We start from the raw sequence: 284,751 nt of genomic DNA, 5'->3' as shown, positions 1-284,751 counted from the left end.
GAGTGGTGTGGTGCCCTAGCTCATCAAACCAGCAGCTGGAACCTGTCAAAAGTCCCCTTAGAAAGTGCTCTCCCAGCACAGCAAGTGGTTCTCAGCTACGGCTGTGAGTGAGAATCACCTGAGAGCTTTTAAAAACCCCAGGTCCAGGCCGCACCCCAAGCCAATGAAATCAGCACCTCTGAGGGTGAGCACGTGCAGGAATGTGTTTCGAAGCTCCCCAGGTGATCCGAATGTGCAGCATTTCAACCTCACAAGGACCTTGACAGGCACTGTGCTTACTCCCGCTGTACAGGCAGGACCATCGAGGCTCAGAGAGGTAAGCCACTTGGTCAAGGTCAGAGGACGAGTGGAAGGGGTGGGACTGGAGTCCCAGATGGAACCAGCAGGTGGCCCCCTGCTTGCCGTGGTCCAGGCTTTACATGGCACCACGAGACCTCAGGCTGGCCCGGGAGCTGGTGTCCTTTGGCTGTGAAGACATTTCTGTCACCTCCTTCCCTGAAGCACTGGTCTGGGGCTCTTCCAAACCCAGAACGTGGTGGGTCACCCGCACTCACCCAGCTCCCGGTTCCTCTCACTGGAGAGGCTTGCCCTTTGGTGAGGGAAGGATGCATTTTTGAGGTGAAATGTTGTGTAACAGCCAGGGACGGAAAATATTAAAAGTCCATGGGCGCCAGCAAGGTTCGCACCGGGGCCAGAAAGTTCAAAAAAGAGGAGGAAGCTCCCTGTGGTGGCCTGCCCACCCCCCAGGCTGCAGGATCAGCCAGGCGCCCACGCCTTGTATCCTAGGCCACCTCCACCTTCAGGGTCAGAGCAAGTCTCCCCTGGGCCAGAGGAAGGTCCTGGGATAGTGGCTCCAAGGGGAAAGCCCCATGGAGCTTAATCTAATTAGGGTATTAGATTTAGTTTACCCTAATACTGGGTATAGGGGTGGTGGGCATGGGTGGGACCATTGGAGATGGAATATCTTACTGGGTGTACATGAGGCTGGGCCAGCCCAGGCCACACACAGGTTCTGAATGGTCCAAGTGCTGGGATGCTGGGAGAGTGAGACATGGTCCCTGTCCTCTAGGGGTTTCACTGTAGTGACAGGGCTGCAGGAAAACAGAAAATGTCAGTAGAATGTGATCAATGGTCTTCTGAAGGAGGATACAGCGCACAAGGCTTGTGGAAGACAGAAGGGGGACAGTTAGCTCAGCTCAGGGCTACAAGGAAGGGTTCCCGGAGGAGGTGGTCACTGGCTGAGTCTTGCTACAAATGGACATTGTGAGAATGTGCACAAAGCCGGTGTGTGGGTGCATGCCCTTAGGAGTGAATCTCTGTGTGTTTGGAAAAAGAAACACAGAGACACAAGCAAATGGTCTCATTTTCCTCATGGGGGCCCCTGCCATCTGCTCATCACAAACACACTAAGGTGCAGGCCACACTTGTAGTCACAGACAAATACACATGAGCACATGCACATGTACAATGTGATGCTGAAGGTACCAAAATTCTTCTTGGTGAGAGAGCTGTTCCTGAGAGGTCTTAATAAGAACTGGGGGTAGAAGATAAGGCCCCTGGGGGCTGGGCATCTACAGGGATGGGGTTTCAGAGGCTGGGAAAACTGCTCTGCTGAGAACGGAGAAGGGTCTGGAGGGAGGTGGAAGGAGCGGTGGTGGAAGAGCAAGAGGAAGAGGAAAGAGCCTTAGAGCCCGTCTAATCCTCTCATTTTTCTGTGGAAGAAACTGAGGTCCAGAGCTGGAAAGTGAAACGCCTGAAGTTAACATTGCAGCTGGGATCAGAGCTGAGTGTGGGCATCACACATCACAGCACACCCAGTCAGGCGCGCGCACTCCCACACAGCTGCTGGCACTACGCAGAGTGATGCCCACAGCCACTCCACAGTTGCAGGCGCTGTCCCCTGGCTTGCCGTCGCGTACACTTCAGGCCGTTCTGATCCCTCATTAAGCTGGAGCAGCTGGGTCGTGCCTGCCCGCCCACTGCCCCCTCCACTCCAGGCCTCGTGAGACATGTGGCCCAAAGTGGGAAGTACAGCATGTAGGAATCTGGGTCATGCTGTCTATGCGTCTGCTCTGAGCATTCCCTGGGGGCTCCCTCCAGCAGAGCAGGAGCTTCACCCCAGAACTGATTCAGAGCTGCCCGGGTGTCAGGGCTGGGCCTGCATCCTCAAGGGACGATGTCTCAGTGTCTCGGGGCAGAGCCAGAAGCCTTGCCAGACCCACAAGTGGGACTGCAATCCTCTAGCTTCATCTCAGTGAGATGCCAGGGAGCCTACTGGAGTGCAGAGAGGAGCTACGTGTGGAACAACAGACTTGGGCTCCACCCTGGCTCTGCCCCTCCCTCCATGGATGGCCTTAGATAGCCTCTTCCCCTCTTTGAGATCTATGAACTCGTGATGTTGAGCCAGGCATATGGTCCTCGCCCTTCAGGAGCTCAAGTGAGGGAAGACACAGCATTTCCAGGTAGAGAAAAGGGCTCTTCAACTCAGGATGGAGCCAAGTGGGAAATGGTGAGGCTGGGACTGGGCAGCTCAGAGGGAGGAGGTAAGTGCAGGAGTGCTCAGGGTGTTTGTGTGTGCATGTTTCAGGTATGGGAATAAACCCTCATATTATGTTGGCAACTCTCATGGTAATCCCACACCCCAGATCCCCTTCTAGCTCTAACTGCCCACTGGAAGCCCCCTAGTTGGGGAAACTGTACCCCCATGGTGTTTGGCCAGGAGTGGCCACTGACTGGCTCAAGCTGAGCATCTGACCTAAACACTGTCCCTCCACAGGCTGGCTGGTGACTGGTGAAGGGCTTCACGGGAAAGGCTCCACCCAGTAGGGGTCGAGGTCAGAACAAGCTGAGCCAATGATGATGATTCCTGCTAGTATTTGAACTAAGAAAATGCCATAGATCTGTCAGGAGCAAGAGGCAGGGGAGCTTCCAGGTACAGTGAAGCTGGCATAGCACAGGAGAAATACCAGGATGCCTGTGAGAGAGGGGCCTGTCCAAGAGTTGCCCAGCTCCAGCTCCTGACTTGGCTGTTTTTACAACAATTCTTGTTTTTTCTCAGAATTTCCTGAGTCATCATTTTTGTTCCTTGAAGTGCATAACCAGTTAAGGACCCCCCTCATCTCCCTGGCATCCCGGAAAGCCACCAACTCTCTCCCCGGTCCTGTGTGAGAGGCCACTGTGAGAAAATGAAAACATCCGAGGATGGAAATTAGGAGACCCCGCCTGGGTTTGAGCCTGAATCCGATTCCTAAGCTTCCCCAAGAGCCAGGTCTTGGTAAAAGTCTCACAAACCTTGCGCAGTATGCTTATCCTTCACTGGTTAGGGTCAGGCTAAAATGAACATCCACAGCAACTTTGACAGGTGAAAGCAGCCAGAAAGGTAAAGGCAGCTGCTGTCTTCCCAGGGCGTCTCCCTCTGTTTGATGGAAGCTGGTTAGCTGAGTATAGAGGAGCCTCCCAGGAGATATGCGAGTCATTGGGGGGCAGTTCTGACCCAGGATTGTCTTGACATTCATACAACCTTCTGCGGCAGTTCTCAGCAGACTCAAGTCTCAGTCCTGGGGAGAGCAGAGGGGCTGAAAGTAAAAGCTAAAAGAGGCCCTAGCTGGTCTGGCTCAGTGGTTAGAGCGTTGGCCCTAGGACTGAAGGGTCCTGGGTTTGATTCTGACCAAGGGCATGACCTCGGTTGCAGGCTTGATCCCCGGCCCTGGTTCAGGGCTCATGCGGGAGGCAGCCAATTGATGTGCATCTCTCACATCAATGTTTTTCTCTCTCTCTCTGAAAAAAGCAATGAAAAAAATACTCTTGGGTGAGGATTTAAAAAAAAGAAAAGCTAAAAGAGATATTTCACTGAAAAGTCTTTGTCTTATTTGGGCTAGGCAGTTTTGGAACAGGTAAGAGAGGCGTTCATTCCTGTAATGCTGCTGACCTTTCTGCATTGAGAAAGCTCTAGGGTTCTGGTGCCAATGCCTCAAACAGCCTTGGTGTTAAAAAAAGGAAGGGGGGGTTAGTCAATGGAAAAAGGACAGTCGTTTCAACAAATAGTGCTGGAATGATTGGACAGCCACGTGCAAAAAAAAAAAAAAAAAGAAGCTTGACCCACATTTTGCACTATAGGCAGAAGACTAGTTAAAAATGAATCATAGACCTAAAGGTAAAACTTAAAACTACAAATATCCTAGAGAAAACATAGGAGAAAATCTTTGTGATCATGGATTAGTCAAAAATTTCTGAGATCCAACTTCAAAAGCACAATCTATAAAATAAAGAATTGTAAAATTGAACTTCATCAAAATGAACTGCTCTTCAAAAGACACTGTTAAGAAAATGAAACAAGCTACAGACTGGGAAAAATTATTTTCAAAGCACATATCTGATAAAGAACTTGTATCCAGGCTACATAAAGTACACTTAAAGCTTAATAAGAAAACAACTTGCTTACAAAGTAGGAAAACTATTTGAACAGACATTTCGCCAAAGAAGATAGCTGCATGGCAAGTAAGAAAGATGCTCAGTATCATTGGTCACTACAGAAATGCAAATTTAAAGCACATCAAGATCACATTGCACATCCTTTAGAAGGGCTACAAACAAACAAACTTACACCTTTGACAGTGTCAAGTGTTGATGAGAATGCTGAGCAACTGGAACTCTCTTATGCTGCTGGTAGGAATATAAACGGTACAATCACTCAGAACAGTTTGGCAGTTTCTTATAAAGTTAACATACACTTAGCATATAACCCAGCAACCCTATTCCTAAGTATTTACCCAAAATAAATGAAAAACATGTTTACACAAATATTTATAGCTAAACTGTAATTGCTAAGAACTGGAGACAACCCACATGTCTTTCAGCTGGTACATGGATAGATAAACTGTGGTGCAGCCAGCCAATGGAGTACTACTTGGCAATAAAAAGGGAACAAGCTGTTCACATATTCAACAACATGGCTGAGTACATTAAGTGAAAGGAAGCAGAATTAAAAGGCTCATATTAAAGGATTTCATTTACAAGGCATTCTTGAAAAAGCAAAACTACAGGGAAAGAAGACAAATCAGTGGTTGTCAGCAACTAGGAATGGAGGGATGGGGTTGACTACAAAGGGAACTTCTGAGGTGGTGGAAATATTTTATATTTTGATTGTATGGTGGTTACAATCAATAGGGTGAATTTTACAGTATGAAAATTATACTTTAATTTTTTTAATGGAGTGGGGTGAGATTAATTTTTTCTTCCCTTTCTTTGCCTTCCTTGTCACTGCCCAACATCCTGTCCTCAAAGTTACGTTTTCCTGGGGGGAAAAACGCCCTGATCTAGACACTCTGAACATTGCTTTGCTTCTGGAAAAAAGGCCAACCCACTAAGTACAGCCTCTGCGGGTCCACACATCTGTTTCCCTTTGTCCCACCTTGCCTGGCTGAGCCTGCTCACTAAGGCCATTCTAACCTCCATTTCTTCTTCCCTGCCTGCTCACCCTGGCCATGTGGAGTCCCAAGTCCTTTATGGCCCAGGTGCTATGTGGGTGAAAGATTCTGCTTGGAAAGAGGGAGGTTCCTCACACTCAGCTTTCCACAGCCCTAGCTCATAAAACAGCTGCGTGACCAGAAACATACAGCCAGAGTGGACATCTACTCAGCATCTGCCTCATCTCGTCCCTGAGCAAGGCCGCCCCTGTCATGCTGCAAACTCTTCTGGACACCGTCAAGCCATACCATACCCAGAACCACCTGGGGCCTCTCTAGGGAGTCATGGAAAGAGGCCTGAAGTCATGGAAAGCAGGGGTGAGCCTGATGAGTGACTGGGGCAAACAGGTCACATGAGTGTGACTAGTCAGGGGAAGAAAGCATGAACATTCTTGAAATGACACCTTGGTAAGTGTGCACCCTAATCCTATACAAAATCATGAATGTCGACTTTTCTGAGAAATACTGGGGGGGGGCACCGTGGGGATGCTATGACATCCATATATACAAGATGAACTCATTGGTTCATGCGACAAACACTAAAATGTCACTGGATGTGAGCAAACTATAAAGTGTGGTGACTATGAGCACGCCATGGCAAGCTTGGTGAACATCATGGTGACACAGAGGGGATCCCCGTCTGGGGGTGTGTACACACTGTGGCAAGCAAGAGAACTAGAGACACTGCGTGAGAACATAAGGTTGTGACGGTGGTGAATACACCGTGGGGACAGTGAGGTGACCACAGTAAGCATAGCACATCAGGCAGAGCGCTCTACTGGCGTGTTTTGGGGTGTCTGCCAGACCACGGCCCATTCCCAGGGAATCTGCTCCCACCCGCGTGGAGTAAGCACATTCTTACAAGGCAGGGCGCTGACCGCAGGCTGCAATGCGCAGCAACCTGCGGGAGTGCATGGTCCTGAAGGTTCCTTTCTTTTTCTTTCACTTTTTAAGTTGGAGATGTTATTATGGCTCACTTTGCTCAGCTCTTCCGGGGAGTGTTGATGCAGTTACAAGGTGGGGGGAGCCGTACAGGGGTGGGTTTGCGGCAGAATAAAGGGCAGATAGACTCTGAGGCTGCCAGCTATTAAAGCGATCTCTTGATATCAAGATTCAGCTCCTGATAGCCAGGTCAGCAGTTAGACATTTCAGGTTGACTCCTATCTGTTAGGAAAGGGGTGCTTATGTTTGTGGATGTATTTTTAGCGGGTACATGTCACTTTTTACTTCCCAGCATCCATTACTCCTACTCCGGTGATAGCACCACAATTTTCCTTTGAGAATAATCAGTCCATGTGATCCCAGTAGGATGATCTACTGGCTTTAGAACTGGGCTAATCAGAGCTTTCCATACCCATGGCTACAGTGACTGGGTCAGGAATGAGCCATGAGAGACTTTCCTAGGAACAAATGAGGAAGAGACACTCTCTTTCCTCTGGATTTGAGATGTGCTAGGAGGGAACTTAGAACTTCTGGATATACTATGTGGGAACAGCCTCTGTTCCAGTTGCTGTTGCTCTGTAACAAACTACCCCAGATTTTAGTGGCTTAAGTGGCAGTCATTTTATTATACCCCAGGAATTCTGTAGGTCAGGACTTCACGTAGGGCATGATTGGGCAATTCTGCTTTTTGTGACATTAGTTGTACTAATCTGGTAGATGAGCCAGTCTGCTCTGGAGGATCCAAGACAACTACACTCACATGTTTAGTGCCTTGGTGGTGAGGGCTAAAAGGCTGGACCCAGCTGGGAAGACCAACCAGAACACCTACACCAGTCCTCCCCAGTATGGTGGTCTCAGGGTAGCTAGACTTCTTACATGCCAGCTGGCTTTCCCCAGGGCAAATGTCCCAAGAGAGCCAAGTGGAAGCTGCATGACCTTTTCTGACCTCACCTTAGAGGTCCCCCTCATTCTTGTACAAGCAAGTCATAGGCCAGCTCAGATTCAAGCGGAGAGAAATTAGATGCTACCCCTTTTTAAAATATTTTAACTGTTATAAGAGATTATATGAGCCAAACTGATAACATATGCCAGGGAGCAAGATCTAAAATGCTCCCTAGATTCTACCTCTTGATGGTGGAATAGTGCAGTCACATTACATTGTACAAGGACGGGGGCAATGGAAGCTATCGTTGCAGCCATCGTTGGAAAATACAGCCTCCTTGAGAAAAGAGCAATCTCAGAGGAAGCAGTTGAAAAGTGGAAAGAGAGCAGTCCTTACGATGTCTGAAGTTGGATTCAATTTTTTCTCAGGAGTTCAGTTATGAGAATCTTCAGATTCCTTTTCTGCTTAAACCAATCTGAGTTGTGCTTTTGTCACTTGCAACTGAAAGGGCTTTTCCTCTTAGTGTGTACATCAGTTATCTGTCACAGCATAACAGACCCAGAGAAAACTCAGCGGCTTATAATAATGACTTATTATGTCCCAGGATTCTGTGGGTTGGCTGGGCCATTCCGCTGCTGGTCTTACCTGGGCTCACTCATGCAGCTGCTGGAATGGAAAGTTCAGGATGGCTTCATTCACGTGTCTGGCTGTTGGCTGGGAGCCTCAGTTCTTGTACATGTGGTCTCTCGTTGTCCAGTAGGGTAGATGGACTCCCTCCTTCCTGGTATGGTGGGCTCAGGCCAGTGTTCTGAGAGTAAAGGTGGCAAGGTTCCTTGAGGCCTAAACTCCAGAAGTTGTAAGGCATCTCCTTTGTCATATTCCTTTGTTCAAGGCAAGTGACAAAGCCAACCCAGGTCAAAGAAGTGTGTAAATAGACTCCACCTCATAATGGGAGAGTTGCAAAGAATTTGTGACCGTATTTAATCCACCATAGCTTGATAGATAGCTGGATCATGTTATATGAGAACATCTGTAGAATTAGTGTACGTATAGGAAGCAGGGAGTGTGTGCCAGGTTGTTCTAGGCATGGTTTCACTGAGAAGCAGACAGCTAGAGTGTGATTTCCATGGTGGTCCCTCTGGGCTAAGGGCCTCATGACAAAGTCTGTACCAGACCCCTGGTGCCCAGGGGCAACTTTGAGTTGAAGACCTACTGTGTCTGAGTGACTTCACTTCTATGGGCCTCAGTTTTCCTCTGTAAAATGGGTGTGATCACTCCTGCCTCACAGTTCAGCTATGTGGCTCGAGATCAGATAATGACCATAAAGGCACTTTGTAATTTACAGAGGGCCTTGTACATGTGTCTGAACGTTATCATCTGAGACCTATGAAGGAATAATCAAGGTGGGCCTGGGTGGTCGGAGAGCGGGAGGAAGAAGAGTAAGATGGAACTGTAAAAGATGAGAATATTCATGCTGGTGGGGAAGAAGGGCTATATTTCAAATTAGGAAGCTGGGCAATACAACTATGAAGGCACAGAAGTGGAACAGTGACAGACTGTACCCAGGAAAGGAAGGAGAGCAAGGTCAGAGGGGGGGGTCTCTCCCACTGCCCTGGATTCCAGATCTCTGGGCTGCTGGGTACTGGGTCTTGCAGCCCTTGATGGTCACTCAGGGCTTCAGTCAAGTCTCCAGCCCTCAGGGATCATATGATCAGTGGCCTGTTCCTAGCCAGTCCTGCAAAGCCTCCCCAGGCCACAGGGGGGCGATGATGGGAGCATGTCACAGGAGGTCATACAGCATCTTAGAGACAGAGTGTCTTTTTCTGGAGCCACCAGCATCAGGTCAGACCCCTTCCAGGGTTCACAAGCTCCTTTCCCCTCAGGAACATGAGAAACCCTGGCCATAAGCTTGGATCACTGGTGGCCTGGCAACACTGGGCTCTAAGCTCCCCTACCCCCAAACCCCTGGACAGGAGTGGGGTGATTGAAGGGTTTACAGTGTGTTCCAGGCAGAGACTTGGAGCTCCTACAGACTAGCCTGGCCTGCAGAAGCCCCAGGGGACCACTCATGGCTTGGGCTGACCCATCCAGGTCAGGCCCTGGACAGTCCAGACCTGTGGCTGCCTCCCAAGCCCTGTCTGTCTGTCTGTCTGTCTATCCTAGGGTTCTGGCTGAGGAGAGCAACAGCCTCTCTCTCCAAGGAGTCCCTGGAGGAGAGGTTAGGGGTAGACTCAGATTCCCCAAATCTAACAGCTCGCAGCTCAGGCCCACTTGGGGACAGGAAAGGATCGTTGTGGCCTCCCAGTGCTCAGCCTAGAGCGTCCCCGAAACAGAAGCTCATGGAAGGTGTGTGGAAAGAGAGGCTGACGCTGGTGTGGGGGCAAGGCCACAGGGGCCAGGCCTCCATCTCCAGGACCAGCACGAGGCAGGAAGACCAGTCTAGGCCAAATGAGCCTGGGAAATGAAGCAGGCTCTGGCAGCTTTTGTACACCCTCTCCATCTTCTGCCTCCAACTGGGACTCTATCCTTGTGTGGCCCATAAACCAGCAGCACCAATAGCACCTGGGAGCTTTGAGAACTACAAAGTCTCAGGCCTCACCTCAGACCTACTGAATCAGAAACTCTGGGGGTGGGCCACAGCAATCTGTATTTTAAGAAGCCTTCCAGGGGTTTCTGACAAATGCGAAAATTGTAGAACCATCGTCTGAGACAACAGGCAAGATCCTGCCGAAGGGGAGGAGGTGGGTGAAGTCCTGAAGCGCAGGCAGCTGCTTGCGCCACCTGCGGGGAGGGCTGGCTGCTCATCTGCTGGCGGATACCCAGAGTCAGACACATACTCACACACCAGCAAGGGTCTCAGAGAGTCCACAGGCAGGGGCTCTGGGGTCCAGTGGTCATGGGCAGGCACCCAGATGGACGCAGGTGAGGCCAGGGAAGAGCTGTTCTCACCAGGTGACTTCCTGTGTCCCACAATTCCTTTGCCCCTTGTCCCCTCTGAGGTTCCCTGAGTGCACCCTCAGAGGCCAGAGAAGCTGAGTAGCTGTCCAATTCCAACCAGGCATCCCCAGCTGAAAGGTCAGGTGGCCTGTGTGCCTAAGAGATTTTGGAGTACACGATAAAACCAACAAAGTCCTTTCTCTGCGTGAGTGGGCCACGGCCAGGGAAATGTGGGGGATCAGCAAGCAAAGTTTCGGCAAGAGCACACCATCCCCTGAGCCATGAAAGCCTGCCCAGATGTAGAATTCCCCTTGGCCCCTTCCCAGGGCTGCTGTCAGTGCCCACCCCAGCTCCCCACCCATCTCCTTGCTCTGGCCTGTGGAGCCCCAGGCCGCTATCCACTTGGCCCATCACCAGTCCCTGCGGCATCTTCCCATAAGGATCTGGAAGTGAAATCCCAGCCTCTGGGAGCTGCCTAGGATGTGGGGAGGGGAGAGAGAGGCTGAGCTTCCTTATACTCAGATCTGGTTTCGCCGCTTCCCGTGGCGCACTGCCACAGGCTGAGCCACCAGCTGTGCTATATAAGGCCCGGAGGCTGGACCGCGGGAGAGACGAAGACTTGGACCCCCCAGCTGAGGAGTCCTGCTCAGGACACGGTGAGCCCCACTCCCATTCTCCTCACCCCACCCCTGCACCCCCTGCCCTGCTCAGCTATTCCTGCCCTCCCCTGATCACCCCTCAGCTCCCCCAAAGGAGACCCCCTTTCTGCTTCGGAGTTCTGTCTTTCCCCCCATTGGCGCAGAGTCCTCTCCTTCCCCCATCTGAGGTCAGGGGCCCTTAAATGACCCCAGTCAGGATCTTTGTGGCTCTGGGCGCCCTGCTTCTTTCCTGCGGTCAGCCAGTCTGCTTTGTCCGAGAGTTCTGAGGAGTGTGGGATGGGGAGCCTACCCAGCAGACATGTGCCGAGGAAACTTCCGTGGGCTGCCAGATGGGAAATGGTTTTTCCACAAGGTGCCTCAGGCCACCTTGGCCTCCCAGACAGTCCTGGAGCGGAGCAGTCTCAGACTGCGTACGGTGCAGGCCCACGGAGTGCTCTGTTCCCTGCTCAGAGCCGGAGCTTGGGGTAAGACACACAATAGCTGGAGACTTTGGAAGGCCCATGCTGCTGTTCCCTGGACTGAGAAACAGCTGCTGGGGGGGATAATAGGCTTAGAAGTAGATGGTCTGTGATGTGGGATTGGTCTGTTTTCTTCTGGTACAGCACAGTACTTTCAAATCTTTTTTCCAGAAAGGAGGAATCTCCCCCTTCCCACTATACCCTAGACTTTGGAGGATGAAGGGAACCAATTTTGAATCTCTAAGAACTGGTCAGATTCTGGGTTGACTAGAGCTCTGGGGAGAGAGAACAGGAGCCTGGGCCATGCCCCATGGGCCCTCGTTCTTATTGCCAGGCTACTTTCCTCTTCCCGCTCCTGCAGCCTCTAACCCACAGTCAGCAGTTATTGGGGAGCCCTGGACTCTCACAGTGCACCCTCCTGCTCTCCTGCAGTGGGCTCCTGGCTGTGTAACTCTCAGCCAGACCCCAAACAAACCAGCCAGAAATGTGTTTCAGCAGCAGCCTGTGCACATCTGGGAATGTGTTCATGGAGGTGGTATATCTGAAGCATCTGTACCCTCCAGCTTGTCTGCCCTGGGAGAGGCCACTGTAGTTGGGGCTGGGGCTTCATAGCCTTAATATGTAGCCCCTTTATGAAACAGTGTGAGCCCCACCAAAGGGTAGCAAAACATGCCCCCACGCCCAGGTCTTGGAAGTAATTAATGAGTCACCCAGAAGTTGCTGGGAGTGAGCCCAGGCCCCTCCTCATTGGCAAGGAACCTACTCTCCCTTGTGCCCCACTTCGAGAGATGTGGGGCCCTGGTGCCTGGACCCCGGGGGTGAATTCAGGTCTGCCTCGTTTGAACTCAGATGCTGAGCCTCTGCACCTCCCTGGCTGCCTGAATTTGCAACTTTGGCAGGTGTCACCTTCCACAAGACTTCATTCTGTTCACCCTTTCACCCTCGATAGGTCAAGAAATAATTCTGCTGAAGCCATAAGAGGTGACTCAGAAATGTGGGACCTGGCAAGCTTTGTTTCTTTGCAGGTTATTGGATCAGAGAAGCTTCCTAGGGGACCGAGTTCCAGGGACAACCTGACTCTGTGAAGCACCTTCACCCATCTTCCGTCATGTTCCCCACAGAACCTGGGGGAAAGATGATGGGGACCAAGGCCTGGGTGTTCTTCTTCCTGGTCCTGGAGGTCACCTCTGTGTTGGGTACAGGCTAAGTATCTACTGTCTCTCCAATCCCTGACTTGACATAGTGAAGTCATGTCTGATTTGGGACTCAACTATGCATCTGCCTTAAGACCTGAGGCTGGTTTATAGATGTATTCAAATTTTATACCCTGCTTATTTCCCCAAAGGACTTGAGATATTTCCCAATATTAGAACTCACAGGATAGAATCTTTAAGTGAGGAGAAGCATGTCATTCAGAGGGAGGGAAAGAGATAAGAGGGTTCCCTCCCCTGAGTGATAAATTTAGCTCTGAGCTTCCTGGCAGCCAAAGCAAAAGGAAATCGCAAGGGATCACTTTCTCAGAAGCAGGTTTGGGGTTCGATCTGTTTTTAGTTTCATGAAAGTTCTTTTGGCCTAAAGCTCAGTTTCATTTAGACCCTGCAGCCAAATTTCACAGACATGAGAACCCCTTCTGATCTCCTTGTCCTCTAACCCCATCTTCTGGTGACACTGAGTTCTTGAAGGAATAGGTAGAGAGAATTTTCTTAATAGACTCTCCAAGGCATCTAAGTGTCAGAGCTCCCGGCACTACCCTGTATACTCTCTCCCATCTCCCCTTTCTCTCCTGATTTCTAACCACACATTCAGGTAAAGAAAAAATGCTCAAACCCCTCTTTTAAAGCTGCATGCCCCGCAGGCTTTGTGACCACAGATGCAGGAACAAAGACTGGCTCAGTGTCTTGCCAGGCCCTCTGTGTGCCCACCTCCTGCCTTGCTCTTTTCACCCTGACAGCTGCTGCTTGTGTTGATGATTAAAATTCAACCATCTGAGGGGAAATCAGAGTCGTTTGATTAAAAGAGCTCCTACCACCCCAATTAAACGGCATAGAGAATTCTGATTTGGCTCCTCACATGAGAGTTAATTGCCTTTCAAAGCTTTTGCAACCCTCTGCTCTCCTTTCTCCTTCCTATTCTGGAGCCCCAACCCCGCCTCAGGTGGGCGGGGCTGGAAACTGCCTTATACCCATCCTCAGGCAGACCTTGCCCCCTGGGGTCAGAAAATTGAGGCCTACTGCCCCAATTAGGCCAAATAAGTTCTTTAGGGGGAGGGTAGGCTCTCAAAGCCAAACTTTGTCAAGGGAAGGGAAATGGATATCTATTGTCCAGGCACTGAGCTAATAGGAGTTGCCAACGCTTATTCAGCAAGCACTATACACTAGGCATTGTTCTAAGCGGATTTTATGAATGAGTTTATCTAATCCCCACAATCCTCTGAGGCAGGAACTATTATCCTCAATTTATGATGAGAGAATGGGGACCAGATGAGTTAAGTATTTGACCCAAGGTCACACAGTTAGGAAGTGGCAGAGTCTCTGGATATCATGCTCTCAATCTTCTCATACTTTATTTATTTATTTAATCCTCACCTGAGGATATTTATTCCGTTGCTTTTCAGAGAGAGTGGAAGGGAGAGAGAGAGAAATATCGATGTGAGAGAGACGCATTGATTGGTTGCCTCCTGCACATGCCCTCACTGGGGATCGAGCCTGCAACCAAGGTACCTGCCCTTGGCCACAATCAAACTGGGGACCCTTCAGTCCACAGGCCAATGCTCTAACCACTGAGCCAAACTGGATAGGGCATCCCATACTTTAGAGATGTTCACTTATCTTACCTCATGGACTCCTCATGCCAACTGGATCACCCTATGAGGTGAGAATTAAACCTCCATCTTGCAAATGAGGACAATAAGGCTCTATTCTGGCAAGGACAGGCCCAGACCCTAATGAAGGAGCTCCCACCCACTGGCTGCTCCACATCATCTAAAGATCCATTTCTAGAACAAGATAGAAAAGAGAATGGCCATTTATTGACCATGCACTACATGCCGGCTCCCTTTTCACTTATTATTGCCCTGAATATGCCCCAGGACCCTATGATGTAGCGATTCTTAATACAGCCCTATTTTATGGGGAAACGGATTTTGAAGATAAAGCTCTTATGAGGTTGCACAGCCAATGAGTGCAGAGTGGGGATTTGAACACAAGTCCTGTACTTATGCTCCATCCACCGCATCACACTGCTTCCCTGCATCTTGAGAGGCTAGTAGCTCGCTGGGCCCTGATAACTAATAATTCTGGTCTCTCACATCTCCTCCTGGCCCCCAGGGAGGCAGATGATGCTCACCCAGTCTGTGAGAAGAGTCCAGCCTGGGAAGAGGATCCTGATCAGCAACTTTGCCAAGCCTGTAGAGCCCCGGGAGAGTGAGTTGTGGCTGGAACTGGGCAGGGTCACGGGGGGTGTTTACTGAGTTTGGGTATAAAGTCAGGGATGCATGGAAACCCATTTTTACAAGACATTTGGCCTACGTCTCTGTTTAGGCCAAAGGATCTAGTATATAGAACAGTCCAGAATAGTGAAGCTGCCTGATTTGTTTCAGGAATGCTGGAGGGCTTGTTGGGACCAGAGCATAGGCTGGTGGGGAGAGAGAAGGGAGACAAGAATGGGGAGATAGCAGGGGCCAGCTCATAGCACCCTAAATACTTGGTCAAGGGAGTGTTGGGAGGGGTAGGGGTGGGGTCAGAGGGAATCTTGAGGTAGAGAGACCAGGCAGGAAGCTACTGACATGGTATAGCCAGGCTGCTGAGAGCTTTCATGGAGCCCTTTGCTGGGGGGGAGGGGTGCAGAAGGCAGGAGATTGGAGAGATGCTGGAGAGACAGATGTGACCGGCCCTGAGACGAATGGAGGGGGTAGGGTGGAAGCATGAGTGATATCAGGGATGACTCCAGGAGTTGAACAGGAAAATGGAAAGGGAACGGGAGCTCACCTGAGGCTCCGGGGCCTGGCTCCTCCCCCACCTGGCTCTCTCCCTCAGTTCCCGGCGAGTGGACAACCTGGTTCAACGTTGACCACCCAGGTGGGCAGGGTGACTTCGAGCGGCTGGATGCCATTCACTTCTACTATGGGGACCGTGTGTGTGCTCGGCCCCTGCGGCTGGAGGCTCGGACCACTGACTGGATGCCAGCAGGCAGGACAGGCCAGGTGGTCCATGGCAGCCTCCGTGACGGCTTCTGGTGCCTCAACAGGGAGCAGCGGCCTGGCCGGAACTGCTCCAATTACACCGTGCGCTTCCTCTGCCCGCCAGGTGAGCCTGAACAGCCCCCACCCCTCCCTGCCTCTGGCCATGGGCACCTGGGCAGCATGCATGCACATGCTTCCATCCCCTAGTAATAACACGCTAGTGTCATGAGGGCCCTCATCTTCCCGACAGTGTTCTGTTTCTGGGTCCCTTGCATTCACTCCACCTCACTGGGTGCATGTGGCATGGTGGTGAAGACCAGACTCTGGAGCTGGGCTGCTTGGTCCCAACCTGGGCCTGCTGGCTGAACTGTATTCCTTAGGCAAATTTTCTGAAGCTCTCAGAGCCTCACGTTCGTCACATGTAGAACAGGGGTAGTATTAGTAAATCTTCCTAGGGTTTTTTACGAGGATTAAGCAAGATAATGAATATAGAGGGCTTAACCCCGGTGAATGTTCACTGAGTGTTAGTTTCCACTTAGTTCCTTTGTGCCAGACACTGGGCTAGTTATTTACACCATCTGAACTTTACAACTGACCTGGGAGGAATCTCTATGTTGACAAGTTACTCGAGGGACAAGTTAGGTAACTTCTCACGATTATACATCTGTAAGTGGAGAGCTGGGGCTGAACCCATGACTGTGTCTGCAGAGTCTAAAAGTTTATGCTCTTTACATCCTCTCTCCCCACACTGGATAATACAGAGCCAGCTGCAGGCCTGCCCACTTTGTGGATGGACACCCCCCCTTTTGGGGTTCCGCCAGCGCACACAGCCTGACCCTGCAGGCCCAGGTGACAGTGGTGGTCATCTGGAGTGGGGGCTCAGGCTGGGCAAGGTCTCTTGGGCAAGGTCTGAGGCCTCCATTCTTGCTCACAGACCTTAGTCCAGAAGTGAGGAGGGTAGGCAGAGGGGTATTTGATGTCTAAATTACTGAAGTCCCGGGCCCTGGGGGCTGTTTCCACACTGGCGGACAGGGAAGATGGTGCTAACCCTGCACGGCCTGGGCAGCATGTCAAAGTCTCAGTGCTTGGCCAACAAAGCCCTCTCAGGGCCACCCCTTGCCCATATGGTGTCATTGTGCAAATTAGAGACCCCACTTCCTTAAGACTTTTGACTTCCTTCTGTTGGAAAAATCATTGCAGTAAATATGAATATCAGTGACATCTATAATGTAAACAGAGGCCTTGTTCTCTGAGAAAAACCAGCCTCAGGGTGAGATTTCCTGACAGAGTCCCCTTGGGAGGGAAGTCAGACTGTCTGCTGATGCTGCTTTGCAGGATCCCTGCGCCGAGACACAGATCGCACCTGGAGCTCATGGTCTCCCTGGAGCAAGTGTTCTGCTGCCTGTGGTGACACTGGGGTCCAGACCCGAACACGTACCTGCTTGGCGGAGACAGTGTCACTGTGCAGTGAGGCCACTGAGGAGGGCCGGCTGTGCATGGAACAGGCCTGTACAGGTACCACTCTTGCTCCTGGTACTGGGCAGGGAATGGGGTGGAGGCTAAAGCAGCCTAGAATAGGTTAGAGGGTCAGACTGAGATGGATTCATGCATTCATTCGTCAAGTATTAACTAAGCATCTATTATGTGCTCTGATGGGGAATATAGAGGATAATGTGGGAACACAGAGCAGGGTCCATTATCATAGCTTAGGAGAATCAAAGAGGATTTCCTAGAGACGGTGTCCTGAGCTAATTTTTAAAAAGTTGTCTTCTTTTTTTAATCCTCACCAGAGGATATTTTTCCCATTGCTTTTTCAGAGAGAGTAGAAGGCGGAGAGAGAGAGAAACATCAATGCGACAGACACATTGATTGGTTACCTCCTGAACGAACTGAGCCTGCAACTGAGGCATGTGCCCTTGGCTAGAATCGAACCTGGGACCCTTCAGTCCACAGGCCAATGCTCTAACCACTAAGCCAAACAGGCCAAGGCCTGAGCTAAGTCTTGAAAGATTGGTAGGAATTAGTCATGCAGGCTAATAAGGATGGGTAACAAAGGCCTAAGGGGGAGAGGAAGCATATGTGAGTCCACAAGCTGAGATGTGGCCAGAATTCATGTAAGCCCTCCTGACGTGGCCCCTTCTTCCATAGCCTGTGACCTGACCTGCCCCATGGGCAAGGTGAATGCTGACTGCGATGCCTGCATGTGCCAGGACTTCGTGCTGCACGGGGCTGTCTCTCTCCCTGGGGGTGCCCCAGCCTCAGGGGCCACTGTTTACCTGATGACCAAGACACTTAAGCCACTGACCCGGACGGACAGTAATGGGAGATTCCGAGTCCCTGGCTTATGCCCAGATGGCAAAAGCGTCCTGAAGATCACAAAGACCAAGTTTGCTCCCATTAAGGTCACAATGCCCAAGACTAGCCTGAAGTCAGCCACCGTCAATGCAGAGTTCATGAGGGCAGGTACTTGAGTTCTCTGGGGTGGGCTGGACTTTTAAATAAGGGGATTACAGTGCTAAGAGCTGGCTTCTCAGTTTGCTCAGAGTAAAACTCAAAATCTTTACCATGACTCACAAGGCCCAACATCATCTGCCCCTCACCCCCACCCCCATTACTTCTCTGTTCTCCTCTTCTATTATCCCATCTGCCCCCACTGGGTCACTCTACTCCAGCCACAGTGTCCTTCTATTTGTTCCTCAAACACACAGGCACAGTCCTGCCTCAGGGCCTTTGCACTTACTATATACTCTACTTGGAGCGTTCTTCTTCCAGATATTGGCATGGCTTGCTTCCTCAAATGAGTTCTTCCCTGGGCCATCTTATCTAAAATAGTGATTATAATACAGTGTGAGGTTTGGAAGTCAGAAAGAGAGAGAGAAGCCGGGGGAATTCAGAAATGGTACAGAATGGCCAGAAAAGTCTGCTGGAGGCAGCAGAACAGGAATGTTGCATTATTTAAAACAGCCAACTCTGCCCCAGTGGCAGTGCTTGGGAATCTTGGCTGGCACAACATCCCTTTGGTCCTCCATTGCCTCACCTAGATGCTGCTTGAGAGGCCGTGGGAGCAGGTCCTAGGCTGAGGAGGTAGAAGAGGTGGGCTCCATTCTAGATCAGTACCCTAATTAGGACCTTTAGAGAGGGGCAGGTGGGGTGTGTGTGAAGTCATACAATTTTAACACTTGTGAAAGAACCCAAGGGAGCAAGGCTCTAGAGAATCTGTCACAAAGGAAAACCCGAAATACCGTTTCTCGTCTTCTGTCCCAGAGATCCCGTACATCGTGAAGAACCCTGAGACAAAAGCACGGAGAGCTGGGCAGAGTGTGGGCCTGTGCTGTAAGGCCACGGGGAAGCCCAGTCCAGACCAGTATTTCTGGTGAGTATTCTGCTAGCTACCCTGCCCAATTCTCCTCTGGGCAACCAGAGCTTTCTTGCCTTTGGTCTGGTCTTATTAATCATAACAATAACCAACAGAATAAAGTTACAAGTTAGGCCCTGGTGCAGAGCCCAGAAGTTGGCACTTATAAGTGGGGGCTAGCAGGGTTGAGGCCACCCAGACAACCAGTAAGCCCTGTGGCGGACCTCTGGAAGCTGGGGTCCCCACAGAGTGGCTCTGGTCTCTGGGTCCTGACTTGCATGCCCTCAGGACACAGAGCAAGCTTCCGCAGCCTGCATCCCTGACAAAGGCAAACAAGCTCAGAACCTCCAGTGGCCGTGAGTCCTTTGTCCTTCACAAACATTTTACAGCTATTCTCTTGTTTGACCCTCCCAACGATTCTGTGATGTCAGCTAGGAATCGCTGCTCCCATTTTATTGCTCAGGAAGCTGAAGCTAAGAGTGGTGAGATGAGTTGTCCAAGGATCCATAGCCAGTGAGTGGTGGGGCTGAGACTCAATCAAGTCCCTTGACTCCCAGGCCAGTCAGTACTCTTGGACGAGCTATGTCAAAGGTGGCATTGGCATCTGCAGGGACCCATCCACCGTCTGTCTCTGGCTGCTTGCTTCTGGCACTACCCACTCAGGCTGCACCTCTCCATTCCTTGCAGGTATCACAACAACACGCTGCTGGACCCTTCCCTGTACAAGCATGAGAACAAGCTGATACTGAAGAACCTGCGACAGGACCAGGCTGGGGACTACTTCTGCAAGGCCCAGAGTGACGCTGGGGCTGTGAAGTCTCATATCGCCCAGCTGATTGTCATAGGTAAGCCTGTCAGGGTCCCTGAGTAACCCCTCCTGCAGGACTGGGGAGCACCCCAGTGGGCATCGCTGGGCAGTAAAACCTGCAGCTTTTCTGTGCTGTGTACAGTACTATGCCCTCTGGGACACAAAGATGTCAGAGACCCCAATCCTACCCTCATGGAGCTGCCACCCCAGGAGAGGTAAAGAATTGTAAATAAGAATTGTGAATACACAAATGCAGCTAAAATGGAGATAAGAGGCCTTGGACTCTATAGATGAGAGACAGCGACCTTCCAGGTAGGAATGGTCATGGGTGGCTGCTTGAGAGAGCAGCATTTCAACTGGGGCTTAAATAGTGGTTCTTAGCTTTGACTGCCCAGTGGGATCACCTGGTTTTGTTTTTTTTTTAAAATTTTTTTTTAAAAACCTGATGCCTGGGTCTTACCCCCAGAGAGATTTATTTCATTTGCTTGGGATGTGGCCTGGGTATGCACAGTTTAAGAGCTCTCCCACATGATTCTAATTTGAAGCCAAAGTTATAACGCTCTGGTCTTAAAGACTGGCCAGAGACTGTGTATGGAGGCGGGGGAGTTCCAGCTCAAGGCGCCAGTGTGAGCAAAGGTACAGAAGTGGGAAACTGAGGGGGCTTTACAAGAAAGGGTGACCTGATTAGAGCTGGCTTCCAGAAGTGAGCTGGAGGGGGAAAGACTTGAGGCCAAAATCAATCAGGAACCTGTACTTGGAAAGTGAGGGAGAAGGAGGATAGCTTAGTAATTGGCCTAAACAAAACCAAACAAAAGGCAGAGGAAGAGAAAATTTATTGGAAGGATTCTGGAATATTTTACAGACTCCAAGAAAATTGAGCAACAGACCTCAAGACACAGGACAGTTGGACTTTGGCAACAGTGGAGCCTGGTCAGCTGTGGCTCCCAACCCGTAATACCAGTGCTTCCCATTTGTCACAGTTATTTTTAATACTTTAAATTTTTAACACTTTAAAGGTACAAAATATTTTTCTATTCTGAAGTTAGATTTATAGATAATAAGTTAACTACATATAATTGCCAAGTATATATGCATACCGCCCAAACTATACCATAAAGGAGAAATAAAAAGAAAATAACTTTAATACAAAATAGTATGTATTTCAATATGTAAAGGCTTTGGCATAATTGCACAAGAATTCCAACCAAGAGGTCAGACACTTGCACTTGAATTTGGTCACTGTGAACGTGACAGCTGCAAATACTGATGGATGCAGGGATATCATTTTGAGGGTTCACATTCCTTGGATAAGGTACATGATTTTTTCTGAGACAAGGAACAATTCTTGGTATTTTTCCAAACTAAACAAAGTACAATCTTAGCTTGATTTTTATGGTAGCTGCATTTTTAAAAAAATTTGATGTATGGTAAAGCCATGTAAAAAGATACTAGGCTCTGATCATTTCAAGCAGGGTTTCCACCTACATGAATGTCCGGTGGGGTATGTGAAAGTTATGCAGGATACAGAAAAATTCTCTGTGCAGAAAAGTACCAGGCAATGCAGATCTCAGAGCAGCAATGCCTCCACCCACTGGATGCCAGCAGCACTCCCAATTTGGGTGGTAACTCAACACACCTTCACAGATTTTCAAAACGCCTCCAGTGAGAGCCATTACTCTAGTGGTCTCAGCAACCAACTTTGTTTCTCCATGTATTAAATGGGATTAGCAACAGCTGTTCCATCTCCGCAGAGGAGTTTGGTGAGAATTAGGATTATGAATATGCAAATACTTTGAAAACCATAAAGCACTGCAGAGAGGTGAGGTTAAGGTGCCCTTTGTTTAGGATGTGAACTTTCATTTAATAGCCACCATTTCCCTCCACAGCCCCTGATGAGGCTCCATGCAACCCAACCCCTGAGAGCTACCTTATCCGGTTGCCCCATGATTGCTTCCAGAATGCCACCAACTCCTTCTACTATGACGTGGGCCGTTGCCCTGTCAAGACCTGCGCAGGTCAGCAGGATAATGGGATCAGGTGCCAGGATGCTGTGGAGAGCTGCTGTGGCATCTCCAAAACGGAGGAGAGGGAGATCCAGTGTAGTGGGTACACACTGCCCACCAAGGTGGCCAAGGAGTGTAGCTGCCAGCGGTGTACAGAGACCCGGAGTATTGTGCGGGGCCGTGTCAGCGCCGCCGACAATGGGGAACCCATGCGCTTTGGCCACGTGTACATGGGGGGCAACCGTGTGAGCATGACTGGCTACAAGGGCACTTTCACCCTCCACATCCCCCAGGACACTGAGAGGCTGGTGCTCACATTTGTGGACAGGCTACAGAAATTCGTCAACACCACCAAAGTGCTGCCCTTCAACAAGAAGGGGAGTGCAGTGTTCCATGAGATCAAGGTGCTTCGGCGGAAAGAGCCCATCACTTTGGAGGCCACGGAGACCAACATTATCCCCCTGGGGGAGGTGGATGGTGAAGACCCTGTGGCTGAGCTGGAGATCCCATCCAAGAGTTTCTACAAGCAGAACGGGGAGGCCTACACAGGAAAAGTAAAGGCCAGCGTGACCTTCCTGGATCCCCGCGATATTTCAACAGCCACAGCTACCCAGAGCGACCTGAACTTCATCAATGATGATGGAGACACCTTCCCCCTTCGGACTTATGGCATGTTTTCTGTGGACTTCAGAGATGAGGCTACCTCCGAGTCACTTAATGTTGGCAAGGTGAAGGTTCACCTTGACTCAACCCAGGTCAAGATGTCAGAGCACGTGCCCACGATGAAACTCTGGTCACTCAACCCAGACACAGGGCTATGGGAAGAGGAAGGTGACTTCAAATTTGACAGGCAAAGGCGGAACAAAAGAGAAGAGAGAACCTTCCTGGTGGGCAACATGGAGATCCGAGAGAGAAGGCTTTTTAACCTGGATGTCCCTGAAAGCAGGAGGTGCTTTATCAAGGTGAGAACCTACAGGAGTGAGAGATTCTTGCCCAGTGAGCAGGTCCAGGGGGTCGTGGTCTCTGTGATCAATCTGGAGCCCAGGACTGGCTTCTCATCCAACCCCAGGGCCTGGGGCCGCTTTGACAGTGTCATCACAGGCCCCAATGGAGCCTGTCTACCTGCCTTCTGCGATGACCAGTCCCCTGATGCCTACTCTGCTTATGTCTTGGCAAGCCTGGCTGGGGAAGAACTGGAAGCAGTGGAATCTTCTCCTAAATTCAACCCAAATGCAATTGGTGTTCCTCAGCCCTACCTCAACAAACTCAAGTACCGTCGGACAGATCACGAGGACCCACGGGTTAAGAAGACAGCTTTCCAGATCAGCATGGCCAAGCCAAGGCCCAACTCAGCTGAGGAGAGCAATGGGCCCATCTATGCCTTTGAGAACCTCCGGGCGTGCGAGGAGGCGCCACCCAGTGCGGCCCATTTCCGGTTCTACCGGATTGAGGGGGATCGGTATGACTATAACACTGTCCCCTTCAATGAGGATGACCCCATGAGCTGGACTGAAGACTACCTGGCATGGTGGCCCAAGCCAATGGAGTTCAGGGCCTGCTACATTAAGGTGAAGATCGTGGGGTCAGTGGAGGTGAATGTGCGATCCCGCAACATGGGGGGCACCCACCGGCAAACTGTGGGGAAGTTGTATGGAATCCGGGATGTGAAAAGCACACGGGATAGGGACCAGCCCAATGTCTCCTCTGCTTGTTTGGAGTTCAAGTGCAGTGGGATGCTCTATGACCAGGATCGTGTGGACCGCACACTAGTGAAGATCATCCCCCAAGGCAGCTGCCATCGATCCAGTGTAAACTCCATGCTGCATGAGTACCTGGTCAACCACCTACCACTGGCAGTCAACAACGACACCAGTGAGTACACCATGCTGGCGCCCCTGGATCCTCTGGGCCACAACTATGGAATCTACACTGTCACTGACCAGGACCCTCGCGTGGCCAAGGAGATCGCTCTTGGCCGGTGCTTTGATGGCACATCTGATGGCTCCTCCAGAATCATGAAGAGCAACGTGGGAGTGGCCCTCACCTTTAACTGCGTAGAGAGGCAGGTGGGTCGCCAGAGTGCCTTCCAGTACCTCCAAAGTACCCCGGTCCGATCCCCTACCCCCAGCACTATCAGAGGAAGAGTGCCCTCCAGGAGGCAGCAGCGGGCAAGTAGGGGTGGCCAGCGCAGGCCTGGAAGGGTGGCCTCTCTGAGGTTTTCTGGGGTTGCTCAGCAGCCTCTGAACAACTAAATCTTGTGGTACTTCTCTTCTCCCCACACCTCACGTGACAGCCATTGTGAGACTGATGCACAAACTGTCACTTGGTTAATTTAAGCACATCTGTTCTGGTGCAATTTGCTTGTTTGTGTCTTCATGCCTTTACTTACTGTCTTTGTCCATGATACTGATCGGCATGTAGCCTCCAAGTGGCAAAATAAAGCCTCTTTGATCTGTTCTTTAAAAGAAACACCAGAAATTGGCCATTGGCAAACTCTTTGGCTTTGACTGTTCTTCATTTAGTTCCATCAATGAAAATGCTCTTCCTTGTCTTTTTGCATGGTTTTGTCCACCTTTACGATAATGATAATCTGAAGTGGAAGATCAAATAACCAATATAAAGCATATTTCCTGGTCTTACTGTACAGGACGTAAGCAAGGTCTTCATCACAGTTCATACATATAAGTGGTGGTGAAATAAAATAATAAACTCTAATATTTTTACTTGAAATGTAAATACGTTATTTCTTTACTGGATCTGGAACTCTAGTGCACGTTTCATGTTAAGCTATTGAATATAAGGTAATCATAGCTCTCCTCCAAGTCTGGAAAGAACATCTCATATCTACAACTGTACCAGGTTGCTAATTACATAAGCACATTTCCCTTTAAATTTGCTTTTGTTCTTGCTAGGAGCCCAGCGCAGCCCAAAGCAGATGTCAATAAATGCACATTTTGTACTTGATTTTGAGACCACTGTCCTGTCTTTTAACCATTAAAGTGAGCCAGCTGCTCAGAAAGACATAAGGGACTCTGGAAAGCGGTATCACAAAGTGGCATGAGCCACTGCCCCCTCTAAGTGACAGGGCTGGGTAATTAGACACACACTCCAGGGTCAAGTTTGTTCTCATGGATCATATTTTCCACTCCCAGAGAGGAGCAGAGATTCCTGGAGTTGTGAGCTTGTTCTGGGCTCCTCAGCAAAGCTAAACACATGTCCACATTTTTTTTCTTTCTTTCCAATACTGGGAAGCTTATACAATGGCTTGGCCCAGGGTCTGGTAAGCTGGCCAAGTGGTCTTTCGGCAACCCCCCACAGCCTGCTGCCTTCTCCATCTGGGCTGTCTGGCCTCAGAATTGATGGGCTTTTTCTTTTCCTCCACCCCCAGGCTCTTCTAAAGACACCCAGCTTTCCCAGACACCAGATCTCTATTGTGTGTGACAGCCCCTATTCCTTGAGTAAAACAACTGGTCCAAATAAATAGGGTTTTGTTTTTGGAAAAGGTGTTTGGTTTAAAATAGTAAATCAGAGGCTGGTGGATGGTTTCAGAGTGATCTTGGAGGCATCAACAGTCAGGGTAGTGGGGTGTGGGATTGGGTAAGATGCACTGACTGCCCCTTTCCCAACCCCTCCAGATCTGTCAGGAAAAGGCCATGGGGATTGGGAGAGGAGAGGGCATTATTTATAATCAGGACAAAAAGCTTTCCTTGATCCCCTGGCTGGCCTAATGCAGCTCCTTTTGGCCACCTCTGGCCTGGACTGGATTTGTACTCTTGGATCAGCATCTGCCCAACTCTCAGGGGTTTGGTTCATAATCAATTAGAAATTTCTCTGGCTGAGCACCCCTTCCCTATGACCTCTGAGAAAGTGAGCACATGCAGGGTTGGGACTAGTGGCCTTGTGATTGATTGCTCCTTGACTCACTTCCAGACTACACTTCCCAGGGAGCAGCTCTCACTGACTGCTTGGGGGTGGGGCTTGACTGACTCTGCTGAGGGGTCAGTGTGTAGCTAGCTATCTGCAGCATAGATGCCTGACTGCTTCAGGAGCCAATGCATGCTGCTTCAACCTGACCACCAGTTCCCTTCCAACCACCGAGAGGGGTGCTGGGAAAGGGGAGCTGGCTGGGCTCCCACCCCAAGACCTTCCCTTTTTGTTTTCTTTGAGGGTCTGAATAAATGGACTCCAGCTGGTTGCAGCTGGTACCTGACTTTTTTTCTTCACTCATCAAACATTTATTGAGTGCCTATTTCTATGCCAAGCCATGTGTGCACGTGGACTGGACTTTATGAGTATATAAAATATACCATACGTAGTGGCACTACCACTTGGGGTGGTAGTCAGAGGAGCCTTCTTGGAGGAGGTGACAATTTGAGGTCTAAATGATAAGTAGGAGCTGAAGGTGTGGCTGTCAGGAGCAAGGAGCACAAGCAGAAACAGCTTGGAGGCTGGGAGGGAATGGCAGATACCTTTCTTTCAGACAAACACTGTTGAGCTCATGACACCTAATTTCTAAGCATCTTGCTTCCAAAGACATATGTGCTGCCTGCTAGCTGCACAACTTTATTCAAGTCAGTTTCCCTGGACCTCATTTTCCTCACCTATAAATGAAGGAGTTGGTTGTATACCTAAAACTAATATGTTAAAGGTGGAGGGGGGCATAAAGGGGATAAATGGCAATGGGGGGGAAAAAATAAAATAAAGAAAAAAACTAACACAATGTTATATATAAATTATATCTCAATAGATAGATAAGTAGATTTTTAAAAAATCAAGCAATTAGTCTAGATTAGAATCTAAACCATCTCTAAAGTCCTTTCCATGATTTTCAGTGAGGCTAAGAGCATAGTTCCCAGGTTGCCTTTGCGTCACCAAACTGCTGATGATTCACCGGGTGTTCCCTTTCCCTGTGGAGACTCTGCAAACTGGATGGACAAAACGTTCATTTCAGAAAAGCCCTGGGGTTTCTGTCTCAGCCTGCTGTATACTGGCTGTTCACCCAGTTACTGAGTGAACTGTATGAGGGTGGATACCAGACAGCAGGAGGGGCACAGGCAGAAAGACAGCAGGGCCAATCAGGCTGCTTCTGCTTCCAGCCAAGGAAGTGTTCCAGGCTGAATGCTCTTTATAGTTTGGAGAGCTCTAGCAGCTAGGGTGATAGAGGAAAATGTCAGCGAGATGTCAGGACAAGAACAGAGTCTTGAAAGACTGAGAAAACTTAGACAAGCCAAGTTGGAGGGGCAGTGTGGGAATAGGTGGTTTCCAGCACAGGGATTGGCTAGAGCCAAGGAGTAGAGGTGGGACTGCACACTGGGAGGCTTTTGGTTACAAGAAACCCAGGTGCCAGCAGACATCAGGAAGGACTGGAACCAGGAACTGCAAAGCCATGGAATCCAGGCCATCGCTCTCTCTGGTTTTGATTCTCTCACTCTCAGTGGCTTTTGCTCTCTCTCACTCTCTCAGTCTTGCTCTATATGCTCTATTTCTCAGATTGGCTCTCTGACTTTGTTTCTCCTCTTTCTAGGTCTCTCTGGTAAGCCTATTTCTCAGTCTCTCTTCTTTGCAGGAACCCTTAGTTTCTCTTTGCAGATCAGCTTTCTCTGCTCCTCTGGGTTCATAGAAGAGGTGGCCATTTCTTCAGATCAAAGAAGAGACCTGTCCTAAGCCCAGATTTCTTGGAGAGAGAATCTGATTGGCTCAGTTTGAAATGGGGCTCCACCTCTGGTCTAGCCAACTGTAGCTATATTGAGGAGGTGGGGCCTAAAGGGCAGCCTGATTAGTCATGGTTGCTGGAGAGGTGGGGCAATTCTCTGAGAAAGGGAATCCTGATGAATTGGGGAGATACTCCAAAAGGTGAATACTTCAGGGGACAGTGAGCAGATTATTGTGGGCTTACTGGGAGTTTAGGGATTTTCATTTCCAAACACCAAGGGATTTTAAATGCATCAAATGAGATCTGTGTGATACTCGTTCTTTGAAATCTGATGTCTTGCTTCATGACTTAGTACTTGGTCAGTTTTTGTAGTTTCCATGTGTGATTGGGGAAAAAAAAGGTGTATTCCCTAATCATTGGGTGCAGGTTTCTACATAAGACCATTAACTCAAAGTTGTTAATTGTTCAGTTCAGTAAATGAGTGTGTTGAAATTGTCCACTAGGTGATGCGCTTGTCAATTTCTCTCTGTGATTCCCCAATTTGGCTTTATATATTTTGAGGTTATTTTTAAAAATTTATCTTTATTGTCGAAAGTATTACAGATGTCCTATTTTGAAGTTTTCTTAATGGATGCCTATTATGTATTGAATTTTCATGTGTTCTTGTGAGTTGAATCTTTGATTGTTATATGCATAATTATGTTATTTGTTCCATAATTTTTTTTGTCTTAAAGCCTATTTTGTATAATATATCTCCCAATTTTCTTTTGTTTAGTATTTGCTCGGTATATCTTTTTGCTTTTAACCTTATGTATCTCTTTTTCTTTTTGTTAGTTTATTTTGTTCATTAGATTCCACATATAAGTTCATATGGTACTTGTCTTTCTCCGACTGGCTTATTTCACTTAACATAATACTCTCCAGGTCCATCCATGCAGTCGCAAAGGGTAATATTTCCTTCTTTTTTTTAAATGGCTAAATAGTAGTCCATTGTGTAAATGTACCATAGCTGTTTTATCCACTGATGGGCACTTGGGCTGCTTCCAAATCTCGGCTATTGTAAATAACGCTGCAACGAACATAGGGGTGCATGTATTCTTTCGAATTAGAGTTGCAGATTTCTTCGGATATATTCCCAGAAGTGCAATCACTGGGCTTCTGTGTCTTTTTAAAATGTGTTTCTTGTAAACAGCATATAGCTGGATTTTAGTTTATATAATCTTAACAATCTGTCTTTTAACTAGTGAGTCTAGTAAATACATATGGTGATTAGCTGTATTTGGACTTGTTTCTATTATCTTACCTGTTGGGATTTTTTGTTTTGTTTTGTTTTTAATCCTTGCCAAAGGATATGTTTTCCATTGCTTTTCAGAGAGTGTGGAAGGGAGGGAGGGAGGTGGGGAGTAGTGGAGAGAGAAACATCAAAGTGGGAGAGACACGTGGACTGGTTGCCTTCTGCATGCGCCCTGACCCGGGGCAGGGAGCCAACCTGCAACCCAAGTACGCACCCTTAACTGAGAATTGGACCCTTGGGTGCACGGGCCGACGTTCTAACCACTGAGCAACACCAGGCGGGGTGGGTTTTTTTGTTTTTGTTTTTTTTAAAATCACTTTTTCTGTTTTACTGTCAGCTTTAGGATTGAGTAATATTTTTCCTATTCAATTTTTCCCCTTATATTGATCTGGGAGTTTTACACTTTTTCTATTATTTTAGTGTTTTCTCTTTATTTTATACAAACTGACTTCAACAAAATCAAAGTTAAAGTGTATCTTCAGCCCTGGCCGGTATGGCTCAGTTGTTTGGGTGTTATTAAGTGCACCAAAAGGTTGCTGGTTCGATTCCTGGTCAGGGCACATGCCTGGATTTCCGGCTCAGTCTCCAGTAGGGGGAGTGCAAGAGGCAGAGGACCATGTTACACTCTCACATGGATGTTTCTCTCTTCTCCCTTCCTCTCTGTAAAAATCAATAAACTATTAAAAAATTGTATCTTTACCCCTCAAACAATATTTTAGTTCTTTTTTTGCTCCTCAAAGCAAACATTAAAAAAAAAAAAAGTCTTTATTGATTTCAGGGAGAGGAAGGGAGAGGGAGAGAAAGAGATAGAAACATCAATGATGACTCATTGACCAGCTGCCTCCTGCACGCCCCCGACTGGGGATCGAGCCTGCAACCCGGGCAAGTGCCCTGACCGGGAATCGAACCTCGAACTCCTGGATCATAGGTGAATGCTCAAGTGCTGAGCCATGCTGGCTGGGCAGGCCAGGGCTCTTTTCAGTTTTTTATTAGAAATCAAGCAAGCTCCTTACAATGATAAGGTATAAATGAGTAGGGTGAGGTCAGCCAACAAGCTGGCCAAGAATCACAATTAAAAAGGAATTTTTATACGTATAAAAAGGAAAGCCATAACTTACACACTGCACAGAAAAAAGATCTTTATTATTTATGAAGCACCTACAATGTATTATGGATCAAAGAATCATTTATTCCTCACATTAACCCCAGGAGGTCAAGAATACCCAAATTTATAGTTGAAAAAAGGCTTATGAAGTAACTCGCCAGAAATCGAAGAGCTGGTAAGTGACTCAGCTGGGATCTACGCATCAGTCATGCTACCACTGACATCTGTACCCTTTAGAAAATACTAAACAAGCATTTCCTAGCACTGTTGAAGATGGGTACGCCAACATTTCCAATGATTAGCTTTGAGAACACTCCCCCCACCCCAGTCAAAGAGGGAAGCCATGGTGGGTTAGAGCCATCTGCTGGCCATCTCCCTGAACATCAGGATGAAGGACTGTCCTCTAATTGAAGATGAGACAGGGCTTGTGCTATCTGAAGTCACAAGGACAGGCCCAGGAGGATGGAGAGCACCCTGCAGTAGACCCCCTCAGTCTCTCTGCAATACCAAGGCTCGGCAGTGACTCCCTGAGGGAGAAAGTGGTGGCAATTCGAGGGAGTCTAAAAAAGAGACCTTTAGAAATAAAGGCATAGGCTTCTACCATCAAAGTGGAAATTCACCTTACTAATTTCTACAAATACACCTTAGCATCTTCTGATTCTAGTATTCTAGCACTAAAAAATAGATTCCTGAGCCCACTCCAGACTATTTTATCAACACTTTTAGTGGAGGGGCCTAGGTATATTTTAACAAACTCAGGTAATTCTTAAGGAAAAATGGGGGGAGGAGGGAAGGGGCTACTGCCTTAAAGGAATGGCAGCTTTTTAGCCCCTGATATGAGCTATTTATGGGTATGGAGTGGAGATTCTACAAACCCTTAAAATCTTACCAGCTTTTGGAGGATACAGGGCAGTAATGAAAATAGTAGTGATTAGGGTGTGAGTCCTGGTTCTGCTGTGTGACCTTGGGGAAGTCACTTAAACACTTTGTGTCTTGATTTTCTCAGCTGCAAAACTGGAATGCAGATAATGCCTCACTTGCTGTGAGAATCAGATGATAACAGAGTGAAAGCACTCAGTATAGTCCTACACAATGTTGTATTATTGAGTCTCATACTACCTATAGACATAAGCCTCCTTTTTCAGTCTTCATCTTTTAAAATATAAATGTTGAGTTCCTGTTACATGCCTGGCAGCACCAGTGTCTGCTTATCTGAAGGATCAGTGTTCAGGCATAAAAAAGAAATGTCTTTATTCAGAAGGTACAGTGCTTCCCAGCAGAATGATGGCTGAGAGGCTGCACCAGAATCTCTGGTGGAGAGGTAAGATTTTTAAGTTTATCAGAAGGAGTTTTAGGTTAACAAAGAAAATATTGAGAAACGCAGTTTTGCCCATTTCTCTATTTCTGACTAATTATGTGACCTTGGTCAAGCCCCTGCTTTTTTATATGCCTATTTCCTTATCTGAAAAATCCAGTGCTAAATTGAATGACTCCCTGACTCTAACGAATAAAATATTTTTCACTTAGCAACTCACAATGTCCACAATCTTGGGAGGTAAAATCAAGTATTAAAAGAAAAAAGAAAAAAAAAAGACTTATGTAAAATGGAGACATGGAGAGATGTGTCTTCAGCTATGTTGTTCACAAAAGGTAAATAACTCAAGATACGGAGTCAGCTCCTGGAAACTACTTGAGGTGGAAAATTGTAATTGACTTTCTTTTTAAAGCATCATTAACCTGTCAGAAAAGAGCTGAGAGTAGGTGTGATGTGGAAATATTTTACTCCAAAGAGCTGATAAGATGTGACCACAGGTATTTGCCATCATTCTTCTGATCGAGGAACACTTATATCACAGGGAGAATCTCAAATGGCTGTTTCCAAATCCAGAACTTGTGGGATGGCCTGATAGGAACCTGGCCAGAGGTTATCCATGAAGTGCCAAGTGAGAGAGAAGGGATCAAGTGTGCCTCTGGAACCTCTTTGCTCTTTACCCAGATGCCAAGCTCTGCTCCATCTCATGGCTACCTAGCTACCCCCTGGAGCAAGGACAGTGTCCCAACCTGTGAATTTCAGGTCAGGGAATATACACTTGTAAAAAGGAATGTGCTTCTCTGTCAAATAGCCACATGGCTCCTAAAGAATGATCTTTTACCTTCAACCCCTTTGCAATACAGATGTTATTTTATTTAAACTTAACAGTTCTCTGTGCTCAAATACCAAATGGCACAAGTTCCCCAATTTGAACACAACTATAAGACTTACATGAACAGAGAGCCCAGTACAAAGTTAGTGTCCCAATCCATGCTTGTTGGGTGCTGATCCAAAGAATCCAGGTATATTCTGACGCACAGAGCACACAGCTGGGGCGATGCATTGAAACTACCAAAATCACATTGCCTGTGTGATGAAACCATCACCAGTCTGATGCCAAAGCCACATGACCCTTGTTCACATTACTGAGAAAAAGTTAAACAGTTGTGTACAGCTCCCTTTGTTTTGTATTTTCTAGGGCAAAGTCTACACTCTTGCTAATCAAGAATCTACTGGGAATTCCTTCTGGGACAGTCAGTCAGTTGGATTAACCATTGTATAAATTTGTAGAATTTGTGTCTATTAACACTCACCTCTTTGTCATTTATAATTTATTCTGATCATATGTCAGATTTTCTGAAGACCCCATTCCAGGTTTCTGCTAAACAAAAGTATTGTTGCAAGATAAGTACTTAATCAAGTACTTCTGAATTTCTACTGTGTATTCAGCCCAAGTATGTAATAAAATATCTGCCTTCAAAAAGCTCATAATCCCGTTGGGATACAGGCAAAACACAGAAAACATCAGCCCATAAATAAAACGAAATGCTCATTTGCCCTGGGAGTAATATAAGGATATATTACACAACAATATAAGGATATTCATATGTCATCATACTAGTGGCATATATGTTTTTTACTTACTCTCTTATATTTCCCCACTAGAATGGAAGCTCCATGAGGGAAACATTTTTTTGTTGTTCAATGTTATTTTCTCAGTGTTCAGCATCTAATTGGTGTTCAATAAATTGTTATTGACTGACTGAATGAGAAGTCAAGTTCTTAGAAATAGACAAAGGGAAAGCTACATAGAATGCCCCCAGATGGGCCTTGACTTCACTAAGCTTTTACTCAGTTTGCCTTATAGCAATCTATAGATTTTAGCAAACACCCTCTTTATTTATATAAGAAGGAAATGTGCATATAATTGAAATAGAAGGTAGGGTGGGATTGTTACCAGGGAGATGACAAGATCTCCATTCTTGTCTTCTTGCGGGAAAGAGTTCAATCAAGAGGCAAAGTGTAAAAAAGAAATCAAGAATTTGTTGATCACAGCAAGAATATACTTAGGACAATGAAACAAGGAAGGGCATAGAAGCAGCAACAGGAGAGCCTTGGCTGGGCTGCATTGGCTTACTGGGAAGCCAGAGAAAAGGGGACCTTGGAGACAGGTTCAGGGGGTCAGACCCACTGAACTAGAAGCCACTCTTCTCTGATCCAGGACTTATGAGGGCTAACACACTTGTGGCCTAGTCTTGACTGTAGCTTGCCCGACTCCCTCCAGACTCAAGTAGAAGCATCCAAACTCACTTGGGAATTTCTCTGGGCTTCCATGTTAATCAGAATCTTAATTCACAAAGTAAATAGTCTGGCGCCAACTCAGATGGGGAAAGAGTCTGATTAATTTGTCACATTCTTCCACCTTGTCGGGTCACTCTGTTTCAGCTGTCCAGAGAGGAACCAGCCATGCAGACAGAGGACTGAGAGAGTTAATGAAGTAATGATTTACCATGGTGTGGTCAGGCGTAAGGGAACTGTCATAAGATTGTAAAGCAGCCGGGCACTAGCAACAGCTGCAAGTTATCAGCACTTGCTTGAAAAAACAAAGAGCTATCATCCAACGGTTGTTGCTAGGGGAACTAAGTAAAAATACCACTTCCATGTTACAAGAGAGGAAAACTAAGGAAAATAAGGAACAAAAGATGTGGAATTCCGATGAAAGGAATTTCTGAAGCACCTAGCAGCAGCTATAGGCCTTGAGAGACTCCACCTGGGGCCGGCTATGTCACCCGTCTCACTTTCATCTTCCCCGCCACCAATCGAAAATGACCAGTACTTTCCTGAGACGGGTTAGGACTGCTTCCCACGGCGTCTAGCTCAAACTTCCACACTAGGATAAAGGGCTTCCGGAAGATTGCTTGTCGGGACTTGTAGTTCCTGCAGTTAGGGCCAGCCACCCTAGTAGCGTGCTCATTGGCTCCCAGGTCTCCGCCCCCTTCCCCTCGCAGGACGTCCGTGTCTCACGTACACACACGCAGCACGTGCCAACGCACCTCCCTAGGCCTAGGACGCAGGCGCGCGCACGCTCCCCGGCTCCCGTAGGCGGGTTTGGGATGGGGGGTGGGGAGGAGGGGAGGGAGGGGGAGGGGTCAGGTGTCTACAGTATTGGCTAGACGGCCGTGGGCCACTAAGAACGCGCTGGCCTGGCTGCCAGGCGGGTGAACTCTGCACTGGGCCTAGGGGTCGGCGGGAGGGTCCGGAGCCTGGTCAGCGCACCCTGCGAGGAGGAGTCAGGCCACTGAGACTCGGAGGACAGTAGGAGGAGAAGCCCCGGTCTAGGCCCCGCCGAGATGTCTGGCTGCGGCGCTTGCAGTTGCGGAGCGGTCGCCGCGCGGCTCATCACTTCCTCGCTCGCCTCCGCGCAGAGAGGTAACGAAGTAGTACTTTACCTGAGCCTTTGGGCCGGGAGTAGACCGGCCGACTTATCGGGAGCCCGAGGAGAGCGAGAGGCCTACCCCAATACGAGGGTGTGAGGGATGCGCGGCGCTTCGTCTTGCGCCGCCTACTTTCCCTATGGAATTGGGCTCTGCCAACCTCTAGAGCAGTTGTTTCTCAAATTTGAAGTAAACTCCTGTGCTTCCCCGCCCGCGCACTCGCAGGCCTCCGGACTTTAGGGCCAGAATGTGGCCGCTTCGCAGAAACCCTGAAAGGCACAAATACTCCTCCTTTCGTTAAAAATGTCCCCAGACCCTACTCAGATCTCGGCCAAAGACGTCTGTCTGCCCTGCTGAGGTTCCTTTCCCGGAGCGTGACCGGGTTCCCCTCGGGCCTGTCGGGAGCTCAGAGAAGGGCGCCGGTGAGGGGCTGCCACTGTCGGGTCCTCGGGGGCCCCGGGGCGCCGAGCCGACGTCCCGGATGCCGGACGCGCGAGATCCGCGGTGTCACTGTCATTGTGCGGCGGCTGACGCCGGGACGTAAGCAGGTCTCCGAATACTTCCCGGCGCGGGGAAAACTTCCCGGCCCCCAGGAGAGCGGAAGGGAGTTGGGGGAAAATCCCACAGAAATTGTTTAAGACACTGAGAAGTGTCTTCGTTGTTTTTACAACTTGACACTCTAAGGGTAGCGCTTGTTTACCTTCACTTTCTGTTGATCAGGAGCTGTGAAAGTAGCACTCCAGCCGGGAGGTTCGGGAAAAGAAACCATTTTTTCTCTTCCCCGAATCTATGAATATCAGACTACGACGCTAGATCCTGTCATAATCACTAACTTCTAGACAAATTCGTTTTATCTTGGTTTGTCAGCTTATGACCCTTGGATAAATAAATAAAAGCCCCCTTTTCCTAAACTTTAAGTTAATTATAAAATTTTTATTGTTTACTAAATGTGCATTTTTCTGACAGTTTATTTCACAGAGGAATTAAAGGAAAATGTGGGCAGAAGCATTTTGTAAAATGATACATAAGTGTAAAGGAGTGGATTGAGTCCCAAGACCTTGTTAAACCTGAACAAGTAGATGTCTGTATTCCAGGAATTTGAGTTGCAAACACTTGACATTGACAGATATTTAAATTTATTTATTTGCCATATATTCGTTGAGGGCCTACTATGTGCTAGGCTCTGTTTTGGTGCAGGAGATAGAGTAGTGAACAAGTCCTCACCTTCAAGGTTAAATCTGGTAGAGTAAACAAAGAATATTGTTTCTAGGAGTGGATAAAGTATGTGTGTGTTCAAGATCATTATAGAGTTTAATAATTTTACATGACAAACAGCAAAATGGTTTTCATATCGATTTAAGACTTTCCCAAGATTTAATTACATAAAATGTTTTATTTTCCATAGTAGAAAAGTCTAAAAGTCTACAATAATATAGAGATGTTTTCTTTAAGAAACTTTAAAAAACTCCAGGAGGATTATTTTTATTTAGGATTCCTGGAAGGAGTAAGAAAGGCAAAAGATAAGAAAAATCAGAATTGAACTTTAACTAGTTTATTCTTATAAACGGTAAAGAATTTCAACAACATAATAAAAAACAAACAAAAGTACTTTATTAAATATTCTAACAAGAAATTGTAAAATGAATTAAGAACAAAAGGGGATATTTCAGAGCTCCTCTGAAGTACAGTGCTATTCTCTATTTCCATTGGTTTGTCATATTAGACTTTAAAAATTTTATATGGTAGGTTGAAAAATTACTTGGTAAATTGTCATCCTAGATACTGGATCTATTTTCTTTTCCTGATGGCTTATGTGTACCAAATTGAATGTGTTTTTCCTCGTTAGTTTCTTTGAATATGAAATCTATTGTAATGAGAAATTTTAAATATTTTTTCTATCCAAGTCGCTGGTGTTTTTCCATTTTAATGTATATTTTAAAAAATGTATTTTGCATATATAACAGTCAATTTGTTTTCTAAATATGTGTATTCAGAAATGCTTGATTCCGTTTAAAAGATTCTGAATGAATGACAGTATTTGGTCTGAATTTGGCTGTGAGAATTGTGGGATCAGGTGATTTTCTGCTTTCTGCCCTTGTCTGTTTAAAAGGTGTCACCTCATGAGGATGTGATGATATGAAGATTCTCAAACATGTTGTCCATAATTTTCATGAGTGTTACATAATATGCCTAGGTATTTATTTTAATTCTCTCTCCCTCTCTCTGTATTTAAATACAGTACGATTTAAATAAGGCAAGGTGAATAAATGATACAGCTTTTTTATTGCAAATTATTTCTTAATCAACATTTCTCTTTTCTTGGCATATTCCATCTTCAGACCAGCAGATTAGCCTTAGTGAAAACTCATCAGACATTTTTAAACTTGAGGAAAGCTATCATAGGAGTGATATTATTATTATTTTTTTTTATGAAGAAGTATTCCTGCCCTAGCTGGTTTGGCTCCGTGGTTAGAGCGCTGGTCCGAGGACTGAAGGGTCCTGGGTTCGATTCCAGCCAAAGGCATGTACCTCCGTTGCAGGCTCAATCCCTGGCCCTGGTCAGGACAAATGCGGAAGGCAACCAATTGATGTGTCTCTCACATCAATGTGTCTCCCTCTCCCTCCCCCTCTCCCTCTCTTTTCCACTCTCTCTGAAAAGCAATGGAAAAGATATTGTCTGGTGAGGATTGGAAAAAAAAAGTATTCTGGATTCATGAAACAATAACCTGGGCATAAAATGGAATTTTGAGGTTAATAAAAGCAATAAGCATATACTAAGTTGCTGGTTGGTTGTGAGATTTGAATTTTTTCCCCAATTTGTGTTAGAGATTAGAGGCCAAGTTAGGCATTGATTTGCCATTACATCAGTTGTTATGCACTTAAATATTGTCACTGCAAATAGATAATTAAAAAATTTCCATTAGTTCTTTCACTCTATTTCTAAAATATAAATTAAAGATTGGTTTATCTTTTAAACTGAATCATTTGCATGTTTTTGGAGAATGCTTAATTCAAGATTGAATATAGGCAGTCAAATATTTTAAAGTTGAATAAATAACTCCTAGTTTTTAATAGCCCGAAAATAAATTTACCTTATTCTGATATTTCTGTTTAAAAATACCCACTCTGAAACTCAGAAAGCTTTATCTGTATAAAAGAAGTTTTGTAAATGGTTTAACTTTTAACTGTCTTTTGTCATTGCTGCCAACTAATTTTTCGAGATACACTTTACAGAAATACTTCCCTTTTTGGCTTTTAGGGCTTTTTCATTCAGGGTGTACAGGCCTCCAAAGGGATCTAGGGATAGAATTCAGAGGTTCTGTGAAATTTATTTTCACTAATCTTGATGTGAATGAAATACAGCATTTCCTTTTATTCTGAATGTAGGTGACAAACCTACAGTAGTCTCAGTATCTGTGAATTTGTCACCAATCAAAATTACAAATATTTCCATATGACATTTACAGTTGCATATATCTCAAAGTATTATTTATACTTTTCACACATTTGAAATCATGGTAGTTATTATAAGAGCTGCTAGATCTTATTTAATTTATTAGTAAAGAATAATATTTTAAAAATATTTTTATAACTACTTCAGCATAATCGGTTTTCTTTGTTATGTATTTTATTCTATACACTTATAAACATTCTGAGAAGGGGCCTATCCATAGGCTTCACCCGACTGCCAAAAGGGTTTGTGGCGTAAAAAGGGTTAAAAACTCCTGATTAGTTTGCTGCAGTGATTTCTGTGAAGGTTTATATGATTGGTGAGTGACTGGGTATTTAAATTGTTTAGCACAGTGGTTTAAAAAGTGTGGTCCCCACACCAGCAGCATCATCTGGGAACTTGTTAGAAATGCATTCTTGGGTTCTACCTCATACCTTCTGAATCAGGACCAGGGAAGATCCCCTACCATGCTTTAACAAGTTCTCCAGGTGATTCTGATGCATGCCCAAGTTTGAAAACCACAGGTTTAGTATTTATGGCATTTTGTTGGTATAGCCCATAGATTATAGAAAGTTAAAACTACCATACCATCAGGGCCAGCAAAGAAATTCTTAAATTTAGAAGTTTAAATGACACAAACGTGTTTTTCAGATATTTTCTGTGATGACTGCATGGTTGCATTGGTTTCATATGTTGCTTGATAAGTTATTTAAGGGGAAAGACTAATTTTTCTTCCTATTCAAGTAGACTTTAAAAGGATTACGCTCATAATTTTTATTTCTCTTAAAGTCCCAAAGATAATTTCCTTTCAGTTATTTTCTAATAATATTAGCTATCGTAAGTTGTTAAACACTATTTTAAAAGACATATATATATATATTTTTTGTTAATCTTCACCTGAGGATATTTTTTCCATTGATTTTTATTTTTTTTAGAGAGAGTGGAAGGGAGGAGGGGGGAGAGAGAGAGAGAGGGAGAAAGAGAAATATCCATGTGAGAGAGACACATCAATTGGTTGCCGCATGCACCCCAACTAGGGCTGGGGATCGAAACCCCAACTCAGGTACCTGCCCTTGACCGGGAATCAAACCCAAGACCCTTCGGTGCTCCAGCCAACGCTCTAATCACTAAGCCACACTGGCCAGGGCAAAAAGATATAGATTATATTGTAAATAGGAAATAATATACGCACTGTATGTGATAATTCAGTGTTGTTTTGTCTAAACATCCAAGTACAAATAGCCTCACATAATGTGTTATAATTGTAGTTTTCTTTGTGAATCCATTGTAATGGCTCAATTAAAAAAGTTATACTTGTTACGTAGATTATAATTTTATTTTGCTACCTTTCATATGAATTTATTATGAACATTTTTAAACACACACAAAATAGAACAGTGAACTGCCAAATACCAATCACCCAGCCTCAACGTCCATTAACTTTCTGCATTCTTGATTCATCTATTTCTCTCCCCCATTACTTTTTCTAGACTTTTTTTATATTGTCCTAGTCTTTAAAATCATATTATGTTCTTGGAAAAACATTAATGTTCAGCTTAAAATTTATGAACTACCTTAAATCTCATTCTAATGAGATGGTAATGCGATTGTCATTTACTGTAAAAAATGGAAAAATAGTAGTTATCAAAATATTTTTAAAATATTCTTTACTTAAAAAAATCAATTGTATTTTTTAAAATTAATTTTCAAGTGTAATAGTGTTAAGCAAACTTTTACAGTCTATGGATTAGGGACTGGGGGTGACATAAACCTTATACCTTTTTCGCGATTTATATAGAGATGAGAAAATTTGGTTCCTCCTATTTGTATCTTTCCTGAGAAGTTCGATGGCTCAGTTTTGTACTTTGTGGAACAGGTGATGGCCTAGGGCAGCGATTTTCAGCCCTTCTTATCTCATGGCATACATAAACTAATTACTAAAATTCTGCAGCACACCAAAAAACATTTTTTGCTGATCTGACAAAAAATAGGTATAATTTTGATTAATTTACAAAAAAAATAGTACAGTAATTACCTTTTTGCTGCAAAGTGACTTAAAAATTTCTTTAAAAATTTATTGATTTTCAGAGAGGGAAGGAGGGAGAGAGGAGAGAGAGAGAGGGAGAGAGAAAGAAACATCAATGTGTTGTTCCACTTATGTATTCATTGGTTGATTCTTGTATGTACTCTGACTGGAGATCAAACCCCAAACCTTGGCAAATTGGGATGATCTAACCAACTGAACTACCCAGCTAGGGCTCAAAGTGACTTTTAAAAAAATCAGGTGTCTATACCTGTATATAAGTCTTTCTGGTACCAAGAATTAACAGTCAGACACAACCTTATAATGTGAAAGGACCAATAAGATGTAACTCTATTATATGACCTATATATTTATGGTTCAAGACAGGGCATTAGTACTGGACTGCTATTGGTGTTGGCTGTTGTCATTTTTTTATTTGACAGTCTAAGGAAAAAGAGGTTGGTGCCCCTGGCTAAATAGTCAGGTATTGCACATTTTAGAAATTCTTGTGGCATACTGGTTGAAAATCACTGGCCTAGGGTGATAAAACTAAAGAAACTAGTTATTCTAACATTGTATACTGTTGGAAAATTGGAATTAATAAAGCCAGTTATGTAACTAAGCAGTTGTTTTTGACTGGTTTGAAGGACATGATTTTAAAACAGTTTTTGGCTTTGGATACAATACATACATATGTGCATGATCTCTTAAAAATTCTAACGGGTGTAGAAATAAAAATTTAAAGCCTGAGTTGAGAATTTTACAGGGAATAAGATGACGGAGGCAAAAAGACAGTATCTTAAATTTAAGTATTAATATTAACACACATACCCTCTTCGTTGTTTACTTTATTACCTCCTAACAGCACTCTGGTAAACTGCTGGGAAACATCTTTCTTGGCGGTTCATTAATATAGGTTAGCTTATGCAAGGTTCTGAGTATCCCTACTGTACTGAAATCTGTGGCATGTTGTTTAACCTAGGACCATACAGTTTCTTGTGTAAGAACACTTTTAAATACCAGCTTAGGAAGTGCTGCCTCACAGTATGCAGTATGGCTCTTTACCATTGCCTATAATTTATTTTGGGGTTTATTTTGTATTTATATAAAAAAAAACAGATCAGCAAACAATGATCCCCTGAACCAAATCAGGCCACACCCCTTGGTTTACATATTGTTTACATTTACATTTACATTTACTTTCCTGTTATAGGCAGAGTAGTTAGGACTGAGACTTTGTGGCCCACAAAATATTTAGTATCTTGGTCCTTTACAGAAAAAGCTTGCTAAATAATAGCCTATATTCATTTAAAGAATTTTAACTTTATGTCACAAGGTTAAAATCTTTGAAAGCAGAATGGTGGTTACACAATATTTACTGAATTACGTATTTTTCTGTAAGATTGAAATATTTCATTAAAACATGTTTTAATAAACAGCACCTAACTTTTCAAAGAACATTCAAAGTTTGTTTCCATTGTTGCAGATTTTACCCCAATATAAACAAAGAGACAGACAAGAATTCATGTCAATTGCTTATTCTCATTGGTAGAAATAATATAAGAATAAGAATATAGGACATAAATCATCTTTTCCTCCTACAAGTGAGGCAGATATTGAACTACTTATCTCAAACTTTGAAAGTCACTCATTGTTACGACCTTGGTGGTCTTTCTTCACTTCCAAAGAACAGGCCTGAGAAGGAAAAAAACATTTTTATTTACCTGGAATCTGTCCAAGGCCCAGGTCTGGCCTATTTTTGAGAGGGCTTTGCCTCTGATGGTATCACTATTTTCTTTACCGGTTTGTACTACTGTGAAAACTGTAGCTTTTTCAACCGCCTTTATGCTTAAGGATTTTTTGTTTCCAGGGTATTTATTGAAAGAATGTTAATATTTGATGTGTAGACTAATACATTTTATTATACTTTCAGGTATTTCTTGTGGTCGCATTCATATACCCGTTTTAGGAAGGTTTGGGACCTTTGAAACTCAGATTCTACGAAGAGTTCCTTTTAGAACTTTTTCAGAAACACCAGCATACTTAGCCTCAAAAGATGGGATAAGTAAAGATGGCTCTGGAGATGGAAATAAGGTATTTTATCTGTACTGGCATCTATACACATATTTGAATTCACTTCTTTAAGCAATTAAATATAATAAAAGTACTCTATCTCAGTGGTTTATATGTTTTCTGTGGAAAACGTGATATATATAAAATGATCTGAAGAATTTTATGTAATTTTATTTTGTGTTTCAGTTTGAAGCATTGAACTTAGTAAGCCATAATTAAAAATTTTAACACCCCAAAGTAGTAAAGAAGCTTCATTAACCTATGGAGTCAGTCTGTAGAGTTGAATTAGGAATAGCCATCATTTCCTGCTTTATACAACTTTTACAATTCATAATAGTGTAAACCAGGGGTGGGGAATGTCTGGCCTGCGGGCTATATAATCATTTGGTCTGGCCCTGCCAAGGCAACCACAGGCGGGACTTGAAATTCAATAAGTCTAGGAGCTTTTTTCATAGCTAATTTTTAAGTTGATAATTTTGTATGTCCCGCGAATGATGTTACAAATATCCAAATGGCCCTTGGCAGAAAAAAGTTTCCCCACCCCTGGTGTAAACCCCAATTCACCCTCTACCTGAAAATCTTGGATATCTCTATGACAATACTGGGCTACTGTGTAGCTAGCAAGTAGATGATTGATGATTGTATTGGGTCAGCAAATTATTTATTATCAGTTTTTTTATTATGTGAATTTGACTGACATTTGAGCTAATATTATATGCCAGACAAAATGCTCGGTGCTTTCATATTCGTACTTAATCCTGACAGTGACTCTCTGAAGTAGGTAATATTATCTTTATTTTAATGATGAAAAAAGTTAGATTCAAGAAAGTTAAGAATCACTACGTGCTGTGATAATAATACCCAATTCAATTTCACTGAAAATGTAGTTTTATACTTATAGTAATTTTTTTCCTAGTTCTTATTGAGTCACCGAAAGAAAGCTATTTATTATACATGTCGGCACATACTTACATGTGCCAGCAATAGTAGAGATATAAATTATGTGAATAATTCCACTCTAGAAATTATAAAAATTAGAAGATTAATTATAAACTATATTGTTTATATTTAAGTTTACATATAAAATGGTTGCCTGAAAATAATAATTGACATTCTCTTTTTTCCTTCTCCAAAAACATTAGAAATCAGTGAGTGAGGGAAGCAGTAAAAAATCAGGCTCTGGGAATTCTGGGAAAGGTGGAAACCAGCTGCGCTGCCCTAAATGTGGTGACTTGTGCACACATGTAGAGACCTTTGTGTGTAAGTATTCTGTTTTTTCTGTGGGAAAAAAACTATTTATTATATATGCTGGCACATACTTACATGTGTGAGCAATAGTAGAATGTGCCTTCTGTGGAAGGGAGAGAGAAAGAGAGAGAAACATCGATGTGAGAGACACATTGATTGGTTTCCTCCTGCATGTGGTCTGACCTGGGCCGGGGATGGAGCCTGCAACCGAGGTACATGCCCTTGGCCAGAATCGAACCCAGGACCCTTCAGTCTGTGAGCCAGCACTCTAACTGCTGAGCCAAACTGGTTAGGAAGAATTCAGATTTATTGAATGAGGCCCTGGCCATGTAGCTCAGTTGGTTAGAGCGTCCTCCTGATATGCCAGGGTTGTCTCTTTGATCCCCGGTCAGGGCACATACAAGAATCAACCAATGAATGCATAAATAAGAGGAACAGCAAACCAATATCTCTCTTCCCCTCCCTTCCTCTCTCTCTAAAACCAATTAAAAAAAATTCTTGAATGAAAGGCTTTGCTTATAATTTACAAAGCAATTGAAAAATAAGTTGTTGAAGGGGTAGCATTTAGTGAATTAAATAATACAGTTCTGGAGGGGTGGTCTGTAATTGATGAACATTTGATTGAATAAAGTAACTATATTAGGTTGCCATGCAGATTTATACAACAATCAAATGTAGAAAACACAAGAAAGTAAAGTTCTTTGTGATTTCCAAGAGGGTACCATTTCCTTGATATAAGAGAACCAAATATTTTTCAAAGCTAAAGCTATTAAGTTCACAGATTTACAAAACACTAAACAAAAACTCTTTATTTTTAAGAAAAAAGTACTTTTTTTTTCCCCGTTTTCTGTTCTTGGCATAAATTTTCATCCTTTCCAGTGGAACCAAAGCCTCCTGAACCCTTTTCAGTGTCATCTAGAACTTGAACTTCCTCTATTTCTGGATTAAAAAATCCATTCACAAATGAGCTATGTAATTCGGTCACCTTTTTTTACTTTAAACTCTTCTTTGCTAAAATTAAACAGTACAACAACTATTTCCTATAATCTTCATTTATGACACCAGCTCCTACATCTATGAAGTGTTTTGCAGCCAAGCCAGAATGTGGAGCTACTCTTCCATAGCCAGAAGGAAGAGCTATCTGAATGTTGGTTTTCACAATGGTTTTCTCCATAGGCACTGTATAGGTAATAGCCCACTGCATGCAGACCCCTTGGTTGTGGCAGTGGCATGCTCCAAGAGCCTGGTGAAGCCACTTGCAGGTGTTTGTTTATTTTTTTTATTTTTATTTATTTATTTTTAAAAATATATCTTTATTGATTTCAGAGAGAGGAAAGGAGAGGGAGAGAGAGAGATAGAAACATCAATGATGAGAGAGTCATTGATCGGCTGCAGCCTGAAACCCGGGCATGTGCCCTGACCGGGAATCGAACCCTGATCACCTGGATCCTAGGTGGACGCTTAACCACTGAGCCACGCCCTGCCAGGCTGCAGGTGTTTCTTTAGAGCACAGCATGGCAGAGCAGAACAGAGGTGGGATGCGGGTGGGGGGAGAGGCAGAGGGAATGAGAGGGTGCAGGGCTGGATTTTGTGAGTTTTCATGCATGTAACCATTAAACTGTACAAGAACCAAGTCTTATTTATTCTGTACTTATTATTCCATTCTTCACATACCTATTGATCATCTCAAAACTAGAGAGGTCAGTCATTCAAATATTAAGGTATTTTCCTTTTCTGAGTACTTTTCAGAGGAGCTATTCTCTCAGTTCTAGAAAATGTCTGATAATCATTAATGATTCTGACACTAAGAGAAGGAAGAAATCAACAGTCCTACTTTTGCTTAGTGTCTGTAATTCTTTCTGAAATGCAAAGATGTTACTATAGATACTTTGCTTAATGAATCCAATAACTAATTTCCTGTGTGATTAGAGGTAATGGTAATGACTTGAGTAAATTACAGTATACTACCATGTCGGCCTTCCTATACAGTTCAATTATGAAAAGGTTGATGGTAAGGTTTGGCAGAAGTTTCAGTTTCTGATGATTAGCTGGAGAGGATTCTCTGTATTCTAACCCGTGTGTGTGTGTGTGTGTGTGTGTGTGTGTGTGTGTGTGTGTGTGTGTTTAAATCTTTATTGATTTCAGAGAGAGGAAGGAAGAAGGAGAGAGATAGAAACATCAATGATGAGAGTCATTGATAGGCTACCTCCTGCATGTCCCCTACCGGGGACTGAGCCCACAACCTGGGCATGTGCCCTGACTGGGAATTGAACAGCAATCTCCTGGATCCTAGGTCAATGCTCAGCTGCTGAGCCATGCTGGCTGTTCTTCTAACCCAAATATTGAGACTTCAGTTATAGTTTCACATTTATCACTAATATTAATTGTCCACTATATGAAAAAGTACTACATGTAGCATGTTTTTCCAGTTTTGGAGGATTTTTAAAGTAGTTGCATTCTATAGCTGCAGTGTTAGAGGTTCTGTTTGTAATTTTTACCTAGTAAGAGATCAAAGAGAAAAGTTAGTTTGAATGAACATTAATTTGAATTGCAACATAAAATGAAAGTGGTAGAACTGGGTGACATAACTTCTAAATAACATTTGCTATTAACAAAATTTGGTGTGATATAATAAAGTTCTCAAAAATCTGAGAAATGCTCAATTCATAATGGCAGCATCATATATTTTTTAATCAAGAGATTTTCCCTTTTTTTTCCAGAGAAAGATTTCAAAATGTTAATTTAAAATGTTATTTTATTGATTTTAGAGAGGAGGGGAGAGGGGGAGAGAGAGAAAACATTGAGAGAGAGAAACATCACTTCCATCGGCTGCCTCCTGCACGCCCTCTACTGGGAATTGAGCCTGAAACCTGGGCATGTGCCTGGATCAGGAATCGAACTGATGACATTGGTGCATGGGAAGACGTTCAACCAACTGAGCCACACTGGCGAGGGCCATAAACATCTTTTTATGTGCTTTTTGTCAGTTACAGTTCTTTTGTGAATGGCCTGTTTAGGTAATTGTCTACTTTGTCATTTTTAATTACCCAAGGAATAGATGTATATATCCCCCTTTTTGAAAAAGTAGAACATTATAGATAAAGCTAAAGATGTATTTCTGTAAATATCTTCAAACATAAAACTTTTTAAAAGCATAAATGCTAACATATTGTTCATGTTTTTGCAAATTTTTTTTTCTTTCAATTCAGCAATATTTTGAAAAGTATATATGTTACTACATATGTCTAGTCCTTTTTAAATTTTTTCTGAGGTTTTAGTCTTTTTATTTTTTTATTTTTATCCTACCCAAGAATATGTTTTTTATTGATTCTAGAAAGAGAGGGAGAGAGAGAAACGTCGATGTGAGAGAAACAACGATCATTTGCCTCCTATATGACCTGACCAGGGATGGAAATCACAACCTTTTAGTGTCCAGCATGATGCTCCAACTGACTAAACCCCCTGGCCAGGGCTGTGTCTGGATTCTTTTATTTAGCATGTTTTCAAGATTCATTTGTGTTGCATTATGTCAGTACTTTATTGCTTTTTATGGCTGAATGGTAGTATTTTATTGTCCATTCATTGATGTCCATCAATGATGTTTGTAACTGCTGGCTATTATGAATAATGCTTCTGTGCCCTGGCCAGTGGAGCCTAGTGGTTAGAGCATTGGCCCTTGCCCTGAAGGGTCATGGGTTCAATTTCTGGTTAAGGGCACATAGCTGGGTGGCAGGTTCAATCCCTGCCCCAGTTGAGGTGCATGCAGGAGGCAAACGATTGATGTGTTTCTCTCACATTAATGTTTCTCTCCCTTTTGCTCTCCCTCCTCCCTCTCCCTCTCTCTCTCTTCCTCCCTCCCTCTCCCCCCACCCTCGTTCCCTTTCACTCTCTCTAAAATATCAATGGAAAAAATACCCTCGAGTGAGGATTAACCTCCCCTCCCCCCCCCAAATAATGCTACTATGAATATTTGTGTACACATTTTTTTGTGTGTTTTGACTTTTCTTGAGTATATGCTTAGGAATGGAATTGCTGGGTGAAATGGTAACTCTATGTTTAGCTTTTTAAGGAACTGCGAAACTGTTTTTCACAGAGACTGTACCATCCTACAACCCAACTGGCAATGTATAAGGGTTCCAATCATTCTACATCCTCTTCAACACTTACTATGTATCTTTTTTATTGTAGGCATCATAGAAATTTGATTTACATTTCCCTAATGAATAAAGATGTTAAGCATCTTTTCATGTGTTTATTGTTCATTTGTTTGTTTTCTTTGGAGAAAAGTATTTAAATCCTATGTTCATTTTTAAATTGGATTATCTTTTTATTGTTGAATTATAATAGTGCTTTATATATTTTAAATACTAGGCTTTTATCCATATATGTGATTTGCAAATATTTTCTCTCATTCTATGGGTAGTTCTTTCCTTTTAAATGCTCTATAGCATGAATCAGCAAACTTTTGTTATAAAAGGCGGAATAGTAAATATTTTAGGCTTTATGGGTCATATGGTCTCCTTTACTGTTGTAGTGCAAAAGCAACCACAGACAATGTTAATGAATGAGGATGGCTGTGTTCTAATAAAACTTTGTATATGGACACTGAAATTTGAATTTCATATAATTTTCATTGACATTTTTTCCCAAAATATAAAAATAATTTTTAGCTCATGGATCTTGCTGTATATATTCAGTCTCACAAGTGTATTTGTAGTAATGTTTATATTTTCTTATAGTGGTATTACTCTTGCTTGACTTGTTGAAATAAAATACCATTTTTATAGATACCATTATGAATGTATAGAAAATCATCAGAAATTGAAATTAATAATATCTAAGAAAGTTTTAATTATAATGACTAAGATACACTATTCTTTAGCCCATTTAAAAAATAACTTTTCAGCCTAGCAGCCGTGGGCCCGTGATTGAGCGTCAATGTATGAACTGGGAGGTTACAGTTCGATTCCCAGTCAGTCCCAGTTTCAGGCTTGATCCCCAGTAGGGGGCCTGGGGCGGTCAGGAGGCAGCCAATCAGTGACTCTCTCATCATTGATGTTTCTGTCTCTCTTCCTCTCCCTTCATCTCTCTGAAATCAATGAAAGCATAATAAAAAAAAGAACTTTCTTTGGAGAAAAGTATTTAAATCCTATGTTCATTTTTAAATTGGATTACCTTTTTATTGTTGAGTTATAATAGTGCTTTATATATTTTAAATACTAGACTATTCATGTATGAATAGTCTTCTCACTTTTATTTAAGTTAGAGCCTTTAGTTTTTATGTTTATGCATATAATACTTTTTGAAGGCTACTGCACTTATGTGTCTCATAGGATGGGAATTAAATTTTTCTGTAGTTTTGGAAATTTTGTGTTGGACCCTGAAACTTGTCTAAAATCATGAAAATCTTTCATTTAAACAAATCTCCTAAAAATGTTTTTACAAGGTAGTCTCTCTGTTGTTGGCATACTATACAAGCATGTTTACTGGGATCAGTATTCTGTATATAAAGGAATGTAGGATATTTGTAGTTATCATTTAAAGAAAAGAGGTTTATTTATCCCCAGATAATTTAACAAAATTAGATTTTTTGCCCTTAGTTTTTAAGAGTAAAAATATGCATTGCAGTGCTTGTTTTTTTTAAATAGCATTTTGATAAATAAAATTGAGTCTTTGAAGTTGGGTATATGTTGAATATGTAAAATTATATTGCAAATATTCAAGTAGAATTTAAGGAACCCTTTAACAGTAAGCCAAGAAGAATGTTATTTGTTAGTGTTTAATCTTTCCCTTTGACCTAATTTCTTTAGAGAAGTATTTTGTTCGTGTGTTCTCAAGCCAGATTTTCTTGTCACACAGCCTGAATTAAATCAGAGGTTTCTCTGCCCTTTAATCCTTACCCTGTTTACCATCACTAACAGTTGCAAGCTGGTGCCTCATAGAATAAAGGCATTGATTCTTTCCCATTGATGGGACATGGTGATAATGTATTTGGGCTTGGGTTAATTGAAGGTACTTGGAATAGCTTGATATTTTCTTTAGGTAAGCATTTCCTCTCCTGGTTTAAAATTTGCTGCTAGAATTTATCCTGAATAAATTTTTAATTGGCCTTGTGTTCAAGAATGAACATACAAGAACTAAGTTGATTGGATTAAAAATTACATTTATGTTTTGATTGTGGAATTGTCTATTTTTTTAAATTTAGATTATTTTATGAAGATTTAGGTGTGTTTGCCAGTGTAGTTTTCCTTCTAATCTGTGTTATAATATTCCCAAAGGAGAGAGATTATCATAGTTTTAAAAATTCTTTTTCTTTGCAATTTTACCTGTCTATTTATATTACACCAAAAATATACTATCTAGACCTACCAACATGTAACTAATTTCTGTGTATCATTTGCTTTGTATCTGTTAATAGTCTGTCTGGGTTTCTCTACTATCATGCTGCTTTCTGAGTTCCCTGGTTACCATTAGTAGGGGTGGGCTTGGAGAAGATTAAGAGTATATGGCCATATGTCTACATCCTAAAGCTGTGTTTTAGAAAGAGAGAAAGGAAGAAATCACTTTTGGTTTAACACAGGATATTCTATAGTTGATGTGTTGCCATTAAGAAAGCATTTTTACCCTCACTTTTAACTGCCTTTGTGTTGTTTTCAAAAGCTGTATAATTATCTTTAAGTAAGTATGACTCAGTGGTTTTTAGGTCAAAGAAATAGGAATTAGTGGAAGTATTAAAGATAAAAATAACGTAGGTATGAAATACCTTTACCTTTTTACCAAGTTAAGGTTTTATAAAATGCTCATAGGTTGCCTGGCTGGGCGTGGCTCAGCGGTCGAGCATTGACCTAGGATCCAGGAGATCACGGTTTGATTCCCAGTTAGGGCACATGCCCAGGTTGCAGGCTTGATCCCCAGTCAGGGGGCGTGCAGGAGGCCGTTGATCAATGATGGCTCTCTCATCATTGATGTTTCTATCTCTCTCTCTCCCTTCCTCTCTCTGAAATCAATAAAAATATATTTTAAAAAATGCTTATAGGTTTGAAAAGAACCTAAGGAATGTACTTTTTTATATTTTTAGGGATTAGAATCGATTTCTTTCTTTCAACTTCTGTTTATGTTTAAAATTTTTAATAAAATGTTGGGGGAAAATTAATTTACTTGTATTTTACTTTTTTCACAGTTTGTTCACATATTTCAATGGAATAAACAATTAATATTCTTACCATGGTGGTTTTAAAAATTAACTTTAGTGTTTGGGAAGTTGAAAGACTCTCTCTGTCTTTTCTCTTAATGGGTTATATCATAAAATGAAAGAACCTAGTGGAAATGAAGTATATGTAGCAGACTGAACGCATCTATCTTTATTATCTATCTTAGATGTAAACTAGGCTGTTTGTTGTGGCTAGTGGAGTGAACTACAAGCCTACTTTTTGTCAAGTACATAGTTTTCATTTGCAGTGAATCTTTTAGGTGAAACACTAGTTGAATTATTTATTTTTCTCTGCTCACTTTCCTTTTCTTTTACAGCATCCACCCGTTTTGTGAAGTGTGAAAAATGTCACCATTTTTTTGTTGTGCTATCTGAAGCAGACTCAAAGAAAAGCGTAATTAAAGAACCAGAATCGGCGGCAGAAGCTGTAAAATTGGCATTCCAACAGAAACCTCCTCCTCCTCCCAAGAAGGTATAAAGTCTTACAAGCATTTGATCTTGAAAACATTTCATTGCTCCCCTCTCCTCAGTTTATATTGGATCTTAATATTAGTATTTAAACACACATATTGTAAGTTATTAATATGGACTATATTTGGCTAAATTGTTTTTGATATTTGATACTTGGAATTTAGGTATGGAGTCCGTTGCTTTTTTCCCATGTCATGATTACTGTATTCAGTAGCAATGAAATGTAGTTGGATGATTATTAAAATAGTGTTATACTAAATTAACTTAAAATGATAACCTTCAAATAGAGCAACTTTGGATTTATTTTTGTTAGTTTGAGCACCTAAATAATACCAGCTTGCAATTCCCCCCCCCCCTCATTAAATTAGTCTACTTCATGGTAAAACAGCCTCAGGCTAACAATGAGTGATTTTTTTCATGGCCAGTATGTTGGCACTCTCCTCTGCAGTACTGTGGCTTTTGCTACTGGGCTCTTTCCAGGAGTCTCAGACAGATTGTGATTTGGCTGTATGAAATACAACAGAGTGTGCCACCAGCTCCATTGGGTGGGTGCTTGGTGTGCACTTTCTGAGAACGGAGCCCTGCTCCTGGGCTGTGTGCCTGTGTTCTGGCATATCGCAGATGTTTGTCCTCTTTGGTCATTTCTCATCCTCTGCCTCGGTGTAGCTTTCTTCTACTCTGTTTTGATAGTAGTGCATTTGTGTCTTCATCCAAATGTGCTGTGGAAGATTTAGTAATTCATGAGTGTAGTTTGTGAGGAATGAAGATTTTTAAAAAACTATAATAAAATGCATATGCTCAACAATTAAAAGAATTTGTCATGTAAAAATAAATAATGTAATAGAAAAGATAGCCATTAAACTTTATGTTCTCTACTAATTTGTGTAGACTTTAGACATCTGAGTCAAAGTTCTAGAAAATTAGGCAATTTAACTCTTTTCCAGAGTTAGTTAATATTAACAGTTAATTTCTATTTACCGAAAGCTGAAGGAATTTACCCCAGGTTCCAAGCTGTTGGCAGTATCCAAGAATCAAATAGAGCTTTAGTTTCTTCTAAGATTAAAACTTGTATATTGCCATGTAGATAAATAAGTAGCTTTAAAGTTGATATCTGAGAAAAAGCTAAATGTTTTTGAGTATTAAAACACAGATACTGGTAGTATAATGGCTTTTGATTATGTGGTGCCTATTTTTGAAAAGGGTAGTTTTATAATACATTGTCTTTATTCATGTGAAGAATATTATTTATATGATTGAGAGAGTTGTAGAAAGGATTAATTAAATGATTTACATTAATGATAATACCTTTAGACTCCGGGTGGCATGTGTAGGTATTCTAAGTGTCTTTAATATTAACTTTTAAAAATTAGGATCAATGGCATTGTTTATAGAATAGAAACTAGCGTAGCCCTAGAAGAGGACAGAGATACTTTGTTAGGCTAGAGAACACATAAATTGTGCTTTTGTACATTTAGGGCTTAGGACCTTGAATCATTGCTACGTAATATATCATGCCCTTGGCATTTTGTTTTTGATGAGTCCTTGTTCAAATTTAAAACTGGAAGCAAATATGCTAAGTATATAACTTTTTTAATGTGTGTGTTTTTATGATGGTTTATATTAAATTATTCAAACCTAATTATTTTTCAGATTTATAACTACCTCGACAAGTATGTTGTTGGCCAGTCATTTGCTAAGAAGGTGCTTTCAGTTGCTGTGTACAATCATTATAAGAGAATATATAATAATATTCCAACTAATCTGAGGCAGCAAGCAGAGGTTGAAAAGCAGACATCATTAACACCTAGAGGTTAGTGTTTTGATATTTGGCCAAAATAGAGATTACTATGCCTAGAAGTAATCTTTATTGCAACTCCTTGCTTTTGTCTTAAAATGCTTTTAGTATAGTATAGCAGCTTTCAAAGTACAGGTCATGTCTCATTAGTGAATTATGAAATTATTTTGGTAGGTTGCCAACAGCATTAAAAAACAAAAGTTAATAGATTTGAATAGAAAATACCAGAGTACATTAACTATAGTTAAATATTGTTTCTTAAAACTTTTTCTTTTAGGTATATGTGCATGGGTTCTGAGTCACAGAGTAAAATGTATTTCTTATCAAGGGTCTCAGTGAAAAATGTTTGAAAGTCACTGAGGTAGAGGTTGAGATACCATCTTTGAATTATAGACCTCACCACAACTAGTTCCCCATGATCCTATCATTGCAATGCTCTGTATGACTCTGAGTTCTTCTCTTTTGGGTTCAGGGTACAGAATTTCATCTGCCTAAGTCATATGTATATGGAGATAATTCTTGCAGAACATATACAGCGCTCTTTCCTTTCCTTTTTAGGCCCCAGCTACAGTGCACAAGGTTAGGGGCAAATTTGTAAGTGATTCAAAGTATAAATCCTATTAATGATAGATTCTACTATACATATAAACTGTGTAATCTCAACTTACTGTGGAAAATAATGTATTATATATATATATATTTTATAGAATAGTTTATTGATTTTTAGAGAGAGAGGAAAGGAAAGAGAGAGCATGAGAGAAAGAGAGAGAAAGAAAGATCGATGCAAGAGCACATTGATTGGCTGTCTCCTGCATGAACCCTACAGGAGGTCGAGCCTGCAACCAGGTCATGTACCTTGATCAGGAGTCGAACTGGCAACCTCCTTGGTGCACACGACAGTGCTCAAACAGCTGAGGGGCACCAGCCAGGGCAATGTGTGTTATATTAATAGAATGATTTTATTAAAAAAATAATAAAGTGTAAATATTTTAAGTTTTGTTATTGGCCATGGAGTCCTGATTTCTTACTTAGGCCTACAGCTATCATTTTACATTCTTTTATTCATCATTTTACAATTTGAGGGAGTACTTCTAAATACTTACATTTATAAAACTACAATATCTTTTGATTACTTTCAGTAGCTACTAAATATATAACTGGCTCAATGAAGACACTTGCTCGCTTGTTGAACCTACTGCAAAATAGTTATGTGGTAGTATCAGTTACTCTATTTTTAGAAAGTGTAAGTCAGAATAACTAATGGAAGATTTGGAGCCTTCGTTTTAATAAGGTCCAAAAAGCACTGCCTAGTCATGGAGCAAAAGGATTTTTTCTGGTTTCTTCAGTCAACAAATCAATAATTAAGCTGTTCTAGTTCTAGAAAAACAAATGGTTATATAATATTTTATAGTATGAGGGGTTTAAACTCTTATTGAAGACTTAAATTATTACTACTTTTTTCTTAAAATAGATAACCAACTTTATATTTGACAAATGTGAATATTAGCAACTGGACAGCCATTTTTTTTTTTTTTTAATGTAGAAAGGATACAACATATAGATTCTTTATAATGTTTTGAAAAGTTAATGAAGACATTCTTTAAGTATATCTGGAAGAGACAAGAAGTGGGATACTCCTTGTTTGTTCCCCTAAACAAATATATAATATTTTCATGTTGCCATTTTCATCCTCTTTCTTAGAGTTAGAAATAAGAAGACGGGAGGATGAGTACAGATTTACAAGTAAGTGACCTCTCCTCAGGTCCTCTGCAATCATTCTTCCTTTTGAGATTTACCTCAGTGAAATATGTCAGCAGTAGTAATGGGGCACATGTATTTGCTTGTGTATTACCAAGAAAGATGTTATATATTATCTAAATGTGTTTACCATACATGGTATATATAAGTTTGGAACAGTTTTTCATAACATTTGTGTAGTTTGTATACGTTGGGTTATTTCAGATATTTGATTTTATCATTTGTTTTTTTTTTAATCCTCACTTGAGGATATTTTTTCCATTGCTTTTCAGAGAATGGAAGGAGAGAGAGAGAAACGTCGATGTGAGAGAGATGCATCGACTGGTTGCCTCCCGAATGGCCCCAACCAACCAGGGTCGGGGATGGAGCCTGCAACTGAGGTACGTGCCCTTGGCCGGAATCGAACCTGAGACCCTTCAGTCTGCGGGCTGATGCTCTAACCACTGAGCCAAACCGGCTAGGGGTGTTGTGGTATTTTGTAAAGCATAATGTAGAGAGATAAAAAGTATTATATATAGTTTTTCTCCATAAATGTAGACCTACATAATAACAGGAGTTGTATTTGTAAAAATCTATAGTTTGCCATTTTAAATCTTTTTTTTTTTTGCCTTACAGTTAGAGTTGGTCTGCATAATTATAAGTGACAGAATTATAAGAGGCAGATTATCTTATGGCTACTCTTTGCCAGAAGCCACACTTTATTTTTTGGCGTATGTGAAGCTTAGTGTAGCCTTGCAAATTATGAATAAGCCCCAACTCACTGTTTCCAGCCCTGGATTGCCCCTATAAGCATCAGAAGGTCTGATAGAGGGTATGGAAGGACCTGATACATCAAGGATAGTGGCCATTCTGATGTTTTGCACCCATTCCTTTGGAGGTGGTTATAATTGCTGCACAGAGGGTGATGGTTCCAGGAGTATCATAAAAAGATTTATGTGGCCTTTGATTCAGTAATTAAAATAACAAACACAAGTAAAAAGATAATAAATCAGTATGAACATTTTTCACTTACAAGTTTGATACTTTTACTTTGCCTTTGAACCAAGCAGTATTATATATCTACTATTTGAAGTGTACTATATATGTAGGATGCGCCATGAGAACATAACCAGTTTACCAACTCTGGCATGAGATTTATTATAAGTAATAAAATTATATTATCTAGTTATTTTTAAATTGTATGGAAATAATGATTATACCGTGCATGATAAAATTAAGAAACACAGTAAGTGAAATAGAATTAGATTACATATAAGAAGGTAAGATATAAATAATATACTTTATATGCATGTATAATATATGTTTTATAATCCAAAAATATAATCAAATATGCTGTCAATATTTATATATTTGGGCAGATGGCTCGTGAAACTAGTAAAGTCTACAGTGAATATTTAAAAAAATATGTGATATATGTAATGATTTAATGTAATTTAAATGTTCACAAGTAATGTTTACAAACTTAGGTAAAAGCAGTTTATAATTATATATATTGATTGACTTGGAAATTAATATTTTGAAAGCTTAAATAGAATTTGTCTTCAGTATAGTTTAGTCTTGTCCTGTGTGGGGGTTTTAAGTTCTAAAGTTAGGGCATTAGGCCAAAGACATATATAATCAAAATATTCTTGAAAGTTCCTTTGGATATCACATCTTTGAGACCAACATACTACATAATAAGACTGATGACTGATGGTAATAGTACCCCATGCCATAAAAATTTACAATCTGTATTTGGAACAAAGTGACTGGAAACTGGGACTGGGACATTATCCAGGTCTTGTCCATGAGCTTGTTCCTTTCCTTATACAAGAAGAAGAGAAAACCAACTAAAAAAAGACTGATGGTTTTTTTCTCCATCATTGGAACAGATGTTTTTCTTAAGTTGAGCATCAGATGAAGTAGTTGGCTTGCATTTAAGGACTATATTATAGAAATACTTAAACACAAGCAAAATAGCAATGCTAATAGCAAATTCTTCTATGACACTTACAAAACTATCTGTCAGGCACTGTTCTGTTTTACATATATTAACTGTTTTACATATATTAACTCATTTAATCTTTCCAACACCTCTAAGACAGAAACTTATTTTCACTCTCATTTTACATAGGAGAAAACTAAAGCACAAAAATTTTAAGTAATTTGTCCAGGGCCACACACAGCTGATGATTTGTATGCATCTAATCACTGTGCTAGCCTCCCTGCTTATAGTCCTGCTCATTATAGAGAGTTGCTTATGCAATGAGAGATACACAGAAACAGAGACTAACTAAAAGCAGGAGAGTTATATCAAGTTTACTGTGGCATATTTTCATAAAATGTAATGACTAACATCTGTTCTGTACTATTTAAATTATTCCTTTTTTATTAACTTAAATCATTGAATAAGTTAAATACATGTATCACGTGACTCCATTGTAGTTAATATGATACTTTCAATTTTATTCAAATTACTCACCTAAATCATTTTTTCCTCATTGGGCAGACCTACACTTGAGCCAAGCCTCTTCTTATATTGTCACAATTCCTAACTACACTTTGCTGAAATTTTTAAAAAACCCAACAGTTTTGCTCGGGACAACTAGCTAACTAACTATACTCAAGTAGGGGACTGCATTTTTTTTGCCTTATGTGGATTGTAATGAGGCATAGCATTATGAATTAGTCATTAATCATTAATTCTCAACTGTAGCACGATTAAATTAAAATGCTTATTAAATCCCTGTTATTTTTGATGAATAGAATAACCCTTTCTCTTAAATGTGACCTCTAAGATAGTTTGAAAGTGACAAGCCAGATGGAATAGGACCTTAAATATTTGTTTCTGTTGGACATCTGTCTATTGGTTTGATTAAAACAGTAAGCATTGGAAAGTACTGATATTCTTAACTCATTAATTAGAAGCAACCTAAAAATAAATTCAGAAAATATAAGCAAGTATAATATGAGCGCAGATACCTCAAATGCTGAGAACCAGGAGCAATATGGATATTTACAAGTCTGGACAATTGAAAATGCCATTGGGATTCTCTCCTTCAGCCAAGGAGGAGTGAGAATAAAATTTTACTTTGTTTTGTTTTTGTCTTAGGGATCTGCTGATAAACTGATAGTTCACCAACAATATCAGTCCCATCTAGTTAAGCTTTGTATCTTTAATGAAGGGACTAGAAAGATCCAGTTGAAATCCTAAAAAATCAGATTCAGATAGGGCCAGGGATAGTGAGTCTTACCATATTTGGTTTCTCTGGTAGACTCACAGAATTATTCTTAGATGTGGAAGAGACTGTGGAGGTCATATGGCTCGTATTTTCACTTTATAATAAGGAAGCAGGGCCAGTAAAGTTAAGTGACTTGCCGTGGTCCTATAACTGCACAGCAGCAGAACTGAGGCTAGAACAAAGTTCTTTATTTCTCAGTTCATTGTTTTTCTCTATAGCCATGCTTCTCATTTGTAAAAATATATATACCTTCTCATTTGAAAAAAATATATATACCTTTATCTTTCAAGTACCTCCAAATCAATTGCATTTTATTAATACACCTTCCAATCATGTGTTTGAAAGTGATAGGACAGGAGTTGTTGCCATTTTATAGATTAGGAAACAGCACTAAGTTTATAGACATGCCCAAATCATATAGCCATTTAGAGATGAAGGATAAAAAACTAAAGCTCCTGACTCCTGGCCACTGCTCTCTTTCCATTATACTGCCTTCCCTTGAGTGAAAGGGCTTTTTCATACAGGTTTACATAAATAAGGAGGGGGTGAAAAAAGAATCCATTTTCTTTGCTTGAGGTTCCCTGAATAATCATTGTGCCTTGTAAGTTTGTCACTAGATTATTGGAAATTTTCTTTCTTTTTAGGTAAGACAGATTGTCAAAATATTTAAATTTTGCTAAGTAAGTGATTGGTTTTAGACATAAGGTTTTATTGGGCATTTTTTCAAGTAAAATCAAATGAAGCTCTAGTAATTCCTTTTAACATTTTTTCAGAATTGCTTCAGATTGCTGGAATTAGTCCACATGGTAATGCTTTAGGAGCATCAATGCAGCAACAGGTAAATCAACAAATGCCTCAGGAAAAACGAGGAGGTGAAGTATTGGATTCCTCCCATGATGACATAAAACTTGAAAAGAGTAATATTTTGCTGCTTGGACCAACTGGGTCAGGTAAATAACTTCCTGAAAAAATTTACTACTGATTTTTAAAAATAGGATATAAATGATTTTGTAACCTGTGTTTTGTGATTGGGAGATCTTGGTGCTTGAGAAAGAAAATCTAAGGTCAATCTTATGCATATATTATCAGTATTTCCACATAGGATTCAAGCTGAATTTGAGGCATTGGTATTGCCCTTTAGGCCAAGTCTGACATCTTACCAGGGATAATAAAAGTAAAATGACATTAGATCTGAATAATAGTGGGGAAAAGATGTAACAGTGGTTTTTTAATTTTATACCATTCAAATTTATTTTACATTTTAGTAGAGGATTTGTAGGTCAACATATTTTCAGTAAACTTTTAGTTACTGTTTCTATTTATAGGTAAAACTCTGCTGGCACAAACTTTAGCTAAATGCCTTGATGTTCCTTTTGCTATCTGTGACTGTACGACTTTGACTCAGGCTGGATATGTAGGTGAAGATATTGAATCTGTGATTGCCAAACTGCTCCAAGATGCCAACTATAATGTAGAAAAAGCACAACAAGGTATGTTTTCAGCATAGCTTGCTTGTCTGTCCCCAGATGTAGTCTATTGAGGAAGTAGTCTAATATTAAGAGTGAATGTAATTCTTATTTTGAATCAAGGAATAAAATTCTGTAATTATATAAAAGTGGCTATATTAAACATTTTCTAGTATACTGCCCAAGGGCCACAAAGTTTGCTTTGCCTTATTGTCATTATATGATTACTAGGGTGAAAACTGGCTAAATTACTATTCCATTTTATCCTTAATACTATCATTGTGTTTGCTGTTCTGACTCTTCTCCAGACTCCTGTTGTTGGGGTGGGGAGGAGAAGGGGGCAAGGGCAGGAGAGTGTAGGATGAATCTAGAAACAGATCAGCCTGTTCACCTATAGGGTATCATAGATGCTGCATTTCTTTCCCCATCTATCATTTGTCCTTGTTTGCATGAAGAGCTTCACAGCTTTCTGTTCAAATTCCTTTAAGACAATAATATAGTTGGGAAAGAGTAAGCCAAAGTTTTACTAGTACCAGCACTACACGTCCCTCCTGCTTCTACACTGTACCTCTATCTCAGCTCCTACAATAAAGAACCTGAAAACATTAGTGGGGTAGATAACTATTGTCAGAGAAAATTGGTTATCATACCCAAGTAATATTCTATAAAATTATAAAACATTTGCACGAAATGATGAATAGGAGAGACAGCGGTGTATTTTTATAACATTAAGCCATTGAATATGTTAAGTGTGAAAGATTTAATTAACCTTGCTCTCTGGCTGCCTAGTCTTTTAAAGCTGGGGTTATCTTGTGTATATCTTTTTCATATTATAAATAGACTCCTCCTTAAATTATAGGAATTGTCTTTCTGGATGAAGTAGATAAGATTGGCAGTGTGCCAGGCATTCATCAGTTACGGGATGTAGGTGGAGAAGGCGTTCAGCAAGTAAGCAGTTGAATATTTTGTTCAAGCCCACTAAAAGGAAGGGAATCCATCAGCCTCCCAATATTGTACGTTTGGTTTCATATTCAATTAGATTCTGTTTTGTTTATTTTTCTCATCCCCAAACTCCACATACCACTTGAAAGTACTTAAGATCCTAAGAGAAAGCTATTGGCAATTTTAAATACGAAATTACTATGCTTAGGAATTTGAAAATATTTGAAAGAACAGAAAAAATGAAATTTAATTTTTGTTGGTTTTATTCCTCAAAGGCCCAGTTAAACATTTCTAGAGGACACTTAAAGTTCTGGCTCTAACTAGACACAGATGAACTATGTACATGTGTCTTATTCTTTTCACTTAGTTAGAAGGTAGGATAAAGTAGTGTATCATTACTTGTGGAGTGATAATTGAAGTCCTAATGACCTTTGGTCAAATGACCTTTTAGTAGTAATTAATTATGACATAAACTACAGGTTAAGGAAATTGCTTTCTTTTTTTGACCAAGACAGAGAGAGGTATAATCACAGTTAGAAAATGTGCTTCATAATTTTTTTATAAAGGCATCTCAAAATATAGATATTTTTTAGTCTAATACTAGGAGTAGAATAAAATATTTATATGAAAGACAAATCTTTAACTTTTTTCAAATTTTTAATGTTCCCACAATGGTTGGACACCATCTGATAGAGTCATAATTCTATCTTGATGTCAGAATTATGTCTTTATCATCAAAAACAATCTTCTTGGTTGATTGTTTCTTGAATGCATCAGTAGTCCTATAACTATTCCAAATAAATTTATGAATTATTAATGTGATAATGCATTAGATTTTCATGTTAGTTGTAGAAATATGGGAGTTTTCTTTAGTTATGCTCATTCACCATAACCACATATTATTTTCCCCATTGAATTCCATTATCTAAAGTATAGTAAATAATTCACTTATATGATGATGCTATAAATCATTCATTCTTTATTTAGGGCTTATTAAAACTACTAGAAGGCACAATAGTCAATGTTCCAGAAAAGAATTCCCGCAAACTACGTGGAGAAACAGTGCAAGTTGATACAACAAACATCCTGTTTGTTGCATCTGGTGCTTTCAATGGTTTAGACAGAATCATCAGCAGGAGGAAAAATGAAAAGGTAAGTTTTTCTGAGGGGTTACTGGGACAGAGAGTATTTGAAGGTACAGAGGATGGACACTCATTTTCTATTCTTGTATCTGCTGGATGCCAGTTGAGAATTTTTAAGAATTAGGTTTTCTTAGAGCATACCAGAAATATATTTCTAGTTTTAAATTTTTTATTTTAGACTAGTAAATTAGAAGATTTCTAAATATCATCTATATACAAGGTGCCCCCCAAAATGTATACACACTTTGAATGATTATAAAGTCGGTGTTTATTACCATACAGTTCATTTTCAGAATTTAAAAGAATCTACAGAAATGAGTAATTATTTTTTTGGTCAATGCCTATTTTCAAAAATGACTGTTTTGGTCCAGGCACTGCTAATAATGTGAAGCAATGGAATTGCAAACATCAAGAATCATTTAGTTCGATATTTGTGCACCCTCATTTCATTGACTGTTGCCAGTTTTGTACCATAAACTTTATCTTTTATATATCCCCTTAAAAAAGTCTAGTGGCACTTTAGGAAAAATTTTCTTTGTTCAAAGCTTGGTCTGGCTTTACCCATTATTACAGATTGGTTAAACCTGAAAGGAGTGAAAACTAAGTGAGTTATCAGTTGTTAAAGTGTGTATACATTTTTTGGGGGACACCATATGTGTGTGTGTGTGTGTGTGTGTGTGTGTGTGTGTGTGTGTATACACATATATGGGCTTTTTTTTTTTTTTAATTCTCACCTGAGGATAGTTTTTCCATTGCTTTTCAGAGAGAGTAGAAGTGGGGGGGAGAGAGAGAAAAAAAAACATCAATGTGTCTAGAGAGACACACCTATTATTTGCCTCCCGCATGCACCCTGACTGGGTCTGGGGATGGAGCCTGCAACCCAGGTACGTGCCCTTGGCTGGAATTGAACCTGAGACCCTTCAGTCCATGGGCCGACGCTCTTAACCACTGAACCAAATCGGCTAGGGCTATATGGGCATGTTGTTTTTTGTTGTTTTTTTTTAAATATGTCTTTATTGATTTCAGAGAGGGGAAAGGAGAGGGAGAGAGAGAGAGAGAAACATCAATGATGAGAGAGTCATTGATCGAGTCCACAACCCAGGCATGTGCCCTGACCAGGAATCGAACCCCGATCACCTGGATCCTAGGTTGACGCTCAACCCCTGAGCCACGCCCAGCTGGGCTATATGGGCATTTTTAAAGTATAACTTGATTATTTTAATTTGATATATCATTTAAAGTTATTTTATTATTTGAGGTAGGTGCTGTATCAGTAAAATTTCTGTTCATTCCTCTTGCTCATTTCATTGAAGCCCAATGAAGAGCTTGTCTCCATTGCCCCTACTGACAAATGGAAGGGAGCAGTTTGGGGGTTGGAGCCAGGGTTGTGAATCCCACATAGTTTTATAGATATTTCTTGAACATTCTTATTAACCTTGATTTTAACTGGAACTTATTTCTTTGTATCTACAAGATACATGCCCAGTACCTATTTGTTGATTGATTATAATAAAATATAATATCAACATAGAAGCGTAAAATACCTGTATTTTCCATGTTTTTGAGTTTTACATAACATAATATTCTACCTAAATGAATATGTCATAGATCAACTCTTTGCTGTATCACTTGCTTTAGTCTCTCTCCTTGGCTTTGCATGCACTAGTTTCAGTAGCAGTTTAGTAGTAGTAAAAATACAGTGCTGCTAATGGGACAGTTGCCTGTGGTAATTCCTTTGCATAGTGTAGATGAGAAAACTTTTGTACAAATACTAACAGAACCATGTAATGCTCTTATTCCTCAGTACCATGCCTTACTCAGCATGGATAGTGTTATATTTTTTATATTTTTAATTTTTTTTTCATTTGAATTTCTGCATAAACTAGCCTAACAAATTAGAAAAATTATTTCCGTATGTGTGTGTGAGAGAGAGAGAAAGAGAAAGAAAGCTTTATATTGAAATTCTGTAACCAAAGGCAGAGACCATATTCTGATATTTATTTATAATTAATAATTCCAAAAAAGAATTTGAAGCTAGAAACATGTAGAAAAGAACAGTTAAAAGTCATGTGAGAAAAGAGAATAGAAACATATAGAAGGAAGATTTAGGTCATATGAGGTCTTCAGGAGAGACAAAGAGTTTGTCACATAGATCTTTATGAAAAGGCGTTTTCATAAGAGTCTTCAGCAGTGATTTTATAGAGGATTAAACACATCCATGTGGCTTTTGTTTTATCAACCCTTGTTGAAAGCCAGGGGTACAATATTAAATAATATACCTGTATCCTAACCATATCAAAGTGCTTGTAGTCCTAAGTTTTATTTCTCTGGCTCATTCATGCCCTCCACTACTTCAGTCTACTTGGCAAATATGTGTTCATACTTTAAGACTCAGTCTGTTAAGTGATTAGGCAATTCTTCTGTGAAGGCTTTCTTGATCACCTCCTACCCTCACTCCTCTATATATGCCCCTTTTCCTCCTTTCCACTGCCATCGTTTCCTGTACAGTTGTCCTTTACTGCATCTATGATACTTTAATACCTTCATGTGTTCTCACTCTCAATAAGCCCTTTTAGAGTAAGGATTGTGTTCAGGTTTATATCCCCAGTGTTTTATAGTAATGCTTAATGTTTATATATTTACATAATAAATATGTATATATTTATTACTGTATATGCTTATATAATATATATGCTTAATCAGTGTTTAAATTATTGCATGAAAGGCATTTTGCTTTCCTATACAGTAACTGTCCATGTACACAGCTTAGAGAATCAGAGGAACTGATTTTTAACTTAGGCTATTTTCTCATACATCATGTGTTTATACTTTTGACAAAAGCTATATGACATATCAAAATTAAACTTTCTGATAATTATATAGAATATAGTTCTTTTATATTGACTAAAGCAAGATCTATATGCCTTAGATATCCAACCTTTTGCAGCAAAGTTAGCGTTCTTGTTTGATGTCATCCTTATATAAAATCTAATGTTAAATTATTCTAATTCATAAATTGAGGTATGCAACCCCAAATCATGATTTTGTTGTTGTTGTTAATCCTTACGCAAGGATATATATTTTTTCCATTGCTTTTCAGAGAGAGTGGAAGGGAGGTAGGGAGAGAGAGGTGGAGAAAGAGAAAGGGAGAGAGAAACATTGATGTGAGAGAGACACAGATTGGTTGCCTCCCACACGAGCCCTGACTGGGAATCAAGACCCTTCTTTGCTTGGGCCGATACTCTAACCACTGAGCCACGCCTGCCAGGGCCCAAATCATGATTTTAATAGAATGCTTAGCAGTGACTTACGACACTTGTGGATAATTTCTTTAACAGGCTGCTTGTTCCATAGGCACTACTCCTTTTTACAGTATTACAAAATTAACTTTGGTTACATAGTAATTGCTTTCTCTATTTTCAGTTCTTACCCATTTTGGAAACCACACTAGTTCAGTGGTCTCAGACAAACCCTGCAACATCTCTCTCTGAGTTCTAAGAGACTTCCTTTCAGAGTGTTTACTCATCTACTTGTACTATAAATCATACTTTATGAGTTGGTTATTCTGTAGTGGTTAGGTTCTCAGTTCTGGAGGCAGTTAGATCCGAGTTTGAATCCTGCCTTTACCACTTAGAGCAACAAGAGCTTGGTCAGCGTATTTAACCTTTCTAGGTAAATTTGCTTCATTTGTAAAATGTGAATGATAATAGAACTTTCTTCTGTTGCAAAGATCACATGACATGTGCATGTAAAGTACTTCATACAATGCAACTTCATTGTGCTATTTATAACATCCATTTGTTCCTTGGCAGTATCTTGGATTTGGAACACCATCTAATCTGGGAAAAGGCAGACGGGCTGCAGCTGCTGCAGACCTTGCCAATCGAAGTGGCGAATCAAATACTCACCAAGACATTGAAGAAAAGGATCGATTATTACGTCATGTAGAAGCCAGAGATCTCATTGAATTTGGCATGATTCCTGAGTTTGTGGGACGGTTGCCTGTGGTAGTTCCTTTGCATAGTCTAGATGAAAAAACACTTGTACAAATACTAACTGAGCCACGTAATGCTGTTATTCCTCAGTACCAGGCCTTATTCAGCATGGATAAGGTTAGATTTTTATTTTTCATACTTAATTTATGGGTTTTTGCTATTGAAACTGCATAAATTAGCATAAGAAATTTAAAAGCAATCCTGTTCATCGAATACCAACCTGTTCCTCACTAACTGTGGATCTAGGAATCAGGGAACGTACATTTTGTTATATTAGACATTTAGGAGTTGGCTTTATTTTTTCTTAATTAAAATCTTCATTGTAGCTTCAAGTCCAAAGATATATAAAGAGAGAAAAATTATTCCAGCATCCTACTCAACTCAAGCCAGACACACAGGATTGCCCTTGCAGCCTTGGTATTCTAAATGCTTTTATTGTGATATACTGTGTATACTTTTCTTTCTTTTTTTTTAAATCCTCACCTGAGGATATTTTTTCCATTGCTTTTCAGAGTGGAGGGTGGGGAGAGAGAGAGAGAGAGGGAAACATCGATGTGAGATAGACATATCGATTGGTTGCCTCCTGCATGCGCCTCGACTGAGGCCGGGGATTGAGCCTGCAACCAAAGTATGAGGTATGTGCCCTTGGCCAGAATCGAACCCAGGACCCTTTAGTCCATGGGCTGATGCTTTAACCACTGAGCAAACCGGCTAGGGCGTGTGTCAGCGTACTTTCTTAAAAAACTACATATTTTTATGTAGTTTTTTCTATAAAGTTTTATTAGCTCCTACGTACACTTCTGCATACCGGGAACCTGGAGGTCACTCAAGCCCACACAATCTGATAGCAAATGTTTTGGGTTTTATGAACTTAGTATCTCTAAATATTAGTCTCCTACTCTCCATTGCCATTGCCACTACCTTAACTCAAGCTCCTTTATCACTCTTCACCTTGACCCTTGCATTTGGTTCCTAATTAGTCGGTCTCCCCGTCTCAAATCTGTCTATGACCATCACCACCATCATTATCTTCCGCTTTACTTCCAGAGTGGATCGCTTTTAAATGATTAAGCATAGTGCCCAGCAAACAGATATTAAGTTCTTAATAAATTTTTATTGAATGAATAAACACAAGGTAATTATCTTACTCCCCTCCTTAAAATCTTTCAGTGGTCCCCTGGTCTTATTTAGATGCCCCCACTTTGGTGCTCCCTTAGCACAATGTGCATACACTATGCTGTAAATGGTAGTTTGCTAATTTGTCACCTCCTAGTAGACTAAGTTTCTTGAGGGCAAAGAGGGTGTCTGAGTCATCATTCAGTCTCTAAAATATAAGCACTTAGGGGTTCAATAATTGTTAAATGAAGTCCTAGAAAGTCCATGTTAATCTAGGAAAAAACCTTTTGAAGGATTAAGGACAAATTTGTATGCATAAAACTGATACCTTCTTATAGGTTAATTGACAGAAACAAGTGATGCTTTTTTTTTTTTTTAATCTTAGAGGGGAGAGGGGAGGAGGAGATAGGGGGACAGACATAGAGACAGACAGACATCGAGAGACATCAATGGGTTGTTTCTCCCACATGTGTCCAGACTGAGGATCAAAACCAAAACCTGGGCATGTGCCCTAACAGGGAATTGAACTCACCACCCTCTGGTATATGGGATGGTGCTCCAACCAACTGAGCCACACCAGCCAGGGCAAGTGGTGCTTCTTGAAGGCAAGGTTCTAAAAAACCACAAGAGACAAATACCTCACTTAAATTTTATATTTTCTGGAGGCTGAAATTAATAACCAAAGTTGTTTAAGATTTTGTGAAATCTGATGTTCCAAAGTACTTTGACTTTTCCCCCTGTATTCTCAATAATTTGAACTGTATTTTGAAATGTGTGGTAATTTAGAGAAACTTGTCTAACATTTAATAACACTCTTTAAAATGTATGTTTTTTAGTAAGAAATTGAGAGTCTAAAAATGCTTTATTCTGAAGGGGGACAGATAGGGTCAGTCAAAACATAAAGTTTCTGGCTCTATATTTCTAAGTGAGTCAGTGTACTTACCACTCTGGCACTTTTTTATCTGTAAAGTCAGAGCATTGTTTCCTTTTTGTTCTAAACAGACCAGTAATGGTGGTAGGTAGTAATAACTAATAGATCAAATGCTGTATGGTTGGTGATATTAGGAATATATCATCAATTATTATCTAAGTTCTCATTTCTTTTAAATTTATTTTTAGTGTGAACTGAATGTTACTGAGGATGCTTTGAAAGCTATAGCCAGATTGGCACTAGAACGAAAAACAGGTGCACGAGGTCTTCGGTCCATAATGGTAAGCTGGTGTTATTATTACAGAAACTAGATTATTTCTTGATCTGAGTTTTGAGAATAATAATCCTCCATGTTCTTCCTTTGGAAATATATCCAGAAAATTGGCCAAGTGTTTTTATGATTTTTTGGGGGGGGTCACATAGATTATGTTTTTCTTCTTCTAAAAAGAAACTTTAAGGTATTTGCAACAAAGGATACACATAATATGATAAATGAAATAGAAAAAAATGAGGATCAAGGGAGGAAGAATTTCAGAAAATTCTATAGAGGCCTTTTGGCTAAACTTCAGAGTGCCTTCTCAGACCTACTGAGATCCTCATTTTTGTTGTTTGTTTACTTGAAATTAATTTGCAAGTACCATGACACTGTACCCCTAAATATTTCAGTATGATATGAACTCACTATTTTTTATTTTGTAACGAATTCTAGAGACCCAGCCTATTTTCAGCCATAGCCCACTCTCTTCTTTAGAGCTCTTTCCCCTACCTGCAAAGTCTGGCTGTACAGTGGGTTTCTATTTCCCTACATGCTCCCAAAACAAGATCATGTCTCTTTTATCTTTTACGGATTTCACTGCTAAATATTACTTCTCTCATCTCAGTAGGACAGTTTGAGATTATACTTTCTAATGAAGGCCTAGACTTTAGGTGCTACCAATTAAGGACAGATTTATATAAACATGCAAACTAGAAGAGTAGGTGATAGCATTGACATTTTTTAAGAAATTTGATGTACTCAACCAGTATTTTCCTTGAGATGGAATATAATCTAGCCCCTACCTGTAGGTGAAAGTGGTTTTCTGTTGTAAACAACTTTGGATCTACTGAAACAATTGTGGGACATGCTTATTTGAAGTCATAGTCAAAATTGAAAAGCCTGGTAGAGATGATTTAGTATTAAATCATTTTTGAAATAAGGATTACCAGTTGACCTCCTTGGTCATAGAATATACCAGGAATGCTTTTGAGAAACATCTGAATCCAAAAGTATAGTCTTTTTGTATGTGCATGGTGACCTAAGTAGGCAGAAGTACAAATAGCCTTCCCTTATAAAATGACTTCTTTCTGAATTTATTTAGACGCTGTTTTAATATGAAGAATATAAAAGCTTTTACATTGACTTTTGCAACATTCAGTTCCTGGTACATAATAGGTCTCCATAATATTGGTTGAGTTAATTACTTCAATTTGTGGCCTGTAGAATTGTATATAACCTCAGTTTTCCATGCCATTCATTACTTTTTGTCTCTTTAGGAAAAGCTGTTACTAGAACCAATGTTTGAAGTTCCTAATTCTGATATTGTTTGTGTGGAGGTTGACAAAGAAGTAGTAGAAGGAAAAAAGGAGCCAGGATACGTCCGGTAAAGTGTACTATCAAGCTAGAACAGACCTGAAATTTAAGATCAGCTCTTCAGTGCTATAGTTTATTGGTTTGTCATAAAAATCCTTATATTTATAAGGGATGCAATAATCTCATAAAATTTTCTGTAGAAAAATGTTCTAATTTTGGTTTATAATATAATATTTTGTGAGTCTTGTGAATATTGATGTTTAAAATTGGCCTCTACTTTTTCCCCTAAGAAAGACGACTAAAAGAGACAGAAAAGTAATCCAAATGAAGAGATTTAAGTGAACTTTACTACTAATTCTCTAACTTGTGAATGACTTGTTTTATGTCTTTCACAAGACCAAAACTTTGGGGACATAATTTTTCTCTCATTTGTATCATATCAATTGACAAATTTGATACATCTTTCACAGCTTTATCTATCCCAGGGGTCAGCAAACTTTCTTGTAAAGGGCTAAATATTTCAGGGCCATACAGTCTGTATTACAGCTACTCACACTGCCCTCATAGTATGATAGCAGCCATAGACAATCTATAAATGAATGAGCATGTTTGTGTGCCAGTAAATCTTTATTTATAAAAACAGATGATGGGCCTTGTAGCCTGATCTAGTCAATAAATATTATACAGTGCTTGACATTAATGTTACCTACACAAAAATTAGGTTTCTGTTTTAACTGTCACAAGGTATGTTATATTTTATGTTTGCTTATCTTCTAAGATAACTTAGGAGGCAGTTGGTTTATTTGAACAACTTTAGTTATTCAGAAAACAAGCTTTTATTTAAAAAAAATTTTTTAAATATGTTTTTATTGATTTCAGAGAGAGGAAGCGAGAGGAGGAGAGAGAGAGAAACAATGATGAGAGAGTCATTGATCGGCTGCCTCCTTCATGCCCCTTCCGGAGACCGAGCCCGCAACCCGGGCATGTGCCCTGACCGGGAATTGAACTGCGATCTCCCGGATCCCAGGTCGATGCTCAACTGCTGAGCCACGCCTGGCTGGGCTTATTTTTGTTTTTTAATGACATTACTATATAAAGGAATTGTGGTGGTCTGATCATAACTTTGACTAGTTTGAGTCAAGTCAGATTTGGTTCTCAGAAGCTGTCATCTTCTTTACCATAGACATGTGCTAAAAAAAGGTCAGGCATTTGAGTTGAAATAATAGATTCTAACCTTTTGCTAGAGAAAGGGATTTTTTAATGTTTTTTTTTTTAATCCTACCCAAGGACACATTCATTGATTTTTTAAAGAGAGGGGAAGAGAAGAGAGAGCTCGACAAGAGAAACATTGTTTGGTTGCCTCCCGTATGCACCCTGACTGGGAATAGAACCTGAGACCTATCAGTGCACAGGACGATGCTCTAACTAATTGAACCACACTGGCCAGCGTGGAATAGAATTTTTTTAAGCCTTCACAATTCAAGACTTGTCAATTTATTTCAATAAAACATTTGTTAGGGAAATTACTTATAACTCTTGATTGTGTGGTCTAAATGTTTCCCATATTTTACCACTAAGCAATCTAAATATTAAAAATACTCTTAGTATTTTCTTTTTGTGTGGCTTTTCTAGCAAGGTAGATTAACTTATTGAGTCTAGAAATCATGTTTACCCCTCATTTTTATTAAAAACAAAAAACAACTGATGGTTTTTCATTCTAGGGCTCCAACAAAAGAATCCTCTGAAGAGGAGTATGATTCTGGAGTTGAAGAAGAAGGATGGCCTCGCCAAGCAGATGCTGCAAACAGCTAAATTGTCAGACTTTTTGTCCTGTATATAAAGCTGCTCCTCTGTTTAGGATCATAACTGTCTCTTCAGTCTGACATTAAAAGCATTGGATCTATCTTGGATATCATACATGGTCAGAAGTCTTTAGGATAAAAATCAGATCATGTATATTAGGTAACATCACATTGATTGGTACAGAGGACATTATGTGAACTGTAATGACACAATGTTCAGAGATAAAATGTACATTATTTTGGTTCAGTTTTTAAAAAAATATGCATAAAAATTCTTAGGAGCTCTTTTAAACAATGCAGGTATTGCAATAACTGTGGATTTTACAATAATGTTACTCTACAAATAGGAAAATAAATTCTTTAAAATTGAAGATTGAGATACGATTCTTTAGTTTAATCTTTTTTACCCATATTTGTTTCCTGAAAATATTAGAACTTTATTCATCTTAAACATTGGAACAGGTAGTTTCCAAAATTTAACAAGTAGTTAAATTTTCATGGAAAAAAATACCTTGCAGAACCATATTTTAATGATTTGTTTAGCTATATTCTTAGTCTTACCTGCTCATGCATGACACTAACTTCCCAGTTGGTACTATGAGAAAGGCCATTCTCCTCTGACTTGTTTATTTGCCATCTTTAATGCATTTTAGTACCATGGGTGAGCAGATGGAACTGAAGTCTGCCTTAAATCATCAGAAAAAGACTACATCTGATTCTAAAAGTAGCATGTAGTGTCAGTCATAACAACAGCCATATGCTGAACTAAATAAGATAGCCTAATATTGTGCATTTACCGAAAGTACTCAGCTATTTTTTTTGTGTGTGTGTGTGTTGGATATTTGTCTAATTTTTTGACTTCATAGAACATTAAAGAAAACTATGCTTTGTTATCAGCATAAGTTAATGTCTTCACACTAAAATATAAGTTATTAATCTTTGTTACAGGGTGGGTCAAAAGGTTTATAGTTCATATGGAAAGTAATACAGTAATTCATAAGTAATAATACAAGAATAAACTCTGTGGTTCATGTACTCACAACTGTAAACCTACTTTTGCCCCACCCTGCATATAATTAAACAGTGGAGGGAATTTGGGGGACTTAAAAATGAAAATTATTTGCATAAAAAAGTATTTGGGTACCTTTTAAGCTTTTTCTTCCCTTCTATAATGTTGGTGCAATTTTTTATACTATTCAGATCAAACTTATTTGAAATTGTTTAAATCAAAGTACATTGAAATGTTTTTATTTTTTGGTTTATAGACTCTTAAGTTTTCCTCTTACCACCTTTTTCTTAGGAAGAGAACCTTAAACTATTAGGAAATTCTAAATCCTGTTGATAAAGAGTTGGGCTTTCCATGATGTAATAAGAGATGTGAGATATCTATTTATGGCTGGGGTAGAACCAAAAATGCACTTTTACAGAGTGTTTAAGCCTCGTTGCTAGTGTGGGACAGAAACAAATATCCTCCTTAGTCTCCATAGTAATGGTTAAAGTTTTTCTCAGGAAGTCTTTCATATTATAACTGTTCATTATCTTTCTCTTATGATATCATTATTTTCCTTTTTGTAGAGTGAAAATTGAAGAAGCTATTAAAAATATTAAAGGTAATCCTCCAGAAATGGACTGGGAGACATTTTAGTCACAACAGCTTACATTTGGTTTGGAAGTTGTTAACAAAACATAATTGATGTTTTTAAATCAAACTCAATGGGTATAACTACGATTTGTAGCTTGAAACTTATGTTTTGGCATTTGAATAAAACAAAGGACTAAATGAATGCTGATGTGGTGGTGTGTCCATAATGCAGTGCCATTTTTAAAAGGACACAGATATCTTGAGCTGCTTTATTCTAATGTTTGGTTAATCCTTGGCACTTTCATATCCTGCTAATAAATTCTCCTAGTCACAAATTCCAGACAAAATGTCTATTATTAAAGTTTATGTTAAACATTTATTGAATATCCTTACTTAAATATCCTGCATGGGCCCCACACTAGGGACATGGACCAAGCTTTTCAAGAAGCTTGCTAGTCTATTGGGAGAAGCAAACACAAACAGTGCATTATTGTAATGGAAGTGATGTAGGGTTGGTGGCCCAGATGGATCTGGAAGAGCAAGTAGGACTTTTCCAGAAAGGAATAATGAAATGTTAGAAATTTGAAACAATAACTAGGGGGCTTTAGGAGTTAAGAAGTAGGCAACAAGTATGACTTCAAGTTACTGCTCTGAGCCCTGGCTGGTTTTGCTCAGTGGTGAGAGTGTTGGCCTGTAGACTGAAAGGCCCCTGGTTGGATTCCAGCCAAGGGCACGTACCTCGGTTGCAGGCTCGCTCGATCCCTGGCCCTGGTCTGGATGAGTGAGGGAGGCAACCAGTTAATGTGTCTGTCTCACATCAATGTTTCTCTCTCTCCCTCTCCCTCTCTCTGAAGAAGCAATGGAAAAAATATCCTCGGGTGAGGATAAAAAGGAAAAAAAAGTTACTGCTCTGAGATGACTATTTAACATATTCTCTCCTTTCTCCATTCAACTGAAGACTTTGCCTCATATTTCACTGAGAAACCATCAGAAGATGGAAGTCATCTTCCTGTCATCAAATCTATAAATCTACCTGCTTCAGCACCCAACCTGTTTTCTCCAGTTACAACTGAAGAATCCCTTACCAAAATTCAGTCACTCCACATCATTATGAGTGGAGTGATCCCCTCTTATTTCTCAAGACCTTTATTTCTTTTGTCAGTATCCATACTACATTATTTGTCTCCTCCAGAATCATTCCCAGCAGCATCTAGACACTGCCTAGTATTTCCTGTTCTATAGCAAACCTTCCAAGTTTTTCACTTGTTTATCTTTCCGACTACACATGCCTATTTGGTTAACTATAACACCACCTACCAAAGTGCTTCCTATATTTGGTGCTCCATATATTTAAAAACAAATAATAGAGTATCTTGTATGCGAGGTTAACTTGTAATTTTTAAAAAATATTCTGAATCATTTTTAAAAATGTCTTTATTGATTGCAGATAGAAGAAGGGAGAGGGAGAGAAACATCAATGATGAGAGTCATTGATCAGCTGCCTCCTGCATGCCCCCTGCTGGGGATTGAGCCCACAACACGGGCATGTGCCCTGACCAGGAATCTAAAGATGACCTCCTGGCTCATGTCAATGCTCAACCACTGAGCTGTGCTGGCTGGGCTTAACTTGTAATTTTATGCAGAAAGTAGTAGGGCATTAAAAGGGTTTTTAAGTAGCCCTTGCCAGTGTGGCTCAGTTGGTTGAGTGTCGTCCAGTGTACCGAAAGGTCGCTTGTTCTTTTCCCAGTCAAGGCACATGCCCAGGTGTGGGCTTGATCCCAGGTAGAGGTGTGTGTGGGAGGCAGCTGATCGATGTTTCTCCTTCTCCTCTCCCTAAAAAAAAAAAAAAAGCATTTTAAGTAGAAAAGCTGGACATCATTAGATGTGTTTGTTGGGAAGGGGAGGCTCAGGGGAAAATGGAGGGAAACCTGGCTAGAGGCTTACTCATGGACATTTCTCCAGCACTTGCCCCTTTATCTCCTACCTCATTAGTTTCCTCCTGTTTTTCAGATCAGTTCTCATCAGCAAACAGACAACACACAATTCCCTTGAACTTACATCCCCCCCACAGTAAACTAAAAGTTGGCCTTGCTGTTTCCAATTCCTTTCCAGGCTTTGTTTCTAAGTGAGAAGAGAAGTTATTGGAAGGTGTTGCCCAGAGAAATGACATAATCTCACTTAAGTTTTGAAAGACCATTCTGGTTTCAGTGTAAGTGACCAGGTGATAGAGGAGCAAGGATTGAGTCAGGGACACATGGGGCTATTATAATAAGCCTGCCAGCTGATGATGGATTGGACTAAGGTGATAGCAATGGGAGCGGAAGAGTAGATGGGTACCTTTTTTGAAAATCCATGAAAAGTGGTATCCCATGTTTTTCAATGGGGAAACTCAGAATTATAAAGATGTCTATTACCCCTACATTAATTTATATAGTTAAAGTTCCAATAAAACACATAAGGTTTTACATTAAAATTGACAAGTAGGTCCTAAAGTTCATATGGAAAAATAGGCAAGAATGGTAAACAAAATGATAATGTGCACTCAGTATTTACTCTGTCGCTGTTCATTTAGTGCAACAACTCTATGAGGTAGATGCTATTAGCTCTTCTTATAGATGAAACTGAAGCCCAGTGGTTAAGTAGCTTACCCGAGGTCACACAACTAGTAAACAACAGGATTTAACCCCAGGCATATTGGTTCCAGAGCCTCTCCACTTAACCAAGAGGTGCTGCCTCTTCTACTAAAAATTTTATATATATAGCTTTACAAACAAGTGTATGAATGAACAGGCCAAAGGAAAAGAATACACAGAAATAGATCCCAAATATATATATAGGAATTCAATATCAGAAATGGTGGTATTTCAAATTAGGTATTTCAAATATTTAATAAATATTTGGTCACTTACACTGAGTATCCATCTAGAAAATATAAAGCTATAACCATGCCTTACCTAATTTTAAGATAAGCCTTTAAATGTTATGCAGAGTATTACAAATTACTTAATATAAAAGATACAAGTAAATATTATGTAGAGTATTACAAAGAGTTTCTGAGAAATAGGAGAGGTCCCTTGGGAAGTGGGGTCAGGCCCTGCTTGGTTCTTTTCATGTTATAGAGCTGGGCTCTTACCCAAGAGGGCATCCATTACTTTTGCTTCAAAAAGTAAAAATCTAATCTTGTGATGCTAGAGCAATTGGGCATCCAAAGTGGGGTGGGGGAAGAACATTGACCTAAGTTTCACACCTTATACAAAAATTAACTCAAAATGGATCACAGACTTAAATGTAAACCTATAAAACTTTTAGAAAAAGCACAGGAGAAGAATTTAAGGATCCAGGGCTAAGTAAAGAGTTCTTAAATTTGACTCTGAAAGCATGATCCATAAGGGGAAAAACTGGTAAGTTGCACTTCATCAAAATTAAGAACTTTTGCTCCACATACACATACAAAAAAACCCTATTAAAAGGATGAAAAGACAAGCTATAATGTGAGAGAAAATATTTGCAAACCATGTATTAGATAAAGGGCTAGAATCTAGAATATATATAAAGAACTCTCAAATCTCAACAGTAAAAAAAATCTACATAACTGGAAAAATGGACAAAAGACATACTCAGACATTTCACCGAAGAGGATATACAGATGGCAAATAAGCATATGAAAAGATATTCAGTATAATTAGTCATCAAGAAAGTGCACATTAAAACCAAGGTGAGATATCACTACATACCTAATAGGGTGTCTAAAAAAACAGTAACATTGCAAAATGCGAGAATGCACAGAAACTGGATCGCTCGTATTGCTAGTGGTAATGTAAACCAGTACTGCCTCTTTGGAAAACAATTTGGCAGTTTCTTCAAAAACGAAACATACAACTTCCATATGGCCCAGCACTTGCACTTTCGGCATTTATTCCAGAGAAATGAAGGCTTATGTTCACAGAAAAACCTGTAAACGTTTATAGCAGCTTTATTCGTGCTAGCTCCAAAGTGGAAATATCCTTTAACAAATGAATGATTAAACAAAATGGTTTAACTTTACCTACACTTTTTCGGGGCACACTTTATTGCAATAAAAAGAAACGCTATTAATACAACCACCTGGATAACTCTCCAGAGGATTATACTGAGTGGAAACAGGGAGTCCCAAAAGGTTATGTACTATATGTTACATTTATAAAACATTCTTGAAAGGACGGAAGTTACAGAAGTGGAGTGCGGGTTAGAGGTTGCAGGCGGTTAAAGATGGGAAGTGGGTGTGGGCATAGAAGGGCAAATGAGGGATCCTGGAAGTGATGGAAAGAAATGTTCTGTATCGTCATTGTATCAATGTCAACATCCTGGCTGGGATATTGTGCTACAGTTTTGCTACAGAACCTCAGATGACGCCTAAAATCGTTAGGACAACCTTCCCCAGCCTCTCTAAGTCAAATTCTCCTATAAACTCTTCTTGCTCCGTGTTTTCCTCTTTGGTAGTACTTATACTCGCCGCGGCACTTTTACATTTGTTTGCATAATTACTTGATTAAGGTGTTTACTAGACAGGTAATTCCATAGGAGAGGAACTATCTGCTAGTCCCACAGTAAAGCAGCGGGCTCCACACCCAGAAGGCTCAATAACAGCGGTGTTAACTGAGGGATTGGACGAACTTCCACCCACGCGCCGGGCGCTCTGGGCCGGCGCGTCGCACTGGCGTCGCGCGTAGTATACGTCACTTCCTCCCGGAAGATACTTTCTCGAAAGACCTCTCATATTCCTGTCACTTCTCAGAATCCAGTGGTGGCCATGGCTCTGCCGCCCTTCTTCGCCCCTGGTCGCCCGGGCCCGCCGCCCCCGCAGCCGCTGCCTCCCGCTCCCTTTGGCTGTCCACCACCGCCGCTGCCCTCCCCGGCTTTCCCGCCGCATCTTCCCCAGAGGCCTGGCCCCTTTCCGGGGGCCTCCGCCCCCTTCCTCCAGCCCCCGCTGGCTGTGCAGCCCCAGGGCCCTGGGGAAGCCTCCCGCGGCGGCGGTGGTGGCGGCGGCGCCTTCTACCCGGTGCCGCCACCGCCGCTGCCTCCACCGCCTCCTCAGTGCCGGCCCTTCCCAGGGATCGACGCGGGCGAGCGCCCGCGGCCGCCGCCTCCAGGCCCGGGGCCGCCCTGGAGCCCGCGCTGGGCTGAGGCGCCGCCGCCCGACGAGCTTGGGGACGCGGCCCTGCAGCGCCTGCGTGACCGGCAGTGGCTAGAGGCGGTGTTCGGAACCCCGCGGCGGGCGGGCTGCCCGGTGCCCCCGCGCGCGCCTGTCGGGCCCACCCTGGGTGAAGTGCGCGCTCGGTTGCGCGGGGCTCTGCGCCTCGTGCGGCGACTGCGGGACCTGTGCAAGGCCCTGCGCGAGACCGAGGCGGACGGCGCGGCCTGGGCACTGCTGCATGCCCAGGCGGCGCCGCTGCGCGCCGAACTGGCTGAGCGACTACAGTTGCTGACCCAGGCTGCCTTTGTGGGCGAGGCACGGCGGAGGTTGGAGAGGGTCCGGCGCCGCCGGCTGCGGCTTCGCGAGAGGGCCCGGGAACGCGAGGCCGAGCGGGAGGCGGAGGCCGCGCGAGCTGCGGAGCGCGAGCAGGAGATTGACCGCTGGAGGGTCAAATGCGTGCAGGAGGTGGAGGAGAAGAAGCGGGTAAGAACTGCAGTTGCACGTGGGAGTAAGGGTCATGGTGTTTGGAACGTGAAGGGACACGGGGCTTTGCCCTGCCATTTCCCAGGGCTAAGCCTCTTTATAATTTGTAAAATAGAAGCTTGCCTTTGTGACCTCATACCTGCATTGATTGCGTTTTAATGATGTGTAGTAGCAACACAAATGCTCTAGGTGCACTGCAAAGCCCTGTAAACACTGTGTAGGATTACACAGTGGCGTTGCAGGTGTGGCAGGTCTCCTGCGCCACCATTCTGACATCCTGACACCAACATTCAAGACTAACAAGCATCTGGGTCCTAGGTGATTTTAAAAATACAAAATATACAGCATTTGGGGTCTTTCCTCAAGGAACATATACCCTAATTGGATGATGGGTCAGTAGTGATTTCCCCAGAATTTCTTTGTTTACAAAAAGTTTTAAACCACATAACTGGAGGTTCAACAATGGTGGTTTTGAGCACTTACTATATACTAGCCACTGTGCTAAGGTCGTTACATATACCAGATCTGGGATTCTTGTAATAACCCTGAGAGAGAGGTTAGGTGGTATTACCCCAATTTTACAGATTAGGAAATTAAGGCATAGGGAGGTTAACCTGCCAACAACCACACAACTGGCTTGTGGCAGTTTCACTCCTGACTTGAGCCCAGGCTGTTACTCGAAAACTTGTTAATTTCAAGCTCTTCAGTGGGGGCCAGGGCAAAACTGGAAATTGGTCAGATAGTTGTTTAAGACATTGTCTTTACTTTTGAGTGCTAGGCACTTCCCCCTTCCTCCACTCTCCACTACTAGCTGGTGTTTCCAACTCCTCCTCTCCCTTCTCCTGGTGTCTGCTACTGTCCTAGAGTCTGATGTAACTCCCCTCTGAAGTGTATTGGTGGCCTGCTTTGTCTTTGAGCCCCCAAGAACATCAGTGCTTTTAAGAATACTTGCAGGCAAGGCCTTAATCTAAGGGAGTTTGAGTCAGTTCAGACATTTAATGAGGGCCCATAAGTAGCAGGCCCCGTGCAGGACACTGGGGATAGAGATAAATAGGACATAGTGCTTGACCTTGAGGGGCTTAGGGCCCCATGGGGGATCATGTATAGCATTGTGTGTTAGGATTTCAAATGTAGGTGCTATATGAGCCTAGAAAAGGAATATCTAATCCTTTGGGTAAGGTGTCAGGGAAGGCTTGGAAGATAAATGACAACTAAACTGAGTCTTGAAGGAAATTTCAAAGCCAAGTGAGAGCAACAGGTGCATTTCAGGTAGAGGGAGTAATACAGAGAAGAGTGAAACAGCATGGTAGCTGAAATGGTGCCATTACAGGTGCTGATTTGACAGATGGGAAAAGAGCTTTAGGAAAAAGCATCCTCCCTACCACTCATGGTGATGGTGTTGGAGACAGTCCCTTGAGTGGTGGTTTGGAGGAACCAGACTTATTTAGTCTACATGTGAACCAACTTATGAAGAGTAGGAGAGTCTTCAGATGTTTGAAAGCCTGTCATGTGGAAGAGATCCCTGATAGTTGAGTTTTTTAGGTTGTCACTCAGCATTGTAGTGTGCTGGGCCTTTCTAACCATAGTCCTTATCTTCCTTCAATCTTTGGGTCCAGGTGTCTGCATTTTTCATGAGAAACCCAACTTAACAAGGTAAATTGGATGCAGATTTCCTTAGAACACACTTTAGAGACTCTGAGGAAGAAACAAAGACCAATGCCTGCTTGGAAGCTGCAGAGAGATAATCCTTTGGCTGGACCAGTGTAGAGAGTTTTGTGTATGGCCCAGGAAATTGGGATGTAGGTCCAGTAGAATCTTCTTTAACCCTGGGACTATCTGATTCTCTGAAATCTCACTGCTGGGCAGCTGTTTTCATGGGCTCTCTCTCTCTCCTCCAGGAGCAGGAACTTAAAGCTGCTGCCGATGGCGTCTTATCTGAAGTAAGGAAAAAACAAGCAGACACCAAAAGAATGGTAGACATTCTTCGGGCCTTGGAGAAACTGAGGAAACTCAGGAAAGAGGCTGCAGCAAGGAAAGGTAACTGTGGCTTTGCATTTCTACTTGCATTTCTTCCTTTGTTCCCCTGTTTCTTCCCTTTTTTTACCATAGCATTTTCCCTCCCCCCAAAATTTGAAGGAAAATGCTTGATACGTCTTTATTTTCACCCAGTAGGGTAACTAAGCTTGTCAGCAGTACCTCAGAACTTCTGAAGTAGAAAGCCTCAGAAGATGTTTAGCTCTTGGTAGCCCAGGTTGAAAAGAGAGGCAGTTGTGGGAACCCACTGCACTGGCTTCCCCCTGACTCATCATTCCCATCCCAGGCTTTCCTGGGCACGCTTTTCCGAGTGAAGTTGATGTGGCTGGTAAGCTTTACCCATGTGCCAAGGTGAAAGCTATCCTATTCTGTCCTTACTTGAGGCTTCAGGAGGTGTTGAAAACTGGGCATGTTCCTTCAGATACATTTCAGACTTGAAACATGGATATTTGAAGAGGTGTGACTGTGACTGGACAGGGAGTGAGTGAGTGCCCTGCATGTCACTTTTAGACTCTAAACCTCAGTGGTCTCCTCTTGCCTCTAGAATTCCCCAGTTGTGCTTTCCGTTTGCCTGTCGAGATCTTTGCTCTTGCAAGTCTATTCAGCCGGAGGGCCCTAAGTCCCATCTATTTTAAGCTCTCGCTATCCTTCAAAACAAAATTTAGATGCAGCATTCTCCATCCTTCTCTGCTGTGGGTTGAGGTGACCTCCTCCCTTGCACCTGGTTTGGGCCACATGCTGCCTTTTTAGTAGGTTATAGGCCATTGACATTCACCAAGGATATTTGAGAGTACACAAATTAGCAAATATGATGATAGCAAATTAATTCCTCTGTGTGGTTTAAAATATAATAAATGAAAACTGCAATTCAGACCCTTACTAAAAGTTTTGTTGGGATGTGACCATTGTGCATTCAGCCAGGCTTATTCACTAGCTGAATGATGAGCTTCTGCATGCCACCTTTAGAGTGGCTGATTCAGATTTAGGCCTCAGAATCAGTTGATTCCATAGGGCATTCATGAATCATCTACTGTGAATCATCTAGAGTTTGCTTCTACTGTGTCTATCCATGTCTCTTCCTTACAAGAATGCAAAACCTGAGGACTACTATTTAATGTTCACCTACTCCACATCCCCTGTGAGGTGAGGGTCAGTAATATTCTGCCAAGTGAATTTACCAGCATAATTTCTCACTGTCAGTCTCCCTCTATTTGGTCCAAAATAAAGAAAATTTTAGGAGGAATTATGATCTATAAAATAAGCAGGCTCTGTGGCGTTGACTTTAACTGAATCTCAGATGATTTGGTAACTAGCAACTGGTTGCATTATGTACTTTAAAAGAAAACAAGCAGCTTTCTAACTTCTCTCTTCAAGGCATATGTGTCTCCAAGTAAGTGCTGAGAGAATGAGGCTGGATATGTAAGTAGGGCCATATCACAAAATGTCTTATGGGCCGGGTTAGACTTCTCACCTATGCTTAAAGCTGAGGGGAACCATTGAAAGATTTCAAGCACAGAGTGAAATGATGACAAAGATCAGTGCTGGCAGAGCAGAGACAGGTTTGGAGCATCTAGGAAGAGAGACTGATAAGGCTGTCGTCATCTGGGCAGGGATAGTATGGGAGTGTGAACTTAGGGCCAGGTGGTGAGTTGGAGAAAAGTAAATGTATTTAAGAGATATGAATAAAGTAGAGTCTGTGTGTGTATTTGTGTGTTCATATAAATAAATAACTCAGGGAACTCAGCATGTAGGAGCTGAAGGGAAAAAAATGACTTCCAGGTCCTAGCTTGGTCTACTGAATGAATGATGATACTATTCCAATTGACCAGGAAGTGGAAGAGGCGGCTCTTTGGGTTGATGAGTTCACTTTAGGACCTGTTGAGTTTGAGGTGCCAGTGGAACATCCTGGATAAAGGTTCATCAGCATGTAAACAGGTCTTAAGGAGCTTGTGTAGTGTGAGATGAAAGCCAAAAAGACAAAACCAAGGTGAATACAGAGGATGCCACAAAAGAGATCAAGAGAAGTCAGAGAGAGAGAAGAAAAAGGTAGACCTGCTACCTCCTGCAGAATGGCAAATGCTCACAGAGATTGTGCAGTCTTGGCATGTTTACTTAAACTTCTTTGTGCCTTGGTTTCCTCATCTGTAAGAGAATAATGATTGTACCTCCCCATGGGGTGTTGTGGTGATTAAGTTAGCAAACATGAGTAAAGTGCTTAAAACAGTCCAGCACATAATAAATGCTGTACAAGTGTTTCATCTTATTTTTATTATCAAGTAGTAAAAAGCTTGAGAAACATCCATGGGAATTAGTACCCAGCAGATCATTAGTGACCTATGCTAGGGACATTTCAGTGGAGTGGTAGGAGTAGAAGCCAGACTAGAGTAGATTAAAGAGGGAGTAGGACATAAGAAAAGCAGACAGTGAGATCAACTCATTAAACGTTTGCCTGTGAAGAAAAGGAGAGTGCAAGATCAGCATCTGGCAGTGTGTGTATGTGTGTGGGGGGAATAGGGAGTATTTTAGGGTCATTGGAAAACTTGAGCATGTTTAAATGGTGAGCGAAGCGGTGAATAGAGGGAGAAGGGTCAAAGAGAAGCAGAGGAATAGTTGATGGCTCAAGGTCTTGCAGGAGGTAGTGAGATTCAGATCCCAGGTGGAGGGATTAATTTAAGTGGAGAAGGAGCCATCTTCCACTAGAATGAACATGAAGGAGACAAGGATGGGCAGTAATGCAGATGAGTGAAATTGGGGGCAGGAAGTTACGGGATTTTCCTGCCTGGTGACCTGTCTTCTCTGGGAAATAGGTTAGATGGTTTGCTCTGAGAGTCAGGAGAGAAGTAGGGCTTTCAGAGAGCAGTGAAATAACTGCTGTGAGGAGTGAGTGAGAGCCACACAGAGACCCTTGGGAGTGTGATTGCAGAGAGGTGCTAGGGCCCGGCTGATGTACCTATATCCTGGCACCAGGTTACATAATCAAATGGCTTCTTCCAGGATTGCTATACAGCTGGCATGTGAGCACAGAGCACTGGGCTGTTGGGGTTTTGCTTTATGGATGACCACAAGTTTTGGTGAGAACAAATAGAAGAAGGGTGGAATCTGTCTGATACATTAGATGAGAGATTTTAATGAAGCTCACAGAATCTTGTGGGTGAAGGTGAGAATACTAGAAGGGTAGAAAGTTGTCAGAGAAGAGAATAACCAGGTTTAATATTTTAGAGGCAGAAATTTTTTCTAATTATGCCAAGGTCCAAAGACCTGATGAGGCCCCAAGGTGCAGGTGGCTGAAGGGGAATAAAGGCAACTGGTATCAAGGAGCTGCAGGAACTATAGGAGTAAGTAAGTGGTAGAGGTGGAGGAAACCTACACCATGTCAACACATGGGGTCAAGAGGAAGATTGAGCCAGGAGTGCCCTTTCCAAGGGAATGTGTCCAGATCACCAGGACTGATCCATGAGAGATTAAGGGAGATATAGGTGGGTGGCATGGACCTAGCAGGCTGAGATGGAAGCAGGCCACAGCTCCTCCTGGGGTCTGGAGGCACTTATGTGCTGACGGAGTGTCTATATATTTTCTCTGTATGGGCAGATTTTAGTAGTTGCAACAGAGACTATGGCCCACAAACCTAAAATATTTACTATCTTGCCCTTTACAGAAAATGTTTGCTAATCCCTGGTCTAGGTAAAGAAACTAAAACCATGGAATTATTACAAAGCAACATAATGACAGCTTAAATTTCTCTGTGCATAAGAATTTTATATGTATGTATATTTTGAAAATAATAGCCCAGCAATTTAGTAGAAGATGGATTTGAGTTGTACAGTTTCTATTTCCATTTGGGAATAAGTGAATAGAAGCCCATTCAAGCAAAGCAGTCATGAGAAAATCATCTGGAGAAATCTTAGCCTTGGAGGAGAGTGAATTCCACAACCGCTTAGCTTACAGAACCGTTATTTTATGCCATTATCAGCCAGAGTTGAAAATTCAGTGCTCAAAGCTGTCATTGTTGTACTTCATTGGCAGTAGCATAAATTGCCAAAACCCTGTTGATAATCATTTGTTAAAGAAATAAATATTTATTACTTTCTTTGTATCAAGTGTAAGGTACTGAATAAATGTATAACTTTTTAAAGAAACAAGTTTAATGCTATACTTAGGTAGTCTTGAAAGTATTCATAAAATTTCCACTCTTGAGAATTTACATTACAGAAATCATACAAAGGAAAAAAGTAACATGTCATTGTAGTATTATATGATAATAGGACATTTGGAACAGCCTAAGTGTCCAGGAGTAGGGAGCTTATTAAGTAAATTATGGCAGGTACATTGATTTGCCGAAATAGGATAGAGCCATTAAATAATCATAAAGAGAGAAAAAGAATGTAGAGAATTGACATGGAGGTGTGGAAATTACACACATTTTATGTTCAACTATGTGAAGTTGCTCATATATGGACAAAAAACGGCTAGAGAATCAACATGGGGAAATAAAAATGGTTGATTATGTTAGCAGAATTAGGATTTTTTTCTTCCATGCTCCTGGTATTGTTAAAATGTTGCCGTAATAAATATATTTTCCTTTAAAATCTTCAAGGACTATCAGGATGGACCACACATCACTCTAGGATGAATCACCTAGCAGCTTCAGCAACTTGTATATTGCAGGGCCAGAATGGTAGTGAGTGCACTATTGCAATCTACTTGAATATTCATTAAATTTCAAAAAGTTTTCCTTTTTACATGTGCACAAAAATAGAACACCTAGATAAATTACCCATCATCAATTATGGTATTATCACATAAAATTAGTAATAATTCTTTTATATCACCTAATAACTAGTCTAAAATGTTCCCAGTTGTGGCTCTAGCTATGTTGGCTATGCTGTTAGCTGACCTCACAGTTAAATCAGGGTAACCAACCATCCTAGGTTTCCCAGGACACTGGGCTTTCAAATGCTAAAACTGGACAAACTGAAATACTTGGTCTCTCCACTCTCAGCAGCAGACTGTGAGGTCAGTGTGGTTGGTTAAGTATGTTTCTTCTCAGTATCCATATGTGCTCTTCCAGAACTTCAGACTCAGAGGGAGAATTGTTTATTAGCTGTGGGAATTTCATAATGAAGAAGTATAATACAGTTCCTTTAGTGAGCCCATTCTCCCAACTGCAGGATCAGAACCATTAGAATTAAACAAAATCAAAGATTAAGTGGTATATGCTCCAGAGAGAGGAATTAGAGAAAAGAGAAAGTAAGGTTAGGTTCAAATTAATTAGAGATTCAAATTGATCCTTGAAGATGGATTAGAACTTACAAATTCTAAGCAAATTTATACTATAAATTGGACTTTGAGTTGGCCCATTAGAACACAGATTTGGGGATAAGAAAAAGTTGTAACTGAAATGCCATTTGGATCTCTTTGCCCAGGGGTCTGTCCTCCAGCCTCAGCAGATGAGACTTTTGAGCATCATCTTCAGCGACTGAGAAAACTCATTAAAAAACGCTCTGAGCTATATGAAGCTGAAGAGAGAGCCCTCAGAGTTATGCTGGAAGGAGAACAAGAGGAAGAGAGGAAAAGAGAACGAGAAAAGAAACAGAGGAAAGAAAAAGAGAAACTTTTACTGCAGAAGCGGGAAATTGAGTCCAAGTTATTTGGGGATCCAGGTAAGTTACTCTGTAACCAGTGGAGAAAAGGACAATACTGACTAGGTTAACTTATTCTCATGGGTGACCTCAACCTAAGCTAAGAGGTGATAGGCAACAGTGACACCTTCAGGATTTGAAATTCTAGACTAGATCCTGGAAATCATGGATAAAGATGAAACGCATTTGATCATATTGTCGTCACAGGCTCAGTCATGTAGCCTTGAGCTATACCCTCTGGATATGGAGTGTGGTGATGAGCTGTGCCTTTTCTCTTTCAGATGAGTTCCCACTCGCTCACCTCTTGCAGCCTTTCCGACAGTATTACCTCCAAGCTGAGCACTCCCTGCCGGCGCTCATCCAAATAAGGTCAGAGGGGCACTCTCCATGTCACCTGTATCTATGTTTTTAAGTTTCTAGTGGATTTATATAAAGTTTCCAAGTTTCAGGGGGGGCACAAACATGTTGTTAAGTCCTCATTCGTCCTTGAGAAGTAGGTGTCCCTGTTTTCAAAGGTGGAGAAACAAACTCAGGCTGTGACTTGCCCTTTTGTATTCTCCCAGGCTGTGCTGTTACGTTGACTTAAAGCACTGACTTCCTTCTCTAGTTCTCTTCTGCTACTAAATAGGCCCTCTCCAGTCTGTGGAGACTGGTTAAGACCCATGCTGCTGACTTGTGAGTTCTTACCGGTCGATGTCAAGAGAGCTAGGAATAGGGAGTCCCATCTTTACGGGCAGTTACTAATGAGCTAAACTTTGCAGCTTTCTGGGTCTCACTTTCCTTACCTAGAATGAAAATGGTGAACTAGAATGTGGCCTTCAAACTTTGGCAGTAGTACTCTTCCCAAATGCAGTCTTTGGATAAATCAATTTATAAAACAGAATGAATGAGTAAATGAATGAGCGGGTTCCACAGGCAACTTAAATCTGTTATTGACTAGAAGCACTTTGTTGTTTCTAGACTCCTCAAAGCATCTCCTTGATGTCCAGGTGTCTTCAAAGTCTGGTTTGAAAATCACTGACCTAAGTGATCTCTGAGGTTCCTCCCAAAGCTTCCACAGTGCTCTTTTGCATACCAATTTTATGTTCTGGGAAAAGTGGATTTCTGACTAATATACAAGTTTTAGCTTTTAAACATAAGTACGATCAGGTCTTGTTATGCACACTAGCTGTGCCCTATAAAGCCACGAACACTGAGTTAGAGAATACGGAACTGCTGCTCCTAAAGGAAATACAGGGTTAGGTTTCTATGGGCCTCTGGCCCCAACATTCTCATCAACTGATCAATACATAACATTGTTTTATGTGTATTTCTTTTTAAAGATACCTCATTTAATATATCTTGTTGATTTATTAACATCGAACCTTATGGCTAACAGCATAATTTATGCTTATATAACATACTTATATTCTCCATAAGGCATATTACAGCCTTCTCACGCTAGCTACCACTTCAGTACTATATTGGGGAGACATTTAAAAAAGCAGAATTGCCAATAAAGAGCACTAGAATGCAAAAAAGGGGTGGGTGGGTACTAAATAGACTGCAAAAAGGACACTTGTTTACAATATGAGAGCTGAAAACAAGGCAGAGTGTCACCTTGTCTGACCTCAGTTGGGAACGTGGCTGTTGGTGACTCAGATTTTTCACCACTCTGTGCATGTTGGCAAGTGACCATGAAAGCACCACAAGTAATGATTTTGGGGTTACAAATAAATTTTAGTGACTAGGCAGATTTACAAATATGGAATCTGCAAATAATGAGGATTGACTGTGTATTCATTATTTGGTTATCTTTAAAATTATAAGTTCTTTGGAGTTTTTCCCCCCCTATATGTATACTTAAGAAACAGTCTTTTGCATAATTCATAGCAATCTAGTTCTTTAGTGGACTAGTATATCAGTCATTGAAAAGGTAAGTCCTGAAATAGAGTATTTAGTGCTGACCGTCTTGCTTGAACTAAAACAGAAATAAACAGTTGTTCTGCAATGTTCTTATTAAGGCATGATTGGGATCAGTACCTGGTACCATCTGATCATCCTAAAGGCAACTCCGTTCCCCAAGGATGGGTCCTTCCCCCGCTCCCCAGCAACGACATCTGGGCAACTGCCATTAAGCTGCATTAGTAAAGACGCTCCAGGATTGTGGACCAGGCAACACTCTTTCCAGCTCTAAATGTTAGTAATGCTGCCATCTCTTGTGCTGTGGACTAAACAACACCTTGTAAACTCCACATGGCATGGCCCTTCCCAGAAGTTCCATTTTCCTTCCATGCTGTGTCCTGGCCAGAGGTGCTTCTTGAATCAGGAGATTAATATGGTTCTTTAGGAAAGGACCTAGGTGAACTGGGACTATTACCACATGCCTTGGTTCACTGAATTTGCCTCTGTTTTGAGGGGCTTGGTCTAGAGTGACTAGTTAATTTACTCAACTTCCTTGTGGGATGATGGGTAAGTATATGCCATACACTCAACACAGGTATGCACCGGGTAGGTTAGCAGTCCTTCCCCTAGTACTGAGTGTGAAGGAAAGCTTGATGCAAAACCACCTTACCTTCCCACCCATATAGCCCTCTAAATGCCAGGAAGAAAGGCCAAAATTGCTTTATCTTTAGTTTTGTGAAGCCCATTTTTGGTGCAGCTTGAGAGGCTGTAGGCTGGGCTGGCAGTAACGCCGGTGGCTTAGTCAGGTAGTCATGTGGAGAACTTGGAACACCTGAAGAGTACCTGTACCCAAACTGGATCGTGTTTTAATGGATGATGGCTACATTTTCCCCATGTTAGAAGGATCCTAATGAAAGGAACTACTTTTTAAGTTCTAGAGGTCTAGTTGTTCAGAACCCCCAAGGATAGAAATTTATTTCCCTATGGGAGTAGGACCTTAACCTCATGCACCCAGTAGGGGCCGGTATAGCTGTGGAATTTTCTTAGGAACTTCAGCACCAAAAATATCCATGTAGTTAAAGCTGGGAATAAAGCAGATAAAAGTAATAAAATTTATTTTTTTATATTCATTAATAAATGCTCTTGTGCCTGGACATGATCAACGATATGACATGTCAGGTTTGTTTTGTTTTATTCTGTTTTGTTTTGCCTTTTGTGATTTCTTGTTATTTATATTTACAAAAAGCTAAATAAATATCATTTTTATTTTTCAGTTTGAGCCTTTGCTCCCAATTTGTTGCTTTCCAAATCACTACACACACTTTCACATTGATAAAACACATTTTCTCTCTAAAATTCAAATTTATTAAATAGGCATTTGCTAGAGGAGAATGAACCTCAGACACCAAACTCTGTCCATGGAATCCAACTCGGGGTAGGCAGGAAAGGACACTGTCAACTTTGGAAATGGTTTCATGTAGTTGAAAGCTGTTGGGTGCAAGATGCTAAAACCTTTGTTCCTTTCTGTTGTTAAATCTACACTGTTAAATTTGTGTAGTGTGCATTACAGAGTTAACGGGTATAAGAGCCAGCATTCCTCAAAAGTGTGCGTCTAAGCCCATAAACCTGAAAATTTTCACATAACCCTTAGGCCTGTGTGCCCTTTTGTTATCAGTCTCCACCATTTGCTCTCTGATGAGGTGCAGGAAAAGTAGAAATAAAAGACGACTTGCATAGTACGTTGTATGTTTGGTGACCAGACAGCCTTGCCATTAAGACATCTGCACTGATGGGTCAGGGAGTGTGAAGCGGGGACTTAGGAAAACTCAGGCAGCACAACCCAAGAAGGCATTCAACGCCTGGTGGAAGAAACCATTCCCACTTTCCTCTAGCAGCTTCTGCAAAGTTTTAATAAAGCGAGTGTTACCTTTGTCTGTTTTTTGTTTTGTAAGTTTTTCTTGGTTTGTTGCCTTGTGTATTTCTTTACCAAATTATTCTTCTGAGAATATGGACAGTGTCATTGTAATCTTATTATTTTTTTTTTGCGGGCACCAGGACCAATGATCACTAGTTGCCCAAATACCAAAAAATGATGCTTCCGAAATCTCTTGATGTCGATTCCACACACAGAGCAATCAAGCAGCTCTATGTGTGCCACTCACGACAGAAGCCCTTTTTTATTATACCACAGTTTTTAAAAAAAAAATTATTACGGAAAATTTCAAATAAATCAAAAGTAAAGAGAATAATATAATTTTTTCCCCATATACCCATCATCCAGCTTAAAATAATTGTCAGTTTCTGGACAATCTTGTTTTATCTTTACCTCCACCACTCACTCTGGATTATTTTGAAGCAAATCCCAGACATCATATTACTTTATAAATTCTTCAGTATATAGCTCTAAAAGATATTTTTAAAATGTAGCCACAGTGCCTTATCACAACTAACAAAACATCAAAAATCCAGTCAGTGTTCAAATTTCCTTATTTCATAAATGTGTGTTTTACACTTTGTTCAAATCAAGATCCAGATGCAGTCTCTGCATTGTTGGTTGAAAGGCCTGTTAAGTTCCTGATCATCTATAGGTCTGTCCCGCTCACTCCTGTGCGTTCTCCTACTCTTCCTCCCCCTTGTAATGTATTGCTTGAAAAAATCAGGTCATTTTTCTCCTGAAGAGCTCCCAGTCTGGATTTTGCTAATCCTCTGTTCCATATTTCTTATAATTTAGTGGTTAGAGCTGTACTGTCTGGTACGGTAGCCATGCATGATTATTGAAGCACTTGAAATTGAGATGTACAATTACATATGTGGCTCACATTTCTGTTGGACAGTGCTGATCTAGAGACTTGATTACATATAGATCGGAATTTTCTGGTAAGACTGTTTCATAACCCTGGTGTGTGCTCCAGGAGGACTAATAATTTGGTTGTCTCTTTTTGTGATCTTGGCAGCCATCTGTAATCAAGACCTAGATTCATTCATTTGGGGTTGCAAAATAGTGATAGTTTAATACTGCCTTTCTTTATTAGCTGGAATATTTCTAAAGAGAAATATTCCCATACCAACTATTTCGTTACCCTGGGGTACAATTCGCATAGGAAAGACAAGAGATAAATACTTAATTTCCTTGATTTACTCATTTTCAGAATAATGGTTTCCTAGCCTCGTTCAAAGTTGACTAGTGAATTTTGTGTTTAAGTACCATTATGAACTCAGATCTAAACATACTTGTCTTTCAACCCATTTTATTGGTTTCTTTATTGGTTGTGTCACCTTTAGCCAGTGGGAGCCTCTTTAAGCTCCTTAGTTCCCATTCGATCCCAGTATTCTGCTCCAAAATTATTTTTCTCATTTCCTAACCCAAGCCTGGAAGCAATCATTTCTCTAATGATCCCAGGTTCCTCTTCAGTTGAAAAGGTATTTATAGGCCACAGTCTGCATGACAGTGGGGGCTCAGTGTTATTACTGGTCATTACTAGTCCTTTTTTTTTCTTTTAGAACTAAGAACTACAGTTCTGTTGAGTGTCCAGCCCCTTTCTAAATCATGTCTTTTTTATACCTATACATAAATGCTTTATACATTGAACAAATTAATGAAAATAGAGACACTCATTCAAATACTAACCAGAAATATGTTGATTCATCATATCCTATGTGCAAGAATAATGTTTATCTTATTTCCCAGTAGAGGAGACCCTCGACTTGTGAGACGCTTTAACAAAACCATTTATTTTTAAGAGATTAAGTGAATATAGGGAAGAATAGAAAATAAAGAGATTAGTTAATATGTTAAATACTCCCAAGTGGCTGAGTTTATGACGTCAAAGACTTTGCTATAAGCCAACCAATTTGATCATTAAAGCCATTCATGTTTCTTGTCCACGTGACTTTTGTGCAAGGATGTATCAAGAAGCTTAGCTGGGATTATACCATCTGCTGTAGGAATTCACTCCTATGAGTTTTGTCCACAGGGAAGCTATCCTGGGAATCACAAGGTAAGTACAAAGCATGTCTTGTTCCATTCAAACAAGTATAATATATAGCAGGAATGTGAATGCTATGAAGTATTAGCAGTGATATATATTAAGGACTAGAGATTACATGAGGCATTTCCAACTTAATTTTTTTTTTTTTTATAATGCTTGTAACCAATAAGCTATTTCTGTATAATTAACTTTTTGCTTTTGGGTAGTTCCTGACCTGCCACATCAGGCTATCCATGAAGAATTTGTTCCCAATGCAGTTTCCATTTGCCTTTTGGAATAAACTGCGTTTCTTACAGTCTCTGAAGCAAAGATTGAAGTCTGAGGCAATTGGTGTTAAAGTGCATATCTATGCAGAGCAGGGGACACTTCTCAACTTTATTAACTCGTGCTTGACAGAATCTAAATATCTGGATTTGAACTGTGTACTTGGGAAATGCTTTTATTTACCATTTGCCAGGTATGATGTTAAGTGCTAGAGACGTAAAAAGGAGCAAATAGGATCCCTGCCATCCTGGAGTTAGAATCTAGAGTAGAGAAGCCTTATGATTGTACAGATAATTAGAGTTCATTATAATTGTGATAAGTGCTAAAAGAAAAAGTGCTTAGTTACCAACTCATATTTTTCATTATTCAAATATTTACTAAGTGACTGTTGAGGCTCAGATAATTTGCTAAATACAAGGGCTATCACAAAGAACACAATATCAAATACGCCCTAACACACATTTTGAGGGAGATAGATATAATCCAGTAATCATAAAAAATGTGCTGAGTGCTTTGAAGGACAGATATGGTTCTATAAGATTAATTAGCCCCCCCCAAACTGAATGTTCTGCAATGCATTTAGGTGAAATAACAGAAAATGTATCATATAGTGAGGATAAGAATTGTCATTATTCAGTTTACATATGTATATGCTATGTCACAAAGTCATCCTGTGGGTCTTGAAAGCCACTGTACTAGGTGGACCTATCCAAGTTTGGGGGCCAGGGAAAGCTTTTTTGAAGAAATGATGTTTCAGCTGAGCTCTGAAGAGTGAACAGCTATTAACTAGTGGGGAGGAGACAAGAACATAGCAAGTATCTGGAATAGCATATGCAAGGGCCCTGTGTTGGACCAAAACCCAGAGCGATTGAAGGTCAACAAGGCTAGAGAGAGACAGAAGGTAAAGGGAGGGGCCAGTCTCTACATGGCTTTGGAAGCCCTTGTCAAGAGTTTGATTTTGATTCTGAGAGGAGCTGGGAACCACTGGAAGCTTTTAAGCAGAGGAATGACTTAGTTTGCTGATTTGAAATGATCACATTTGTTCCAGTGAGTAGAACAGAATTACAATAATAGGGCATAAGAGGATACATGGACACCAGTTGTCCAAGTGATAGATAATGGGGGCTTGGATTTCCTTGACAGCAATGGAGGTGGCATGAATTGGCTGAATTCCAGAAATTTAAGAGAAAAGACTTGGCAAGGATTTGAGATGGGTGGCAGTGCAGGAGAGGAAAGTGTCAGGTTGAGTCCCAAGCTTGTGCACCTTAGATATTCCTTGAGATAAAGGAATCCTGGGGGGATGAGGAGCACTTCGGGGGAGGGGAAATCAGAAGTTCACTTTGGATATGTTGAGTTTGAGGCACCCTTGAGACATCTCAGAGGACATGCCTTAAAGGCAGTCATGCTTATGAGTTTGATCTCAGAAGAGAACTGGAGAATTTCATGTGTGAGTCATTGGCACATAGATTATTGAAGCCATGGGCAAAGATGAAGTCATTTAGAGAGTATAATGGAGACCTTTAAACATAATACTAATGTCATTGTCTGGGCTCCTTGTAGACTGATTGCTATAACCCCCACCCACCTGCCCCTTGCCCCTTGCTCAGACCCAGGGACTGGTGTTGGAGTGATCCTGTACTATGCTGTTTGCTAAAACATCACAGACTGGCATTCCTAATATCCTCACTCCCCCACCCTCACCCCACCCCATTAGGCTCCTTCAGAGCTTTCTCCATTGCCTGGTGAATGGAGTCAGCATTCAGCCTAAAGTTCAGGGCCGGCCCAGCTCTGCCCCAAGCTGTTCTATCAGTCTTACTGCACACTGCTTCCCAGCACACACTGTCTACTTGAGTCAAGCAGCTCGTCTCCCCTTCGCTCTGCCCTGCCTCTGCTCCCTGGCTCAAGTTGTTCCCTCCTTGGAGTTATGCAGTTCCCCCACCCTCCAGGGTCCAGGTCAAGTCCCATCTTCCCTGAAGCTTCCTCAGCCCCAAGGACTAGAATATTCACCTTCCTCTGAAGAATATCACTTAATGATCTGTATTCTCATTTTGTATTTAGCAGAGGTGACCGTCATTTTAGAATATGTTCTAACTACATCACTGTAGCCCTTGCTGTTCTTAAGAGATGTATTTTCAGAATCCTCAAACTCTTCAATTACTCCAGAAGCAAGTGTAGAACTGAGCAGAGAATATCCATTTAGGATGCAGATGCTGGGTCAGAGGTAAGGGAGGACAAGGGTGGCCCTGCACCTGCTCAGTGGACAGGCAGTTCCCACTTGAGTCTCAATAAAACTGTGGTCCTTCCCCATAGCTCAAAATTCTAATGGTAGCCAAAAAGTGAAGGATAAATCTGAGAATGCCAAAATTTGCCAACTTTCCTGTGTTCCCTACAACCCCCTGTACCTCGGAGTCCCTTATAAGAACAGGGTGATGGGGCAAATAACTTACTGATCACACTGGGACCTGTCTGACCCTGGAGCAGAGAGAGCAGCTCCAGTGTGCTGGGAGACAGTCTTCTGAGTGGTACAGATAGTAAGACACTGACAACAGTGAGATTACAGTGGAGATGAGGGAATTAAGGGATTTGCCTGCCTGGCCTCATTTGACCTCTCTGCGCTCAGATTACCTACTCTCCAGCTTCACCTGGTGCTCTCATGTGGGGATGGGGATGGCCCCAGTGACCCCGAGCAGCAGGGCTCTGCACCATCCTGGTAGGGATGACAAATTGTATTAAGCCAGAGGTACTCCCTGGTAAACCCTGATTGTTTGCAAAATGCCAGACTGTGGTCAGGAGTCTAGATTAAAGCATATATTATAGGCCGTCATGAGATTGAATTCTTATGAATGAGTATTGTTTTGTTTTTTTAAGACAACAGAATTTTTTTTTAATGTTGTTTAAAATATGTAAAAATTAAATCCATGGCTATTGTGATGATTAAACTAACAGATACTGTACTTGATTTTAGCCAAAAGGCCCAGAAACTATGTGTGAATGAGTTTTTAATTCTTAGATTTCAGCATCAGTAGATACTGTTGACTCATAATATGAATTGACTTGCTCACCAACAGGGCACGAGAGTTCCAGATGTTTCCTCACCCTCATCACTTGATATTGTCAGGCTTTGAAAATTTTAGCTGTTCGTGCATGTAGTGATATCTCATTGTTTTATTTTGCATTTCCCTGATGGCTAATGAGGTTAAGCAATTTATATGTTTATTGGCTATTTGGATAGCCTCTTTTGTGAAATGCCCATTAAATTTTCTTGCCTATTTTTGTATTGGGCTTTTTTCTTGTTGATTTGTAGAAGTTCTTGGTATGTATTGAATATGAGTCCTTAGTCCCATACATATGCTGCAAATATCTTCTCCCACTCTTTGATTTTTTTTAAAAACTCTCTAATGAATGTAAGTTCTTAACTTTAATGTAACCCAATTTATTAGTATTTTCCTTTATAGTTAACCTTTTTTTGTAATCTGTTTAAAAAATGTTTGCCTATTCTAAGGCCATGAATATATTCTCTAATTTTATCTTCAAGCTTTACCTTTTTACTTTTACATTTAGATCTATAGTCTACCTAGAATTGATTTTTGTGTATGATGTAAGGTAAGGTCAAGATTTTTATTTTCTGGGTGGATACCTAATTTATCCAGAACCATTTATTGAAAAGACCTTCATTTTCCTACTGCTCCGCAGGGTCATAAACCAAGGATTGATCTATGTATGTGTGGATCTGTCTCTGGACCTTCTTTTCTGTTTTGTTGGTCCCTTCATAAGTCCTCATGTCAATACCACACTGTCTTAAATTCCTGTAACTTCAAAGTAAGTCTTGATATCAAAAAGTATAAATCTTCCAACCATGTTGCTTCTTCAAGACTGTCTTGACTTTCCTTGGCCCTTTACATTTCATTTAAATTTTAGAATTAGTTTGTCAACTTACACCAAAAAATGTGATGGGATTTTGATATGTGGGATCTGGAAATCAATTCAAGAAGAATTGATATCTTTGTAATATTGAGTCTTGCAATCATGGCCATGGTATGTTCCTCCATTTATTCTAATAGTTTATAGTTCTGTGTAGAGATCATATACATCAGGTTTTATATTGATCCCTAGGTAGCTGATGCTAATATCAATGGTATCTTTTATTTTTTTAATCCTCACTGTAGGATATTGTTTCCATTGCTTTTCAGAGAGAGTGGAAGGGAGAGAGAGAGAAAAACATTGGTGTGAGAGAGATACATTGATCGTTTGCCTCCCACACAAGCTTCAACTGGTGCTGGGGGTTAACCTGCAACTGAGGTACGTGCCCTTGACTGGAATCAAACCCGAGACCCTTCAGTCCACAGGCCAACGCACTAACCACTGAGCCAAACCAGCCAGAGCTCAATGGTATCTATCTATCTATCTATCTATCTATCTATCTATCTATCTATCTATCTATCTATCTATCTTCTATCTATCTATCTGTCTATCATCTATCATCTATATCTATCATCTATATCTATCTATCTATCTATCTATCTATCTATCTATCTATCTATCTATCTATCATCATCATCTATCATCTATCATCTATCTATTTATTTAAAATATGTATATATTGATTTCAGAGAGAAGAAGGGAGAGGGAGAGAGAGATAGAAACATCAGTGATGAGAGAGTCATTGATCGGCTGCCTCCTGCACGCCCCCGACTGAGGATCGAGCCCGCAACCCGGGCCTGTGCCCTGACCGGGAATCGAACCCCAATCGCCTGGATCCTAGGTCAGTGCTCAGCTACTGAGCCATGCCTGGCAGGGCTCAATGGTATCTTTTTAAAATTTCAAACTCTAATGACATTTTTAAAAGATAACATTTATATGATTTTTTTGTTTGTGTATAGAAATATAATTGATTCTTATATATTGATTATGTATCCAATACCTTCATAAATTGTTTTGGATTTTCTACATATAATTATATCATCTATAAATAATAGTAGCTTTATTTCTTTCTTTCCAACCGTCATACTTTTATTTTTTCCTTATCTTCTTGCACAGCCTCGTACCTCAGTGCAGTGTCGAACAGAGGAGATGATGGGACGTCCTTGTGTTATCATTTCCAATCTTGGGGATATCTTTCAGTATTTTACCATTAAGTAGGATGTTTGCTTTAGATATTTTGGAGATATTCTTTATTAGGTTAAGGAAATTCTTTTCTATTCCTAAGTTGCTAACAGGGTTTGTTGTTTCTTAAAATCATGAAAATGTATTGATTTTATCAAGCACTTTTTCTGTACCTTTGGAGAGAGATAATTATATAATTTAAAATTTTTATTCTATGGATGTTTATCTTTACTCCCATTGATTGATTTTGGAATGTTAAACCAACCTCTTAGTCCTGAAATAAACTCAACTTGGGAGCATTTTTCTATCCATAATTATTTGTGTTAAGGTTTTTTCATGTATGTTCATGAGAGATCGGCCTCTAATTTTCTTGTCAAGTTGGTATCAAGGTGATGCCGGACGAGTTAGGAAGTATTCCTTCTTCTTTTGTGGAAGCGTTTTTGTAACTTGATATTTCTCCCTTAAACGTTTGTGTGAAAATTCTTTTTTGTTAATTTTAATCCTCTGCTTTTGATGTTTATTAGGTTTACAAAAACTGCACACTTTTGGGGGGTTGAAAACTCTTTTGAGACAAGACTTTAGAATGAGAGCTGGAGACCACGTTTTGGGAAACAATGGCCTGGAGTAAGACTTAAACATGAAATGGTCAGTTCCTGTCCATTTGAATGCTCTTCTTTTTACCCATTTCCTCCCTTTCAGCACTGGCCACTTTACCTTTTCCTTCTTGGCTGTATGGGACTCAGCTAAGTCACCACACAGGAGAGCACTGCGACCGTCTGAGGCCTGAGCCTGGTCCTCAGGACTATATTCTCTTCCTGCCACCAGGCAGCCTGCTCAGCTATCACCACACTCCTCTGACACAATGAATGCCCTAGATGGTGTCCCTTTCAAAGTCCCCAAGGGCTTTGTGATAGGCACAGAGCTTCTCCCTGGGCCAGAACTCAGTGTCCCAGCCTGCAGGGAGCTTCTGCTGGGTTCTATGGTAAGTGTATCTCTCTGTCTGTCTATCTCCTAGTCCTTGGGTCTGTGGGTCTGACACTGAGCCTCATGGGACCTTGTTCCTTGACTTTAAAGGGCAGCTAGGCCTGCCCTGGTATATTCCAGGGAGTTTGGAAATAACCCAAGAGGAAAAGGTATTTCATGAGGAAGGCTGGTTGCCTGGTGATGGGGATTATTTATTGAGTCTTATTTTAGTCTTAGGATAACCTGAAGTTCGCCTGTATAAAGTAACTGAGGGTCATTGCACGGATGTTCCAGTTCCTCTCTTCTCAGGCACCTGCTGCCATGTCTAAAATTCCACAGTTAGAATCATTCCTTTGGGTTAAGACACGAGTTCCAGAATCCTCTGTTAAAATGCAGTTACCTGGGACACATTAGAAAGGATGCCTATTCCCAATGTCTGCCCTCGAGGCACCCTTAAAGCACCCCTTGTCCCATGGCTCACGCACTGGGATATGCACCCAGTATACCTGGTCATGTCACATGTGGCCTCAGGATAAACATGATTATTTAACTTCCGGGAGAATCAAGATTACTTAAAGATTTAGGGGGAGCCTGCTGCATCTAAATTATAACACAGATGTCATGGGGTAGAATGCAAAGTTCACGTGAATTCTTTAAAAATGAAAGAATAAGTTTGCAAAGAACTGTGGAGCTGGCGTGGGGCCTCGTGGGACTGAGTCCTGAGACTCCTGCGTGCACTGTCTGCAGGGTGCTTCCTGGAAAAGTCTGAGGATCTAGATCAGCTCTCACTCATTTTGAACATGAGGAACCTGAGGTCGAAAAGAAAGGAAATGATTTGTCCAAAGTTAGTGGCAAGACTAAAACCCAGGTCTTGACTCCAAATCATTTTGTATTAGCAAAGAGCAGGATTGGAACATGAGAGACAACAGACAGGTGATGTTTGAAGGCAGAAAAGGGTTGCGGGAAATCAGGAGCAGAGCGCACAGTCCAGGGAAGGAGAGCCCTGGGGAGAGTCGGGCAAGGGGCTTGAGTGGCCTGGGGCACAGGAGCAGGAGGTGTGGTGCAGCTTTGCTTCATCTGCAGACCCTGGTGTTGCACTGAGGCTCCTCAGGACAGAGGCTTCCAGAGTTGAAATAAGCTTTGTAAAGCCCAGAGGACTTTCTGTGGGGCAGGCGCTCTTGCTTTCCCCAGGCAGCCTGTGCTGTGGGCACTTGCTCTGGCAGTAGAGCCTGTATTTTTGAGAAGAGGAACTTGCTTTACTGAGCTCCAGTGGAGGTAGATTATCACAGTTTTTCCTTCCCTGCTGAGCTCAAGCCAAGCTGGGAAGAGGCTATTTTTTTCCTAGTAGCAGAAACAGGCACCCTTCTGCCAAGTCCATGTCTAATGTCTTATCCAAATGCTGACCTGGCTTTGCCTCCTGCTTTCAGGGTGTGCACCTCCAATCCCTTGAGCCTGTTTCCCTTCCTGAGCCTCCATTTCTTTTAATGTTGGGCCACACTAACAAATAGAGAAGCGTGAGACTCCAGGTGTGATTTACAGCCTCCCCTGATCAGTCCTTCGAGTTCACTGTTAAGAACTTGAAATGCATTTTCCCATAATAACGATGTTATACATGGTGGTTAGATTACAAAACAAACCTGTAGTGGCCTAAAGGGAAAAGTAATAACAGCTACCAGTTATTGAGCACTTGCTATGCACCAGGCCCATGCTAGGTGCTCATTACATGTTCACTCTTCTCTCTCACTTTCACGACCCTTTTAGCAGCTGGGTGTTCCTACCCCCTTGGCACAGGAAATCAAAGCTCCCACCGCCTGATCCACAGGGTCTCATGGCTTGTGAGTGATATAGCCAGGATTCCAACAGGAGTCTGTCCGATCTCAGAGCCCATGGCCACCCCTTCACCCTGTTCCTTCCCAAGGATCCTTCCTTGCATACTTAAAGCCTCTTCAAGTCTCTTTTGTGTTTCCTAGTATAATTGCTTGAGTTTTTATAGACATTAGGGAAAGGAGAGAATGGGCATGACTCTGTTTCAGTAACACTTTGTTTACAAAAACAAGATGGGGGGGTCAGTTTGGCCTCCAGGCAGTTTGCCTACCCTGCCACTGATACCTTCCCATCTGCCCTGTTCCCCACCTCTACCCTGTCACTGATGATCTCTGTAACTCATTTACATAAACTTCTAGACTAGCGATTCTTATGTGTGTATATATAAGCAAATACAGCTATTTTCTCTTTTTCATACCAAAGGTAGCATTTTATATACACTGTTCCTCACTTTTTCACTTACTATATTTTAAGATCTTCCATATCTGTGCATAGAAAGCTTCAGTTTTGTTTTTCGCTGAAGTCTTGCACTATATGGATACATCACACTTTATCAACCGAGTCCCCTCTTGATGGACACTTAGGTTCTTCTCAGTCTTTTTCCATTACAAACAGTGCTGCAGGAAATGAGTATGTGCAAATGTCCTTTTGAATTTGCTTAAGTTGCTCTCTATAGGGCTTATACTGATTTACATCCCAATCCGCACACTGCAAGAGGCCTGTACCTCCCACACTCCCCAACAGAGTGTCATCAGACTTTGGGTCTTTGCTAAGGGGTAGGCGAATGGTATCACGGTGTAGTTTTATTTTGCCTTCTCTTGTTATGAGTGAGGTTGAGCAGCTTTTCCTGTGTTTAAGAGCCACCTGTATTTCCTTTCCTGTGGACTATCCATATTATGTGTTGTCCATTTTCCTGCTGGGCTGTGGGTCTTACTATTTCTAGGCACTCCCTGTATTAGTCAAGTTAGTCCTTTGTGGTGTGAGTGCTATTCCCCTCCCCCCCATTTGTCATCTGTCTTTGACCTTGTTCATGACACTTGCCATGCAGATTTTGGACATGTGCCTGTGTGCACTTTGACGGCTTCTGGATTTCGATTCAGAGTTAGAAAGGCTTTCCCCACTTGAGGTTATAAAGGATTTCTGTCCTGTTTTCTCCTAGTACTTTTACGGTTTCATACATATTTGAATCTTTGATCCTTTTGGAATTTATCCTTGTGTATATAACGTGAGAATGGATCCAACTTTATTTTCTTCCAGATAGCTAACACCGGTTATTGACTAGTTCCTCTTTTTCTCATTGCTTAAGATGCCATCTTTATTATTTACTAAAGCCCCCTCAACACCAAGGTCTATTTCTGGACTTTCTATTCTCTACCTTTAATCTACCTGTGCCAGTACCATAGTTTTAATCACCGGTGTTATATAATATAATAAAACAGCTGGCGGGGCCATTCTATTTATCTTTTTGTCCCCAGAGTTTTTCTGGCTATTATTATTTGTTTTTCATATGAACTTTAGAGTCATCTTGCTTAGTTCCATAAATCACAAGTGTTGGTATTTTTATTGGGTCTTTGTTTCATTTTACCTCCTAAGTCTTGCTGGCTGTCTCTTTATCTTAGTCTCTCTCTCAAGTCGGCTCATCAGTTCTGAAGTTGTCTTTTGCTCTTCTGTTTTTCACAACTCTTCTATTTTGCTCCAATCTCTTTTTCTAACCATGTATTCTGCACACACTTGCAAATGTCCTCTCTGTGCCAGGCCTGCCCTGGGCCCTGAGGACACAGAGAGGAACAAGACACAGTCCTTGACCTCAGACAGGGAGTCACACTGGACCAGCTAAACGATGCTCCTCTCCCTCTGGGTCATCTCAGAGGTGGGAGGGGGCAGTGCCTGTGATCTAAGTGTGCCTGTCTTTCTGTCTCCCCTTTCCCTCACACACAGCACTTCCCCCAGCCTCTCTCTTCCTTAACTGGCCATCATAGGGCATTGAAATTGCCTTTAAATTTTTTTTTAATATTTTTAATGGCATTTTATATTCCTTGTTCTTAATCTTAAAGGTAGGCAACAGGAATATTTTATTTTTGCCTCATTTATGAACTCTCAAGTTAGATTATTTATGCGGACTCCAGATTTTAGGTGGCCTGATATGTAGTGGATAAAGCCCTTACAGTCAGATGGACAGAGAAATCCCAGTTTAGCCGCTCACCTCCAATCTGAGCCTCATTTTCATAATCTGGGCACAGAAATAACAGTAAAACCTACTAAGTAAGGCTCAACAAAGATTAGCACATTTTACATTTCCTGGGTCCCAAATCAACCTCAGCTGGCAGCCAGGAGCATGGGGGCAGGTATTACCCCACTTGGAGGTTTAAGTGCCTGGGCGGCAGCCAAGGCCAACCGCCTACCGGCAAAGGGTGCCGGGCTCGAGTGAAAGCGCCTTTGCTAACAACAAGTTTTATTGGAGCAAGTTTTCGAGCTGCTACTGTTCAATTACATACTAAATGGCAAAGGGACCCGCGTGTTAGATTTCACTACATTTCATCCTGTGCTTCATGCAGAGTTCACCTTTAAATTGCTATTGATATCCGCCTGCCCAACGCTCGCTGAAACGGGGGGCGGAGGTGGGCTGCGCGCAGAGTGGGCACCTGTGCAGGGCTGGCGAGTCTTTGCCGGGACAGGGCCCCCCGGGACAGGGCCCCCCGAGACCAGGGGTGGGGGTGTGCCCTCGCGCCGAGCCTCACGCGGCCTTCTCTCAGCAGCATGACTTCAGCCTGGAGAGAAGGACCCTCTTCTGGGTGGAGGCTGCCGCCCGGGGACCCCGCCAGTTCCAGGGCGATGCCCCCGGGACAGCGTCAGCCCCTCCAGCCTGGCTCTTGCTGCTCAGCCCAGAGGGCGGGCTAGTGCCCGCGCCCGCGGCAGCCGAAGGGCCTCAGGCTGGGCCCCAGGGGCAGCCGGAGGAAGAGGAGGAAGGAGCCACCCCTGCCGGCGAGGAAAAGCCAGGTCCTTGCAGCCCCCCGCCCCGCGCCCCCGCGAGCCCCAGCCCCGGCCATCTGCGGGGCTCGCTGGCCGTGCTGCGCGGCGTGAGGTCCGAGCTGGCGGGGGCGCGGCGGCGGCTCTCCGAGGGCAGGGTGGCCGCCCGCCCCCGCGCCCTCCTGCAGCGCCTCGGCCCCCGGGCGCGGAGTCTGTGCCCCAGCCCCGAGCCGAAGGGTCCCGCGCCCCCGCCGCCCGGCTCCCCCGCGCCGCCCCCGCGGCCCTCCACGGCCGGCGCCGCGTCCCCGCTGCGGAGCCACAAGCCCACGGTCACGGTAAGGAACTCGCCGCCTCCACCAAGGCCACAGATCAGCAGCAAGACCCCCATAGTCTGGGTTCCCTGCTTAGAGCCCCCTTCCCTGTTTCCCACGGTGCCCGCTTTGCCTCCGCCAGGGCGCGTGGCGTAACTGGAGCTGCCCGGTCCCTGTTTGTCTCTCTCCCAGCGGAGCGCGAGTTCTTCTAGGGCAGAGGTTGAGTCGCATTTGTTTTTGTTCCCAGAGCGCCCAGCCGCATATTTGGCCCATAGGGGGTGCTCAGTGAATGTCTGTTGAATTAATCGATGCGACCCAAACCTAGGGCTTACTGTGGGCAGGGCTTGCTGTGGGCCAGGTGCGCTGAAGGCTCAAAGAGTAGTCACTGTCCGTTCATTCCTGCCGGACACTGCGCGGGAAGAGACAGAAGGTCAAAACACTGAATGAGGAGAGTTGCCCAAGGGGGTATGGGGACAAGGCAGGCCACATAGGGAGCGGGGGATGGGGCGTTGAGCGAGGTGAGTGTTGTTACCGGCTGGGAGGGCTTCGGATCAGAGGACTGTTCCCAGAAGAAGGGGGGCAGGAATGAACTTACCATGAAACCAGTGAAGCTTAAGCCTCGGCCCCTGACTTTGCTCCTTCCAAAGCTTTGTATTTATATTTATAATATAAATGTCTTTTTTTTTCTTTAAGAGGTCCAAATTGTATAAGCATCAAACTCCATGCAATCTGCATCCTGAGCAGATGGGGTGTGTCCGGATTAGTAGCAGGTGGTCGCAATAGGGCACAGCTTTCTGCCCCCCCCCCCAGCAGCCCCACAGTCAAGCCAATAGATGCAAACAAATAAGGCCAACGTGAAATTAAATTGAAAAGAGACTCGAGGTCTGGCTTTTCCACTCACTGGTGTGTGACCTTATGCAAGTCACTGAAGTAATCTGAGCTGTCCCTTCTCCATTTGTAAAGAGGGCCAGCAACCATTCCCACAGCTGATGAAGCAAACATAGAGGAGAGGCTCTGTGAGCTGGACTGGCCATGCCCACATCAAGACCAGATGGTGATGCCAGGATGGCTCTTCCCTGATCCAGATTAAATTTAACTCTAGCAACAACCCTGTGTGTGTGTGTGTGTTGTGTGTGTGTGTGTGTGTGTGTGTGTGTGTGTGTTGGGGGTGGGAAGTGGGGCAGATGTTCTGTAGAGAAGGAAATTGAGGCAGACAGCAGCTAAGAATCTTTTTCAGTGTCACAAGTGTAGACTCAGAGCCTAAGATTTGGATGTTTTCCACTCTGGGAGTAAAGGGCAGACCCAAGGGTGAGGTCATGGCAGAGAAACCCCGGAGCAGATGGGGATGGGTGGGGAATTCATATGTGACACACACACACTCTGCACCAGGACCCAGGGCAGCAGCTGGGCTTTCCTTGGGGAGGAGGGGACAAGGAGGTGTATTCAGTGCTCGCAGATAGGTACTTCTTCATGGGGGAAGGGTTAGGGGTGATGCTGGCCAGACAGTGGAAAGGTCTTGAGGCCACCCATCTTAGCCCAGGGTCTGTGTGGGTCTCCCCCGCACCATAGCTGTATCCACTCTGTACCCCTCTCTGTGCCCTGCCAAGCCTCAGCCCAGCCAACTTCAAGAATGAGGGTCTGGCTGGGAGGATCCCCCTAAAGTGTGGGGTAAAGAACCCTAGATTTGATTCTGGGTAGGGTTCAGGTCCCAAATATGTGTTGCTTACCAGCTCAATAACTTCTCTGAACCTTGATTTCAATATCTGTAAAATGGTATAATAGGATAGATCTATCCTATTTCTCTTGCAGGGTTGTTTTAAGCTATAAATGAAATAATATCATGTACTGTCAGTTTCTGTATGCCAGGTCCTTGGCTAATTACTTTTCTCCTTGTAACAACCCTTGAAGTATCTGGCATGATTGCCTGGTATGATTTACACATGAGTAAACTGAGTAAACAGCAGAGATCTGGCGTTTGAACCGGAGCAGGACTCCAAGCCAGTCACAGCATTCGCCTTGACACTCTGCATAGAAGGTGGCATGCAAAGGCACCTTTAAGCATGCCCTGCCCAGCCAGATATTGCTTCCAGTGATAAGTGACACATCCAGCTTGTCTGTATTTCAGTCCCTCGGCCCATACACCTGCCTGCCACCTCTTGGGCGGGAGCCCCAGCCTCTCCTCGCCCGCAGATCACATCCTGATTCTGCTGACCTGCTATCCGCCCTTAGCCAGGAGGAGCAAGACCTCATCGGGCCAGTGGTCTCCTTGGGGTATCCCCTGCACAGGGCCATCGTGGCTCTGCAGAAGACGGGGCGTCAGAGCCTGAGCCAGGTGAGTGATCATCCAGAGCTGGGGGCCTGTGGAGCTGGAACCAGGTGGGTGGCCATGTGGTTTGATTTTTAACTTGAAGTTTTGTTTCCTTCTCTTTAGAGGCAGAATCTCAGCCTGGCATTAATTATTGGGGCTTATGAGCAAGTTTCTGGACCCTAATGCTACTTTCTCCATAGGAGTTTATTAGGAATCCCCATGCCCACTTGGGGAGTCTTGATATACTGCTCCTCTCCTGGTCTCTGCTCCAAATGCAGGGGCTGGAACTTTAGGCATCCAAGAATCTCAACAGAGCTGCCCAGTAGAACTCTGCAATGAGAGAGATGTTTTATACCCATTGTCCAATACAGTATCCACTAGCCATACGTGGTTTCTTGAAATGTGGCTAGTGTGACTGAGAATTTTATTTAATTTTAATTAATTAAAATAGTGTCATGTGGCTACTGGATACCATCCCGGATGGTGCAGCTTTAACCACTTCCTTCAACAAATGGCTTACCCATACCCATCTCTCTTTCCATCCCCCCATCCATCCATCTAGTCAACAGTACTTATTGGGTGTTTCCCGGATCTTTAGCTGCAGCTAGGAGGTATGGGGGAAACCAGGGCACATAAAAACCACCGTTGTAGGTTGGATTCCCCAGGAAGCAGACTCAGATGGAGTTATTAAGGAGGCTTTTGGGAACAATAGCTGGAGAAAGGAGTGGACAGAAGCAGGAGTGGGTAGATGGAGAAGTTGAACTTTGTAGACCCAACGACAGTCAGCCAACGCCACAGCTCTAGAGCGTAAATGGCCCTTCAGAGTCATCCTAAGTGGGGCTGAGATGGTCGGAGCTTTATATCCCTTCACCAGTCAGTCATTAGTGGTGTTAATATTTAGTAAACACCTTCTTTGTGCCAGGCCCTCAATCTGAGAGTATACAATTAGGTCTCCTCAATTCTGCAAGGTTGCTATTACTGTCCCATTTTGCAAATGAGGAAACTAAGGCTGGTTTAACTCTGAATCTTTGTTGCACAGTGCTTTTCTCTCATTTTCTGTGTGAGAACTTTCCAGGGTAGCACCTCAGGCTCACCTGAGGTTTAAGAATAGATCTAAAGTTGCCCCCACTGCCCTAGCTGGTTTGGCTCAGTGGTTAGAGCATTGGCCCATGGACTGAAGGGTCTCAAGTTCAATTCCTGTCAAGGGCAGGTACCTCAGTTGCAGGCTCAATCCCTCAGGGTGCATGCGGGAGGCAACCAATTGATGTGTCTCTCACATCAATGTTTCTCTTCTCTCTCTCTTCCACTCTCTCTGAAAAGCAATGGAAAAAATATCCTTGGGTGAGGGTTAAGAATAAATAAATAAAGTGGCCCCCACCTTCAGTTGCCACTGAAAGCCAGGACTGTGCCTGAGAAGCTACCCAGAGGATTGTGAGGAACCAGGCCCACAGAGGAGGCTCTGCCATAAACCCCACCCTCCCAGCCTCTAGGACCTGCGACAAGGCTGAGGTCTCAGGCCATCGCTGTGGAGATCTAAAGACTAGCTGGAGCCAAGCAGAGGCACTGGCCTCCCTGTGGGTGGGCTGGAAGAATCTCACTGTATCTGGAACATTGTGTTTCCAGACACATACCACTTGCCTGGCCCACGGATCTCTGGATGGCCTCCTTCCCCGGTGGGCAGTCAGGGGCTAGGCCCTGAGGGGTGGGCCTGAAGGGCCACTGGGTGACTTCATCTGTCCTCCCCCACCAAGTTAATATTTCCCTCTATTCTGTGAAGTTCCACCATTAACCAAGAAACTCCTTTGCGTTCAGTTTCCTTCTCCCCTTGAAAGATAAACACTACAGTAAATCCTTTATGGCCAGAGATGGTCCACGAGGGAGGGCACCAGGTGATCTTCATGTAGAAGAACCAGGGAGAACGGAGGAGACACAAAGATAAGCTTTGTCCATCACTCCTTCCTCCACAAGGATCAAAGTGCCCACTGACTGCCTGCAGGACACATGGGTGGCACATGCGAGGGCCCATAGACCAGGCCCAGGCTTGCAGTGAGACTCCAGGCACATTGAGGCCCCTCTTTGAGCCTCACTTACCTATTCACAGAATGGAGGGGGAATAGGTGCTTATAATCAATGACTGCTGGAGGCCCCATCCTGGGGTTTGAGGCAAGCCTGGTGGCTTTTACAGTCCTCTGGGGCCCCAAACTGACAAAGCAGCAGAATCTTTACAAATGCAGATTCCCAGGACCTACCCTGGAGGGTCTCAGTCAGTGGATCTGGAGTGCCCCTGAGGGCCTGTCATTTGAAAGCTCTGTAGATGGTTCCGATATGCAGCCAGGCCTGGGGTTCTATGGTATTGATTGAGGTCAGCTGTCCCTTGAGTGAGTGGTCCTCAACCTTGGCTGCCCATTAGAATCCCCTGGAGCTCTATAACAATCCCAGTGCCCCCCAGACCAGCACGCCCAAACCAATTATACCAGAGTCTCTGGAGGCAAGCGTCAGTAGTTTATAGGTAGTTTTAAATCTCCCAGGTAGCTGCAATCAGCACCAAGGCCAAGAGCCATTGCTGTGGATGAGCTAAGATGTGAAGGGAACATCCACCATCTGCCCTTGCCCCCTCTCCTGTTTTCACCTTCAGAAACCCTGTCTACTTTCAAGCTGGCTCAAGCCCCTCCTCTAGTAGTTGGCCCCGTGATGGACAAGGCATTGGCGCGAGCCAGGTGATCTAGGCCTAGTCATGGGACCCTGGGTAAGCTGCCTGTGTTGCTTGGACCTCAGTTTCCTCAAGTGTGGAAGGACAGCTTGGCTGGGTGGTTTTCAGATGTGCTCAGGGCAAGGACTAGGAGTCCTGGGGCAAGTGCTTGGACAGTTCAGAAGCTAAAACCATTAATCTGCATTAGCCATGCCTCTGCCCAGCTCTGAAGGTCTGCAGAAACCCGTGTTTCTTCTCCACTCATACCCACAGTTCTTATGGTCTGGCGCCTTCATTGGCTCTGACTCCCTATAAACCCTGCTTTGACTTGCCTGGGCTTCATGATTTCCTGGATCTGGTTTATCTCCCCCACTGAGTTGGGAGCTCCTTGAAGGTAGTTTTAAATTCACTTTATAAACACAGCATGTATTTATTGAGCTCCTTCTGCCTGCCATGCTGGGTGCTGGGACACAGTGGAAAACAAGACTGACACAACCCTTCCCTCGTGGAACAAAAAGTCAGTGGATGAGAAATATGAGGAAGACAGTAGAGCAGTTACAAAGTTGTATGTGATGTGGGAGCCCCAAGCACAGCACCTTGGAAACGGGCAGAGAGGGTCCCCAGGTAAGAGGACCGAGGCTGGCCTTGGTGAGGGAGTTGGATATAGAGAAACCTAGGGGGCCTGGGGGAGGAGCTGAGGTGACTGACAGGCAGGAGCAGGCCCCTGAGCTCTGCTTGGGAGGCAGCGCTTCATCCTGAGGGCAACAGCAGCCCCCGATGACTAGGCAGGAAGTGACCTGAACAGGTCCTCAGCCCTGTGAGATCCTCCTCTGCCCCTCCTCTTTCCAGCACTGATGCAGGTCTGTTGTGTAGGGGCGCTCATGAAGTCCTGGGTGGCAGAGACGTATGTGTCTAGGGATGGGGTGGGGAGCACATAGGTGTGGATGACACCTTCACACAGGTAGGCGCTCACCAGGGAGGGTGAGCAGGCCGGGGCGGGGGTGGGTGAGACCCCTGTGTTTAAGTTCTGGGAACACCTTACTTAGCTCACCCAGACAGCCCCTTTCCCGGATTCCCGCCCACGAGTGTTATGGTGAGAACTTGCTGTCTCTAGAGGAGGCCTGCTCCTCTTCTATTGGCTTATGAGGTTTTGGGGGCCATGTGGTATGTGGTGGGGTGCCTAGTCAGCTGGCCTGAGCTCAGGCCTTAATGAGGTCCTTGGGGTGACTCCTCCACCCCACCTGCTGCCTCGGCTACTCCTCTTATCACCCCTCCCTCTTGGCCCCTTTCTGGCCCAGTTTCTCAGCTACCTTAGCGCCTGTGACCGGCTGCTGCGGCAGGGCTACGAGGAGGGCCTGGTGGAGGAGGCCATGGAGATGTTCCAGTTCTCTGAGAACCAGGTCAGCCGGGCCACCTGCCTGGGCCTCAGGAGAGGGAAGGATGGGGGGTACACATGAGCCTGGTGTGTAGGGGTGCAGGGTGCCAGAGCCAGCCTGGGGACCATAAGGAGAGAGCCTGCTTGTGTAGCCCTGGGGAGAAGGAGACGGCCCAGGGAGATGAAGCACAGAAGGTGAGGGGCCGAGGTGGGGAGGGAAACCAGATGCGAGGCTTTGTATTATTTGACTGAATCAGCACAAGTGTCATTGAATGCCCACTCTTTGTTAGACACCCAGATAGGAGCCCCAGGCAGCACAAAGGTGCTTGAACTCTCTGCTCAAGGAGTTTGCCGCCTGCCTGGAATCCTGAATACAGGCAGCTGTGGGCCCAGCATACATTCTCAGTGCCCGATGAGCATGACCTGTCCATGCCCAGCAGCTAGTCCAGGCTCCAGAGCAGCTCCTCACAGAGGCTGAGGGAGGGGGAGGGGTGGGAGGGGGAGGGGTAGGAGGAGGGAGGGAGAAGCAGGGAGTTTAAAGCACTGGGGCCAGAGGAGGAAGGAGGGCGGAGGCTGTACCATGTGAAAGCTTGGCAGAGCCCCCGAGCTGTGCATCCTCTGGGCACCAGTATTTAACTTCCCTCTTCCTGCCGCAGCACCCAAGCTCAGGCAGTTAGGATTGAGCCAAAGTGGGGGAGTAAAGCTGGACCAAGCCAGTGGCCAGGCTGGGGCCTCCCTCCTTGGCACAGGAAGAGAGATCCAAGCCCTTGTCACTCAGAGGTACAGGGGAAATGCAGGGGTCTCCCAGGATCAGGTTTACCTGGCCTGTGGGGGCCATAGCTTTCTGGGAGTAGATACAGAGGACCGCAGGGAGGGGGCTCCCTGGGGTGGAAGCCAAGCCTCAGTGCCCTCTCCGCCTTCCCTTCCTCAGGCAGGGGAGTTCCTGCGCCTCTGGAAACAGTTCAGTGACATGGGCTTCCAGCAGGACCGGATCAAGGAGGTGCTACTGGTCCATGGCAACCGTCGTGAGCAAGCCCTGGAGGAGCTGGTGACCTGCGCCCAGTGACCACTGGAGCACTCTGCATCCCAGGCATCCCAGACCTGTGCTAAACCTGGCAATCCAATCTAACTGTAGACCACATAAGATTAACAAAGCGATACATACTCATTGTAAAAATGCAAACAATGCCAAGGGTGGGAGCAAATACCATCAGGGGGCAAAACTTCACCCATCTTAGCTTTTCAGCTGGACCCATTAGCAAGAGAAAAACAGTTTATTAATATATGCAGCACACATCACATGGGAGAAACCTCAATGAAAAGTAACTCAAAGCAGCAGTTTAGAACTCTGGCTTACGTGGCATCGACAAAGCACATATTTGTAGAGAGAGAACAGGACAAAGGAAATCAGTTTTAGGCTTCCAAAAAATGACAAACTGTTGGAAGGTAAATATATGGGAGGGAACTCATGGAGTAAGGGTCATTTGCAGATTCCTCTGGCACATCTCTGGGAAGATAAGACTCTATCTCAAGAAAAGGAGAATTTGTATTCTGCGTTTAGACAGAAAAGGGAGAAGGGTAGGGAAAGCTTGTCCTGCATTTGCTGCTGCTTAATTGCCTCTGGCTCAAAATAATTTTTATGTCAAAGAGGCATATTTTGGGGTAACATTCTGGTTTCCTCAACACCCAAAGAATCAGCCAGAGGAGTCAAAGGTGGTACCTGTGGGGAGGGGCAGGTGGGAGAGCATGGACAAGGAGCTGTGTTTTCTCATACAAGCCCTGTAAAACTACCTTTATTTGACTCTAAACTGTGTGCATTAGTAACTTTGATTTTAAGAAAATTAAAACAAAACAAAAATAATGGCTTCTTTTGGTTCCTACAGGCTCCTGGTTTTATTGTCAAATGAATATCGAACTGTGGGTCCAAAGATCTAATTTCTGGTTTTGGTTCTACTGATGACTGACTCAAGGCTTCTTTGGGCCTCAGTTTCCCCCGGAAAAGTAGAAATTGGACCTGGCTGCTATTCATAAGAATCCCCTGGGGAGTTTGTTAAAGAGTCCCAGGCCCTACTCCTGGACCATCTGACTCAGAAAGTCCATCTTGGTAGCCCCTAGGGATCTGTTTTGTTTTTATAAGAAGCTCTCTGGGATTGTTTTTTTTAAATCTTTTTTTAAAAATTGTTGTTTGTTATTGTTGACCCCCTTCGCCCATTTCTCCCACCCTCCACTCCTTAGCCCCACCTCTGGCAACTGCTAATCTGTTATCTGTATCTGTGAGCTTGGTTTATTTATTTTTAGATTTCACATATGAAATCATATGGTATTTGTCTTTCTCTGATTTATTTCATTTAGCATGCTGCTTTTGAGGTCCATCCATGTTGTCACAAATGGCAAGATTTCATTCTTTTTTATAGCTGAATAATATTCCATTATACATATGTATTACAATTTCTTTATCCATTCATCTATTGATCTGTTGGCTATTGTAAATAATGCTGCAATGACTTTGGGGGTGTATATATACTTTTGAGTTAGTATTTTCTTTCTTTGGGCAAATACCCAGGATTAAGATTGCTGGATCATATGGTAGTTCTATTTTTAATTTTTTGAGGAACCTCTATACTGTTTTCCACAGTGGCTGCACCAATTTATATTACCACCAGCAGTGCACAAGGGTTCCCTTTTCTCCATGTTCTTGCCAACATTTCTTTCTTGTCTTTTTTTTTTTTTTTTTATCACCTGAGGATATTTTTTCCATTGCTTTTCAGGGTAGAAGGGAGGGAGAGAGAGAAACATCAACATGAGAGAGACACATAGATTCGTTGCCTCCTGCACGCACCCTGACCGGGGCTGGGGACCGAGCCTGCAACTGAGGTACGTGCCCTTGGCTGGAATCGAACTTAGGACCCTTCAGTCCTCGGGCTGACACTCTAACCACCGAGCGAAACCAGCCAGGGCTTATCTTTTTGAAACGAGCCATTCGAACAGGTGTGAGGTGATATTTCATTGTGATTTTGATTTGTGTCTCCCTGATCATTGATGTTAATTATCTTTTCATGTACCTTTTGGGCATCTATACGTCTTCTTTGGAAAACTGTCTATATAGATTTTCTGTTTATTTTTTAATCAGATTTTTTTTTTTGCTATTGAGTTGAGTTCTTTATATATTTTGGATTTTAATCTCTTATTAGATATATGATTTGCAAATCTTTGCTCTCATTCCGTAGGTTGCCTTTTCATTTTATTGGTGATTTCCTTTGCTGTGTAGAAGCTTTTAGCTTGATTTAGTCACACTGGGTTTTTTGCCTTTGTTGCTTTTGCTTTCAGTTTCATATCCAAAATATCGCCAAGACCTATGTCAGGGAGCTTACTACATGTTCTACCTATGTTTTTTTCCTAGAAATTTTATGGTTTTGGGCCTTACATTTAAGTCTTTAATCCATTTGAGTTGATTTTTGTGTATGGTGTAAGATAGTAATAGAGTTTCATTCTTTTGCATGTTTTCTCAACACCATTTTTGAAGAGACTGTCCTTTTCCATCATATATTCTTGGCTCCTTGGTCATAAATTAATTGACCATATATATGTGAGTTGGTTTTGGGCTCTCTCTATTCTGTTCCATTGATCTATGTGTCTGTTTTTATGCCAGTATCTCTGGGGATTTTTATTCAATGTAATGGGCCCATGGCTAGTGGGTGTGACCCTCAGGGCCAGCTGATCTGGGCTCCCTCTGCTCTGACAATCTATGGTCCTATGTCAGTCTGCCCTCATTTGGGGGATGGGCTGGCTGGGAGCAGAGTTGTCTCCAATCACCACAGGCCTACCCTCTGGAGGCCCCCAGTGGTTGAGGGGACCAGTTTCTGGAGCTGCCTCTGACTCAGGCAAGCAGAGGTCAGAAGCCAAGACACCGGCGCCTCTGCCCTTCCCAGCTGGTCCTGTGCAAAGGTCTGCAGCAATTTCCACAGAATAAAAACTTCTCACCCCCTCCACTCAGCAAACAGGGCTGGACCTGGAGCTGAGGCCTGTAAAAAATCAAACAAAACCTTTCACATTTCTTATGGCTTCAACCCAGACACCTTGTTTGAACATGTAGGGAGGATCTCTGCAGACCCACATAGGCCTAAACAGCAACTTTGGGACTAGAACCCAGGTCTCCCAAGGCCCATCCAACCCCTGGTGCTTTCCACTGAGCCTTGATGCCTGCCAACTTGATTTGAGTAACTTGCAGCAATGTAAAACTATTTTGAGAAAATCAGCCAAATGTCCTAAAGTTGATTAAAAATAAAATTGTACTTGGAAAAGACAGTAAAATTCAAGTTCAATTTTAAGATGAAATGTTAAATCCAAAACTATTTATGTGTGGATTAAGGTAATCCGGCCTCAGTCTGCCACTTTATTAAGTCCTCATGATTTGTGATGACCAGTTGGCAGGCCCCTCACTCATGTCACATGTCCTTCCCCAATGTCACTCCTCTCATACTTCCTTTACCTGCCCCAAACCTCCCCATCCCTTGAAAACTATTGTTTGGTTAAAAAATGAGACATTGAAACATCATTGTTAATTTGAAATATTTTTAGGAGGTAGAATAGTGTGGTAGTTAAACATATGGATTCTGAAGTCAGACCTGGGCTGAAAATACAGTTCCATCATGAACTAGCTGTGTGACCTTTTGAAAGTCACATAACCTTTCTGTACCTTAGTTCCTTATCCATAATATATGGATATTGAAACTTCGCAACTGGGATGATTAAACAGGATAGTGAACAGGTGGCTTGTGGCCTGGTATCTAGTAGCTACTTATTTATACATATTTATACTCTACCTTTTTCTACTACCTTTATTCTGATCATGCTCCTCATTGTTATGGTTAATAAATCACCAGCATTTACGATCAAACTCAGACAACCCGGGAGAACCTCTCCCCATCTCTGGCCAGAGGGTTTAAGAAGATGGCTAGAGCAGAGGATTCTGGGAGTACCACCTGGGCAAAGGACAATCTCTACAGCTAATGCTAAGGGTCAGATGGCTGCATTGGTGGTTCCTTGAAATAGCAGCAGATGACACACTCAGCTCCCTGAAGGCAGGTTCTAGACAAGATGACCCTTGGAGAAGAGGCCAGGAGAATGGTAGAGTCTGGGCACCAGGCGGTAAACCAGGGCCTGGCTCACGGATGCAGAATGAAGCAAGTTCTGCCTTGATTCTTGCTCTCACTTCTGTCCCCTTATGCTCTGTCTCCTCTTCTGTGTCCCCACTATGTTCCCTCAGAAGCCCAGTGCCAGCAGGTTGAAGAAGGCCTCCTGACTCTGATGGGGAAGTAGGTGAGTGTCTCATAAACTATTTCAGGCTGAAATCTCAAGTTTTGTGTGTGTTCCCTTCCCAGGGAAATGTGCACATTGCCCTCTGTCTAGTTGACCCTTCTGCCTCTTTGTTATAAGGACCTTTGCAATTACATTGGGCCCACCTGGATAATCCAGAATAATCTCCCATCGCAAAATCTTTAATCACATCTGCAAACTCCCTTTTACCATGTAAGGTAACATAATTCTGGCGATTAGAACATGAACATCTTTGGGGGACCGTTCTTCAGCCTACCGCAGAGGGGCAATGCTTAACCCAAAATAATATATGACTAATGGTGGAATTTCAGGCCGTCATCTGAGGGAATTTTGTTGTGTTTTGTTATACAAGGGACATTTCTATTTTGAAGCAGAATGACACTGGAGTAGGTCACACCCAGAAGTCAGGGTCTCAGGCAAGGCCGCACCCTCCCAGGCTCAAGCTGACACAGCTGCCTCCAATCCTGTCTCACCTCTACTAGGAGCCTCTGGGGCTCTTGCTTCAGCTTGCATCAACCTTCTGTAGCTGACAGCATTCTCCTGGTGCTGGAAGCAGGGCCAGTTGAGGGGCTGCCAGAGCCTTCCCTCAGCCCTGACCCTTCCACTCGGGACGGTGGAGGGGGGTGTACCCTCAGGTCACAGTTGGCCTCCCAGGACCAAGTGGAGAAGTCAGGAGCTTCCTCTTTCCAGACCCTCCCCCTCTTTCTGTCCCCTTCCTTCCCCACTTCCTCCCCGACCCTCTCCCCAGCCTGACCTCTAGCTGCCCTGTCCTGTCTTATCTGGTGATTAGAGAATTCCTTTGTCAGCCCCTGCAGGGAACACTGTTTGCTTTTTTAAGAGAATTTAGGGAGAGGGCAATGCTTAACTCATGGATCGTGTGGCTCATAAATGATGGGGTTTTGGCCTAATAAAAACTGGCAAAGGGAAAGGGTAGCCCTCCCCCGCTCTTCCTCTCGTCTGACCGCCCATGCTGTCTCTAGGTAAGACTCACCACCAAGAGATTTGAGTCTTTGGGGAGCTGTGAAAAGAGAGTTGGGGAAGGCTTCCAGAGCCCTTCCCTCAGCACAGGAACCTGGTGTTCACCTCTCCTCACCCTCAGATCCTCAGGGTCAGGGCCTTGTTCCTAGATATGCTGGGGTCAGAGGAACACTTGGACAACCGGGACTCTCCCAGAAACTGGCTCTCTCTCATCTCTGCCTCCATCTCTATCTCCCCCTCTCCCTCACACACACAGTGTCCTCAAGGGGAGTGAAATCCCAGCCACAGGCATTATCAGGAGGAGTTTTAGAACATGCATGCGGTCATATTGGGGACAGGTGTGACCCTGAGTGGGGCAAGAACCAATCGCTCAGCTCTACTCAAAGGCAGGGCCCACTCAATCGCCAGGTCCTTTGCTAAGCCCCTACCGTGTGCTCAGCCCTGCACTGGTCCCTCTGAGAAGACGCTGCACCTGTGTTCCAGGTGCTACAGCCCAGTTGATGAGTCAAAACTGCCACTGAAGAACCATTAATTCTTCCCCCCAGCAAACCTGTATTGCTGGGTGGAAGGTGGGAAGAATGGGAGACGGCCTGTCCTGGGGTGGAGGGTTCCCAGTGCGAGTGAGCGTCGCTGCTGGCTGAGAGCAGGTCAGTACCTGTGCTGGTGGCGATGGCAGTGAAGGACAGCAGGATTTGGCCAGACAAGGGCCTGCGGAGGTGGTGCTTTGCCAACTTCTGCTGTGTAACTGCACCGTAGCCAGCACCCCTGCTGGCTCAATTCCCAGGCCAGCAATGGGGCACCCAACCCCACCCCACTTCCCCCTCTCCTGGCAGGTGGCCCTGCCTCCTGCCCACTCTCCTCCTGAACCTGTCCTTATAAGGCCACCCACTCAGGAGATGTGTGTTCCTTGTCCTCTGGGCAGTTGCCCACACAACGTCATATGCTGTTTTATTGCTCAAGATTTTTAACCTATGATTTTATTTTTTTGTCATTAAGAAAATGTTTACAGGCTTAGCAGAGACATTAACTGGGTGCCAGGTGAAGATGGAAGGATGGAAGCCAGGGACTGGGGAGCCAGGGAGCCAGGGCTTGGCTGAATCACAGATTCTGAATGCCCGCTCCTGCTGAACAATTCCGTGAACCTCAGCAGGCCCGTGCTGGGCACAGGAGGGGATGGCAGTGGGGAGGTCCTCGGGGACTCTACCATGGGGACAGACAGCTCATAAGCCATAAGTTCTGGTGCAGCAAAGGTGGCCTCCAGGCAGACGTGAGACCCCACCCTGAAGGAGCTGAGACACCAGCCTCTGGCTGACACAAGGCACCTTTAGGAGGGGCCACAACTGAGCCGGCCTTGCAGGGCGGGCAGGGACATTCCAGGCTGCAGTCACTCAGGCACGAGACAGCGCGGGACAAGAGGGGCAGTGGGGAGCTCCTCAGTGTGTGGTGAGGTGGAGTCTGGACCTTGAGGAGTTTGAACTGGACGCTGCAGCCACGGAACAACGGAATGAACCCAGGGGTGACAAATGGAAGACCATGGTGGTCACTGCTGTTTTCTCGCCACCCACCTAGGTGCTGTTTCTCCTTATTCTTAAGTGACACCCAGTGAACTTGAAGGAGTTACCTTTCCTGCCACTGTGGACCATCTTAGGGTGTTGCCAAAGTGCCCTGCCCTCCCCTGGCCAGGGGGTGGGCACATGTCACCCCCATAGGGCGGGCCGACTCAGGTGTGCGGCCCTGGAATCTCGAGCTCATTCCCTCGGGCCGCGGCCTCAGAGGGACTGTGTAGGGCTCCTGCTGCCGCAGGCCTTGCAGCTGCTGGCTCCCGTCCTCCCCAGCCAGGTGTGCTCACCGTCCCCGGGCCTGGAGCTACCACAGCCCTTCCCATACATCCCGTTCTCCTCAGCGCTGCTGACAACCATAGCCCCCTGCTGGCTGCAATGAGAGAACGTGAGTAAAGGCAGCCGCCAAATGGGACAGAGAGTGTGCCCTCTGACCCCTGGAACCCAGAGGAAGGTCTAAGGTGGCAAAGCTGGGCGAGGCAAGTTGGCTGCCGGGAGGCTTGGAAGTCCTGGTTCTCACTGAGGGGTGTTGTCGCGTCAGGGAATTACCATGCGGTCCAGTAACTGCCAAGGGGCTGCCTCCTTCATTCCACTGTGAAGCCTGGGTGGGGTCAGGGACTGAACCTGATTTGTCTCACCAGAAAGTATTAAGGGAAGCTCTGGGTACTTGGAATGACACTATCAGTGGGGTGATCTTAGGGGACAAAGGCAGCCATCCCCCATTCCTTAGTGCCAGCCCCTCAGAGCCTGGAGGGACCACATGGCTGGGACTGCAGTGAACAAGAGATCCTAGTGGCTGCAGGGAGGGTGCTTGTGTTCATCTGCACAAGGACCCCTAGTGCCCCATGGAAGTGACAGAGGTTCATGGCCCTTGTGATGTGCTCCTTTGGGGAGCACATGGCCCCTTTGATGGCAACAGGGCTGGGCAGAGATAAGCGTGGGTCCTCATGCCTGAACAGGCCAGAAGCAGTGACCACACTCTCTGTGATGGTCCCGGATGAGCTCGGAGAAGACGGGTGGGTGCTGCAGGCCAAGGAAGCCACCACCACTGTCTCCGTGATGGGGAGCTTTGCTCTGTCCACCCCAACCCCAGGCCATGGGGGAATGTGGCCAAGGAGGTGGCTTAGTGGCAATCCAGAGCTGTTTTCAGGGTTCAAGGTAGGTCACTGCTTCTGAAGCTAAGAGAAGCATTTTGAGCTCCCCAGGGGTGCAGGGCCTTCAGTTACAGGGGCTGGAGCCCAAGGATAGTAAATATGATAACTTCTTAGTTATCTGCTGAGAGGACTCACATGCCTGCCCCTTCACCTTACCTGTCCTGTGTCCCTAAGACAGTGCAGGGTTAAGGAGTTAGATTCTGGAGACAGTGCCCACCAGGAGGGATAGTGGGAGATGTTTTTAAGGCCAAAGCCTCTCTTTAGGGCTCCCAATTAATTGCTTTCTCCAGCTGAAGCCAGAAAAATTGCTACTGCCGAGATTAGCCACTGTCCTCACTTGAGGATAGAAGGTTTTCTGGTTTATTGACACTTGCTGTGGGCTGGGCACTGTCCTAAGCTCTGTCTTTGTACCCTCCCTCTCACTACGACAGCCCTCATTGATAGGTCCCACTTGAGGCTGAGAGAGGTTAATAGCTACCCAAGGTCACATAGTTAAGAGTGCTAGAGCTGGGTTAGAATCCAGAAAGTCTGAGCGAGAAGCTGGAGCATCTTAGCTCCCATCACTGTGGGCCTGCACACAGTTCCCTCACCTGACCACACAGCAAATGTGTGCACCAGATGAGGGATGTCATCTTCAATGACAGATGCAAAGTTGGGCTCAGAGAGGTAGGGCAGCCAGCCCCAAATCACCCAGCAAGTGGGTGGCAGGGCTGGGCCTGGAGTGAGGTATCCAGGGCTCTTCCTGTGTACCCTGCAGGACCTCTGGTTAAACCCGGTAAAGGCCAGGTCTGGCCAGAGAACCAGGCCCTACCAAGAGGTAGGGCCTGCAGACCTGCCTGGTCCCCCACTTGGGAGGAGGCAGCAGAAGCTATGTCCCTGGAGCGCATGCATCTGGTTCTGTTTCCATTCCTAGCCACTCTTCAGAGAACTTCTAAAGGTCACTTTTTTCCCCTCAAATTCAAGTGGCTTGGGAGACAAGCCTCTCGCTTCCGGTCACTGAGGCACCACCCCTTCTGGTAAGACATTCTTGTAGTTCCCATCACTGTGTAACCAGGCTGAGGCACCGAAATGGACATTTTGCAGGAGTCTTTACTGTGCCCAGACCGAACCATTCAGTGGCAGATGCCCAGAGAGACCAGGGCCAGAGGGGACAGGGCATGTATCTTGGCAGGAAAGATAGCATCTCAAATTGGGTTACTGGAGGAGAGCTGAGTAAAGAAGCTATCTACAAAGGGTGGAAGGCTACATAGGGATAGTGTAAGGTTAGTGACAATAGGGCTCTCACCTCTCCTATACTCTCGCAGGGAGGAAGGCGCAGCCACCTAGAGACTGAGAGGGCTGTACAGAAAGGGCCACCTGGCAGGAGCTGTGACTCTGGTTAGTGGAGGAAAATGATCAGTGCAAGGCAGCCCTGCAGGGGGGGATCTGGGAACAAAGTCCCCTGACCTCCCACTCCTCCTCACCCCCACCTTCTGCTAGAGTCTCCCACTTGGAGCCAGAGCCAGGAGAGCCCATTGATAGAACCCCAAAGGGCAGCCTCCAGGGGTGTGGAGCATGAGAAGGGGAGGGTGAGTCTGGAGGGGAAGACAGAGCCGTGCAGCCCAGGGCAAGTGAGGGGCTTGGTATTGGTATCCGTCTTCCACAAACACTTGCTGGGGCTCCCCACTTCCTACAGAGTAAGGTCCAAGTTCTTAGCCTGGCACTGAAGGCTCTTTACACTCAGGCTCCAACCTCCCTCCCTACCGGGAGAGCTCCAGGTGCTTCACACAACAACGCTGCAGAGTTTGTCCGAGATGACACAGCCGGCAAGGGATGGAGCTGGAAGGTGAACCCAGGTCCCCTGCCACCAAAGCCGATGCTTCCCCATTCTGCCATCCTGCCTCCTCACTGAGTGGTAAGTGCGTCGACAGCAAAACCAGGTGTGGCTCCTCCAACCTGTGGCTGCTTCACAGAAAGGGCCTCAATGTAGGCGTGAGGAAGAGTAAAAAGGAAGGGAGGAGACAGGAATGAGGAAGATGAGCATAACATCTGCTGGCCTAGGTTCTCATTTTACTCTCCTAGCTGTCAGAGCCAGGGTTTAACTCAAAAACCAGCTGGTTGCCTGGCAGGCAGAGCTAGCCTCTGCAGAGTGGTGCCTGCAAGATCCTCAGTCCCTTGTTTCCACCCCAACCCAAGGCTACGTCCCTCTCAGAGCACCTAAAATTCCCTGTGCTAATCACAACATGGAGTTAGGCACATCTATAGAAGGCCCCAGTTAGAATGAAAATGTTACTGGAAAGAGAAGCATACTGGGGTAATGGCATCAGGCCACCCTTAGAGTTGTCAAAATTGTGTGTGTGTGTGTGTGTGTGAGAGAGAGAAAGAGAGAGAGAGAGAGAAAGAGAGAGAGAGAGAGAGAGAAAGAGAGAGAGAGAAAGGGAAGGAGAGAGAGTTTTTTTTGAAGAGCCCAGGTGCCCAAATACCACCAATAGAGACCAACTCTTTTGTCTTTATCTGCTGAATGAAAGCCAAATGCTCAAAGAATGAGGAGAGAGACTTACTAGAAAAAGTAAGGATGGAAGCCTGGCATCAGAGGGGTAGGCCTGATGGGTCACTTGGGGGAACCTCCTTCATGGGTGTCCTGGAAGGTAACACAAGAGATGCAGTGTGGTGTGGCAAGAGGATTCTAGAAACCTGGGTTTCGGCTAGGGGTGGTCCACTGCACTGCTGTGTCTCCAGGCAAGTTACCTGGCCCACCTTGACTTCCCTTTCCTCCCTGTAAAAAGAGAGGGGTTGGATGAAATGCTAGCATCCTGTTCCAAGATCCTGTGGCCCCACAAAAGGCCCCCTTTACCTTTTGTTAGCAGCTGAGACACCAGAGAGGGGCTCCCTCTGTTCATGCTTCCCCACTCCAACTGGGGCAGAATTGTGATGGCCGCAGAGGACACTGCTGGGATGAGTCCTGGGAGAGTCCTCCATTGGGGTCCCATACTCTGTGCCTATGACTGGCATGCTCCAAGGTGGCCTGTCTGCCCACAGCTGTGTCTCCCACCAGCACAGTTAATTTGCTGCCATTTCTAGGAAGTGACAGCAACTTGAAGCAAAGCAATTAGGATGAAAAAGAGGCCCAGCTGCTTGGGGCCAAAGGAAAATAAACAGACCAGCCCTGTGTGTATTCCACCGCCAAGAGGAGCAATTCTTCACAAAGTGATTACCACTTCCAACTCCAGTCTCCTCCCCTCCATTGAAGGCAGAGAAGTGCCCTACCAGCTGCTGCTATTCCAAGATCCCACTCTTCCCAAAGTGTGGTGGGCCTGACAGCTCATCATGTCCTCATGAAGGCCTCCCCTAACACCTGTCCCTCATCCCTGCAGAAATGATACCTTCTAGTCTGAAATCTAACAGCCTCTATGAGTTTCTCCTTCAATTGATTGATCAACTCATTCATTTTCCAGATATCCATTCAGCACCATTCATTCATTAAATATTTATTGAACCCCTATTATGTTCTAGTCACTGTTCTGGGTCCTGGCTGATACAACAATGACTAAACAGACAAAAATCTGTGTCCTCATTGAGCTCAGTTTTAGGAGGAAGAACAGACACTAAATAAGTAAAAATATAGAACGGTAGGTGATGCTAGATGCTATGGAGGGAAGTGAAGCAATAAAGGGTATACAGAATGTAGAGAAGGAAGAGCTAGGTTTTAAGTAGGGTGGTCAGGAAAGGCCTCAGAATGAAAGTGACATCTGAGCAAAGGCCTGCAGGAGGTGGGGAGTGAGTCAGAAGGCTAAATGAGGGAGGTGTTCCCAGCAGAGGGACTCAGTGAAAAGGCCTGAGGTGGGAGTGTGTCTTGTGCGTTTGATTTGCAATGAGGCTGGGGGTGAGTGGTAAGACGTCAGAGAGGAAATGGGGCAGGGGATCCTGAAAGGGCTTTGGCTTTCACTCTAGTGAGCTGAGGAGCAACCTAAGGGTCTGAGCAGAAGAGGAACAGGTCTGGCTGGCATTTCATTCTGGCTGCCACATGAGCATACTGAAGGGAGGCAAGAAGGGACGCAGGCCCTGGGTGAAGTGTGAGGTCTGGCTTCTCCTTCTGCCTGTCAGGCAGGCTATATATGCAGAACAGGGTAATTTCCAGGGAGAGGAAAGCTTGGGGTGCAGGACATCGAGACACTAAACTCTCAAGGTCAAGGAGAGCTTGTGGACAACTGGAGAGAGCTCCAGCAAGTTGGGCAGCAGGGCTGTCAAGGAGGATCAGGAAAATGTTCCTTGCAGAGTTAGCTCTGTGTGTGTGTGTGTGTGTGTGTGTTTCATGGAGATCTCTCTGGAATGACAGATTTCTCATAATGGGCCTCTGGACTGGGACAGAGAGATTTCCTTACCTGCAAACCGGACACGATCACAATCCTTGCTAAGCATGGTGGACTGTGAGAAACAATGGAGTCTGACATTTGAGGCCAGAGAAGAAGGTGGGCTGGATTTTGAGAACTTACTCCATACTTCTTGAGAGGAAGGGAGCATCTGTGAAAGTGCAAACACACCCCAGGGCTTTAACAGGTCATTAACACCCTCATGAAGTGGGCCAAAAGGACCCAGGGCGGTGAATTTTCCTATGGAGGAGGAGGGAGAGGGCTGGGTCCAGGGAAGCAGATGAGCCCCAAGAAGTGGAGGTGTAGAGAGAAGGTAACGGAGGGGACTGTTAAGGAGACAGGCAGAAACACCCTGTTCATCTTAGAATGTCAGCCAAGCAGGGAGGCAGCAACAGCAAATAAGCATCTGGCCCTGGGTTCAATGCTGGACTCGGCTACTTCCTAGTTGTGCCTCTTCCAATCCCATAACCTTTGGGTGTTCTGGGTCGTTGTTGTTGTTTTCCTCTAGGAGGGGAGTGGGAGTGTTGCTGAGCTGCCTATCAGTTAAAATCTTATAAAGTTTAAATAAGTCAACTGTGGAAAAGCTGTAAACATTGTGTAATTACTATGCACAAAAGACATCTCTGAAAGGGCTGCTCTGGATCAAGGAATGACCGAACCTCAGGAGCCAGCAGGCCCCATGTGGCCTGGTCCATGCAGCCAGCAGCAAAAGCTGACAAACACAAAATTCTGTGGATTGAGAGAGCAAATGAGCTGATAGATCTGGAGATTGCAAGTCTCAGGGTGGTCAGCACTAGACTGAGCAAAAAGATCTCACTGTACTGTTAAGTAGGCAAAAGGACTGCATGTCCTTTCAATGTCATTCTGGGGCAGAATTGAACAGCCTAAGAGTTACATAATTCTCTAGGGAAATGTACCTTTGTTTTATAGTTTACTACTGATTAGGGTTCTGACTTTGTGAACTTATATGCTGACATGTAGCTGCATGTACAAGTATGCATGTGCATGTATGTGAAAATGCAAAAGATTTTAGTCCAGTAGAGAACAATAAAATTTATGGTTTTATTGCACTGTAAGACATTAACCAGCTTCATTTCTTACCTTAGTCAACTTATTTCAGTATGTCTTTTCCAACCAAATATACAAATCTCTCTCTCAAATGCTCCTTTGATAAACTAGCTTTACCATTCCTGATTCCCTTATTAATGAGTTAAATAAATCTTGGACATGTGATACAAATTATACTTTAACAAAACCCAAAAATGAGGACTCTGCCATACTTTGGCATGGGCCAGTGTTTTGGGCCAGTCACTCAGTCTCTGAGCCTCACATATCTCATCTGCCACAGGAAGAAGGTACCCAACTCCAGGACTAAGGTAGGGCTGCAGTGGGAAGAGGGACCTGAAAGTACTTTGCACTTAATTCACAGGATGCAAAAGTCAGGATTTATTGTGATGACTCATCACATTAGGCTACTCCGGGGCTAGAGGGTCCCAGGCTTCTGAGGGCAGGGTTCTCTAAGGCTTGGGACACAGATCAGGGGAAAGGCAGCTAGGGCAACCCTGATACTAGACTCCACGTCCAGGGGCTGCCATGCTGATGCTGCATTCTCTACTTGCGATGAGGCCAGGATTTCCCATGGGCCTCAGGTCCCGGAGGATGGAGACCATTCAGGACTACTCAGAGAAGTCTGCCCGGGGGCATGGAAAGGATGCAGGACTGGGGTGGGTGTCTGACCAGGAACCAGGATGGGGGTATGTTGTGGGAGGTTTTTGGGTTTTGCATGTTGCCTTCAACCCTTTGTGGACCAAGACATGTGTAAACCTTTTGTTAATCAAGATTGAGTTTTTCTGGGCTAAATTCTAAGCTTTGCGGACCCCTGCCTGGCAATTACAAACTACATTAGGGCAAGCCCTGTGCTGGGCACACAGTAGTTGCCTAATTCTTGCCTAGTGATTGACAGTTTAATTAATATCACTTAACCCACTCCTAGCCATGCTCGATTACTGGCCCATTCAGGCAGTAGCCTAGATGATAGAAATCCCACCCCCTCTACCCCTTCCACAGACATTGTGACCCACCAGCTCTCAGAAAAACTCAAGTAATTTCAGGGCTAGGGCCCCAGCATTGTCATTGCTCCCTGAGTTTCTTGGACATGTTCACACCACCAGAAGACATGACATCCAGAAGTCTCAACCAGGGCGAGAGTTCCCTGCCACACCTAAGGCCAACCTCATAGACTCAGCCATAGCTCAGGGAAGACTCAGAAGGTCATCCCCTCCTAAAGCCCGGCCCAGGAGTCACAGTTCAGGCGTTGTCAAGGCCACAGGCCCCGGAGGGCCAGAAGGCAGCCTCAGGAGAAAGGTCTGCAAGGAGCCGGGCCGTGGGAAGCCCGCCTTTTCCCTGAGCAGCCGCCAGGTGCTGCCCTCGATGGCATAGAGCAGCGTGAACATGCGGTTGACAGTATAGACGGTGTCACCACGCACCACCGCAGTGAAGAGCGCTCCCTTGCTGTTGACAAACTGGCCAGGAAGCGCCGTCCACTGGCCAGTGGCCAGATTGAGGCAGTCGATGGCACAGTGTAGGAAGTCGTCGGATGGCCCGTTGCGCACCACGTACAGACTGTCGCGGTGGGCCACCATGAAGTGGCCGTAGCTCTGCGGGCGCTGCAGCTCGGCCACCGGCAGCCACGCGTCCGTCTGCACCGTGTATTCCACCACAGCCGTGGTGTCGGCCGGCCGCCACAGGCACACGAAGAGGCGACCGCAAGCCTGGGCGCAGGGCACGCCGGCAGCCGGCTGCGGCAGGTCGGCCACGAAGCTCCAGCAGCCTGCGGCCGGGTCGTAGCGCTCCACGGAGCTCATGGGCGTCCTCTGGAACTCGCCCCCGATGGCGTAGAGGCGGCCGTCGAAGCCGGCCAGCGCTGTGTCGTAGCGCGGCTGGTGCGGGCTGGGGAACTCGCACCACGTGCCGACGTCCGGGTCGTAGCAGAAGCCCAGTTCCACCACCTCCTTACTGGCACCCCGCACGCCCCCCACGATGTAGAGCTTGTTGCCCAGCGTGGCCACGCCAGCCAGCAGCGTGCTGGCCTCCAGGGGCAGCGCGGCCAGCGTGCGCCACGCGTTCTCCTCCTCGTCCAGGTAACACACGGTGCGCGACGCGTCCTCCAGGAAGCCAGGTGCGGGCGTGTGCGTGCTCACGGCCACGTAGCTGCTGGGCCGCACGGCCGCCACGTAGGCGCGGGCCTCGGGCAGCGCCAGCTCGGCCGCCAGCTCGCGCGCGCCGTCGCGGATGAAGAGCGCGGCGCTGTGGAACACGTCCCGCAGGCCGAAGGCGGCGGCCGCGTCGCACAGCAACGCGCAGTTGTCGGACGTGAGGCTGTGCTCCAGGAAGCGCGCCAGCGCCGGCGCCTGCAGGAAGGCGGCGCACTCCACGGCCTGCAGCAGGTCGTCGGCCGCCTCCAGCGCCGGCCGCTCGCCGCGCAGCACCTGCAGCGTGGTGCGGAAGCCGCCGGCGCTCAGCGCGCCCAGGCGCACCTCGGCCGCGCGCGCCTCCCTCATGCCCGAGCGGAAGAGGCCGCGGAAGAAGCCGCAGTGCTCCACCAGCAGGGCCCGGTCGGCCTGGAAGAGCTGGCCGCCCACCCACACCTGCACCGGCACCTCCGCACCTGGAAGCATGGCGAGCCAGAGCGCGGAGGCTGCTGTCGGGGGCCTGGATTCAGCGGCCACCGACTCTGGGGCTCCCCCGTAGCGGAAAAAAAAACTTCCCTGGGATATAAATATGTCCCTGGCTAAAGATAGTATGGCTCATGTGATGTGGTGGCTAGCAGGTTGTATGGCCCGGGGCCCAGAGGGCATCCAGAGACCTGCACGGTCACTCAGTCCCTCATGGGAAATGGTAACAGTGACCATGTACTGAGCACCTACCTACTGCATGCTGGTCACTGTGAGGGACGCTTCTGAAGATGCCCCATGTAACCTGCACTAAACCGGCTGTATGCCTCTGTGCAAGTGCCCTAACTGACCCTGTGTCCTCAAAATGGGGCCAATAATAACACCTCTTTCCTGATACAGGTGGCCCCTGCTTTTTGAAAGTTCACTTTATGCCACTTTGCTTTCTTGAAAGACCCACATTACTGTCTGTTTTCATTAACTAAAAGAAAGTCCGAAAAGCGAAAAGAGCGTTGAGTTTTGCAACCAGTCCTTGTAGAGGCAGCTTGCACGCTGAGCAGCAGCGAGAGTGGCCAAGCTCCAAGCTCCTTCCCTGGGGAATTACACTCAACATCTCAACATTAAGCCGCCACAACTCTGAACTGTGTCTGTGAGCATCTGTGCTTTATCCGTTTATTTTCTGCATCCATTAGCAAAATGTGTCCTAAGGTAATTGCTTCTTCGCTTTAGGCCATTTCGATTTACTTTCAGATAATGGGGGAAACCTGTATTGGGACAGTATCTGTAAAGTGTTCAGAATGAGGCTCAGAGAATATTCGTGACTTGTTCAGGGTCATTGAACTGGGAAGAAGCAAGGACAGGATTAATACCTAGCCCACCCCACTGGCTGGTGGCGGCAGGGAGTACTTGGGCACTGGAGGGAGGAGGCAGAGATGGAACAGACAGAGTGAGCCAGGCTGGGGTCTGGAGCAGAGCTCTTGTTTGGCCTGGGCCCTGACTCTGGGTTAATCCAATCTCATTTTGAGCCTGGATTTTCTTCTCCATAAAAACGGGAGGCTGGCAGGTGTCCAATAAGCCCCTGAATGTGAAAGTACTTTCTGACTTGGGATGGAAATGGGAAGCTGATGTCTATTCCCTACTTGCCAGCACTCCTCCACTTCTGTGTCTCTAAACCTTAGGAAAAGGAAAGTGGGGCTGCTGATCTTATATCTGTGGCTGAGAAGGAGAAGGGCTTCTTGAAATAATAATAGTTAACTTAAATTGCACTATGTGTCAGACACTTTTGAAAGCACTTTAATTCCTATAATTATTGCAACAATCCTATGAGTAAATGCTATTATTTTCCCTCATTTAATAGGTGTTATCCACTTATTGCTTATAGCAACACTATGAGTTAAATATTTTTAATAACCCCATTTTATAGATTAGGAGACTAAGGCACTAAGAGGTTTAGTCACATGCTCAAGGTCACATGGCTGGAAAGTGGCAGAGCTAGGACTGGAGTGCAGCCAGTCTGACTCTAGAGCATGTGCCCCTAACCACTGTGCCTGCTGTCTCTCTCTGCTACAAATGCTGGGCCAAGAGGTCACAAGCAGAAGGAACTTCAGGCTCATGTGGTTCAACCCCTTCATTTATAGTGGAGGATCAGAAAGAGAATTGCCCAGAGTTATTTAGCTTGGGGCAGACAGTCCCAGGCCTTCTGCTGCCCAACCCTAGGGTACTTTTCCCACTGCACTGAACTTTCATGGGTGACCAGCTAAGACTCTGAGTCTCAGAATGTCAGGTGGAAGGGGGATTATCTTCTCCTGTCACCTCATTCTACAGGTGGGGAAACTGAGGCCCAGACCTGTGTAAGAGGGTATCTGCCATTCTGGAGATGTTCAACTGCAGGACTTCTTCAGGAGGATAGACAGGCTCACAGTGACAAAGTCGGAGCTGGGAGGAGGCAGGGGGACTTCCCTTCCCCCAAGACACAAACATGCACAGACCCTCACGTATGAATCTGTAGACCCAACACAAATGTGCCTCCCTTGCTGGGGGACTCCCACCCAGTTCACTACATCAAAGCAGGTCTGGGATGTGAGGACCACTTTGGAAAGCCTGGGAAGCCAAAGGCCTGAAGGAGGCAGCCAGAAATATCCCAGATGCTCTGCCCTAGGGACCAGACAGGAAGAGGAGGAGGAGATGGAGGGAGTGGGCAAGAGTCCCCATGAATATATCCCAGGCCCTCTGCCAGCTTCTTTCCTTCCCTGAGGCCAGACATTGGCTGACAGGGGACAGTTGTGACAATCTCCCTCTTGGAGGAAAATAGGCTCTGCAGTGCCTAGTCTTAACTGTCCTTGCTCGTGGGCTCAGGGGTAGGAAGAGGGTATCTGACTATTCCCATTTCACAGACGAGGAAAGGGGGGCCCAGAGATAGGAGGGGCTTTTCCTTGATTATGAAGATATGAGACTGGATTGAATCCTGTTCACTGATCCCAGGTCCCAGCCCAGCCACCTCTCCTCACCAGCACTAGCCTTGTCTCAGAGGAGAGAAACTGCTGTCTCTAGGCATAAGCTAAGAGGTGGGGTTCGGAAGGGGCTGGCCCCTAGGGGGCCACAGTTTCCTCCCAAATGGCCTGTTTCAGGTACTTAGTAACTGGCAGACACAACCAGATGGAGCCACTACCAGGACCTCTCCTGAGAGTGGGGGGTGGGGGGGGGCAGCAAATCCCTCCTGGCTGACTGGCTAAAGCTCGCTCCCATTCTCGGTTTTTCCCCAAGTCCAGCCCTGGCTTCAGTGGGTTGGGACACTGGTGCACACACCCAGCTCCCACCCTCGGGAGCCAGACGGTGGAGAGGGGGTCACCCAAGGTGGGGGTCATGGTTCTGAGGCTGGGCTGAAGATCAGGCCTTTGGCTCTGCCCCAAGGCCCCAGTGGGGTGTTGTCTGCAGCTGGTGAGTTTCCTCCTCCCAGACAGTGAGTGTCCCTCTGGGACTTGGAGAGGACAAGGAACTATCCTGACTGTGGGCAGCCCACGGGGTTCCCAGGCCCTGCCCGACCTCACACCAACCTCCTTCTCCACTTTGCACCCCCCACGCTGTGCAAGGTTAGAGGTGGGGGCAAGGAGAGGAGCTATGTGTCAGACTTTCTGAGCCTTTCTAGAGCAGATGCCCAGCCTTTTTTGTCTATCCCCAATGATGGGCTCATAGTAAGGGGCCCTAACCTAAGTAAGACTCCCTAGTCTGATGGAGGAGACATAACCCCATCCCAGAAGAGCCTCCAGTCTTATGAAGGAGACATAGCCCTTGCCCTGGGAGACTGCCCCCAGCCACAGCAGTCTGATAGGGGACCCCTGGCCTTTGCTGCCCCTGGTGGTATTTGTGCACACAGGGTAGTGAGGAGCTTGCCTGGACCTGAAGAAGGAAGAGCACTGGACTAGGAATCAGGATTACTGCTGGGCTTTGACACTGGGACTACCACTGACTTGTAAAAGCTACCCAACCTCTCTGGACCTCAGTTCTTCATCTGTAAAATGGAACTTGGATCTGACTTCTAAGGTTCTGTTCAGCTTTAACATCTGAATTTATTGTCCAGCCGCAGGAGTGGTTGTCATATTGTGCCTCCAGAGAATGCAGTGATATCACAACAGGGTCTCAAAAGCTTAGCTTTATGTGGAATGGCTCCTGAGGGATGGGTGGCAGGGGTAGGACCTGGCATCCAGAAATTCTCACAGGCCCTACCTGTCTAGACTTGTACATTCCCCACTCATCCACTCCAGAGACATCTATTGAGCACCTGCTACATGCCCACTGCTAGGCTGGGTGCCACATCCTCTGCATTTTGAGTACTTGAGGGCCTCCTGTAAGAGCCTCGAAGAGGGTTGGGCTACTTGCCCTAGCAGAATAACCTCTCTCTTGACCTGAAAAGTCCATACCTCTGGTCACTAAACAGATTGGCTTCTTGATAGATGGGTGAGAAGTGTGTGCTATTCATGTCCTGGGGCAGTGGAGGCAACTCTCATTTGCCTTTTTGGGCCATGGGCCAAGCTCTGGGTGGGATACTTTCATGTTATTTCATCTAATCCTTAATATTACCCCTATTTTTAAAATGAGGAACTGAGGCCCAGAAGGGCAAAATAGCATATTCCAGGGTCTGACAATAGGTGATTATTCCAAAGGCCTTTGCAGTCCACAATTGCACTTCTGAGTGCTGGACAAGCAGCCTACTGACAAGGAGACTGAGGGTAAGGAAAGGCACTGGTTGCAGTTGTGAGGTCCACACAGTTTTCCTCCAAAGCCTCAGAAAAGGGGCCAACTTTGGGCACTTAGTCACAGCTGGGGGCCTGAGTAAACCAACTGGCAACTGGTTGAAATAATCTCTGAACTGAAAGGGACTTAAGGGTCATCTCATCCCATCCTGTGAGTCATGATGGAGTCTCCTCTACAATGCCTGCTTGAAGTGGTCATCCCTTGGTTACCTTCAATGTGGGGCTTCAGATGGTTAGAGCTCACCTTCACACTGAACTAGAACCTACCTCCTTGCAGCTCCCACCTACTTTTGATTTGAGTTTTAAAGATAAGGAAAATAACTTTTCCAGCCTCACACAAGCAGGGAAGTAGCAGAACCCAAGTTTACACCTAGTTGGGCCTGTAGAGGTCCACAGCTTGCCCTCTCTCTGGCAGCCCTCCAGTGAGACTGGTTTCTCTTCCCACAGACCCCATCCAGAAACAGTGTGTCCTCACAAGACTGGAGCCAGCCCAGGGATGTGCCTGGAACTTGGCTCCCACTTCTCTCCTCCTACAACTCAGGAAAACCCTTGGCAATTAGCTCTGTGAGCAATTCTGGCCTGAGCGTGTAATCTAAACAAATTCCTTCCAACACCTTAGAGTCTTAATAACACAGCTGGTTTACCATGAGCTCCCAGAAACACAATTAGGCTGAGTCAGTATTCATGTCCTGTCCTGGAAAATAATTTTCCTTCTTGTTTGAGGAGTTATTACTATCAGACTCTGACTCCTCTTCTCTTGTGCATGGTGGGTAGATTAGCTGGGGTGGGGGTGGGGGGACAAGGTAGGTGTTGGAGGGAAAAGGGCTGTAGTGAGAGGTCTCTGAAACTCCCACCCCTTTCGCTCTAGCCTACAGTGTATTCCAAAAGAGAGTCGCCACAGAATTCTAGAAAGTGCTCAGGCCTGGAGCCCAGGGCTGATTCTGTCACTTTCTATTAGGTCTAAGTCACATCATGGAATTTTGGATTTATTTCCTCCCTTTTTAGTATTATAGATAGGGACAAAAAGCCCAAAGAAATGAGGTGACTTTCCCAAGGTCACCCCCTGAAGGAGCTGGCACTAGATCCCTAAGTGTCTGGATTCCCCATATGGGCCCTTTGCCTTGTCTCCACCATGACCAGATTTACCCTGGGTCCCAAGGGGAATGACAGGTGACTCCTGCCAGGCTCATCCACCAATTTCAGAATTATAGGCAAGGAGGAGTGCCAGGTTTTAGGACAAATAAAATGCCCTATTTACACATTAGGCCACAAACACATGCAACTCATTAGCTGTGACCGTGGAGCAAACAGTAATGCAAGATGGGTTAGGTTTCTAGAAGCTGAACCCATATTGGCCATGAAATATTAGTAAGGAGGTCTCACCCTCCCCCTTTCAGGAGCCTGGGTTCTGTCTGGGTGCTGCTGTGATGCCTGAGAGTCTCCACAGGGGCAGGGTAATGCGGCCCTGGAAGTTGTGTGCCAGGGCTGAGCTGGCTGTGACCTAGAAAAGGGTAAGGCTTGGAGTTGAACCCAGCGGACTTCCTGGAGGAGGCGAGGCGCAGCTGGGTAGAACAAAGGAAGGGAGGGGTTTTCTTGCTGGAAGGAGAGACTGAGTGGGGGTTCAGACTCGGCTGGAAGCATACTTCCTCTCCACGTCCCTACCCCGGCCTCGCTTTCTCTGGTCCCTGTCCTTCCCTGCCGGGTCTGGGGGCGCTCGGGACAGTGACAGCGCCCCGGCCCTCGAGGCCAAGCACGGTGGGGTGCGCGGGCGGTTGAGCACCCTCCCCCGTGTCGTCTGCGGGGTGCGTGCGCCCCGCGGGGTGCTCCCGCAGCCCTTACAAGGAATTTGGCGGAGCTCTGGGCGGCCCCGCCCGCCGGGCTCACCGGCCCCTCCTCCCCTGCTCGGGCCGCGCGGCGGGAACGGAGCCCGCTCCACACCGGGCCCTGGGCGCGGACGCCGGCTGGGCGGGGCGGCGAGTGCGGGGGAGCCCGCGAGTCCCCCCGAGGGCCCCGACGGGCGGGCACGCTGCTTGGGGCCCTTCGGCCGAGGACCCGCGTCCCTCTCCGCAGCGTCGCCATGTCCTCCGTGTTCGGGAAACCGCGCTCGAGCAGCGGGCCGCAGAGCGCGCCCCTCGAGGTGAACCTGGCCATCCTGGGGCGCCGCGGAGCGGGCAAGTCCGGTGAGTGGGGCGGTGCCCGGAAGGCAAGGGGTTAGGTGGGGACGGGGAGCGATGAAGGCATCGGCACTGTGGACCTGAGGGCAGACTCTCCCACTGGCTTTGGGGGCGTCCTGCACCCAGGTGAGTTGGGCAAGACACCGAGATTTTCTTCTTTGCCTCAGTTTCTCGGTTGCTTAGCGCTCTCTCTGCTTTGTTCTCAGCTCCTCCATCCCTCATCCGTCTTCTGTTCCTTGCCTGGCTCTCTCTCTGTGTCTCTATGGTCGGTGTCTGTGACCCCAGTTTTTTCTCCCTTCTATCTTTGTCTCTCCCAGTCCTCAGCTGGCCTCTCCCCTGGGCACCCCTAACCCCTATCACCTTTCCCTGAGGCCAGTAGTCAGCTCTAGTCATTGCAACCAAAGGGACCTGTTAGGCACCGATCCTAGCCTAAGGCCCCTGTGAGCTCAGTCATCTCCTTGCTACTCCCTGATTAGGCTGGAGGTGAAGGAGCCGCTGGCCCCTGAAGAGAGTTGATTGAAGTCACTGGCTATTGGGATTTCCCGGGCCACACTCCCCACTCCCTTCCTCAGTTCCCTGGAATTCTGGAATAAAGTGTACAGGCTTATCAAATGTATTTGTTTCAAGCCAGACCCTTCTCTTGACTTCTTAGAAACAAATTGGACTGTGGTCCAGGTACCCTTGACAAACCAAGATCTTGGCTTCCATTGAGATCATTTCTATCAACACTGAAGTCTACCTTCACCACTGTTGGCAGCTCTCACCCACCTGGAGCCCACCCACCAAGGAGGGTGGGAGTGGGGGTGTCACTACAGGCAGAGACCCAGGAAAAGGGTTCAGCCCCCCGGTGCTACTCACAGTCCCAGGCAGCTGAAGGTGGGAGGGGAGAGGGGCTCCTCCATGGCCGTTTCTCAGTTACAGCCATTTAGTGAATGGCCAACATGAGCTCTGTTAGCTATTGGCTTCCTTCCCCAGAGTGTTTTTTTAGGACTCACTGGGGGCTTCCTCTCCACTTTTGAAGCCAGCCCTCTGCTCAGAGAGGGCTGACTCTGAATCACGTTTTCCTACAGAAAAGATTTGCCCTCTTCCCTTTGAAAATAAAATTGTTATCCAGAGCTCTGTCCCTAGTACAGTTTAGCCAGTGGCTATATTACTTAAGGAATTTAAATGTAAAAATATGTATTCCCTGGGTATTACTTTGCAAACTGACAGATAGGAATCCTGGGAAAGAATTTTAAGGATTTTCTTTAAAATATCATATTACTTTTTAAGAGTTCAGTGTAATAGTTGGCTGGCTCTTGGCTTTATGTGGTTAAATTCTGAACAGAATCAGAATTCTGTTAATGCATTGCACCTGGGGATAACCTCATTCTAGAGTTTTACATTCTGTGAAGCACCATCATGAGTTTGGAGGCCCTAGAGCCAAGACTTGAGATGTGAGGGACTGAGGGTTAGTGTGTTTACTTGGGACACATCTTGCCTGGACTTCGCCTGGAAATCCCAGGCCCTCAAGGAGTCATGCTGCCCCCAGGGATCACCCACGGATCAACTTGGCTCTTACTCTCTCTTTGGCTTGTAGCCAAAATTGGAATAAATGCCCCACATTTCAGAATCTTTGTGACTTATCCAGGGTGGGGGATGTCTCCCTTCAGTTGGGGTTGCATGGGTCCTGACCCCTTAGTTCGTATCTTCACAGACACCCTTTAGCATTGCTTCTCATTACTTTTCTTGATTAAAAAAAGAATTTTTTTTTAAATCCCAGGATGCAATGAAGGGACACAGTTCCCCATATTTCTGGTTTCTTCTGAGCCTCTCAAACCAACTCCTCAGCTCCCAGCCTCATTCCCCCAGAGACTCCTGAGCTTGGTGTCAGCCAGGGGTCACAGAGGCTAGATAAGGCCTTCCTACAATGAAAGGGGCAGCCTCCAGGGCTAGCAGCCAGACACAGCAGGGGAGACTGAGCCACTTTCTTTCTGCTTCTTGCAGCCCTGACCGTGAAGTTTCTGACCAGAAGGTTTATCAGTGAATATGACCCCAACTTGGGTAAGGAACCATTCCTCCCTGTTCCTCCTGCTGTGGCCCTCTCCGGGATCAGATACCTACCCTGTGGTGGGCCCAGGTGTGACCAGGACCAAACATCTAGAGGCAGAGGGGAGGAACCACCAGAATGACTCAGCCCATGGCTGGAAAATGTTTTAAGTGCCAAAGATACACCCTCCACAGTCTACCCTAGACAACTTGGGGGTTGGCCAAATTCAGAAAGCTATGTGATTTGCCCTCAAATATGCGGCTTGATGAAATTTTGAAAAAATCAATCAGCAGAACATCCACGTCTATTAAGTGTTGTTCTTCAAGGTAGTCACTCAATGCACTTTTCCAGAAAAGATGGACAAGACATTTAAGAAAATTTCTAGTGGAACTGGCTTTTGAACCAGTTGTAGAATCACACAAGGAAATAAGTCTTGCTTTATTGACATATCATGGTATATTGGAAAAAGGGATGCTCTGGTGTCAGTCAGAGCTGAGTTTGAATCCTGGCTCTGCCACATATTGGCTGTGCAACCTTAAAGCAGTCATCTAACCTCTCTGAACTTCTTTTTCCTCATCTGCAAAATGGGCATGAAAACATTTATCTCAGAGAACTACTATGAGGATTAAAGAGATAACACGTAAAAGAGCTAGTTTACTTGATTCACAGTAGACATTCAATATATATTCGCTTCTCCTTCCTTCTCCTTTTTCCTCAAATGGCTTCCCATCTATAATGGCTGAGATTCCCTCAAATTAATCAGATCAATGTTTCTGAAAATTATTTTTAGCAGCAGGACCTTTTCCTCAAATAATCCCTTACATGGAACCCCAGTATCAAAAACAAATAAAAGCAGACTTTTATTAGTATACATGCAACCTAAAGCTCACATTTATACCATTTGTTGTTGTAAACTGTGCACTGAGAAAAAAGAGTTATCTGGATCTCTTCGCCTTTTGGAAATGAAGGTTACAGTCTTGGGCTATTTTTCCCATTCATAAGAATTGAATAAAGCTTTTGTGTTACCCCCAGGACCCCTGAGGAAACCCAGGGCTTTGGAGCACAGCTTGGAAAGCTGCACAGTACAGCTCTTCCTGCTGCAGGCCTCTGATGGAATGCCCCCGTGACACCTGAAGGAAAGAACTCCTTAGCCCATTGGCGCCCATCTGCCTCTTAGTTCAGGCTAGAACGTTGAATTCCCAGTGTTGGAACAGGAAAGGACCTCAGGGCTATTTAGGCCCTTGAGTAGCAGAATCCCTTCTGACCAGAAGGTTTATCAGTGAATATGTTGCCAACTTGGATAAGGAACCACTTGGGTAAGGACGTCTTAAACAGAACCCCAGAGTTTTGAACAGAGAAATTGGTAGGGCTCCCCTGGTAAAGTCAGGAGTACAAGGCCAGTGACTGGCCAATAGCCCCTTAGGGGTTTGTTTCTCAAAGTTTGGTTTGACCACCAGTGCTTTGAAATGACTGCTCCATGCTGCAGTGGAGGAAATAGGCCCAAGGAGCTGAGGCTTCTGGGCCAAGGTCACACAGCAGATGTGAGGAGAGCCCATTTAATTAGCAGAGGTCAGTGCCGATGGGAGTGGGACACGGGCTGTGATTGTGTGCTGGCCTCAGGAGGTGTTGGGAGAAGCCAGAAGGAGAAGTCAGATGGAGTGGGGAAACTGAAGCAGGGAGAGGAGGGGAGAAGGCGGGAAGGAAAGGCACACAAGCAGGAGTGCCTGGGAAGGGGAAACGGGTTCTCAAGGATGGATCCTCAAAAGACAGATTTTGCCAACCTCAACTACTGCATACATATGCTAAACATTATTTGCTGTCTATCTGAAATTCAAATTTAACTGGGCATCCTGTATTTTATCTGGCAACCTGCCTCCAGTCTCTCTCCCTCCCTGCCCCCCAGTCCATACCCTTTCTGCAGGGTCCCACCAGAGGCTTATTACAGTGGTGGTTTGAGCTTCCTGATTGAGTAATTTTGGAGTTCTGACCTGGTAGCGGAATGCATGGTCAGACTGTGTGGGGGCAGCAGGCCTGCTATGGTTAGTCATCCCACCCTGAGTGCCTGTGAGCTGCAGAAATGACCAGACGCTCTCCCCTCAGCCATTCTGGGAGGCCAGTGCTGCTCCTGGGGGTTCTGTTTCACTGTCTGAACATTTCGGCCACTATCCCATGGCTGGTTCCAGCAACAGTGGGGACTCCGGGACCGCAGCCTTTCCTTCTATGGAGAAACGTCTGAGCATGCAAGGGCAGAGTTAGCCATCAGGAGATGGAGAACCACTCTTTCTCCTTTTCAAAGGTCTTCAGAGAGCTTGAGCTCAAATGGAGCCTCTTGAGTGTGGGAACCTGTATAATTTGTTCCCATTTGCAGCATGGAGCACAATACTAGGTACAACATAGGTGCTCATAACATGGAACTGAATTTTGATTTTAGGATTGTCCTTTAGAGAACAGCTTCTGTTATCTCCATTTTACAGATAAAGAAACTGAGGCAGTGATTTGCCTAAGATCATGGAGAGCCTCAGTACAAAGGAAGATGAGACACCACACCAGCTGCTCTCCACTAAGGGCAGCCTCATGCTATAGGGAACCTGGAGCCAGAGGTCTGCTTGGCACTGGGCTCTCTGAGCCTTGATTTCCCCATCTGGAGAGATGTGACTAATAGACTGTGCTCTGTCTGTGTAAAAGTTGTGCCTCATCATGGGCTGTGACTGATAGAGCTGGTAGGAGCTGAGAGATTCAGTGCCTGGAAAGGGCTTTGCCTGTGCTGAACGCTGCAGGAGGGGGCGGAGGTCTCCAGAACATTCTCTTGCAGAGGGCTGGGGTCATCTCACCTGGCTTGCCCAGGGCAGAATGATGGCTTCTCTCTTGCCCTCATCCTGCTCCAGCAAGGATGCAGGCACCATTTCTGAGGCATCATCCCATACACACTCTGACCTGCGCTCCTTTGGTGCCTTGTAAAAAATTATTACTGTAAATGAGAGGAAATGCTTTGAGAAAAGAATCTTCTCTCAGCATTAAAGTCCACAGAATGTTATTTAGAACTAGAAGTTATGAGGCCCATGTAATTAAAGATACCAGAATGGCCTTAGGGCAGAAACTAGATGATGGGAAGAAAGGACATTACTGTGACTTGGAAAAGAGCCCCCAACCCCCAGAGTCACCTCGCTTGCAAAGGGGGAGGAAGCTGGTGAGATGATCTCTGAGATTCTTCCAGCTCACCCATGCGTGTGCCACATCCTCAGCTGGGCTGGGAGCTTCTGCTCTTACCCTGTACTCTGCCCAGGTAGAACTGGAAATTGACTAGTCCACTGAGCAAAGGGAGTGAGGGGGTCCCATTGGGGAGGTAGCCCAGCCTAGAAGACCTGAGTTCAGATTTCTTTACGGTTAGATGTGTGGCTGTGGACGAGTTCCCTCCTTCTCTGGGCCTCGCCTCCCTGTCATCTCTCTACAGTGGAGCTAATAGCAACCTCGAAAGGCTGTTGTGCTGTAGGGACTGCAGGAGACCAGGCCCAGGGTTGGGCTAATATTTTTCTTTGAACTGGGCAGGACACAGTGCCTGTTTGGGAACAGGAGCTGTGAAGTACCTAAAAGGGGTGCATCAGACAACATGGGCAGGAAAGTGTAGGCATCTAGGGACAGCTCTTCTTGCACCAAATATAGTTAAACATTTGGGGCATATTTTCCATTGGATTTTTTTTTTTTTTTTTTAATCTTTGAATAAGAGCGGCATTTATCCAAGTCCCCAAAGCAGGCTAGGGACGGGAGCTGTCTGTGATTCCTACTGGCTGCTAGTGGACCTGGCATGTGTCCAGGCCTGGCTCAGCTGCCAGTGGCCCTCAGAGAGAAGTATTTGACTCAGCCAGGGTTAGGGGTTCTCTTCTCACAGCAGCTGCTGCCAAGAAGACAGAGAGGGCCCCAATTCTGCCTAGAGGGGTCGTCTTTGGGGCCATTTGGGGCACAGGGGCACCAGGGAAAGGTAAGGACCAAGTGCACTCACACACATGGGCCAATGGCACAGGGAAAGGTCGGGGGGTAGGGAGAGCGATTGCCAGTATGGCAGCGAGGTCCTCTTTGCATGCCCGGCCACTTGCTGCTTTCTCAGGTCTGAGGTTATGAGAACTGAAAAAAGTAAAAACTCATGAAATCCAAATAAGATCAGTAGCTTAGTTTATAGTATGATACCAGCGTCAATTTCCTGGTGTTGGTCATCGTACTACGGTTATGTAAGGTGTTAACATTGGAAGGATGGGGCTTGATGCTTGTGCACACGTGGAGACAGGTGCACACACATGTTTACACAGAGACTTCCCTCGGCCCAACTAGGGGGATGGTACACAGGAACTCTCTGTGCTATTGTGTAACTTTTACATGAGTCTAGGATTATTTCAAAAGACAAAGAAAAAAAAATTACCTGGAAATGTGAGCCTGCCCTGTAAACTCTGGTACACCATGGTCCCCACTGTCCTTTACCAGGCATCTGTGAAGGGTCAGGGCCCCTACCCAGGGGCCCATCCAGTCTTCACACAGCCCTGTGAGATAGTGCAGGACGCGCATTTAGCACAGTACCTGGCACAGAGGAAAAGCTTGAAAACTGTTAGCTGATGTTATCATCTTATCCTCATTTTAAAATGAGGAAACATTTAAAATGAGGAAACAGCTCTTTTCCAAGAGCTGAAATGACTTAACCAAATCACACAGCTAAAAAGTAGCTGAAGTGGCGTTTGATTCCACATCTCCAACCTAAAACTTTCGACTACCGGGTTCCTCTGCTATTATTTTGACAAGGATTATTTGTAAAACCTTCTTGGGACTGCTAAACAGGGTTCTCCCACGGGGGGCAGGAGGACTGTCCTTGGGGGCTTCCTGTGGGTGGGGTATTGTGGTCAAAGGGGAAGAGGGTGGAGAAGCTAGGAGTTCGGGAGGAAGGGGCTGGCAGCACAGTTCCTGAGGCCTCTGCTGCTACCTGGGCCTGTGGCCACATACTCCATCCTGCTGGTGTGGTGGGTGGACCTAGAACACAATCCCCTCCTCTGCGGCGTGTTCTGTGAGGGGCCTCTGTTGCTCTGAGCCCTGATAGGTGGAGCACTGTCTCCTTGGTGGGAGGTTCTGCTCATGTCCTCCATGTGGGTGAGAGCCAAGGCCTTTGCAGTGGTCCCAGCTCAGCCAACCCTGGGTTAGGTCCCCCAGGGCTGCACCGGGGTCCAACCCAGAAGGAAGCTGGGACTCATACCTAGTCCATTAGCAGTTTAGTGGTCTGCTCTGCCTTTAACCTAGCTGACTGTCTGTGTTGCAGAGGACACCTACAGCTCTGAGGAGACTGTGGACCACCAGCCTGTGCACCTGAGGGTCATGGACACTGCGGACCTGGTAACATTACCCCCACTGCCGCTGAGAGTCAGTGCGGCCTCCCAAGAAGTCCTGGCCGCACAGTGGGGGGCTCAGATGGGAATATGTATCCCTTTACAGCTCCAATTTGCTGTGTGACCTTCTCAGGGCCTGACTCTCTTCATTCATTTGCCAAATGAGAAGGGATGGGACAGGGCCTGGGGAGACCTGATGATCGAGGCCATCACCTTGGAGATCCTGTGCCCTGGGGCTTGATGCTTGTGCACACGTGGAGACAGGTGCACACACATGTTTACGCAGAGGCTTCCCTTGGCCCAAGTTCCCCCCAATACACACATCTCCCTGTGTTCTCACTACCCCTTGCCAAGGCTGGATGCCAGTTATTCTCAGAAGCCAAAAGGGCACCATGAACCTGACCCAAAATCAGCGGTGCCCAGAGACAGCCAGGTCTCTGTAGGGGCCATGCCAGGGTGTTGGATCTGCGCCCCAGAGGCCAAGGTCTCCAAGTCTCTGGCTGGGTGGTGGGAGGGAGGCTCATGAGACAATGTCTCCTTTCACACCCAGCCAAATCCACACTCAAGCACCCCTTTGACAAGGGCTCTTCTGGGAAACAATATACAAAGACCCAGAGAGCAGGGAGGTGGGATGGGGTAGCTCAGGTGAAGGCCTTTACCCTGACCGCCTTTGTCCCTGACCAGGGCTTCCCTCCTTTGCTCCAGGATACCCCCAGGAACTGTGAACGCTATCTGAACTGGGCCCATGCCTTCCTGGTGGTATACAGTGTTGACAGCCGCCAGAGCTTCGAGGGCAGCAGCAGCTACCTGGAGCTGCTCGCTCTGCACGCAAAGGAGACGCAGCGCAGCTATCCCACTCTGCTGCTGGGCAACAAGCTGGACATGGCCCAGTACAGGTGAGCCCAGCGGTTTGTCCCACAACTCTAGAACTCACTTTCCTCATTTGTGAAGTCTGGGTGTCATCTTCAGGGATTATTTGGCTGCTAAGAACAGTAATCTCGAATTTAGGTAAAAGGGGGTGTGTTGCAAGGGTGTGGTCTTCTGGGCAGCTGTGGATAGGAAGTGAAGGGCATCTGGGCAGCACAGGGGCTGAACTCGGAAAGTCAGAAGAGAGGCCACTCCTTCCATCCTCATGGGGCTCTGTGGTCTCTCTCGGCCTCACTCTTTCTTGCCAGAGTCTATAAGACCTTCTGTTCCCACTTGGTGCGGCTGGCTGATCCTTCTGTGCCCAATTTCAATTCAAAGGAGAGAGACTCTGATTGGTTTCTTGTGTCAGGTGTCTGCTCTGGTCCAACAAGCTCTCACCTCACCCAAGCTCAGCGCCTAGGCTCACTTCCACCACCATTGGCTGTGCTGAGGGCAGGTTCTCTTAGAAAGGGCTGGACTTGAATTAGAGATCACTGGCTGGGCCAGAGGGCAGATTACCATCGAATAGTACAGCCATATTTTGCTTGGCGAGCACTGTATTTTAGAAGACCTGGAATTGGGATGCTTTGAGGCAGGGTATGCTCTTTCTAGCTGACCACAGGCCTTACCACTCCCCTGGCTTTCCTCTACCCTTTCCACACATTTAAGTTGCCTGCCTGCCCTGAGGCATTTGAGGCTCTCATGCCTCCACTTGATAAGTAATCCCACTGGCCTTCTTCTTCAGGACTGACATTCGTCCTATGTGGCCAGTCTACCTGCAAGGTATGGCACCTTCCACCAGCCTTCCATCGGCCCCTGCCTGCTCATGGCCTGTCACTCCTGCATCCCCAGGCCCCAAAGGCACATTGACTGGTGGTAGCAAGGAGGGGACCGTTTGTTTAAAACAGGTTACATGGACAGTGGGAAAAGGGGTTGGAGTCTCATGAAGGGGGACCATGGTAGGGGCCTTCAAAGGCGGGCAAGCCCTCAGACCCAGACATATTCCATCTCAGGGAATGAGGGAAGTTGTGTGATCTTAAAGCCAAAAGGAATCACAGAACCCCCAGAGCCTAGAAGAAGAGTCAGAAGACTGGATTGAGATAACCCAGTTTTCATTATGAAGAAAAAAACTAGACCACTGTTTTGATCCCAGTCTTTGCCAAATAGGTTGTCTAAAAATGGTTGGGCCCAGCTGGGTGTGGCTCAGAAGTTGAGTGTCTACCTAGGATCTAGAAGATCGGGGTTCGATTCCTGGTCAGGGCACATGCCCAGGTTGCAGGCTGCAGCCGATCAATGATTCTCTCATCACTGATGTTTCTCTCTCTCTCTCCCTCTCCCTTTCTCTCTGAAATCAATAAAGATATAAAATAAATAAATAAATAAATAAAATAATAAAAATGGTTGGGAGCAAATAACAAAGAATATGGGCTCAGATGAAGCAGCATCAGTTCCCTAAGAATAAGCCCACTAATTCCCATTTCCTTCTTTCTTTCTTTTTTATTATTTTTTTAATCCTCGCCCGAGGATACTCTTTTCCCATTGCTTTTCAGAGAGAGTGGAAGGGGGAGAGAGAGAGAAACATGGATGTGAGAAAGACATATCTACTGGCTGCCTCCCAGCTGCCTCCCAGCTGTCTTCCATGCTCGCCCTGACCAGGGCCCGGGGATGGAGCCTGCAACTGAGGTCAGTGCCCTTGACTGGAATTGAACCCAGGACCCTTCAGTCTGCGGGCCAACACTCTAACCACTGAGCCAAAATGTCTAGGACCCCATTGCCTTCTTTAGATCAGGTCCCTAGGTTAGGAGGTCAAGATTTGATGGGCATGGTAAATCTAACTTTGAGCTGAGCACTGATCAGTGCCCCTCATGATTGTCTTGCAGCTAAAGAGTAAAGTGTGGTTTAGAGCAGTGGTTCCCAAATCACTGATGAAATTTTCACCAGCTGAAACAAAATAAGATAAAGGATAATGCTATATGCCTGCATCACCCACTCACAGACAAGCATGCATGGGGTTTGTATTTCTGAAAGTTCGTTATCCAAGCCCCACGATGACAAAGTTTCAGATTCAAGTTTATTATAAAAGTAAATAATACTAAATATCCTTTCAAAAGGGGTTCTTCAGGAAGCAGTGAGCTTATAGACGGGACACCAGCCCTAGGTAGGGGAAGGATTAGGTACTCTGCCCCTGATCGTTTTTGTCCCAGTCATGCTATTTGGTACTCTCCTGGGCAGCTAGCCCACTCCCAGCCCCCTGCTCCTGACAAATGAACCCTGGCTCAGAAACCTTTTCCCACCAGCACCCACCCTAGTGTCTTATCTCATGGGCTGTGCTGTTGTCCTCAGGAGTGGTGGGTGAGGAGACTCAGGAGTGGGGGGTGATCACGAGGATTCAATCATTGAACCTTGGCCTCAAAGACTTAAGGGACCCCCCTGTCCCTTCCCTCTTCTGTTCATCCGACCTACCCAAGAACCAGTCTTTTTCCTGTCTCACTTTGATTCCCATGGCTTCCAGGCCAGAAGTCTCCAGGAACTTCCCATTTGCAAATATTTGATCCCATCATCCTGGGAGGTAGTATAGGATGAAGCTGGAAATAGATGCTGTTCTCTCTCTCCTTTCCCCCTACTCTCCATGAAATGTCACCCTTTTTCTCTCCTGCCTCCGCCCTGGGTGGGCAGACAAAACTCCCCAGGAGCCTTGAGAGCTTTGCCAACCACAGGCATCCTGAGTGACCTTGGCCCTCCATGCCTCTGTAGATGCTATGGTCTCACACCCTTCAGTCCGAACCACTGCCTTTTTCTAGAGCTGATCCCACAAGTAAGAGCTGAGGGTGGCTCATTTCCTGACCAAGGGCCCCTTTCGGGGTAGAGGAGAAATGGGTCTTTTTCCAGCCACACGCAGGGTCTAGGTGCAGCTTTGGGGCCAGCTTCTCCCTTACCTTCAACTTTGTTCCTAAGTTCTGGCTTTCGTGACATCAGCCACCATTTATTGAGCATTGATTCTGCAGGGACAGTGCTAGGCACTCAACACAAATTGTCTGTCTTAATCTTAACAACCCTGAGAGGCAGATGTCATTATCCCATTTTACTGATGAGAAAGCTAAGCCTCGTAGAGGTGAAGATGACCTAGGTCACCGAGCTAGTAAGTGGGAGCCTGGTAAGTGAGGCCTGACTGACCTGGACTCACGCTCCTGACCCCACCTCGCCCTGCTTCCCCACCAGGCAGGTCACCGAGGCAGAGGGTGCAGCCTTGGCGGGCAGGTTTGGGTGCCTGTTTTTCGAGGTCTCTGCCTGCCTGGACTTTGAGCACGTGCAGCACGTCTTCCATGAGGCGGTGCGGGAGGCACGGCGGGAGCTGGAGAAGAACTCCCTGGCCCGGCCCCTCTTCATCTCTGAGGAGAGGGCCCTGCCCCACCAGGCCCCTCTCACTGCCCGTCATGGGCTGGCCAGCTGCACCCTCAACACGCTTTCCACCGTCAGCCTGAAGGAGATGCCCACTGTAGCCCAGGCCAAGCTGGTCACCGTGAAGTCATCCAGGGCCCAAAGCAAGCGCAAGGCACCCACCCTGACCCTACTCAAGGGCTTCAAGATCTTCTGAGGATCCGAGGCTCAGAGGCTGGGCAGGGCTGCTGGACGGCGGCTGACTCCTGGCCACCAGCTTTCCCTCTGATGAAACGATAGCCTGCGCCCCCTGGTGGACAGCTGACCTCTGCTCCAGCACCAAGCAGTGTCCCTGACACCCAGTTCAATGTGTGAGCTGGAGGGACAGGCAAGAAGGCTGCTCCTATTCTGTCCAGGACCTTGGTTTCCATGGTAACCACTGCATTCCCTGATGTTGAAGGGAAACAGCTACTGGGACAACCCAGACACCTGGAGTCAGCCTCAAGCAGGAGGAAATCGCAGTGTCCATCGTGGTATCACCCCTTCCTGCTCCAGCTCCAGCCAAGCCAGGTGTGGCCCCTCGTGGACAGCCCCAGGAGGCCGGCATAAGTGTAGGCCTGAGAACATCCTGCAGGAGGACAGCTCCAAGGTCCTCGAGCCACCTGGTGGATGGAAGGGCAGGGCAGGTGCAGGTTTTGGAGGGCCAGAGTCTGACCTTCCCATGTCTTCTAATCTCACAGAAGCCCCAGGCAACAAACCCCACAGTTTATCCAGATAATATCTAGTTTAAACCTATGGGATATCCTGTAAGAAGGAAAGTCACGGGAAGGGCTATTTCCAGTACTTTGTCCCTTAAAGAGGGAAGAGAGAGAGGCTGTGGGTTGTCCAGTAGAGAGGCCTCTAGAATTGTTCTCCAGAAGGCCGGGCCCCTTTATTTTCCCACCTTAAATTAAGGACTCTGGCCACAGTCAGGACAAGCCTCCTCAGTGTAATGATCAAAGCTGCAGAACAAAGTCATTCTCTCCACTGACAGTGACTCGGGATTCCAGGGAGCCCACAGCTGGCAGTGTCTGACATCCAGGCACTATTAGCCTGCCTGGGTCCACAGGTGGAAACAGTATAAGACTTTGTAGCCTGGTTCAGCAGGACCCAGTACCTGCTGAGTGTTCAAAGTCTTCTTTTGTACCATGGAACCTAACGCATTTTTGGTTCTTAAAGCAAATTTTTGCATAAATTATTTGGGATTGTCCCCACAGCTTAGACTACAACACTGTGGCTCAGACACAGATCAGGACCCTCCCTTGAGATTCCATGGTTAGCAAGAGAAGGGTCTCAGAGGTAGGGTGTCCTGTAGGTTTCTAACTCTGTGTACCATGGGACCACTGGCCCAAAGGAAGTCTTTCATGGACCCTCAGCAGATAAGCAGATAAAGGAGAGGGCCTTGGTAGGAGGAAGGGGTAGGAAGGGGATTCTGAGCCAGAATTCTGCTCCTTTCCCCATCAGCAGTTCCAGGAACTTGGATTGAAAACAACAGCCCTAACCAGCCTTCAGCCTCATTTCATAGAGATGGAGAAGCTGAGGTCAGGAGAGGTTGTAGACTCCTCGAGACCACATGAGGAGTCCTGGCCAGGCCTCCTGACCGGCAGGCTGGATTTCGCACTTTTGCTCCAAGCCAGTGTGTGTGTGGACCACTACTATTTGAACAAACTATGCAATTCCAACTGCTCATATTCAGAAGCATTTTAATAAAAAGTTTTTTTAATAACAGAATTTTAGTTTGATGACAGTTCTTTCATTTTATCTGCTAACAACATGAGGGCGCTGTTCTTGGTTCTCACTAGCTCTCAGTTTCTTGTGGGTCTGGAAGGAAGACTGATGGCACATTCCTCTCTTTTAGCTCAATTTCCACCTGGGCCAAATTTGGCTTTTCTGAGAGCAAAGTCTCTCTTAGGATGTTCAGACTGTTGTCATCTTTGGTTCCGGCCTCAGCTAAGACTTCTGGAGTTTGTTTTTCCCGTGGCAGCATCTTTTGCTTTCTGGGAGGAAAGAAAACACTGTTGAATGTGAGTTCCCTGAGCTGGGGATGCTGAGTTGCTGGGGCAGACCTGGGTTTCTCAGGTGCATTGGAGAGTTTGAGGGGGGAAACCCAGGAGGCCGCTCTGGGAACAGTGGGGGAGAAAGCTGAGGTAGTTTGATGTTCTTTCAGCAGAGAAGCAGCTTATACTTGCCTGTGCCTCTCACCAAATCCTCACCACCACCTGTGAGCTCAGCTATTAGTACTCCTCCTCACCAAGGAAATGTGGCTGAAAGCAGCACATACCTGGGACATGCACTTAAATCTCCTGACTCTGAGTCCTGTGCTTTCGCCACATCACATTTTCTCCTATCCAAGACTGTCATCCTACCTAGTGCAGGTCCTTGTCAGCCCATACCAAATTCCCAGACAAACTGCAGGAAATTCCTAACTAATCTTCCAGCCTCTTGGTTCTTACTTCTCCAAACCAGCCTAAACGCACCAGTCATGTTTCTAAAGCCCCAGTGTGCACACATCACTGCCCAGCTCAAGCACCTTCAATGGCTCTCCCCTGCCCACCTCTTTAATCTGGCATTCAAGATCCAGACTTCCTTTCAATAACTCCCCCAAGTATCCTCCCTCTGAGATGATTTTACTCAAGGTACACTTCCCGGCCATACTGGAGGGACCTAGCTGTGGTCAGAGCTGACTGCCCAGAGAAGCTGCTTGGGCTGTAGGGGGTACAGCTCAGTGTCTGCTGCTCCCTTGGCCAGATGCCTTGTCTCTGAGTTGACTTTACTGAGGGAGATGCTTCCTGACAGGGTAAGAAAGGCAAGGTCACCTTAGAGGCTACACCTCTCTGGGTCCTTCATTATCCTGCATGCAGAAAGATCTTGCTAAAACATGAACCTTTCATGTCCCTGTGCAAAGCCCTTTTCATGAGCTAGAACCTGAGCTCCTTAGGATGGCCCTCAGAGTGTGCACACTCTGGGCCCTGCCCGGCCCTCCTCACACCCCGTGCTATAGCCACACAGGCCCCCCCTCCCACCTCAAGCTTGGTGCTGGCCCTTGGTCTGGAAGGCTTCTGCAGCCCACCCTCCCTCTCTTTGCCCTGAAGGCCCCAGATCCCAGCTCCCACAATACTCTGTATGTCCCACAGTCATTATCTGTCACTTTGAACTACAATAATCTCACCAAACTAAATTCCATAAGGCCAAGACTGAATCTGTCTTGGCCACTAGTATGGTCCCTGCTCTCAGCACAGGGCTTGGCACAGAGCAAGTGCTCAGCTATATCTGTGGAATGAATGATGAATGGGGCCACAGCGGTTCATAAACGACTAGTTCTCAGTGTGAGCTATGTGAGGCTATTTATTTTTTACTTTATAAGCATAATTGTGAGGAAGATTCATAGATGATATATTTTATAAAATATGGTATAGAAGGAAAAGCACAGAGGTTAGGCCAGCCCTTCCATGGATCCTTAATGAGCTTATTCTGTACAGCAGGAATTAATAACTTGTGCCTGCCCCCACCTTACAGAGCTATGTTGAAGATCAAATAAGAGAATGTGAAGGTGCTTTTAAAATTACAAAACATGATACAGATTTGAGGGAGAGAGTGTCATTGTTTCAAAGTTACTGATGGTGATGATTCATGGGTATACAGCAATTGTTGAATGAATGAATGAATGAATGAATGAATGAATGAATGAATGAATGAATGAATGAGGATGAGTGAACCAAGCATTTATTGAGTGATTTCTAGGACCAGACATTGTTCCAATTGCTTGGGGAAACAGAGTTAAGTCGAATGTGGTCGGTCCCTGCTCTCAAGGATCTCTCAAACATTAGCCCTGGAGTCATCCAGAGAGTTTAATCAAATGCACTGCCCAGGTCTTGTCAGACACTTTGTGTCAGAATCTCCAAGGTGAGGCCCAGCAGTCTGTATTTTTAATATTCCTCCTCAGGTGATTTTGTTGTACATCCAGGGTTAAGGAGTATTGTCACTATAAAAATAATAAAATTACCCCAGGAGCCTCAGCTGATCTCAGGTCTCCATCTGAGCCCTGCATTTGGCCTTGGAGCAGGGCAAGGCTTTCCCGTTTAACAGCATCCCTAACTCTGCAATAGCCCCCACTGAGCACTCCCCACAGGAATTGGTTACTACCACCATTCACAGGAGAAACTGGTTCAGAGGTATTGAGAGTATTGCCCTGCTAGTGAGTGACAAAGCTGGGATTTGAACCCAGGCGCCTATGACTCCAGAGCCAAAGATCCTGACCTCTCAGACATACCAGCCCCTGCCCTGCTCACTGGCCAGGGCTAGGGGGTGTTAACTGAGGACAGTTGCTAATTTTCCAACAATTCTGGGTTCTCAAAAGACCCTGAAGGCTGCGTTTTGCTGTCCCAAAGGGTGGACAGCCAAGGCCCATAGATAACACTTCCCTAGGTTTCCCTTGTGAGGGCAAGGCTCCCACCTTCCAGAGGCCACCCTCAGACTAGCTCCTTACCTGTTTGCATTGATGCTCCTTCCCAGGAGGACCATGCTTATCACGACCACCACACCCATCAGGGCAAAGATGGAGATATTCCAAGGAGATGCTGGGAAGGGACACATAGGGCAGAGACTTGAGAAGAGGCTGGGTGCTCCTTAGGCCCACTAACATTTGGGGTTTGGGCTCAGACACAGCTCACAGCATCAGTTGTCCCCTACTGTGGACCAGGTGTAGGGAGCCTCTGATTAAGGTGAAGATGAGTCCCCTGCCCCTCGGAAACTTCAGTGTGTGTGTAGGGGGGAGGGGGAGACGATCTTTGCCATCTCTGCCTTGGATCAGCCCTAATCTAAGGGGAGACAGCACTGCAGTTGGACAATAGTGGGGTGGGGTGGGATGGGTCAAGATAAACTTCACAGTCTTCAGAGTTTTGCCAGGGACTAATTGTATTGGGCAGTGCCAGGAAGGAAGGAAGAGGAGGAGGGAATGAGAGAGGGAGAGATGGAGGGAGGAGAGGAGGGAGAAAGGAAAGAGGAAGGGAGGAAGGAGGGGGTGGCAGTTAAAATGGATTCAAGAACTGCCCACAGATAATACATACAGTGGCTAATCTGAGTCTGGGTAATCAAGATTTGTTCACAGGTACTGAAATGAGGCAGGATCCAGCCTCAGAGCTTCTGCATTGGCTGTTCCCTCTACCGGAAATGGCTTCCCCCTCATACCTGCAAAGTCAAATCCTTCACCTCCCACAGGCCTTTGTTCAAATGTCACTTTCTTAGTGAGACTTCATGACCGTATCACCTTCCCCTGCGCAGACTTCCTATTCCCTTTCGCTGCTTAATTTTCCCCCTTATTTTTTCTCTTAGCCCTGGAATCATCCAGAGAGTTTAACAAAACGCCACTGCCCCTCTTCACCAACACACTATGCATTTTGGTTGTTTATTTTCGGTCCTTTTCACTAAAACGGATGCTTCGTGAAGGCAGAGATTTTTGCGTTTCATTCACTACTGTAACCCCAGTGCCAAAAAGTGCCTGGTGCACAGAAGGAGCTTAAATACTTGTGAATGATTGGATGGATGAGTGACCAAGCCCTGAGAAGAGGAGGGTGAGATTCAGCCACACCCTTCTGGGTACTGAACCCCCCCCAGCCTCAGTCCCCTCTTTGAAGCAAATGTGCAGCCTGCTGTGGAGGAGGGGGACCACATCCAGGCCTTCAGCCAGAGTCCAGTTTGTGTTTTGTGTTTTGTGTTGGGAGCACATACCCCACACACCAATCCCCTGCCACTTACCATCTTCTACCCGAAAAAACCAAAGCATTTCTTCCAGCAGCTCCTGAGGCACCACAGTGCCAGCTGGGGCTTGGATAACTCCCTCACCGTGGTGCATGCCCTGCTCCTCGTTGGGATACATTTCTGACAACAAAGTCCTTAGGCCCCTTCAGCTACTCAGCCGTCCTCTTGGCCTCCTAGGTGCTGGTCCCTGAGCAAAGCCCTGCAGACCCCTGGAAACAAAGCAGAGAGCATGACCCGTAGCCCACCCCAGCGTGAGCTCCCCTCCCCGCCCAAACCCATCTCCCCTCTGGCCCGAAGTCACAGGACCAGAACAGCCTGACTCCAGAGCAGTGGGGCCTGGAGAGGCAGAGACCACGGACTTAAAAGTCACCCAAAGCTTTATTAGAACCCAGCATGCATGGGGAAGGGGACTGACCTGTGAAGAAGACTAAGCCACTGGTGGGCTGTGGGACCCTGGCAGGGGACATTGCCCGTTTTCCCCTGCTTGGCATCACCAGCCAGCTTCTACAGCCCACAGCTCCCCTTCACTCTGGCTTCTTAGCAAATTGTCCCATCCTTTGCCATCGATTTTTATATATATATATTTTTTTTATTTTAGAGAGAGAAGAAAGGAGAGGGATAGAGAGAGAGAAACATCGATGTTTAATGAAAGAGAAACATGATGAAAGAGAAAGATCACTGATCAGCTGCCTCCAGCACGCCCCCTCCTGGGGATTGAGCCTGCAAGCTGGGCATGTGCCCTGACCTGGAATCGAACCAGTGACCTCTTGGTTCATGGGTTGATGCTCAACCACTGAGCTATGCCGGCTGGGCACCGTTGATTTTTTTGTGGTAGCCACTCACAGGTCCCACATGAGCAATGGTTGGGCCAGTCATCTGGAGACTGGCATGCCTGCGACCCAGGGCTGAGTGAAGAGAAAGTGCCAGGAGCGGGTAGCTGTCAGCTACTGCTGCTAAGAGCTGAGAGCTGTCTCTCCTCAGCGGCCACCCCACCCCTAGGCCTCATTGGTCAGTGCTGCCCTCAGTTCAGCAGCCCCCTGATAACTTCTATTTTTTTTTTTTTTTTTTGACATGTTATAAGAATTGTTTTGTCATTTGCAGTGGAAGAAGCTGAATCCATGCTCCCTGGCTAAATCTCTTCATTAATTTCAGCCTGTTTCCATCCCCACAAAACAAAGCATGTTAAGCAATCTGTTGTTTACCAAGTCAGGTGTTGAATCCTAGTAATAAAAAATAATAGACAATTCCAATTTTGGAAGTTGACATGAGGCCACATCACTATATCAAGGGATCAGAACAGAAATTTTGTAGAGACCTATGTACACGTGGGAACTTGATGTATAAAGAAGGTAGCTCTATGGACCGGTAGGGAAAGAAGGAATCATGAGTAGAAGGTGTCAGGAAAACTGGCTCACTGTGTGGAAAAGAGGAGGACTGGAGGCACACCTAACAAACAGTACATACAAAAGCAGGCTCCACAACTAAAGGCCTAAATGTAAGAGGGGGGGGGAAAGTTAATAGAAATTGGGTAAAACTTTTTAAACAAAACCAATACTAACTCAAATCATTCAATAACAACAAAAAATAGATGAATTTGATCATATCAAAAAAAAAGATGATCTGTTCAGTGATTACCACCAATGAAGTAACTAACCTTTCTGCTTGGGACAAGAGACATGCGGTGCCTAAGACCAGGAAGAGACTGATATCTAGGATACACAAAGAATTATTGCAAATTAACAAGAAAAAGACAGGAATGCTAATAAATGGGTAAAGGATCTAAACCCGCAGTTTACAAAATAGGAAACCCAAAAGGCTAACAAGCACAGGAAAAAAATGCTCAAACTCTTTAGTAATCAGAAGGATGAAATTTTAAAATGAAATACCCCTTGACATCTATTAGAGCATCATAGTTTGAAAGATAAATAATGCTGTGTGTTTGTGAGGCTCTGGGCCATAGCCTCATGCACTGACGGGGAGTGTAGGTTGGGGCAGCCATCTGGAGAGCAAATTTTCCCCAGTAAGTGTGAACACAGCCGCTCTGCTCCCAAGTGTATGTGTAATACAGATACACACACACATATATACGTATATATGTGTGTGTGTATCCCTAAAAAATTATCCCTCAGGATCATAGGGGACATGGCATACTATTTATAAAAACACAAAATATATGCGCACAAAACACATATTTTACAAAAACACACTTAAAAAAAGACACACATTAAACACATTAGCATAGTTCTTTCTGGGGGGAGGGGAAAAAGGGAACAAGAAGGGAGAGAAAAGTAACTAAATAAATGAAACAGGAGAAGGCATTTGAAGAGTCCAATCACGGAAGCATGTCATGGGGCACATGTCATGGAGCTAATGACAACGAGGCCCCCGGCTACCCCGAGGTCCCCTGCTCCCACACTGCCTTCCAAACGACCTTCGGAGGCTTAGCCAGGAACATTAAAAAACAACTGGATGGCAAACAGCCAAACAGAGAAACAGAGCCGGAAAAAACGGACTTGATCGACATCAGCATTTCCTCAACTCTAAATGCTCTGAGAAAACTGAAGCAACATCAACAGGTTTTGAGGGGAAATATTTTGACAGAAATATAATACTGAGCTAAGTTTTTCATATGTGAATGATCATTCGCGTACCAAGGTGGAGATGGAGTTCAGGGAGAAAGGAAGACCTTGTTTAGGCTTCCGAGGACTCTACTTACCCTTCTGAGGGCTATATGTATATATACTGAGTAACGAGAAGACAAAGTTACAGGGATGGCTCATCAATGTGATCCTGTTTCTGGCTCCAACTGTCTGTCCGGAGCACTTGCTAAGAAGGGTTGAAACTTTCTGTCCAATCTCAGATGCAGGAGTGCCTGGATTAATTAGTAACATCGCCCATAGGCCCCTGTCCCATATGTAGACCTCCCCACACCCACAGAGGGAAGAGTGGGAAGGTCGAGAAACCAAATACCAGCTCCCTCTGGGGAGGCGGGATGGGGCCTAGGCTCATGGGAACACTTCGAATACTTCTATATTGTATACATTTCTCAGGAGTACACACCACCTTCATGAAAACAATACATGGGATTATTATATATCTTAAATGTATGTATTTTTGTATGTACATTTAAAATATATTTTTCTATATTTCTATGTATTTTCAAGTATATGTGTATATTGTATTTATACCTTATGAGACAACAATTCCAATTTTGGATGTTTAATTGATAAAACCAATCAACATGTCAGTTCTTCCCAACTTGACCTATGGATTCGGTGCAATCCCAATCAAAATCACAGCAAGTTATTTTATGGAAAACGACCAAATGTTTCTAAAGTTTATATGGCGCAGTAAAAGACCCAGAACAGTCAACACAATACTGAAGAAGAGGGAAGTCAGAGGACTGATGCTACCCAACTTCAAGACTTACTATAAAACCGCAGAAATCAAGACAGCGTGGTACTGGAACCATCTGATAAGTGTACAAACTTGCGTGTGGGCTGATCCCACAGTGGAATGTGTGTTTTAAATATGGTAATATTATTATAAGAAACATATACCAGAAAACAAACAAAATGACAAGACGGATACAAGTCCAGAACTGAGAGTCAGCCTCCCGGACTGTTAGATGCACAGAAACAAAGACACAATCCCCTCAGAACACTGAACCAGTTTCCTTCTAGAGTGAACATCATATTAATATCTCAGCTTTTAAAAAGTTAACTAAATTTCATGATTTATTTGGATTTATTTTTCCATGAATGTCTTTTCCTATTCCAGGATCCCATCCAGGATATCGTATTGTGTTTAGTTGTCCTGTCTCCTTGGGCCCCTCTGGGAGATTCCTGCATCTTAAACAGAGCTTAAGCATCTGCCATTGGACTGTGATTCCTACCCAAGACCCTGGGCCACCCATCCCCACGGGAGGTTGAAGACACTCACCCTGGGTCCTAGGCTCCTGGGGCCCGCCTTGATCTGCTGTTGGGAGCAGCACTGATTTCTGTGTCCCTCCTCCTCTCACAGGAGTACGGGATAGTCTCTGAGCTCTCCACACGGCTGTCACCTGGAAGTTACTGCTCAGAGCCTGTGGCAGCCCAGCCCATCTGGTAGCTTTGCTCTTAGCACACGCCCAGTCTTGGAGTCTTCTGGGGTGACTGACCTCTTGAATGAGTGGCCTTAGATGGCAAACAGGCTCCACCCAACTTTAATAACTTTAAAGAACCAGGAGCCCAATGCTTTTATGTTGGCCTCAAGTAAAGAGAAAACATCCAGACCTCCTTGCCAGCCCCAGGGAATGGGCTGGAGAGGACCCTTGGTCTGGGGGTTCCATCATTGCAGGGGGATACGTGTGTGCCCTCTCCAAGCCTCTGTCTCCTGTGTTATCAATATTTAACCACAGAGCAGGGAGCCAAACCTGGCCTTTTATAGCCTGTTTTTTCTCACAGTGAAGGTCATGGCCTTGTATGAATTCCTCACAAGAAGCTATAAAAGAAGACCTTTGGAGGGCAAGGGGTGGGGAAGGCAAGGCAAGTGAGGCTGTGTGAGTAACACAGAGTGGGGAGGCAAGCCAGGCCAAACAGCACGGAGGGGGGAGGGCGTGGTACGGAAGCAGGAGTAAGATGTTCCCCCCGCCAGACCAGACCCATTCCATTCTGATCATCAGTGGGCTCTGGGCTTTCCCACCCACTGGCTCCCTGCATCGGCAACAACCTTTGATGTTGGCTCAGCAAGGAGCAGGGTTCCCGTTTCCCAAATGAGGTAACAGAAGTTGAGTGAGGTCAAGTGACAGGTGCAAGTTCCTCTAGGAGTTAAGCACAGGTCAACAGTGTGGACAACTGCATGGTGCAGAGAAAAGGAGACGCAACAGGGAACCTAGGGTCTGCACAGAACCCCAGCAACTCATTATTTGGTAACATTCATTCATTCATTCATTCATTCATTCATTCATTCAATAACTATTATTTGAGTATACCTATTACACAGATGACATGGTAAACAAGACAGGCGAGGACCCTACTCTCCTGGAGTTCACACCCTAGGGGGGATATACAGGCAACGAGAAAGTTAGCAAAAACATAAATAAGAGAATTGCAGCTAGTGAAAATGTCTGTGAATAATTTAAACAGCAAAATAATATAGAAAGAGATGGGGTGGGAGAGCTATGATTGCTATATTCTTATACCAAAAACTGAAGGACGAGGCGTTAACCAGGCAAAGACCTGGGACAGCAAGTGCAAGGCACTGAAGAAATAACGAGCTCGAAGAATCTGAGAAACAAAAAGGAGGGCCCTGAGGGCCCCTGTGGCTGAAGCGGGGTGAGGAGGGAAGTGGCGTGGAATAAAGCTGGAGGGTAGACGGAAGCAGATCTTGCAGGGCCTTGTAAAACAGGATAAGGAGTTTGGATGCAATGAGAAGCCACTGGAGGGTTTTAGGCAGGGAAGTGACATGATCTGACTGACATTTATCTAAGACCACTGGCCTGCTGGGAGGAGAGGGGCGGGGAGACCTATGGCGAGGCTGTTGCATCAGCCAGGCAGGAGATAGTGGGGGTTTGGACCAGGGGGTGGCTGTGAAGATGGTGAGAAGGGGTCAGATTCAGGGTGCACTTTGGAGAGAAAGGCAGCTGATAACTTTCAATAGAGCGGAACGCAACACTAACTCTCTTAAGCACCAAAGGAATTCGCAAGTTAACTATTGGCTCATAAAAGTCCAAAATTATTGGTGCTTCAGCACTGGCTTGATGCCTGCATTTGCAATAGGGCCGTTGAGAGGAAGAATGGGCATCCAACGAGAAGCCATCTTTACACTGAAGTGAATGATCCAATGCTTTTTCAACAGACACGTATTTTGCTGGGAGCCCTTTCATCGTCTCTATACTGCATTTGAGACTTTCTGTGTCATTGGCCCTTCTTCCGGACACTTAATACTTTCTATGTCTTTGACCCCTTGCTTCTGGTTACAGTATAACTAAATATCTTCTTCAGTCCCTGAAAAAAATCAAAGTCCAACAGCAGAATAAAATCAAAGTCTCTCAGCCTTGCCTTTCAATTACATGAGGTATTGAAGCTTAGTCATTCCCATAAATAGCACTCTGAATAGCCTCGTCTTGAAGAGGACATGCTCAGTGTGTTTGCAGAATGTCAAACAACTTGGTAAGTCAGCATTATGCGTTACTTTGTCTGAATTTTGTTGCTCCCACCTTTCACACGCAAGTCAACATTCTTTGAGGGAACAGAGGTGGCATATGGTTGGCCCCAGTATGAAAGAAAACCCTTCAGGCAATTCCATTAGGACTATTTCATTAGTCAAAGTTTTATTACAAACTTGCTGTGAGGGGAAAGGCCTCTGGTAGGCCCACTTTAGAATTCACTTTTGGTGAATGGTTAGACAATAGCGATTAAACTAGATTTGCTGAAAAAAGAATGTTCGATTAAAAGGTCACTAAGACTCTTGACTGCTGTCAGTTGGGTGAATGGGTGATTAGATTTCCAGAACAAGTCTTAATCCTCTTAAAGTTTATCAGAAAAATTTCTAAGCATTTAAACCAGGAATCATAATTTATTTCCAGAAGGAAGTTGTGAATTAAATCATTTAAAATCATTTCCTGGATCAGATTTGGGACAATTTTTCTTTCTTTTATTTAAAAAAAATTTTTCAGAGATTACAGTTGACATTCAATATTATATTCATTTCAGGTGTACAGTATAGTGTTAGACATTTATATAACTTAAGAAGTGATCTCCCTGATAAATCTAGTACCCACCTGGCACCATACCTAGTTATTATAATATGTATTTTACATTCCCCAAGATTATTTTGTAGCTGTCAATTTCCACTTCTTAATCCCTTCACCTTTTTCACCCAGCCCCCAACATCCCCTCCCATCTGGCAACCATCAGTTCTCTGTATCTATGAGTCTGTTTCTGTTTTGTTTGTTTCTTTATTTGTTTATTTAGATTCCATATATAAGTGAGATCATATGGTATTAGGACAATTTTTCTTTTAAAGCCTCTCCTTTTGGCTCAGGTAATTTTTAAAGATCTGTTTTGGTTCAGAAGAATAACCCTGGCTGGGTAGCTCAGATGGTTAGAGCATAGTCCTGATATCCCAAGCTTGTAGCTTTAATCCCTGGTGAGGGCACATATATGATACAACCAATGAATATGTAAGTTAGTGGAAAAAAAAAATTGATCTCTCTCTCTAATCAACAAATAAAAAAAGAACCTCTGTGTTATTTAATTTCCTGCCTAGTTTATAACTTTTTACATTTTTTAACAAATGGAGGCAAGTAAGCATACAAAACATACACAATCATTGTTGCCAGAAGTGTTTGTATTCATATTGATATTATTTCTTTGTTAAACAAAAGCCTTCATGATCAAAAGGTTTTCTGAAAGGAAGGGTTTATTGGTCCATGTGCTGGCCAGAAAAAGGACCAGGTCCTGGGACACACAGTCTAAACCACCAGCAGCAGGGCTGGATGGAGGAGACAAACATGTCCACTGTCCTGGAGCTAACCGGGCTCTTTAAAAGGTGAAGCGGGGCAATCCTAGGACAGGAATGAAAAGGAGAAACTTCTGAGATGTCCTGAATTAAATTACAGCAGGCCAGAGGGTGGAAGGGAGAGAGACAAGAGGTTTATCAGTTAACTGCAAGGCAAAACCAATGAAGGACTGCTTACGTTACTGAACGCTGAAACTCCGGATTAACTTCCAGGTGGCTATTTCTGCAGTTATCTAAAGAGAACAGCCAGGAGCCACTGACCCCCGCCGGGGAGCCCACGCTTCTTGCCTACCCATGAACTTTCCAGACTGCTGCCCATAACCAATCTTAAAGAACAAACTTTTTTTTTCTTGGACTCTGCACCTATCCCAGAACTAGCCCTACTTCATCTTCTCCCATCCCCTTTATTATTTCAAAACAATTTACATCTTTCTTCCCCTACTTGGTGTATAAAGAGCCTGTCAACTCCAGGACAGTGAACATGTTGCTTTCTCTCTCCAGCCCTGCTACTGGTGGTTCATGTCCCAGGACCTGTTTTTTTGGGGTTTTTTTTGTTTTTTTCTGGCTAGCATTTGGTTCAATAAACCCTTTCTTTTTAAAAAGCTTTCAGCCATGAAAATTTTTTAACAGGTGCATATTCCATAAAGAAGAAATATTTACTGCTTCTGGATTGGATGCAGGCAATATTTATACTTCCGTTGGCTTAGGGTTGACTGCCAGCAGCAAAGGGATGCTTCCTTATTCCTAAGCTGCTTCTGGGTCCTGTAGTCACATCTGGCTTCCTTCAGAAGTCATGGGACCTCTCCAGTCTCTCTCCTTTCAAGGACACCCAGCCCCCTCGGCCCAGGCTGCCTCTTTAGCTCTTCCCTGGGACCGAAAGGCATCCCAGTCTCCTGGTGGGGAGAGTCAGTTGCATAGAACAGCCTCCTTAGTGTTTCTCTATCATCTGTAAGAGCTGAGGGGCGAGCGGGATGGCCAGCGTGTCCCGGTCTGTCCCCAGCGGGTGGCCTTGCAGCCCCAGCCCTGCTTTACAGAGAGGCTGGACAGATTTGGGAGTGACATCTACTTACACCACAAAGGACAGTAACAACACAGATGGCCTAATCCGAATCAGAAGCTCCCCCGTTTTGTGTCGGCCTCAGGGTCAATGACTGGAAAGGTGGGTGAGCAGCGCCTCCTCGCGGACTTCTGCTGCAACCGCAGGCGAGACGGCAAGAGTACAGTAATAGTACCATCCCCACTTTACAATTCGGGGAAACCGAGGCTCAGTGTATTTATTGTTTCAGGTCACGTAGCTGATGAGTGGTAGATCCAAGTCGTTATGATGACAAATGAGCTATGATCAACCTACAAGATGTTTCCTCCTCTCAAGCTTCTGGTTCCTACCAGTCGCTGTGTGGTCGGCAGAGGGCGCTGTGAACAGCTCGAGGCAGCTCGAGGGGACCGCTGTGAAGAACTCGGGCTGCTGAAAATTAAGTGAAGTATATGCAGGCTCTCTAACTCAAGGAGAGAAGTGACATTAACACAAATATAAAGAGTCACACTTTAGACAGCAGCCAGGTTCTAAAGTGAAAACCCAATGACTATTTGAGTTGTATTTATAGGTCATGTTGTATGGGAAAGACCGTTTTGTGAATTTTAGAATCATATTCCACTCACCCTAAGAGAAGATACTGAAAGAGAACTCCATTGAAAGAATACGAGGTTTGGGCTCCCATCTCTCCTCCTATACGACCAGATGAGCAGAATCACTGGAAATACAGTCTTTCCCTTCCTCTTTGCCTCTCTCTTTTCTATTCAACACACAGATGATGAATTTGTCAATGTCTATGCAGACATTAGACAACTTCCCTCAATAACTCCGAACTGTATGAGAAGCAGAGGTCTCCACAGACCATTAAGGGGATGCACGCAGAAAGACATTAAGTCCATACAGACAAGAGCTCAGGGAAGCATGTCTAAACTTGGTGTTGAAGAATGAATAGCATTTAGAGAGCAGGAGGGGTGGGAGGGCATCTAGGAAGCATGAGCAAGAACACTGGAGCAGGGATGTGCAGAGCTCATGATTTAGAAAAAAGGACTGGTCCAGGGTCACTGGGTCTAAGCCTGTGGGATGGGGAAAGTTGATGAGAATGAATAGAAAGGAATCTGGTCTCTCTATAGCCGGGATGTGTGACCACATTCAAGGAGGCCACTGCATAGGCCTCGGGAATACAGAATCTGATCACTAGAGGTCCTTAGATGTCTTCTAAGAGCAACCCCCACCCCCATCGTTTTCCCTAAGAATCTCCTCTCTGGTATCCCTCTGTGCGGGAGGAAATCCACAGGGTAGGGGATAGAGTAGGGCCTTTGATTCACCAGAGTGACTAGGAGAGCAAGTAATTGAGCCTCATTTTCCTCAGGTGCAAAACAGGGACATCGACTTCCGTAGTGCATAGGATTGCTGTGAATGCCAAGTAAATAGGATCACGCTTTGGAGCTACATGGGATAGGTGCGAGGACCTTAGGTAATTAACTTCACTGAGCCTCAGATTCTCTTCATTAAAATGGTTGTGATAATATCTACCTGGTATGATTGATATGAGGATTAACGGAACTAACCGAAACCCTTAGCCAAAGCGTGGCATATTAAATTCGCAGGATTAGTTATCAAGGCTGAGAAAATGACACAGAATTACGGAAATAAATGAGATTTCACATGATTTGTTCCAAAAAGAGTTATTTGGGAAGATTAGGTAAATCGTGCAAATAAATGCAACAAAAATCACGGGGCTCTTGAAGCGGCAGATTCCTTCCTCTTCGACCCGAATGGCCACGCCTCCACCAGACAGGCCCCGCCCCAAGCGCTGACAGGCCCCGCCCACCGGGTTTCCTTCCTGGCCCCGCCCCTGGAGCTTAGCTCGCAAACCCTCACCCCAACGCGCCTGCGCAGGGTTGGCCGCCCGCGGGAGCGATGCGGGTGCTGGTGCGACGCTGCTGGGGGCCTTTGCCGGTGGGTGGCGGCGCGGGCCGGAGACCGAGCCCCCAGTGGCGAGCGCTGGCCGGGCTCGGCGGGTGCCCTGGCGGGGAGGACGGCCGGGGCACCCGAGTCCGCGAGAAGCCGCCCTGGCGGGTGCTCTTCTTCGGCACGGACCAGTTCGCCCGCGAGGCGCTGCGGGCGCTGCACGCAGCCAGGTACCGGGGCCGGGGCTGAGGGGCCGGCTGCCGGGGCCAGTGTCCAGCGTCTGCGGACGGTGTGGACGCCCGTTGGGGAAAGCGGCGGCGCCGGAAGGGTGGGGGCCCAGATCTCGGCGAATCCAGGCGCCCGGAAGCCCGGGACTGTCCGATCGGCGCCCCGCACTCCAGGCCGGCCCCGTCTGTTTGTTCTCCGAGCGCCGCCCCGCGCCCCGCGGTGCCGACCGGTGCTCCCCGCTTCGCGCACTTCACTTCCGTCCATCCCCACCACCTCCCTGCCCGTGTGCGTCTGACAAAATCGGAGCTCAGAGAGGTTAAGCGATTGCCCAAGGTCGTCATCTGAGCTGATCGGGACTAAAATGACCTCAAAGTCCTCTCTTTACTGCTTCCTCGGACCCATCTAATTTGTACCCTCCAATCTCTTGGCCTTAACAGGCGCAGGCATCCCCTTGCACGTCCACGTTTTATTCCTTCCACCCCCACCTCCTCCCAGCGCACGGCCGGACCTAGTTTTCTGGGGCTGAAATTTGGCCGCAGTCCAAAAAATTGTTTCCAGATGAATAAATACATAAATCAGAGTTCTTAGGTATACATTTAGTATTTCTAAAATTTAACAAATGTTGTTTACTGGGGAAAAAATTTAATTGTGATCCAGCCTGTCCTGAAAGTTCATGGTATGTTGTGGCTATACCCATATATACTGCTCTGCCTCCTTTCCCCCAACCCGCATTATATATTTCCCCGGCTGCGTTGTTTCCTGATGCATCCCGCCCCCCGGGATGACTCATTTCTGTCATCTCACTCCATCATGTCCCCCTACATATGCTTCACAGCGGGCCCTCTACTGACTCCCTCCTCAATCCACTCCCTCCTCCCTCCACACACTGCCCTCTGTATACACCCCTTGAAACACTCCCTTCACACATGCTCCCTTTGGTGCCTACTCTCATAATGCACTCTCCACATGCTGTTATCCCTGTATTGCCTTCCATATCTCACTGCATGTATCCTGACCCTTCTGCTGATGCTTCACTGGGTGGCTCCATGACTCCTGCGCTTTCGGTGCTCTCTATATACTCTTTTTCTCTTAATTTCTCAACATGTGATGCAATACCTGCTAAGTATTCCACCCCTAGCAGTGGAATACTATGCAGCAGGTAAAAAGAATAAGGTAGTATTGTATGTACTGTCATGGAGTGATGCCCATGGAATATATTCTTTTCCCCCCAAGTATTCTTTGAGTAACACATGGTTATGTTACAAAATTCAAAAGATTCAAAGGATATACAGTCAGTTGGTGGGAAATCAGTTCCTCCCACCTCGGTCTCCCGGTTTCCAGCTCCTCTCTTCAGAGACAGCCACTGTTTTTAGTTTCTTATTCTAGAAATGTTTGTTGCATAAATAAACAAATGTATAATTAACCCATTTTTTCAAGACTTCCATAATAGCATATATAGTGTTAAACAGGAGAAAAATGGAGCAGTATTTATAATAATATCCCAATTATATAAAACGTCTATACTGGATATGTTTCTGTATGCACAGGAAACCTCTAGAGCCATGCTGTCCAAACAGTAGCCACTAGCCACATGTAGCTCTTTAAATTGAAAATGATTAAAATTAAATAAATGAAAACTCGGTCTCTCAGTTGCTTCATGAATTTAATCATAAAAATACTGTAAGGTATGTGAGGTAGTTTAGCTTTGAGCCATTGTGTTAACATTGTCATATTTTCTTTCAATCTTTTCAACTTAGGGAAAACAAAGAAGAAAAGTTAATCGAAAAATTGGAGGTGGTCACAGTGCCTTCCCCGTCACCAAAAGGACTGCCAGTGAAGCAATATGCTGTTCAGTCTCAGCTGCCTGTGTATGAGTGGCCAGATGTGGGATCTGGAGAATATGATGTTGGAGTAGTGGCTTCATTTGGCCGACTTTTGAGTGAGGCTCTGATTCTTAAATTTCCCTAGTAAGTTTTATTTATAAGGAAATATAGTATAGAGACTTTGGTCTTTATGCATGGACCTAGTATCTACAAAATGCAGTAATTTGAACTCTACTTCTGCTTTCTTTAGTATTTTCTCTTAAAGTAAAATATTTTATTAATGGCATGAATTGTTAAAATGTATGATGCTCTTTATCACTGTCTGTGGCCTTTCACTCACCCTCATTTCAATTTCATATATATGCTGACAACTTCCAAACTTGTCCCTCCAGTTCAGATCTCTCCCTGAACTCCAAGCCCCTGATACCCATTTCCTCCTCCACAGCCCTGTTCCGATGTCTAATAGACATCCAACATTTAAGAGGCCCAGAACTATATTCCTGAACTTTCACCCAAAATCTACTCCTCCCCAAAATCTTCATCTTAGCAGATGGCACCTCCAGCCTTCTAGTTGCTTGGTCCCCAAACCTTAGAGTCATTCTTGATTTGTTATCTCACACCACACATCCACTCCATCAGGAAATCCTACTGGCTTTGGCTTTGAAATCTTTCTAGAACCTGACTCTCATCACTTTCACTGCTGCCACTCTCACCTGTCGTACTGCAGTAGCTACCTAACTGGTATCTACTTTTGTCGTTGGCTCTCTCAGTCTTTTACCAACCCAGCAGCCATAATGATCCTTTTAAATAAGTCAGATCAGTCACTCTGCTCACAATTCTTTAGTGGTTTCCCATCTCACTCAGAATAAAAGTTAAAGGCCTATGAGGACCGGCCTACTTGGTTTGGTCCCCTGCTGTCTCTCTGGCCTCATTTCCTAGTACTATTCCTCGGTTCAGTTCACTCCCGCCACACTAGCCTCCCTGCTGTGCCTTGAACTTGCCAGCATTTACCTTCCTCAAAACCTTGTACTTAGTGTTCCCTCTGCCAGGGAAGCCTTTCTCCCATGGCTCTTCCTTTACTTCCTCATGTTTTTGCTCAGTGTCTTCTTATTGATAAAACCTTCTTTAACCACTATTGAAACTGTAACCTCCCACCCAATAGTCCTATCCCTTTCTCTGCTTTATTTTTCTCCATAGCCCTTAGCACCAGCTGACAAACTTTTTACATATTTTGTTTTTTATTGCTTATCTTCCACTCCTCACCCTGTCACATAAGCTCCCTGGGGGCAGATTTTTTTTTTCTGTTTGGTTCACTGTTGCTAGTATCCCCATTACTTAGCACATTGCCAGCACATGGATTATGCTCAGTTAATATTGCTGAATGAGTGAAACTGAGCTGAACAGTGGAACTTACAATATGTTCCCACATTCTCAAGTGCATGCTGATGGAGACATTATTAAACTAATCACAGATCAGTAAATTGTTGAAATTACTCCTTAATGGGTGATGGGGTTTATTGGGATAAACAGTGAAGGTAGCTTCAAGAAGCTTATTTTAGGCATTCTATATGCAAACCGAGAGAAGTGAGGGTAGTTATGTAACTAAAGTACACATATAACTCACATCCTCCAAGGGATGCATGACGGGGTTTGAGTGGTTCTTCTCACATAGTAAAAAAATGCATTTTTTGTTTTTATTTATAAAGTCCCAGACATCATGAGCCATTGTGCAACATCTTTGGAATAGTTGTGCTTGCTCTGTTTTTAATTGAGTTTCATTGGTCTCTTATGGTAAGAGAGTGAACTTAGCTCTGGCTCCCTTTTCTGATGGTACAAGACTAGATTTAACTGTTAGTTTTTGAAAATTTTGGGGAAAGTTTAATGGAAAAAGTAGCATATTAGTTTAGGTAGCAGTAGCTAAATGGCACAACCCACTTGCATACTAATTTCTGCCTTTTCTAACTCAGTGGCATATTGAATGTCCATCCCAGTTGCCTCCCGAGGTGGCGTGGTCCAGCCCCTATAATCCATACTGTGCTTCACGGAGACACAGTTACTGGAGTAACGATTATGCAAATCAGACCTAAAAGGTAGAGCTTATTTTCTTTTCTTGAGATTTTTTGTGTGATTTTGAATGTTGATATCAGGCTGTTTGGGGGTGAGGGGAAATAGATGAATGGCTAATGCTCTAATTTCTCCAACTCCAGAGTCCTTCCCTGGCTTTTGTACTCTATGTTTTTTCCTGGTTTCTAACATAAGCCACATGTGTTTTGCTGTTGATGCAGTATCTCTCTAAAGCCCTTGTGAAATTCTTAACTTTTTAATTGAAATAAATTATATTATTAACAACTGGATTTTTATAAAAGATGCTATGTAAATGAGAGATGGATTTTTGTATATAATTTGCTAGGAATCTCAGTTCTCCTGGCCTTGGTTTCTGTAGTCAAACTATGGTCAAAAAATTTTTGGAACCTGACATAAGAATATATAGTGGTACCTCGGTTTTCTAATGTAATCCATTTGGGAAAACCGTTCAAATTCTGAAACGCTGGAAAACCCAGGGATCAACAGGCGACAGCTAGGCCTCAGGATCTTGCCCTCAGCGGAAGCCGCGTGGCATGTTCGACTCCTGAGGCATGTTCAAAAACCGAAGCATTTACCTCTGGGTTTACAGCGTTTATAAACTGAAATGTTCCTCAGTGGAGATGTTCGGAAACCGAGGTACCACTGTATTGTATACCAATAATTCTCTTAAACATTGAATTTTTTATTATATCTACAGTCTAAGAAACAATTATTTAAAATTGCCTCAGGAATATACTAAGCCTCTGCCAATTGTCATCTAATGTCCGCGTAGAAAAGAATAATTCCCAGGTTCACAAGAACGACTCAGTATCTGGGCTTCGCTTTAATTTACTTCAGAAAAAAAAGGAGAGGGGGTGGTAGATGATAGAAGGGGATCAAAACTCTGATAGTTCTAAAATCCGGGTAATGTATATATGGTGATTCATTAGACTAGTCATTGTTTTTGTGAATGTTTAGAATTTTTCATAATAAACATTTTACTAAAGCTTATAGGTTAAAAATAGAATTAACAGAACTACAAAGTTAAATATTCAAAATAAAGCACATTTCTAATAAAAGTTAATGGCTAGTATTTACAGAGTTTGATGTAAAATAAAAGAGTTGCGGGAATGCAGATACACTTGTACCTACTTATAATCAACAATGATTATAATCCAGGTGGAACTCTTGGCCTTGAGAAAGGAAATATAGAAAGAAATAATTAGGAATTTCCTAATTGTACTTCCCTTGGAAAAGAAGTTCTTTTCTCTATGCTTTCATTATACAAATAGAGATTTTTTTAAATACTACTTACTACTAATGGTAGAATTATCTATAATTGCAATTAAATCCCTGATATGCAACTTTATATTTTTTCCCTTTAGGAAAAAATAAATTTAAGATCTAAGTACAGGCCAGATTTTACTCACCCTTCTTTCAAACTGACATTTATCCCTTGTTAATGGTTAACAGTCAGATTTGTGGTTATTACTATCCTTGTGGTATATAAACACTCATGTGGACAAACATTTTGATTGTAAGAAACTGTCATTAATCATATTATTTGTTTTATTTATTTTTTTGTAGATTTGATGTAGGTCCAATTCTCAAACAGGAGACCATTCCTGTGCCCCCCAAGAGCACCGCAAAGGAATTGGAAGCAGTGCTGTCAAGACTGGGTGCTTCCATGGTACAGTTTTCTGATACCCCACTGCTTTTATTCATTTAGTAGATTCTTTAAGTGGTTATGATGGGAACAATTTTATGATAAGTAATTTTAAGATTTTTTTTTAGACATGTTTTTATTGATTTCAGAGAGAGAAAGGGAGAGGGAGAGAGAGATGGAAACATCAATGATGAGCCCGGCCGGGCGTGGCTCAGCGGTTAAGTGTCGACCTAGGATCCAGGCGATCAGGGTTCGATTCCCGGTCAGGGCACATGCCCGGGTTGCGGGCTGTAGCCGATCAATGACTCTCTCATCATTGATGTTTCTAGCTCTCTCTCTCCCTCTCCTTTCCCCTCTCTGAAATCAATAAAGACATATTTAAAAAAAAAAAAGAAACATCAATGATGAGAGAGTCATTGATTGGCTGCCTCCTGCACACCCCCTCCCGGGATCAAGCCCCCAACCTGGGCATGAATCGAACCTCAATTCCTGACAGGAATCGAACCTCGATTTCCTGGTTCATGGGTCGACGTTCAACCACCCAGCCACTCTGGTCAGGCAAGATTTTATTTTTAAACAGTTATTTCTATCCCTGACTTCCTAAAAATTAGCTTGGCATTTGTGATCTCATGTAAGTCTGAGAATTTACACAGAGTGGTTACTTAATAAAGGTTTTCAAATGAAATACATAAATGTTATATGGGCCACTGTTTTACAGTGAGGCTTTAGACCAGCAATTTTCAACTGTTTTTATCTCATGGCACACATAAACTAATTACTAAAATTCTGCACATGCCAAAAAATATATTTTTTGCCAATCTGACCAAAAGAATAATTTTATTTATTCACACCAGATAGCTATTGTTGTGTTGGCTGTTGTCATTTTTTTTATTTGACACTCTAAGGGAAAAGAGGTCAGTGCCCCTGACTACATAGTCAGGTATCGTATGTTTTAAAAATTCTTGCAGCTCACTGATGGAAAATCGCTGCTTTAGACTGTTCTTCGCAGTTTAACTCTCCTCGGTCTCATGGACATACCTTTCATCCCTGTTAGATTGAACCAAACACATTTCCTAAGTGACTCTTTGCTTTCCTCTAAGCACCTCTGTGCCTGTGCTCCAGTCATTTGCATCCATATGCACTAGAATTCTGCTGACCCACAGCTATAAATGAACTCCGTGGCTTTGTATGGCTCATTGAATCTGTATACAGCAGGGTCTGAGTAAATGCTTAATGACCAAATTAATGATTTTCATATGAACTAGTTAATTTTCTGTAGAGGAAAACTTCCCCTGACTATATAGATGGTGCTTCCTATTCTAGGCACTCACCTCAGAAATGCTGTTATAATAGCGGCTGTCATTTATTGAGCACTGGCTCATGTGCTGGGACTATTCTAGGTGCTCTATAGACATTTTTTTTCCTTCCCAACAAATCTTTGAGGTAGCTCTTGCTGTTGACTGTTTTACAGATGATGACATTGAAGGCCACAGACAAGTAAAATAACTTTTCCAGAATGACACAGCTAGTAGGTAGTGGAACTGGGATTCAGATCTAGACTATGTGATTCCAGAAAACACTCTACTTCTGCAGGGTGAGAGTGTGGATAACTGAGCACAGTCTGCCCTGATACCGAAAGCTTGCATAGCCAGGCATAGCTCGGCATTCACTGGAAACAAATCAATGACCTGCACTCTACAGAGAGCAACATCTCTACTGAAACCACTGAGTAGACAAGTATGCTCACAGCTTAAGCTAATTTACTACCTTACCTGCCGCAGAACTCTTTTAAAACTATAGATAAGTTCATGATACTGGATTGTAATGTATTTCTGCTTTTGTTCTTTTCATCTTGATTATATTGCTCTCCTTTTTTAGCTTATTTCGGTTTTGAAAAATTTGCCTGAAAGTTTGGACAATGGAAGGCAGCAGCCAACTGAGGGAGTGACACATGGTGAGTAAAGGCTGCAGAGACTCTTACCTCTTCCATAGGTTTCGTATGTCTTTTTTTATTATTATTGATTTTTAGAGAGAGAGGAAGGGAGACAGACAGAGAGAGAGAAAGAGAAACATCTATTTGTTGTTCCACGTCTTTATGCATTCATTGGTTGATTCTTGTATGTGCCCTACCGGGAATTGAACCCGAAACCTTGGCATATCGGGATGACACTCTAACCAACTGAATTTCCTGGCCAGGGCAAAGGGTTTTGTTTGTCTTGGTGGCATCTGAACACTCTGACTTCTTCATTTGCACATTTCCCTTAATTTTGACTCAAGATTGAATGCCCACTTCTATGTCCTTTTCTGAAGAATGGTTGGTAAGGTCTCCCTCTCCCTGTTGACATGCAGCTTCATGAAACATCAGAAATTTTTTCCCTACTCCTTATGTTGAAAAGTATCAAACACAGGGATAAGCTGAAAGATTTTCCTTTTAACCCAGAGTCAACAATATTAATGTTTGGCCATATTTTATTTTGTTTTCTCTAAATGTGTGTTTAGTTAGTATATATTTTTTAATTTTTGTTTAACCATTTGGAAGTATACATCATGTCCTTTCATCCCTAAACACTTCAGCATGCATCCTCTAAGAAAAATGAACAGTTCCACAATAGCATCTAATAGCCAGTCCACATTTAAATTTTCCTAATTACCTAAAAAGATATTCTGTAGCTATATATTTTTCAAACTATGATTCAATTGTAATTAGTTGTTATGTCCCTTTAGTCTCTTTAATCTACAATAATTAAGTCCTCTGCTATTTTTCCCCTTCATGTTACTGACTTTTTAAAGAGACCAGGCCAGTTGTCTATTTCCTTCCAGAAGAGCTGTTTAACTTGCTCTTCTAGCCCTTACATTTCCTGTAAATTGGAAGTTCTAAAGGCTTGATTAGATTCAGTCTTAAAGTTTTTGGAGTTTTTCATTAATGATATTGTGTTTCACTGATATTTATTTCAGTTTGTTTTTAATTTTAAGGATTGCTTTTTTAAATTTATGACTTAATTTTATTTCTTCAGTGTGTAAAACATTTACATGATTCAAAAGTTAAAACTAATTAAAAGGATCTGCTCAGAATAGTCTTGCCTCTGTCCCTTCTAATCTTAGGATGGTCACATCAATAAGCCACAATACCAGGTTGCTTCAAGGTTAGTGAAGCTAAGTTTGATCACTTAGTTGAGGTGGTGACCGCCAGATTTTTTCAGTGTAAAGATGTGTTTCTCCACTTGCAGTTAGCTGGTAACCTGTAGGGTGGTAGTTTGGCACCTTTCACAAATCCTGTTCCCTAACAACCTTGCACATGACGATTTTAGCATGGATTGGTGCTTCCCAGAGTGAATTATTTCCTTAGGGATTGCAAAAGGGATTTTCCAGCTCCTTTTTACATTTAATAGTTGGCATTGTTCTGTAAATAAGAGCTTTTACTTAATAATTGGGGGTGAATGTTAGTTCATCCTAAAATAGCAGGATAAATGCTTAGTTTTTTTCTCTAATTGTCAATTTGTAGAGTAAGGAGTTGGTGCCATAATCACCTTCAGTTATGGTGGCAAATGAGGTTTTTAAAAATTATATTTGACGTATGGATCTTCATTTATTGTGTTTTATAGTTAATTACATTCATAATTCTTTGTGCTGCTCAAGTTGTCCCAAATTGGCCAGTGGGAAACTCTTAATATTGGCTCCTGCATCCTTTTGACAACCCCCTCCCCCTGCAACTGATTTTTGAGTGCTCCCTGGCTCACTTTATAAATTTTATAAATTTCACTTTTTAAATTCTCTGGCCCACATTGGAATCGGTCATGTTTCCCTTGTTCATTTTCATAGGGGCTGGTATTTAGAAACTATCTGGTACAACAGTATGTTCCAAGACGAGGTGTCAGTGGACAACACTAGGCATTATATTTTTAAAAAAATTTGACGTCATCTTGTTTCTGATTCAAATTTTAAATTACAGCGTATATAAAATACAGCATATTTTATATATATTCTCTTACACTGAATATCTTTTTTTAGTAAATACTAATGTGTTTATTTATTTTCCATGCATAAAATAGCTCCCAATTATAACACCTGTATTACTACAAAAAGTAAAACTAAATAGGATTTAAGATTTCTCTGTAGTTTTTTTGTTTGTTTCTTTGTTTTTTATCCTTAGAATATATCCTACTAAGGGTATATAGTCACAGTACTATGTTCAAAACTTACTGGAGATAATTATTTTTTCCATGTGATTTTGTTTTCTAGTTTGATATATAGTTAGGTTTATTTGTTTCAGTTTGTTTTTAATTTCCAGTGTTCCTTTTTTTTACAATAAAATCTTATTTTAGCAAGCATTTACATGATTCAACCGTTAAAATGATTTGAAAAGGTATACTCCTAGCTCCTCCAATCCTGTTTACCTTTTTCTATATAGGTAACTATTTTTATTAGGTTCTTATTTAGCCTTCTGGTTGTTTGCTTTTGTCAAAATAAGCAAGAACACGTTTTGAAATTGATCCCACCTCCCCCCAAAAAAGGTGGCATAAAATATACACTGTTCTGCGCCTTTGGTTTTTTACTTAACAGCATATCCTGGAGATCATTTCCTATCAGTAAGAAGGAATTTTCCTCATTTTTCTTTATCATGGCGTAGTTCTCATTTGTGATCCCCTATTGGTGGACATTTGGGTTGTTTTCAGTCTTTTGCTATTTCAAATAATGCCACTATGAATAACTATGCATACTGATCTAATAGATAAGAATTTACATCTTGGAGTAGTTTTAATTTATATTACTCCTTGAGTGAAGCTGAGGATCTTTTCATATGATTGAGAACTTTTTGCATTTTTTTCTCTGGGAAGGGTCTATTATATCTTTTGCCAATTTTTCTGGCAGGTTTTTGGGTTTTTTCTTCTTAGTTTTTAGGAGTACTTTACATAATAGATATAAATAAACCTATATAATAGATAAAGTATTCTTAAATGTAATGTATAATTATATATGAATATTATATTGTTATATAGCTATATGTATGTCTTATGCATAATATATCTATGTAAATAGAAAGTAATGTGATATAAATTGCAAATGCTTTTGGTTTGTCTTTTTTTTTTACTTATGGCATTTCTTTTTGTCTTGCAAAAGTTTATTTTTATGTAGTCACATTTATCATCCTTTTCTTTAATTGCTTTTGGATTTTGAATCATAGTTAGAGAATTTTTTTATATACCTAAGTCATAAAGAAATTCTCCCATGTTTTCTTCTAGTACCTGTATGATTTATTTATTTATTTTTATTTTATGTTATGTAAAATTTCAAACATACAAAAATTGAGAATATGATAAATGATCTTGTATATATCATTCAGCAGCAATAGTTATCAGTTCATGGACATTGAACCTGATACTCATTCTTGTCATTGGCTTTATCTTGTAGCCCCTAAGATTTCTGCTAGTACCAGCTGTATAAAATGGGAGGAACAAACTTCAGAGGAAATATTCAGACTTTATCGTGCCGTTGGAAATATAGTAAGTTGGAAGTCAGATTGCAGTTTTACTTTATTGCATGTGTGGATAAGTATGTAATTCACTTTCAAAATATTTTTATTTAGGAATGAGTCTCATAAACTAAACCTAAAAATCCTGAAATTAATTTTTTTTAAATGTAATTTTTTTATTGTGGTAAAATATACATAACATAAAATTTACCGTTTTGACCACTTAGGTCAGTGACATTAAGTAACCTCTGATTTTTAGTTTGTTCATCAGAAAATTAGGGCTGATATACTATATATGAAGCATCTAGTACAGTATATGGCACAGAATAGGTACTAATTAAATGATATCTGCTATTATTTATTCATTCATTAAACAAAATTTTTTTTTAACCTTTTTATTTTAATCCTCACCCAAGGATATTTTTTCCATTGCTTTTCAGAAAGAGTGAAAGGGGTGGGGGGGAGAGAGAAGGAGAGAGAAACATTGATGTGAGAGAGAGACATTGTTTGGTTGCCTCCCACACGAGCCCAACTGGGGCTGGAGATCGAGTCTGCAACCGAGGTCCGTGCCCTTGGCTGGAATCAAACCTGGGACCCTTTGGTCCACAGGCCAATGCTTTAACCACTGAGCCAAACTGGCTAGGGCTTAAACAAAATATTGAAGTCCTATAATATGTCACATTATTCCAGGTACTAAAGATAAAATGAAATGGGGAGAAAGACAACAAATAAGCAAATAAATTAAAATATCAGATAGTTGGATAAGTTATTTGATGAAAATTTTAAAAAGATAGTGTGATAGACTAACTGGAGGTTATTTTAGATTGGGTAGATGGGGAAGGCATCTCTGAACTAACATTTAAGCTGAGATCTGAAAGACAGTGAGGAGCCAGCCATGCCAAGATCAATAAAAGAGCATTCCAAGTAGAGGAGCAACTAGTATAAAACCCAAGGTAGGCAAAATCAGGTAAAGATATTACAAGAATAGAAAACTAAAAACCAATATCCCTTATGAATATAGAGGCAAAAACCCTCAACATAATAACATACTGAATCAAACAACATATAGAAAAGGATTATACACTGACTAAGTGAGATGTATCCAAGGAATGCAAGGCTGATTTAACATACAAAAATCAATCAAAGCAGTACCCCATGCTAATAGAATAAAGAGCCACAGAATTGTCTCAGTAGATGCAGGAAAAGCATTTGACAAAATCCAGTGTCCTTTTATGGTTAAAAAATGCTCAATAAACTAAGAATAGATGGGAACTTTCCCAACTTGATAAAGAACATCTACAAAAAAACCTACGGTTAACATATTTAATGGTGAAAGACTGAAAGCTTTCCCCCTAAGATCAGGAGCGAGAGAAGGATCACCATTTCTATTCAGCATTATACTGGAGGTAATAGGGCAGTTAGGCAAGGAAAAAATTAAAAGGTAACCAGATTGGAAAAGAAGAAGTAAAACTCTCTATTTGTAGATAACATGATCTTATATAGAGAAAAACAAAGAATCCTCCCAAAACTGTTAGAACTAGGAAACAGTAAAGAAGATCTAAGTAAATAGAAAGACCTGTTCATGGATTGGAAGACTTAATATTGTTAAAATGGTACCATTCTCCAAATTGATCTACAGATTCAACAGAATTCCTATAAAAACCCCAGTTCTTTGCAGAAATTAACTAGCTGATTCTGAAATTCATATGGAATCCCAGGAGGCCCAGAATAGCCAAAAATTCTTGAAAAAGAAGAACAAAGTTGGAGGACTCACACTGCCTAATTTCAAAACTTGCTACAAAGCTACAGTAATCAAGAAGTGTGGTACTGACATAAACATAGACATACAGTTCAATGGGATAGAATCGAGAGTGCAGAGATAAACCCATTCATTTATGGTCAATTAATTTTTTATAAGGGTGCCAAGACAATTTGATGGGGAAAGAATAGTCTTTTCACCACATGGAGTTTGGACAACTAGGTATTCACAATCAAAAGAATGAATTTGGTGTCCTACCTCACACCACATATAAAAAATGAACTCAAAGTGGATTAGAGACCTAAATGTGGGAGCTAAAACTATAAAATTCTTGGAAGAAAACATAGGGGTAAATTTTAATGACTTTGAATTAGGCAGTGGTTCTTAGATATCTTGCCTAAAGGATAAGCAACCAAGCTAAAAATAGAGAAATTGGACTTTAAAATTAAAAATGTTGGGTTTCACCCTGGCCAGGTGGCTCAGTTGGTTAGAGCATCATCCTATACACCAGAAGGTTGCAGTTTCAGTTCTCGGTTGGAGCACATGTCTAGGTTGTTTGTTCTATCCCTGGTCGGGGCGTGTATGGGAGGCAATTGATCGATGTTTCTCTCACATCAATGTTTCTCTCTCTAAAAATCAATAAAAAAGCATATCCTCAGGTGAGGATTAAAAAGCAACAGCTGTTGGGCTTCAAGGAAAATTCTCAAGGAAATGAAAAGACATCCTATAGAACAGAAGAAAATATTTGCAAAACATATATCTGATAAGGATCTAGTGTCCAGAATATATTAAGAACTCTTAAAACTCTACAGTAAAAAGACAAATAACCCAATTAGGAAATGCACAAAGGATCTGACATATCTCCCAAGAAGACATATAAATGACCAATAAGCCCATGAAAACACGATCAGCTTCTTTAGTCATTAGGAAAATGCAAATCAAAACTATACTGAGCCTGGCTGGGCATGGCTCAGCGGTTGAGCATCGACCTAGGATCCAGGAGATCGGGGTTCAATTCTCAGTCAGGGCACATGCCCAGGTTGCGGGCTAGGCAGCTGATCAATGACTCTCTCATCATTGATGTTTCTCTCTCTCTCTCTCCCCCTCCTTTCCTCTCTCCGAAATCAATAAAGATATATTTTTTAAAAAAACTATACTGAAATACCACTTCACACCTACTAGGATCACTCTAATTAAGAAAAACCAGACAATAGCAAGTGTTGACACAGATGTGGAGAAATTTGGAGCCCTCATACATTGTTGGTGGGAATGTAAAATGGTGCAGCTGCTGTGAAAAACAATTTGACAGTTCCTTAAAAAGTTAAACACAGATATATTACTAAATAATGATCCTTATTTCAGCAGTTCACCTTTCCTTTCCACTGAGAAAATCTTGTGCTATAACAGAAAGAGTACTTATCTTGGACCCAGAAGGTGAGATTTAATTCCTAGAGCTGCCATTTACTAACCAAGAGCAAGATCCTTATCTTCTCTGAGCTTCTGCTTTTTTTACCTCTAAAATGGGGTTAATGACCCTGTCCACAACTGTCAAGATGAAAGGAGATAAACTGTGGATTTAAACCCATGCAAACATATGATTTTGACGGTAATGATGGTAGACCCTGAAATGACTATATTCGTACCATCTCTTTCCTCTCTGCAATGCTCTGATGATAGATGAAGATAAGCTTTACCTCCTCAAGAATAAAGTCTGTATATTTTGGGGCCCCAGCTGAGTAGCTCAGTTGTTTAGAGTGTGGCTCCAATACACCAAGGTTTCGGGTTTGATCTCCGGCCAGGGCGCATACAAGCAGCAACCAATGAATGCGTAAAAAAGTGGAACAACAAATCGATGTTTCTCTCTCTCTCTCTCTCTCTCTCATCAATAAAAAAAAAAAGGAACTGTATATTTTGATTATATTCCTAACATTTGTAGCTCTCAATATATATAAATCTCTTTTTAGTCAGTAAGCATGTTTCCAAAGTATTTTGAGTTCTTTGAAAGAAAAAAGTTACACACATGAAAAAACTTTTATTGGGAGCAATATGAGTAGCAAAATGAGTCAGCGAGTTATTAGAAGAGGATATTGTGCCAAAATATATCATGTGTAAGGTTATGAACTTTTCTTCAAATTTAATTTTTAAAATTTAATGTTCAAATCTTTGCAACAACCTAACTCTTCTAAAAATTAAATGTCTTCTTAAGGGATCTCATAAAAAGAGCACTGAGCTGAGAATGAAAAAACATAGATTCTGATCCTTGGCTCTGCTACTAACTAGCTCTGTCTAACCATGGGGAAAATAGCTGCATTTCTCAGGGGCTCCTTTTCTTCATCTCTTATATCAAAGATTGAGCAACAGCCTGAAAATAAACTTATGTAATTCAGAAATTTGAGAGAACTTATTTTCTGGTATGTGTTGATTTTGTTAACATCTTTAAATCAAGCTCTAGGATGTCAGGTATATCAGAAATGTGTTATGTGATAAAGGAGGTATTTCACATTGTGGGGCAGGGTGAGATGTAAATAGCACTGGGACAACTGGTTAGCCACTAGAGGGCTACCTTTTAAAATCAAAATAAAATCTAGATGGATCAAGGATTTAAATGAAAAAATAATAAAACCACAAAGGACTGGAAAAAACACACAATTGAATAATTTTATAATATTTAATAATCTTGAAGAATGGGGTAGGCCTCTTTAAGCATGACATGAACCGCTGAAGTCATGAGATAAAAGGCTGATAACTATTACTCCATAAAAACTTATGCATGGAAAAAAATAATGTACCTAAGACGAAAAGTCAACCAACTGGGAAAAATATTCATAACACATTCAAGAGTTAAAGGGCTAATTTCCTGAAAATATAAAAGGCTTTCACAAATTCATAGGCAGAGATGAAAAATGAAGTTTTTTAAAAAAATGGGCAAAGAGCATAAATTGATAGTTTTCAGAGAAATAAATAAAGTGTGTAAATAAATACAGGAAATGCTCTTCACCCTCACTAGTAATAAACAGTAATATATTGTCCTTTTTTTCTCTTGTCAAGGCAGTTTAACAATAAAATATTGAGTTGTTTTTTATATTTTTATTGATTTCAGAGTGAGAAGAAGGGAGAGAGAGAAACATCAATGATGAGAGAGTCATTGATCGGCTGCCTCCTGCACACCCTCTGCTGGGGACTGAGCCCAGGACCCCAGCATGTGCCCTGACCGGGAATCAAACCTCTATCTCCTGGATCGTAGGTCAATGTTCAACCACTGAGCCACTCCGACCAGGCAGTGTTTTGTAATCTAGGTAGCCCATTAAAAAACAACAACAGCCCTAGCTGGTTTTACTCAGTGGTTAGAGCGTCGGCCCTCAGACTGAAGGGTCCGGGGTTTGATTCTGGCCAAGGGCACATACTTCGGTTGCAGGCTCAATCCCCAGCCCTGGTCAGTCGGGACACTTGCAAGAGGCAACCAATCAGTGTGTCTTTCTCACGTTGATGTTTCTCTCTCTTTCTCCTTTACACTCTCTCTGAAAAGCAATGGAAAAAATATCCTCAGGTGAGGATTTAAAAAACAAAAAACAATAACTATCCTCCAGAAACATGAAAGTCCTCAAAGATACATCTACCAGGCTATTTATTACCACATTTTACAATTTTATAATAGCAAGAAATAGAAAATAATGAGTATTCATCATAAAGGTATTGGTTGTATAAATTATGGTGCATTCATAAAATGAAATACTATGCAGCAGATGAAAAGAGTGAAATAGATCAGTGTGTACTAATGAAAAGTCCATGGTTTATGGTTAAGTAAAAAAAGTTCCTTATAAAACTGTTAGCTTTTTAGTAGTAGATTTTTAGTAACAATATTTGTAGGGGGAAAAAACAAAGATATTATTTAAATGCATCAAACTGTTAACAGTGGTTACCTCTGGGGATGGCAGTACAGAGTACTCTTACTTGCTAAATTTTTTAACTTAACTGCTGTAATGTTTGCATTTTTATAATGTACATATATTTTTATTAGAAATATTAATAAAGATATAAACATTGATTTTAAAATAGTGTTTAATGTTAAGATCTAGTCAATCCTGGAGACTGATATAGAGGATCATGTTTATGTTCTGTTCCATAAGATTTAGAAACTGAGTTCCTAATTCCCCTGTAATTGGGAGATGAATTAGACCCAATTAACAGAATAGTAATTAAAAGAGTTTGGGGTTTGAGGTATTTCTTTAATCATACCTTCTTTAATTATATTTGCAGATTCCGTTGCAGACGCTCTGGATGGATAATACCATTAAACTTCTGGATTTGGTAGAAGTTAATAGTTCAGTCCTCGCTGGTACTAATTTTTAAATAGCTGACATGGAAAATGTTTTCACTATAGTCTATTTGAAAATGTGTCTGTTTTACCATAGGTCACATTTACAAAAAATGGGGATTCTTTTTGTTTGTTTTGGTTCAATACTGATAATACTTTACATTCATTTGGTGTCCATTCACATGTATTTTCTCATTTAATCATCATAGGACCCTGGGAAGTAGGCAGAGCGGTGTTACTATCCTGCTTTAAGCTCTGTGATTTCCTACACTAAGGTTTTCAGGGAGTGCAAAATGACTTGGTTAATTTCATTCTGGTGAATAGCAAAATGAAAATGTCTGGGCAGCTCAGTGAGACTCTTAGGCCAGGGTGTAGCATTTCACAGCACAGGTCCGTGCGGGGCCCATCAGTACCCTACAACAGTGGGCGCTGGTGTAGTGCAGAGGGAGTCGGGCTTCTCCAGAAATCTAGGAATGAGGATTTGTTTGGTCATGGATGAAAGGGTCAGCATAAGTCCTAAGCCTCCTGTATATATCTCCTCTGGTGGCTAGTTATTTCCCCCAAATGGTCCAAACTTCTAGATTCAAAATTTTTAGGTTGATCTCTAGGAGACTGGGTAAAGGACTCATAGCTTCTTATGTGTACAGAAAGCTTCCCTTTGGGTTTGAAATACACACAAAGCACTGTGACTCCATTGTAAGTTTTGGTTACAAAGTCAGGTCATTAGCAGAGGAGTCTTCTCTAGTATTAGCACTGCCTCCCAAGATGATTTGATCTTTAAGAAGCACATGAAGTATAATTATTCTCATTCTCTCATATCCTTTTTACACCCTCCTTCTTTAGATCCAAAATTAACAGGACAGGCTGTTATTCCAGGATCCATAATGTACCACAAACAGTCACAGATACTTCTGGTTTGTTGCAAGGTACATTTCCTTTAGTTTAAAATTATCATACTTGTTTTACTGAATTTATAGTTTGTCTCATTTATCATTTTTATTTGGGACTTCACTGAACTACTTGTCTATCAGATTGAGCCACTGGACAGTTTTTCTTTTCTTTTTTAAATATATCTTTATTGATTTCAGAGAGAGGAAGGAAGAGGGAGAGAGAGAAAAACAACAATGATGAGAGTCATTGGTCGGCTGCATCCTGCACGCCCCTGCCTGGGGATTGAGCCTGCAACCTGGGCATGTGCCCTAACCGGGAATCGAACCTCAGTCTCCTGGATCCTAGGTCAATGCTCAACCACTGAGCCACGCCTGGCAGGGCCAGTTTTTCTTAATAGAATCTAGTATAATTTTTTGAAAGTGGTGAAGTTTTGCCAAGGCATTATTATTATTCAAACAGTGAAAGAAGATTCAGTAACTTTAGCACTTATTTAAAACAAACTTGTATATTCTAACTAAACCAGTTTAATTAAACTCTTGTTTAATTAACAAATTATCTTGTTAATATGACTATCATAAAAGATAGTCATATCGCCCTAGCCAGTTTTGCTCAGTGGTTAGAGCGTCGGCCTGTGGACTGAAGGGTCCCAGGTTCAATTCCAGCCAAGGGCATGTACCTCAGTTGCAGGCTCGATCCCCAGCCCCGGGGCACATTCAGGAGGCAACCAATTGATGTGTCTCTCTCACATCAATGTTTCTCTCTCTTTTCCCCTTTTCCACTCGCTCTGAAAAGCAATGGAAAAAATTATCCTCCTGTGAGAATTAAAAAAAAAAAGATAGTCATGTCAAAGTATTTAGCTGAACTACTGTGCATGTGTCCTACTTGCTTTTACTATTCAACAGTGGTTAGACAGGAGATTTCCTATTTAAAATGACTTTGGAACCATTATTGTTTTTTAAGACAATGGCATTTTCCTAAGAAGTGTCCCACATTCCTTCCATTTCCTTCATGTGATGTATATGTAAGATGTTTTATGCTCACGAAGGGGCATTTAAAATGTGTTATAGATTTATCTAACCTATACAGACTGTAGATACAGAACTCCTACATTAACATTTCTTCATGTCTCTTCAACTTATTCTGAAATAGCATTGGGTGCATATGTCTTGTTGTCCTTGTCTGGGTCTGTAGTTTGCTCTCATAGAAGCTGGTGATGTCTGAAGATGTGAGTTTGAGTCCCACCAGTTGTGTCACCTTGGATCAATCACTCACTCTCTGGGCATCAGTTTTCTCTGTGGATGATACTGGATCTGTCTACCTTTTAGAGTGGCTATATTTTGATGACCAGTCATGATAAGATGCATGGACACACTCTGAAACTGTAAAGGACCATGCAAATATACCTTTTTATTCTGCTCCTCTATGTTTAAAGAGTTTTATACAGATCTGTACATTTGTTATCACTCCATGGTAATAAACTTTTAGAGTCAAAGAATCGTATATGTTACAGTGCTCCTTGCAGCGAGGCATTTAGTAAAGGTTTTTTGATTGGTTTATTTTCATGATAAAGTTTTATAAACTAAAATTTACTTAGTTTTACTACCACTTCATATTTACTCTTTGTCTTTTGCCCTTTAGGATGGCTGGATTGGTGTTCGATCAGTAATGCTCAAGAAAACACTAACTGCTACTGATTTCTACAATGGATATTTGCACCCCTGGCACCAGACAAATTCCCAAGCTCATCCAAGCCAATGCAGATTTCAGACTCTCAGACTTCCGCCAAAGAAGCAGCGGAAAAAAATTGTTGCTATGCAACAGTGCATTAAGTAGTTAGGAAGAAGATGGACCAGACCTATTACATATTTGTAATTTATTAAAAGCCTTATTTACAAGGAATTCTTTTGACTTTCAAAAAATATGACACTGTTGGAGAAAAGATTATTATCAAAAAGATTAATTACCTCATTTTCACTTTTTTTAACAGTAGTTAGAAACAACTTTTCTACTTGAATAACAAGCTTTAAATAAAATTTTTATTTATGTCAAAGTCAAGGAGATTTTATGTTTCCCTAAGAACAAATTCAACTAACTGGTATGCATATGTATTCTGAAGAGAGGTTCTTTTAAAAAGAATACATCTATTAAATTTTTAAAATGTATGTCCTCATTGACTAGGTTTTCATTTTAGGAGTATTTAATCTTGTTGGAAAATTTTCAACAAGTAGGAAAGTCAGTTTTTCTAATTCCTCTATCATCTAGTTCCCATCAAGCAGTAAACAGATCATCATAACCCGTCACATACCTCTTTACTATAAATTCACATTTTACATCCAGGTTTTTTTGACGTAGGAATAGCCTAACATTTTTCAATATATTTTTGCAATAAAAGTTATTGAGCGTCTGGGCTGTGCAAACTCTTCTCCGTCTAAGAGAGTCAAGCACTCCTGCAGGAGGATGGGGTGCACTGGCCAGCTGCTGAATTTTTATTTGAAGATATTTACATATCAGCTTTTCCTGCATAGATTCTATCACTTAAACTCTGTCCACTCATGAATTCATCAATTCAACATTTATCAATAGGGCAATTATATAATTGATTATTTAAAGTAGGACACGTTCCTGAGTAAAAGGAAATACTTGTAATTATTACTCATGAACAACAGGCATAAACCAGGAAGGACTTCAGGTTATATGGACACCAGGCACACCAGGTTATCTGGACATCCTATTTATTGAGCACTTTCTGTTTAGCCTTTATGCTCGTTGCTGGAGATGAAGAAATTAATATTTGGTATCTTCAATCTACTAGGAGGCAAATATAATACTGTTATAAATGCCATAATGGAAGCATTCAACCTCCCCCAAAGGGGTCAATAGAGGCTTTCCAGAGGTAAAGCCGAATCCGAGGTTCCAAAGGATGAGTTCACTATGCAGACTGAAGGCCCGGCAGGGCATCCTAGCATGTGCAGAGGCACAGAGGCATAAAAGAACACTCACAGGGGGCTGATAAGGTCCTTAAACTGGGTGGTTTTATTATTTAAACCATAAATTTGCTATGCATTCCCTTCAATGTACGGGCTAATTATAAAGCTGGCTGGGAAAAAGCTGTCAGTGAATCATGGGAGAGAAACAAATGGCATGTTAAAAATGCAAAAAGAATACAGTGGAAGAAACTAGAATAACTATGGATGGAATATGATGATGGGAGAGCAAGATCAGAAGGCCACATCTCGGAGAGCTTTGAAAACCATGAGAATATGGACCTTTGTCTTGTATCCAAGAGAATCAGGGAAGTCTCATAACCAGGTCTGCATTTTGGGAAGGTAGCTTTGGTCGGGGGTGAGAGGTAAATTGGAAGTAAAACCTGGGGCAGGAAGATCTGGGCTACAGCTCCAATTATGGGGGTGGGGGAAAGGGTTTAAAAGCTTTTGCTATGGAAGTGAAAGAACTTGGTTATCACTTGGGTGTCATATCCTTATGGAGGGTTTTGACTCCACTACTGATAGCTCTTTGATCTCTAATAAGCCCCTCAACATCACTGGACTTTAGTTTCCCCACGTGTGAAATGGGGCTGAAGGTAAAAAACACTCTCAAAATAGTTATGAGAATCAGTAATAGGCTGTGTGGAAGTGCTTTTTTGTGTTTTCAGTTAGATCGAGTACTTACTCCTGCCCCTAGACACTAAGCTCACGGAGTGAATCCGGAGAGCGTGAATCGGGGCCCTCGGGCAGCTCGCAGGTGTGCGGAGCGGTGCCTTCCGCAGAGGAGCTAAGGAGGCGCCCAGGCAGACACTGCCGCAGGGAGCGGGGAAGCCTCCCTGAGGACACGGCTCTCTGTTTATCAGTTCTGATCTCTTACTCTCTACTGGTTAATGGTCTCGCCACATTCTGGGTGGATCCCATCTGGTTACTTAGCCGATTACCATTTCCCTTACCAGGGAGAATCTCTTCTGTCAGACCACCTCTAGCCCTTGGCCAGACTGTGAATCGAGGCCCACCCCAGGGCAGTGATTTCACCTGCACAGAGCCTAGTGCTGAGTAGGGGGTGTGGGGGAGGCAGTGTGAGCTGAAAGGGAAGTTGGTCGGCATGACTGGCATGGTTGGTATACTTAGGACTATATGAAATACAGTTCATACAGATGAAATCTTGAGGCAAGAGTGCAAAGCCCATCCGTGGAGGACAGTTTCCCATCCAGGGAGCCTTGAGCGCATCCTAGGCCTGGGGGACAAAGACCAGGTTTAGAAATGCCATCTTCACATTGGCAGCCCATTCTTCAATAAAGTAAATGGTGCATATCCCACCAGATAGGCATCAGGAAACTACATGACTCACTCTGTTCAAGCTCCTATAGAAACCACAATCCTGTGTGACTGGGCAGGGTTTCTCATCGGAATGAAAATCACCTGGGGTACCTGTTTAAATTTTTTAAAATATTTTTTTAATTAAAAACTTTTTATTGATTTTAGAGAGGAAGGGAGAGAAAAACACTGATCTGTTGTTACACTTATTTATGCACTCATTGGTTGACTTTTGTATGGCCCTGACTGGGGATTCAACCAGCAACCTTGGTGTATTGGGGTGATGCCCTAACCAAGTGAGCTACCTGGCCAGGGCTGGGGTACCTGTTTAAAATGTAGATTCCTGGATTCTACTCCAGACCATGAATCAGAATATCTGGATATGGGACTCTGCATTTTATCACACTCAACAAATACATTTTATGCTAGAGTAGTAGCAGCTTTAATGAGCCTAAGAGGTACACGTGGATCAGAGCCATATGCTGGCCCCTGGGTCCAGGTTCCCTTCAGAGAAGGTAGAACACAGTCTATTCTGTATTCTGGCTAAAAGGATGGTTTTGAAAACACATTCCCTCCTTTGTAAGATGCTTCTATTTTGATTCTTGTCATTGCTGAAAAACAGACACAAAACAGAATTCAGTTATTCATTATTAGTTGGGTCACTCAGGACAAGTTACTTAAAATTTTTTAAAAATATGTTTTTATTGACTTTTTAGAGAGAGAGGAAGGGAGAGGGAGAGAGAGAAACATCGATGAAAAAGAACATCGATTAGCTGCCTCCTGCACGCCCCTCACCAGGGATGGAGCCCAAAACCTGGGCATGTGCCCTGACCAGGAATCAAACCCACAACCTCTCAGTGCATGGGCTGATGCTTAACTACTGAGCCATGCTGGCTGGGCAAAAATTTTAAACTATAATTTCTCAATTTAAAAACATGGGTAATACCTACCTTGAAGAATAGAAATACATATGGAATATGCCCAGGGAAGTGCCTGCCAAGTAATAGACACTCAATAAATGGTAGCTAATTTTGTCACCACAGCCTAAAACTGCCTTTTTTCTAAGAATAAAGATAAATTTAAAAAATTAAAAAATAAAACTGCCATAATTCCTTCTCTGGGCCTGCAACATGTTTCTCCTCTGGATGGCAGCAACTGCTTGCTGAGGTGCCTTTGGACCAACAGGAGGGAAAAAAATTTTAGAATGGGAGAGGATCTGTGATTTAGCAACTCAAATTTTCATTTTAGTGATGATGAAACGGGTCTAGGAACAGCTAGCTAGTGATAATACTAAGATTAGAACCTGGAGATTACAGATTTTGTTTAAAAGGATTTTACTCTTGGTTTGGTTTGGGGGACAAAATAAATGTTTCTGAGCATAAAAAGGAGCTCTGAGAATGGCTACCAAAAAGGATGTTTATTGATTTTATACTTTGTATTTAAGGCAGTAAAACCTGTTTTCACCACTTTCTTTTATATTAATCAAACAATTTCAAGGTAAAAATATACTATTTTGAGAGGCAGAGACTTAGATTCAACAAACATGGTGTGAGCCCTGGGCCTGCCACCAAGTATGCCCAGGCTAGTTACGCCCTCTCTCTGAATCTGTTTCCTTATCTATGAAGTGAAAATTGTACCTGCTTTGCAAGTATTGTCATGAGGAATAGAAGTAATATATGTAATGCATCTATCACAGTGCCCAGAACACAGTAGTAGGTTCTCAATACCATTATTATTAGCTAACATTTTATGAGTTCTGGCTATGTTTCTAAGGACTTAACCTGAACTATCTTATTTTATCTTTACAATAACCCTCTGAGCCAGGTACTGTTACTGATCCTTGTTTTTCCAAAACATTAAGTAGCTCATAAGTGGTGGAGCTGGAGTTCAAACTCTAGTAGTCTGACAGCAGTCTGTGGTCCTAACCCTGGACTACCTTGCCTCTATTGGTAAATGTTTTTATTCTTGGTCAGGGAATTTAATGTGCTAGGCTCTAGTGCTGAGAAGTGAAGAAATGGGAGCACATTTTAACTGAGTGACCGTTATATGCAGGCACTGTGCTAGGCTATTTCAAAACAATTTTCTCATTTTAGTTAGTTTAACCACTGCCTTTATTTCTGCTAAGGAGTCATAAAGTTTTCTAGAACTCCACAGATTTATTTTGCTTTATTTTGTAGTATATTGGTGCAGTTCTTATGTTGCAGGGTTCTTTATTGCTGCTCATCTTTAAAGGTAGATTATTGTATTGTTTATGGAAGAAATGATGAGATGCGAGGTAGACAGATGGTACCTTTGCTTAGGAACTTTCATTTTAAAAAGTTAATAATGAACAAACATTAACTTATCCAAGAAGTTAAAATACTGTTTTCATTAAAGAGGCATTTTTAAAAATCCTCACCAGAGGATATGCATGTTGATTTTAGAGAGAGAGGAAGAGAGAGAGAGAAACATCAATGTGAGAGAGAAACATTGATCAGTTGCCTCCCATATGTGCCCTGACCAGGGATCGAACACACAGCCTAGGTATGTACCCTGACCAGGGATCGAACACACAACCTAGGCATGTGCCCTGACCAGGAATCCACAACCTTTTGGTGTATGGGATGACACTCCAACCGAGCCACCTGACCATCGCAAGAGGCATTTTTGTGATAATTTTTTAAAGTTCAGTGGAAAGGGAGAGTGAGGGGGATTATCAGAGAGAAACAACTTTGAGGAAAGACTATTGTAAAGAGTCTGTAATATATCTCTCATAAATATATAAAATCTAAAATCTTAGAATTGCCCTGGCCAGTGTGGCTCAGTTGGTTGGGCATTGTCCCATGCACCAAAAGGTTGCCAGTTCAATTCCCGATCAGGACACATGCCCAGGTTGTGGGCTTGATCCCAGTAGGGGGTGTGCAGGAGGCAGCTGATCAATGTCTCACTCTCACATCAATGTTTCTCTCTTTCCCCCCCTCTCCTTCCCTCTCTAAAAATCAATAAAAATTAAAAAAAAAAAATCTTAGAATTGGAAAGTCCTTAAAGATCCTTTAGTCTAAACTTGGACTCAGTTTATAGAAAAGGAAACCACCCCCAGAGAGAGGAAATGTCTTGCCCAAAGATCAACCTTGGGTTTCTTAACTCCCAAATGATAATAAATTATTAATTATAAATAACTGTATATAACTCGTTTGATAGGACCTTTAGGTAGCAAGCTGTGAGAGTCATATTAGTATCTTTCTTAGGCAGTTCCAGAATCCCCACTCCGTGTCTGATCCCTATAGTCCAGTGTGATATCTATTTGACACAGACTTGGTCTGGCAATAAGGAAACATTCATTTTCAGTCTTGGGTGTCAGCATAATTTGCTGTATAACACTGCAGTCAATTGTACCCTGAGAAGCTTTAAAAGGATAGTATTCCAAAAATTGGTGTTAGTGTGTAAAAAGTGTTTTGTTCCTCTTTCGCTTATTCACACATCCAGTTCTTGGGGGTAAAATAGGGGAAAATCACTCTGGTGGGTCAAGGGAGGGAGGCATTTTAAGTGGTGGGAAGAGCATATACAAACACCTAGAGGCTTGAGACCTCATAGGACGGTCAGGGCCCTTTGAGAGCACCAGACCGGCTCTAGCTTATGCACTTGGACTTTAGCTTCAAGACAGTGGAAGGTTGCCTAACCAGGTGTGGCTCAGCTGTTGAGTATCGACCTAGGATCCAGGAGATTGCGGTTTGATTCCAGGGCACATGCCCAGGTTGTGGGCTCGATTCCCAGTCGGAGGCGTGCAGGAGGCAGCTGATCAATGACTCTCTCTCATCATTGATGTTTCTCTCTTTCCCTCTCCCTTCCTCTCTCTGAAATCAATAAAGATATATATATATTTTTAAAAAGACAGTGGGAGGCTATTGAAGGATTTAGAGCAGGGTTTAGGGCTGGATTTAAAGCAGGAATAAAGTTGCTTTTAATTATTTTTATCACACAATAATATGAATACCTTCTTACATGAATTCAATAAATCTAGAAGCCAAAAGTCCTCCTTTATCACCCCTTACACCAGTTTCTCCAGTTTCTCCTCAGAAGTAACCACTGTTCTGTTTGGTGTGTATACATGCATTCAAGCTATATCTAGGATTATTTTGCATGTGTGTTTTAAAATAAATAGGCTGTCAAGAGATCAATTTGAGGGATAGAGCATGGGTTTAGGCAATTCTGAGAGCCAAGTGGCCATCTGTTTACTTTGGTATTTGCAGAGTATTTTGTGAACATTCCAGTTTTTAAGTGAAATTCTCACACAGGGATTGGTGCTGTGGGAACCATCTGACAAACCCCAACCACAACAGCTGCAAACCCTCACAGCCTTAAACACCACGTCTGTCTGTCCTGTGGCCTGCTCTGGATCAAAAGTTTGCTCCCAGCACTTGTGCAGTTAAGGACAGCTGGAATTCACAGATAGAAATGTTCCTCCTTCGGATTAGGGAATGGACAATCTGCTTGCCATGTGCTATGGAATAACTGAGGATCCAAACATGACCATGGGGTCCTTTTCTAAGGAAAACAAAACTTTGTTTTGAGCTTGACCATTTACATTTTAATAAAAGAATATATGTAACAAAACATATCTACATACTGAAGTGGTTTTTCATTACCAAGAGTCAAGTTTAAAATTATTACTACAAAACTAACAGGATAAGTATTTCTAATATATTTAGGCATATATATTAAGGCTGTTACTAACGTGAGGTCTGGGGTGTAGTATCTAAGAACTACAGTTTTAGAAATATATATGGATAGATTTGTTTATTCTCTCATTAATTCATTCAATATCCATTTAGTACCTCTTAAGAGCCTGATCATTTGCTAAGGCACTGGTTGAATCACTGTTCCTTTTTTCCCCTTTTCCCTAAATTAAAGCTCCCAACCCCGTTGGACAAATAAATAATGTGATGCGGACCCATAATGGGTTTACATACAACCAGTGATTTGTCAGTTACTCCATTAAACTATTCCAAAGTTTAAAAATCTTCTGTGGGAGCACGGTACTTACAATAAAAGACTGCTTCCTATGACTGACTTGAAATTCCCAAAGAGGTGATGGGGGGGGGGGGGGGGCGCTGCGAATGTGTTACTGTGCTCTTGGGAAATGTTTTTGGGATTCCTCAGTTCTACACTGGGACCCAAAGCTCCTGAGCAGGAGGGCAGAGGACATAAGTAAGGATGCAATATACTAGGATTCTCCCCAGACCTTAATCCCATAAACAATTGCCTGGGGTAAGGGCAAAATCCAAAGCTTGAATGTTATTCAGTCTTATCATATATTCTTTCAGCAAATATTTCACTCAAAAAGTCATGACATCTGCAACATTTTGCTTAAGAAAAATGATTATAAAGATACCAATGTTCTCTGTTCCTTTAAGGGAGTGATGAAGGAGCTGGAGGCCCCGCGGGGGCTGTTCCCAGGAAGCCCTCAGAGCGTCGGCACTTATCTGGAAAGGGAAGTGGGTGCGTTACCGTGGAGGACCGCGGAGGGCGTCTGTGGCTGTGCCGAGAAAACTTGCCAAGAAAAGAGAGGATGCAAAGCCTGGAACTCAACGGGGTCCCCTCATAGCTTTGTGCGGCGGAGGGTAACCTGCTTCCTCCAAGAGGGCGCGACCTGAAGGCAGAGGCAGGTCCCAAGGGGCTCGGTGACCCCTCCTCCTGTTTCCGCAGCCTCTCCCACGGCAGACAGGTGACGCAGAGCGGATCCCGAGGCGCTCGGACCTCCTCCCCACGTCCGCAACCACCGCCCGGTGGACGCCGGCTTCCCGTCCCGCACGGAGAAGCCGGAGCGCCAGTCATCTCGCACCCGGCCCGTCGCCATAGTAACCACCGGCGCCCTGCAGCCCCGCCCCTTCCTCACGGCGTGGCCCCACCCCCTTCAAACCCGGAAGCGGGAGAGGGGAGCCCGATGCGCGGACGTTTCGGGAGGAGGGACGGGGCGGCCCAGGTTCGCTCGGCCGCGCGCCCCGCCCCTCGGAGGCCGGCCGCCCCCGGAGCCCCAGTGCCTGCAGCGCCTGTGGGTCCTGAGCGCTCCGGACGCCGGCCCCGCGCGGGCCCCGCCGCCTCCTCGGCCCGCTCCCGTACTGGAGGGAAGAGCGGCCTTGGGGAGGAGGAAAGAGGACGTGGGGGTGGCCACGGCTGGTGAGAGGTGGGCGAGGCCTAGGAAGCCGGGGTGTGGTGTGCTGTGTGTATGGGGTTGCAGGTGAGTGTGCATGTTGTGTGAGCGACTGGCTCAGTCGGTATGACTTTGTGAGTGGGCCGATCCATGTGACCATGCACGTGATCGTGGGGGGGGGGCTGAGCTCAAGTCTGAGTTCAGGGGGGTGGTCGCTGTGCCTGTGACCCTGCCTTTGTGTGGCTTCCACGGGGAGGGGGGACTGGGAAAGGATGGGGGTCCGTGTGGAGGACGTCTGGGGTGAGGGTGGGGGGCGCTTGACCAGGCCATACTCCTGCAATCGCATCCTGGGGCTACACTGCTGCAGCCCAGGAAGATGTTTTCCAGTAAACTTTTAAGAACTCTGAGCAGAGGCCAGTTATTTTGGAGATTGTGCCTCAGCCTGAAAGTGACAAATGACTTCGTCATTGCTGAGTGAGACTTGAGAAAAGTAGCAGGGCTGGAGTGTCTCACTTTTCCTCTTCTCATTTTCCTGGGGAGTTATGAGCTCTGCATTTATGCCGCTTCTCCACCTACAATGTTCCAGCTCCTGTTAGCACAAAAATTCAAGAGACTGAAGAGTAACTTAATAGCTGTGTGCAATTTTCCAAAGGTTTTTATACCAAGACAGAACACAAGATGAGGTGTCACAGAAGAAATGTCAAGTAGGCAGCTTTTCCTCCGAGGAGGTTTAGAAGATAATGGAAAAAAGTTCATGAAAAAGGAATAAATCTTCCCCTGAAGAGATCTAAAAAAAAGGATAGCTATTTACTGGTGTGGAACGGAGACTTGCTTTAAAAAGCCAGTTGCATCACCTGGAGAGTCTCCGGTTCAATATTTTGTTATTGTGGTGTTAATAATAATCACAGATTGGCCATATGTAGATCAACTACGGGTTGAGATAAAGGTTCAGAAAACCTCTGACTAGTTAAGCTAGTTATGTGACAAACATTGGTAAAGGTGATTTCATCGACTGTAAACTGGCAGGTTCTGTTGAAACATAAGCGCTGGTAATTCTTAGTGCACACTCATACTGGCAGTTTCACTGTGGAGCAGCCGGAGGGCCAGGGAGGGCCAGGTGTCCAAAGCACTCCAGAGGAGGGGCTTCCCTGAGCAAGACTGAGGCTAGTCTCTGCAGCCCTTTCCCTGCCAGCATGAACAGGTGCTTTTGTTTTTGTGAAGAATCGAATTGTGAGAGATCAAATCAGTGTTGAGCTCATGGTCCACATTCTTTCTTTTTTAATACCAACCAGTTTGGTCACAATCTCAGTTAACCTTTTTGCCATTTACAGAATGTTCTTCTTGTGACTTGGAAAAGTACACCCCTTTAGTGGATGAAAGAGAGCCTGGAGAACAAACTTCCTTTTCATACTGCTCACAGCTGCTTTCCCTTTGCAGCAGTGAGGGTTTTTTCCCCACTTAGATGTCAGTTGGTCATACGCAGCATTTGCTATCTGTCTTACCTTTCATGTACTGCCAAACTAGCACAAGTGTTAAAATCACTTGCCTCTACAAAAATTTAGTCACAGGAATCTCTCCAGCAAGATTAGTTATAAAATGTTATGATGCTGAGGTGGTTGTGAATAATATTGAGGACTGCGGTAAGGAACATCTTTGTATTTATTGCTGTGGGAAGAAGTGGATGACAGTGGGGGAGGGGGGTTGCCTGTGTATAGTAGTTTGGTTAGTACGTTGCAGTTGGTTCCAAACTGAATAATTTGTTTTGTGCCAAGTTTGGTAAATCTAGAAGAAAGCTTTCTGGTTTTAATTAGCTAAGGTGTTTTATAAATCTATTGAGTAGATTTTTATTTTTGCTAAACATTTTTGATATTTCCTTCTGTAGAATAGTAATTGTTTATAGTAATGCAATAGTAAAAAAATGTCTCCATTAGGAAGCATGTAGACGATATCGGAATGTTTCAGGTCTGTCCAGGTTGAAAATACTCCAGAATCAACTGTATGTGCTAGTTGCTTTCAATTAAAAGTTATAACCAGTTCAGAGAAAGGCTATAGCTCAAATGGCTAAGATTTTTTAACATGTTAATATTTAAGAGAAAATGGATATGCAAAGAATGATTTTCTTTATTTCAGTATGAATAATAACTATATCTGTGCACAGTGATTTTCAAGATAAGACTGCCTAATGATTTTCTTTATACTTTAGAGCAACTTACGATTTTAACAGATTTTTCTAAAAGTACCATCTTAGCCTTGAGAGAAGAGACCATTATTACAGTGTCAAGTAATAAATCAAGTTTAATAGTAGATGTCTACACTTACCATTTCCTGGGGTTCAATCTGTCAAACCCCCTTCCCCCCCCAAGGTTAGAGGTAACAGTTGAGACTGCTGAGTGCCCTGTGTGCCTGAGGGAGATGTGGAGGGCGAAGGAGGAAGAGCTCCATTGATTTTAGAATCCCCTGACCCTGGTCAGTCCAGAGAAGCCCTCTGAAACAACAGCTCGGAGTCAGCCCAGAAGTTAAATCCTAGGCTCTCAAACTCATCACAGCCCTGCTAGGAAATCTAGACTTGCCCTAGGCTAGAGGACAGGGTACACTGCAGATATTTGATCCTTTGAAACCAATGCGTGGAAGTTCCTCATTTGGCAATAAGAGCCTGCAACAGGGAACTATAATTTCAGGTTCCTGTTATGGCATAACACACATGCCTGAGCAAGGAGAGCAGCCTTTAAATTGAAGATGCTCAGCCAGTTCAACACCCATAGTTGCCCAAGTTAGAAGGGACTCTAGGATTGCCTAGTTCAGTATCCTTAGGACGTAGTCAGTCAACAGATAATGCCTGCTATGTGTCAAGCACTGTTCTAGGCTTTGGAGATACCCTGGTGAAAACAGTCATAGATGAGAAACAAGGCCAAAGGGCGTCAGTGACTGTTCCAAGGTCACAGAACTATAAGAGCTGGAAATCACTAATCTCACAACAAAAGACCACACATTTTTTCTAAAGGCACGTGTTTTGTTTGGTTGCTAGTTTTAATGCCTTCAAGCCTACCCTCATATATTATCATAGATCTTTCAGAGAATATTATATCATTTTTAATCACACCGATATGAACAGCAATTTTTCTGTGTTTTGGATTAAGAACTGCATGTGAGGTTCTGAAGTTATGTTCCACTACAGTTAGATTTGTGGCATTTGGTGAATTGATCAGGAAGCAGGCTTACATTAACTCCTTTCTCTAGTGTGGACTGTTCCCTATAATTCTATCAAACAGAAACATCTTTATTAAAAATGGATTAATAAAATATTGACAAAAGATAGGGGACGGTATGCAGTTTGGAGTCATTTAACTAGGACAGGCAATCTGGTGTCAGAAAAGGCTTGTGCCTTTGGTCCTAGCTCTGCAGTAGCCATGGCATCTCTGGTAAGCCGTTTAAATTTTCTAGACCAGATTCCTCTTTTGAAGGACTAAAGGAGGTTTGAATAATTATCTCTCAGGGGCCCTTCCTGCTCTATGATGATAACATTTCACCAAACTGTTTTCTGTGGTTTAAGTATATACCAACAAGGTAAAAATAGCCCATTTCCTTGGTTTTACCCTTTAAAGTGTGCATTGTGGGTATAGCTAGACCAGACTCTGCATTTAGTTCCCATGTAAACATGAATTCTTGATATGAAACATCACATGCTTTTATTTCAGGGTTAACCTCCATTTCAGCTAATCATGGGAGAGATTAAAGTCTCTCCTGATTATAACTGGTTTAGAAGCACAGTCCCCCTTAAAAAGGTATGTATGATTTTACTACACCTCTTATTTGCAAAATTTTATATTGTTTTTGTGTGTGATTTAGATATTATGTCTTAGTAGTATTTGAGAGTAAAGGTTATTGCCAAGTGTCATGACTTTGGGTTGCAGAGCATAAAGTTCACCCCTTCTCTGTTAAGTACAGCCAGCTTTTGAGACTCACTCAAGAGTAAAGGGGAGTATAACTATAGTCGTTATTTTATAATTACTTTTACATATTCAAGCAAGCAAGAATATGTATATTCCTCAGTATAGTTTAGTGGAAAGCTTACAGCACAGTCATATTCTATTATAAAGCATTTTTCTGTTCCTCAGATTTAAGATTTACAGTGGGTTACATTAGAGGTCTTCTGTTAGTAATGATACACTCACTCTGCCACGGTCATCTCCTGGAAACTTTATTTCCCTGGAATGTCCAAAAACACCAAATACTTATTTTGAAATTTCACTATTGACTCTGAGTCCCAGATTAATCCTAAATGTTTGGGGATCACACTAGACAAGGGCTGTATAAAATCTTTGCTGATCCCCTTGCAAAAGTATTAGAGTACTGTGGTCTGAAGATCATCTATGTCTGTTATTTTGTCAGGGTAGATAGCTGTGGAAGTATCATGCAAATTTGAAATAACAACAAAATTACTCTCCATATAGAAACTTGAGATATAATTTCCAAGTATAGATAGAATTCCCGCTATATACCTGGCACTGTTCTAGGAAGTCCACAGATATCTTATTTAATCCTTTCAATAGTTTAACAAAGTGGGCAGTGGTGTGCCCATTTTATAGATGAGAAAACTAAGGTTCACAGTGGTTAGCTTGTTAAAGGTCAAACAGCCTGGTAGGGTTGGGATTAAAATCAGATTAATCTGGCTTCAAAGCTGGAAGTACTTGGCTGCTTACCAAAAGGAGCCCCCTTTCTTCTTGCTACCCGGAAACTATTGCCCATGCTAAAAAGAGAACTGGCCTCTGGAGTCCCTCTACTTTGTCCCATCCCCTCAAGGTAACTCATACAAGCTCCTCTTGATGGACTCAACAAGTTGATCACCAGACGCAGAACAACCCAAACTTATCTAGTCTTAGAAGCAGTTATAGGAAGTTGTTTTATTGATGTGATTTTTTGCAGCTGTCAGGTCAGTTTGGTTCACAAAAGTCATAATAAATTTGCTTGATACATTTTGTGGGGCTAGATTTTATATTATCAAACAGATATGTGTCTTCTAAAGGAATTCTGACAAAATTGCTATTCACAGAACTCTGAGAAAGTTGAAGTGATAAACAACCTTCAAGTATTTATGACATATTTAGAACATACTATGTTAATTATATCTCAATAAAACTGGGGGAGGGAGAAGGGGGGAAAAAACATGCTATTGTTCTTCCAAATTGGATTATTGAAATAATTTTCTGGCAAACTTTAGAGATCTTTTCTCATATGAATTTTATTACTACAAGATTGAGATTTACTGTCTGCAATATCAAAGTGAGAGATTTTTACCACAATTATAACAGAAAGATATGAAAAGCAAAAATGTGGATGGCAAAATACAAACAATATGAATGTGAGATACTATTGTGACCACCTGTGGCCTGGGCAAGTCCGAAAGGGAATTGCCAGGGCCCTCTGGACTTTGCCTTGCCCTGTTGTCTGCTCCCAGTAACATCAGTGACCACGGTCAGTGTGCTGCCACCCAGAATGACACAGCACTGCCAGCTAGGAGATCTCAGGAAGTAGAACCTGGAGGACTTGAACTTTTTAATGTAAAATTAGGATAAATATTGATTTGCACTGGCAAAAGTTCAAGCCATTATTGTACTTTTCCAAATACCACCAAAAGTGAAAGAAAACAAAAATTAAACTAACACACAATGAATAATTCTAATAGCTAACACTTATTGAACACTGAGAATCGGTGACTTGAGTAGTCTCAGCTCATTTAATGCGCATCGTTCCCCCCTGTTGGGTCAAGAGCCATTAAATCAGGAGGGTTTCTGATCACCTCCTTTCTACCCACTCGCCCCTCAAAAAAAAAAGCCAGTTTTTCCTGTATCCACTCCCCACACCCGACTGAATGGTTTGAAACATTCTCCTGGGACAGTGACACCCACACCCGCCTTGTCCCTCCTCTAGCAGAAGTCTCCCCTTCGGAAGCCTGGGCTAGATCAGGTTCCTGAAGCATCTCCTGAGTGGTGCCATCTCTACCCAGTTGGTCCCTAGAGCCTGAAGTCTTGTCTCTCCCTTGCCTCCCCTGTTCACACTTTGACCTGACTCATCCCAGTCAGCCCCCTGGGTCAGCACTGGAGAGTGACTCTGCAAACTGCCCTTCTCCAACACGCAGACACGCACACATACATACACACCCCACACACAAACACACACCCCACATACATACACCCTACACATACACACAAACACACACAAGCATACACACACACACACGTATGGGGAAGAAATAAGATGCCATGTACAGAGTTTACAGTTTAATGGTAAACAAAATAGACTTCATATAATCATGGATGGAAAGGAAAATTGAAAACTGGTAGAAAAAGCAGCTCTTTGGAAGAGTATAAAGCAGTTCTGTGAAATATTTCCTTAGCACCAAGAAAGGAAAAGGAGACCAAAGCAGTTTATTTTATGTACTAATCTGGCTGATGCCCCCCCACCCCATCCCCAGGTTACCTTTTAACAAACAAGACAGTGGTATTAAAATTGTCGGCAAAATTATAGTGTGAAATTAACAGTACAAAAAACAAATCTGTAAGACTCCTTTTTTATATAACTTTCCCTCCAGATTATCGTGGATGATGACGACAGTAAGATCTGGTCACTCTATGATGCAGGTCCCAGAAATATCAGGTGTCCTCTCATATTTCTGCCCCCCGTCAGCGGCACTGCAGATGTATTTTTCCGGCAGATTTTGGCTTTGACTGGATGGGGTTACCGGGTGATAGCTGTAAGTATTACTGATTCAGTATTCCAGTTCAGATCCACATTGTATGTTTTTTTGTGCTTCTGTTTCTGATCCAGTATGGTAAAGGACACATTTTTTATTGTGGTAAGATACTGTTTTTCTTTTTTAAAATGTGAAATGAAGATTTTTGGGGTTTTGTTTTGTTAATCCTCACCTGAGGATATCTTTTCCATTGATTTTAGAGAGAATGGAAGGGGGTGGGGACAGAGAAAGACAGAGAAAGAGAAACATCAGTGTGAGAGAGACACATCCGTTGGTTGCCTCCTGCACACACCCTGACCGGGGGCCTGGGATGGAACCTGCAGCCCAGGTAGGTGCCCTTGACCAGGAATCGGACCCGAGATCTTTCAGTCTGTAGGCCGATGCTGTAACCACTAAGGCAGACCGGCCAGGGCAAAAATGTGAAATGAGGCCTTTTGAAGGAAGGTGTTATGGTAGCCAGAGATGCAGAGGGGACAAACTTCTGTTAGAAGCCTTCTCTACTCCCAGCTTTTCTGTGCGTTCTCTCCTGTCGCTCTTCTCACAAGTCTGATCAGTGGGAAGCATTGTCCTTGTTCATAGATGAGGAAACTGAGGTCAGGCCATTTTACTGATCACTGCAGGTCACACAGCCAGTAAGTGGTAGAGGGAGAGCCAAGCTCAGTCCTCTGACTCCATTTCCACTCCTTGTTTATTACACCACTGCTCCCGGGAGGTGAGCATGGCATGTTAGACAGCGAAGAGATCTGCTAACATGCAGGTGACCGAAAGCTCCCTTTAATGTACATCTTTGACAGTTGAACGGAGGTTCATTAATTAGCTCGTGTCCTCAGCATTTGATTAAGAACTTTTTGGTTTCTAGTTGTATTTTACCACTGAGTCTGGTCTAAATCTAGTTTCCCATTGATCATTCTTGAGTCTTCTCTGGGAGAAAGGTGTGGGTGGGGAAGGCACTGTTGCTGGTGACATTTTTTTGGCACACCTCGACTGTGTAAGGACAATGGAGGGTGGTCTAACTTCCAAGGAAGGAGAGATTTTTGCTTTGGAGCTGGCAGTTGTTTCTGGGACCTGGAATATTAACATGTAAATGGTACTTCCCATGGGACTACTGTTGTTATACATTTTATTTACTGTCTAACGGAAAGAAAATGTGGGCCAGATTTCTTCTCTTGAAAGGTAACCAAAAATTCTACTGAGGGCACCACCAACTGGGGCCACACAAAACAAATCTAATTCCTCTTCCTCCTTCTTGACAGCCCTTTTCTTTCTTAAGAAAACTGGTTATTATCAGCAGGCACTGCCTGCTACCTTCCTCCCAGGTCTTTTCTTCCCTGGTTAAATCCCTCAAGATTCTTGAGCCATTACTCATAGGGCATGTTTGAGTCTCTCTTGTTCTAGGGTTTCAGTAATCCCTCTTAGTGGACAGCCTTCCATGAGAGCAGGGTGGTAACTGCCCCCTCTCTGCAGCCTCACACATGACTACCTTTCCTGCGGCCCCTGTTGTCAGCCAGGGAGGAGACTGAGCAGCCCCAGGCCTCTGTCCCACTTTAGAGCGCTGTGGAAAGCTGACTGTATCACTCCAAACTGGCAGGTCCTGATATCTTGCCTTCTAGCTGGGTATTTCTTCTTGCCCTCAAGCTTCTTGATGTGGGATTTCCCTATCTCATTAGCTAGATAATCAATGAAGCAAAGGCCAACAGTGTTTCAAAATTACTTTGTCCTTACAATTTGAACAGAATGCCCATACCATGAGGTTTTGAAACTTATTAGATATTTGTTAGCATCTAGCAGTTAAAATGCACAGATATGTTTTTAATTTAAAATTTTTAAATGAAATCTACAATTCGCATGCAGTTGTAAGAAATAATACAGAAATATATCCCTTTTGCACTTTGCCCAGTTTCTTCCAGTGGTCACATTTCATAAAATGTCATACGATATCACAACCAGAGTATTGATACTAATATAATCCACCCATCTTATTCAGATTTTCCAGTCTTACTTATACTCAATTATGTGTGTAATAAGTAGTATACAATTTTTCACTTGTCCTGGACACAGATATTTTTAAATTAAAGGTTTTATCCCCAGCCGAGTGGCTTAGTAGTTTGGAGCGTCGTCCCGTTGTACACCAAAAAGTTTTGCAGGTTCAGTCCCCAGTTGGGGTGGGTATGGGAAGCAACCAATCAATGTTGCTTTCTCACATCAGTCTTCCTCTCCCTCTCCTTCTCCCTCCTTCTCTCTCTATCATCTCTCTCTTGACTCAAATTTTCTGCCAGGGAGACTCTGTTCTCCATGCTGTCTCAAAATAGCAGAATCTTATCCACAAATGGAATTATTATAGTAAAAGTAACACATTACGTCAAATCTGAAATTATCCTGTAATTTACATGGCAGTATTTATTTTAATTATTATTAATGACAAAATGAATCTGAGTATTTAAAACAAGCCTGCCAGATGGGTCTTACATATTATTGAAGAAAGAGAATTCTTAGGTGACAAGCTTGAATTTCCTAGAAAATAATTAGTACTTGTATTTCTTTTTTTCCTCCTCATCAGCATTAATAAACAGGCGACTTAGGGTCAAGCACCATACTTTTTTGGTCATAAAAAAAGTTCAAGAAATCATACAGACTAATTAAGTCAATTGAAAGAAAAGGAACAATTTTATTGAATGCTCCCTGAAAGAAATGCTACCCAAAAGAGAGGGAACACTCTTTAGAACAGGTTTTGTTTCTGGTTCTCCTGAGCCATAATTCAGAATGAATTTGGATTTCCGGGGAAACGGTATTTCTTTACTTGGATGGGCTCTGCTCTGTGCACCTTTGAGCCTCCGAGTTTCTCAGCTGTTTGGAAAGGAAAGCGATGTGAACTGAAATTGTTATTCACATACTATCTATCAATGGTGTGTGTTTGCTTTTTTTTCTTCTTAAAATCGGTCTGTTAGATAAAACGTGAATTTTGAAGTTTAGGAGGAGGTGAGAAACGTATTTTCACATATTTTGAATAAGGAGCAGAGCTTAAGCAACTGAGAAATGCTATTATGAGAGTCCTAAATTTTTCAGATATATAGGAGTTAAATAAATAAGTTTTAAATTCTTTATTATTTCAGTTGCAATATCCAGTTTATTGGGACCATCTTGAATTCTGTGATGGATTCAGAAAGCTTTTAGACCATTTACAACTGGATAAAGTGAGTACCATGAAACGAATTACTTTCATGTGACTTTAATGCAGCATTTGCGTTATAAAGCCTGGTGTTGTCTTTCTCTTATTTTTTAATAACAGCTCATAGAGATAAAAGTCCCATACCATACAATTTACCCTTTTTCAAGTGTATAATTCAAAGGTTTTTAGTATTTTTACAGATATGTACAGTCATCACCACAGTCAATTTTAGAATACTTTTTCTTGCTCCAATAAGAAACCCCATACCCAGCAGTCACTCTTCACTTGCCCTCCCCCTAACCCTGGCAACCTACTCTACTTTCTGTCTCTGTGGACTTGCCTGTTCTGGATATTTTGTGTAAGTGAAATCAGTCTTTTCTGACTGGCTTCTTTAGCTTAGCGTAAAGTTTTTGAGGTTCGTCCATGTGGTAGCATATATAATTCCTTCATTCCTTTTTATTGTCAAATAATATCTCATTGTATGGATATAGCACATTTCGTCTATCCATTCATTAGTTGGTGCACATTTGGATTGTTTCCAGAATATTTGGCTATTATAAGTAACACTGCTGTGAACATTTATGTATAAGTTTTGGTGTGGACATGTGTTTTCAGTTCTCTTGGGGATAGAGTGGAATTACTGACTCATAGTTTTCTTAAACAGAAACTGCTAAGTGGTTTCATTTGTGAACACCTTTTTTTTAACACCTTATGCACAGTTGTTTTATTTTCGTGAGGAATGTATAAATTGCATTTATATACAATACTTCCTAAAATTCTAACTGCTATAGTTAGTTTAGTTTATTGGCTAGTAGTGACAGTGTATTCTGTGGTTGGTGACTGTTAAAACAACTTTTTTTATATTTATGTTCAGGATTGATCATTGTTATAGGATCCTCCTTGTGTTTGTTTACAATTAGGTTCATCTTTTTGGGGCTTCTTTGGGAGGCTTTTTGGCCCAGAAATTTGCTGAATATACTCACAAATCTCCCAGAGTCCATTCCCTCATTCTCTGCAATTCCTTCAGTGACACCTCCATCTTTAACCAAACTTGGACTGCAAACAGGTAAGAATGTAAACATTTGGCCAAAATTCTTACTGTTTTTGTAGTCTTGGAAGTTTAAATTATCAGGTCTTTGTTTTACAGCTTTTGGCTGATGCCATCATTTATGCTCAAAAAAATAGTTCTTGGAAACTTTTCATCTGGCCCAGTGGACCCTGTGATGGCTGATGCTATTGATTTCATGGTGGACAGGGTAAGGATCATCGAATTGGGGTGGGGACATCTTGTACTGGGAGTTTTCATGTTTGCTTGGTTCCTGAAGGTACATCTATCTCGTTGAACATGTATTAGAGGTGCTCGTTAAGTAGTCTTCCATATTAACTTTAAAATATCCAAAGACATTACTGCTGGTAATTCATCAGAATCACTGGGGAGAGCTTTTCAAAATACAGATTCCAAGGCCTCACACCAGACCATGGAACTGAAATTCCTGGGCATGGGATCTGGGATTCCTACATTTTTATTCCACTCCCTCTTCAGCTTCCTCCAGGTGGATCTGATGTAGCAGGTCTATAGGCTTGCATTTATTTTTATTTTTATTTATTGATTTTTTGGAGAGAGAGAAGAAGGGAGAGAGAGAAAGCGAGAGAGAGAGCAAAACATCAATTTGTTGTTCCACTTATTTATGCATTCATTTGTTGATTCTTGTATGTGCCCTGTTCCAGGGATCGAACCTGCAGCCTTGGTGTATCGGGATGACACTCTAATCAACTGAGCTACCTGGCCAATGCTAGACTTGTATTTAGAAAATACTGGGTTAGATGATTTTTCTGAGGTCTTAGTCAGCTCTAAGATCTCCTAAATGTTTATCATCATTGGGCTGCGGGAATTGACATGCTGCCCACAGGCACGTAGTTGAAGAAGCAGTTGAGGTTGAAGACTATGAAAGGCCAGGCTCCCAGAACAGAAGAATGCCACCACCTGAGAGGCCTAGTTGATAGCTCTCAAATACATTGTGCTTCCTTATCGGTGACCTTTCTGGCCCCACTACACATGATACCTCCTTTATAAGAACAAATATTATCTGTAGATTTAATGAAAATATGAAAAACAAAATTAATTCAATAACTTTACCTGTGTTTCTTTCTGTAGCTGGAAAGTTTGGGTCAGAGCGAACTGGCTTCGAGACTTACCCTGAATTGTCAAAATTCTTATGTGGAACCTCATAAAATTCGGGACATTCCTGTAACCATTATGGATGTAAGCTTCCTTTTAAGTAAAATAGATGCTTTATCTTTTTAAATGTATGTCCAGATCCTCCTCATAATTATTCTGTTATTTTTCAGTGTTTTTCAAATGCAGCCTTGGATTTTTTTTTTTTACTCCTCAGCTTTCTTAACTCCAAAACAACTCCTAGCAGGAATAACACCATTGAAATGAGAATAAATTTAAACAAATGTGGTAGTTCTTACCCATTTTGATGTGTTTTCATTCTTACCAACAGATATTGCACTTTGGCTATTACACATCTGGGCAGCAAAGAAAAGGTGCCCTGGGGAGGGCAGCGAAACAAGAATTCCATAACATCTAATTAGTACAAAAACTTCTTAGATTTTTGAGTTATGGTAAAATATACATAACAAAGTTGACCATTTTGACCATTTTTGAGTGTATAGTTCAGTGGCATTAAGTACATTTAGTGTTGTGCAGCCATCCCCGCTGCCTAGTTCCAGAAGTTTTCATCGTGCCAGACTGCAACCCGGCGCCCGTTGGACAGCAGCTCCCCAGTCACCGCCCCTCCTCCCAGTCCCCGCGCCGTGTTGTAGCGCGTATCAGCGTGACATTTCTTTTTAAGGCTGAGTAATATTCCATTGCGTGTGTGTACCCCGTTTTATTTGTCCATTCATCTGTTGATGGACATTCGGGTTGTTCCCACCTCTTGGCTGCTGTGGATAATGCTGCTCTGAACGTGGGCGTACAAATACCTGTTTGAGTCCGCACTGTTCATTCTCTTGGGTATATACCTGGAAGTGGAATTGCTGGGGTCACATGGTAATTCTGTGTTTAGGTTTTTGAGAAACCATGATACCATTTTTCACAGTGGTTGTACCATTTTACATTTCCACCAGCAATGCACAAGGGTTCCAGTTGTCCCCTCTCCTCAGTGACACTTCTTATTTTCTGTTGTTTTGATAATGGCCATCCTAGTGGATGTGAAGTGGTATTTCATTGTGGTTTGGGCTTATATATTCTTTAATATCATATAACTGTTTTGCCTCAAAAATAGATTTATTCCAAAATTCAGATAACAGGGTGTTTTTAGTTGATTTTGTCAGGAAATTATTTATTATAAGCATGTATACAATAACTTCTTACCATTTTTCACATTTACCGTGGCAGGGAGCCAGCCTTTCAGTGCTCTTGGCGAAGTGTCTGCTTCTCAGGGTGCATTTGTTCTGCTTGCTCACCTTTTAAAACTGTGCCCACCACTTGGATACATGGTTACTGAGAACTGTCTATAAGCTTTAGCAAGTTGAGATGCTTTTTTTTGCTTCTTTTAAATTACTTTTTGAAAAACATTTTTGCATATGTGTATAAACATCATTTTTTATAGACATTGGAAAATGTAGAATCATATGCCCCAAACTGCTAGCAGTGGCTCCCTCAGGAAACTCTAAACTTCTTTGGATTTTCTTTTTTTTTTACTGAGCATATACTACTTATGTAGCTGTTTTAAACTAATAAGTTTAAAAGTTCTTTTGCAGTTTTATGATCCTTTTAAAATTAATTGGCATTTTCAATGATGGTTCACTATTAATATTGTTAATTCAGTTAGCTATGTTTGAGGAAAAAGGAAATTCATATGAGAATCCCCTCACCTCACCCCACCGCACAAAGGATGCAAGAGACCTTTGGCAGCAAAACTGTAGCTAATGTCTTACGTTGGAATCAGAGTCACTGGGGTCAGCAGGAAGAGGTGGCCCAGACTGCACAGGGGTCAGCAGTGTCTCTTCATGAGAAAGAAATGCTTAGGGAGCAGTTTCCATAATGTGAAAAGAACATATTAAAATACCAGCAGGTTTCAACCTTGTCTTTTTCTAAAAGGTATTTGACCAGAGTGCACTTTCAACTGAAGCTAAAGAAGAAATGTACAAACTGTATCCTAATGCGCGGAGGGCTCACCTTAAAACAGGAGGCAATTTCCCATACTTGTGCAGAAGTGCAGAGGTGAACCTTTATGTACAGGTGAGTCCCAGCTTGGAACCCTGAGTACTTTGAGCCCAAAGTGTATGGTTTGAAGCATAAAGCCTTTTTTTTTCTGATGGTGGTGGAGTAAGAGAACTACAGAATTCTCTGTAGGAATGAGCATTGATTCAATCAAGTTGGTTTCCATTAATTTATAGGAGAATTCGAGCAGGTATTTAGAGATCCCCGGGTGAGTCTCCGCCCACCATCCCTTTTCTAAGAACAGTAGGCCCACCTGCCTCCACACCGAAGCAGCCGTTTGGTAGGATGTCACCTTGCCTCCTGGACGCAATGGATTCAGTCAGAGCAGGACACTGGACCTTAATGGGATCGAGCTGAATTCCATGAAGTGACTTCTTGATCTTTTTTTTTTTTTTTAAATATATCTTTATTGATTTCAGAGAGAGGAAAGGAGAGGGAGAGAGAGATAGAAACATCAATGATGACAGAGTCATTGATCGAACCCGTAACCCGGGCTTGTGCCCTGACCGGGAATTGAACCCCGATCACCTGGATCCTAGGTTGACGCTCAACCGCTGAGCCACGCCCGCTGGGCTTCTTGGTGTATTTGTAATGCATTAAAAAAACACACACACAAGCCCTGGCCAGTGTTGCTCAGTGGTTGGACTCAGTGGGTAGAGCGTTGGCCCACGCACCAAGGGGTCATGGGTTCAATTCCCAGTCAAGGGCACATACCTGGGTTGCAGGTTCGATCCCTGGTGAGTGCAGGAGGCAAGCAATCAATGTGTCTCTCACATCAGATGTTTCTCTTTTCCCCTCCCTCCCTCCCTTCCACTCTTGAAGAACAAAAGCAATGGAAAAAATATCCTCAGGTGAGGATTAACTAAAAGAAAAAAATGCCAAAAATAACACATAGCCACCTCCTCATCTTCCACCTGAGTGGGATTAGAATACCGGTGAGAAATGATTGCTTTGGCAATTTGGCAGCAAGTACCAGGACTCTTAAAAAAACAGTCATGTCCTTTGATCCTGTCATCTGCTTGTGGAAATGGATCCTACGGAGAGGATCCTAAATACAGAAACACTTGATTCCAAGAGACATTCATCATGGTGTTGGGCAGAACAGCAGAGGCTGGGAAGAGCCACGCAGCAGCAGAGGGGCAGGGTAGACACCTGCTCGTGGAGCAGATGCACCATTTAAGATGTTTATGAAGAGTTCGTAGGAACTTGGAGAGAAGGAACAAAGATCCCAAATTGTAGTTTTTAAAAATACTTCTTTGACTTCTCTGTGTTTTCCAGTTTTTCTCTAATTTGTATGTATTACTCTGTAATTTTAGAAGTACAAAGCATTTATATACTATGGTGACATTTACAGTAATGATTCCGCATTTCTACAGATACATTTGCTGCAATTCCATGGAACCAAATACGCGGCCATCGACCCGTCGATGGTCAGTGCAGAGGAACTCGAGGTGCAGAAAGGCAACCTGGGCCTCAGTCAGGAGGAGCAGTAGCCGGGGCTTTGGCTGGTGATGACAGGGATCCAGCGAGTTCCTGTACAATCAGTGACGTCGGTGCCCGCCAGGGGGCCCCTCTGCTCAGTTGTTGGGCTATCACTGTTTGGAAGTAGGACTGATTGTCACCTTCGTGACAGGCAGCAGCTCTTCTAAGCCAGTGTAACTGTTCCCTCTTCGGTTTTTTTAGCTTTTGAATTTGAAGAAGTACTTTTGAAGACTCCCATTTTAAGAATTGTGAACATTTTGCTACCAAAAGTCTTCACCCTTGTGTCCTTATGTGAATGTTAATTTCTGAGGTTTGGGATTTTGGGGGAATTTTTTTCCTTGTCTTTTTTTCTTTCTTCCTTTCTTTTTATGTTATTTGCTATAAATACCGCACATCCAGATTGTGTGTCAGAAGGACATTGATTATTTGTATGCTATCTTGGTTATAACCGTTACCAGAGTACCAAGGCTCTTGTCACATTGTTTGCTCTCCTGCAGGTCAACTACTTCAAATTTCCAGTTATGTAAATTGTTTTGAGTTTTCGCTGTTATCTTTCTAGGCATTACAGTCATTTGGAATAAAAATTCAATTTCAGTGAGTGGCTTTTTTTGGTTATTGTAGCTACCCGACCAGACTACACAGACATAGGACTTTCTGAGAAGCAGACCGTGGTGTTTGCCAATTCTGTGTAACTTTAGGTAAGTTACTTAATCTCTTTTAAGCACAGTTTGCCATGGTAAAATAACAGTAGCTATCATTTATTGAGCTGCTACTATGTGCCAGCTAGTTTTCATATCTTTTTTTCCCCTTCATGAAAAATTTTAAACACACATAAAGTAGAGAAAATAATATAGTGAAACATGCCCCACTCACCCAGCTTCAAAAATTATCAAGTCATGGACAGTGTTGTGTCATCTCTTACCCCATCGTCACTTCTTCCACACCTATTCCCACCACTGGATTACTTTAAAGCAATTTCTGATACCGTATGATTTTATCTATAACTATTTCTGTACATACTTTCAAGAGATAAAATAACCATAATACCATCAACACACTTAAAAATTCACCAACAAGCCCAGCCGGGCATGGCTCAGTGGTTGAGCACTGACCTAGGATCCAGGAGACTGAGGTTCAATTCCCTGTCAGGGCACATGCTCAGGTTGCAGGCTCGATCCCCAGTCAGGAGCATGCAGGAGGCAGCCGATCAATGATCTCTCATCATTGATGTTTCTCTCTCTCCCTCTCCCTTCCTCTCTTTGAAATCAATAAAGATATGTTTAAAAAAAAAATCAACAATTCCTTCATATCATGAGTCAGTGTTCCCATTCACGACTATCTCATACACGTCTATGACTGACTGATTCTAATCAGCTTCCATACAAAGTTCACACGTTGTATTTGATTGAAATGTCTCTTAAATCTCTTCTAAACTATAATTTCCTCTGCCCTCTATTTTTTTTCTTGCCATTTATTTGTTGAAGAAACAGGCTTGTTTGCCCTATAGAATTCACCACAGTCTGGATTTGGCTGATTGCAACCTCACAGTGTCCTTTAACTTGTTTCTCTGTCCCTGGTATTTCCCATAAACTGGTAGGTAGTTATATGTAGAGGCTTGAGCAGGTTCAAGTTCATTCTTTTTGGCAGGAATCCATAGGTGGAGTTGTGTGCTTCCTGTTGGGAACTTTAGAGGGCACATAATATCTGTCTGTGTCTAAGTTCTTAAGATTGCTCAGCTTCAGGCGTTGTCAGCCTGATCAGTCATTGGAAAATTCCTCTGATGGTTTAGCTGTCACTGCTGAGCACTGTACAGAAGCATCATTTCATTAGGGGATACAGAGCAGTGACAATACTTGAATTTTTATCTTTCCTTCTGCACTTATTAACTGGAATTCCCTAGTTACACAAAAAACAACTATAACTTTCCCTCATTAACTATTTGGTTCTCTAAGGTTCAAAAAAATCAGCATCCATGCTTCTTTCCCTTTAAGTTTTCAAAATATTGAGTTGGTCATACTTTTTCAGATTTTAAACTAATTTTACAGGTGAGGTCATGGAGACTGGGAGAGGTCAAGAGACTTGCTCAGCGTCACACAGTAAGGAGTGGCCAAGTTGGGTCTGACCATCCCTAAAGCCGGTGATTTTTCCACAGAGGCCACAGTGTCTTTCTTATTTCTTCGTAACTTGACAATGGTCGTGAATTAGGGAAGCAGTTGGTAAACCATGAAGGCAGGGCTTGCTGTTTTTAACTTAGCATTGAGTCTTCCTTGCATAGTTTCACTGTGTGTGACTTCCCAACAAACAGGGAGCTCCTGTGGGCAGGGCCAGTCTACAGGTGGTGAGCTGCACCCCTCACCTGGTGCAGTAATGAACTAGGACTGCCCTCCACTTTCTTTTCAAATTCTCCCTTTGTGAGTCAGGGCCCTCAACAGCTTTAGCTGCTCCCTGGCTCTACACCCTGATGACTGTCATTTCTAGCCCTGACCAAGTTCAGGTGCTGGCCTTGAATGTCTACCTGTTAGGCCCCTCCACCGCCCAGACCAGGCTGCAGGCACCCCAGACTCTACTGGCAAAAGCCACTCATGTCCCCACTGCCCAAACCTGTCTCTTCTCTCCCAAACCCCATCACCTCAGTTCCCAGCACCACTGTTCCACTCAGCCATGTTGGACCCCCTCCCCACACCTCCACCCCCAGGTCTCAGACTGAAGCAGATGCTGAGATGAAACTTTGGGTGCAAGATGTTTATCAAGGATCAAAGGAAGGAAGGTTATGGAAGGAAGACAGATTGGGCATCTGTGACGCAGGCTGACAGGGTGGGGGGGCTCTGGGACAACTAGTGCCCACTGGAATAGTCTCAACAGAGGGCTGAAAAGGCCCACCCCTCTGCACACCCGGCCCCTCACAGCCCTCCTGCCCCTCCAGCTCATCTCTCCTCTTCCTTCCATGCTTCCTGTGCTCCAGCCACACCGTTCTCCAGATGCATCTCTGCACCTCCGTGCCACTAAATAGATTCCTGTTTGCTTGGAATGTGCTTTGCTCACTTCTGTCTTCTCTGTGAGCCTCTCACCTTCCTCCCCCTTACCTTCTCCAAGGAAGAATAAATCCCACAGTTCTCTACATACACCCATTACAGCACCAACCACATTATATTACATTATTGGTATCTGAGCCCCTCCACCACCCAGACTAAGTTGCTCAGCTCCACTCCCCAGCTCCCAGCAGACTGCCAGGCACTGACTGCTGATAGTGAGTTGAACGGTTGTGGTTACACAGAACCAATCCTGGTTTGGTTTGAGATTTTGCCATAGATCTCCCAAATAAAAGAAACAAGTATTGAATTTGAGAACTATTTCAACATTTCAATTTTATTTTAAGAACTTGCTGTTTTTCTCAAAAAAAATACAAAATTCATTGTGCAAAATTCATCCAGATAAAATATTCAAGTCCCATGTGGTACAAAACACCTTTCCCAAATGGAAGATGGAAGAGGAGGGTTTTCCACCTCCACACAGCACGTGCAGAGAACGGGTGCCACATGCACAGAGGCTGCGCTATGCTGGGTCTGACTTCATGTGAACTTCGAGGTCTCAGGCAAGACACACCTCTCAGATCATCAAGTTATGCCTGTAAAATGGGCTGGTTTCAAAGCCTCTCTTTCTTTTCAAAAGTTTTAGTTTGTGTGTATATGTTTATGAATAGACTTTATTTTTAAAAAGTTTTAAAAAACAGCAGATAGTATGGAGTTCCCATATACCCCTCTCCACAGCACAGTTTCCCGTGTTAACTTGCATTAGTGTTAGTATGAGGTTTGCAGGTTTATCTGTAGGGTCAATTCCCAGATGTGGGATTGCCAGGTCACAGGGGAAATGTACCTATAATTTTGGTAGATAAAGCCACATGCTTTTCGGAGGATGGTACCATTGTGAACTCCCACCAGCCATGTGTAATAGCTGAAACCCCTTTCAGCTCCAACAGTTTTTATTCTATCTCCTTCCCAGGACTCAGGCCCAATGGGAAACTCTGTGAGTTTTTCTAAGATGTGGGCTCCCCACTGGCCATCGCCATCTGTGCCATATGCCAGAGAGCTCGAATTAGAAACAGCTGGCAGGCAGAACTTCCAGGCTTCCAGCACAGGTACCTTCACATGCTGTGAAACCGTGAAGCTTCCGAAGTTGCATTTCCCTGGAACCACACTCGGATTGGTGTGGCCGAGCTGCACAATAACTGGCACTTGCATGTCACCTAAAAGTGAAACTCCAGACCAGCTGTGCTGTCCAATACGGCTGCCACTTGCCACAGGTATCTATTTAAATTTCAAATAATTAAAATGAAATAAAATGTAAAACTCAGTTCCTCAGTTCCACTTGCCACAATTCAAGTACTTAATAGCCACAGGTAGCTAGTGGCAAACATACTATGTAGCACAGATCCAGAACATTCCCATCGGCGCAGAAAGTTTGGTTGAATAGAGCTGCTCCCGAGAACTGAGGCTTTGTATGGGGCTATAAAAATGAGAATGACAGCTAATGGAAGGTGTGATCCTGGACTGGATCCTGGTCCAGGAAAAGGACATGAATGGCTAAAATGACTAAGGTCTGAAGATAAGCTGACAGTATTGTATCAGTGTTCATTTCTTGGGTTTGGAAATTATCCTCTGTTATGTAAGATGTGAATACTTGGGGAAGCTGTACTGTGAAGAGTGTTTGGAAATTCTTTGTATTATTTCTGCAACATTTTTCTAAGTCTGAAACGATTTCAAAAAAGTTATAAAACTTAAAAAAAAATTTAAACAAGAGGGAAAAAGTGAGAGTGTATGCTTCTTGGAACTGTCAAAGTGTACAAATAAGCTTGGGAACAGAAACAGCTGTGGAGTAAGCACAGCATCACTAAAAGCCAGTGAACGAGTTAAGGGCGGTCCATTTTGTAAGTGACGGATGGAGCCCTGCCCCAGGTTGGAGAGACGGGAACGCTGGGTTTGCCACCTGACCTCACTGCCTGGTTAGCTGCTTATCTAGCCTGAGCCCCCTGCACCCTTTGAGGCTCTGATAATGGAGATGAAAGTGAGCTGAGAGATGCAAAGGACCATACCCATGGGAAGGGATTACCTGCAGAGGACCATACCTATAGGAAGGGATTACCTGCAAAACCTGAGACAGGCTCCTGGGCCAATCACTGTGAAAGAAATTGCAAACATTTGCCTGCTGGCCTTGTATGACTGTGCATTTCAGTAAAAGCAGCTGAAGGTTTGTTAACAGTGATTTTTTTAAAGCCCTTAAATGGTGGTCGTCTTCTGTTCAGTGGCCCCCCTCTGAGGTCCCAGGCTCTTGAAGGTCCAGCCCCTCTGGTTACATGGCTGTGCACCTCCTGGGGGCACTCGGGTCAGCATTTACTTTCTTCCTGATGCTTTCTGCAAAACACAAGACTCCTGTTGCTTCATGTTGCCTAAGCTCTGCCTCACAGGGCTGGTTTTAGGTTTTAACTAGCTGCCAGAATTTGTGTTTAAAAAAGAAGCAACAATAATATTTAACATTTTGGAAAGAGAAAAAAGTTACACCCAATTCCTCCCCCCTGAAATGGCTGTTTTCCTAGCTTGCTGGCAGCTGTGAAATAGCCAGCACGCCAGGGGCTTTCCTCTTCCCTCAGTGACATGCTCTCAGTGTTCTTCCTTGTTGCCATATGACTAATGTAGCCGCCCTTACTACTGGGGACTGCCTGGTATCTCATCCTGCGCCACGCCAATGACATTAGGATGTTCAAGGCTTTTTCATCATGAGCTGACCTTGTTTCTAATGAGGGATTAGTCCTAGAACCTCGTATCCCTCTTGCCTGATGGTTCCATGGGATGCCCTGAATATCAACCCAGCTTTCGGGACTGACAATTCTTTCTTCTTTCTTTCTTTCTTTCCTTCTTTCTTTCTTTCTTTCTTTCTTTCCTTCTTTCTTTCTTTCTTTCTTTCTCTCTTTCTTTCTTTCTTTCTTTCTTTCTTTCTTTCTTTCTTTCTTTCTTTCTTTCCTTTCTTTCTTTCTTTCTTTCTTTCTTTCTTTCTTTCTTTCTTTCTTTCTTTCTTTCTTTCTTTCTTTCTCTCTCTCTCTCTCTCTCTCTCTCTCTCTCTCTCTCTCTCTCTCTCTCTCTCTCTCCCTCTCCCTCTCCCTCTTTCCTCTTTCTTTCTTTCTTTCTTTCTTTCTTTCTTTCTTTCTTTCTTTCTTTCTTTCTTTCTTTCTTTCTTTCTTTCCTCTCTCTCTCTCTCTCTCTCTCTCTCTCTCTCTTTCTTTCCCTTCCTTCCTTCCTTCCTTTCTTCCTTTCTTTTTCTTTTCTTTCTCTCTCTCTCTCTCTTTCTCTCTCTCTCTACCTTTCTTTTTTTTCCATTTACAAAATCCATTTATTTCATTCTTTTTGTTTAATAGCTAGAATTCAAAAGTTGTGATGGCCTTGGAAATTTTGAGATCTGACTGGCTCCACTCATATTAAGCCAGTTCTGGCCCATATGTCTTATGTTTGTGAAAAAGGCCTCTGCAGGCTGTTCCAGCTTTATCCAAACTGAAAAAAAAAGAAAAAAAAAAATCAAAGTACAGAGGGCTGGGGAGGAAGAGACTGTAGTGTCACTGGCTTTGGGGCTGTGAACATCCTAGGGATAACCTGGGCCAACACCCTCTTTGCACAGATGGGGAGACCAGGGCCAGGAGGCACTGTGATTTGCTCAAGGCTCGGCTTGAGCTCCAGAAAGCGGCGGGGCTCAGAGCCAGCACCGCGGCACTGTGGTTTGAGCACTCTTGGGAGGCTCTGCCGCATTCCAGCGGGGGCCCTGCGCCGCCCTGAGCAGGAGCTGGGCAGGGGATGCTCTTACCAGCCAGGTCCCTCCTGCCAATGGCTACGAGGCCCTCGAAGAGCACTTTGCTGGGGTTCTCTCCCGCCGTGGCCACGCCATGCAGCCAGATGAGCAGCATCCGGTGGCCATGCTCCTGGTAGCTCTTGGTGCCTGAGGACCATGAAGGAGAAAGAGGAAAGGAAGGGCCAACCTGGCCGCTTAGCATGAGCCAGGGCTAAGCCTGTGTCTATGCCGCCCTGACCTGCCTCCCGAACACCGGGCCCCTCTCTGTGCTCAAGCAGAGTTCAGCCCAGCGATGGGGAGGAGAGGGGCAGAGCAGCCTCATGTGGGGTGCGGGGGGAGGTTTTGTACTGGGGACCCTCAAACCTCTCCAGCCCAAGCTTTCTCCTGAGCATCCACCACACATGCTGTTGGTGTCACTCTTAGGAGAGAAAGAATTGGCACTGGCTGTGGCACCGTGACACATGTGGCACATGCCTGTTCGCTTGTCTCTGGCTGCTCAGTAATCTGTGCCTTGCATGCTCGTGGCCCTAACCTACAGAGGAGAAGGCAGCTTAGTCAGAGGCGGAGCTGGCCACGTTCTTTCCCCTGCACCAGTGATTCTCCAGCGTAAGTGCTCATTGGGAACACCTGGGAAGTTTTAGGAAACACTGACACCTAGGTCCCCCCCGCCCTAGAGATTCCAACAAACTTGGGTCTGGGGGCAGCCTAGGCGCTGGGCGGTGATAAAGCTTCCCAGGTGGTTACAAAGGACAACCACGTTTAGAAAATAAGTGTTCACACTCTTCAGTGCCAGTGGCGGGGTTAACCTGTTACTAAAACTCTGTGACTAGTCTGCTCCCCGAGCTGGGAACGCACACGCTCAGGCACAGCGATGGGGGACACAGCCACCGGGTCCGGGCCAGTCCTTCCACTGCGCCTGACTTTCGGGCCCTCTGTGGGCCCAAGGCAGGCGCTTCATGGTGCTGCCCTGGTGTGGCAGCTTCATTCAACCCGTTTATTCACTAGCCTTTGCCCCCAGGGTTCCTCTATCATCTATGGAAGTTCTTATCTGTAGTAGAGTTGACTTTTGAACACCCTGTTCTCTTCCACTAATTGGTTTGCATGTTTTTGTGTCAGGTGTCTCTCTATATTAATTATTTTAGCTTTATAAACTATTGAGTCTGGTTGGGTTAGAGCCACCTCCCTCTTTATTCTTTCGTGTGAACTAGAGAATCCTTCAGTCAAGCTTCAAAAACCTGTATTCATTTGATTAAAACTGGATCAAACTTTTAATATAATTTGGGAAAAACTGATATCTACGTGATACTTTTTCCAGCTGGGAATACAAAATGTCATTCCATTTACCCAAGTTTTCTTTTATGGTCCAATTAATTTGTGTTGTTTTACTCATATGTCATTCATATTTCTTTTTATGAACACACACTATTGTAAAAGTAGTATCTTTTTTAAAATGCCTCCGAGGCCCGGCCGGGTGTGGCTCAGCGGCTGAGCATAAACCTAGGATCCAGGAGATCACAGTTCGATTCCCGGTCAGGGCGCATGCCTGGGTTGCGGGCTCGATCCCCAGCAGGGGGCGTGCAGGAGGCAGCCGATCAATGACCCTCTCATCATTGATGTTTCTCTCTCTCCCCCCCTCTCCCTTTCTCTCTCTGAAATCAATAAAGATATATTTTTCTTTAAAAAAAGCCTCTATATATTTTGCCCACTTATCCATGGTACATAGGAATACTCTGGTGTTTGTATATTTTATCATATATTTAGCCATTTCATTGAATTATTTTATTCAAAGAGTTTTTCAGTGAATCTTCTGTACTTCCTGGGTATGTAATTATAGCATCTGAAATTAATAAATCTCTCTCTTCCTTTCCAATATTTGCACTCATTTCCAATTCTGTTTTCATGCCTAGTACCGGGGCCAAAATTTCCAAATAGATGTTAAATAACAGTGGCGACAGCAGCTCCCCTTCTTTTTGCTGGGAGTGCCCTTAGTTTCCTATATGAACGATGGGTGTCAGCTCCGGCTGATGCATGAAGAATGTGAGGTTCACAGGACAATGGGGAGGGGAAGGCGGAGGGCACAGCCTGTGCAAAGGCCTGGAGGAGCGAAAAAACACGCGGTGTGCTGGAAATGGCACGTGGCTTCCTGTGGCTGGGCTGTGGTTGCACAAGCTTCCCCCCAGAAGCACGGAAAACTGAACACACCTCAAGTGCCCCTGCCCCTTTGCCTGCTGGTTGCTCTGGGGTGCCAAGGCAAGGCGGTACCTGTCCACTGTTGCTCGATGGCATGGACGTGGGCCTCAGTGAACTCCCAGCAATATGCAAGCTTCTTCCACTCGTTGGGTCGCAGGTACCTGGAGGCCAGGCGCCACAGCACAGAGCGAAACTGCTGCGTTTCCTGCTGATGGTCTTGCTTGAAGGTCAAACTCTTCCCAGAGGGATCACTGGGGTCCCTGAGTGAGAGGTGGTCCTGTGGGGCAGATCCCAAAAGTGCAGCAGCCATTTGGGGGAAGTCCCTGCCAGGCTCTCCCTCGTGATCCTGGACTGGGAACTGGGAATTGGCATCATCACCGGCCTGGGGCTTACTGTCTACTACTCTGGTTTCTGCCTCTATGCTTGCCTTGACCTCTGGAACCCAAGCAGCTCACACTGTTCCTCCATCCAGGATTCCTTTCCTCACCTCCCTGTCCTCAACTCCTATGCCATAGTCAGAAGACCCAAATGCCACCTCTTGCATGAAGGCTTCCCAATTCCTCTCTTTTCTCTGTGTTTTTATATAGTACAGGTGTCAGTAGAGTGACTCAGCAGTTGTGGGTAAAACCAAGAACAAGGCACTGGACTTGCCAAACCCCAACAAGTAGTAAAGGGTAAGGTTACAGAATTCTATGCAAAGCAGGTAACAAAATGAGAGGTTATAAAAGAATGATGTAATAGCATAAATTAAACCCACAAAGGCTCAGTAAATCTCGCTAAAGAAAGTGGATGCAGAGTTCTAGTTGTTAAAAAGATCACAGTGCCTGGCCGGTGTGGCTCAGACATTGAGCATCAACCTATGATCCAGGAGATCACGGTTCGATTCCAGTCAGGGCACATGCCCGGGTTTCGGGCTTGATCCCCAGCAGGGGACATGCAGGAGACAGCCGATCAATGACTCTCTCTCAACACTGATGTTTCTATCTCTCTTTCCTTTCCTCTCTCTGAAATCAATAAAAACATTTTTTTTAAAAGCTGACAGGAGAAAAATCACTCTGATGTCTGCATGTTACATCCTGGTCAAGTGTCTGGCCAGTCACTTGTGAGGTGAGGACATAGGAGTCTCACCTGGGTGGTAAAAACTGTTTCCTTAGAGCCGTGTTCTCAGCCACATCTGTGCATTGGGATCATCTGGGAGCTTTAAGAACTACTGATGCTTAGTCCCCAGATCAGAGATTCTGACTGAATTGGCCTGGAGGTAGGAAGGGGCAATTTGTGATCCTAACTGCACCTCTGCCCTAGTGTTGAGAACTTTTGAAGAGTGACATGGGTTAGAATTAAGCACAGAAATGAATCATTTCATTAAATCCTTCGTATTAATATCTTGGGGTTACATTTAGGAGTCATCTGCTGTAAAGAGGTTGTAATGTTTATGAGACTCTTGCATGTCAGTGAAAAAGAATATCTCATGATTCCTCTTGAAACTGGTTACCCACCAATGGATCTGGGAATAGTGATTTTTCATTTGAGAGGTGTAGAGAAGTTTACTAAGTTTGTAAACAATATTGGAATGTTTAAAATATTTGAATTAAATTCATTTTATTTATAGGTTTAATTTATTGTGTTTACTGGGATAATTTTAAAATTTTGGAAGCATTTGAAGCACTTAAAAAGAAAATCTATTATATTAAATTTATTCATTTGGTTTAAAATGTTCATGGTGGTTTTACGAACTAAATTTATACATGAGGCCAAACACTAATCAAAAGGTTTCTTTGAACCCTGGCCAGTGTGACTCAGTTGGTTGGACGTCACCCCATGCACCAAGGGGTCACTGGTTGATCCCCAGTCAGGGCACATGCCTGGGTTTCAGGCTTGATTCCCAGAAGGGGGTGGGCAGGAGGCAGCTGATGGATGTTTCACTCTCTCCATCTCCCTTCCTCTCTCTCTAAAATCAATAAAAACTTTTTTTTTTAAAACTTCTTTAAAAGTGGTTGTTAAAATTTACTAGGTTGTATACATAGAATAATGAGATTTATAAAATGAATTAAAAAGTTTAAGGAAAATTAGTTTTTAAATTTGTAATGAGAGTAGTATTAATTTTTAAAACTCAAGTAAATGTAAAAAATTATTTTCTGTGTATATAAGCCACCCTCAAAGACAACAAGAAACTCCCTACCCACCCCCATTTGCTGACAACAAGAACAGCAAGTGGCTGGCCTTCCATCAGCCACTCTCCTTTCCCAGTTCCACAGCAGACATCACTAATCGCTCCCAACACACTTTCGTCCACAGAGAAAGTCGCCTGAATACAACACCCCAGGCAGTGATTCCAATCACCTGGAGATGGCGGTGAGCTGGAACCAACTCGCCACCCCTTTACCCGCGCATGCATGCATGCATCCCTCAACCAGGAGCGACTGCAGCGTCCGGCAGTCTCTCTGCACTGGCATGGATGCGCCCCATCTCCAGGCCCTCACAAACAGCCCTGGGGGTAGGTAAGGCAGGGATCATCGCCCCCTTGGACACTGAGGGGCCCCTGGATTGGTCAAAGCCAGCTCCACCCGGAGCCAAGTTCGCTCCCTTCCCAGCGTGGCGAGAGCAAGCGCAGGGCCCGGTACCTTCTCCCATCTGTAGAAGCGGTCGGCTTTTATGATCATGTCCACCAGGCCGACGTGGTTGCTGCGGGCGGCCACAGCCAGGGCAGTTTTCCCCTGCTGCAAGGGAGGAGCGAGAAGGGAAGCCAGAGTTCCCACAGGAGGGGCCTGAAGTCGCCTCTAGCACTGACTACAAACCCTGCTGCCCAAAGAAAGCGGGTTCCAGCCATCTACACTGGAGAGTAAGAAGGCTTTTTGGTCATGACCAGGGAGGAGGAAAAGTCACAGTTAGAATAAGGCAATAATAATAATTCTGGCCACCACCTTCTGTGTTCTTTAGAATTTAGGAAGCCTTAGTTTATGAAACTCAGCCTACATAACTTCAACACCACCTATGAAACAGCCCCATTTCTCAGATGAAACCAGAGCCCAGAGAAGGGGCTTGGGCTCAGTGTCACCTTTGCCCACCTCCTCCTAGGCTCCCAGCCCTTTGATCCAGGCCTCTCGCACAGTGCTGGCCTCAACCACCCCAAGGAAGCTGTGCAGAGATGGGAAGTTTGGCCAGCTGCTCTGGGGCCCAGCTGAAAGCAGGGACCCCCTTCCATGTCCAGCCTCAGAGCCTGGTCCTGCCTCCAATCCTCCCCACACCATCCCAAGGGCCCTGCTGGGCTACATGTGCAAATACCCTTCCCCTCACAAGCCTCATACTAAGTCTTCACTCTTCTCAGACCTCCAGACACTAAGGACGTAGTCACCCCAGAGGCAGGATGTGCTGAGAAGCTTCCCCCTACCCACCAGGTGACTCACAGTGCTCGGAGTCTGATGGGGGCCATGAAACTGAAGATAACCATATCTTAGGCCTAGACCAGGAAAGGTGAGGGCCAAGTGCTGAGGGCCCTCAGTGAAGGCAGGGGAAGGTGGTGGTGCAGGAAGGCTTCCTGGAGGAGGATGCATTTGAGGTGGTCTCTAAAGGGGAAGCCTTGAACACACTGAAAGGTGGTGGCATTTGCAGCAGGGTCTCTGGCAAAGAGGGAGCCATGACAACTTGAAAGGGAGGCTGGTGTGAGTAGAGGTACCTTATCTCTCAGGTTTAAGTTAACCCCTGCAACCAGGAGCATCTCTGCTATGTCCTGCCAAGCGTGCTCCGCAGCAAGGTGGAGGGGCGTCTGCTGCCTCTGGAAGAGAAGCCAAGGGGGCAGGGAAAAGAAGAGCATGTAGCCCGGCCAGGTGTGGCTCAGCGGTTGAGCATCGAACTAGGATCCAGGTGATAGGGGTTCGATTCCCGGTCAGGGCACATGCCCGGGTTGCGGGCTCAATCAATGACTCTCTCATCATTGATGTTTCTCTCTCTCCCCCTCTCCTTTCCTCTCTCTGAAATCAATAAAGATATATTTTTTAAAAAAAGAAGAGCATGTAGAAGTGGCCTGTGCTTAACGCCAGGATGCACCAAGGTGGGCACACTCCCAACTGGGCCTTAAAGTTTCTCTAAGAAGTTATGAGGGAGGGTAAACTGGGTTTAATCATGAACATAATACCAGAGAAAAGTTGATAAAAATAAAAAAGGAAAAAGAACAAAAAAATACCACTCACTAGCCCACCTAAGTCAACCTCTATAATGATATTTATTCTAGTCTTTTTTTTTAAATGCAGAATGTTCTTAGTTTGTTGGCTTTACATATTTGAGATCCTGAATATGTACATTTTGCACCTATTTTTATACCTAACATAACTCTTTACACATATTAACAACAATATCTTTTTTTTAAATCCCCACCTGAGGATATGTTTATTGATTTTAGATGAAGGGAGGTGGGGGGTTAGAAAGAGAGAGAAACATCAATGTGAGAGAGAAACATCCATCGGCTGGCTGCTTCTTATACATGCCCTGTCCGGGGACCCAACCCAAAACCTAGGTATGTGCCCTGACCAGGAATCAAACCTGAAACCTTTCGGTGTACACGAAACTCTCCAACCAACTGAGCCACACCAGCAAGGCAAACACAATTTTTAATAGCTCCATAATAGTCTATGTCAGTACTATAATTTACCCAACCACTCTATTATTAACTATTTGGGCCATTTTCAAACTGAAAACTGATCAATAATGCTGCAGTGAATATCTTTGTGCATGAGTTCTTAATGTATTTCTTGAAGTTCAATTCTCAGATGTAAAAATACTGACCATTTTAACGGTATGTGCTATATCCTGCCAAACTGAACCCCCAGTGGTTGTGTGTGCTGGCACCGAGGAGTGTATGGTTAGGAGGTGGATTGTGGGGACAGGGACTTAAAAGGGCTCCTGACTGATCACAACCTTGGGACTTGGAAGCCTCTTGTTACTACACAAGACTACCCCAGCCACCCCTGCCCTGGGAATTCTCTCTAAGGGAGGAAAAAATCAATGAAAACGAAAAGGTTGAATGTAGGAATGTGTTAACTGCAGTGTTATATATATCACTGCAAAAACCTGGAAACCAAAATGTTCAAAATAGGGAGGGACTGGTTAATAAAAATTACGTGACCTTCAACAAATATTCAAACAGCTTTTTACAAGCTACGGATGGAAGCAACTCCTCAGCTGGGGCCGTGCTGGTTAGACAGCTGCAGAGCCCAGCCAGCCTGGGGAGGCGCCCAGAGGTTCTGTGGGAACCAAGGGGTTTCTGCAGCCACTTACTTTGTCTGTGGCATCCAGGTCACTGCCAGCGTCAATGAGGAGCTGAACCAGGGCGGGGAAGTTGTGCCTCACAGCGAGGTGCATTGGAGAGGCTCCCTGCTGGGGGTGAGGGAGACACAAATCAGTTGATGGGTCCCTCAGGACTGCCCAGCTGCAGGTGGGTGCTGGGGGATGAGAGCGCTTCTGGGTGTGGTGGCTGGCCTGAGGCACTTACAGCCCCAAAGCCTGAACCCCTGGGGTCTAAAAACTGAACCTCAAGGTGGGTGGGTTCCTGAAGACTCAAGTTTGAGACTTTGCTATGCCAGGAACTCACTATGTGACTTTGGCCAACTCATTTTCCTTCTCTGCTTTGCATCTGGCAAGTGACGTTTGCTAAGGTCCCTTCTAGAAACAACACCTTAATGTTCTCTAATATCCCATTTAACCTACACATGAACCTAGAAAGTATATAGGGATGGTATTTATTAGTATTTTCATCTTACAAATGGAAACACTGAGGTTCAGAAAACGTACGTGACTTGCCAAAGGACACAGAGCTAATAGATGCCTTGTGTTACTGAACGTCCAACCCCGGCACCTAGGTAGACGCTGATACCTATTCATGTGTGACACGAATGAATGAGGGAGCCGGCTGCGACCAGAACACAGATCTCACTCCAAGTCCAACAGCACTCATCCAAAGCTTCGCTCGAGGCTGGAGGACTCCCTTCCCTACGGTCCCCTGTGACCCCTGACCGCTTGACAAAGTGAAGATACTGCCACAGTATCCCCTTTTCTAGGTGACCGAGTGACACACATACTGTGCAACAGTACAAAGCCAGTAAAATTGATAGTATAGATCTATATTGATTGTGGAAAAACACCCTCACATATTGAGTATAACAAGGTTACAAATCAGAACACACACACATACAACAAGAATGCGCACTACTGATGATACTAGTTTAGGACGGGGGGGAGAAAGGTTTATAAATATTACAAAAGATTTTAATGATTCCATTATTTGTAAGCAATGTGATTGTTTTAACCTAGACAAGTTAAAATGGTTATTACAGTCTCTCTCCCAAAAAACACAGAATTAATTTAAAAATCATATAGAAGATAAAAACACCCAAGTAATTGTAATAAATGTAGCTCTCTGGTGGGTGGCGTTGATAATAAGGAAGGCTATGAATGTGGGGGCGAGTGAGCATGAGAAATCTCTACCTTCTGCTCAGTTTTGCTGTGAACCTAAAACTGCTCTAAAAGTAAAGTCTGTTAAAGAAACAAACCCACAGTGATGAGGCCACGTCAAGGGACACAGGAGCCAACTGAAGGGCCCCCAATGGTCAAAGCTGAAACATTCGAGCAACGAAATAAAGTAGTATCGGATTATAATCCCAAGTATGAAATAAATATGAGTCCATACTGATATGAAATGATTGATTGAATTAATAAGTAAATGGAGAATAAACAAACCTCCCACTCAGGAGGATTCCAAATAATTTCTGTAGCTATTTTGCCCTGGAGGGGGTGGAACATAAAACTCCCCGTTCCTTCAATGTGGGCTTTGCATGGTGAATTTCTTTCAAAAAGCACAGTATGGGAAGGGGAAAAAGAGTAACCTTATAACAGAGAAACCTGATAAACACTCCCTCAGCCAGGTGATCAAGGCCAATATCAATAGTGACAGATCATATTGATGGCAGGTACCCTGAACTTGGGGTGATGAAAAAGACTCTATCTCTGTGACCTTCCTCTCAAAAACTAGTAACCCCAGTCTAATCATGAGAGAAAATTCAGACAAACCCCAAGGGGGACACATTCTACAAGATGCCTAAGTACTACTCAAAACTGTCAAGGTCATCAAAGACAATGGAAGTCTGGAAAACTATCCCAGCCAAGAGCAGCCTAAGAAGACATGGCAATTAAATGTGATGTGGCCCTAGCCAGTTTGGCTCAGTGATTAGAGCGTCGGCCCGTGGACTGAGGGTCCTGGGTTCGATTCCAGCCAAGGGCACGTACCTCAGTTGCAGGCTCTATCCCCAGCCCCGGTTGGCACTGGAGCGGGAGGCGACCAATGAATGTGTCTCTCTCACGTTGATGTTTCTGTTTCTCTCTCTCTCCCCTCTTTCTCCTTTCCTCTTCCCCTTCCACTTTCTTTGAAAAGCAAAAATATGGAAAAAATATCCTCGGGTGAGGATTAAAAAAACAAAACATGATGTGGTCTCCTGCATGGGATCCTGGAACAGAAGAAGGACAGGAGGTAGAAACTAAGGAATCTCAAAAAAGTATGGATTTAGGTAATAATAATGTATTGACACTGGTTCATTAATTGTGACCCATATACCATCCTAATGTAAGATGGTAGAGATAGGGGAACTAGGTGTGGGGTATATGAGAACTCTCTGTGCTACATTTATAACTTTTATGTAAAACTAAATATATTCTAATATAAACGTTTATTAAAAACTGCAGAACAGTGTGAACAGTATGCTAAGAAAAGGGGGAAGACCCACACAAATATAGCCAACTGATTTTTTTAAATTTTTCTTTTTAATCCTCACCAGAGGATATTTTTTCCATTGCTTTTCACAGAGAGTGGAAGGGAGAGAGAAAAAAACATTGATGTGAGAGAGACACCAATTGGTTGCCTCCCCACACTCCCGACCAGGGCCAGGGATGGAGCCTGCAACCGAGGTACGTGCCCTTGGCCAGAACCGAACCCGGGACTTTACAGTCCAAGGGCCGACACTCTAACCACCGAGCCAAACCAGCAAGGGGAGGGCAGCCAACTGATTTTTAACAAAGGTGCAAAAGCAACTCAATGAAGAAAGGTTAGATGGCCTTTTCAACAAATGGTGCTAGAACAATTGGACCTCTGCGGGGGGGGGGGGGGGGGGGGAGACTTGACTGAAACCTCACACCTTATACAAAATTAACTCAAAATGTAAAACTTTTTGAAAAAAACCTAGGAGGAAAACTTCAGGATCTAGGACTAGTCAGGGTTCTTAGACTTGACACCAAAAATATGATCCATAGAAGAAAAATATTGATAAATTGACCTTATCAAACTAATTTTTTTTAATCTGCAGAAGATCCTATTAAGAGGATGAAAAGACAAGCTACAGGCAAGAGAAAATATTTGCAAATCACATAGCTTACAAAGGCTATTTCTAAAATATACAAAGAACACCTCTTTAACTCTACAGTAGAAAAAATATTTGGAAAATGGGCAAAGACATATGACTAGACATTTCCGAAGAGGATATACCGATGTCGAATAAGCGCCTGAAAAGATGTTCAACATCATTAGCGACTAGAGAAGTGCAGTTAAAACCACAATGAGACGTCACTACACACCTACCAGAATAGCTAAAATAAAAAAATAGTAACAACAACAAATGTCAAGGCTGTGGAGGAACTGGATCACTCATACATTGCTGGTGGGAATATAAAATGATATAGCTGCTCTGCAAAAACAGTTTTGGAATTGTTTATAAAACTAAATATGCTATTACCATAGGACCCAGCAATTGCATGCTTGGCATTTATCCCAGAGAAATGAAAACTTATGTTCATACAAAAACCTGTACACGAATGTTCCTAGCAGCTTTATTCATAATAGTCCAAAACTGAAAACAACACGAATGTCCTTCAACAGATTCCTACAAACCATTACAAGATAAAAAATAACCCAAGAGAAAAATGGTCAAAGGATATGAACAAACATTTGATAGAAAAGGGAATACAGAAGACTCTTAAGAGAAATGCAAATTAATAATACAGGAAGATAAAATTCCTCACTCATCAGATTGGCACAAATCCAAAAGTTTTGCCAAATGTGTTGACAAAGCTGTGGGGAAATAGTGTAAACTGATACAGGCCATAGAGACCAAAATTTGGCAATACCTATAGGAAGTGCAAATGTATGTGCCCTTTGACCCAACAAATCTACTTCAAGACATTTATTCTATAGCTTTACTTCCACAGATATGGAATGATATATGTACAGATTTTTGTTGCAGTATTGTTTGTAAAAGCCAAAGATTAGAATCCACATTTATAGAGGAGACAATTTAGAAAATTATGGTCCATCCATGCAATGGAATACTATGCAGGTATAAAAAACAATGAGGAATGTTTTAATATATATTTATATGGAAATATATTAAAGATGTAGTTATGTAAAAATAGCATGTGTATATTCTCCAATAATAGGTACCAGGGCTGCTTGGAGAAATGGCTGATTCTAGGACTGGGGCAGGAAATAATACAGGCTAAGTCTGGAGCATCTTGTAGTAACAGAAAGTAAGGAGGTGCACCACAAAAACACAGTGACGTACACACCTACTAGAATGGCTAAAAGCCAGGACACTGTCAACACCGAATGCTGACAAGGATGTGGAGCAACAGGAACTCTCATCCATTGCTACTGGGAATGTAAAATGTACAGCTACTTTGGAAGACAGTTTGGTAGTTTCTTACAAAACTAAACATACTCCTACCATATGACCCAGCAATCATGTTCCTTGGCATTTACCCAAAATAATTCAAAATTTATGCCACATAAAAACCCACATGTGGGTATTTAAAGCAGCCTTATTAATAACTGCCAAAACTTGGAAGTGACTAAGATGTCCTGCAGTAAGTGAGTGGATAAATAAACTGTGCTTTATCTAGTCAATGAAATATTACACAGCGCTAAAAAGAAGTGAGCTACCAAGCCATTAAAAAACACGGAGGAACCGTAAATGCAAGCCAATCATGAACGAAGCCAATCTGAAAAGGTTGCATATTGTAGGATTCCAACTAAGTGACAGTCTGAAAAAGGCAATACTATGAATGGAGACAGTAAAAAGAGCAGTGGTGGCCAGAGGCTGGGCAGCGTGGGGGGGGGGGATCAACACATTCTGTACAATAGTATAATGTCATTATATATTTACCCAAACCCATGGGCTGTACAACACCACGAGTGAACTCTAATGTAAACTATGGACTTTTCTTTAAGTGGGAGAAAATGTAAAACCTAATATACAATAAGAAAGTGCAGCGCACACACCGCTGGGGCTCTGCATATTGGCACAAGGCTTTTAGGAAGTGCTTCAGTTTATATACCAAGAGCTAGAAAGATGTTCACAATATTTTATCTCAAATTCCCACTTCTGGGAATCTTTCCAGAAGAAAAGTTCCATGCATGAAGCTGTACTACTTGTACTGGCAAGTAAACCTGACGCTAAACTGTAGATAAAGAGGTTAATGACTCATGGCACCTCCGTCATCAGACCAAATGTCATCACCGATAGCTATGTAGCAACGTGGACATGCTCGTGATTATCTGGGCACAAAATTATACGTACGTTATCATTCTAACTATACTAAAGCAGGTAATTTTTTAAAAGATTGTCACCGAGTAAATAAAAAAGTATGTGTGGGTAGCAGGAATAAGGATGATTTTATTCTGTTTTCTAAACCTTTTATATTTTATTAATTTAACAAATTTTTAAAGTTTAACTTTGTTGGCAGCTTTAAATTAATATTTGAATATATAGAGAGGCATATTGTGTTCTACACTGGAAGGCCAAATATTAAAATAATTTTAATTATCTCCAATTAGTTTATAATGGTACAGTGATTAATCTAAGTCTTAAAATTGATTTTTTAACTGATAAAATTACTTTAAATTTCAATTGGAAGAAAAAACAAGAGAGAATATAAAAGGATAACAGATTATACTAACAAAAGAATGATTAAGGGACACTAGTTTAGATGACTTTAAAACAAATTATAAGGCAACAATAAAACAGTATGTTTATGGCTCAAGATTAGACATACCGCTTAGTGAAAGAGAATCATTCACCCAGAAATAGAGTCCATCATATATCAAAATATAAATATGAAAAATATACATAAATATGTAATAAAAGAAGGAATGAAAAGCACTAAGAAATGTTAGAATTATTTAATAAATGTACTTGAGATAGATATATAAAAATTGGAGGGGAATCTATCGAATAATGTATCATACCATAAGCAAAAGTACATTTTATTTATTTTTTACCTATTGATTTTGAGAGAGAGAAAGAAATATCGATTTATTGTTCACTTATTTATGCACTCACTGATGTACTCATTGGCTGATTCCTGTATGTGCCCTGACTGGGGATTGAACCTGCAACCTTGGCGTATTAGGATGATTGCTCTAACCAACTGAGCTACTCGGCCAAGGCCACAGGAGTCCCTTTTAGAAGGATGAAAGAGAAACATCAAAAATTAAATCACAACTAGAAGATTATTAAATTAAAATTCAAAACTTGTATCAAAAATACCTTTGATTACATAAAAATTTACATCTTCAATATGTCAAAAAGTTGTAAGAGCAAACAACATAAACAATGGTCCAGGAGCAATGATCTCATAAAAACTGGTTAAAAACACAATCAAAGAAACCCCCACCAATATAGACAAAGGATCTAAAGAAACAACTCACAACAGAAGAACAAACTAGGAAAATTAATGGGAAAAGTTCAGAGTCAATAGTAATCTAAGAGATTCAAAGTAAAACAGTAACAAGGAATCATTTAACTATAAATTAATAGAACAATGGTTAATATTGGTGAAAGGTCACTCACAAATGACTGGGAGCTATGTGGTGTGATGTTTCAGGAAAGCGATTCAACTTGCGCCAAATCATAAGATCTCGGTTCCGTGTTTGTGTGGCCCGGTGAAGCCACAGAAACCGTCCCTACGGAGCAGGAGTTGCCACAGCCCCAGGCCGAGGCAAGGTCTGGAACAGAATCTGACGGTGATGCATCAGCACCAGAGCTCGGGGAACAGGATTGCACACAGGCGACCACGCAGCAGCCCCGCTGGCAGCGCAGGGGCAGCGGAAACCGACGAAGAGCCAGTCAGTAGAGCAAAGCAGAGCTGAGTGAGCAGAAGGCAGGGGAAGCTATGTCCAAACTGAGTCCTCGACGGGTTACGGGGGTTACTACCCAGAAATCTAAGAAAATCCTCTTTGTCATCACGAAGCCAGATGTCGACAAGAGCCCAGCTTCAGATACCTACGTAGTTTGGGGGGAAGCCAAGATCGAGGACCTATCTCAGCAAGCCCTGCCAGCAGCTGCTGCGAAGTTCAAAGTTCAAGGTGAAGCTGCCTCAGACATTCGAGAAAACACAGACTCCAACTGTCCAAGGGAAGAGTGAAGAGGAAGAGGCTGATGAAACAGGTGTGGGAGTTAAGGACATAGAATTGATCATGTCACAAGCAAAGGTGTCAAGAGCAAAGTCAGTCCAAGCCCTGAAGAACAACAGTAATGATATTGTAAATGCTATTATAAAATTCACACTGTAACTATCTGAAAATGAGGACTGTGTGTGTGTGTGTGTGTGTGTGTGTGTGTGTGTGTGTGTGTGTGTGTGTGTTTCAAGGGGTGATTGCCTCTTGGTTTGAAATTTGTACTGCTTCTATCATTAATAAAGTTATGGCTTTTTGTGGGATTAAAAAAAAATCATAAAAATGTTTTTACTACCTGACCTAGAAACCCTGTTTGGAGAATTCATATATAATGCAAGCTATGCCATACAGATGTTCATGAAATCATTCTTTATAGTGGCAAAGTCAGAACCAACTTAAATTAAATATCCAACAGTTGAGGATCTGTTAAGTGTGATATGGACACCGGACCACATCTAGCATGATCAGCACCTAAACAATGTCTACCAGGAAAACTCTGCAGCAATATTGGGTACCTGGGCTGGGACTCCACTGGACTGGAGTCAAGATTCTGGCATTTGATGGGGACAAACAAATAAGCATCCTCCTTCCAGAATTCTGCCTTAGCCTGGATTTATTCTAGCTGGAGGTGCAACTGGAGGGAATAATGAAAAGTTATCGCTTTACTAGGGTGTCAGGGTTAAGGATGCCTTTTTTCCCTCTATATTCCAATGAATTGTGTTACACTGTTTTTACAATAACTGTAAATAGAGTATTTATTTCAGCCATATGAAATGATCTCTTTCTAATTTAAACAATAGACAGTTCTTCATTTATGGAATGGGAATAATAACAGTACTTATAGATACAGAAACAGAGGCCCAGGGAGGTCAAAGCTGCTTGCCCAAGGTCATTCAGTTTGTGAGTGGCAGAGCCAGGCCTCAAAGCCAGGTTGTCTGACACCAAAGTCCATGATTAACCACAAGGTTATACCGTTGTCTATGGTATACTGTGTGTACCGCAACGTAACGGGGGAAGAAAGTAAAGAACCAAGAGGCTAAATCTGTAATAAGATCATTACTAAGCTCCAATGGATAAATGAGAGACATTTTGCTTGGAAGGAAATGGAAGCTTGGTTTCTAATCCTGTTTCACTAGAACCTTATCTGACTCTCCTACGTGCTGCCAGCTGCCCTGGTCCCGGCCCCCACCCTAACTCAAATCAATGGGGACATGGAAGACTTTGCAGTGGGGACCCCCTTCAGTCCAGGCCCCCACACTTACATAATCAGCCACGTTGGTGCAGCCCCCTGAGTGGATGAGGGCCCGGGCCACGTCCTCAGAGCCTCCGAGGGCTGCATAATGGAGGCAGCTCTGCTCTTTCTAGAGGAAAACAGGAATCACATGGGGTTTACAGAGCACTTGGGGATTCATTATTCCATTTTCTCTCGCAACCCCGCCCCCCCACACCTGGGTCTATTATCCCTCTTAAACTCTGAGGCTGGAGAAATCAATGGCTTGCCCAGGCCTGGTGACTGGTGAAAGGAGCTCGCTACGATCTCAGCCTTCCTTGCTTTCTTCACAAATTCTGGAACATAGGCCAAAGGCTGCACAATTCCTCAGCTGGTAAAGACACGCAGAGTATAGACTCTGAAGAGATGGTTTTCAAAGAAGGGAACAAATAAGACTTGCCAGTACAGGGCACACACCACCCGGCACGCACTGCCCAGCCGGAGCGGGTTTCCCAGCAGGGGCTGGCAGGGCCAGAGCGAGGGCTTCATCTGGATCAGCCTTCTGAGTGCTCTCCTGCGGTCAGAGCCCACTCCTAGCCCAACAAGGATCTCATATACGTACCTCCACTCTGTGCCAGGCACCTACTCTCCTAGTTTGCCAATATGGGGCAAACCAGGACGAGTTGGTCACCCTCTCAATGTCCTGTCTAAGGGCATGGGATAGGTGGGAACTAGTCTACCTCCCAGTGGGAAATACAATCACTTTAGGTTTGCCCCCTCCTCAGAGACCCTGCTGCATGACACTTCAATGGATGGGAATTTAGAGATGGAGCATGGCCTCTGCCAGAAACCTCGAGCCAAGGCTGGAGCACAAGGCCCAGTGGAGTGGGCAGCACCCCCCCACCAATGACCATCACCCACTGGACGTGATCTCTGTCTCTAAATTCCTCTGCTTCCTCTGTTACGGAACCTCCCAGTACTGGGTACTGTGCTAGGCACAGAGAAAGGGCCTTGCTGATTAAAGAGCAATGCAAGAGGACACACTAGGAGCCCTGAGGCAGCTACTTTCCCTCTCTGAGCCTCAGTGTCCCCCCCACCATACCCCTAGGCTAGTGGCTCCCACACCTTCTAAGGGAGTTCTGTAAATTAAGTGTTTTGTGGCTTATAAAGCATTATTCACACTTAGGGTGGTTGAACATTGATATTATTAAATTTACATTTGCCATTTTGCTATTTATTTTCTATGTCTATCTTTCTTGTTCTTCTGTTTCTCTTTGACTTGTTTCTTTCATGTCAAATACATATTTTTAGCATGCCATTTTAATTCCTCTGTTTTTAAGCTATTTTTCTATTATTTATATTTTATTACTTATTGTCAATACTATTTTGTCTTACTATTAAAATTTAGAAGAAATAATACCAGACCCTGAAGCAATTTAACCAGCCAAAGAAAAGACTATCTGTCACTGATCTAAAAAGCAAAAGCAAAGCAAGCCTGGCTGGGGTTGAGCATTGACCTAGGATCCAGGAGATCGTGGTTCGATTCCCAGTCAGGGCACATGCTCAGGTTGCAGGCTAGATCCCCAGTGGGGGGCATGCAGGAGGCAGCCAATCAGTGACTCTCTCATCATTGATGTTTCAACTCTCTCTCTCCCTCTCCCTTCCTCTCTCTGAAAATAATAAAGATATATATTTTTTTAAAAAGCAAAACAAAACAAAAACACCAACCCCCTACCTAAAGAAAGGCCACAATCCTTCTCTCCAGGACATGGGGGGAGTTTCTAATGGCTAACTTAAGGATGAGGGAGAGAAGAGGCCTGTCCCAAAGGCGCACCCAGGCGCCAGCTCTGAGAACTGGTGTGGCCCCTGCATAAGTTGGTCTCATATTGGTGACCCGCCCCCCAGTGGGTGGGGCAAACCTTCCGAGAGCTCTGGAGCCAGGACAATAGGCTTCTCCGACTCAGCTTTGTTTCTTAGCATGTGACCCGGGAAAGTCACTGGCCCTCTGTAAGCTTCAGTTTCCTCATTTGTAACATGGGGCCAATTTTCTGAGGTAATAGTTATAAAGGCACTTTGTGAACTATCAAGTGCCCAACAATAGGAAGACTCGAAAAGGTACTGAGCTCCTACCATGCCCTGGGCACTGTGCTAAGTGTCTAATCCTCACGGAAATGTGAAAGGGTGAGTATATATCATCTCCATTATATAGCTGGGAAAAGAGGCTCAGCGAGGTTAAGTAACCTGCCCAGATCACAAGAGCTCAGCAGTGGACTAGCCAAGACCAGAAGCTGTGCCTACGGCCTCGTAGCCTCTGTGCACACAAGGGTCAGGAATCACTGTGCCTGCTGCTGCTGACTCAGTCCCGGCTCAGTAGCCCAGGCAGATGGCAGTCGCGGGAGGCCGCGGGGAAGCCTGGCTACCTGGGTGAGGGCGTTCACGCTGCTCCCAGCCGCCAGGAGGAGCTGCACACAGTCGGGGTGGATCCCTTCAGCAGCCGCGTGGAGGGCAGTCAGACCTTCCTGAAACGCAGAGAGGTATGAGGACGGCAGGAGGCTGAGGCCAGAGCCTGAGACCAGAGGACATCCCCATGCCAGGCTCCAGGGCTCTGTGAGCTCTCCACTGCCCTGCTACTGAGGACAATGACCCGGTTATTTGTGGTTCCTGAGCCTCACACCTGATTTTCTCACTTTGAGGGGCATGTGGTGCATTCGTCCCCTCCTCCACCACTCTGCTCAGGTTCTCCTAGCCCTCCACGCAGCCTCGCCCTGCTCTCTGTCCATCCCTCCTACTCCAGGAAGCCGTCCCCGATCATCCTGGCCGCCGAGACTTCTCCCTTCTGTGAGCACACACCCTGTGTATGACTTCTTGGTAATCCCCCATGCCTGGTGCCCCACTAAACCTGGAGTTTTGTGCTGCTGCTTAGCTTTTCCTGGTGGGCTGTTAGTTCAAGAACATATCCTCAACTCCTGGCTTTAGGTCCTCTACCAAGGAAAATCAGGACGCACCACAGACTGTGGGTTCCTTGAAGGAAGGGAGTGTCACCCATCTGTGCATCATCCAGGTGGCAACTCACCACATTCCTCTCCTCCAAGTCCAGCCCGATGTCCACGAGTTGCTGCAACACAGCCAGGTGGCCCCTGCCAGCAGCCAGGTGAAGAGCTGTGTTCCCCTCCTGGAAGAAGGGGCTGGTAGAATTACAGACCTTCCCAGACTCTGGAGACCTGCTGGAGCCACCCCTTATTTTTTAGACGTGGAAACTGAGGTCCAGAGAGGCAAAGTGACATCTCCAGGGTCACAGAGCAAGTCTATGATAAGCTGCAGTCCTGAATGCTGGGTCAAAGCCATTCTGCCCCTGAGAACTGTGCCAAAAACTATAACCGGGGCACTTTCAAGGGCCAAGTCCTGGTCTCTCTTTCCTTACACTTCATGGCAGACACATACGTAGAAGAGAAAAAAAAACCACCCTACTTTCCAAGCTCCTGTCTAAAGCTGGTTCTTCCCCAGGGACCGCAGATCACCATCCCTTCCTTCTGCTCAAAGTCATGACTCCAGAGACTCTCCCAGGCAGCCACATGGCCCAGTCACTCACCTCCTTGTCTCTGCTCAAGACATTATTAGCTTCTTGTCCAATAATGTGGCCCACCCTGACCACACAATTTAAAACTGGAACTCCCACTCCTGTTCTCCTGATCCCCTTATCCTAGTGACTTCTCTTTTCCTTTTTCTCCACAGTACTGATAGGTAGCTTATCACTATAATTATAAATTATACCTTTATAATTTACTTATATACTATGCTTATTGTTTATTGTCTGACTCTATTGTTAGAGCATAAGCACCACAGGGCAGGGATTTCTGTCTATTTTGTTCTCTGAAGTTTCCCCAAGTGCCTAGAATAGGACCTGGGCACACAGCAGACACTCAATAGATGTTTGTTCAATAAGTAAATAATATGATGAGAGCTTAACGTTTGTCTCCTGGAACTTGAGAGCCAGAGGACTGGTAGATGCCTCACGCATGAGAAGTCCAGAGGTGACGGTGACAGAGCCGAGAGAGGTGGCTCCATGAGGTGGGGCAAAAGGTACAATGGTCTTTGTGTTAGCAGTGACCCCACCAAAGGCAGCCTGCTGTGGTTACCCTTAAAGGGATCTTACTGCAGAGGACACCTGGAGGGTGAAGGGGCCCCAACAAAGAGGAGGACAGCTGGAAGTGACCAGAGATAAGGTAAGTCCCTAAAGAGGAACCACAGATGGAAGACCTTGGCAAGGACCCCAGAGGAAACACAGAAGCATCCACAAGGGCAGATGCAGCTTCGACCATTCCTCACACCCCGAAGGCCCCTGGGACACATCTAGCTGAACCAGTCAGATGGGCCTCCTAGCTCAAGCTCCTTCTTTACTGTGGCCTGTCTCATTACCTTTGTGAGGAGGGGACATTCACATTTAAGCATAGATCTTTAAAGGGCCCGATGAGAATGTGAACATACACACCAAAGCCAACGCAGTACTTAAGAGTAAGAAACATACCCTGCTCACCCATGATATATTCACAAGCACATAAAACAGCTATAACTATCTTATAGGATCAGCAATGAAACATTTAAATTTCCTTTATGATGACAGTCATAGCATATTAAAAATAAAAATCAAGTTTGAAAAATCCCAACAGTTTTGTTCTGCTTCTCCCCCACCTCTCTGCAGATGTGCATGCGATGGTCTAGTCAGTTCTCTGCAGCAAGCAGGGAGCAGGCTGTGGGAATCTGGCCACAGGGTGAAGTCCCCGTGTTCAAAGAAATGCAAATGAACTGAGGGGAGCCAGACATGTGCCCCCAGTGAGCAGGGCTATGAACACAGGGCAGGGCTTTCTTCTTCTGGGTTATAAGCATCCACATCCTGTCCTTTGAAGCTGCAGGTGGCTGGGACCCCATAACAGGGCACTCGAATTCTGAATCCTGCATGGGTTGGGCAGGGCAGGAGCCTCAGTGGCAGGAGAGCCAGATGGAAGGAAGGCTACCAGCTAATCCTGACTCCCTACATTGGATCATAGCTCTTTACTAAGATTGTGGCATTGAGTTCCTTGAGTAAGAAACTATGTCTTGGGCATCTTTGTGCTCCTCACCTGTAGCACAGGGTTGGCCCATAACATGTGCTAAAAGAATGCCTGCTGATCAACAGCAGACACACTCTGGTCTTTGGGCCCCTGCCCCTCCGGCAAGTTGGAGTCAGAAGCAGGCCCAGGTGAGCTGCCAGCGTCAACCCAGTCAACCCTGGCCCTCCCCTGGGACCCACAGTCACAGTACCTTGTCTTTGACACTGTGGTCACAGCCAGAGCCCACAAGGAAGTCCAGAGCATCCAGCTGCCCATGCTCAGCAGCCCGGTGAAACGCTGTCCTTCCCAGCTGACCAGGAGAAGAGAGAGAACCTTGTGCCCTGCCCTCCTGGCTTCTATTTTCCCAACCACTCTGGGCTTGCAGTGGCCTCTCCTGCCCTAGACACTCCCCCCTCCCCTCGCCCCACACACCTTGCCTAGAAATTCCCAACAAGACCCCACTAGGTGGGTCCCTCCCCCACTGAAATCATCCTGTGGCTCCCTCCTGCCAACTGAATAGGGAACAGAGTCTTGAAGCTAGGGGTCGAGATCTCCCTAAGGGACCACAACAATCCCTCTAGCCCTCACTCTCAATATTCTGACCCATCTGAACTCACACACAAAGGGCCCTTTTCTACCTCTAAAGCTCTAGCGATGCTCTCTCCTCCATTTGGAATGCCCCTCTGCTTTCCAATCTTACTGACAGAATTCACTTCATTCACCAAATGCCACCTCCTCCAGGGAACAGAAAGCAGTGGTTCCCTTCTCTAACCTGTCTAGTCCTTCAAAGCCTCTTTGAAGGAACCACATTTCTGCCTGTGTCCTGCTCACTTGTGCCTTAATGCCCCTTCTAGACCAGCAGCTCCCTGAAGCGGGGTCCAGTCTGCACTAGCCATATCTCAAAGGACACATTCAAGAAATGGACACGAGTGGCCCCAGGAACCTCAGGCCCAATGGAAAGGACAGGCATGATGGATGCACTCTCACCTTGTCAGCATGGTCCAGGGCCACATCCTCCAGGTCTTCCATTATGAACACCAGCACCGGCACATGGCCTTTCTGGGCTGCGCAGTGCAGTAAGGTTAGGCCATCCTGAAACAAGCCCAGGGTGGTCCCTGCAGTCTGCAAAGGGAGGCCCTTCTCACACACTGTGAGGAAGGTCTCTTGGCCCCAGAAGCAACTTAAGTGAGGGAGGTTTGCAAATGCTGTGTTTACAGCCCAGGGCCTCTACACTGGCCTTGCATTACAGCTAGGATGTTTAAAGCACCAGTTTTCCAATAGATTGCAACAATCAAGCGTTCATAAAAAGCATCAGAACAATGTTTTACATCTTGACAGTGGTTTGGGTTATAAAGGAGTAGCATCTGTCAAGTCTCAGAGGGTATAAATCTAAGATTTGTGTATTTCCTTGTATGTAAGTAAAAAAATTGAACCTTACTTAATGATATGTATGCTGAAGTTTTAAAGGGAAGTACATTGATGTCTGTAATTTATTTTATTATTTATTTTTAAATATATCTTTATTGATTTCAGAGACAGGAAGGGAGAGGGAGAGAGAGATAGAAACATAAATGATGAGAGAGACTCACTGATCGGCCTCCTACATGCCCCCAACTGGGAATTGAGCCCGAAATCCGGGCATGTGCCCTGACCAGGTATCGAACCTCGATCTCTTGGATCTGAGGTCGATGCTCAACCGCTGAGCCATGCCTGGCCAGGCTGTAATTTATTTTAAATGCATCCAAAATTTATAAAGAACTCTAAAAACTCATCAATGAGAAATTAAACAATACAATTCAAAAATAATTTGGACACAGACAATAGACAGGTGAAGGCCTGGGGTGGAGTGGGATGGGAGATGGGTGGAGGGGGCAAAAGGGGGAAACGGGGACATCTGTACTATTCTCAACAATAAAATAAATTTTAAATATATATATATATATATAAATAATTTGGACATCAAAGAAGACATACGGAAGTCAAATAAGGACATGAAAAGACATCTGACATCATTAGTCATTATTGAAATGCAAATTAAAACCACAAAGAGTTTCTAACAATAGACTACGGAAAAATGCTAACATTACAGTGGAGAAACCTGGCTGACTCTACTTTAACTGACCAAAAGTGATACTGTGATTTATAATAAGAAATACATATTTGGTCTTTGTGCCTGTTCCTGGAACAGAGCTCCTAAAACCTTTGGAATTTCCTAAGTGGTGAAAGTGATCAAGGTGTCTTTTGTTATGTTAATGAGTGACCGAGAAAGCCCCTTCCTAACCTAAGGTTGGGGGCTGGTTGCCTGGGTTACCAGCCCTGATTAAAAGGTTGAAACTTTCAGTCCCATCCCCTGAAGTGCAGGGATGAAGGGGACCGGAGAGTGAATCAAGCACCAATGGCCAAGGAGAGCATCAATCACGTCTATAAAATGAAGCCTCTGCAAAAACCCAAAAGGAGGGGGTCGGAGAGTTTCCAAGGGTTGGTGAGCAAGAACACATCCTTGTGCTAGGCCCCAAACTACTCCAGGACAAGAAGCTCCTTTGTTTGGGACCTGACCCTATATATCTCTCATCTGGCTAGTGATGATTCATATCCTTTAATATTCTTTATAGTAAACCAGTAATCTAGTAAGTAAATAGGTTTCCTGAGTTCTGAGAGCTGCTCCAGCAAATTATTCAAACCTGGGGAGGGGTTCATGAGAAGCCCAAATAACAACCTGGACTTGGGACTGGCATGTGAAGTGGGGCAGTCTTGTAGGGCTGAGCCCTTAACCTGTGGAATCTGGTGCTGTCTCCAGGTAGATAGTGGCAGAATTGAGTTAAATCTGTGGGACACCTGGTCAGTGTCTGTGGAGAATTGAATTAATTACTTGGTGGCATGAAAAACACACACATATAGGACTTGTTATGTTGGTGTCATAAGCCCCTGATAGCAGCAGGTGAGAAAGGCACTTGACGTCTGTGGTCTTCTTCCAAAATTCTGTCACCCCCATCTAGTCATCATACAAACCAAAATGAAGGGTTTTCTACAAAATACTGGACCAGTGCTCTTCAAAAGTATGAAAGTTGTGAAAAACAAAGAAAGACTGAGAAACCGTCACAAGATTAGAGGAGACTAGGGAGGAAAGATAACTAAATGCACTGTAGAATATTAATTTTTAAAACTGATGGAATTTTAATGTGGTCTATAGTTTAATAAAACTTGAAATATCACCAATGACCCACAAGGTAAGCCAGGGAAAGAGAACGCTTTGGGCTAAGCAGACAGGAGTAATGAACAGTCTTCTGACCCAACCCACAGCTCATCTAAAGGTGAGATGAATACCTTTGGGAAGGATCTTGAACAAGGGATTGAAAGTAAGACTGGGTGGATTGTTTGCAAAGATGGTCGCAACAATTCTTCCCACCCTTGGAAACACCTAAGTGGCAGACTGTACTGCTCTTCTCCGAAGGGGAATCCAATATTCTCCTCTCCCTAATCCTAGGCTGTTTCCCTGTGATGGGCTTTGAGCAATAGACTGTGGTAGACACAGTACTGTGACTTTCCAGCCTTGGCCTCAGCAGACCACGCCACTTCCACCCCTGCATTCATTCATCATTGAAAAAAATGCTAAAATTTCCAGGAGAGGTTAATGAAAAAAATGTTCTTTCCCCTATCCAAATCCCTGGATCCCTGAATTCTAAAAAATGCTAAAATTTCCAGGAGAGGTTAATGAAAAAAATGTTCTTTCCCCTATCCAAATCCCTGGATCCCTGAGCCCCCCTGGCTGACAGCGTTTGGGCAAGATGTTTGCATTTTCTTTAGAACCACTGTGGGGGGATTTCAGGCACTCTGACTGGCTGGGCTCCCTCCCTCAAACCACAGCACACACCAGTGAGCATCGAGGGACTGCTGGGCTCCCTGATATGCCAAACACTGCGCCAGGTAATTTATACACAGCACTGCACTTGCTTCCCCCACAGCTGGGAGATGGGTACTAGCATCCCCCTTTCCAAAGGGGAAAACTGAGACTCAGGGGGGTAAAGTAACGTGCATAACATCCCAGAGTTTGGTATCTGGTGCTTTCTTCCTATCCCGATACCCTGATCACACGGGAGGCAGGGCCCTTGGGGAGCTGGGCGGAGTCCCCACCTCCCTCTCACTTAATCCCCCTACTAGCCTCTGAGGGTGTTACTTTATTCCTCTTCCGTGAGTAAGGAGGCTGGTCAGACCGTAGACTGTCCTAACGTCTAGAGTGGTAAAGGATTGGGGAGCAGAAGGAAGAGGTGTCCCAGCTTCCCAGGGTTGAACTCGGCTGGTTTTCAGGAGGCAAGCTGGGGCGGGCAGAGGCATGTGGGGGGGGACCCATGGGGGCAGCGATAGGGCAGGTGTCAGAGGTGGGGGCAGACCTGTGCAGTCGGGGCCGGGGGAACAGAGCGGGCAGGGGCAGTGGGGTGAAGCTGCCAGCTAAGGGCTTACCTTGTTCTCACAGTGGATCTTGGCCCCGGAGTTAACCAGGATCTGAAGAATCCGTAAGTGGCCGAACCAGGCAGACAGGAGAAGCGCATTCATCCCAAACTAGGGGAGAGGACACGGGAGGAGGGGGGAGAATGTGAGGAGGCGTGGCTGCACTGCAAAGTCATACAAACTGTAAGGGACCATAAGTGCCACCCAAGCCAAGGAGTTCCCGGGCTTAGGAATTTAATGTCGAGGGAATTTTTAAAAATAGAGGTTGATATACTATTGCAAACTTTCGAGGGTGAGGGGACAGTCAGTGTTTGCTAAATAAAACAGCTGCCATCTACTGCCACCATCATTTCATAAAGAGGGACCATTTTAACACAAACAAATTGAAAGGACCCAATCTCAAAATATACTCTCCAAATACAGTTTTCATGAAAAACACATTACATCGTTCTTATTTTCTGACTTGCTGTGACTGGTGAAGACCTCCTCCGGGACTGGCATTTGAGAATCAATGATTTGAATCTCCCACAGAACATCCTTCAGGCTGATGGCTTAAGTGAGCACATGTGGCGGGACAGCACCTGGCCACTGCAGGAGACAGCACTGCACTGGCACGCTGCTCACCGTGAGAAGCCCCTCCCTGTGCTCTCCTGAGATCTGCACCCCTGTGCTTTCCACCCCACCGGCCCTTTGGAGCAACTGAGAGTGTGTTCGGAACTTCTGATGGCAGCCCAGCGCATTTGCAGGATGCTCTTCCTCAACATCTGCAAAGTGTTCCAGGGTCATCAGAGCTTTTTCTCTGATCTTGGTCCTTGTGGGGTTCTGCATCTGAGGGCAGCCTTAGCCCCCACTTCCCCTGAGCCTTCCCTGCTCTGCGAAGAGCACCCCCAGGCCTCCGAATTCACCTCCCAGGATGCACTGACAGCTAGCCACCCTGAGATGGTTGTTCGCTGTCTCTCCCCAGCTGTGGCAGCACCAGGCCAGGTCTGAGCAGGACAGAGGCCTGGGGAGACCATCATCACTTTTGGCCTGAGGCTCTGCTGTACTCCCTCAGTTTTGGGCAACCCCAAAGTGTGTCTGTAAGTCAGGTGTTCATAGACCAGAAACAGGGTCATGTGTGGCTCTACGTCCCCCAGCGAGTGGCGAAGAATCTCCCCACAAGCATAAGGAACAGGTCCATAGTGGGCAAATGCTCCCCTGTCCAGCTGGGAGCAAAAATGAGGAGCCTGTCTCAAGAAGTACTAAGGGGTTACTGCCCCCCGCAATCTGCTCCCACCCCACACATTCCAAGCGCCTCCTAGGCCAGGGGCCAGAGGACAGGGCTGGCTAGCTCCAAGTCCTGAATCAGCTTCCGTTTCAGTCTGGATCTGGACAGGGACCAAGGGTGGGGAGGAAGTGGGGAGGGAGGGGGTGCCATCCTGGCACCTTCATGGAACACCCTGGTCACAGCTGCCTCCCCACTGGCTTCACCAGGAGGGGTGACAGGAAAAGGGGTCTTAGTGGAGGGCACCACAATTCCTCTTAGGGACTGTGTTTAGGTAAAAGCTTTTACAAGTGGTTAGGATAAAAGGTGAAACCCAGAGGGACCTGACTGATTAGCAGGCACCTGAACATCCAAAGAGAGTTTCGCGGCCCTGCTTTAGAAACAGGCAAGAATTGGCGGGAGGCAGAAGAAAATGACAGCATTGAAGGAAGGTATGGGACAGAGGCTGAGTCCAAGACAAGGAAAGTGCCAAAGGGCTTTAAAGGACAGCAATGTAAAAGAGGGTTTTAGGATTTTTACATTGTTTTCATGTAAATCCCCTCCATCTCTTATTTCGAACAGCCTGTTCCACACCAAAAGCCTTGTGTACGGGGTCTCTGTGGAAATAAGGGAGAAGTACTGAGATCCATGTTAGGGGTGCTGCCGGGGTAGAGACAAAGGTTACTTTTTAAAATAATTTTTTGTCCTGACTGGTGTGGCTCCGTTGGTTATGCATCATCCTGTGCACTGAAAGGCTGCTGGTTGGATTCCCAGTCAGGACCCATGCCCGGGTTGCAGGCTCAACCTCCAGTAGTGGGCATGCAGGAGGCAACCGATGGGTTTCTCTCTCTCTCTCTCTCTCTTCCTCTCTCAAAAAAAGAATAAAAAAATCAATACAAATATTTTTAAAATAAATAAATAAATAAATAAAATTTTAAGTCCTGGTCAGTGTGATTGGTTGGTTGGAGCGTTGTCCCATACAATGAAAGGTCACAGGATCGGTTCCAGGTCAGGGCACATACCCAAGTTGAGGGTTCGATCCCCCAGTTGGGCGCATACAGGAGGCAACCAATCCATGTTTAACTCACATTGATGTTTTTCTCTCTTTTCCTCTCCCTTTCTCTCTCTCAAAAATCAATAAAAGCATGTCCCCAGGTGAAGATTCAAAATAATAATAATAAAACGAAAAAGTGACTTTGTTAAAAAAAAATTTTTTAATAAAATAAAATGTTTTTATTTTCGATTACCGTTGACATACACTATTATATTAGTTTCAGGTGTGCAACCCAGTGATTAGACATTTATGTAACTTATGAAGTGATCATCTTGATAAATCTAGTACCCATCTGGAACCATACATACAGGATGGAGCAAAAGTAGGTTTACAGTTGTGAGTACGCGAAACACAGAGTTTATTCTTGTATTATTTATTAATTACTGTATTATTTTCCATATGAACAACTGTGAACCCACTTTTGCCCCATGCTGTAGTTATTAGAATATTATTGACTATATTCCCGATTCTGTATTTTACATCCCCGTGATTATTCTGTAACTTCCAATTTATACTTCTTAATCCCTTCACCTTATTCACTCAAACCTCCCAATCCCCTTTCCATCTGGCAACCTCCCAAATGTTCTCTGTATCTATGGGAGACAAAGGGTTCTTTGCAAAATTTCAAGAGGATGGCAAAAATTGAGCAGAAGCTGAAAGTAAGAGCCAGCAGTGACAAGAATTTAAGGCCTTCCTCCTGAAATCTTAGGGAAGGTTCTGGACCTGCCATAGCTCCTGAGATGGGGACTGGAGCTGGCCTTAGCTAGAGCCAGAGGCTAGGAGACCCAGCACTGGCTCAGAGCTCAGCTCCTGGTAGAAGATCAGTAACTGTGGGCTGGCTAGATGAGGGAGGGGGTTTATAAAAGTACTCTCCTACTCTTCTCCCTCATATCTTGTTTTCTTGAATAAGCTTAGGGCAGAGTCCAGGGGGAGAGCCCACAGGAGCTTGGGAATTAAAAGGGTCAAGGCTGGTGGCTGGGGGAGGAGAGCCATTGGAGCCACAGCTTCCTGTCATTGGGAGCCCCAGGGACACCTCACGGTCCTAGTTCCAGGAACTTCCCAGGACAGAGCCCTGTGGGATATCACTAGAGATCAACAATAGATTTCCCTTCTCCAGTGTCTCCTCCATCCTCCTATTACTAAAGCAGGCATACCCATCAGCCTTCTTATTTTTTAAGATATATGAATTGCTATTTGCAAAGGAAACAGATTTATAAAAGTACTCTCCTACTCTTCTCCCTCATATCTTCTTTTCTCAGTCCATCCCTCAAGGAAGAAGTCACAGAGTACAGTGGTGATAGTGGGGGTCTTTTTGGGCAAAGGGCTGACAAAAGAGCTTCCAGAATTTTATTGGGAAACTCAGAGTAAGGATTCCAGACATTCTCCTTCCAGAGTCATCTCTAAATAAGGCCTAAGCAGGTGCAGAGAGGAGTGGGGAGGTAGGTTGTAATCAAGCCCTCCTCGTGGTGGGGCCTGGGAGCAGAGAGAAGTGAGGACAAAGAAAAGGATTTCTGTGAAAGCTAAGAATCTGCCAGAAAGCTTATAATTTTGTTTTGTTTTGTTGGATTCGATCTCAAATAATTTTACTTTAATTTTGCTGTTACAGTTAACAGTTTTAATTCTAGATGCATTTGAGGGAAGTTTAGATTACAAAGAAAAACAACTATGATAATTGTTTAAATAATGATAATTATTTAAATTATAATGTGATAGGGTCCTAGCTGGTTTGGCTCAGTGGTTAGGGAGTCAGCCTGCGGAATAAAGGGTCCCAGGTTTGATTCCAGCCCAGGGCATGTACCTTGGTTGCAGCCTTGATCCCCGGCCCTGGTTGGGGTGCCTGCCAGAGGCAACCAGTCCATGTGTCTCTCTCACATTGATGTTTCTCTCTCTCTCCTCCTTCCACTCTCTCTGAAAAGCAATGGAAAAAATATCCTCAGGTGAGAATAAAAAAAAATTATAATGTGATACCTATGGGCTTATATCAATGTATTATTTTTTATTTTTTAATCATTTTTTATTTCAATTACAGTTGACATACATTATTATATTAGTTTCAGGTGTTTACCCCAGTGATTAGACATTATATAACTTACTAAGTGATCATCCCAGTAAATCTTGCACCCATCTGACACCATACATAGTTATTAGAATATTATTACTATATTTCCTATGCTGTATCCAACATACAATTTTTAAAAAATATGTTTTTGTTGATTTTTTTAGAGAGAGGGAAGAAGAGGGAGAGAGAGAGAAAAACATGAATGAGAGAAACACCCATCAGCTGCCGCCTGCACTCCCCCTCCTGGGAATCTAGCCCAAAACCCGGGCATGTGCCCTGACCGGAAATCCAATTGGCCACCTCTCTGTGCATGGGACAACACTCAACCAACTGAGCCACACCAGCCAGAGCAATATACAATTTTTTAAAATTTAAATTCAGACTCTTAAAAAATTAGACTCTTAAATGTATCCCTGCCCAATGTCATTATCAAATTCGGCCTTTTCCCCAAACCTATAGCGCTAATTTGGTAGGTCCTGTTATTCTTCAGCACTCTGTCTCAGCAATGTGCTGCCTGCCAACTTATTAAGGAAGACTGTTAGTCCTCATGCAAATTGTTGATTAAAACTTAGCCAGGCAGAGCCTTGTGGCATACCATGAGAGACACGCTTTCCGATGACTTTACTAATAAGGCCTTTATTAAACCACCCAATTATCTCTTCTACTGCCCATACCTCTCCTTGCTCACATGACATCAGGAGGAGCCGAAAAGGCTCTCCGAGAATTGAAAGGCCCTTGAAAATGGAGAGACCTTTATAATGACTGCACAGGGGATAAATGGGACCAGTGCAGTGCCAAAGCCCCTTAGAGACTTAGACTCCCTGCCCACTCGGCACCTGGGCATCTGCGTATCAGCGGCAACCTTGGCACCGACAGCTGCTCCTAGATCCAGAGTGAGCTCTGATGCCCCTTCCCCACCCTGAGACAGACAGACAGACATGCACACACAGACACGCCGCCACAGGGGTCCCTTACCGCGTCCTCATCATCCACAGCAGCCTCATGCTCCAGGAGCAGCCGCACGGCTTGCTCATGCCCTGCACCTGCAGCCCAGTGCAGAGCCACCCTGTCCACCTGCCAGGAGTGAGAGGAACCTGTGAGGCACTGGCTGGCTGCCTGGCTCAACCCCCACACCTTCCCCACCACCAGGCCAGGAAGCTGGTCTGCAGGATGGAAAGGCCTTTGCTGGCTCTGGTGACCAGCGACTGGGGCTCCCGTCCCATCCTGGCCCCCTCCTCCTCCACGCAGCAGCAGCTGAAATGAATGCAGTAAAACACAATGACTAGATCCATCTGCCCCCCACCTAAAACTCTTCACAGCTCCCCACGGCTCTTGGGATAAATGGCCTGGCCTGGCCCCACCTCCCACAGCTTTTCAGAAATGCCGGCTTCCCCCTCTAAGTCTGGCCTGTGGCCTGTGATTATTGTCCAAGTCCCTGAGGGCCCCTGGGGCCTCCTTCCCTCAGAATGGGCCTGAAGGGGCCTGACCCCCATCTCATTCTCAGACGACCCTGGCAGTTCATCCTGGTCTCTGGCCCTCGCCTGGTGAAGCCATCGTCCCACCATAGCTTTCTGCTTGTGAGGTGACAACAAAAGGAAACACTAATTTTCTGTGGGGTGTCCCTGAAGACCAGCTGCTCCTTTCTCAAGGCTTCTCCCTGAACACTGTCCTCTTCACTGGCTCCTACCAAAAACCTCAGGCGGGGCGGGCCCCTCCCACGCCCACATGCTCTCAACTCATCACAGTGAGAATGAATTGTTTGTGACACTCTGTTTAATGTCAGTCCCCCCCCACCGGACTATCAGCTCCAAGAGGGCGGGCATCACGTCTGCCGTGAGTTCTGCTCTGGCCCTAGGACCCAGTACAGTGCTGGCACGGAGTAGTAAGCCCTTAATAAATACTTACTGGTTGAATTAATCAATGAATGAGTGAGGGGTGAGTGGGGACCACCAGGAAACAGGTGGACGAGTGTTCTGAAAACCCCAGAATTCCTGAGTCCTAGAAAGGCTCTGAAGACCCCGGTCACACCCTTGTTGTGTCACCCAAGACAGAGCGGCCTCTGCTGCAGTCAGAAGTCCTGCATCCAACCTTTTCAGCCTCAACTAGCACCCAAGTTGGCGTCTCCTCTAAGGTGCTCCTAACAGCCAGAGTCCCAAGGAGAGGAGTTGCTACCCCAGGTGATACTCAGGCCTATCCTCAGTGTCCCCCACCAGAAGGAATAGCTTTTCCCTCTGTCCTATTCCCCAGCTGGGCTGTGGACCACCTCACCTGCAGCTTCCCTGAGGCCTGATCAGTGGGGCTCATCTGCCTCCCAGCCTGGTCTCTGAGTCCCCGAGGGCAAGTGGGGGCTCACAGCAGCTTTACACATTCAGTGGGCACAGAAGGCCCTCAGAGAACTGAGCTAAATGTCCACCTCACGCATGCTCAGCCTCTCTTGGTCTGGTCTCCTTTGGTCTCAAACCCCTGGACTTCTGACCACAGGCATCACTCCACCTTTGTCCCTCCAGGTGTCTGCCCCTATCTGCCAGCATCTGACTCCTGACCTTTGATCCTTGGTCTCCTGGCTCTAACTTCTGTTCCTTGAATATGACTTTCAGATGGCTCACAGGGGTTAAGAGTACATGTTCTGGAATTCCCCAAGCCCTGGCTCATCACACTGACCCTGACCTTGGGTGAGGCCTCAAAGACCTTGAGACAATGTGGACAACCCGAGCCTCCCCCACGTCAACACATGCAAAGGCAGGCTCCGTAAACTGTCTCTCCTGCATGGAGGAGCCCCCACCACACCGTCCCTATCCTGCCAGAACCGGAGGAGCTTGTTTACGCACGTGGTTTCTGGCCCTGACGTCGACTCTTCTCCTGATCAGCTCCTTCATCCTCACAATGTTGTTCCTGCGGGCGGCCTCATGGAGCTGCCTCTCGAGAGGAAGCACTGCGGGGAGAAGGAGGGATGCGGGATTAGGGGGCAGGTCCCTGCATAATGAGGACCAGTGAACAGCCTCTTCCTGGCCCTGAATGCTCCTGGGCTGGGGTCCTGCAAAGTAATGGAGAGTGGAGGGGCCGGGGGATGCCTCTCCTCCATTTCTGTGTCAGGACTTCCCCAGACAGGTTGTGTTTCCTTCTAACTCACCACATGTCCACACGAACAGGACTCAGCAAAACCCTGAAGATGGGGGCCCATGGGCAAGACCATCCATGGAGCGAGGTGTGTGCCCTTCACCCCTGAGAGGGGCCCATCATCCAGGTTTCATGGCTGCTCTCCAAGAGCTGCTCTTAGGAAGGGAATGGGATTCATTCCCCCTGGAGTCTATAGCTACCTTTTTCACAGCACTGTACAGAAGAAAGCAGCCAAGATCTCCTGAGCCATCCACTGTGTCAGGCCTGCTGGAGGCCAGAGGCATGTTCATCCGGCTTCTTTTTCCTGTCCCTCCACCTCTTCTCTCCCCTCCCAGCTCGGGGGCCCACTCTGATTTGCCTTCTCTGTGTTCTCTCTGCACTTCTCTCACCCTCATCATTGCACCTTTACCTCAGACAGTCTAAAACTAGAGAGAACTTCAGAGCTCCCCTGCCAGCCCCCTGCCGTGGGCAGCGATGGGCTCAGAGGGTTCGTGACCAAGTCAGGAGGAATTGGGCCTGGTGACCCCCATGGTGCTGTCATCCTGCCTGCTCTTGGCTTGTGAGAATGTCTGATCTCCTTGGCTGGACCTCAAGCTCCTTGTGGGCCCTGGCCACACCTGACCCTTCCCAATCCACCTGTGGGTCACAGCAGGCCCAAAGCTGGGCACAGGGAGGAATCCACAAAACTCTGCTACCATGAGCGACACTAATAATCCCCAGACTAAGAGATGCCCGTCCCTCCTCCAGAAAAGCTTAGACACATGGGCACAAATATTTCCTGGCCCTTTGCAGTCATTACAGGGAGGTAATCTTGTGGTTTTATTGTTGCCAAACCCACATCCTGCATGTATGGTCCAGTGTGAATGTCCAAACGTGGCCTCTGTCTATCTAGGGACAGGCAGCCAGTCTCTGGTGGGGAAGGCTAAGGATGCATTGAAGTGACAGACTGGCCTGCCATCAGTTTGTTTTTCCTGATAAATTCCACATAGCTTTCCAGATGTGGGAGAGGGTCTTGGGCTTTCTGATGCCTTACAGATACAACTGTGGACCTCAGAGCTGCTGCTCCAGGGCAATCAGCTCTGGCTGAGTCACTTCCTGGCTGTATGGCTTAGTTACTTAATTATCTTGTGCCTCAGTTTCTTCATATTCATTCCAAATGGGGACATAAGCTGCCCTGCAGGGTCATGGTACAATTAGATATAAGATATAAAAAGCCTCTAGCATGGTGTCTGGCAAGTAGTGCCACAATTGTCATCACTATTATTCCTCCAAAGCAAAGGGTCAGAGGTTAAATTCTGGTGAAAGAACTGGAAGTGGTAAGGCCTCCTTCATTCAGGGTCCTCTGAGCCAGTGAAGTCCCAACCGAGGACAGTACCCTCCCTTCCCACCTCCCTGCATTAGTTTTCTCCAAAACACCTCTCGCCATCCGCATGTGCTATATTCACGTATTTAAGTTTATTCCCTTATCATATAAGCCCATGAGGGGAGAGATTTTTGTCTGATTTGTTAACTAATGTATCCCCAAATTCAGGCACTGGCATATATTTGTTAAATGAATGAGTAACACACAAATCATTAAATCTCTTCAGGGGCCTTTGAACTATAAAATGCTGCCCCAATTAAGACTCAATAGCCTCATGGAAAACCAAGCCATAAGCTCAGGTAAATGACAGGAAAGAAGTCCCAGGGGAAAGCTGCTTCCTGTTAATACTTCAGGGAGTGGAGAAAACATCACCTTCCAAGTGTGGTTCACATTGATAGCTCAGTCCTTCCCCATTCCAAAGGGGTCTGCCTTTCCTGCAGGTGAGGAGGGGCCCTTCTGGAAGAGCCCCTCTCAGATCTCAAACATCTCCAGGAAGCACTGTGTCCCCAGCTTTTCTTTCCTCAACCTGTTGGCTGAAAACCACCATGATCCAGGTTTGGGAAAAGAGCTGGCACCTAAGGTGTGAGCTTAGAGAAACTGGGGTTCTAGTACCCACTCTGCCGCTTTCTAGCAGCAGGATCCTGGGTTAGTCCTGTCCCCCTGGGTGTCTCAATTTCTTCAGTTGTGAAATTGAGGGAGGGTGAAGGAAAATGATCTGAAGAGACCTTTTCCAGCTCGTGACTCCCTTCCTCTTAGCTGAAGCCTAGGGGAAATGATCTGGCTTGTCTTGGCAAACAGCCATGAGTCGGAATGGGAGCAAGCAGCTAACCCTGCATAACAGGAGGATAAAATCCAGTCTCCTCTCCTTCCACCCACCTCAACCCATACATCTTCTTTGTGACCACATCAACTACACACTGCAGTCTAGCCTCTGATCCTTTGCCCAGGCTGGGTCCTCTGCCTAGAATTCCATCCCACAAACCTCATTGCTGCACATAGTAAAGGTCCTGATCATGAGATCCTCTGCCCCAGGCAGAACCCTGTACCCTTTGAAATAGCACCTTGATAGAGCCCCTCACCCCACCCCCACCCCAGTGAGGACGCTGGCACCATCCTTCTCTCCCCTTTCCCAGACAAAGCCCCCTAAGGCCAGCTGATGCCCACATGGTTGCTGCTACCTGGCCTTGAGGGCCTGGCACTGGGCACACTCCTTGAGGTGCCCTCATCCCACCTGCGGCTCACCAGAGTTCCTCTCCTCTGGGTTTCAGTTTCCCCATCTGACATGGTCACCACTCTTCATCCGGCCCGGGCATGCTGGAGGAGCTGGGGCCTTCAGCATGTCTACCACTTAATGACTGTGTGACTTTGGGCCACTTCTTGAACCACCCTGTGCCCCAGCTTTCTCTTCTGCAAAAATGGAGATAGCAATAGGTCCTACCCATGGGGCCGCCATGAAGATCAAACAGCGTGCCTGTCCTGGCTCGGCCTGGCACACAAAACAAGTGCCCAGGAAAGGATCGCACTACCATCTTATTTCTAGCTAATGTCTCAGGCTCGCGGCCAGGGTCCCCTCGGCCAGAGGAGCGATCCTCTCGGCGCCATAAAGGAGCCCAAGACGGAGGCAGTCACGCGGGATCCCAGCCCGGGTGGCCCCCGCGGGGTGCGGGAGGTGCTCTGGCCCTCAGCTCGCCCCCGCCCCGCCCCGCCCCCGGGCTCGCAGCGCCACTGACTCACGGCCATCGGCCCCGCAGCTCCGGTGCTCCTCCTCCATGCTGCGGCTCCGCAGCCCCGCGCGCGCCCGCCCCGCGCAGCCCACCGGCGGCGCAGCCGGGGCGGGGCCCGGGAGCGGAGGGGGGCGCGGAGCTGGGCGGGGAGCGTCGAGGTGCGCGAGGCAGCCTCTCCTGCAGCCTGCTCCCCCCCCCACCGCCTGGGCTCTTGGGGACAACGTGGGCGCAGCCCTGCGGCCTCTCCCCGCTCCCCACCCCCATCCCAGGCCAGGCTGCAGGGCCCTCGGGCTCCATGGACCTGCCCACCGCTCAGCGTCTTTCACACCCGAGGCTGGAGGGTGGGCGCCACTCGGAGCTCCGCAGGTTCCCCTCGGTGTGTCTCCCGCCACCCTACACCCCATCCCCTGCCCGGGGGGCTGCCCCAGCCTCTCAGCCCAGAGGAGTGGGCAAGGCCTCCAACAGGCCCGATCCTCCAGGGCTTGGGCAGGCTCTTAAAGAAGAGAAACCCCAGGAAGCCTGCAAAGGTATGAAAAGATGGTCAGGTTTATTCAGGATGAGAAAAATACAAGTGAAAATGATAAGAGAGCACTTGCACCAGTTAGACTGGCAGAAATTAGAAAGCTGAATAATGCCAAATACTTGTGGGGAATGAGGAGCCGTGGCAGCCAAGTCATTGCTGGTGCGAGTAGCCTGGGGCAGCCTTTCTGAAAAACAGTCTGGCAACAAGGAGGGAAACTATAGGCCACAAACCGTGGCCCTAAAATCCTGCTCCTCTTCCTCTTCACCTGTAAAACCCATGGGTGAAGGTAGGGTCTATGAGTGGTCCAGCCTGAAGAACCCTGCTTGGATGTGGCAGTGATCTTTCTCCAGGTCAAGAGGAGTTGAGGGCCCCCCAGCACTGGTGACAGGTTTCTCCACAAGTTGACCCTCCTGGCTTTTCCTTGTTTTTACTTCTTATCTTGAGAAATTAGAGTTTTGGGGTTTTTTTTTAACAAAATAGAACTGTGACTTGTGGTTTGCATTCTACCTAGTTGGTTTCGTTCCCCTTTGCTATTTGAGAGGCATTCGTAACAGAGGCGGCATCTCAGGCCCCCCCAGACCTGCCGAATCAGAACTTCCATTTCAACAAGACCCCTGGTGGTGGATGCCTGCTTACATCAGAGTATGAGGAGCACCCTCTAGGCTGCAACACCGCTTCATCCCGGTCCATTTTTTCACAGGCTTTTATTTTTATCTTTTCCTCAAGCAGATCTAATCTCTTGCACTGTCTTCATTTACTGAAGCAGCCCCTGTGTTAGCCCTGTATCAGCATCATCTCATGTACTCTGCACACACACACACACACCCCCCAGGTAAATGCTGTTATCAGCCTCTTTTCCTGGGAAAACTGTTGCGCACAGATAGTCACAAGACCTGAGCGCCCATAGGCCTCAGGGCCCACAGCCAGTAAGTGGCTGATTCAAACACAGCACATAAACTACACAGCCGCTGTTGTTGAGGGCAAGGCTATGATGCCTGCTTCTGTGCATCCCCTGCAAGAATATGGGCACATGCCAGTGTCAGGACACAGTCTGTGATGGCTCTTGTCACCTTACATTGGTGGGCACCCTCCTCTCAGAGTCCCAGGGCCACTTGCTGGGAGTCAGGGGGTTCTCTACTGACATCCTCAAGGAAGCCCAGGTCTGCAGTGCATTCTGCCTGCTCCCCGTCTGAGATGTCCTGGTTCTGGGCATCTCAAACTGAGGTGCCCATACTTTGGGGTACACAGTGGTGGGCAAGGGAAACAGGAAACCACAATCAAAACCTCAGTTTTACATGATGCCTGGGAGAGGGTGGAAAAGTTGCATTTTTATTAAAACAACCATGCTTTTACGAGTAAGAGGGCAGATGCAAAATCCAGTGGGTCACTTTGAACAAGACCACAGAACTTTGGGTGATCCCACTGTTCTATCTCTTGGAAGGAAATATTTGAGGGAGCCAAACACTGGCTCTGCCCTTTTTCTGTCCCTGCCAGGATGCAGAGCCCATTTCACCATGCATCTCCAGCCCTCATTACACACACACACACACACACACACACACACCATCTCCATGTCATCCTCAAAGCAGATAGTACCCAACTTCACATGTCTGCTGCCTCCTCCCCATTGACATCAGGGACTATGAGGTCAAGGGACAAGAAGAACAAGTAATTCAGAGACCACTGGGGTTGATATGGATGGACAGAGGGCCTAAGAGCACAGTGCTGGGGTTTGGGGTAGGGGTAGGGGGTGGCTTCAGGACCTGTGTGAGTCTGTGTGACAGAGGGAAGTGAGTGACTTGTAATGCATATTATCTCAAATGTCTGGTTTTTAATCCTCAGGGAGGGGGAAAAACAATAAAATTAAACTTGCCAAAGTTCCTCCAGCAGAATATTTCCTCCATCCTGCCTCAGGACCTTTGCACTTACTATTCCCTTTTGCTTGGAACAGCTCTTACCCACCCTTTTTCCATGGCTGGCACCTTGTCATTTTTTAAGACTTGCCTAAGTGTCAATCTCCCAGTAATTGCACCACCCTTACCCTCACTGTCTCTCTCACAGCAGCCTTTTCTTCCAAAGCACAGTCACAGTGTGTAATTCTGTAACAAACAACACTGGGTTCACCTGTCCCCACTCAGAACCCATTGCCCTGTCATTTCATACTCAAAAGAAACACTAGTCTGGTTCCAAGGCCTTGAAAGGGAATGCAGGTCCTTGTTTTCAAAGTGGCAAGGAATTCAAGAAAATTCAGACACAGCAAAACTTTCTAAAAACTATATTTCAACATGTCTTTCCCCAAAGGTCCAATCATCCCAACAGGGCCCCCACCTCTCCTCCCAAGCCTTCTCTTCCTCTCTTCCCCCTCCAACTCTTTCTGTGCGTGTGTGTGTGTGTGTGTGTGTGTGTGTGTGTGTGTCAGAGAGAGAGAGAGAGAGAGAGAGAGAGAGAGCTAAATGCCTTCTGCCCAGCTTTGTTTTTTCATACAGAGTAATTTTGTCTGCTCACCTCTTCTGCCACTGGAATCTCCCCCATCATCCTAACAGCCCTATGGGATGCCCACAAACAGACACCTCCTTCAGAGGCTGTAAAAACTCATAGTTTAATACTTTTTAACATGCCAGGTGAGTATCATGGACAACAAAGAAGCACTGTAATAAATGTAACTGAAAGTGACCTCCCAGGGTGATCTGATAATAAATTCCTAACTGAGCAGCTCATGGTGGGTAGTCACATCTCAGGCCTATAACTTCCAGGTAAAATCTTATCTTTGCCTTAAGCAAGCCCTGTCTGTTGTCTAGGTCAGTGATTTTTCAACTGGTGTGCCCCAAGGGTTTTTAAAACATGCAATACCTGACTATTTAGTCAGGTGCACTGACCTCTTTTCCCTTAGATTGTCAATTTAAAAATGACAACAACCAACCCAACAATAGCCATCCAGTGTGAATGAATCAAAATTTATACCTTTTTTTTTCCAGATTAGCAAGAAATATATTTTTTGGTGTGCTGCAGAATTTTAGTATTTGGTTTATGTGTGCCATGAGATTAAAAAGGTTGAAAACCAGTGGTCTAGGTTAACACATCTTTAAAATGACTCTTTTTCAGACCCCTTGAAAGTTTAACCACCTTTAAGAGAGCACATAATTATCCTATTAACTATCCTGTAATCCAATCCCAGACTTGCTTTCTCCCACCTCCATGTAATCTTCCTTACTTCCCTCCTTAATTCCAAATGCATTAAAAAAAAACCCTGCCAACTGTCATTCTGGGAAGCATTTTTCTCAGTCTGCTGAGATATGCTTCTAGGAGCATCCTCTGTTTAGCTCAAATAAACTAATAAAGTCTTATTTTTAACATTCTACAGGCTTGGACATTTCTTATGCTGACAATATTTATTTGTTTACTTACTTAGCTGTTTTCCACATCTTCAGTTTCCCTATGAGCACTTTTGTTCACCATTAAATCACAGGGAGAGAAGGAAGGAGGGAAGGACAGTGAAAGGGAAGTCTCAACAGCACATGATCCCTCAAGTTGATGGGAGCCCTGAACATGCAGGTTTCCAGTTCCAGGCATCCAGGCAACAGATACCCCTGGATTGTACTCCTAGCTCTGACCTTGCTGGGTTTGGGGGTTGCTCCATAATTGTTTCACTTTGCTTTTTAGATATTTTTATCATTAATTTTGTTTTATAGTTATGTAAATTACACATTTCGAAGTCAAGTCTCCGGAACTTGTCATAGTCAGTTGTAGACCAGCGGCTCCAACGTTGTCCTTGGTCTCCTTCACTCCACATCCAGTGCTCATTCCCAGCTGATGGGCCCAGGGCCCCGCAGATGCTCAATGGCAAACCCACAGCATGCTCGACACTGACCAAACAGCTTCCCACAGACCTCCCATAGCTCCCCTTGGTTCCATTTCAGCTGCTGGACATACTTGGTTTCTCAGATTGACTGGCTAGCGACTCCTCTGATCCCCTAACTCCCCTTCTAATCACTGTCTTCCCCAGCTCCTTCTACAATTATGCAAAGCGAATTAATATAATAAAGCCCCTCTCCCACCACTCAGAGTGATTCTGCTCCCAGAACAATCCTGACTGACACAGTAACATTTTTGTTGCTGTTGCCTACCCTTATATTATTTTATTCAATCATATACCTATATATATGATGTAACACATGTAGTTTTCTCCTATTCCTATAGTAGCATACTTACAATTTTTCTCACCTTGCCTTTCTTGGTAACAGCTTTGTTGAGAGGCCACATAATTCACTCAATTAAGTGCACAATTCAGTGGCTTTTAGTATTGCTCAGAGGTGTGTAGTCATCACTGCTAAAGTTTAGAACCCCAAGCAACCACCAATCGACTTTCTGTCTCTACAGATTTGCCTATTCTGGACAGCCGCCTGGCTTCATTCACCAAACAACTCACCGGGTCTCTTCACAGCAGTATGCTGAGCTGTCCCCGTTCCCTTTGTGGCTTCAGAGTCCTCCATGTGCGGCTTGATCACCCAGTTCCTGCCGGTGGACTTTTGCCCTGTTTCCAGCCTCTTGTCATTACAACAGACTTACAATGAGTAGCCTCGTCCATGTACCGTTTGGTCATTTTTACCAGTGCAGGGCTGTAGGGCCTATTCTTAGAGACGGATTTCTGGGCCAAAGGGTAAATGCGTAATGACTTTGCCAGCTATTGCCAGGCCTCCTCCACATGTTCTGTACTATTCTGGACTCCCGTCAGCAAGCAGCGTATGAGAGAGCCTATTTCTCACAGATTTCCCACTCTCTCAAACTTGGAGTTTTGCCAGTCTGGTAAGTAAGAAATGTTAACTCAGTGTAATTTTAATTTGCAACTCTATCATTACAGGCAAAGTAGGTTATATTTTTCTATGTTTAAGAACCATTTTTATTTTTTCTGAGAACAATCTGTTCTTATCTCTAGCTCATTTTCCTTTATGATTGTTGGCCTTTTTCTTAAGGGATTTTTTTTTTTAATTGATCTTAGAAAGGGAAAGGGAAAGAGATAGAGAGAAACACTGATGTGAGAGAGATACATCGATCAGCTGCCTCCTGTACGCGCCCCGACTGGGGATCGAACCTGAGACCTGCCGGTGCACAGGATGACGCTCCAACCAACTGAGCCAAACCGGCCAAGGCTTAAGATAATTTTTTTTTTAATCCTCACCTGAGGATATTTTTTCCATTGCTTTTCAGAAAGAGTGGAAAGGAGAGAGAGAGAAACATTGATGTGAAAGAGACATCAATTGGTTGCTTCCCACACGCACCCCAACCAGGGCTGGGGATTGAGCCTGAACCAAGGCATGTGCCCTTGACCAAACTTGAACCCAGGACCCTTTAGTCTGTGGGCCGACAGTCTTACCACTGAGCCAAACCGGCTAGGGCAGGGCTTACGAGAATTTTAAAACAACTTTTATTTCTTGTCTAATTAATAAAGTAATGTTTGTTGGTTACCAAAGAAAATTTAAAATACAGGCAAGGAAAAAAATAGCCATAAGTCATCTACTCAAAGATGTCACTGGGAATCACTTGCTATATATTAGGCTAGCCCCTTTCTAATGAAAGAAAAAAGATACACACTGTTGTATATAGGTTTAATATGATTTCAGGCCCTCTTATTTATGACTTAAGCGAAGTTGTTTGAATCCACTCGTTTATGACAAAGAGAAAAAATTGCTTTGATGTAAGTATGAACTTGTGTCAGAATGTCATCATTCTACATCTGTTGTCCTTGATAAGCAGTCAGTAGCCCAGCAGCTGAAGGACCCCCTGCAGACTCATCCATAAGAAACTATATACAGTGGTACCTCAGTTTTCGAACTTCTCCATCTCGCTTTACGAACGCTGTAAACCCAGAGGTAAATGCTTCAGTTTTCAAACACGCCTCAGGAGTTGAACATGCCACGCGGCTTCCGCTGAGGACAAGATCCTGAGGCCTAGCTGTCGGCTGTGGATCCCTCGGTTTTTGAATGTTTCAGAACTCGAACGGTCTCCTGGAACGGATTACATTCGAAAACCGAGGTACCACTGTAGAAGCAACTATGGCAAGGGGACATTTACACTATAAATACTGACAGTTTGTGAGGAGTATTTGAGTTTTGGCTTTGACAAGGCAAAGCTTCACTAACCTAAAAATTCCCTGAAGACCCTTGGGGCATTCACTCCTGTCCAGGCCAGGCACTCCTTATAAAGACAGAGGTGATAAACCATAGGGCTTTATAGGGTAGCCCAGTAAAAGACCAGCTCACCTCCCAAAACTGGCATCTTAGTTCCTTAGCAACGTAATCTAGAGACAGGGACTTTCACTTAGGAGCTGGGAGCTGGAAATCAGCTCTGGCTGCTCTACACAGTGCTTATTGGTATAAAAAGGTACACCTCATATTAAATTTGGACTTTATTGCTTCATCTCCCCTTGCCTGAGACAACAGTGTGATCAGTTTGTCACTTGTTTGGAGTATGTTATTTCTGTATTTGGCTTATTAAGAGATATTATACTGTATGCTATTGGCTTCTGAAATTATTATAACTCCCACAGCAATCTTGTGCTTAAATGAATTTCTGGCAAAGACAACTCAGTCTCTGAACATCCCTTTTGCTGCCTCAAAACAATACACACACACACACACATGTGCACACAGTGGTAAAATATTTATTGATCTTGTGCCAGCCTTGGGATTCAGAGGCTGCACTTGTCTCTCTGCCTAGCGCATCAGCTCTGTGAGGAGAGAGAGGTCTGGTATGCCCGGAGGAGGGAAAGGGCGGGGAGAAGGCAGAAGATTCTGCCAAGTGGGGTCAGGTGATGTGCCTGTACTGAGTGGGCAGTTTGGTTGTTAGTGGGAAGGAGCATCACTGCAGAATTGCTCACCCCAAGGGACTAAAGCTGTGTGGCCCTGGACAAGTCTCTCCCTCTTTTCTAAGGAGATAGGCCTATAGTCTTTTAGATCCCTTCCTGCGAAAGCATTATACTAAGACGGGGTGGATAATCCATTAGAGGAAGAAAGCATTGATTAATGACCCCCAAAAAGGCAGGGCTGGATTATTTTCAGGCCTCTGGACAATCCCTAAATTCACAGAGGCCCACCCACACTTCCCAGCATCTGTGTGCCCACGTCTTCCTGAGTCTAGTCCCAGCTCTGCCACTCCAGCTGTGTGACTCTGGGCAAATCACTAAATCTTAATTTCTTCCCTCACTGTCTTTATTTGTAGATGACACATCTTTACAGGGTCGGTTCAGAATGTCTAAGGCCGTCCCTGGCACACAGTGAACACCCCATTATGGTGGTGATTATTACCCTTCTGCTCTTCACCTGCCACCAGCACTATCCCATTGAATCATCTTGACCACCCTGAGGCAAATGCCAGTAAACCTAAGCTCCACTTTACAGAGGAGGCAAGTGAAGTCCAGAGAGGTAACTGACCCGACCAGGGACAGGCTGCAAGCAGGTGAGAGCTGAAAGTGGAATCCCATCCTGGCTGGTGTGGCTCACTTGTTTGGGCATCCCTCCCTCCCTCCCCTGCACTGAAAGTTTGCCTGAGGGTTTGATTCCCCGTCAGGGCACAAACCCAGGTGACTTGATCCCTGGAAGGGGTGCTAGGGGTGCATGCGGGAGGCAACGGATCAATGTTTCACTCTCACATCAATGTTTTGCTCTCTCCCTCTCCCTTCCTCTCTGTCTAAAATTCATTTTTTAAAATCTTTCATTTTTTAAAAAAAAGTGGAATCCAGATGTGCATCCCTCCAAAGTGACCTCAGTGGTCCCCAAGGTGCTGCGCCCCTCTGCGTCCAGGGCGGGACCCCCCCACGGGTGAGAATCGAGGACGTCTCTCAGACCAGCGTCCCCTGGGGCCACCCGACTCTAGGGGGCGACTCTCCCGCAGGGAAGGAAAGTGATTTGGGAGAAAGCCTCAAAAACAGCTCAAGCAGGTACCCCAGTGTGGAGCAGCCAGACGAGGGGGTGGGCGCCTGGCTTCGCCGAGCCGAGCCTCCTCCCGGAACCCTGGCGGGAGTGGGCGGGGCCGGCTCTGCCAGGCTGCAGTTCCTGTCATGGACTCGCGGGGGAGCCAGAGCGGCGGCGACCTGCCCGAAATACCGTAATTTCCGCGGTGTGCGCCCACTAATCCGTCCCCACCACCGTCATGACCGGGATGTAACCAGAGGGTCGCGGAGGGGGAGCGGCGGGGGTACAGGCTGCAGTCTGACCTGAGGTTGGCTGGGTTCGCGGGTGAAGGAGGAGGCAGAGCGCGGAGAAGCGGGTGCCCGCCCGCTCTGGCTCTCTCCCAGCCGGGCCCTCCGTCCGGGCTTCCTGTGGCTGTTTCCCAGACCGATGGTGGAGGTGGAGGCCCCTGAATGCCAGGCTGAGGACTTGGTGCCTGAGGGCGGGGAGCGAGGACGAGTTGTGGGGTTAACTGCCTCAGGCCTTTCTAAACCAGAGGGAAAAGACAGAATATTTACACAGAAAGTTTGGGAATTGACTATGGGTTCCTGTTAATGTACATTTTTAAAACCTGCAGAACAAGGCAAATTGCTTAACCCAAAAGACCTTATAAAGGCCTAATTTCTGAGACGGGTTTGCCTGGAGAAGGGATGGGATGACCTGGCATTCCTGGGCTGGGAAATAAAGCAGCTTCGTGTGGTCTGAGCCCCGGAGCAGGGGCAGGGGCCAGTCTACGTGGGCACATGGGGTCCGGGTCCCAAGCCTCTGTGAGAAGGTTGCCTAGACATGGGCAGTGTCCATGGGCAATGCCCACCACCCAGAGTTGTGCCAACCCAGCCAGCATGGTTGGGAGGGGGGAGTGGGGGAGGGGTGGGCAGAGGAGGAGCTGGGAAAGACTTTCATTCTCCAGACCTCAGTTTCCTCATCTGGAAGGTGAGGATAATAATACTACCTAATGCAAAGGGCTGCTGTGAGAATTCGACGAGCAGGTGTTCTAAAAGTTGCTCTGCAACCAGAGCAAAGGCGAGACAGGAAACCTCCTCTGTTGATGCCCCTCTGATTGCCCCAGACCCAAAATGCTGTTCTTCCCTAGGGCTTTCCAGAGCCCATGGTCCAGCCTTTGGTGCCAACCCTGGCCTCAGTGGAGGTAACTATTTGTTCTGCATCTATCACCCTCACTACACTGCTATCCCCGCTCTAATCCCTGCCAGACTAAACATTTCAGGGCAGGTATGGCAGCTGATTCATCCTTACATTCATTCAAAACAAGGCCTGATAATTAATACTTGGCAAAATGATACTAAGTTCATCTTTAAAAAAAAAAAAAAAAAAAGTAGTGCAGCCCTAGCAGGTTTGGCTCAGTGGTTAGAGTGTCAGCCTGTGACTGAAGGGTCCTGGGTTCAGTTATGCCCACGGCACATACCTTGGTTGTAGGCTCAATTCCTGGCCCTGGTCAGGCGTGTGCAGGAGGCAACCAATCAATGTGTCTCTCACATTGATGTTTTTCTCTCTCTCTCTCCCTTCTACTCTCTCTAAAAAGCAATGGAAAAAATATCCTCAGGTGAGGATTAAAAAAAAAAAAAGTGCGGACTTTTTGAAAAATGTACATATACTTTATGCTCAACAACTCCATTCCTAAGAGTCTACACCACGGAAATAATAGCAGTGATAAGGCAAAGATAAATATGGGAGGATGTTTGCTGCAGTATTGTTTGTAATTGTAGCAAAGAACTGGAATCAACCCAAGAGTCCATCAAGAGAGGAAGGTGAAATAAATTGAGGTGCAGCCATACAATGCAAAGCCGATCAGTGGTTGAAAAGAACTGAGTGGGTCTGTAAGTGCTGATGTAGAAAGAATCTCTACGAGATAGCAAGATGCAGAACACGGAGTACAGTATGAGTCCATTTCTTTAAAAACATTCTCCCACCACTGCTTCAACCCTTTATTTGTCAAAGCTCCCTTCCCTGTGCCACCCAGGATGTCAATCTGGCAGATCCTTTGCTATGCAATCCTTTAAGATATCAGAAGTCTGGTCTGATCCAATTTAAATTCCAAGCTCTTTGCATCTTCAAAATACATATAGCACAGATACACACCAAGCTCGTCATTTTAACTCATTTATTTCTCACAACAGCCATCTGAAGTAGGTACTGTGATTGTCATCACCATTTTGCAGATGAGGAAATAATAATATACAGAGAAGTTAAACAATTTTCTCAAAGTCACACAGATCATAAATGACAGAGCCAGAGTCTAGGACCCTAGAATCTATGCCCTTAACTACTCTGTTATGCCACCCTAGGCTCACAGGACAATGAATGGGACTTTTTCTTGTCGCAGGCTTTCAACAGGCACAGTATATATCATTAACTAGATATATTAGAATTAATTTAGCATTTCCCCTAATTATGGACAGATAAATTGTTTCCAGTCTTGTGCTCTCACAAACAATGCTGCAATGAATGTCTTTTTTCAGGTGTTTTTGTACACATGAGCAAGCATTTCAGTAGGTTAGATTCATAGAGTCTATGCACTTGCTGGGACAAAGGGTAAATTTAAATTTGCATAGCGATTTCAGATACCTATGGCTGTATATTAAACTACTCTAAAACTTGGTGGTTAAAAACCACCATTTTACGTTACTCATGATTTTGTGGGTCAGGCAGTCAGGAAGGGCTCAGCTGGATGGTTGTCCTTGGTTCTCTTGCAGGCTGGTTTCATCACTCACATGACTGGGCCTCATTGCTGTATGACCTCTCTCTCAGCACAATGATGTCAGGTAACTGCAGTTCAGGTAAACTGGCAGTTGGCTTGCAAGAGGTAAGAAGTGGAAACTGCTGGGCAAGTTAAGGGCTACACACTTGGAACTAGGACATTATCACTTTTGCTGTATTTTGTTGGTCAGAGAACTCACGAACCAGCCCAAATTCAAGGGAAGGGAACATAGACTCCACCTCTCTATTTGAGCATTGTCAGAGAATGTTTGGCCACCTTTACTCCAAAACAATAGCCATTTCCAAATTGCCCTCCAAAATGTTGGTCATTTACATTCTCACCAACAATGTAAGAGTCTTTCCCCATGTCCTTACCAAGACTGTGCACTGTAAAGCATTCTAACTGGTACCAATGTGGCAGTTGAAATGGTATTTCATTGTTATCTTTTCATGTGTTTACTGTTCATTTAAAATTTTTTTCTTGTGATTGTCTTTGCTCAGTTTAAATTTGGTTGCCTTTTTAAATATGAATTTCTAAAATGTGTATATTGAGGAGATTAGCCCTTTATGTGACAGTGTGTTACAAATAGTTTTCCCAGTGTGTGGCTTTTTTTTTTTAATATATTTTTATTGATTTCAGAGCGAGGAAGGGAGAGGGAGAGAAAAAGATAGAAACATCAATGATGAGAGTCATTACTGATCGGCTGCCTCCTACATACACCCGATGGGGGATGGAGCCCACAACCGGGGCATGTGCCCTGACCGGGAATCAACCACGATCTCCTGGATCCTAAGTCAATGCTCAACCGCTGAGCCACGCCTGGCCGGGCCCAGTGTGTGGCCTTTTGACTTTGCTTTTTGATAATTTTCTTCATTCAGGTTTTTAGTTTTTATGTTCACATTATCCATGTTTTACTTTAAGACCTCTAGGTTTTGTGTGGCATGTTCCTTTCCTTTTTCAGAATTTTCCTGCTGGTTTCAAATGTTTATTTTTCCAAAGGAAGATTAATATCATTTTCTGAGGTTCCTTCCCCAGTCCTGTTAGTGTTTGGATTGAAATAGCTTTCAGTAGTTAGACCCCTTAGAGAAAATGCACAACCTTACAATTGGAGGGCTGGGTTGGATGTCACCTTTTGAGTCTTCTCTTTTGTAGGACACTGAGGCTTATTGAGGGATGGCAGTGTCATCTCAGGAAGCCCCCAGAAACCCCAGGCACTTGTAGGGGAGGGAGCCCAAAAGCCCAGCAAGGGAAGCCCTGTGATCAGGCAGGCCCGACACAGCCCTGTCCCTAGGAACCCAAGGCCTGGCTAAGGGAGGCCTAGAACACGGCCCCTGGCCTGCAACTCTGGGACCTCCACTGCAAGCTGAGTTCAGGCCTCCTTGAAGGAAACATTCCTTGGAGGCCCAGGAGAGGGGCCAGACATGCCCTCAAAGAGCTGATTCATGAGGTAGGAGATTTCACAGAGCAGCGCCTTGTTCAGAAGACCAAAGGCAGCAAGGCCTTTGCCAAAGACAATCCTACTGGTCTCAACATCACAGCCTTGGGGAAGGGCAGGAATCTGGTCCAGGAGCCACAGGTTTGGGGGCCTGCTCTGGGTGCAGGCTTTCCTTCCCTCCCCAGCCAGGCTCTGCTGGCTTCTGCCCAGTCCTGGAGCAGCCACCCACTCCTTCTCCAGGCAAGGGCCCAGAGGGGCCTACGGAGACCAAGTGGGCACTCATTTGTTCAGGGATTATTTATTGAGTGCCTGCTATGTTCCAGTCAGTGTTCTTAGGATACAGTAGAGAATAAAGGAAACTAAAACTCCTGTCTTCTGGATCTTACAGACAATAAAAATAACCATAGTGAGTAGGTAAATATGTTAGGAGATAAGTGCCATGGGGGAAAATGGGCAAGGAAAGAGGACTTGGGAATTGGGGGTGGAGGCCGCTAATGGTAGGGGAGACTTCATGGCCCTCCAGCCTGGTTCACCAATTTGAAGCCCATTCAGGAAAGCCAGGAAGGAGAGGGAGGTGTTTATATCCCTGGCTCCCTCCCTGCTGGTCCCGGCTCCTGTCTGGTGGCCTTTCTCACAATTCTCTCCTTCCTGGTCCCAGCAGCCACTCTTTCCCGCCCACTCAGCCTGGGAGTAACAGGGCCTGAGCTCCCTGGGCAGGCACTGCACTGTCCTTTGGGGTTTCCTTACACCCCATTCACACCTTTGCAAAGAGTCCTTGAATAATCCTGGTTTGAGTGCTATATTCTGCTGGAATGCTGAGAAATACAGTGACATCTGAGCAGGACTATCAGGCCCTGCAGATGTCCAAGGAATAGTGTTCTGGGCAGAGGGAACTGCCAGTGCAAACGCCTGGAGATGGGAGGGCAGGCCTGACCTGTTTGAAGGAAAGCAAGAAAGCCTAGTGGCTGGAGCAGAGGGAGGGTTGGGAAGAGGAGTAGAAACTGTTATCAAGGAGGGGTGTGCTGAGAGGTGCGGGCTTGGCTTTTGCTGTGAATGAGGTGGGGGCCCCTGGAGGGCTTCTGTCTGAGGAGTGACATAATCTTTAACTGAGATTAGAGAGAACAGACTATGGGGCCAAGGGTGAGAACAGACTGTGGGGCCAAGGGTGGAAAGAGGGAGGCCAGAGAGGGGGCTACTTCAGTATCCCAGGTGATAACCAGCCTGGCCCTCATATCCTGGCCCTCTGGGTGGTGTGTATGTGTGTGTGTGTGTCCCCATCTCCCCATGTCCCCAGTCCCTGGGTTGTACACTGCAGAGACCCATCTCTTCTCCAGCAGGCCTAGAGGTCTGCCAGCCTCTGCCAGGAGGGTCCTCAAGCAAGTCGCAGTCCCCTCTGCTTGGGACCATCTATCTGCTGGTCCCTGGGTCAGGAGCAGACTCAGCCCTAGGGTACAGAGAAGGGAGGCTAAGCCAGATCCCCAGAGGCTGCCCAGTGAGTTGACTGTTACCTTATCGGTGACCTGCTTTCTGGGACACTCCCAGATCCATGCTTTCTTCAGCCTGGGTTCTGTGGGTTAGCCAGATCTGCATGTGACCTGCTTCCTCTTCTGTCATTTGCTCAGCTGGCTTCCTCTCAGGTTCCTGCCCTTTGCGGGGCCTGCTCAGGGGTGGCCCAACCCCCTTCCTCATGACCCTCAGCAGCCTTTGCCCCACAGGCTGGATGTGGTCTTTTAGAATCTCAGCTTGCAGGGGCCTCCTCCCACAGCATCCTGTGGGATCACTTGGCTGGACTCTCACTGCCCCGGTCCCTGAATTCCGGCTTCAAGTACCTTCTGGGCCAGCCAGGCCTGGCCTCCATTGATAACAACACCACCATTGAGCACTTTCCCTGAGCCAGCTCTGTGCTGAGCTTTCCACAGGCCTGCTGGGTCTGTCAAGTACAGAAAGCTGGTTATAGGAGTGGGTTCTGGGGTACAAGCTTTGCCACTTGCCTGCATGTGACCTTAGGCAGTCACCTAACTTCTCCAAGCCTCCATTTCCTCAGCTGATCTCCTTGGTGTCCCTCACACGCTGGAGGCCCTTGTAAGTACTTTCTGAATAAGTCACTACATGCAATACATTTAGCACAGGGCCTGACCCCATATTATGTGCTCAATAAAAGCCAGCTATTTAAATCATCACCATCTCCAGATGGAGAAACTGAGGCTCAGAGAGGAATGGAACTTGTCCAAGGTCACACACAGAGCTGGAAAATGGTGAGGACAGGCTCCCCTGTGCCCTGGCCCATCAGTCTACCCTCCTCTTCTTCCCCGCCTCTGTGAGGCCAGCACAGGGTAGGGGTCAGCCCACAGAAGAAGTCAGAAGCTTACACTCTTGGAACCCCAGAGGGAAGGGAGGCTCCTGTCATTATGGGAGATACAAAGATGAATTAAACACAGTCTCACCGAGGTTGGGGGCTCGATCCCCAGTGGGGGGCATGCAGGAGGCAGCCGATCAATGACTCTCTCATCATTGATGTTTCTATCTCTCTCTCCCTCTCCCTTCCTCTCTCTGAAATCAATAAAGATACATTTAAAAAAATAAAATAAAATAAATAAACACAGTCTCAGCCTTCAAAGGAGGGAGCCATGAAGTTCAGCATCCCTCCCTATATAGAGGATCCAGGAAACCTCCATGGGGGGGTAATACCTGGGTTCCTGGTACATGACTGATTTGTTGAATCATGCAAGAAATGATGACCTCACAATCTGAATTTTTAAAGACCAGTTTCAAACATTCTGTCCCATTTTTGGAATAAAGCATCAAGAGCTACCAAAGAATCCAATATTGTGGCACCTAAATGAACTCTCATAGCAGATGGGCCACAAAAATCCATATTACTTCCCATGTTCTGAGCTTGACTTGGGGAAGTAGGGTCTCCGTTACTCGGGGCCCATTATGCCAGCTGCCCCATTTCATGGTTGTGTGCACGTTCATGCAGACACTGACACAGCCCAGGCTTAGGTCACCCTCTCTCAGGTCATTAGTGACTCTGGCTCGAGTGAGCACCCTCACCGTTTCCAGCAATGGTCCTAACCCCGGTACTGAGTACTGTAACATCTGGAGAGGTCTTTTGAATCCTCGGAGATTAGAAAAGAGGCTCTTGCCTTGCACACTTGTCAGCACGGAGGGCAAGGCCTGGTCTAGGTGACCCGAGGTTGCAGCCTGGGTGTCTCAGCTCGCTCCCCCAGAGCTGCTTTGCAACCTTTGCATTTTGCTGCAGACCTGCCTTTCACAATGACTCCTGCCAGGACTTTTGGTTTCTGTTTCTGAAAGCAGAAATTAGTCCTACCCGTTTCCTCTGCTGCCCTCCTCACTCTCCTTCCTCCTCCCTTGTCTTTGTCCTTCCTTCCTTCTCCCACCCTGGTGGGAAATGGCACCCTGGTCCCTGCTCTGTGGAAGTGGGGAAGGGAAAGGAGAAGGGGGAAGGGAAAGATGCGGGGAGAGTTGCTCGAGACCTCACTTCATTTTCAGGGCTAGGTGGCCACTCACAGTTGTGCAAATTGTGTGATGCACTCACAATGATGTCACCAAAATTTGCATAGTTTTTGACCACTTTACAGGCAGGTGGCAGTCAAGTGTCCTGAGAGGGGGCATCTTTTCCTAAACTGTCTGAAGTGCTCTAAGTGGGATGAAGGAGCTGAGTGCATTTTGGCTCTGATCCTCCAAAAGCCCCAAGCCAGCTGGTGTCCCACAGGCCACCTTCCCCCCAGGCCTTGCCCTCTAACCAACCTCATTACCCAACTTCCCAGCTGGGCTAGAGCCCCAGTGAGAGACTCTGGTTCAAAAGAGGCTGGCCAGTCACCTTTAGGGCCATTTGTGAGACCCCGAGCAAGTCTCTTTCTTTGTGGGCCTCAGTTTCCCTATCTGTAATATGTGGACAAATTGATCTTTAAGGGGCTCTCCAGATTTCCATCTGAGTCTGTGCTGAGGGGCCCCAGACAAGTTACAGTTGGGTTTGGCCTCAGGGTCCTCCTTACTCTGTAGGAAGGAGGGTATCAGTCCTCTGACTAAAACCAGGACTTGGAGGGCATTCTTTTGTTGAAGGATGGTGGTGGGGATCCCATGAGGTCCCCAGAGGGCTTGCTGTGACCTGAGCAGGTCCCTTACCCACTCTCGGTTTGTTTCCTCCCCCATGAACTGGGGTGACAATACCCTGGAGGTGGCCGTGAGGGTTAAAGGGATGCTGTGTGCAAAGGCTGGCACAGAGGAGGCGCTCAGAGACAGGCCGAGGGAGGGGCCTGTGGACCTCAGGGGAGCCTGCGTGGAGCACAGCAGCCCTGTGACCCACACTGCCTGAGCTCATGTTCCAGGGCAGGAAACCTACCTCGTTTCCTCTGGGCTGACAAACCACCCCCTGTCTTTCCTCCCCCTGTGGGCTCCCCTCCCCTCTCTCTGGGTGACCACACTCAGGAGGACGCCTAGGGCCTGCATAGCTCTGTGGGAACCCCAAAGAGCCCAAATCCCTCAGCCTGGCATATACGGCCTTCCCCGTGTGCCCCCACCGCCCCTGCTGTTACCCAGTCACCTTGAGTTACTTGACACCCCCAAACAAACCATGTATGGTCACAGGTCCATGCCTTTGCCCATGCTATAGCCCTTCTGGTCACATGCCCTTCCTTCTCCCCTCTCCCTTCCCCCAAGACAGCTAAATCCTGCTCATTGTTTAGGGCCCAGCTCAAATGTCACCTTCTCTGGGAAGGTTTTCCTTGTCCTTCCAGTAAAGAAAATAATCACCCTTCCTGTTGGCTCGGGCAGCCCAGGACTCACAGTCAGGAGCCCTGTGGAGCTGAGTCAGTCAAATCCCCACGGAGCCTCAGTGCCTTTATCTATAAAATGGAGGCAAGTCACCTGTACCTAAGAGGCCAGTGATGGAAGAATTCAATAAGGGGGGGCACTTAAAGTCCCCAAACACAGTGTGGGCGCACAGTTCGTGCCCGATAATCCCTGGTGGAAACTTCAATTCTAGCGGGCCAACCCTGCAGGGAGCAGGGAGGGTGTGTGAGGCACCCCCTCCATCCATCTACTCCAGCTCTTCTCAGTCGGTCCTCAGGTTCCCGCCCAGGGACACTGCCAGCCCACAGCTCATTGGAACATCAACAATGATTGGCAGGCTGAGCCCAATGACTGACCCAGTCCTTCCTGGAGCAGGTTGTCGCCCCCTATCATCCCCGCCCCCCCCCCCAGCCCTCTTTGGGCCTTTACCTGTGAAAGGCAGAGGCCTAGAGTCATTTTGGGGGACAGATCTGATTTCCATGGGTAGCCTGTGTGGGTGGCCTGACCGTCACACGATGACTCAGGTCTACTCCCCACCCTTCCTCTTCAGGAAGAAGCCCTGTTATAATCGCAGTTGTGCTACATAAAAATAGCTTCAGTTCACAGATACATGAACACCAGGCCTTTTCATTGAGAGAAGAGGAAGGCCATTTCCCCACTCGCATCCCCACGGCCTCATTTCAAAAACGGATCCTCTGGGGTGGGGTCTTAACACTTCTCAGTGGATGGCTTCAGCAGCTGCTTCCTCCCTAGCTTTGGGGCGCACGGCTTTTTGCTGCTTTGCAATCAGCTTCTCACATTTTCTCATTTGTCCCTCACACCAGAGATGTAGGACTGAGCGGCTGAGGTTACTGTACCCATTTTGCAGGTGAGGAAACCAGACCAAGGGAAGGGAGGGGAGTTGCCCAAGATCACATGGTAAGCTGGTGATAGAACCTGAGTCCTGCCACAGTTGTTTCTGCTCCAGAGTATGCCTCCTCCTTGGATGTGGCCACAACCAGGACAAAGAGAAAAACGGGAGGAGAGAAAGGCTAGACAGAGCACAAATTTGATGAGTAAGACATTCATGCAACAAACATTTGCCAAGCTCCTACTATGTGCGAGGCACCATGCTAGGCACTAGAGATACAGCAGGGAGCAAATAAGGGGTCCACTCCCTGTCTCTGTAGAGCTTATAGTTTAATGAAGTGAGAGCTAGCATTTATTGAGCATGTTCTTTATACCAGATACTTTACATGGAACTTATTTAATTCTTACCAGCATTCCCATAAGGTAGCATATTGGACATTTGTTATTTTTGTCAGCCACCCAGCATTTGAAACCCTTTCCTATGTGTGCAGTAATTCTCCACTCATGAGGGAGAGCCCAGCTTCCATTACTGAGGCTAAGTATGCCAGATATTCTCTTTCCCAGCCTCCCTTGCAGCTAAGGATGGATATGTGACCAGACTTGGTCAGTCAGCATGACCACCCCAGACCTGGTGCTAAAGCAGTGACTGTACAGATCCATCATGGGAGTCAGTTAAGGCAGTCACAACAGGAGCCTCATGTGGCTTCCAGGGACACCAGCAGCCATTCATAGGGACAGGGTCCCTTATTCACTGTTTTTTGTTTTTAAATATATCTTTATTGATTTCAGAGAGAGGAAAGGAGAGGGAGAGAGAGATAAAGACATCCATGATGAGCGAGTCATTGATCGGCTGCCTCCTGCACGCCCCCGACTGGGGATCCAGCCCGCAACCCGGGCCTGCGCCCCGACCTGGAATCAAACCCTGATTGCCCGGATCCTAGGTCGACGCTCACCCGCTGAGCCACGCCCGGCTGGGCCCTCATTCACTGTTGGTGGAACCAGTGTCTGTGCCCAATGGTGGCAGCTAGTGTTGTCCCTCCAGCTCTGCAGAGATTGAGTATTTCTCCATAGCTAGTTTAAAACATGTGTGTGGGGGGGTGCTGTTGCTTCCCCCAGAGAAAGTAGTTGGAGTGGGCGGCACCCGGAAATGATAGGGAGTCGGGGGGGGGGGGGGGGGGGAGGGTTAGGCTTTCCCTGAGACCTTTCAGCCTGAACCCAGTGGCCTGGGCTAGGGTGGAGGTGGGCACTGGGTGGACTCAAAAACCTGCACCTAGTGGCTGCATAATTGTCCTTGCCCCTATCTCTTCTCAGGCTGTCTCTCTTCTCCTACCCACCCTCCTCTCCATCCCACTGCTCCTGGCCTGGTTCTAGTCCCATGAGCCCTGCTAACAGCTCTTCCTTGGTCCCCCTGCTTCAGCCTCACCTCCTTGAATCCAGTCACTACCATCCTTCACCCTGGAACCAGAGTGAACCTCTGAACCACAGTACTAATGGATTCACACCCCTCCTTAAGCACCTTCCAGGACTCCTGGAATCCAAATACCTTTGCCAAATACTCAAGGCCGTCCAACCTCTCTGGCCTACATGTCAATCCCCCAGACCCCACACCCCAGCCCAGATCTCTGACCACACGCCCCTCTCCTTAGTTGCCCCCTGCTCCATTGCCACCATGCCCTTCCCTAAACCTGTGCCTTCTTGCACTACCTTTGCTCATGCTGTTCCCTTTGCTAGGAAAGCCCTTCCTAGTCTCCTCCTCTCTTCTCTCTAATAAATTCATTCTTAAAGCAGTTTCAAATGCCAGCTTGTCCATGAAGCTTCCAGTAATACTACATTTCCTTTATATTGTCCATGAGAATTTCGGTGGCATTTTATGGATGTGCAAGGCGCTGCTGCCTGGATCAGTTACTTTGGCGTGAAGAAAGGCGTGTGGGACTGTGAACCTAGGTTCTTGGTCATACAGACCCAAGTTCAAATCTAGACTTTGCCCTTTACATGCTGGGCCATTGTGGGCAAGTCAGTTAACCTCTCCAAGGCCCCATTTCTTCAGCCTCACTGGGGCCCATGACTAATTGGTGGTTTCCTGTCAGCCTGACCCGTGAACTCTGAGCAGCCCCTCTAGGCCAGGACTGATGGGCATCCGCCATGGGGCCCAGCCTGGGGCATGGGCCTTTACTACCCGTAGAAGCCCTGCCTGGTACCTTTGTCTGAGCTCCTCCCCTTCAAATCCACTCTCCACCATGGAAGTAGAGGCAGGTCAGAGGGCACAAGGTGGGAGTCTCTGATTGGACATCTGGCAAATGGAGAAGTACACAGGTGTGTCCCTCCCATCTGTGTGCCTAAATGCTGACCAGTACAAGCAGGTGGCTCTTCGTGTGAACACACAGGTGTATACAAATTTGGGGAGGGTGTGTGTGTATGTTGGGACACATGTGCTTATCTGTGTGTATGTGTATAGCTGCTGTGGTTGTCAAGTCAGAGCAAAAGTGCCCACACTTCCTGTTAAGAATCAATTAGAACATATTTTATAGAAGCCCCAAACCTCCCCAGGAGCATCATCAGAGCTGGGGGAAGAGAGGTGGAAAGGTAGGGCAGGGAAGAAGGGAACAGAGGACAGGACTCGTAGGTTCTTGTCTCACTCTGCTTCCAAGTCATTGCATAACCCTAAACAAGTTAGGACCTCAGTTTCCCTTTCTGTGAAAGTAAGATGGAGGATTAGAGTTGGTGATCTCCAAACCCTCCCACCCCTCCTATTTGGAGACGGAGATTAGTATCTGGAGTTGACTCATCAGAGGGAGGCACCAGGCACTGTCCAGGTTTCCCACCAAGCACGCCCCCCACCCCCACGTTAATCCAGCCCTTCCCAGACCATCCTCAGAAACCCATAGACTCTTCCTTGCTGGTGTATGGGGGATGGGACAGGGAGGAAGTGTCCAGTGGAGAAGGTTTAGTGGCAGCCAGTCTCCCACCCTCATCAACAACTTCCTCTCCAACCCCAACCCCACCCTGCCATGCTCCCTCACAGTTCCCACATCCTCAAACCAGAAGAGAAACAAATTAGTTACTCAATAGGACAAGGCAGGAGTCCCTGCCCCTTTTACCCTCCCCATCTGCAGTGGGGGAGAGGAAGTGATGGAGAGGCTGGGTTCATGGTCAAAGGTGGCCCCTCATTCTACAGATGAGAAAACCCATGTTCAGAGAGAGCCACTGACTTGCTTAAGGCACAGTGAGACCATGGCAGCGCCAGGATTGAACCCTGCTTCCCAAGAGCCTTCCCGCATCCTCAGGCGCCCCCCACCCTGTGAGGAAGGGTCCCTAAGGAATTCTCATTTCTACTGAGGGGTGAAACACAAGTATAGGAGTTGACATTGCAGCACGGGGACCTGGGGTGGATGCCAGGAAGCGCTTCCCTGGCATTGGTAGACTCCAAGACAGGTGTCAAAGGAGCACATCTCTTCCCAGGCAAACCTTTGGTATAGGATGCCCTGAAATGCAGTGGGTCCTTGTGGTTAGGAAGACAGTGGAGAGGCCAGGCTTCCTGCCTAAGTTATCCTGCAAGAAAGTGGGTGGGATTCCAGGAGAAGGAGGAAAGCTACAATGGCCAGGCCCCTGTGCTCTGCACTTACACCCATGCCCAGAGAGCTACGGGAAGGAGGAATTTACAGATGAAGAAACTGAAAGCCAGAGAAGTTAAGTGACTTTCCCAAGGTCACACAGCCAGGAAGTAGTAGGACCTATGTGGTATGACTCCCAAATCTTTGTTTTTCCACTAAATAGTTTCCCAAAACATGGACTACATGATGAACTTAAAAACATGGTCTGTGCCTTGGCTGGAATGGCTCAGTTGGTTGGAGTGTCATCCATACACAGAAAGGTCTTGGGTTCGATCCCTGGTCAGGACACATTCCTAGGTTGCTGGTTCAATCCCCAGTCAGGGCATGTTCAGGAAGCAACCGACTGACGTTTCACTCTCACGTTGATGTCTGTCTCTCTTTCTCAAACCAATAAAAGCATGTCCTCAGGTGAGGATTAAAAAATAAAAATTAAAAACATGGTCCATAAGGTGAATTTAGATGATATGGGGGTGAAGTGTCTCTGTTTTTTTTAAACAATATATTGATCCAAATGTATATCAGTAAAAAATAAACCAGCTCATCAAAACGTGATTTCACAGCTATTATTGCTTGGGACTAGGCTAAGTTTTGAAAGGGGTTGATTTAAAGAAAAATATCAAATGGATAGTAGTTTAGGTCGCAAAAGTCTGAAAAGTGATTTGTGAATGATTGACACTTTAGAAACAATGCTTGAAACCTCCTGGGCAAAAGCAGTGAATATGGGCCTCTTTGGCAAACACAGGGGTGACTCCTGAGTGTCACACACACGCGTGCGCGCGCGCACACACACACACACACACACACACACACACGAGTCCAGTCGTTCATGTGTGCAGCTCTGGCTCTGGCGTGTGTGGAGGGGAAGTTCATTCTGGGTAACGCCAGCCCTGGGGAGATATGAGAAGGAGGAAAGCTGGTGAGGGTGAGGTGAGGGTGAGGGTGAGGTGAGGGGGAGGGGGAGGGCAAGAGGAAGGGCAGGCCTGCAGGGGCTCAGAAGTGTGTAGCCAAACACCTAGGCCCCTAGAGTCAGCTCCGAGGAGCTGAAGCTCTCCGCTTGGCCTGCCCTGCCTGGGTTCCCCTTCCCCTCTCAGTTTTAGCTTCTCATTTTGGGCCCTGGTTCCTGCTCCCCTCTGTCCCTATCAGTTTCAACCTTGCTCATTTTCTGAGGAGCTATCCAGGCAGGAGGGAGCCTCTGGACCTCCCTGAGGAGGCAGCTCCATGCCTGGGCCCTCCCTCACCCGGGCGTGGCCGAGGGAGCCATGCAGCTGAGCGTCAGGCCTGGAAGCCGGCCAGCCTCCTGAACCCAGGGGACTGAGGGGGGACGCAGAGCCCAGCGAGGGCTTGGCCGGCTGACCCTGCAGCCTAGGGGTCAGCCCCACAGGGGCAGGCCATCAGGAGGACGAGTGTGCTCAATCCCAGGCCAGACACAGAGAAACCTCCCCCCTGTCAGTAGGAAGCCCTGTCATCGTGCCTGTGATGGGAGTGGGGGGAGGTGGGGGGGGAAGGAGGTGTTCTGCTTTCCTTCAGCCCGTTTATCATACTAACCCTTGGGTCTGCCCAGCCTGCCTTCATTACTCATGGCCTGTTCACTCGCTCAAGATTTGTATCCTGAATGACCATCAATAAACATTTTTAGGATATTTCTCCCCAAAGCTCTGGCCTGAATCCCCTTCACACAGGATTTTATTGAATCTTCACAGCAACGTTGGGGGTGGATCCTGTTATTATTCCCACTTAACAGAGATAAACTGAATCCCAGAGAAGTGAACCACCTTGCCCAAGGCCAAACATAGGCAGGGAAGAGCCAGGATTCAGTCTGATGCTGTTCTTCCCCTCCCAGTAAAGGAAGAGCTCACCACTGGAAAAAAGCAAGACTCGATCCCCAATTTAAATACAAAGCCCACTGGGAAAAGCCTCCCTGAAGCTTTATCATTGCTTCAACCTTGGTGTGAGCGAGTTGATGATCATTGTGACTTTGAACTATAAATGTGTTCCCACTACCGTCTCATTTAGTCTATGCCAAGAACAGATAGAATTATGCCCATTTTGCAGCTAAGGAACCAAGTCTCCGGGAAGTATCAGAATGGGACCCACAATGCCCTAAGCAGCTCTAGGACCAGCCCTCTGTTGGGACTGCCACTCCATCCACACCACCATCCCCTCTCTCTCAGAGCACATTTTGGCAGGGGAAAGGGGAGCCAGTGTGAGGAACCAGGACCCCAGAGAGGGAAGGGGATGAGGGAAAGAAGTGGGCTTCAAGGAGAGAACAGAGACTATCTATCTGGTCATTCCCCGGCCATCCTGATTTCGAACCACTTTCTGTCTCTGTTGGGCTCCCAGAGCTGCACGCAGGAATGGAAGGGCCACCCTTCGTTAAAACAAGACAGTTGTCCTGCAGCGTCTTCTCCACAGCCCTCCACTGCCGGCTTCTTTTCTAGCCAAAAGAACTCCATTCCTTAACCATGGCTCTCAGGACATTGCCGAGTCATGGAGAGTGTGCATAGGTACGAAGGAAAACATGCGGAGGGCTCAGGGTTGTTTTTCAGTTAAGTTAAACAGTGCAAATGCCTGTTGGGGAAAAGGATTTTTCTGCTAATAGACTGACGTGTTCAACTGGAGAGTGGCAGATTGCTCACTGTCCGGTGATGGCGGGGAGTTGAATTTCACTTGATTAAGTAAAATAACCAGATCAGCATTCACCTTTCTGATGTAACTAGAAAACAGTCCTTTAAAAAAACAGGATCTAGCCCAGCCGGCGTGGCTCAGTGGTTGAGTGTCTACCTAGGATCCAGGAGGTCAGGGTTTGATCCCCAGTCAGGGCACATGCCCAGGTTGCAGGCTCAATCCCTAGTAGGGGCGTGCAGGAGGCAGCCGATCAATGACTCTCTCATCATTGATGTTTCCATCTCTCTCTCCGTCTCCCTTCCTCTCTCTGAAATCAATAAAAATATATTTTTTAAAAAGGCAGGATGCATTTTAAAATATGGGTATCTTGCTAAATCTGGCAGGGCGGGCCTACCTCAGGGGCTTTCCAGCTTGTGTGTGTGCCAGAGCCCCTTAGAATGATGTTCCTAAATACACAAAATAAAATGACATAGGCTTATAAAGGAAACTGACTCTATTAAAATGTTATCAAACATTTTTTTAAAATAATTTTTTGATGTAGTAATAGTGACTAATTAACACATGCAATACTAAGATCTGGCAATAGGCCTAATAGCAATTGTAATTTTGAAGTAGGGATGAGTGTAAACTATATTTTGAAACATCTGCAAAAACTGTAATGTGATTTGAAAATATCTATAATTCTATCAGTGACACCATTACATGGTCCTGCTAATATGCTGTGATTTGTAGCCACATCAGTGAAGAGAAAAAATTCAGGTAGAGGTCAGTGAAAATAAAGATGTGGTATTTTCTCTTCCAAATTTTTAGACCACTTGAAATCTATCCTTAGATCTTTGAGGGTTCCATGGACCCCAGATTGAGAACTCCTGGACTAGCTCTTTTATTTTCTAGTACATATATGTAATTGTATTAAATATAGTTTTCAAATTTTACTTACATTTACAAATAATAAAGTGCCTGGCAGCTAGTAGGTCTCAGTAAATGGGGGCCTCCTAGGTCTCCTGCTGTGGTTACTCTGCTAGGCTTTCTTCTAGGGGAAATGGAGCCTCTGTTTGCTCATCCGGAAAGTGGGGCACCCTGGGCTGTATGAAAGCCCTGAGCCAGGCCTTCCTCTGCCAGAGTGGCCTCTGTGTTCTTTCTTGGCAGGAGAGCAATCGAATTAGGTCTGAGGATATCTTGACTGGCCCTCATTCCTGGGAGAAGGACAACTTCACAGCTCAGCTCTAGGGAGCCCCAGCTCCAAGGCACCCCAAGGCCTCCCTCCAGAAGCAGCCCATATCCCGGGAATCCCCGGAAGCCCTTGGGTGCCTGCTTCCTCTCTTGACTCATTTGTGGTCACACAAGGAGCACAGTCACAAGCCAGCATGACTCGGTCAGTGTTGACAGGCTCACAGGACACTTGGCCAGCAATCGGGCAGCCGACATTGGCAGAGAGCTGGGAGGCCCTCAGAGGCCAGAGAGCACACGCAAGCCCAGAGGAAAGGGCCACTCCAGCTCCTTGGGCTTTGGGACAGGCCCAACCAAAACTCCCCAGAGCTCACCCTCCACTCCTCCTTTGTGGCCTCCTCCCCACTGCCAGGCTACCCTTCCTCCTGCTCCAACTGTCAGCACCTCGGGAATTCATGATCTCCCCTCTAGCCAAGGTCTGCCATTCAACTCCCCTGCTCCAGACAGAACCTTTCCCCCTCGTCCCATCCACTTTCCTATCAAAACCGACCTGTTCTGGCCCTAGGCGGTTTGGCTCGGTGGTTAGAGTGCCGGCCCGCAGACTGAAGGGTCTCAGGTTTGATTCCAGTTAAGGGCACATACGTACGTTGGTTGTAGGCTCCATCCCTGGCCTCAGTCAGGGTGCGTGTGGGAGGCAACCAATCGATGTGTCTCTCTCACATCAATGTTTCTCTCTCTCTCTCCCTCTCCCACTCTCTGAAAAGCAATGGAAAGAATACCCTCGGGTAAGGATTAAAAAACAAAACCAAAAAAAAACACCTGTTTTGTGTCCCATCAGCCTCTGTTCTCTAAGGCAACTGCCCACTCTCTGAGGTACATGGAATTTGGAGTTAAAGGCCTGTATTCCAGTATTGGCTCTGATAGGCTATGAAGTCCTCTGCCTCTCTGAGCCTCTTCAACCTCCATCTATTGCAAGGACAAGTTTAAATTGCTGCTCTACCTTTCAGAGCTATTATGAGAACAAAAAACATTTTAAGACGTGCAGTCACTTTATAAACTATAAAGCACTTTCAGAGCTATAATATGGGATAAATGGCTGACAAGTGGTTTGATGTGTTTCAATTGATCAGGGACCTTCTGGAGAAATGACACAAAGGAATGGGTTTAGTGGTGGTGTTTCAGGCAGTGGGAAGATTCATATAACCAGAGGGCCCAGTTACATATTTCTAACCCCTCCTCACCCCAAATCATATCCCAAGGGAGACATGCCCTTGTAGGCAGTGTGGTTGTGAATCTGGGTAGAAGTTTGAAAACTCGGTAGGAATGGGCCCCCGCCTCCCCCCAAACCCAAAACAGGAAATTGGCCAAGAGTTGTTGGGTTTGATACAGATACACTTCTGCTTTAGATGTGAGTCACCCAGTTTGTCTCAATCACTGCTGAGCAAAAGGGCGATGGGAGGAGGAAAGCCTGTTCCTGAGAAGGAAAACCAGGAGAGTCACTCTGCTCCAGGAGCAGAGCCTGGGGCTCAGGAGGGCATGTCAAACCACTTGCCAGTTTAGGGGCCTGGAATGTGACCTCCTAGGGATGATGCATTGTTTAGCACCAGAAGGCCTGGCTCAGACCCTGCTCTGTCACACCCAAGCTATGTGCCTGTGGGTAGGTCATTGGCTATCTCTGGGCCCACATTTTCTGTCTATAAAAGGCCTGTGATAATCCCTAACTCAGCAGGGTCTTCTGAGGATTCATGTTCACAAGACACAGAAGTGCTTCCAGTTGGGTTACAGGGTGAAGTGCCCACCCACCCCACCTCCTGTTGTGCTCCACCTCTGCCGCCGCCCAGCCCAGCGCCTGCCCAGGCCTCCCATGTGCCGGTCTCCTCACCGGGCCGACAGCTTCGAGAGAGAGCAGCGCCTTCTCACCTTATTCTCCCAGCTCGGCTCCTGTGGCCGTCGCTGTGCACACTGGCTGAATGGAGGGAGGAGGGCTGCGCACCTGAGATTATTACCCAGAACTCATATTGCACCAGGGCCGGAAGCCCGGGATGGGCCCTTCCTCCCTGTGAGGCTATGATCACATGTCTACATTTGTGTTGTTTTCAGATAGTTCATTTAGCTTTCTCCTCTCAGAAAACCTCCCCCAGCCAGCACTTGCTCCAGTGTCTGGGAGTGTCTCATCAGGGCCCTCCCCTTTTCTTTGGAGCTAGACAGTCTGGCTCAAATCCCGGCTCTGATACTTACTAGCTATAGCCTTGGGCAAGGCTGTATCACTCTGGGCCTCAGTTTCCTCATTTGTAAAATAGGAATAATAACCTACTGCTAGGTAAATGTATGTTCAGCTTGACAAGAAAGTGTCAATGCCCTAGATGGTTTGGCTCAGTGATTAGAGAGTCTGCATGCGGACTGAAGGGTCCTGGGTTCGATTCCAGCCAAGGGCACATACCTCAGTTGCAGGCTCAATCCCTAGCCCTGGTCGGGACACATGCAAGAGGCAACCAATCGATGAGTCTCTCTCACATCGATGTCTCTCTCCCTCTCCCTTCCTTCCACTCTCTCTGAAAAGCAATGGAGAAAATACCTCGGGTGAAGGTTTAAAAAAAGGACAAGAAAATAAAGTGTCAAATTCTTTTTTTAAGCAGTTGTGGGAATATATAACTTTATATTCCCAGTAGTTCTATTTAAGAGATCTCATGGTCTTCATGACAGCACCTTTGTATTGTCAAACTTTTGCCAGCCAAATGGGTGTCAAAATGGCAATCATTTACTGTATTTATTTCCATTTCCCTGAATGCTAACAAGATTGAGTATGTCCTCATATGTTTATTAGCCATACATATTTTCACTTCAGTGAAATGTTGTTTATATCTTTTGTTCATTTTTCTATTGTATTGTCTATCTTTTGACAATCGATTTATAGGGGTTCTCTATTTTTTTTCTATACAGTAAAACCTCCATATAATGGACTAATTCCAGCCAGGGGATGTCCATTAAAACTGAAAGTCCAGCCCTGGCTGGTGCGGCTTAGTGGTTAGAGGACCGAAGGGTTGCAGGTTTGCTCCCTGCCCCCTGTCAGGACACATACAGAAGGCAACCAGTGAATGTCTCTCTCTCTCACATCCATGGTTCTCCCTCTCTCTCTCTTCCCCTCCCTCCCTCCCACTCTCTCTGAAAAGCAATGGAAAAAGTATCCTCAGGTGAAGATTAAGAAACAAAAAAACAGCCGAAAGTGCATCATATAATAAAGCAGCTTTTCCAAATGCATATGTTAAAAAATCGACAAATTAGTTAGTTTACCTGTTTTTACTTATATAGACATGTTTGTGTAATTAAAATTGTGTGTATGAAAAATTTAATTTCACAGAAAAGTTTTCTATATCTATTCCAGTAATTCACCAGTCACAGGGAGTAAGCAAAAGCACACGCTGTGGCACGATCGCCGGCTCCTGTTTGTAACTGCTGCAGAAACAGCACCAATTGCCGCGCTTGATGCGGTGTGATCTCCACTAATCACTCCCCAGCATTGTTTACAAGTGGTGACTCTTAGATTTAAATATGTAGGCTATAGTTGTAGATACGTAATATTTATTTATGTAAGCGAAATTACTAGTGTTTTTTTCAACATGTGGCCTATTTGCTAAATTTTGTTAAAAATAACAGTGAATGAATAACAAAAAATAACCTGTTAATTTAATTATAAGCAACTCTTGCTTAAAAGCATTTTAAAATTAATAGGCTGTGAATTTTCACATATGACATACTGACTGGAAATTTTGTCTGTTAAATCCAAAGTCCATTAAATCAAGGTCTGCAAAATCAAGGGTTTACTGTATATTCTTCTTCTTTTTTTTTTTAATCCTTACCTGAGGATATTTTTTCCATTGCTTTTCAGAGAGAGTGAGGAGGGGAGAGAGAGAGAGAGGGAAAGAGAGAAACATCAATATGAGAGAGACATATCAATGGTTGTCTCCCACACGCGCCCGGACAGAGGCGGAGCCTGCAGCCGAGGTCCATGCCCATGGCTGGAACTGAACCCAGGACCCTTCAATCTGCCAGCCGACACTCTAACCACTGAGCAAAACTGTCCAGGGCAACTGTATATTCTTAATACTAATCCTTTGTTGGTTATATAAAATAATTATCTTCTCCCAGATGGTAGCCTTGTCCTTTGACTTTATTCAAGGTATCCTTTGATGAGCAAATATTTTTCTAAAGGTTTTAATATTTAACTTTTAAGTTCTTAATCCATCTAAAGTTGATTTTTTGTTTATGGTGTGATGTAGGGGGTTTTAAAATTTCCATATGAATAACTAAGCTTTCTATCTCCATTTGTTGAACAGTCCTAGAGACAACCTTTTTGTTGTTTCCTGTAGTCAATCTTAACTGATCTTGAGGGTGCAGGGAGGGAGGGCCTAGCTGAAGTCTGACTGACACAGAACCCCCTCTATTCCTGACCACTGACTTCCCGAGTGGGTCATATCCAAGGAGTCTAGAGATGAAAGAATCCACACGGCAGCATTGCCCAAGCAGCCTCTGCCTGCATCTGAGCTCAGCATTAACTACTTTTTTAATAGATCTAACATACATGTATCGCAAATAATAATGAAAATTCAAATAGTACTAAAAAGTATCAAATGAAAAGTTAAATTCTTCTACCTCTAGAACCACTGTGCGGAGGTAATCGCTGTAGTAGTGAATGACTTTTAGTTCTTCTGAATTCTCTCCCTAACTGCAAATGTTATGCTTAATGACCCTATTTCTTGATTTATCAATCTTAGAATAACTAGTTATTCTCTGCTGGAAAAGTTTGTTTCCTTACATCTGCCCTATCTCTCCTCCCTTCTCACCCATTTCCAATATTTGATTTTTTTGTTTTATTGTTGTTAATCTTCACTCAAGGATATTTTTTCCATTGATTTTTAAAGAGCGGAAGAGAGGGAGGGAGAGAGAGAAACATCGATGTGGGAGAGACACATGGATTGGTTGCCTCCTGCAGGCACCCTGACCCCGACCAGGGCGGGGATCGAACCTGCAACCCCGGTACATGCCCTTGACCGGGAACTGAACCCAGGCAATGCTCCAATAGCTGAGCCATGCCAGGGCTTGCTTGTTGTTTGTTGTTTGATTTTTGTTTTTTTAATGAATGTTAAATATTATACCAACTCATACTGCTGCTGCACGGATGTATTTCAGGAAGTCTAGGCCTGTGAGGTTGCTGCCTGCCCCCCCTTCCTACTACGTCAGGACATTCCCCATCACACCTTTTCCTGATTCCAGGCATCAACGTAGAGCTGGACAGAAGAAAAATAGCCTTTGGGTGTCTAGGGCTCTTCCTAACAACAGTGCAAATAAAAGGCCTGAGACCAGTTTCCAAGTAAGGGTGGAGCCTGGGGGGAGGGGGCGGTGAGGAATGGATTCCACACAGCTGATGCCCTACTGTAGGTTCCTGTGTGACCTTGGGCAAGTTCTTTCCCTGATCTTTTCATCTGTAAAATGCCTGTCACTGAGGCTCCTCCCCCCATAGACTTTCTGTGGTAAGATTTAGAGTGGCAGCTCTGGGGAGCGCTTTCTGATAAGAGTAGAAAATGTTAATACAATGACAATATGAACAGCTGCTGCTTCCTGAGTGCTTCTCACGGGCCAGGTGCTGTCCAGACCTTTCACATGTGTGACCCTTTAATGCTCACACCTCTCAGGTGGGCATTATTCTCCTCATTTAACAGATAAAAAAACTGAGGCTCTGAGAAGTTAGGCAACTCATCTGAGATCACAGGACCAGAAGGTCTGTGCCACCAATCCAACCTACCTCTTAGTGCTGATGAAGAACTTGGGCATTTGAGAATGCTGAAAAACTCCAGGGCCTTTAGAAACAAGTTAGAAGGCAGGAGTTCGAACTCCCTGAGCTCATGGAGACCCCACTTCCCGGAGCCACTGCATGCACTGACCCTAGCCCAGGCCCCAGGCGCAGGCCCAGTGGGTGATTCTGGAAACAGTACCTTTCAGGGGGCCTTTTCATAGTCAGAGAAGAGCAGAGGGCTGCTCGGCCTGGGGAGACCTTTGCTCACCCACAGCAGGGACCCCAGACATTTCAGCAGGGTTCGGGGGCTATTCCTCTGCCAAGCCCTCCCCAGAGGCAGCACTGTTTACACATTCCCCATCCCACTGACAGGCACACTCTTGGCCACATCACGTCCTGGGGACTCTGGGGACCCACAGGCCTTATCCTCAGCATGGCCTGGCACTGGGCACAGCTGGGGCAAGCCAGCTTCCCTTCAGACTCAAGGCCACGAGCAGGAAAGGAAATGAAGGTGGGAGGGGCCCACAAACGCTGACTCGGCTGAAAGGCTGCCTAGGAGGAAGGAAGCGCAGAAAGGCCTGGTCCAAGGCTGTGGGCGAAGCCGGCAAAGCCACCCCAGCGTCTCTGTGGGTTCAGGGCCACAGGGCCTCACCTTGGTCACCCAGCCTCGGCTTATGGCCAGGAGGCTGGAGGTAGGGTTCTGATTGGGTCACACTGTGAGGGACTGAACCAGGGCCTTGCCCTGGCTGCCCAGACTATGGGCTTCTTCCCTCCCAGCAGCCAAGGGGCGTGGCTGGTGGGCAAAGAAATGCCCACATCTTAAACAAGCTCCTTCCCTGGGAGTCCAGCCTAGGAATCTGAACTTCTGAAACCAACCCCCAAAAATGAAACAGAGAAACAGACAAAGGCTCTTCGCTTTCGTATGAGGCCACGAGCCCCTCCAAACTGGGGCAAATCTGACAAAACCTCAGTATCTCAGTCTAAGCTGCTGATCTCCCCTGCCATTGTGGCCTGCTAGGGACAGGTGTCTTACATGCCGACACATGACTTGTCCACTCACTCTGAACACTCTCCTGCTTGCAGTAATGGGGTTATAAATTGTTCATCTAGGCCAGGGTTTCTCAGTCTCAGCCCCACTGATATTTTGGGCCAGTTGTGTGGGGAGCTGTCCTGTGCGTTGTAGGATGTGTAGCAGCATCCCTGGCCTCCACCCAGTAGCACCCCTCCCAGCTGTGATAAACAAAAATATCTCAACATTACCAAATGTCCCTGGAGGGCAACATGGCCCCTGGTTGAGAACCACTGCTCTGGTCCATTCTTCCCTTCTTCTTTGGTAATAAGATCTTTTATTTTCAGCTGGCATGTAATCACCAGAATAAAAGATGGAGTAGTTGCAAGATCACCCTTGTAGTGAGGTGTGGCAGTATGTGTGTCCTTACGACCCCTTCTCACTGGTTAGAATACAAGTGTGGTTGGTGACTGGAGCCAAGTCACTCATGGGTCTTGAAGTGGGTGTCAAGTGCTGGATGGCAGAACAGTAAGAGAGAGGCAGGGTCCCGGATGACCATGGAGCTGCCATGGTAGATGGACTCTACTGCTGGAATTAACTCACATGACAGGGAAATGAACTTGTGCCCCTAGTCTCTTGGCCTGTCTCCCCAGAGCCCAGATTTTAGCGACTGATGAACTCTCCTGACACCATGGTCTCTAGTCAATCACAGTAAATGTAACCCTAAGTAACATATAAAATATAACTCTGCCATGCTTGTGGTTTCAATCACCCACCATCTAGATGCCTGTGACCTTCAGATTTTCCCAAGCCAAGTTCTGGCAACTCACCAGAACCCCACACACAGTTGCTATCGTCTCCCAATCTGCCTCTCTCCTTGTGCTCCCTATCTCAGGAAAGGGCAACTCCACACCCCCAGCATCCTGTAAGTCATCTCTGATTTCCCTTCCTCCCACTCCATCTCTCTCACATCTGCAAGACCTGAAATCCCCCATTCTGCTTCCTAAACAACAAAAAAATCTGCTCCTCTACTCCACCTCCAAAGTCACTGTCCCAGCTCAGGCCCTCACCACTCTACACCCGGCCCATTGCAACCGCTTCCTAACTGGTCTCGCTGCCTCCAGTCTCCGACCCCACAGACTGTCTCCTCTTTACAGGCCTCTCATGAATAACCTTGGTCTCTAGGACAAAGTCCAAGCTTTCTGGGTAAACACTGCAACCCCCTGCCTCTGCCACCTCATCTCCCAGCCCCCCACCCCTCACTCAGCATCTCCTCCTACAGGATATGACACGAAGAATTTGTCACAGCCCCAATAACAAGCTGGGATTCTGTTCTGGCACATGCTGTTCCCTCTGTCCCAAATGCCCTCCCCAAATCCTCTGCTTGGAAAACTCTTACTCCTCCTTCAAGGCCCAGGCAAAGGTGACCTTCTCCACGAGGCCTTGCCTGATTCCCAGCAAAAGCAGCCTGCTGATCCCTGCTCTGTGCTACTGTGGAACCTAACTCAGGGCTCACCCCACTGCATTCTCAAGTTCAGGGGTCTGTCTCCCCAATTGGCAGTGGACAACTGCCTGTTGGGAAGGGATCCCATTTTATTGTACTTGAAACCAACAGCACCTAAGGTAACGTTGGCACAGAGTAGGTGCCCAGCTCACAATATTGTTACCCATTTACTAAGCCTCTACTATGTGCCAGGCCCTGAGCTAGATGCTTTATCTAAATTATCTCACTTTATTCCCAAAATCACCCTGCAGGAGACACGAGATAGAGATTCAGAGAGGCCGAGCCGCTGCTTCTGCTCACACAGCTTGCGCACAGCAGCGTTGGGGACTGATCTCCCATCCCCCACGCTTGGTTCTCCTTTGGGAACCAGCCTCACCTCACTCCCCAGATGTGGTCTCCAGGGAACCAGCTAACCTGACCTTGGTGTGGAACAGCCCTTTGTCCTGTTATTCGGCTAACAAGTTGGGCTTTCTTAAAAAGGAACTTTTAATAGGAAACCAAAGAAAAGCCCCACAAATTTACTTCCTCCTCTCTAAAACCTGGAGGGACTGGATGGGCTTATAGATCCTTATCTGCGCTGATACCCTGTGATTCCGTGGTTAGTTTCTCAGGTGGAGAGTGGGCTGGTGAATTTTGGTGGTGGTGGCAGTGTCCTAAGGACTGAGCAATGGGAGGAGGAAAGGGTTATAGGGTCAGCCCACCTACACCCCCATCCCTTTATGACTTGACCCTAGAGGTCCAAAGGGAGAGAGGGGACTTGTCTGAGAGCCTCCTCCTGCCTCCTCACCAGGCCCTCAGATGGCCTTGGCCAGACTGAGGATAGAGCTGGAGCTACATAGGCCTACAGCTTGGGGTCCAGACTGTGTTTCCTGCTGGGCCTACAAGGGTCCTTTCCCCTCTCTAGGCCTCAGTTTATGCATCTTCCCTTTTTCGGATCACTCGCTCTGGCCTCCCAGGCTCTGCCCCTCCTCCCCTCTCCTATTAGTGGGACCCTCTGGAAAGCCCCGCTCGGCACAGCATAGACACAGGAAAGGGAGAGGGAGGCCCATGGGCGAGTTCCTGCAGAGGCCCAAGCTCTCAGCTGTAGCCTTTGGAGCCTGTCATTTCCCTTCCCCCGCCCACCCAGCTGGGCTGCAGATAAATTTCGTCACAGCTCAGTTGTTGTCCTTATAAGGGAAGGGCCTCCAGAGCCTCTCTCTTGGGCCACAGCTGGTTGGTAGAGAGCCAGGCTAGTCTCAGGGTATCCTTCAGGCCCCAGGAAAGGTGGGGCTACCCCAAGCCTGCCAGAAGTCACCTGAGCTGGGTGTTCATCTGAAGTCACAGACTCTCCAGAGAAAAAGCAGGAAGCAGTTGATTGTGGCCCCAGGCCAGGACCCTAGGGGGTCAAGTCCCAGGTCCTAATACTAACTTGTGGTCTCCTAGGCAAAGTGTTTAAGCCTCGGTCCTAACCTGTAAATGGAGTGAAAATAAATACATCTTCCTCATGAGGCCATGTGGTGACAATGAGACCAACACAGGCCTGCCAAACAGTAGGTGCTCTGTGAGGCCAGGCCCCTGGGGTTTAACATTTTCTGAGGCAGGCCATGAGCTAAGAATGACCCTGTGAAGAAAAGAGAATTTATCCCATTTTACAGACAGGAAAAACTGAGGCAGTTTTCCTATGGTAACTCATTCATGGCTGGGGTTTAAATCTAGATGTGTCTGCCTCCAAATCTAAAGTCATGGTTTTTCTACTTATACCCAGCTATTTCCTCCAGAAATTTTGTTGCTTTAATAAAATTGTGAGAACAGGGAGGAATTCCCACCATTACCTCTCTATCCTCTATGTTCCCCCACAGAGCCTCCTCATAGCATAGAGAAACCTCCATCCACTTGAGTGAGTTTACATGGCCTTTTCTGACAGCCCTGTCTCATGTCTCCTGACATGTCTCATGGAGCGAGGGGAGAGGCGGGAAGACAGGACTTGGAGGAGGGCACAAAACATGGTGGCTCCAGAAAGACACAGGGAGCTTCCAAGTCCCAAGCTCAAGTAGGAGCAAAGAGAGGGGCAATCTGGATGCCCCCTCCCCCACCAGATCCTGCTCTGTCCTGGGTCCTGTCTGAAGGTGGCCACCGTGTAATTTGCAGAACTGTGCACTGTAACTACCCACAGGACTTCAGGCTACCGAGATATTACAGCACATGTTCAAAAGGAAGAACTTCTCCCCTGCAGCAGGCCTCCTGCCCCCAGGACCAGAGGGAAAGCAAGCTCTCACCACATCCTTTCTCGGCCCTGTGGCTGGCCACTGTCACCTTCCCAGCAGCTACCCCCTTTAAGGCAGTTCTCCAGAGAGGACCTTGTTTCTGGGCCGGGGAGGGGGGGAACATCCCATCAATAGAGAGATTCCTCTTCCTCACCTTGGTTCCTCCTCACAGGTAAGGGGACCACAAAGTTGATTTGCCTGGGGGCCCCCCAGCTTCTACAGGACACTCACTCAGTATAGCTGTCACATGTCAGGCCAGTGGCAGGGGAATTCAGGAGGGCCATGAGGGTCATAGCCATAGTCGCTAGGCCCCGGATCAGGTGCTTCCTGTTATGTTGGCCACCGGGACTGTCCAGCAGCACTCAGAGGAGGAAGGGAGGCATCCTGTGGGGAGCACAGCGGAGGTCTCCCACATAGGGGAGTGGGGAGCACTGCAATTCCCCTTTCGTGGGTAGGAAACTGAGGCCTCCTGAGGTTTGTTGAACTTGAACTTTGGCAGCTAGACTTGGAACTCTGTCCACTGGCCAAGGGGCTGCCAAAGGACACCCAGTGAAGTCCTGGGGTCCTGCTGAGATGTATTAGGGGTGCCATGGGCATGAGCCAGAGCCCAGGCTCACCCCTAACTGGGACGAGGCTCCAGGGTTAAAATAACAGTTGGAATCACTTTGAACCATCATAGGAAACACCTGTGCAGGCAAGAATTCTCAATGGAGGCTAAATCTAGGGGGATATTTGATGAGATGCAACCTAT

General features: G+C 44.8%; 10 protein-coding genes and 1 pseudogene across 31 annotated transcripts; 8 read left to right on the top strand and 3 right to left on the bottom strand.

The window, feature by feature from the left end:
- Positions 1-10,799: 10,799 nt before the first annotated feature.
- CILP (cartilage intermediate layer protein) lies at positions 10,800-24,405 on the top strand. The gene is made up of 9 exons (XM_081156388.1): positions 10,800-10,883; positions 12,370-12,540; positions 14,671-14,766; positions 15,379-15,648; positions 16,860-17,039; positions 17,673-17,987; positions 18,789-18,897; positions 19,567-19,724; positions 21,574-24,405. The coding sequence occupies exons 2-9, from the start codon at positions 12,453-12,455 to the stop codon at positions 23,940-23,942; spliced, it is 3,585 nt and encodes a 1,194-aa protein (XP_081012514.1). The 5' UTR covers positions 10,800-10,883; positions 12,370-12,452; the 3' UTR covers positions 23,943-24,405.
- A 9,771-nt stretch (positions 24,406-34,176) lies between these two features.
- Positions 34,177-72,661, top strand: CLPX (caseinolytic mitochondrial matrix peptidase chaperone subunit X). Of its 2 annotated transcripts, XR_013998195.1 has the most exons (15): positions 34,177-34,483; positions 41,896-42,056; positions 43,178-43,295; positions 50,811-50,965; positions 52,615-52,774; positions 54,461-54,502; positions 58,512-58,688; positions 59,064-59,228; positions 60,064-60,152; positions 61,134-61,298; positions 65,101-65,400; positions 67,519-67,611; positions 68,864-68,970; positions 70,622-70,862; positions 72,278-72,661. XR_013998195.1 is itself a non-coding variant. In XM_081128900.1 (14 exons), exons 1-14 carry the CDS (start codon positions 34,405-34,407, stop codon positions 70,710-70,712), a joined length of 1,902 nt encoding a protein of 633 aa, XP_080985026.1. In that variant the 5' UTR covers positions 34,177-34,404; the 3' UTR covers positions 70,713-72,661. The 2 variants fall into 2 exon arrangements, 1 of the variants encoding a protein (XP_080985026.1); XM_081128900.1 differs by having other exon boundaries at positions 70,622-72,661.
- A 4,391-nt stretch (positions 72,662-77,052) lies between these two features.
- PDCD7 (programmed cell death 7) lies at positions 77,053-88,770 on the top strand. The gene is made up of 5 exons (XM_081129617.1): positions 77,053-77,940; positions 79,839-79,977; positions 85,398-85,634; positions 85,895-85,982; positions 87,617-88,770. The coding sequence occupies exons 1-5, from the start codon at positions 77,074-77,076 to the stop codon at positions 87,738-87,740; spliced, it is 1,455 nt and encodes a 484-aa protein (XP_080985743.1). The 5' UTR covers positions 77,053-77,073; the 3' UTR covers positions 87,741-88,770.
- An 8,945-nt stretch (positions 88,771-97,715) lies between these two features.
- On the top strand, positions 97,716-111,124 carry UBAP1L (ubiquitin associated protein 1 like; the record flags this gene model as incomplete). Its single annotated transcript, XM_081150341.1, has 5 exons — positions 97,716-97,835; positions 102,397-102,942; positions 105,044-105,250; positions 109,214-109,315; positions 110,222-111,124. The coding sequence occupies 5 exons, from the start codon at positions 97,716-97,718 to the stop codon at positions 110,354-110,356; spliced, it is 1,110 nt and encodes a 369-aa protein (XP_081006467.1). The 3' UTR covers positions 110,357-111,124.
- A 12,588-nt stretch (positions 111,125-123,712) lies between these two features.
- KBTBD13 (kelch repeat and BTB domain containing 13) lies at positions 123,713-126,477 on the bottom strand. Its single transcript, XM_081137237.1, has one exon. The coding sequence runs from the start codon at positions 126,342-126,344 to the stop codon at positions 124,968-124,970; it is 1,377 nt and encodes a 458-aa protein (XP_080993363.1). The 5' UTR covers positions 126,345-126,477; the 3' UTR covers positions 123,713-124,967.
- Positions 126,478-132,339: 5,862 nt separating this feature from the next.
- Positions 132,340-146,203, top strand: RASL12 (RAS like family 12). Of its 3 annotated transcripts, XM_081140039.1 has the most exons (5): positions 132,340-132,768; positions 134,749-134,805; positions 140,085-140,158; positions 140,857-141,047; positions 144,277-146,203. In XM_081140039.1, exons 1-5 carry the CDS (start codon positions 132,666-132,668, stop codon positions 144,650-144,652), a joined length of 801 nt encoding a protein of 266 aa, XP_080996165.1. In that variant the 5' UTR covers positions 132,340-132,665; the 3' UTR covers positions 144,653-146,203. The 3 variants fall into 3 exon arrangements, with proteins under 3 accessions (XP_080996165.1, XP_080996164.1, XP_080996163.1); XM_081140038.1 differs by lacking the exons at positions 132,340-132,768; positions 134,749-134,805; positions 140,085-140,158 and adding an exon at positions 140,235-140,415 and having other exon boundaries at positions 144,277-146,195; XM_081140037.1 differs by lacking the exons at positions 132,340-132,768; positions 134,749-134,805; positions 140,085-140,158 and adding an exon at positions 140,235-140,415 and having other exon boundaries at positions 140,836-141,047; positions 144,277-146,195.
- SLC51B (SLC51 subunit beta) lies at positions 146,154-154,358 on the bottom strand. Of its 2 annotated transcripts, none has more exons than XM_081140066.1 (4): positions 154,174-154,358; positions 150,229-150,440; positions 148,961-149,051; positions 146,154-146,471 (listed from the first exon to the last, which is right to left on the bottom strand). In XM_081140066.1, the coding sequence occupies exons 2-4, from the start codon at positions 150,347-150,349 to the stop codon at positions 146,273-146,275; spliced, it is 411 nt and encodes a 136-aa protein (XP_080996192.1). In that variant the 5' UTR covers positions 150,350-150,440; positions 154,174-154,358; the 3' UTR covers positions 146,154-146,272. The 2 variants fall into 2 exon arrangements, with proteins under 2 accessions (XP_080996192.1, XP_080996191.1); XM_081140065.1 differs by having other exon boundaries at positions 146,168-146,489; positions 154,174-154,310.
- A 6,301-nt stretch (positions 154,359-160,659) lies between these two features.
- On the top strand, positions 160,660-181,055 carry MTFMT (mitochondrial methionyl-tRNA formyltransferase). Its single transcript, XM_081140024.1, has 9 exons — positions 160,660-160,908; positions 162,664-162,873; positions 164,697-164,819; positions 166,381-166,483; positions 168,338-168,413; positions 171,869-171,960; positions 177,946-178,024; positions 178,847-178,929; positions 180,533-181,055. Exons 1-9 carry the CDS (start codon positions 160,688-160,690, stop codon positions 180,725-180,727), a joined length of 1,182 nt encoding a protein of 393 aa, XP_080996150.1. The 5' UTR covers positions 160,660-160,687; the 3' UTR covers positions 180,728-181,055.
- Positions 181,056-188,640: 7,585 nt separating this feature from the next.
- SPG21 (SPG21 abhydrolase domain containing, maspardin) lies at positions 188,641-205,549 on the top strand. 6 transcript variants are annotated; one of them, XM_081118132.1, is made up of 9 exons: positions 188,641-189,358; positions 193,021-193,107; positions 195,915-196,076; positions 199,187-199,267; positions 200,163-200,308; positions 200,390-200,498; positions 201,398-201,505; positions 203,351-203,491; positions 204,850-205,549. In XM_081118132.1, exons 2-9 carry the CDS (start codon positions 193,045-193,047, stop codon positions 204,964-204,966), a joined length of 927 nt encoding a protein of 308 aa, XP_080974258.1. In that variant the 5' UTR covers positions 188,641-189,358; positions 193,021-193,044; the 3' UTR covers positions 204,967-205,549. The 6 variants fall into 6 exon arrangements, with proteins under 6 accessions (XP_080974258.1, XP_080974259.1, XP_080974260.1 ...); XM_081118133.1 differs by having other exon boundaries at positions 188,641-189,412; XM_081118134.1 differs by having other exon boundaries at positions 189,097-189,351.
- Positions 205,550-208,290: 2,741 nt separating this feature from the next.
- On the bottom strand, positions 208,291-252,868 carry ANKDD1A (ankyrin repeat and death domain containing 1A). Of its 12 annotated transcripts, none has more exons than XM_081121782.1 (15): positions 252,716-252,862; positions 244,391-244,494; positions 242,538-242,636; positions 237,219-237,317; positions 233,748-233,852; positions 232,972-233,070; positions 230,747-230,845; positions 230,094-230,192; positions 227,726-227,824; positions 219,248-219,343; positions 217,650-217,748; positions 216,598-216,693; positions 214,049-214,253; positions 211,802-211,933; positions 208,291-210,363 (listed from the first exon to the last, which is right to left on the bottom strand). In XM_081121782.1, the coding sequence occupies exons 1-15, from the start codon at positions 252,777-252,779 to the stop codon at positions 210,302-210,304; spliced, it is 1,557 nt and encodes a 518-aa protein (XP_080977908.1). In that variant the 5' UTR covers positions 252,780-252,862; the 3' UTR covers positions 208,291-210,301. The 12 variants fall into 12 exon arrangements, with proteins under 12 accessions (XP_080977908.1, XP_080977907.1, XP_080977910.1 ...); XM_081121781.1 differs by lacking the exon at positions 252,716-252,862 and adding an exon at positions 247,777-247,861 and having other exon boundaries at positions 233,748-233,882; XM_081121784.1 differs by lacking the exon at positions 252,716-252,862 and adding an exon at positions 247,777-247,861.
- Positions 223,864-226,580, top strand: LOC308564548 (nascent polypeptide-associated complex subunit alpha pseudogene; annotated as a pseudogene). Its single transcript has 2 exons — positions 223,864-223,873; positions 225,924-226,580. The product of its transcript is annotated as a nascent polypeptide-associated complex subunit alpha pseudogene (transcript).
- Positions 252,869-284,751: the final 31,883 nt, after the last annotated feature.

The sequence above is a fragment of the Miniopterus schreibersii genome, assembly GCF_964146895.1.
Source record: "Miniopterus schreibersii genome assembly, chromosome: 1".
NCBI classification, from domain to species: Eukaryota; Metazoa; Chordata; class Mammalia; order Chiroptera; family Miniopteridae; genus Miniopterus; species Miniopterus schreibersii.
This window is presented reverse-complemented; position numbering and strand designations above follow the sequence as displayed.

What these genes read in the sequence shown, in the direction of transcription:
- KBTBD13 (XM_081137237.1), bottom strand. Translation starts at nt 126,344, where the DNA reads ATGCTTCCAGGTGCGGAGGTGCCGGTGCAGGTGTGGGTGGGCGGCCAG.
- PDCD7 (XM_081129617.1), top strand. Translation starts at nt 77,074, where the DNA reads ATGGCTCTGCCGCCCTTCTTCGCCCCTGGTCGCCCGGGCCCGCCGCCC. An exon ending in AGAGGCTGCAGCAAGGAAAG is followed by an intron (nt 79,978 to 85,397) that starts GTAACTGTGGCT and finishes CTCTTTGCCCAG; the next exon opens with GGGTCTGTCCTCCAGCCTCA. An exon ending in CAAGTTATTTGGGGATCCAG is followed by an intron (nt 85,635 to 85,894) that starts GTAAGTTACTCT and finishes TTTCTCTTTCAG; the next exon opens with ATGAGTTCCCACTCGCTCAC.
- CILP (XM_081156388.1), top strand. Translation starts at nt 12,453, where the DNA reads ATGTTCCCCACAGAACCTGGGGGAAAGATGATGGGGACCAAGGCCTGG. An exon ending in TGCAGAGTTCATGAGGGCAG is followed by an intron (nt 17,988 to 18,788) that starts GTACTTGAGTTC and finishes CTTCTGTCCCAG; the next exon opens with AGATCCCGTACATCGTGAAG. An exon ending in CGCCCAGCTGATTGTCATAG is followed by an intron (nt 19,725 to 21,573) that starts GTAAGCCTGTCA and finishes TTCCCTCCACAG; the next exon opens with CCCCTGATGAGGCTCCATGC.
- RASL12 (XM_081140039.1), top strand. Translation starts at nt 132,666, where the DNA reads ATGTCCTCCGTGTTCGGGAAACCGCGCTCGAGCAGCGGGCCGCAGAGC. An exon ending in TCATGGACACTGCGGACCTG is followed by an intron (nt 140,159 to 140,856) that starts GTAACATTACCC and finishes CCTTTGCTCCAG; the next exon opens with GATACCCCCAGGAACTGTGA. An exon ending in CTGGACATGGCCCAGTACAG is followed by an intron (nt 141,048 to 144,276) that starts GTGAGCCCAGCG and finishes CTTCCCCACCAG; the next exon opens with GCAGGTCACCGAGGCAGAGG.
- SPG21 (XM_081118132.1), top strand. Translation starts at nt 193,045, where the DNA reads ATGGGAGAGATTAAAGTCTCTCCTGATTATAACTGGTTTAGAAGCACA. An exon ending in ACCATTTACAACTGGATAAA is followed by an intron (nt 199,268 to 200,162) that starts GTGAGTACCATG and finishes GTTTACAATTAG; the next exon opens with GTTCATCTTTTTGGGGCTTC. An exon ending in AGGTGAACCTTTATGTACAG is followed by an intron (nt 203,492 to 204,849) that starts GTGAGTCCCAGC and finishes GCATTTCTACAG; the next exon opens with ATACATTTGCTGCAATTCCA.
- ANKDD1A (XM_081121775.1), bottom strand. Translation starts at nt 252,779, where the DNA reads ATGGAGGACTCTGAAGCCACAAAGGGAACGGGGACAGCTCAGCATACT. An exon ending in TACTGCTGTGAAGAGACCCG is followed by an intron (nt 244,495 to 252,715) that starts GTGAGTTGTTTG and finishes TTCTCCCCGCAG; the next exon opens with TGCTTCCTCTCGAGAGGCAG. An exon ending in TGGCAGGAGGGACCTGGCTG is followed by an intron (nt 210,364 to 211,801) that starts GTAAGAGCATCC and finishes TGTGTTTTGCAG; the next exon opens with AAAGCATCAGGAAGAAAGTA.
- CLPX (XM_081128900.1), top strand. Translation starts at nt 34,405, where the DNA reads ATGTCTGGCTGCGGCGCTTGCAGTTGCGGAGCGGTCGCCGCGCGGCTC. An exon ending in GACATCATTAACACCTAGAG is followed by an intron (nt 52,775 to 54,460) that starts GTTAGTGTTTTG and finishes CCTCTTTCTTAG; the next exon opens with AGTTAGAAATAAGAAGACGG. An exon ending in TGTAGAAAAAGCACAACAAG is followed by an intron (nt 59,229 to 60,063) that starts GTATGTTTTCAG and finishes CTTAAATTATAG; the next exon opens with GAATTGTCTTTCTGGATGAA.
- SLC51B (XM_081140065.1), bottom strand. Translation starts at nt 150,349, where the DNA reads ATGTATCCCAACGAGGAGCAGGGCATGCACCACGGTGAGGGAGTTATC. An exon ending in GTTTTTTCGGGTAGAAGATG is followed by an intron (nt 149,052 to 150,228) that starts GTAAGTGGCAGG and finishes GTCCCTTCCCAG; the next exon opens with CATCTCCTTGGAATATCTCC. An exon ending in AGGAGCATCAATGCAAACAG is followed by an intron (nt 146,490 to 148,960) that starts GTAAGGAGCTAG and finishes CACATTCAACAG; the next exon opens with TGTTTTCTTTCCTCCCAGAA.
- MTFMT (XM_081140024.1), top strand. Translation starts at nt 160,688, where the DNA reads ATGCGGGTGCTGGTGCGACGCTGCTGGGGGCCTTTGCCGGTGGGTGGC. An exon ending in CAAGACTGGGTGCTTCCATG is followed by an intron (nt 166,484 to 168,337) that starts GTACAGTTTTCT and finishes CTCCTTTTTTAG; the next exon opens with CTTATTTCGGTTTTGAAAAA. An exon ending in ATCGTGCCGTTGGAAATATA is followed by an intron (nt 171,961 to 177,945) that starts GTAAGTTGGAAG and finishes TTATATTTGCAG; the next exon opens with ATTCCGTTGCAGACGCTCTG.